We start from the raw sequence: 288,358 nt of genomic DNA, 5'->3' as shown, positions 1-288,358 counted from the left end.
CAGGAAACTCAAGAGACGCAGATTCAATCCCAGGGTTGGGAAGATCCCCTGAAATAGGAAATGGCAACCCACTCTAGTATTCTTGCCTGGGAAATCCCATGGACAGAGGAGCCTGGAGAGCTACAGTTCATGGGGTCACAGAGTCAGACACAACTGAGCAACTGAGCACGCACACACACACACACAAACGTTCACCAGTTTTATTGCTATGGACTGAGTGTGTCTCCCCTCCCAAGTTCACACACTGAGGCCCGAACACCTGCTCTGATGTAATTTGGAAAGGAAGTCTTGGAAGGTAGTTGGCTTCAGATGAGGTCATAACGGCAGGCCCTCTCGATGGGATGAGTGTCCTTCAAGAAGAGACACCAGAGAGCTTCCTCCCATGTCCACCCTGTGAGCACAAAGCAAGAAAGCGGCCATCTGCAAACCCGGAAGAAAGCCCTCACTAGAACCCACTGTTCTGGCACCCAGGCCTCAGACCTCCAGCTTCCAGAACTGTGAGAAAATAAACACCTGTTGTCAAGTCTGCAGCATTTTGTAATGGCAACCTGAGCAGACTAAAACAGTTGCAAGGAAGAACTTCAGTTTTTGTTCTGCAACTGCTATTTTAACTTTCCTATGAGAATATATTAGTGTATTTTTTATTATTTAAAATAACTAAAAATAAATCCAGGGAAAGAGCCCTATAGCTCACTTACAGTGATAGTTTCAGTTTTCTGTTAGACTCAGGAGCAGACCAGCTGCAGGTCAAACCAGCCATCAATGAAAGACATCATGTCAGTTTCATCAATGCGTGTGTGCACGCTCAGTCGTGTCTGTCACGTCCGACTCTTTGCACCCCATGGATTGCAGCCGACCAGGCTCCTCTGTCCATGGGATTCTCCAGGCAAGAGTACTGGGGTGGGTTGCCATGCCCTCCTCCAGGGGATCTTCCCGACTCAGGGATCAAACCCCGGGTCTCCTGCATTGCAGGCAGATTCGTTACTGCTGAGCCACAGGGAAGCCCAGTTTCATCAATATTCACTCTCAATTTGGAAGACTCTCATTTATTCACTTCTCTACGTTAAAGTGACATAATGAACAAGTATCACAGTAAAAAGATCCTTTAGAACAATGTCAAAAATTCAAGAAAGTACTGATATATAGAAACATATATAAAGTTCAGCAATTATTTTAAAGGATGACTTTATGAAAAAGAAACATACATAAAATTCACGAAATTCAGACCTTGAAAATTATCTGTAGAACAGTTTATATAATATAAGAGAAATATTTAAAGAGGAATTATAAGTTGTCAAATTAAATATCTCTTTTTAAAAGGACAATTATATGCCTGTTATCAAAATTTTAAATTAAAATATAATTTAAAAATACAGTATCCGTTCAGTTCAGTTCAGTTGCTCAGTCGTGTCTGACTCTTTGCAACCCCATGAACTGCAGCATGCCAGGCCTCCCTGTCCATCACCATCTCCCGGAGTTCACTCAGACTCACGTCCACCGAGTCGGTGATGCCATCCAGCCATCTCATCCTCTGTCGTCCCCTTTTCCTCCTGTCCCCAATCCCTCCCAGCATCAGAGTCTTTTTCAATGAGTCAACTCTTCACATGAGGTAGCCAAAGTACTGGAGTTTCAGCTTTAGCATCATTCTTTCCAAAGAACACCCAGTATACTAACACATATATATGGAATTTAGAAAGATGGTAACGATAACCCTGTATGTGAAACAGCAAAAGAGACACAGATGTATAGAACAGTCTGTTGGACTCTGTGGGAGAGGGAGAGGGTGGGATGACTTGGGAGATGGCATTGAAACGTGTATAACATCATATATGAAATGAATCGCCAGTCCAGGTTCGATGCAGGATACAGGATGCTTGGGGCTGGTGCACTGGGATGACCCAGAGGGATGGTACAGGGAGGGAGGTGGGAGCAGGGTTCAGGATTGGGAACTCATGTACACCCGTGGAGGATTCATGTTGATGTATGGCAAAATCAATACAATACTGTAAAGTAATTAGCCTCCAATTAAATAAATTTATATTAAAATGTAATTGTTGCTCTCTTGGCACTTGTAATTTAGTGGATCAAACAGATATTCAGTTCAGTTCAGTTCAGTAGCTCAGTCGTGTCTGACACCTTGCAACACCATGGACTGCAGCACGCCAGGCCTCCCCATCACCAACTCCCAGAGCTCACTCAAACTCATGTCCATCAAGTCGGTGATGCCATCCAACCATCTCATCCTTTGTCATCCTCTTCTCCTCCCGCCTTCAATCTTTCCCAGCATCAGGGTCTTTTGCAGTGAGTCAGTTCTTTGACTCAGGTGGTCAAAGTATTGGAGCATCAGCTTCAGCAAGAGTCCCTTCAGTGAATAATAAAATAAATTAGTACATAACTATGAACAATAATTTGGATTTTATTTTGTCTATATTCTCTAAGCAATTTGTCCATAGTACTTTTTAGCTGTTGCTATTACTCTTGCTTTCTTAAACCTTAAATCAGCTTTACCATCCCCTCTATGTATGTAAACAGCTGTACACAGTGGAGAAATTATTTTTTTTTCTGTATACTTATGACTGTTTATTTGTGTCAGTCATAAACAGGTATCATCTAAACCGCAATGACTTCTGGCATCCCCGAACTGGGACCAAATAAGTTTATACATCTCTGGGGAAGAAAGTATTGGATTTCTTTTCTTTCTTTCTTTTTTTTTTTTTTACTTTATTTTACTTTACAATACTGTATTGGTTTTGCCATACATTGACATGAATCCACCACGGGTGTATACAAGCTCCCAATCCTGAATCCCCCTCCCACCTCTCACCCCATATCATCTCTCTAGATCATCCTCGTGCACCAGCCCCAAGCATCCTGTATCCTGTATTGAACATAGACTGGCGATTCATTTCTTACATGATATTATACATGTTTCAATGCCATTCTCCCAAATCATCCCACCCTCTCCCTCTCCCACAGAGTCTAAAAGTCCATTCTATACATCTGTGTTTCTTTTGCTGTCTCACATACAGGGTTATCATTACCATCTTTCTAAATTCCATATATATGTGTTAGTATACTGTATTGGTGTTTTTCTTTCTGGCTTACTTCACTCTGTGTAATAGGCTCCAGTTTCATCCACCTCATTAGATCTGATTCAAATGGCTGAGTAATACTCCATTGTGTATATGTACCATTCATCTGCTGATGGACATCTAGGTTGCTTCCATGTCTTGGCTATTATAAACAGTGCTGTGATGAACATTGGGGTACATGTGTCTCTTTCAATTCTGGTTTCCTTGGTGTGTATGGCCAGCAGTGGGATTGCTGGGTCATAAGGCAGTTCTATTCGCAATTTTTTAAGGAATCTCCACACTGTTATCCATAGTGGCTGTACTAGTTTCCATTCCCACCAACAGTGTAAGAGGGTTCCCTTTTGGAGAAATTATTTTATCAGGCACAAAGCACCAGCCCAAAATTAGTTGAGTTCTAGCTCTGCCACTAAGTGAACTTGCAGACTCTGTAAAATTTAGATTCTGTAAAATTAGGTGGCACCATAGATATTCCCTGATAGCTCAGTTGGTAAAGAATCTGCCTGCAATTCAGGAGACCCCAGTTCGATTCCTGGGTCAGGAAGATCCCCTGGAGAAGGGATAGGCTACCCACTCTAGTATTCTTGGGTTTCCATTCTGGCTCAGCTAGTAATGAATCTCCTGCAATGCAGGAGACTTGGATTTGATCCCTGGGTGGGGAAGATCCCCTGGAGCAGGGAAAGGCTACCCAGTCCAGTATTCTGGCCTGCAGAATCCCATGGATTGTATAGCCCATGGGGTTGCAAAGAGTCGGACATGACTGAGCGACTTTCACTTTCATAGATGTTTCTATCGGGTCCTTCCAATTTTAAAATTATGCAATAAATGTCTTTCCAATCCGAACATTATTTTATATTCCAGCCATGTGTTGTTTCATAATAAATAAAGGATGTGTCTTTGAAAAGAGGAAGGAACTTGAAAATATTCGAATAAAGAATTCGCACAAATAAGTAATAAGAAAATTTGTAAGAACATAATAGGCTTGGCTTTAAGAAATATGTAATAAAGACTGTTCAGTGCAATTCACAATGTACTGATTTGGCGGTGGCCAGAGGACGCCTGACCTGAGTGATGTTAGCACCTTTCTCTGGAGCTCTTTAAAGACAAAGCAGTTGTGGTGGGGCAACTTAGAAAGCAGGAGGACAGGATAACATGGCAGGCACATCCCAGCTCTCTGAACATCATCTGAGACATTTTCTTCAGAACTCAAGTATTTTTTTTTCTATAAAGGAAGAGCTCTTTTAATTATCCATGGGCATGCATTATTAATCAAACTCTATCTTTGAATCATAATCCATGCCAAAGTCCCTAGAAGCTAAGATCGTGTATGAGAATTTATGAGAACTGGAAAACTCCACCCAGAGGTCATTGCAAGGACATTAAAGGGCATTTACTTTATTTGAATGGGATGTACTTTATGAACAGGGCTGATTCACACCTGCTGCAACACTCCAGGGGAATTAAACATGCTAATTTAATTATGAGAGTTTCAGAGCACTCTTGGCAGAAAGGCATTCGCCAAACTTCAATTATTTTTAGATTTATCTTCGAATTTAATTTGAAATGTGATTAAATTCATTTTCCTGTTATCTGAGCTGATGTAAAGTCATTGTTTAAGCTCATTCAAAAACAAAAGAATATTAATCTTTGGTTTCTTCATGTAGCTTGCATAGTCTTATTTATATTTGATATTATTCTCCAAACTAAACACAGGTTTTGTATTGGACAGTCTTGGACACAGTGTGATACAAATATTAACTGGTTCATTTTCTCCCAGTCACTGCTTTCACATATACTTTGTCAATTCTTTTCTGACCCTTAATAACATCTCAGGCAGACCCCATAGCTTCCTGGTTCCCTTTGGATATTTAAACGTCCAGTCCAGATTGCTGCTGCTGCTGCTGCTGCTAAGTCGCTTCAGTCGTGTCCGACTCTGTCCGACCCCACAGACAGCAGCCCATCAGGCTCTTCCGTCCCTGGGACTCTCCAGGCAAGAACACTGGAGTGGGTTGCCATGTCCTTCTCCAATGCATGAAAGTGAAAAGTGAAAATGAAGTCGTTCAGTCGTGTCCGACTCTTCGAGACCCCATGGACTGCAGCCCACCAGGCTCCGTCGCCCATGGGATTTTCCAGGCAAGAGTACTGGAGTCGGGTGCCATTACCTTCTCCGCCAGTCCAGATTAGGTCAGTTTGAAAATCTGATCTACAAATCTTATAGCACAGGGAGCTATATTCAATACCCAGTAATAAACCATGATGGAAAATCATACGGAAAAGAATGTGTGTGTGTGTATAACTGAATCACTTTGCTGTACAGCAGAAATTAACACAAAGTTATAAATCAACTATACTTCAACTTAAAGTGCTTTTCCAATCTTGTTAATATATTCAGTTTAGTATCCGTGGCCTTATCTTCCCAAGCACTGGCACGTGCAGCCTGAAGGCTGTGGTGTGTACCCAGATCACGATCTGCTTTTCTCTCCTTCAAAGACGTGGAACAGAAACACGGCCTTGAGAAACTGGGGCTACACCACGTCCATCAGTACTCACGTTCAAGGTTTCCCAGCCGCGTGCATCCGCGTGGGGGCGGGACTAGCACTTTCCTAAGGCAGAACCTAAGGGGAACTGAGGCCTAGACTCTGGCAGGGCAGCGAGGGGCGGGGTGTAGCGGTAATCTCTGGGTCAGGCTCAGGAGAGATGCGCGCAGCACAGCCCATGTCAGACCGTGCAGTGGGCAGACGCCTATCTCTGTTTGCTAAGCCTGCAGAGCTCATGCGCGTCTGCTATCACAGCATCACCTGGCCCGCATCCTGATGAACGCGAAGACAGACCGCAAGGTGGAGCAAAACGCATAGGTTACACTGGGTTTGGAGCTCCCCTGGTGACTCAGACAGTAAAGAATCCACCTGCAATGAAGGAGACCTGGGTTCGATCCCTGGGTTGGGAAGATCCCCTGGAGGATGGCATGGCAACCCATTCCAGCATTCTTACCTGGAAAATCCCATGGACAGAGGCACCTGGAGGGCTACAGTAAATGGGGTCGCAAAAAGTCAGACACGACTGAGCGACTAAGCACAGCACACTGAGTTTGACCCCCCCGCCAAAAAAAAAGAGAGAGAAAGACTGGGTGATTGCATGAGAAGACAGTAAGCCCGATGGAGTCCACTGGAGTTTGTATCCAGGTGAGAAGAAGACAAGAAGAGAGACACTGGCAATGCAATAAAAGACAGGAGGAAACGAGAGGTCCGTCTTCATGAAAAGAAATGAAAGACTGACATTCAAGACACCAGTGAAGAGAGGAGTCTTGGAAGGAATGTTTGCTCAAAGACAAGAGCAAAGGAAAGTAAGTTGAGAGAAGAAACAAAGAAATTAGAAAAGGAATGATTAAAAGTGGAATAAAACCTAACAATAGCAAAACGGACCACTTTCTCCCATCTTCTGATGGAGACATAATCAAGGGAATTTCCAAATGACTGAGCTCGTGTTCATCTTGTCTCAGCTTCATCCCATGGACTACTCATAATACCTTGTCTTAATTTACTCTAAGCCTGATGTCTTCTAAATCTTCCACATTTTTTTAAATTTTTTTAAATTTAAATTTATTTATTTTAATTGGAGGTTAATTACTTTACAATATTGTATTGGGTTTGCCATACATCAACATGAATCTGCCACGGGTGTACACGTGTTCCCCATCCTGAACCCCCCTCCCACCTCCCTCCCCGTACCATACCTCTGGGTCATCCCAGTGCACCAGCCCCAAGCATCCTGTATCCTGCATTGGACCTGGACTGGTGATTCGTTTCTTATATGATATTATACATATTTCCATGCCTTTCTCCCAAATCTGAGTGGTCACTCCTATGCTTACTCCATGCCACTAGCAACTTCATACATTTAGATTGGGAACTGTGGGGTAGGAGAGCGTTTACCAGCCTGACAATGGAAGCACAAGGTCACTGCCCACAGCTGTTGCAGGCAGGCGTCTTTTGTTTGCGTCAAACGCCAAACATGAAGGAAAAGCATGCTTAATTTGAAAAGAAAAAATGATTGGAAAAATGTAAGCTACAGAAAAGTGTTCTGCTTTATATTAAAGAGACAAGAAGAAAGGAAGGGAGGGAAGGAGGGGTAGGAGGAGAGAGGGAAGGCAGGAGAGTTTCCAGTTCTAAAATCTCTGGAAAGCTGTCTAAGACACCCTGTCTCCTATTTTGCTCTCTCCCACTAAGTTCCTAAGCCGGTAATGTCCAAGGCAGTGGATAAGGGAGTGTGCAAACCCACTGTTTCCGACGCATGAGTCAACAGATTTAGAAATAATAATTCCTGTGTGCCTGTATCACTCTTTAAAAGCAAGGTATGGTTGAGGAATGTATTAATAGTTTGGGATCAGCAGACACAAACTGTTATACATAGGATGGATGAGCCACAAGGTCCTACTGGGTAGTACAGAGAACTGTATTCAATATATCCTGTGATAAACCATGATGGAAAAGAGTGGGGAAAAGAATATGTATGTGTATAATGGAATCACTTGGCTGTACAGTGGAAATTAACACAACATTTTAAATTAACCATCTGCCAATAAGATAAACTTTTCTAAACACAATGATTATTGTGTCATCTTGTCAGTAAATGAGGCTTCAGGGATCTTTCTTCAGGAGCACCGAGTCCCTGGCAGGTGGCTCCTCCTCACACTCAAGCCCCGCTGTCCTTCCCTCCTGCATCTCTTGCCTCACCCTCTGTACCACACTTTGTCCCAGCCCTTCCTCACCTTATACTCAGACACTCCAGATCTTCAGCTCCTTCCCTCCAGCCCACCCTGAACACCTCCTTGAATTATCACCTTCACCGCATCTTTCCCAGACCTAAAATCTTTCCATCTTTCCTCATTGTGTGTTACAGGGCCTATTTCATGGCATTAACGGATAGGCTTTGAAGACAGGAGCTTTGAAGACATTGACATTCTGGGCCAGCTTTTTTATGCTGTGTATTGTTTTGCTGGTAAGAATATCCAGTTTTTTTTCACATCCTCCCTGAGGCCCTAAAAAAAGGCTGAGAACCACCAATCTAGGGGCAAAATCCATACTCAACCTGCAAGAAGTGAGATCAAATCTGCATCCTAAGTACATCTTCCACTGGGTCAGCTCTCCTCCTAGTCATTCATGTGTTCACTCAATAAATATTCACTGCATACTTCTCTGTTCCAGACAAGACAATAGACACCAAGGACCAAGTGAAAGTATGATTTCTCCCCTAACGAATTTCCAAACTCTCAGCACAACACCCTGCTCAGGTGGGTAGGGAATTAGGTCTGTGGCCACACTTGGCATTTCAGGAATTGTTAAGGTATGGATGTGGAATAACAGAAATGGCCCTTGGGGTCAGGAACAAAAGGGGAAGGAAAGTCATATCCAAAGGGATCCCATCAAATCAAAGGGCAGTGCTGGGCAGAGAGGTGAAAATGAAGCAGTAGCTGGATCCAAAGCTCAGCCAAGCTAAAGGGAGCAAATACACTCAAGGAGGCAACACGGGATGGAGCTGATTGAGAATCTGGGGGACCCACACCTGCAGCCAGGTTTCCTCCCCACCCTCCCACTGTGCCAGGGTGAATGGTGTCAGGACTCTGGGAAACAGCAAGATGGGGCACTGAAGTCCTGGAGGGCCTTACAGTGGTGGTCACACACCCGCTGACCCTTCAAAGAAGAGCAGGATTGTGTCAAATGGACAGACAGGAAGGCAGGATATTCCTTAAAATGGAACATTAAGTGCAAAGCCCAGAGACTTGATGCATAATGTTTAGGGGAGCTAAAAGAGCTTCAGTACAAGCAGAGGTTTGGGGCAGATTATTTAGTTGACAGCTGATAACCCTAAGTATACTGATGCTTGGTATTCCAAAAGAAAATGAGATTTGTAATTCAGAGCACAAGAGCAGGGATAATGAAAGCTTGCTAGTCCACGTTCCTTTATTTTACTGAGCAACAAACTCAAGTTTAGGTGGGGCGGGGGATGTTATCTGTTTCACCCAGGTTCAGTTCAGTTCAGTCGCTCAGTCATGACCGACTCTTTGCAACCCCATGGACTGCAGCACACCAGGCCTCCCTGTCCATCACCAATTCCTGAGGTTTACTCAAACTCATGTCCATTGAGTCGGTGATGCCATCCAACCATCTCATCCTCTGTCGTTCCCTTCTCCTCCTGCCTTCAATCTTCCGCAGCATCAGGGTCTTTTCCAGTGAGTCAGTTCTTTGTATCAAAGTATTGGAGCTTCAGCTTTAGCATCAGTCCTTGCAATGAATATTCAGGACTGATTTCCTTTAGGGTGGACTGGTTGGATCTCCTTGCTGTTCAAGGGACTCTCAAGAGTCTTCTCTAGCACCACAGTTCAAAAGCATCAATTCTTTGGCACTCAGCTTTCTTTCACTCAAGGTAATTAATGACAAAGTAAACACTGCATCTTTGTCTGTTGGTCCCAGCTTTGATGATGCTTCTGCACCACACAGCCAGCCCTGGACCTGATCCAAATGATTTCTCCTCACACCCAGACTATTTAGAAAAAAAAAAAAAAAAACACAAAAATCCATGTCTACAAGGTCAGAGGGTAGGTAAGAAAATTATGATCTTTCACTTTTGTAGGTTATAATACTGAGCAGCTTTGAAGATTAGGGTAGACTTGTCAAGGGCACCCCTGTCCAGACAGCATGAGGACCAGCCTTGAGTCTGGCGCCTGGGCAGTGGCATTCTGGCAAATGTTGAACCACCAGCATTCATTCGGGGTGAGAATGAAGGAGGTGCATTCAGGAGGCTCACCTGCAAAGTGTTCCAACTTCTGTGCAGCAAGTGTTTCACGGCCAGTTGCCGCTGTGATGTAACTGAGACGCTGACAGTTACATCGCGCTAGTGACGGACAGTCAGGTTTCAGAAGCCAGGACATGCTGGTTCACACACAGCACCACAGGCAAGCTCAGTAAGCCCCTCATGAATCCACCTATACAACCAGCCCACCAGCGAGGTCTTCAGCCTCCCCACCTTCAGTCTTGGTTGAGTCAGAGCTCCCCATCCATGCAAACACAGTAAGATAGTTGATCTATTTTGCTAGCCAGTGCTGGCTTCCTAGAAGAATAGAAAGAGACTAAATCCCACCTTCCAGGAGCAAGAGCACTAGCCAGCTCCTTCTGACCTTGGCTCACGACCTTGAACTTGACCTTGGTCCCCACAGCAGGGTGCTCATCACACTCCAGGGAGGAGAGTGTCCTAAACACCAGCCCAAATAGAGCTGGGACATCATCCCCTTACAAACTGTCTTAACAGCCTCAATGGAAGTCCCGGGTTTCCGCTGCTTCAGGAGTTCTTCCATTGTCCTGAAATTAATAGCACTGAGATCAAGTTCCCAGACGGAGTTCAGTGGCCATTAGGCAGAAATTGAGGTCAAGGGTGGCTCCTGGGGACAGTCTCGAGCCATGAGGGGCCATAGGGAAGGTCTCTGGCCACAGCCGATTTCACGCTCTGGTGAAATCACAGCTGGCTTCACACAGCTGAGTGTGACCGACGGGCTCCAGGCAAAGCACTCCAGACAGCCCAGAGTCTCTTAGGATCTGGGCCACGCCTTCGCAGCCACGCTAAGGTGGGTGTTTGAAGGTCCTTTGAGGGAAAGCCTTCCAGGGCTGGGGGTCGTGCAGGTGCGTCGCCTGCAGGCCTTCACCCCTTAGCCAGCCCCGCTGGAGCTCCTGTAACCATCACGGGGAAGCCTTCTAGCTCCGCTTCTGTCTTCCGCATCCTTGGCCCCTCGAAGTTGACTTTGAGCCACCTGGCCACTCTGTGGCTCTCTGCTGCCCCCTCCTGTCACAAAGTGGTAATGACTCCACAGGCCCCATTCTCTGGACCAGTTTCCAAGGTCCCGGAAATCTGGCTTCTGCATATTCCTCTGTACTGTGGGCGGGTCTCCCCGCTTTGTACTCTGGCTTCACGGACAACTATCTCTCCTGGATCCCTTCCTAACATGTCTGTGGACATTTGTGAGTCCCTTCCTGACTTTCCTCTTCTTCCTTAATAAAGAGCGTCTTCAAAGAGACAGTTCAAGGACTCTTCTCTGTTCATTTATTCACTTGTGGGGAAACCACCCCCTTACAGATTTTCGAGCGACAGCCTCAGCGGAAGCGGTAGATTTCCATTCCAAGACCTGTGTTGCATTTTTCCCTCCTCCCCTGCATTGTTCCTTCTCTCTCTTTTCACAATTCTTATTTATAGATTTCTGGGCTGGAGTTAAACATTCAGTGGGCTGTCTGGCCCAGCCCTCGAATGACAAAAATATAAGATCCAGGCTTCAAGGGACAAACTGTGTAGATCTTTCTGAGAAGATTAGATTATTTCTTCCCATGTGTGCATCCAGCAAACTTCTGCTGGAAATTCATCAGCACTGGAAAAATTATGGTTGATCAGACTCAAAGAACAGGCAAACGTATACACAAACCAAAACAATAGGGTTTTGGTCCATGTACATATTACAAACCACTCAACAGCTTTCGGGCAGAAAAAAGCACTAGCCACGTGGTTTTCACTAGCCTTTGCACCCCTCCCCTGTACGACCCCATCAAAAGATGAACAGCTTTATAATTACAAATATATACACGTATGCTAATTCTATTTTCTAAAGAGATGGACAGATTCACAGCATGCCAGTGTCAGCTCTAAACCCAATAATCGGTGGAGGATTAAGTTCTAAGCTTTCCCTCTCTGAATTCATCCATAATAATGAGATTTTGGTTCACTTGAATATAAATGCTATAACTGAGTATCTGGAAGCAGAATTTATTAAAACCCTCACCCAAGTTATTACTGAATGTGTTGCTTATGTGTCCGACAGGATTTTCTTTAAAAAAAAAATAACATTTACTCAGAAGTGAGGTAAAATGAGTCCATAATGTAAACAAATCACCTCTTTTCTATTTTATGTAATCATACTTTATTTTACTTTTAAAATTAACCTTGGGCATTTTCCACTTTTAATAAAGAAGCATTTTTCTGTCATTGAATAAAATTAGCTCATCTAAATCAAACTTTATGCTGCCAGTTTTATAAAAGCAGTCCACTCTCAAGTAAGCAAAACTTATCATTAACTGAGTGACTGAACTGAACTGAACTGAACTGAACATCACAAAAATAAATGACTGATAAAGTCATAAAAACTTTGTGTAAACATATAGCTCAGTACTTTGAACTAAAGAGTAAACACAAAGATCAGTCACTAATTTGCTGATGGTTCTTAACAGTTTCTTGGACGTCTACCAACGTCTGTGCACTCAGAGCTCTGCAGGAAATCAGTGGTAGCTCAATACTGCCACTAGATGGCAGAGACCTGGCGACTCAGCCTTAGTCTCAGTTCAGTTCAGTTCAGTCGCTCAGTCGTGTCCGACTCTTGGCGACCCCATGAATCGCAGCACGCCAGGCCTCCCTGTCCATCACCATCTCCCGGAGTTCACTCAGACTCACGTCCATCGAGTCGGTGATGCCATCCAGCCACCTCATCCTCTGTCGTCCCCTTCTCCTCCTGCCCCCAATCCCTCCCAGCATCAGAGTCTTTTCCAATGAGTCAACTCTTTGCATGAGGTGGCCAAAGTACTGGAGTTTCAGCTTTAGCATCATTCCTTCCAAAGAAATCCCAGGGTTAGCCTAAAAGTAGTTAAAACTCTGGGAATGGTTCAGTTCAGTTCAGTTCAGTTCAGTTGCTCAGTCATGTCTGACCCTTTGTTACACCATGGACTGCAGCACACAAGTCCTCCCTGTCCATCACTAACTCCTGGAGTTTACTCAAACTCACGTCCATCAAGTCGGTGATTCCATCCAACCATCTCATCTTCTGTTGTCCCCTTCTCCTCCTGCCTTCAATCTTTCCCAGCATTTGGGTCTTTCCCAATGAGTAGGTTCTTCACATCAGGTGGCCAAAGTATTGGAGTTCAGTTTCAACATCAGTCCTTCAAATTAATATTCAGGACTAATCTCCTTTAGGATGGACTGGTTAGATCTCCTTGCAATCCAAGGGACTCTCAAGAGTCTTCTCCAACAGCACAGTTCAAAAGTATCAACTCCTCAGTGCTCAGCTTTCTTTATAGTCCAACTCTCACATTCATACATGACTACTGGAAAAAACCATAGCTTTGACTAGATGGAACTTGGTTGGCCAAGTAATGTCTCTGCTTTTTAATATGCTGTCTAGGTTGATCGTAGGTTTTCTTCCAAGGAGCAAGTGTCTTTTAATTTCATGGCTACAGTCACCATCTGCAGTGATTTGGGGAGCCCCAAAAAATAAAGTCTCACTCTTTCCACTGTTTCCCCATCTATTTGCCATGAAGTGATCAGACCGGATGCGATGATCTTAGTTGTCTGAATGTTGAGTTTTAAGCCAACTTTTTCACTCTCCTCTTTCACTTTCTTTGGGAGGCTCTTTAGTTCTTTGCTTTCTGCCATAAGGGTGGTGTCATCTGCATATCTGAGGTTACTGATATTTCTCTCAGCATTCTTGATTCCGGCCTGTGCTTCATCCAGCCCGGCATTTTACATGATGTACTCTGCATATAAGTTAAATAAGCAGGGTGACAATATACAGCCTTGATGTATTCTTTTCCCAATTTGGAACCAGTCTGTTGTTCCATGTCCACTTCTAACTGTTGCTTCTTGACCTACATACAAATTTCTCAAGAGGCAGGTCAGGTGGTCTGGTATTCCAATCTCTTTCTGAATTTTCCACATTTAGTTGTGATCCACTCAGTCAAAGGCTTTGATGTAGTCAATAAAGCAAAAGTAGATGTTTTTCTGGAACTCTCTTGCTTTTTCAATGATCCAGTGGATGCTGGCAATGTCATCTCTGGTTCCTCTGCCTTTTCTAAATCCAGCTTGAACATCTGAACGTTCTCGGTTCATGCACTGTTGAAGCCTGGCTTGGAGAATTTTGAGCATTACTTTGCTAGTGTGTGAGATGAGTGCAATTGGGTGGTAGCTTGAACATTCTTTGGCATTGCCTTTCTTTGGGCTTCTCTTGTGGCTCAGTAGGTGAAGAATCCACCTGCAATGCAGCAGACCTGGGTTCGATCCCTGGGTTGGGAAGATCCCCTGGAGAAGGGAAAGGCTACCCACTCCAGTATTCTGGCCTGGAGAATTCCATGAGGTCGCAAAGAGTTGGACATGACTGGGAATGGTAGGCATACAGAAAAGTTTTTATAATACTTTGGGTCAAATAATTAATAAGTCTCTCTTTATGCCAGATTCATAGTTCCCATATGAAAATTTAGGATACCAGAATTTAACAAGTTGGCACACATCAGAAAAGGGAAGAAAATGGTGGAGGAAAAGAAAGATATTTTCCCTAAAAATTGCTTATTTTTAGCTATGATAAATATTATAACAGAATAGCATAAGGGAGAAATACAGAGGTTAAAACCATGACTCTCCCCTCCACCCACTTTGGAGTGAACACAGAATATATATCTGCAACTATTAGAAACATACACTTACAGATTAACAACTTGGCTGAATTTAAATTGAAACCATCTGGTGGTATATCGAATGACTTAAAAATGTCTTTAAATATAATGGTAATTTTCACTCCAAACGACATTTTTTAACAACTTACTGGAAAAAAATTCGTATACCATATAATCCAACCATTTATTGTGTAAATTCAATATTTTCCAATAAAGCCACAAAATTATACAACCATCACCACAATCTAACTTTAGAACATTTTGTTTCCTTTATAAGAAACCCCATGTACCCACTGAATGTCAATACATATTCCCTCTACAACCCCCGAGTCAGCAAACCCTAATCTACTCTGTATTTCTATAGATTTGCCTGTTCTGAATATTTCATATAAATGGAATCAAACAATATGTGGTCTATTGAGATTGGCTTCATAAACTTAGAATAATGTTTTCAATATTCATCTATGATGTAGCATGCATCAGAATTTTATTCCTTTCTATTTATTACTGAAAATATAAAATATTTTATATTTCACATTGATAATATTATATAATGATAAGATAGAGCACATTTTATCTATTCATCAGCTGATGTACATCTGGGTTGTTTCTACCTTTTTTCTATTCTGAATAATGCTACTGTGAATGCTGGCATACAAATATATGTGTTTTCAAATTCAGGGGGTTATACCTAGGAGTGGAATTCCTGGATCACTTAATTCCAAGTTTAACCTTTTGCGGAAATGCCAAACTGCTTTCCATAGTGGCTGTGCCATTTTATACTCCCACTCGTGCTAATGCCTGGCTGCTTCAGTTGTGTCCGATTCTTTGTGACCCCACGGACAGTAGCCCATCAGGCTCCTCTGTCCACGGGATTCTCCAGGCCAGAATACTGGAGTGGGTTGCCATGCCCTCCTCCAGGGGATCTTCCTGACCCAGGGCTTGAACCCAGGTCTCTTATGTTTCCTGCATGGGCAGATGCGTTCTTTACAACTAGCGCCACTAGCCCATTTATATACTTTCTTTAGAGATGTATCTATTGAAATTTATTGCCTGTTTGTAATTGGGTTGTCTTTTTAATTATTGAGTTCTGTGTGTTGTTTATATATTCTGGACATAAGTCCTTTATCTGATATATGATTTGCAAATATTTTTTCCAGTGCTGAGGGTTGCCTTTTCACTTTCTAATGGCACCCTTTGCAGCATAAAAGTCTTTGCTGCAAGGTTTAATCTTCCATTTTTTTCTTTTGTCACTTTTGCTTTTGGTGTCATATCTAAGTAGCCATTGTCTAACTTAGGGTCACAGACTTCCTCCTGTTTTTCTGTAAGACTTTGATTGTGTAGCTCTTCCATTAGGTTGATGACTCATCTGGAGCGAATTTGTGTGTGTGTGAAGTTTGAGTCCAACTTCATTCTTTTGCATGTGAATATCTAGTTGTCTCAGCCCCATTTGTTGAAGAGACTGTAATTGCCCAACTGTTGAACTGTCTTGGTCCAAGCAACGTATTATAACGTAGATAATGTGTATGTATTTGGAAGCAAAATCAAGGATATTGCTCCAGATGCTTTTCTGAAGCTCAAACAAAGACTACTACTCATTTATACATTTCAAATGAGTTTGTGATTTCAACATATCACCATTAATGAATAAACATACAAATCTCTTTGCCTTTTCCTATTTTCAAAAGCCAATTTATATATCTCTTCATTTTGATTTTGTACATTTTACTTGCAAATTATAAAATCCTCAAATTGTCTAAGACATGACACTGTTAAATTCACTAAATTCTTATTTACATCTGTTTATTTTGCCTCTTGATAAAGGTGTTAGTATAAACTTTTTTCGAAGACTACCTACATTGAAATAGCATCTAATTTGAGTTTGCTTAAAATTTCATTTTTATTTCTCAAGAGTGCTGTTTCTCAAACTTGACCTCAATCTGCTAGCAGCACCTGTAGATGACCCACAAAATGTCTTATGACCTTACTCAATAAAAACTGATGTACAATGTGATGAGGACAGTTACCGTCCATTACTGAACACTGGACCAGGCATTTTACATATGCTAAGCCACGGTGGCCAAGTCAGTAAGCTACTGAACTTCGATTCAAATCCAGATCTGTCTGACTCCAAGGACAACATGCTTGCCCTCTCCGTGGTGTCCTTTGGAGATAGCAATGGACATTTAATAAATGTGTCTCTAGACTCTCTTGCAACCCCGTGGACTGTAGGGTACCTTTGTATTTGTGCATAAAACCAAAATTACAATGGGAAAGTTTTTTTAATTTGTATATGAAAATACATCAAAATCACTGAAACAGTATTACTTCCAAATAGCATGGAGCACCTCATGAATAATCTTATTGGCAATTGATATGTAGTTTTTAAGTGGAATTAAACAAAGGGCAATGAGGGCAATGTTTTTGGTTTTTTAATAGGCTGTGCTTAGTCGCTCAGTCGGTGTCCGACTCTTTGTGACCACATGGACTGTAGCCCGCCAGGTTTCTCTGTCCATGGGGATTCTCCAGTCAAGAAAACTGAAGTGGGTTGCCATGCCCCCATCCAGGGGATCTTCCCAACCCAGAGATCAAACCCAGGTCTCCCGCATTGCAGGCGGATTCTTTACTGTCTGAGTCACCAGGAAAGCCCCTTTTAATCTACTTTTGGGTTAAACAAACATCTCTCCCAGGCGGTGCTAGTGGTACTGCTCCCGCCTTCCAGTGCAGGAATCATAAGAGATGCTGGTTTGATCCCTGGGTCAGAATGAGTCTCTGGAGGAGGGCATGGCAACCTACTCCAGTATTCTTGGATGGAGAATCTCATGGACAGAAAAGCCTGGTAGGCTACAATCCATGGGGTCGCAAAGGATTGGACACGACTGAATCAACTTAGCAGGCAGACATATAGATGAGATTCAGATTTATAATCTAAATGGTAACACTGAGGAAACCCAGGGACACATAACACTTTTTAGTTCAAAACATGTACCCGCCCAATATCATAATATGAATGTAACTGTAAGAAACAGTACACCATGTGAAACATGACACAACTTATTCATTTATTTTTCTTTTTATTCCTTCATTCAGCAAATATTTAGAGAGTGGTGATTAAACTCTAGACATTATCCTAGGCACCAAAGACACATCTATTACCAACACAAGATTCCTGCACCTGGGCCTTTACTTGCAGTGAACAGACACAGATAAGAGCACCTAAAAAAAAAAAAAAAAAGCTCATTTTTGATGGTAAAAAAAGCTCTTAAGAAAATTTGAAAGGATGATGAAGAGTTATGAGAGGGAAGGGTTAATTTGGTTCAGAGAGTCAGAAAAGGTCTCTATGTGCAGGTTACATTTGCACTTATGCCAAAAAAAATTTGATAAGGTGCCAACTATGCCAAGATCTGCAAAGAGGGAGTTTCAGGTTGAAGGAACAAACAGAGCAAGTGAAGACACACAGAGATGAGAATAAGCGGCTGGAGGAAGATGCTCAGGGGATGGGACACAGATGGGAAGGAAGAAGGTGTGCGGGGGAAGTCTGGAGAGCAGGCCGCCGCGGGGTCACGCAGTCTCTCATCAGCTGTGGCAAGGTGTGTCTAACAGCAGGGAGGCGACGTTAGAGGATCACAAGCAAAGAAGCAACACCGCCAGCAGATATGGCCCAAGTGGTCAGATTCAGGGCGTAGTTTAGAGGTAGAACCAAAAGATCTTGCAGAACTTTCACCTGTACAGGTAGCAGAAAGAAAAGAGTTTAATGCATGAGATAAGGTCTTAAATTGCACAGCATAATTCAGACTTGCATTTTTGTACAACAGAAGAGAAAATGTAAATCTAACAGAATTGAAATTAAAATAAAAGAAAAACTCCCTCTTTCATTTCCCTCTTGCATCCTCTGGAGAATGTTCCCATCATCACATTAGACTGTGCATGCCAACAATTTTAATCATACCAGGTGATTCTAGGTACAGAAAACTGTTCCACGAAAAAGAGAGAGAGGGAGAGGGTGAGATGATTTGGGAGAATGGCATTGAAACATGTATAATATCATGTAAGAATCGAATCGCCAGTCTATGTCTGATGCAGGATACAGCATGCTTGGGGCTGGTACATGGGGATGACCCAGAGAGATGTTATGGGAAGGGAGGTGGGAGGGGGATTCATGTTTGGGAACGCATGTACACCCGTGGTGGATTCATGTCAATGTATGGCAAAACCAATACAGAATTGTAAAGTAAAATAAAGTAAAAATGGAAAAAATAAAAAATAATTAAAATATAAAAAAAAAGAAAAAGAAAAAAATGACCTATTTTGCCAGATTCGCCTAAGGACTTTTCCTTTAAATAGTTGTGTATGCTCTTAGTGGCCAACATGTCTAGGGATGCCGACTCCATCCTCAGCCTTTATCTCTGCAAACTACACTTACCTTAATCCCACCCAAGGAACCAGCCCAGCTATCCATGTTTGTACCACATCTTTTCATATCCTACCCCCAAGACAGGCTTTCCAGCTAGCTCAGCTGGTAAAGAATCTGCCTGCAACGCAGGAGAGCCCAGTTCAATTCCTGGCTCGGAAGTTTCCTTGGAGAAGGGATAGGCTACCCACTCAATATTCCTGGGCTTCCCTGGTGGCTCAGACAGTAAAGAAACCACCTGCAAGGCGGGAGACCTGGATTCAGTCCCTGTTTTAGGAAGATCCCCTGGAGGAAGACATGGCAACCCACTCCAGTACTCTTGCCTGGAGAATCCCATGGACAGAGAAGCCTGGCGGGCTACAGTTCATTGGGTCACAAAGAGTCGGATGTGACTGAGAGACTAAGCACAACACAGTACCCCCAAGACACAGGTGACTGGGCCAAGACTGCACAGGGCTGGCTAATTTATAGACAGGTCAAAGGGTTGACAGAACGAACACAGAGCCCACTTGTTCTTGGTTCTGGGACTGAGAGGCTGTGGAGAGAGAGCTCGAATCCATACAGAGCAAGACAAAGCCTAGTGTTTCTAGTTCTAGGGGAGTGGAAACTGGGGGTTTCAGGCTGGCATGGGGAAGAGGGGAAGCAAGGCCAGCATGAAGGCAGGAGAAAGCATAGACCAAAAAGAAGGAACAAGAGACCATGGACACTCAGGATTAGAGAAATCCAATCCTTTTGGGTGTCTTGCAATCACAATTCCTGGTGAGACATTCCTCTACTCCATTTAAAGATGAGCCCATTTACAAATGCTGGGCTTTAACTTTTATTAAGAACAAATATGGGCCTTCCCCAGTGGCCCAGAGGTAATGCAGGAGACTCAGGACATATAGGTTCGATCCCTGGGTTGGGAAGATTCTCTTAAGGACGGCATGGCAACCTGCTCCAGAATTCTTGCCTGGAGAATCCCACAGACAGAGGAGGCTGGCAGCCACAGTCCATAGTGTTGCAGAGTCAGACATGATTGAAGCAACTGAGCATGCATGCATGCTCACAAGAACAAATCTACTACAAGGCCTGGCTGTAGCGTATTGTTGACAACTGACCTGTCTTTTCCATTTGAATGAAACAATGATTCTGCTTCAGGGAGAGGTTTTCAAGACAGTTGCTGACTGCCAGCATCCTCAAATCCTCTATGACTCTAGGAAAGAAAAGAAGGGTAGAAACTAAAACTCCTTTTTTCCAAAAACCCTAACAGACATTCCAGGCCACTTAAAACTTCTGTGATGGCCACCAAACTAACAATGGAAACTGCAAGAGAAGGCATTTTTCCTGGCCAATTTGATTTGACCCAGCCCTCATCTGCTAGCTGAGATTAGACTACGTTTGATGATAAGATATGGTATATGAGAATTACAAGTGCGTTATCACATTGTGCTATATCATGGGGCCAAAAATAAAAAGAAAACGTGAAAGGTTATCACTAGAAATGTGTGGGAAGCTGATAAGTAAGGAAAAGGAAATCTGCAGTATGACAAAGTCCACAGATAAATCTCACCACATGCAGCAAAACTCAAATAATAAATACATTGGGCACCAAAAAATCTAAAATAGAAACAAGGACAATACGATATATTTTCAGCTGTAGGTGCCCACACAGACTATATTCCCAAATATGTTTATTCTACACACATAGGAAAATATGAAGAAAGGCTTAAAAGGGAAAACATATATCATAAGAAACTGTGGTACTGTGAAAACTATTGGGAAGACAAGGGAAGATACTGCCCAGTTACCAACTTGTGAATCTATGGAAATCATGGCTAAAGGATAACATATTCATGCTACCAAATTCTGATGCAAAACATCTGCAGTGCCAGCCGTCCATTGTTTCACCAAAGTGGGAAGGGATAAGATGTGTCTAAACCCGCTACGTGGGCAAGCTGCATCAAGGGAGAATGCTAGGTTCCAGCAGAGTTTCCATTCTCAACAAAAGATGGACTGTTCTCAGCTCTTTCTCAGCAACCTTGATAAAATCTGAAAAGATGTGCCTGTCAGAAAGTTGATAAGAGCTTAGCTGCAGTGGAAGTACTGATAGGGAACCCTCACTTCAAACCTGTAAAGTCTAATAAGTACAATAAGTCAGCAGTGGTTATTGCTGTGCAGTTACTCAGTCGTGTCTTACTCTTTGAGATCCCATGGACTATTGCATGACAGGTTCCTGTGTCTTCCACTGTCTCCTGGAGTTTGCTCAAACACATGTCCATTGAGTCTATGCTGTTACCTAGCCATCTCATCCTCTGCCACCCCCTTCTCCTTTTGCCTTCAATCTTTCCCAGCATCAGGCTCTTCTCCGGTGAGAACTCCATGAAAAGGTGAAAAGTTAGCAGTGAACAAACAGCAAAATCACTGGTATCAAATATCAAATCATCATCTACCTTGTCATTTCTTCATCACCTTTCACACCACCTGGAACTACTCAATACATAACTGAAATTTCTAACCTCACACCAAAATTTCTGCTATCACTTATCAGAGTATAGATCACAATTTCAAAACATTCTTTTTTTAAAAAAAGGAAAGATAAGAAAAAAGAATAGTGAGAAATGTACTTATTTGTATGCCAGATATCTCGAAGTTTTCCAAAAGCATGACCTAATCTAAAAATGTTCTGGAAGCATAAGATGAAGTCATATTTTTTTCCATGTACCTTATAGACATCTTGCCAACCTTATGGGAGGTGTTCAGAAGGAAAATCTAAGAGATTATGATATTCATTTGAAAATCACAGGTCACTCTCAAAAAGGACAGTGGGTTGGTCCAAAAGTTCATTTGGGTTTTTCCATAACATGTTATCAAAAACCCGAATGAATCTTTGGGCCAACCCACTACATGTGTTAGACAAATCTTCAGAATGTCTAGGAGGAGGAATATAAAAGGAAATTTCCTTTAATTCTTTTCTTCTGTTTTGAGGGGAAAAAACACAAATAAATAATTTGAAAATACCAATTTTTTAAAAAGCACTTTTTTTGCAACGTGCATTTGTATACCCCACTGAACCACTGTAATCAGGGTGATGGATTTCCAACTGATTTTTCATTAACAATGTTGCACCCTGTACTCTTTTAGATAGTGCCCAGTGGGCTCCAAACCAAGCATTTGCACAGCAGTAGAGACGCCTAGAAAATGCTGGAGCTCCCAGAGCAAGCAGGGCTAGATGGAGCATGTCCTCACTGAACTGATGACTCTGAAATCCTTGAGGCTATAGTCAGCAGATTATAACGGCTAAGATGAAAGCCATTTTCAAGAATAATGATGAGATGAACAGTATTTCTGAAAATAAAAGTATATTATTGAAGACTCAGATAGCAAATAGCAGAGTATAAAATCAAGTTGTGCTTTCATATCGTGTCCAAAATGCTTTTTCAGTTGCTGCTTTTAAACCTATAGTTTTACTTAGGTGGATTTTAAAAGTTTAAGCTTTCAAAAAGTAATCTATATCAAAATAGGTTTTTCTTACTCTGTGAGTTAAGAGTTCATTGCTGTGGGATCTTAAATAAGCTATTGATCAAAAAAGATTGGGACGATAAGATAGGAACAAGTTGCGTGTATGCGTGCTTCACTTCAATCGTGCCTGACTCTGTGGCCCTATAGACTCAGTACACCAGGGTCTTCTGTCCTTGGGATTCTCCAGGCAAGACTACTGGAGTGGGTTGCCATGCCATGATCCTCCAGGGGATGTTCCAGACCCAGGGATCTAACCCATGTCTCCCGCATCTCTTACATTCCAAGTAGACTCTTTACTGCTGAGCCACTAGGGAAGCCCAGGAACAAGTTAGTAATTGTTAAACTAGTAAGCTGGTAAACGAATAACTTTTCTACTGATACAGAAAAATAAAGCAACCACAAAGTTCAACACAAACTACCAGCAAAACCTGGTTGCATATATAATGGTTCTCTCCCTCAGCAGATCCCTGTCAACACAGAAGCCTAAAAACCCAGGACTGAGGATCTGTGATGGTTAAGTTTATGTGCTATTTTGATGAGGCCAAAGCAGCCAAATATTTGACCCAATGCCAATCCTGATATTGCCGAGAAGGTATTTTTATTTTAATGATGTGCTTATGTGTGTGTTCAGTTGCTCAGTTGTATCTGACTCTGCAATCCTATGAACTATAGCCAGCCAGGCTCCTCTGTCCATGGAATTTGCCAGGCAAGAATACTGCAGTGGGTTGCCATTTCCTCCTCCAGGGTGATGATATTCACATTTAAATCGGTAGACTTAGAGTAAAGCCGTTTATCCTCTGGTTGTAGGTGCACCTCGTCTGATTAGTTGAAGGCCTCCAGAGACCAGACTGAAGTTCCCCAGAAGAACAGGTAATTCTCTTTGCAGTCTGCCTTTAGAGTCAAGCTGCAGCTTGAAACCTACCTGGGTTTCCAGCCTATCCTGCGGCTTTGAACTTGCCAGCCCATACAATCACAGGAGTCAATTCCTCCAAATCTCTCTCTTTTTATTTAGGTCAGTCGGTAAAGAATCTGCCTGCAGAAGCAGGAGACAAGGGTTTGATCCTTGCGTCAGGAAGATCCCCTGGAGAAGGAAATGACAAACCACTCCAGTTTCTTGCCTGGAAAATCCCATGGACAGAGGAGTGTGGTGGGTTGTGGTCCCTGGAGTCTCAAAGAGTCGGGCACAACTGAGCAACTAACATTTTCCCTTTCATGCTTTATATATTATACAACCACCAAAGAGAAACACTATCTCTCCTGCCTTAGCAGGGTTTTTTCCTCCTAAAAAAAAAGAGAGAGAGAGACATGAAGACTAATACCTGCCTTACGAATGAAGGTAAAGCTTTTGGATTTATTTACTCAAGCGCTTACGGAGCACCTTTGACACAGCAGACCCCGCACTGCCCCCGCCCCATGGGGGTGCAGCAGAGAACCAAAGAGACTCAGTCTCAGCCCTCACGGAGTTTATCATCCGCTGGCAAGATACACATGATAGGCAAATAAACTACTGTATCATGGATTCAATGGTGCAAGTGCGATGAAGAACAACAGAGCAGGGAAGGGAGATAGAGAGGGTTGCAGCTTTAAATACAGGGATGGGGAGGGCTGGGAGGGTAGCAGGGGAGGAGAAATACCAGGAGAGGGAACAGCAGCTATAAATGTCTGAGGTAAGGGTGTGGCTGGTGTGTCCAGAGAGCAAGGAGGCCAGGGGTTAGAGCAGAGTCATCCAGGCAGAGAAGGACAGAGGTCTTTCTCCGAGCAAGGTGAGACGCCAGTGGAAGGTTTCAAGGGAAGGAGTGACGGGATTGGACATGACTTTGAACAGTTACTCTGCCAGCTCTATGGAGAGTCGAGTCTGGGAGGACATGCCTGGACTAAGGGAGAACTTGAAGACGTTTTACTTCAGGCAGGAAAAGATGGTGGTTACAGTCGCCAGGTAGGAGAGGTGCGATCCATCAGTGCCCAAGCGGCAGGATTCCAAAGCAGACCTGCTCTCCTTTGGAAGCATCAAGGTCTGAAGGTCACAGATGACTCTGGCACACAGGGATATCCAAGGCTTGTGTATGAACCCAAGGAAGCGCCCCTGGAAGTTCCTGGGGCTGGAGGGTGGGGCGGGGGGTAAGGCAGGAAGATCTATGACAATGTGACCACGATGACTCTATCATAATCACAGCTAAAATATCCAGTGTTCCTGGATATGGAGAAAGGACGAGGGGCAAAGGGGACATAGTGTCTGTGCAGTCTAGAAAAGGGGGCAAGGCTCTTCTGGTCTGTCTCCAGAATTAGGCCAGATAGGCAGCATGTTGGCGGTTTTCACCTTCAGTCTGTTGCAGGGCACAAATATCCTTATAACACAGAGGGATGCATCAAGTTCTCTTGGTTTGGTGGCAGCTGCCACTGGGATCATCACGTTAATCTTCTTATCCTGGTTCTGCGTCCAACTAACAACCTGATAGCCAGGTAGCCTCCTGGGAGCAGTGAGTTCCCACTCTAGTTACATCAACATTATGTATTAGTTCCCATGCTACATCATGAATGTTGCAATTCACTTGATAGCTATGCTTTTCATAGTCAATTAATAAATGGGTTCAAAGGAAGGGACATATTATACCTATGTCTGATTCATGTTGATGCATGGCAGAAACAAAACACAATATTTTAAAGCAAGTATCCTTCAATTAAACATAAATTTTAAAAAAAGTCATACTTGCGTGAATGCCATGAGTCTAACTGATGTGAATCAATCCTCTTGAATCTGAATGATTAGAAAATGTCAGTATGTCTTGCTAAACTGAGGAGGAGACTTAAAATCCCTGGCAATGCCACCCTGAAAGGTTGGCCAAGGTGGTGGGGTGATTCGAGCTGGACTTTGATGAGAGAATAGGAGTTTGGTAGCTGAAGAATTCAGGAGGAACACTGTAGGAATGAAATATGCAAAACCACACGGGCAGGAAAGGAAGGTTTTTGTTCACATAGTTGTTCAGCATCCATGAAGCAGAGACTGAGCATTGGAGCACTGTTGAGATACATTTGAAACGTTGTTTGCAGTCAGATTATTCCCTGAATGCCACAACGAGAAGCTTGGATTCTCTGCTAAGACAGGGAGGCTGGCCACTATATGTAAGCACACTTGGAATACAATGGAATATAGATTTGTTTTTGAAAATGTCTCCAACGTAATGATGTGAAGGATGGACTGGACTGGAGAGAAGCTGGATGTACTGGGATGCACGAGGAAGAGTCTCCCCGGGAAACAACACGGACCTGAACGAAGGCAGAGGGAAGGTCCAGAGGGAAGTAGAGTCAACAGGATGACTCAAATGCGCTGTGCGTGAATATTAATGGAGACGCTCAGAGAGATTTAGCTTAGCCAAATAGTTAGACAGCAAGATCATTAACTCAGACAGGGAAGGGAAACGGGCAAGCAGGTGCTGGAGGAGGATATATTGAGTTCAGTTTTGAACATGATGATTTTGAAATGTTTATAAGTCATCCAAGTGGAGACATCTAGAAAATGGAAACATAGCTCTGTGGTTCAGGAGAGCCATGTGGGCAAAGCTGCAGCTTTGGGATTTGCTGTGGAAGACAAACAAAATCATACAATCATACAAATTAGAATATATTAGAATTTGGTAGTGTGAGGAGACAGTTAAATGAATAGGATGCCAGATTAATCTTCTAGAATGCCAGTTACCTCGTGGGATTGTCCGTTTGAAAGCTCCAGTGGGAGAGGAGACCTTAAAAGCTCTCATCTCTGTCTCCCTCTCACCCACCCAGCCCCCACCACACACACACGTAAATTCATAACTATGTGAGTTGATGATGTTAAACGTGACTTATTGTATGATCGTTGCACCATATATACAAGTATCAAATCATGAGGTCATACACCTGAAACTAATATAATGATACATGTCACCTGTATCTCAATAAAAAGACATCTCTGCACACATCTCTGCGCACACACACACACACACACACACACACACAAGCTCAGTGAGTTCTCACTCATTCTTATCCCCTCTTCAGCCTGCCATCTGACACTTGACAGGCTAGATCATCCTCATCCATTCATCCTATAACCACCTCCCACCTGCTTCAGCCGAGACGGACTTCTCACTGTGCTCACAATCCATTAAGCTGACTGGGATACCACCTGCCCATCTGCCTCCTCTCAGGTAATCAACCTCACCCGTCCTTCCAAGCCAAGCTAATTTTCAAGTCTTCTATGAGAAATGAGGAAGAAGAGAAAGTGAGAATAATTACTAAAGAATTTTGTCTGTTTTACCTTACAGGTGGGCTAGGAAGAAGAGAAGCCTAGGGACTTTGCTGGCGGTCTAGCAGTTAAGACTCCATGCTTCCACTGCAGGGGTCAAGGATTCAGCCTGGTTGGGGAACTTAGATCCCACAAGCTGCGTGGGCAAAAAGTAAAAAATAAATAAAAATTTTTAAAGAGGAGAAGGGTAAAATGATTAAGTAAATAACTAACAATATCTCTCTGAATATAGTGATCAGTAACTATACACTTTTGAAAGCAATCATTTGCTGTTGATATTGAAGTTTCCCATTTACTTCAAATAGTAATGTCTTTTTTTTTAGTAAAATAGCAACTCCTGGGTTCAACATTTCCAGCTTTCTGCTGAATATGTGAACAATTGCTAGTTGGCAAGTTTTGATACGAGCACTGCAATTCAAGCATTAGAGGAAAATACCTGGGGAGTGTTTTGAAATTACCCAAGCTCCTGAAGATTCTGTTATCACTTCCCTTGGGGGCTAGCCTGCTGCTTGAGAACCCCTAGCTGGTGAGTCTTCTCATGGATGGATGTACCACTGCCTCCTGTATGGGTTTGAGAATCACTGCAGAGCATGCTGTGCTGTGCTGTGCTGAATTGCTCAGTCATGTCTGACTCTTTGCCACCCCATGGTCTATAACCCGCTGGGCTTCCCTGTCCATGGGGATTCTCCAGGCAAGAATACTGGAGTGGGTTGCCGTGCCCTCCTCTAGCGGATCTTCCCAACCCAGGGACTGAACCCAGGTCTCCCGCATTGCAGGCAGATTCTTTACCATCTGAGCCACCAGGGAAGCCCACCACAGAGCACAGGGGGTGGGAAATGGCAGACCTCTTACAAAATCTCAGGTTGGTTATTCCCAGGGATAAAGAGAATCCCCCCCGAAAATTGAAAGCAATTAATTGGGTGACTCCAGTTCCACAGACTATAAGGAACAACCCCCAGAAGATATTTAAAAGTATAAGGAAATTTTCCCCTTAAACTGTCATGCAAAATTTTAAAAATATGTAAGAAATGCAATATCCAAGTGAAAACTAAGTCAGCAGCCTGTCTCCAATCTGCCGGGTGATATACTTAGCATATTTATAATTAAATAAGCTGACTTTAAAGCTGTTTTGAGTGTCTAAACTACTTTGTTTCCTCCTGTGACTTCATGGAACTCTGTGTCTTCCTCATTGTCAATCATTCTGAGGCCACCATGTCCTCCAGAGAGGCCGGCTGTGTTTCCTGCTATGCTGTGTTAATAGTTCTTAATGATATGGGTACAGTTTCACTGGAGCAATAATTTTTTGTTCATTTATGAATACCAAACAGTCCCAAGCTGTTTTGATGACTAATACCTGCATGTATTATTGTCATTCACTCAGAGCCAGGATTTATTTAACATCTTAAATTTTAATGGCCCTGTGTTTATTTTTATTAACAAAAGCAAACAGAGCTCATTGAAATAAGTAGGCACTTGGCTCTAATGAAAGATAATAAGGTACCAAAACTTATTCTAGAAAGTTCTATCCTAGAACTTTAAAATCAGAGAAGAATCAGGTGATTCCTTACTTTGTTGTCTCCAGCTCAAGGCGAGCCGCAGAATCACATGGAGATTCCCCAGCTGGAAGGTTCTCAGGAGATCCCCAGATCTGCATTTAACACAAGAACTCAGCATGATCCTTGAGCTCAGGGTGAAACTTCCTGGCTGACCTCTTCACATACTCAGGATGAACCTGAGCCCCAGGGAGGTTAAAGGACTTTGCCAAGGTCGTACAGCTGGATCACAACTAATGATGGCCAAGCAGAAGCGATGGAGCCTCACTCTGAGCTTGGGCTCCTCATCCCAAATACCTTCCCGGTCTGGACTGCTCCCCTGCTAGGCCCCTAAGGCAGGAGTGGTTGCCTCTCTAGTGCTTCCTGGAAGGGACACTCCCAGTTCTCTGCAGGTGCCACAGACGAGAAGGAATCTACCTCTGTGCCAAAAGCAGCAGAAAAGCTGTCACCTGCAGGGGTGGACAAAGGATGCCAGCACTGAACAACATTAAAGCCAAGTGCCAGGAGCTTGGAGAGACAGACAGAGATCACTCTGAAATGGCAAGTTCACTCATGACTCACTTAACATGAGCACAATTGTAAAAAATAAAAATAAAAACTCCATTTTTGGTTAACTTTTGTGTATGATGTTACAGAATGCTCTCATTTCATTCTTTGACATGGATCAGTCTTATCCAGCCATTAAAAAAGAATGAAATAATGCCATTTGCAGCCACATGGATGGACCCATAGATAATTATACTGAAAGACAGAGAAAGACAGATACCATATGATATCACTCTTATGTGGAATCTAAACAAGGACACTAATGCAGTTATTTACAAATCAGAAACAAAATAACAGACATAGAAAATAAAATTATGGTTACCAGACAGGAAGGAAGAGAGAGATTTATCAGGAGTTTGGGATTAACATATACATACCACTATATAAAACAGATAAACAAGGACCTACTGTATACCACTGGGAATGGGAACTCTACTCAGTATTTTGTAATAACCTATATAGTAAAGAACCTTTAGTCTTGATTTTTAAAAAAAAACCTTTACTTTATAAAAAAATAAAAACAAAATTTGTGCTCCTGATGACTAAATCTTGGAAAGACCTGAACTTACTTATCTTTCTGAGTTTCACTTTCCTATCTGTAAAAACAATATGCTAAACCTACACACTGTGAAGAATTATCAAGAATATACTAATATTATTTGAACTCTGTTTCATGCAGTCCTGGAACACTGTAGATACTCAAAAAATGTTATAATTTTAAAAAGTATTATTATGTGATAGGCAGATCAGGGAGATTCTAATTACAAACACCTCAAAGTAAAATTATTGATCCTTCCCATCACTAGAGTGCTGTACAGATTAAAAACTAGGGCAGATAGAGGATATCAGAAAGATTTAGAAGTTTTAAGAGAGCACCTAAAGAAAGCTGAGTGCCAAAGAATTGATGCTTTTGAACTGTGGTGCTGGAGAAGACTCTTGAGAGGTCCTTGGACTGAAAGGAGATCCAACCAGTCCATCCTAAAGGAAATCAACTCTGAATATTCATTGGAAGGACTGATGCTGAAGCTGAAGCTCCAATACTTTGGCCACCTGATGAGAAGAGTCGACGACTCATTGGAAAGACCCTAATGCTGGGGAAGATTGAAGGCAGGAGGAGGGGATGACCTAGGATGAGATGGTTGGATGGCATCACCGACTCCATGGACAAGAGTTTGAGCAAACTCTTGGAGATGGTAACGGGCAGGGAAGCCTGGCGTGCTGCAGTCCATGGGGTCACAAAGAGTTGGACACGATTGATTGACAAAACAACAGTATAAAATAACACAAATGCAGCTCATGTAATATAATATCAAGTTAAAGAAGTAATGCTGAACAAAGACAGCCACAATTAAACTATATTGTTTGGCGATGCATAGTCGGGGGGCAGAGCTAGAAAGCAAAGCAAGGAATTAGCACACACAAAAAAAATTAGTGGGATATTGGTTCCGGCTAAAAAGTATGGAGTTGGGGGCCGCCATAAGGAAAGGCACGTGGGGGACTTCTGGGATGCTGGCTGTATTCTACTTCTTGACCTGGGAGGTGGTTACATCTGTGTCCCCTTTAAAACACTTGTCTCTTTTTGTGTTGTATGTGATTCTCTGAATATATGTTATACTAATATTTAGCAATAAAAATTTGTAAAGGATTTCAAAAGCCTGAGGGAGGTAACACAGGTTCTCAGTATAGATGTTGGGTTGCATCTCTGCATGAATTGCTAAAATTAGAGTCCAGCTGTGCCTCCAGTTAGTGTAAATATTTGTCTGTGCACCAGCCCAGAGGACTTACACCGCAGAGGTCTTATGATGTTTAATTGGAAGGCATTTGATTGGAGGTTGCCAGGATTCATTCAACACTAAATATAGTGCCCATCTAATTCCATATGACTTACACATTTAGTGCTGACTATATTAAAAATCATCTTTAAAATAGTCCTGTTTGCTTGATCCACCAGTGTTTTCAGCTGTAGTATCTATGATTCCCAACCAAACATGGAGAAATAAATATATGTCCTAAAGGGGAAGATGAGTAATTTTCTGAGCTTTACAAGGGCAAAGGCTGTCATTTTGCAACTTAAAAAAAAAAAAATCTTGAATTTATTTTGATTTAGGTGTGATTAGCCAGGAACTAAACTAAAACTTGAAGACGTCAGAAGATGAAGATATAGTCAATGGCTTATCATTTCATTGTTTGAATTGATTCACACTATTAATACATCTAGATAAGACAGTTTTGGATGGTGTGCCCATGTGTGCTATTTTAAGTTATCGAATATTTAGAAACAATTTGGTATCAGAGTTGATGACAACTGCTCCACAAAACTGAATTCTTAACATGTTTTTTAATTTCCTGTGATTTACTATCTGAAAATGGACCTAACTTATTAACATAGTACTTCAAAATTAATTATTTGGATTTACTTTAATGAAGTTTATCATTACGAACAAGAGTACATTTATATGTACACTTAAAAAATAATAACAAAACACACACCCATGTACCTACCACCCAACTTAAGAAATAGATCAAAATCTCTGTTCCTTTTCTCCTCCATAAGAGGCAAACACTATTTTGAATTTCATGACTATCACTCCATGCTTTTCTCTGAAATTTTACCAAGTGTATGTAGTACATATAATTACACATATTGCTTAGCTTGACATGTTTCAAGCATTGTGTGTGTTAGTCACTCAGTCGTGTCTGACTCTGCAACCCCATGGACTGTAGCCTGCCAGTCTCCTCTGTCCATGAAATTCTCCAGGCAAGAATACTGGAGTGGGTTGCCAGTTCCTGCTCCAGAGGTTTTAAGCATTAAATAAATGAAATCATGTAGCAACATCTTCAATAAATTTTATTTATTCAGCATTCCTTTGTTTTTATATTTACCATGTCAACAAGCGTATCTTACTTCATTCATTCTCAGTGTTTTATATGCAATTTTCTGAATATATATCATAAAGCACTGATTCTTACTTTCATGTAAAAGGTATTTGGGTTGTTTCCAGTTTGAGGGTTTTATTCTGTTACCAAAAATGATGCTATTAACATTCTTAGACATGCCTTTTGCCCACGTGCAAGTTTCTCATGATTGAATCTCTAGCAGTGGAATTCCTAGATCATTGGCACACATATCTTTAACTTGAGCAGAAAATGTCAAATTGTTTTTCCCAAGTGGTTGTACACAGTTACATTCTTAAATGTCTGAATTTGCTTTTCACTCCCACTTACTCAGTTATGAGTTACACAGCAGTAGTAACTTTCCCTTGCAGATTCTCCTGCTTACAAGTAGTAGAAGCAAACTCGGAAGCGACTTGTCAGGCTCACATAACCATGCTACAGAAAGGCCAAAGGTTGGCTTTAGCTGTGACCGGAAGTGGGAATTTTAATTCCATCAAGACTGTCCCTCTCGCTCTCATTTCTGCCTCCCAGCGATGCCTGCCTCATTCTCTCCGAGCAGCTTCTCCACCAGGGAAGGGACACTGTCGTCTGTAATTCCAGGTTCACTTCCTTCCAATGTATCAGCTCCAGACTGAACAATCCTAATGAGAGCTGGACTGAGCCAGCCTGGGGTCCAAGCTCATTCCTTAGACTGATAATCCCTGTGACCAGTGGGTGAGGCCTTCTGATGGGGTCACAGGACCACTTATGTGGTGGACAGTTAGGAGCTTGGTTATCAAGGAAGAGGGGTGACATGATGAGCTGATGACTGGTGTAAAATGTAAACAATGACTAAAACTGGGATGATGGCTAAATAGAATAAACCTTAGCCAAACCTTACATGACGTGTAAAGTATGACACAGAGGGTGTCACACCTGAGGACATGCCTGTCACACCCTGACTCCTCCACCGTGAGAAGCCAAGGAAGGGACACCCCTGTCTCTCCAGGTACCTGGTGTCACTTGTGGAGGCGTCGCAAGTGGCAGGCATGGGAAGAGAAGTGACCTGGCAGCTTGAGCATATCTTCAACGGACTGAACTTCACTTGAACACACTGTTTAGCTTCTAGGGCCAGAGTAGGTTTTTAATGTAACAGGCTTAACATGCGACTGTTTTTCCTACCAATCAGAACCTAGAGGCTTCAGATAAGACTTGTTACAGACAGAAATAAAGAGGCCGCATCTCCTTCCACATAAGTACACTGCGGTGTGAGCCCACACGGCCTTGAAGTTCCTGCCTCTGTTTTCCAGTTCAGGCGCCCCCGCCCCCCGCCCCGGCCCTCCTGGCTGAGGGTCCCCCAGTCTCTGCCTGGACCCTCTCTGCCTGAGCCTAGGTGTCACAGAGCCTTACCATCAGGACACCACATGGAGTCAACATCCTTACGCGGGGAAGTGAAAGACCAGTTGTATGAGATACAGTCAGTGTCCAGGCAATGCTGGCCATTCCCATGGACGCCAGCCTGACTTCACTGGCCAACTTGGCTTTGGGGCTGAAGACATTCTCTGGACACCAGTGGCTACTCACAGGCACACAACAGGCTGGAAACACCAGACAATTAACGTCCTTTGGGAGCAGCACCAATGACTGTCTGGGAGATAAAGACCTCAGCCCCTTTGCCGAGGTGTGGGTCATCTGAGATACGTGTTCTAATGTACTCCCCAGCCTCCCCAGCAAGGTTAGATGCCAGTTGCCCACGTGGTAACTTGTTTGACAGCACATCTGTGAGATAATAGAAAATCTGTATATTGGTCTCTGCCTCTGGCTCCTGGCACAGAGATCCCGAGAACCTTGTAATTTCCTAAAAGTGATAAGAGCACAGGGAACATCTCTTGCTCGAATATTTGGTCCTTGACTCTGGTTCCTGATGTAGGGCTCCTGAGAACCGTTGTAATTTCTTGGGTGATGGGAGGGTCTTTTGTTCTAGTGAGGCAACTCTGAGTGAGCCCCTAGGTGGTTCCTGGGTGGAGCTTGTCACAAGAAAGCTAGGAATTAGATAGTTAGAGGCTTGGAATTTTAGCTCTACCCCAACATTATCTTGAGAAGGGAGAAGGACTGAAAATGGAGTTAATGATGGGTCAGGCTTACATGATGAGGCCTCCATAAAAATCCCAATATTGGTGGGTTTAGAGGCTTGCAGGTTGGTGAGCACATCCACCCTGGAGGGGGGTCAGAGTAAGGCAGCCCACCTCCACCAGGACAGGAGCTCCTGTGCTCAGGACCCTCCCAGGTATTTCTTCCTGGCTGCTCACCTGTATTCCTTAAAACATCCTTCACATTGGTAAATGTACGTGGTTCCCTCCACTCACTGAGCTGCTCTAGAATTAATGGAATCTGAGGAAGGCATCATGGGAACCCTGATTGGCGGCCAAGTCAGACAGAAGTGCTGGGTGCCCTGAGGATCTGCTCCTTGCAGTTGGCACTTGAACAGGGCTCGGGCAGTCTTGGGGGACCAAGAACTTAACCCAGGGGATCTGACAGCACCTCCAGTTGATGGGGTCAGAGTTCAGTTAAATTGTGAGACACTCAGCTGGTGTCATGGAGAATTGCTCGGCACATGGAAAGGACCCCACACGTGTGGTGATCAGAAGTGTCACAGTGAAGTGTTCAGTGTGATAAGTGAAGGAGACACACAGGAGAAGGACCATGGAGTATTCCAGCACTGCACCCTTATTGGCTTTCTTCCATTATACTTAACTTCTCCTCTAACCTATTGGTGTTTCCTGGGAACATGCCCCAAGTAAATCTCCCTGTATCTAAATCCTTTGCTTGGCTTTGCCTCTGAAGGGGTATATAAGACAACAGGGAAACAAAACATAAGAGCCTCCAAAAATGTGACTGTGAAGTACCCATATTTCCACAGGAGAGTCTGAGGTAAGCTTCTTTCAGAATCCTAAGCAGGAAACTGAGGTGAAAGCCCTTTACCCTTTCATGTAATTAGGGCAAAGCTAGGACACATGCTTGCAGAATCTCTTCCCTCCTTCACTTCTCTCTCCTCCTTTCTATGCTGGAACACAAGCAAACTTTTGTTGGACGTTACCTATATCATATCTTCCTTCTACTGTTGGAAAGCAGGCCTCTACTTATCTGATATAAAGATTTTCACCATCATTGGCTGAAGGTGTATCTTTTTAAAACTCCATGAGAAACCTATGTGCTGGGTCATCCAGATTCAGCCCTTGGTTGATGTGGGTAAAGAGGAGAGTGAAAAAGCCAGCTTGAAACTCAATAATCAAAAAACTAAGATTGTGGCATCTGGTCCCATCACTTCATGGCAAATAGAAGGGGAAAAAGTAGAAGTAGTGACAGCTTTATTTTCTTGGGCTCCAAAATCACTGCAGATGGTGACTGAAGCCATGACATTAAAAGACCCTTGTTCCTTGGAAGGAAAGCTATGACAAACCTAGAGAGCATGTTGAAAAGCTGAGACATCACTTTACCAATAATGATCTGTATAGTCAAAACTATGGTCTTTCCAGTAGTCATGTATGGATGTGAGAGTTGGATCATAAAGAAGGCTGAGTGACAGAGAATTGATGCTTTTGAACTGTGGTGTTGGAGAAGACTCTTTAGAGGCCCTTGGACAACAAGGAGATCAAACCAGTCAATCCTAAAGGAGATCAACCCTGAATATTCATTGGAATGACTGATGCTGAACTGAAGCTCTAATATTCTAGCTCCCTGATGTGAAGAGCTGACTCACTGGAAAAGACCCTGACGCTGAGAAAGATTGAAGGTTAAAGGAAAAGGGGGCAGAAGAGGATGAGATAATTAGATAGCATCATGGACTCAATGAACATGAATTTGAGCCAACTCTGGAAGAGAGGACAAAGAAGCCTTGTGTCGTGCAGTCCATGAGGTCACAGAGTTGGACACAACTGTGTCCAACTGAGCACACAAAATTCTCTCTCAAAACTTACTGAGCATCTTTCACTATTTTTTTTTATTTCAGAAGCTATCATCTGTTTTTATTCTTCATTCTTTCTGAAACATCCATCTTCCTAATGGAAGCAGAGATACTGAAGAAAAAGAGAGGAAAGAAACAAACAAAAGTGAAATGAAGAATACAGAATTTCAGGGCCTTTCCTACAAAATAGGTCAATTTCAAACAAATAGTGCACCTAATATTCAAAGAAATTAAAACCAAGTTGCCCTTCCTGACAAAATAAGCCTGAAAAACAGGAGATCAAGCAAGAGATAGAGAACAGGGGATGAAAAGTGAGCTTATGGATCTCTGGAATGAACTCTTCTGAATATGAAATTATTCAGGGCGGGAAGGGTGAGCCCAACTTTCTCCACTCCTGCCCCTACTCTAGCAATTTTCTTTACCCCTTCAGATTCTTCTGATTACACAAGGGACCATCCAAAAATTTTACCAGCCCATCTGCCCCTGTTACCACAGTCAATTTGAGCACAATTTGGTCTACTGTAAAATAGTAAAATATAGTTAAAATATATTGGGGCATCGCTAGTGGTTCAGATGGTAAGGAATCTGCCTGCAATGCAGAAGAATTGGGTTCAGTCCCTAGGTTGGAAAGATTCCTTGGAGTATTCTTGCCTGGAGAATTCCATGGAGAGAGGAGCCTGGCAGGTTACAGTCTGTGGGGTCACAAAGAGTCAGACACAACTAAGTGACTAACACACTTTACAGAAATGAATTTCTCCTTAGACCCCCCCAAAAGGAAGACAGACATGGATAAAAGCATATCCAGAAACAAAGACAATAGGCTTGAGGAAATAACAAAATGAAATGAAAAAGAACAAACATAAAATAAGGAAGAAGATGGCAAACAGGGATGGGACAACATAAAATTATCACTGTTCTCAAAAGAGCTCAGGAAATAGGGGGGGAATCAATAATCTATTTGAATAAATGTTCCTGAAATAAAGATTCAAATCCATAAATTACAAAGAGATAGCTAAGCCAACACTTCAGAAAATCTGACTAGGACTATTTAATCAGACATATCCCAGAAAATGGATTTGAGGAGGGAAGTTGTAGTAAGTTACACAGGCAAGAAATAAGGAAGCACATGAAAATCAGCTAAAATAAGAAAGAACAAGAGAGTGTGGGAGGATGAGATGGCAGAGGAGTAGGTGGACATGGAGAACATCTCTCTCCAAGGATTCGTCAGGAATACAGCTTCAGACACAGAAGTGCATGCAGAACTCCAGTGGAGAGCAGACAGGAGTACCTGATCAGTGGAAGAGAATATATAGGAACGTGCAAAACTCGGTAGGATGAAGGAACTGGCGGGGAGACAGGAGTGTTAGTAGGACTGGACCTGCCCTCAGCGGGTGGGGGTACTTAAGCAGAGGTCCTATGCGCACATCAGGGCAATTGTCTGAGTCAGAGGAGAAATAAGGCCGAGAGTGAAACAGCTGATCAGTGCAGCCTATATGGAATGAGAATCAGACAGTCCTTACACAGCCATATATACCCTGGACAGGGACACTGGTCCCCTGGAAGGTGAAGTGGCTGGGAGCTGGGGTTTAGGGATTGTGGAGCAATCCCAGGGAAGAGGGCTGCTGTGGACTGCAGAGCAACGGATTGAAGGTCTGTGAAGGAGGAGATCATGGTGGGAAATGCCTGTGGAGGAAAGCCAGGCAGCCATGGAAGCAAGGCAATACTGCTGAGTCAGCGTAGTGGGTGGAGCCATCACCATAGCCTCTCTCTCCCCACATGCCAGCAACGGCAGCTGAACAATAGAGAGGCTGGCCCATCAAGCACCTGACGCATTGAACTACAGAGTAGGACCCCACCCAGGGTACTTCTATAAGTGACTGATGGACAGAACTAGGTGGCAGGACCCCACCCAGGGTGCCCCTTTAAGTGCCTGATGTGCCGATATACAGAGTAGGACCCAAGTTAGGGGGCCTCTCTATGTGCCTGATGTGCTGATATACAGAGAAAGACCCCAGCCAGAAGGGCCTCTATGTGCCCGACGCACCAAACAACAGAGAAGGACCGCAGGCAAGGGAGTCCTCTAAGTGCCTGAACAGGCAGAGCTATGGAGAAAGACTGGCCAAAGCGGCCTTCCGGTCATCTACAAGGGGCTCAGAAAAAGACGCTAATGGGGCCATACCCTCTGCAGTGGAGGCAGTCTGTGTCCCTGTACAGTTAGTGCCACCAGGGTCCCCGAAAGCCAAGTAGCTGCAGTACCATCACATTGAACTGTCACTGGAGCAGAGCTGACACAGGGCAAAAAATCTATGCATGCAGCGTCGCTTTGGTCGTGTTCAACTCTTTGCAACCCTGTGGACTATGGCCTGCCAGGCTTCTCTGTCAGAGAAGGGTTCTCCAGGCAAGAATACAGGAGTGTAGTGGCCAATACTGGTTTCCATGCCCTTCTAGAGCACTGTATTTCCTGCTGCCCTAGCCGCCAACCCCCCCTGAGTACCTGGTGCTGCCAGAACTCCTGCGACCTAAGCAGCCGCACCACCTCCACACCTGGCCCTCACTGGGGCAGACCCAAGTCCTCCAAGGCAGCCTCAGGAGCAAACCCCAGTGGATGACCCACATGCAGAGGTGGAAATAAATCCACAATTGAAACCCAGGGGCAGTGTGGGTAAGGAAGAAGACTCAAACCCTTCCCACCAGCTGTACAAGCTGCAGATTAAATCCACATGATCGACTAGGCAGACTCTGTGTCTATGGAATATATAAAACGCCACTGAGAGCTCCCACAAAAGAAATGCACTAGTTCTGATAGCTGTGGACATTGGAGGCAAGAACACACAGGAGCAGGAGCAGATTAGAATCTGAGCTGCCCCCTCAGCAGGTCCAGAGATCAGCTCAGTGTTGGAGGGCATCCTAGGGAGGTGAGGTGGACTGTGAATCCCAGCGAGGGAAAGGACTCTGACAGCAGTGACTCAAGAAAAACATTTATTATTCTTATGTTTTGACTTGCTCTGTAGATTCTTTTGGATTTATTTTCCTTCTTTTTTTTCCCTTTTTTTTCTTCCTCTATTGTAGTTGTCAATTTTATTGGCACTAAGAAATCCAATTAAGATTTTGAGCTATTTTTTTTTCTCAGTTACATTTTTTATTGTTGTCATAAACATCTGCCTCTATGTTGGGCTTTTGCAGTTCTGTGGAGTTTTCCTTTTTTTTTTTTTTTTTGCTTTTCTCTTTGCTTAATTTTAATTTTTAAACTTACTATTATTTTTTCTACATTTATTCCTTTGCTTATTTTCCCTACTGTTCTTTTCCCCTTGCAGTTAAACTTTAATGTATATAAATATTCTTTATCTGCCTCTATCCAACTTTGAATAACTATTCTTTCTTTCTTTTCTCTGCTTTCCTCTCAAAACATTTGTTAGTTTTATTTTCATTACTTTATTCCCCAATTGGCACCTTGCTTTAGTTTTGTTTTTCAGTTTGTGCTTAAATTAGTTTTGTTCTGGTGAATATAATTTTTGGTTTCCTTTGTTCCCTGGGTCAATCTATTGTACTTTATTTTTGTCGTACTGTTTTGATTTTGCTTATGGGTGTGTATTTATATACGTATATTCAGTCACACTTTCTACTGTTATAAACCTCTGCCTCTACATTGGGCTTTTGTGCTTCTGTGGAGTTTCTCTTTTTTCTTTCTTCCTCTGTTTTCTTCTTTTTTTACAGTTTTAACTTTTATTTTTTTTAACCTATTCTATTTTTTCCTACATTTTTTCCTTTGTTTGCCTTTCCTACTGTTCTTTTCCCCTTGCAGTTAACCTTTAATGTATATAAATCTTCTTTATCTACCTCTATCTAACTTTGCATAGCTATTCTTTCTTTCCTTTCCTCTCAACATATTTGTTCATTTTGTTTTCATTGCTTTATTCCCCACTTGGCAACTTGCTTTAGCTTTGTTTTCCAGTTAGTGCTTAAGTTAGTTTTGCTCTTAACTAGTAAATATAATTTTTGATTTCCTTTGTTTTCTGGGTCGATCTACTGTACTTTATTTTTGCTGGACTATTTTCACTTTGCTCATGGGTGTATATGTGTATCTGTATATTCCATTATTTTAATTATTATTTGCCTGATTTTGTAACTACCATTTGTCTGGAGATCATCTTTGGTTCTCCTTTTTGGATATTGTTTTAATGTCACCTAATGCCATAACAAACCACTTGTGGAATCTTCATTCCTGACCAGAGATCAAGCTTTGAGCCTTTGGAGTGGGAGCACTGACTCCAAGACCCTAGATTATCAGAGAACTAACCCTAGGGAATATCAAATAGTGAGAACTCACACAAAGGAAGCCACTTGAACAAACGACCCAGCATCACCCAAACACCAATAGCACCCTGTGCAGGACGCCTCATCTAAACAACAAAAATACAAACCCAATAATCAGCAGACAGGATTACCACCTCACTTAGCCTTGCCCACCAGAGGAAAAACAAACAAACAAACAAAAACTCAGCACAAATCTCACCCTATAAGAAGATTACATAAACCACTGGACCAACTTTAAAGGACAGAAACCAAAAGGAAGAAAGAATTCAACCTTGAAACCTGGGGAAAGGAAACCTCAAACACAGTAACTTAAAAAAATAATGATAATGAAAAGGCAGAGAAATACTGCACAAATGAAGGAACAAACTAGAAACACAGAAGTCCAAATAAATGAAGAGGAAATATGCAAACTACCTGGAAGAGAATTCAGAATAATGATAGTAAAGATGATCAGAAATCTTGAAAACAAAATGGAGAAAATGCAAGAATCAATTAACAAAGACATAGAAGAATTAAAGAATAAGCATACAGAAACAAACAACACAATTACTGAAATTAAAAATATTCTAGAAGGAATCAATATCAGAATATCTGAAGCAGAAGAACAAATCAGTGAGCTGGAAGATAAAATGGTGGAAATAACTTCTGAAGAGCAGAATAAAGCAAATAGAATGAAAAGAACTGAGGACAGTCTCAGAGACCATATCAAATGCACCAACATTTGCATTATAGGGGGTCCCAGAAGAAGAAGACAACAAGAAAGGGTATGAGAAAATTTTTGAAGAGATTATAGATGAAAATATCCCCAGCATGGAAAAGGAAATAGTCAATAAAGTTCAAGCAGGCCCAAAGAGTCCCATACAGGATAAACCCAAGGAGAAACTTCCAAAACACATCAAATGAACAAAGACTAAACACAAAGAAAGAATATTAAAAGCAGCAAGGGAAAAGCAACAAATAACATACAAGGGAAACCCCATACATTTAACAGCTGATCTTTCAGCTGAAACTCTGAAGGCCAGAAGGGAATGGCAGGATATATTTAAAGTATTGAAAGGGGAAAACCTACAAACAAGATTACTGTACCCAGCAAGGATCTCATTCAGAATTGATGGAGAAATAAAAAGCTTTTCAGACAAGCAAAAGTTAAGAGAATTCAGCATCACTAAACCAGCTTTACAGCAAATGTTAAAGGGATTTAGATAGTTAAGAAATAAAAGGGAAGAAAAAAGATCTACAAAATTGACCCCCAAAATTAAGAAAATGGCAATAGGAACATATATATCAATAATTACTTTAAATGTAAATGGATTAAATGCTCCAACCAAAAGACAGACTGGCTGAATGTATACAAAAACAAGACCCATATATATGCTGTCTATAAGAAACCCAGTTCAGACCTCAAGACACATATAGACTGAAAGTGAGAGGATGGAAAAATATATTCCATGCAAATGGGAAGCAAAAGAAAGCTGGAGTACCAATCCTCATATCAGACAAAACAGACCTTAAAATAAAGATTACCAGAGATAAGGAAGGACACTACATAATTATCAAGGGATCAATCCAAGAGGAAGACATAACAATTGTAAATATCAATATGCCCAACATAGAAGCACAATACATAAGATAAACATTAACAGATATAAAAGGAGAAATTGACAGTAACACAATAATAATAGGAAACTTTAACACCACATTCACACCAATGGACAGATCATCAAAACAGAAAATTCATAAGGAAACATAAGTCTTAAATGATGCATTAGATGAGATGGATCTCATTGATATTTTCAAGACATTCCATCCAAATGCAGAAGAATAGACCTTCTTCTCAAATGGACATGGACCATTCTCTGGGAGAGAGCACATCTTGGGTCACAAATCAAACCTCAGTAAATTTAAGAAAATTGAAATGGTATCAAGCATCTTCTTGGACCACAGTGCTATGAGACTAGATATCAATTGCAAGAAAAAAAGTGTAAGAAACACAGACACATGGAGACTAAACAACACGTTTCTAAATAACCAAAAGTTTACTGAAGAAATCAAAAGGGACATTAAAAAACTTCTAGAAGCAAATGACAATGAAAACACGACAACTCAAAACCTATGGGATGCAACAAAAGCAGTCCTAAGAGGGAAGTTTACAGCAATACAGTCCTACCTCAAGAAACAAGAAAAACATCGAATACACAACCTAACTTTACACCTAAGACAACTGGAAAAAGAAGAGCGAAAAAAATCCCCAAAATTGGTAGAAGGAAAGAAATCATAAAAATCTGAGCAGAAATAAATGAAAGAGAAATGAAAGAAACAATAGTAAAGATTGATAAAACTAAAAGCTGTTTCTTTGAGAAGATGAACAAAATTGACAAACCTTTAGCCAGACTCATCAAAAAAAAAAAAAGAGAGAGAGAGAGAGAGAAGAATCAAATCAACAAAATTAGAAATGAAAATGGAGAGGTTATAACATATAATGCAGAAATACAAAGGATTATGAGAATATTATGAACAATTAAATGGCAATAAAATAGATAACCTGGAAGAAATGGACAGATTCTTAGAAAAGTTCAGTCTTTCCAGACTGAGCCAGGAAGAAATAGAAATTATAAACAATCCAATTACAAGCACTGAAATTGAAGCTTTGATTTAAAACCTCCCAAAAACCAAAAGCCCAGGACCAGATGGCTTCACAGGAGAATTCTACCAAACATTCAGAGAAGAGCTAATGCCTATCCTTCTAAAACTCTTTCAAAAAATTGCAGAGGAAGGAATACTTTCAAATTCATTCTATGAGGCCAACATCACCCTGATACCAAAACCAGACAAAGACAACACAAAAAAGAAAACTACAGGCCAACATCACTGATGAACATAGATGCAAAAATCCTCAACAAAATTCTAGCAAACAGAATTCAACAACACATCAAAAAGCTCATATACCATGATCAAGCTGGGTTTATTCCAGGAATGCAAGGATTCATCAATATATGCAAATCAATCAATGTGGTACACCATATTAACAAACAGAAATATAAAAATCATATGATCATCTCAACAGATGCAGAAAAGGCCTTGACAAAATTTAGCACCCATTTATGATGAAAACTCTTCAAAAAATGGTCATAGAAGGAACCTATCTCAACATAGTAAAGGCCATATATGATAAGCCTACAGCAAACATCACTCTCAATGGTGAAAAACCTGAAAGCATTCCCCCTAAGATCAGGAACAAGACAAGAGTATCCTCTCTTTGCCCACTATTATTCAACATAGTTCTGGAAGTCCTGGCTACTGCAATCAAAGAAAAAGAAATAAAAGGAATCCAGACTGGAAAAGAATTAAAGCTCTCACTGTTTGCAGATGACATGATACTGAACATAGGAAACCCTAAAGATAGTATCAGAAAATTACTCAAGCTGATCAGTGAATTTAGCAAACTTGCAGGATACAAAATCAATACACAGAAGTCACTTGCTTTACTATATGCTAACAATGAAAAATCAGAAAGAGAAATTGAGGAATCAATCCCACTCACCATTACAACAAAAAGAATTAAATATCTAGGAATAAACTTACACAGGGAGACAAAAGAATTGTACACAGAAAAGTATAAGACACTGATGAAAGAAATCAAAGATGACATAAACAGATGGAGAGATATTCCATGTTCCTGGGTAGGAAGAATCGATATTGTGAAAATGACTATACTACCAAACATAATCTACAGATTTAACGCAATCTGTATCAAATTACCATGGCATTTTTTTTCACAGAACTAGAACAAAAAATTTCACAATTCCAAAGCAGTCTTGAGAAAGAATGGAGCTGGAGGAATTAACTTTCCTGACTTCAGATAATACTACAAAGCTACAGTCATCAAAACAGTATGGTTCTGGCACAAAAACAGAAATATAGATCAATAGAACAAGATAGAAAGCCCAGAGGTAAACCCATGCACCTATGGGTACCTTATTTTTGACAAAGGAGGCAAGAACATACAATGGAGCAAAGACAGCCTCTTCAATAAATGGTACTGGGAAAACTGGACAGCTATAAGTAAAAGAATGAAATTAAAATAATTTCTAACACCATACACAAAGATAAACTTAAAATGGATTAAATACCTAAATGTAAGACCAGAAACTATAAAACTCTTAGAGGAAAACATAGGCAGAACACTCAACAAAATAAATCAAAGCAGATCCTCTATGACCCGCCTCCTAGACTAATGGAAATAAAAACAAAAGTAAACAAGTGGGACCTGATTAAACTTAAAAGCTTTTGCACAGCAAAGGAAACTATAAGCAAGGTGAAAAGACAACCTTCAGAATGGGAGAAAATAATAGCAAATGAAACAACTGACAAAGGATTCGTTTCCAAAATATACAAGCAGCTCATACAACTCAATACCAGAAAAACAAACAACCCAATCAAAAAGTGGGGAAAAAAAAACCCTAAGCAGACATTTCTCCAAAGAAGACATACAGATGGCTAACAAACAAATGAAAAGATGCTCAACATCCCTCATTATTAGAGAAATGCAAATCAAAACTACAATGAGATATCACCTCACACTAGTCAGAATGGCTCCCATCAAATATTCTACAAATGATAGATGCTGGAGAGGGTGTCGAGAAAAGGGAATGCTTTTGCACTTTTTGCACTGTATGTAAATTGATACAGTCATTATGGAAGATAGTATAGAGATTCCTTTAAAAACTAGGAATAAAACCACCATATGACCCAGGAACCCCAGTCATAGGCATAAACCCTGAGGAAACCAAAATTGAAAGACTCATATATCCCAATGTTCATTGCAGCACTGTTTACAATAGCTAGAACACAGAAGGAACCTAGATGTCCATTGACAGATGAATGAATAAAGAAATTGTGGTACATATACACAATGGAATATTACTCAGCCATAAAATGGAACACATCCAAGTCAGTTCTAATGATCTGGATGAACCTAGAACCTATTATACAGAGTAAGAAAGAGAAAGATAAATACTGTATTTTAATGCTTTAATCGGAGAAGGCAATGGCACCCCACTTCAGTACTCTTGCCTGGAAAATCCCATGGATGGAGGAGCCTAGTAGGCTGCAGCCCATGGGGTTGCTAAGAGTCGGACACGACTGAGCAACTTCACTTTCACTTTTCACTTTCATGCATTGGAAAAGGAAATGGCAACCCACTCCAGTGTTCTTGCCTGGAGAATCCCAGGGACGGGAGGAGCCTGGTGGGCTACCGTCTATGGGGTCGCACAGAGTCGGACACGACTGAAGCGACTTAGCAGCAGCAGCAACGCATATATATGGAATCTAAAAAAATGGTACGAAAGAATTTATTTACAGGGCAGCAATGGAGAAACAGACATAGAGAACAGATTTATGGACATGGGGTGAGGGGAGGAGAGGATGAGATGTGTGGAAAGAATAACAGGGAAACTTACATTACCGTATGTAAAATAGATAGCCAATGAGAATTTGCTGTATGTCTCAGGAAACTCAAACAGGGGCCTCTGTATCAACCTAGCAGGATGGGATGGGGTGGGAGATGGGAGAGAGTTTCAAAAGGGAGGGGATATATGTATTCCTATGGATGATTCATGTTGAGGTTTGACAGAAAACAGCAAAACTCTGTAAAGCAATTATCCTTCAATAAAAAATAATTAATAAAGAAAAAGAAAGAATAGGAGGAAATGAATTCAAGATATTTAGAGTCCTGACATGCTGAAAGGTGGACTTCCCAGGTGGCTCAGTGGTAAAGAATCTGGCTGCAATGCAGGAGACCTGAGTTTGATCCCTGGGTCAGGAAGGTTCCCTGGAGGAGGGCATGGCAACCCACTTTAGCACTCTTGCCTAGAGAATCTCATAGTCAGAGGATACTGGCAGGCTGCAGTCTATAGGGTTGCAAAGTGTCAGACACGACTGAAATGACTAAGCAGCAGCAGCACCATGTTGGAAGGCACCAGAGAGTGGTTGTTGAAAGCCTGATAGCTGGCTGTGTAATTAGACCCCAGCCCTACCCTTTATTACCCTGTCTCCTGACATTGTTTTGCCTCTCTGTGCCTCAGCTTTCTTACCTTTAAGATGTTTGTGGCAGAGGTCCCTGGTGGTCCAGTGATTAAGAATCCACCTTCCAATGCAGGGGACATGGGTTTGATCCCTAGTGGAGGAACTAAGATCCCACATGCTGCAGGACAATTGAGCCCAAGGGCTGCAACTAGAAAGAAGCCCTTGCGCTGCAACACAAGATCCTGCATGCCACAACTGAGACCCTATGCAGCCAAATAAATACGTACTTTTAAAATAAGTAAATAAAATGGTACTTTAAAAATAAATAAATAAAAATAATAGCCAGTAATAGCCACCTTCAGAATACAGTAATGATGAAGATTGAGATGATACATTTAATCTTCTTAGAAAAATGCCCAGCCCATATTAAGCACAATTAATTATTGTTAAATCACAGAACTTGGTAATTTTCTGAAAGTATAGAGTCAGAGCAAGGGAAGAGATCAAGATGACTTCTAGGCTTCAAGCCTGGACATTCATAGCCCCATTCATTATCAAGGAGAATACAGAAGATGAGATTGTAAAAGTGTCCCCAATTATGGATTCATTTTGAACGTTTTATGATGGAGGCATCTTCGGACAGATGAGTAGAGCTGTCCCCTGGGCGTCAAGCACTCTTGGGAGAGCAGTCAGGGCTAGAGCCAGATGAGATATCTTTAGGGAGCGCTTGAAGCCAGGAATGTGGGTGAGATGGGTGAGATCTCGTTTGTGAGGCACCCAGGAGAGAAGGAAAGGGTAAGCACTGAACTGCAGAACATCCTCACCTGGGGCCTGGGCAGAGGGCTAAGGGCTATGATGAGGGGCCAGTGGAGAACAAAGGGAGAAGGAAATGGCAACTCACTCCAGTATTCTTGCCTGGAGAATCCTGTGGACAGAGGAGCCTGGAGGGCTGCCATCCATAGGGTCGCACAGAGTCAGACACTACTGAAGCGACTTAGCATGCATGCATGCATTGGAGAAGGAAATGGCAACCCACTCCAGTGTTCTTGCCTGGAGAATCCCAGGGAGGGAGGAGGCTGGTGGGCTGCCGTCTATGGGGTCTCACAGAGTCGGACATGACTGAAGCGACTTAGCAGCAGCAGCAGGAGAACAAAGACGAGCGGGATAGTGATGCCGCACAGCACTGGGGCTTTGGAGAGGCTGTGATCGCGAACACAGATAAATGGCTAACCTCCATCCAAAGAACGACACTCCTCCCATGAGAAAGAAAACCCTGAGGATATGTGTGGGAGCCGGTAAGTGAAGTGTGTAGACTGTCGCTGGTAAAGCTGAAGAGAGTTTCCATCTGGTGCTTCAGTTTTGTCTATAAAGTAAGAACAAGGCCACCTGTGGCCACATACAGGAAGTCAGTGCAGAAGTGGAGCTTAGGGTCAGCTAATGATGGGAGGGTGGTCGGAGGTGTCCCTTCTCAAAGGGGGGGAAAAAAATTCTCATCAAGGACTCAGCAGACATGCAATGAAAAGTATGAACTCTAGTATTGCAAGAAAAAAAACTTTTTTGGCCAGAGATTTTTCTCAGCAATTTTTCCAGTGTTCTGAATGTAGAAACAAGAGCCAGGATGGAGAATCTGAGGTAAGATGTGGCATGCAAAATTTATTACATGGCTACTTTTGCCATAAAACAAAGTATAAAATAACTAAATTGAGTCCTTTTCAAGATTTACCTGGGACTGGAGCATGGGCTTAGAATACAAAATACCTGTATCCAGCTTCATATCCCTATTGTCTATTGAAAGGATTTTAATCCTTTAATAAAATCACTCATAACACACAATGGAAAGTATTTCCTAGAATTTTTTAAAACTAATGAGAAGGAAGCTTGAATATGCTGATTAACATGTAAGCGAGTTATTGGAAAAGGAACGATTATTGTTTTAATATCCTCTCAGTTACTCTAAAAGATTCCAAAACTGATTGTATAACACGCTATATAAAGTAGAAGGCTTAGTCATAGAATCATCAGTCTCATACCTGGGTTTTCATACTTAGTATAAACGTCTGGAGGATTTTTTATCCTCCAGCTGAATGGCTTAAAACTCTCATAAATGTCACTACACAGCATAAAAAAGACATCTTAGATATAATTATTTCAAGTCCTTTATATAGATAAATGCATTTCTGTTCACTTTCAGCACTCAGTAGTTGTAAATTGGAGTATAACTAGGAAATCATTTCCATGATCATATTAAAGACACAATTTATTAAATACTTTAAATATCATTCACAAAACAACATTAGGGCATAAAAGTGACAGTAGAGCTCTCTAATCAAAGAATCATTACTTCACCTCTTTTCAAGGATTTGGTTGTCTATGCAAAAAAAAAGTTTAAAAAATGGGTATACAAAAAATTATGTTAAAGAAATGGGTCACTTCAACAATTTGTTGAAGTACAATGAATCAAACTGAGGCCAAAAACAAAAAGATGAGACTAAAGATTAGTCATAGCAAGTGGATAAATGCAAGTAAGAGGTGCATTTTATAAGCAAACTTGTAAGGCAACTTCTGCAAAATAAATAAACTCTCAACAATGAGTATATGAAGAGCCGCCTCTGGACATCAGTTTCAGACCCACATCTAGCAGCTCTGGAAGCCGCAGAAGGCTCTCCACCAGAGAGAAGCCCAAAACTGGAGCACCCCTTTAGGTCCCTTCTCTTCACTTCCTCCCTTCTTTGACTCTTTATCTGAAAACAATCAGGTCAAATGAAAAACAGTGAAGGTTCACGTGGGTGAGTTCATGATAAGAGAGCAGAGGTGTTCTGTGTCTAGAAGAAGAAACACAGGTCCTGAGAGCTAGCTGCTGCTGCTGCTGCTAAGTCGCTTCAGTCGTGTCCGACTCTGTGCGACCCCATAGACAGCAGCCCACCAGGCTCCCCCGTCCCTGGGATTCTCCAGGCAAGAACACTGGAGTGGGTTGCCATTTCCTTCTCCAATGCATGAAACTGAAAAGTGAAAGTGAAGTCGCTCAGTCATGTCCGACTCTTAGCGACCCCATGGGCTGCAGCCTACCAGGCTCCTCCATCCATGGGATTTTCCAGGCAAGAGTACTGGAGTGGGGTGCCTTTGCCTTCTTCGGAGAGCTAGACTGAGAAGATAATAAATTAGCTAGGAGTGGCAGCGGAAGACCCTTTCTCCTTAGCATCATGGTGTTTGCCTGTGTGGCGTGAGATGACTTCTGAATGCTTCTGGCTGGCACCATGTGTGTTAGATGTGGGTATAAACAATTTTCAGAATCATGTTCTAAGTGGATATCATATCACAAAATACCAGTGGCTCTCTAATAACCCATCACATATGCATCACCTGTACTCATTATAGAGAGAGAAACTCCCTCTGATTTGACTACAGTGGACTATGAAACATGTCTTTTTTATTATATGAGAACTCATTTTTCTTTACTAGATTCTCTTACTAAAGGGAAATCAAACTTGTTTTTCTGAAATCTATACAACTGCTCCTTTGTCAGTTCCTTACTGCTATTATTTCAATTTATGAAAGTTGCAATGCGAAGACAATTTAGGTTACAATGATATTTGGAGATGAGAGCGCTGACAATCCTTGGATATGTTTGAAAACCGGCAAATGTGTGGCTCTCGGCTACTTTCACTACCTTATTTGATGCCTCGTCAACTAAACTGGGTGCTCCTGTTCTATTATTCCCAACTTTTATTATACAAACCATTTTAATAAATTATTTAGCCTCTATTGTTCTAAGTTCTTGGATTTATTTTTACATCACAATTCTCTAGTTTCCAGTATGTTATTTCCTGTTATGAAAGGATTCAAAGTAGTTTGTTTTTTATTGTTTTTCAAAGACAGGGAGGCTGGCCAGTGTTACGTGGGGATGTTTCACAATGCTACTTCCTTCCTACACACACACACACACACACACACACACACACACACACACACACACTCACAGGCCCAAGGTAAAAAGTTGCCAAATTATCTGAAGTCTTCAAATCACCCTTTCTGGCTCTTCTTTCCTCCTTTGGAAGCACGTCCTGCCCTTGAATTGTACTGCGTTCTGAATTCTCCCCTTTCCCTTACAGAGAGCCTGGCCAGGGTCACAGCTCCCCACGCTCCTGGGTGACAGTGGGCCACTTCTCCCAGAACCAGAACACACTCACTGTCTAGCAAAGCAAAGGGAAGAGGCAGGCTGGCCCCTCCACTGGCAGCCTCAGTCTTTCTGAGACACCAGGGTTTCTCCTTCCTACAAGTTACATCCTGTCTGTAGCCAGACTGGCCCAACAACAAGGCTGTATCTGTTAAAAGGAAACTTGCCCCAAAGGGTACGTGTTGGAGCAGAGGGGTGTGGGGGAGGGGAGAGGTGCAATAGGAAAGTGAATTTTCAAAGAGTTAAAATCCAGCCTATCAACATTTCATAATACTCAGTCAAGTAAATCCTTTTTTTCTTTTTTACTGATATTTTGTTCTAGAAGATAGCAATATTAGCATATTCTAGAAAAGAAAAACTTGACTTTAATAAAATATCATTAAATGAAAGATGCATGATTAACTGTTATTGACAAAAACATTATTTTGAAGTTACCTCATATACTAAGGCAATGGCACCCCACTCCAGTACTCTTGCCTGGAAAATCCCATGGACAGAGGAGCCTGGTGGGCTACAGTCCATGAGGTCGCTAAGAGTCAGACACGACTGAGCGACTTCTCTTTCACTTTTCACTTTCATGCATTGGAGAAGGAAATGGCAACCCACTCCAGTGTTCTTCCCTGGAGAATCCCAGGGATGGGGGAGCCTGGTGGGCTGCTGTCTATGGGGTCGCACAGAGTCGGACACGACTGAAGTGAATTAGCAGCAGCAGCAGCAGCATATACTTAGGTTTAATGAAGTCTTAAATATATAGAATTATTTCATACACACATTAAGAAAACATGAAATAGGTGACTAGATGGGGTTGAAAAAGATGCTCTCAAATATTTTATATTGTCCATGCCTTATATACATTGGGTTTTTTATGTTAGAGTGTTTGTTACCCTATTCAGGATACAGTGGCTTTTTAAAATAGAAATAGAGTTGATTTACATTGTTGGATTAGTTTCAGATATACAGCAAAGTGATTCAGTTAGGAATATACATATATATTCTTTTTCAGATTCCTTTCCCTTATAGGTTATTATAAAATAATGAGTATAGGTCCCTGTGCTATATAACAGGACCTTGTATAATACAGTGACTTTCACTAGGACTTGTGAAATGATTTTTTTTCTAGTTTGTGGAATAATTTATTGTGGAACAGCTGAAAAGTTTCTCTAGTTTACTAATACTTCAAAGCATAATTTATTTTCTCAGGAAAAGAACTGGAAAGATTGGCCCTAAATTTAAAATGTCACTCTGGTAGTTTAGTATTCAAAAATGAGTAACTACATGGAGTTACCAGTGATGTTTTAAAATTCATATTTTGGCTATATGTACAGGGTGTTTTGTTTTTTTTTTTTTGGCAAGACCATGGTAAGATACCAAAGTGATCTGAGTCTTCATTCCAAAATGTTTCCCTAAATAATTTCTGAACCATATGGCAGAAATTTGATACAGATGACTAAATTTGCTCTCAGGTTTCATTATTGTTCACAGTGAAACCAATGAGAGAGCTAGACTTTAGGTACTAATTAATACCTTAGAAATATGATCTTACATAAGACTTTTAGAGATACCATCTTTAAGTACTCTTATTCTTAAAAAAATAAAATAAAAAGCAAAGATCATAGATGAAGGGAAGAAACAGATTGAGTGACACTGTATGCCAGCCAGATACTAGGCTAGACACTTCACATACCGTAGGTCATTCAACAGTATGATTAGACAGGAAATTTTTTAGGCTGTGGAAATTTCCTTTTTCTAAACCTGTATAGCTCTTTTTATTTTATTGAACTAATAGTCTATTTACAATGTTGGGTTAATTTCTGCTGTACAGCATAGTGATTCCATTATACACACACACACACACACACACACACACATATATATATATTCTTTTCATATTCTTTTTTATGGTTTTTCACAGGATGTTGACTAGTTCTCTATGCTATAGACTGCTATAAGCAGGACCTTGTTGTTTATCCATCTTATGTATAATAGTTTGCATCTGCTAATCCTGAATAATCAATCCATCTCTCCCCTATCCCTCTTGCTCTGGGCAACCACAAGCCTCTTCTCTATGTCCATGAGCCTGTTTCTGTTTGTAGCTGAGTTCACTTCTGTCATAGTTGAGATTCCCCATATAGGCAATATTATATGATGTTCGTTTTTCTTTGTCTGACTTGCTTTACTTAGTATGACAATCTCTAGGCCCCCAAGATGCTGCAAATGGCATTATTTCATTCTTTTCTATGGCTGAATAATATTCCATTGTATATAAATACAAGGCAACAGTATATATTCCATATATTGGTATGTGTGTGTGTGTATGTATATATATGTATACATCCTCTTTATCCACTCCTCTGTCAGTGAACATTTGGGTTGCCTCCGCATCTTGGCTATGGCAAATCGTGCTGCAGTGAACAATGACGAGCATGCCTCCTTTTGAATTACAGTTTTGTCCGGCTATATGCCCTGGAGTGGGATGGTGGATCCTGAGCCAGCATAACCCTTGACCCACATGTCATAATGCAGAGATTATTTGCTCTGCCCTATGCTCCTCTTGCACAAGATATTCTCTTGTTCAAGTCCTGTTTCTTGAATCTTCAGCTGCCTCAGGCTTGAGGCGGGGCAGTCTCGGAAGGACAAAGCTAGTACATCAACTCACCTTTCAAAATATTCCCAGTACAGGCCACACCTTCAGTTCTCAGGTACCTAATGACTCATGCCCCTCCCCCAGCCTACTGAGTAGGATATCAAAGCCTCCTTTATCTCTTTGGGTGGATACAGAGTCATTAAGCTTAAACATGCCCTTTGCCAATAGATTTGAGGGTTGGGTTTAGTTATTAACTCGGGGGAGCCTCCACCCAGCTAACTATTCTAGGAAATAATTCGGTGAGTCAGGTGTTTTTCTATTCATATTTCAGCAAACCAGTAATCCCAGAGCACTGTGCTGAAGGCTGAATGTCCTGGAAAGCTTGCCATCGTGGCTCCATCATGACACAAACTCTGAGGATAACAGGAGAAAAGTGCATTGTCAACAGAACTTTGTTTTTTTGTTTTTAAACAGCATTGCCTTATTTGTTATAAAGGGTCAATAAGTGTTTGTCCATCTCACCATTGATGAGGCTGTGAGCTGTTACCATAAGGCACAGTGCAGCACCTTCACTGAGTGGGGGACAGGAAGTGAGTGTCTGTGTTTAAGTGGGACCACAACCCGAGAAGTGCCTCCTCTGCCTGGAAGACAGACAGCACTGGGAGCATCTGCCCTCTTTCCACTCAGAGAAAAGCCTAGCCTCCCTGGTGTGTTTTCCTTACGGCAGCCTGCGGTGTGACTGTGCAGGCAAGACAGCTCTGGGACACTCTTCCCAGCAGCCAGGCACACACCCAACTCAGAGCAGAACCTGGAGGCCAGGAGGAGGAAGACAACAGCAAGGTAGCACCTCTCCTTGGTCATCAGGGCAAACACAATAATTGCTCACCTGCTCAGGACCTGAGGATGCTTGTAATTCATGGAACACCATGAACGGGACCTCACTTCTGAAATATAAGGACATGAGGGAAGTTTAATCCTCTGCAGGAAAAACATTCTCCTGAAATCAAATAAGTTAATTTTGTGTTCAGTACTTCATTGTGCAGTAGGTACTGAGCTACACACCTTATATGCTTTTGCAATGAACAAAGCTCACAATTCCAAAAAGTTGCTGTTCTTTCACCATTTTACAGAGGAAAAAAGTTTGGACAGTAACTTGCCCAGAGTTCCACAGCTGAGCCAAAATTTAAAGCAAAGTTTTGTTTGTTTTTAAGAGCCACAACTATTGGCAAGTATATTATATTGCCTATTAGTAACCGTTTAAATAAAACTAATGTGACCAGCATGCAGCCTGCATATCTAAGCTTAAAATTACTCGGTATTATATATATGCATATAAGGAGCTTCCCTGATGGCTCAGATGGTAAAGAATCCACTTGCAATGCAGGAGACATAAGTTTGATCCCTGCATTGGGAAGATTCCCTGGAAAAGGAAGTGTCAACCCACTCCAGTATTCTTGCCTGGAGAATTCCATGGACAGAGGAGCCTGGCAGACTATAGTCCATGGGGTCGCAAAGAGTTGGACACGAGTGAGTGACTAACACTTTCACTTTCACATATATATAATAGCATATTTTGGTATAAAAATTTTATAATTAAAAAAACCATAAAATGAAACTTTCAAAGTAGATATTCTACCACAATAAGAAATAACTCTCAAAACATGGGTAAAATTCATAACACCAGCAACATCAAGATTCAGTTCAAACAAAAGCTTTACAGACAAGCAAAAGCTAAAAGAATTCAGCATCAGCAAAACAGCTTTGCAACATATTCTAAAGGAACTTTTCTCTAGATAAAAAAGAAAAGGCCACACCTAGAAAGAATAAAATAACAAAATTAAAAACTCACTGGTAAAGGAAACATACAATAAAGGTAGGAAATCTTTCACACACAAAGACAGAAGGGAAGTTAAAAGACATAAGTAGTAAAATCATCTATACAAATGCATGGTTTTAGAAATGGATTTGAAATTGAGATCAGTAATTTAAAACAATCCCAGGTGGCTCAGTAGTAAAGAATCTGCCTACAATTGCAAGAGACATGGGTTCAATCCCTAGGTCAGGAAAATCTCTTGGAGGAGGAAATGGCAACCCACATCAGTATTCTTGCTTGGGAAATCCCATGGACAGAGGAGCCTGGTGGGCTACAGTCCATGGGTTGCAAAGAGTCAGACACAACTGAGTATACACAGATGCACATGTAGACCACTACACGAAAACCTCATAGTAGCCAAAATGCAAACCACTGAGAATCACAAAGGGAAAAAAAACAGATTAAGATTTGACAAAAATGGATGTGAAGGCTCAGGCATTTTTCTACTTCTCTCCGTATTTTTATATAAGTGTGAAATATTTTACATGGAAATACATTTGTAAAAAAGTAAGTCCCTCAGTACCTGTCTGGCGAAAATTCTGGCCATAATTCTTACCTTGCTGATGCCCTGAGTAACGACAGGGGTAACGTGGGATGTACTATCCACCTTATCACTACGGGCCTTTGCCGTCTTCATACGTGACCTCTGAGGCTACCAGAGAACTAACCTCTGACCAGCAGACAGGGAGAGAGAGAAAATCACACATGGGAAACTTCTGTTATGGGCTAGGTCAGGAAATGGTACCCATCACTTTCACTAACATCCTGCTGATAGAACTTAGTCACATGGTTGCTTCTACTATGGGAGGCTGGAAATATAAAGTAACATGTACCAGGAGGAGAGAGAAATAGGATTAAACAGCGAAGCAACCTTCCCTGGTCTATCCTCCTGGACATGACATAGTCTTTCACTCTTCTTCCCTACTTACCCCATTCACAAGAAAACAGTTCAAAATCCCATTCAGTCACTGTATCCAACTCAGGATCAAGGATCTCCAAGCGAGGCTCTTTTTCCATCAGGTAAGGATGCTGCCTGCGAATCTAAACAACTATAAATTATGATAAATTATCTTCCTATCTCCCTCCCTGAAATATACAAGAATCTGAACACCTATAAATGACAAATTATCTTCCTATCTCCCTCCCTGAAATATACAAGAATCTGAACACCTATAAATGACAAATTATCTTCCTATCTCCCTCCCTTAAATATACATGCATACATCACTGCGTTAACAAGGCGCTTTACTTCATATACACAACCACTTTTTGTTTTTCATCCTCATCCTATTATTTTGGTTCTTTTGCCATTATAAAGGGTTGTTTCTGCTGAAAAGAACAAGAAACAAACAACTTAAAAGCTCATATCTAAACAACTTTGATCTCTACTGGGTGACAAGTAGTAATTCTCATCTCTGTAAAAGCCAACTAAAGTCACCTTCCTTAAACACCTTTCCTGATCCAGTGAGCCCCAGGCACTTTTTGCTCCTTCTGCCTATATCATTCCCATCTGTGATTCAGACTTTAGAAGTCTGTAGAGGGCTTGCCAAGAAATCTACACTTGACCCTAGAGAGCTACCAAAGAATTTTCGCACAAGCTTGACAACAATGAAATTTTCAGTTAGAAAATTCACTGGGAGATGCCTTGAAGGGGCATCAACTGAAAGTTGCAGATATTCAGAGTAAACTAAAAATAACAAAAAGAAACAGAAGAAGAAAAAACAGAAGGGCTAATCGGCGGCCTTGTTATTATCAGTGAAATAGAGACAGTTTTGGACAAATGACTCAAGGGACCTTGAATATATCAGCGGCAGAATGCCAAAGCTCTTTTACTTGCTTGTGGACAGAAAGAAGGAGATGGGCTAAATAACAGTATCTTTATCAAATTTGAAAATCCTCAATTTAAAATCTTTTGCTCTCTGTCTACCTGTAAGAAAGCGAGATTATTCATTTGTTTACAAAAGATTCATTAGCTGATTTCAAGCAGGACTAGTTTTATTGCCCTAATATTGCTGTGTCTGTGCAGTGTGCTAAGTTGCTCAGTCGTGTCCGACTTTGTGACCCAATGGACTGTAGCCCACCAGACCCCTTTGTCCATGGGATTTTCCAAACAAGAATACTAGAGTGGATTGTCATGCCCTCCTCCGGGGGATCTTCCTGACCTAGGGACTGAACCATATGACTTACATCTCTTACATTGGCAGGTGGGTTCTTTACCGCTAAGTATTAATTTCTTAAGGATTAAAAAATAGGTAAGTGAGTTCTATTTCAATTTTTTCAGAGGCCCAGAATTTTAAAGTAAATATCATCTTAACGTGCATTCTTAATGAGTTATTTCATGAAATGAAACAAAATATGTGACAGCATAAATACAAAAGAGAACATTCACTGAAGCCCATTCTGTGCAAGGCACTATGTCATAGAAGGAAGAACAAAACATGGTTTCTACCTTAAAGGAATCTTTAAGTCATGTAAAACTCAAAGGAAAATTAACATCTTCCTGTTCCAGGACACTACATATAAAGTGTTACCTAGGAAACTGGAAGTTCCGTTATTTTAGTAAGAGACTAGAAAGTCTCTTAAAGACTTAAGTCCTTGTCTTGCTCTGTTTGGACTATTATAACAAAATACCATAAACTAGGTAACTTGTAAACAACATAAAATTATTTCTCATAGTTATCGAAGCTAGAAGTCTAAGACACTATCAGCTTCAGTGTCTGGTGAGGGCCCTCTTCCTGGTTCACAGATGGCATCCTTTCACTCTGCCCTTGCATTGTGGGAAGGAAAAGGGTGCCTTCTTGGGCTGCTTTTATAAGGGCCTTGAGAGAGCATTATGAAAAACTGTATGCCAATAAATTTGACAACTTAATGAAATTAACAAATTTTTCTTGAAAAACACAGATTATCAAAGCTTACTGAAGATAATACCCATAACTGCCTTAAATCTATAAAAAAATTAAGAACATAAATTTGTCGTTAAAACTTTTTTCTCACCAAGAAAACCTCAGGCCCAGATGGCTTCACTGGGGAATTCTACCTAACATTTAAGGAAGAAATAAAAATATCAATTCTATGCAAACTCTTCCAGAATATTGATGAGGAAGGAGTATTCCACAACTCATTTTATGAAGTTAGTATCACCCTTATACTAAAACAAGACAAGCACTTCCCTGGTGGCTCAGAGGGTAAAGAATCTGCCTGCAATGCAGGAGACTGGAGTTCAATCCCTGGGTTGCGAAGATCCCCTGGAGAAGGGAATGCAAACCTACCCCACCAGTATTTTTGACTGGAGAATCCCATGGACAGAGGAGCTTAGCAGACTACAGTCCAAAGTGCTGCAAAGAATTGGATATGACTGAAGTGATTTAGCACGTATGCAAAATAAGATAAAGATATTATAAAAAAGAAAGTCTATAGTCCAATATCCCTCATTGACATAGATGCAAAAAATATAAACAAAATCTCAGCAAATTGAGTCTGACACTATATTTTAAAAAGATGATACATCACGACCAACTGGGGTTTATCCAGGAATGGAAGGTTTGTTCAATATTTGAAATTGCTCAATGTAATTCACCATATTAACAAGCTAATAAAGAAAAACTATATATTCATCTCAATAGATTCAGAAAAAGCAGTTGACAAAATTCAATGTTCAATCCTGATAAAAATTTTCAGCAAACCAAGAATAGAACTTCCTCAACCTGAGAAATGACATCTACCAAAAAAGTAAACAAACAAAAGCCAAAATCAAACAAATAACTTCAGTTAACACTGAAATTAAAAGACACTTGCTCCCTGGAAGAAAAGCTATGACCAATCAGTTCTGTTCAGTTCAGTTTAGTCGCTCCATTGTGTCCAACTCTTTGCAACCCCATGAATCGCAGCACGCCAGGCCTCCCTGTCAATCACCATCTCCCGGAGTTCACTCAGACTCATGTCCATCGAGTCGGTGATGCTATCCAGCCATCTCATCCTCGGTCGTCCCCTTCTCCTCCTGCCCCTAATCCCTCCCAGCATCAGAGTCTTTTCCAATGAATCAACTCTTCGCATGAGGTGGCCAAAGTACTGGAGTTTCAGCTTCAGCATCATTTCTTCCAAAGAAATCCCAGGGTTGATCTCCTTCAGAATGGACTGGTTGGATCTCCTTGAAGTCCAAGGGACTCTCAAGAGAGTCTTCTCCAGCACCACAGTTCAAAAGCATCAATTCTTCGGCACTCAGCCTTCTTCACAGTCCAACTCTCACATCCATACATGACCATGACCACAGGAAAAACCATAGCCTTGACTAGACGGACCTTTGTTTGCAAAGTAATGTCTCTGCTTTTGAATATACTATCTAGGTTGGTCATAACTTTTCTTCCAAGGAGTAAGCGTCTTTTAATTTCATGGCTGCAGTCACCATCTGTAGTGATTTTGGAGCCCCCCAAAATAAAGTCTGACACTGTTTCCACTGTTTCCCCATCTATTTGCCATGAAGTGATGGGACCAGATGCCATGATCTTCGTTTTCTGAATGTTGAGCTTTAAGCCAACTTTTTCACTCTCCTCTTTCACTTTCATCAAGAGGCTTTTTAGCAATGGAGACAGCATATTAAAAAGCAGAGACATTACTTTGCTAACAAAGGTCTGTCTAGTCAAAGCTATAGCTTCTCCAGTAGTCATGTATGGATGTGAGAGCTGGACTCCAAAGAAAGTTGAGCACCAAAGAATTGATGCTTTTGAATTATGGTGTTGGAGAAGACTCTTGAGAGTCCCTTGGACTGAAAGGAGATTCAACCAGTCCATCCTAAAGGAAATCAGTCCTGAATATTGAAAGGACTGATGCTGAAGCTGAAACTCCAATACTTTGGCCACCTGATGCAAAGAACTGATTCATTGGAAAAGACCTGGATGCTGGGAAAGATTGAAGTCAGGAGGAGAACGGGACAACAAAGGATGAGATGGTTGTATGGCATCACTGATGAGATGGACATGAGTCTGAGCAAGCTCTGGGAGTTGGTGATGGACAGGGAGGCCTGGCATGCTACAGTCCATGGAGTCGCAGAGTTGGACATGACTGAGCGACTGAACTGAACTGAACATTAAACCTCATATGAAAGATGGAATATTGTTTTCTAAGATTCATAATAAGACAAGGATGGTGATCTCACTATTTTTCTTCGACAATGTATAGGAGGTTCTAGCTAGTGCAATAATGCAAGAAAGATAAATGAGAGGCCTTCTGATTAAAAAGTAGTAAAATGATCTTCATTCATAGATGATGTTATCATCTACATAGAAGACCCAATGAAATCTACACAAATAGCTATTATAACCTTTAAGTGAGTGTGGCAAAGTTGCAGGATATAACAGTTTACAAAAATTAATTGTATCTCTATATACAAATAGCAATTGGAAATTTAAATAAAAACAATAAAATTTACAATAGTATCAAAATATGAAATTCTTAGGGATAAATTTGACAAATATATGTATGACTCTGAAACTTGAAAATATTGCTGAGAGAGTTCAAAGAAGACCCTAAGAAGTGAGAAGATATGATAATCATTAATATTATTAAGATGTCAGTTTATCGCAAATTGATCTAATGATTCAAAATACCACCAAATCAAAACTCTAGCAAGTCTTAATGCAGAAACTGACAAACTAATTAAATGCATATGAAAATGCAAAGGATCTATAATAGCAGAAATAATTTTGAGAGAGAATATAGTTGAAAAACTTTTTACCTAGCTTCAAGACTTATGAAAGTAAAAAATAAAGCTAATCAAACATAGCCATATTAGCATAAATATATGCCAATAGGTCAATGGAATAGGATAGAAGTTCAGAAATAAACAGTCATATATCATCACCTGATTTTTCAACAAAAGTGAAAAGGAATTCAATGGACAAGGAATTGTCTTTTCAACAAATGGTGCTGAAAAAAATGGATTTCAATATGCAAAAAGTAAAGAATGTCAATCCATATCTTACATATAACAATAAACTCAAAGTAGATTTTAGCTTTAAATGTTAAAACTTTCATAACAAAACATAGGAGAAAATCTTTGTGATCTTTAGATCAGTATGTGCAGAATATATAAAAGACTCTCAAAACTCAATAACAAGAAAACAACCCATAACAAAATGTGAAAAAAAGTTAAACAAAGACTTCATCAAAGTTACACGATGACAAAGAACTCATGACAAAAGTCTCTCTCCACACATTAGTTATTAAATATAAATTAAAACCATAATAAAATATTATATACATATTAAGATACTAACATTGAAAAAGATTGACCATACCAAGTTCAAGAGGATTTAAAGCAACTGAAACTTTTAAACACTGTTTGTGGGAATGAAAGTTAATAAAATCACTGGGAAAACAATTTGATAGTTTCTTTAAAAATTAAACGTACACCTGCCATATGATCCATTCATTCCACTCCTAGGTATTATCAAAGTGAAAGTATATATTCATATGAATACATGTAAAAATGTTCACTGCTGTTTAATTTGTAATAATCCAAAACTGGAAACACCACTCCACCACTACTGCCATCACCAGATCATACATTGATTCCCTAACCCCCAATGAGACTGTATTTGAAGATAAGACTTACGAGGCATTTAGGGTTAAATGAGGTTTAAAGGGTGGTACTCTAATTCAATAGCATTGGTGATCTTGTAAGAAGAAGATATTGCTCTTTCTCTTTCTGCCATGTGAGGACACAACAAGAAGGCAGCCTTCAGCAAGCCAGAAAGATAGCTTTCATCGGGAACCAAACATGCCAGCACCTTGATCTTGGACTTTCTGGAACTATGGGAATTAAAGTTCTGTTGTCTAAGCCCCGCAATCTATGGTGTTCTGTTGTAGCCAGAGGTGACTAATCCAATGGAGTAGTACTAAATAATAAAAAGGAATAAATTATTGCGATGGACAACAACATAGATGAATCTCAAAATAATTGCACTGAGTGTAAGAAGTCAGACAAAAAATGTAGGCATTATATGATTGATTTCATTCATATAAAATTCTAGAAAATGAAATCTAACCTATAGCAAAATAAATTGGTTTGGGTTTGCATAGGGTTTAGCACAGGTAGGGAAAGGGATAGGATACAGAGTTACAAAGAGGCTCAGGAAAACTTTTCATGGTCATTAAACATGCTCCTTATCTTGATTACTGTGATGATGTTACAAACATCAACATATATTGTACATGTTAAATAAGTGCAATTTTTGTCATTTCTATCTCAATAAACTATTTTAAAATCTAATAAAATTTCACTTTAAAACATAAAATTTTCATCTACAGATCTCAATCTTGACAATGTCATATTTATATAATCAATTTAAACCACCAAAAAACTGTTGTTGTTCAGTCTCTAAGTTGTGTCCAACTCTTTTGCAACCCCATGAACTGCAGGATGCCAGGCTTCCCTGTCCTTCACTGTCTCCCAGAGTTTGCTCAAACTCATGTCCATTGAGTCAGTGATACCATCTCATCCTCTGGTGCCCCCTTCTCCTCCTGCCCTCAATCGTTCCCAGCATCAGGGTTTTTTTTTTTTCCCAATGAGTCAGTTCTTTGCATCAAGTGGCCAAAGTATTGGAGCTTTAGCATCAGCCCCTCCAGTGAATATTCAGGGTTGATTTCCTTTAGGATTGACTAGTTTTGACCTCCTTGGTGTCCAAGGGACATCTCAAGTGTCTTCTCCAGCACCACAAGTTGAGAGCATCATCTCTTCAGCACTCAGCCTTCTTTACGGTCCAATCTTTACATCTGTACATGACTACTGGAAAAACCATAGCTTTGACTGTAGGGACCTTTGTCGGCAAAGTGGTGTCTCTGCTTTTTAATATGCTGTCTAGGCTTGCCATAGCTTTTCTTCCAAAGATCAAGCAAATTTAATTTCGTGACTGCAGTCACCATCTGCAGTGATTTAGGAGCCCAAGAAAATAAAGCCTGTCACTGTTTCCATTGTTTCCCCATCTATTTGCCATTAAATGATGGAACTGGATGTCATGATCTTAGTTTTTTGAATGTCGAGTTTTAAGCCAACTTTTTCACTCTCCTCTTTCACCCTCGAGAGGCTCTTTAGTTTCTCTTCACTTTCTGCCATTAGAGTGGTGTCATCTGTATATCTGAGATTGTTGATATTTCTCCCCCCAGTCTTGATTCCAGCTTGGGATTCATGCAGTCAGGCATTTTGTAGGATGTACTCTGCATTTAAGTAAAATAAGCAGGGTGGCAATATACAGTCTTGATGTACTCCTTTCCCAATTTGGAACCAGTCTGTTGTTCCATGTCCGGTTCCAACTGTTGCTTCTTGTCCTGCATACACGTTTCTCTGGAGACAAGTAAGGTGGTCTGGTGTTCCCATCTCTTGAAGAATTTTCCACAGTTTGTTGTGATCTACACAAAGGATGCTAAAGTTGAAACTCCAGTATTCTGGCCACCTCATGCAAAGAGTTGACTCACTGGAAAAGAGTCTGATGCTGGGAGGGATTGGGGTCAGGAGAAGGGGACGACAGAGGATGAGATGGCTGGATGGCATCACTGACTCGATGACATGAGTTTGAGTAAACTCCAGGTGTTGGTGATGGACAGGGAGGCCTGGCGTGCTGCAGTTCATGGGGTTGCAAAGAGTCGGACACGACTGAGCGACTAAACTGAACTGAACTGACACAAAGGCATTAGCATAGTCAATGAAGCAGAAGTAGATTTTTTTAGAATTCCCTTGCTTTTTTCTATGATCCAGCCAATGTTGGCTATGTGATCTCTGGTTCCTCTGCCTTTTCTAAATCTGGCTTGTACATCTGGAAGTTCTTGGTTCATGGACTGTTGAAGCTTAGCTTGAAGGATTTTGAGCACTTCTTTGCTAGCAAAAAATGAGTAGAAGATATTTTCTTAAAGGACTTACAGTAAAATCTTCTGTTAGCTTTCAGTTCTTAAACTCTGCATGGTGATAAAGCAAGAAAAAAGAAAAACAACTGCCAAGAAAATTTTTTCTTAACTTGTAAAAGCAAGTACAAGGGCATATGTTCTTGTCAAGGAATTTCTACAAATAGAATCATCCAAAAGCTAACTATTTCTTCACCTTCCAGATCACTTTAAACTGCCTTTTTCCCCTGAATAATTAAAAAATAGTGGTTTAGGTAGCTTTTAAAAACACAATGAAAATAATAAATAAATTTGTGTTTCTTAAAGAAAGAAGCTTTTATTTTTTCAATACCTGAGAGAAATTTGGCAACTGCTAAACACTTTAAATTAATCTAAGGATAGATAAATTTGGTAGTTACCCAAGGGAAAAGGGGTTCCCTGATAGCTCAGTTGGTAAAGAATCAACCTGTAATGCAGGAGATCACATTTCTATGCCTTGGTCAGGAAGATTCACTGGAGAAGGGATCCACTCCAGTATTCTGGCCTGGAGAAGTCCAAGGACTCTATAGTCAATGAGATCACAAAAAGTTGGACACAACTGAGAGACTCTCACTTCACAAGGGACGGGGGGAAACAAAATGAGAACTGTAATATAGAAAAATGATTTTTTTCCTTCTACTGTGTTCCCATCAATCTGTCCAATGTAAAAACTAAGAAGTGGAAAGAAGAGTTTTCTGGTGAAGAGATTTTAAACCTAAGAGGTTAATTTTGCATTCTCTATAGTCCACAAATTGTAATGGGAGTTTAGAACAGTATGTGTTTTTTTTTTTAAGAGGAAATTAAATACTAATTATGGATGGATGCTTATTATAAGTTAAATTGACCTATGAATGTCCCATTACTTATTATTATTTCCTTCCAGTGCTAGGAATAATCAGAAATATGTACCTTTCTTTTTTTTTTTTTTTGGTAAAAGATCCTTGTAATAATTTCATAGGGCTTCCCAGGTGGCTCAATAGTAAAGAATCAGCCTGTCAGTGTAGGAGATGCAGGAGACAGGGATTCGATTCCTGGGTTGGGCAGATCTCTGGAGGACGCAATGGCAAGACTGCAGTATTTTTGCCTAGAAAATCCCATGGACAGAGGAGCCTGGTGGGATAGAGTCTATGGGGTTGAAAAGAGTCGGACATAAATTAATGATTGAGCACACACACAATTTCACATTCTCATAAAGTAGAGTCTTATCATGGTGCCCATCTTACAGATCAAGAAGCTAAAAAAGAAAGTTATGCAAATATATGTTGTAGATGTTAGAATACTATTTTGAATCTTTGATTATGTGTTCAATCCATAAATGGCAGGGGAGGAAGATCATTAAAAGATGCTGGGAGGTGGGGAGGGAGGTGGAGCTGTGTGTGAGGGGAGAGGAGAGCAAGATGGGTCTGGGGTGCGTTGAGTAAGAGGGAGTTGGCAGGAGAGCTCTGTGACAAGGTCTGATAGGAGGCAGAAAGAATCTTTGTGGCTAGAGTTAAGGATCGGGACTTGAGATAAGACTGTGTGAGTCACTAGAAGAGAGAGATAGTTGCCCTGATATGTTTGCTATCACAGATCAAATTGTAACTAATATAAACATTATTTTTTTAAAAAAAATCATGGTATGCTTTAAGCACATGAGGAAGAGAATAGTTCAGAAATCATTTCAGTACTGTCACATGGTACTAGATAATTATTCTTCATAGGAATGATTCAGTGGGGGTGGTGGTAGGAGGAACATCTTCTTAACAGAGTCTCTCTGAATAACCCAAGCAGACACTCTGGCTTTAGGAAATCCAGATTACCAGAGCTGCAACCAAGGAGTCACTGTTTGCTCCTTTCACACTGTATCGCAAAAACTTATTTGCATTTTTATCCATTATGTAGTTATTGGGTTTTCTTTTTCTTTTCTTTTTTTTTACTTTACAATACTGTGTTGGTTTTGCCATACATTGACATGAATCCACCACGGGTGTACATGCGTTCCCAATCCTGAACCCCCCTCCCACCACCCTTCCCATATCATCTCTCTGGGTCATCCCAGTGCAGTATCATTATTAAAGACTACATACATTTAAAAAACTGTGTTGTTTAATATAGATTCAAACATGTTTTCCTTTAATATACTCACTAGGTTCAAACTCAGACAAATATACAATAGAAATTCTTCTTTCCCTTCCCTCACCAAAAGCCCAGCCCTCCAAGTTTCCCTATCAGAAACAACCAATATTATCTGGTAAAAAAGAGAGAGAGAGAGAAAGAAAGAAGGAAAGAAAGAAAACTGCCTCTTTTTTTTTTTTTGAGGGATTACTATTGTATTATAGAGAAGACTGAGTTTTATATTGTGATTGTTACTGCATCGTTATTAAGTCATGAAAAAAATGTTATGACATTAAGTTATGAAGTAATACGTTTGCCCTTCTGGTTTGTAGTTGTTACTAACTCATGAAGGAAGTCTTATAATGAAACTTTGTTTTGCCCCATCTCATATTTGGTAATATTATATAACCTTTAAAAAAACTGTCTTGAGTACAGTGAGTGTGCTCTCAGTGTTTGCAAATGATTAAATCTGTATTTTAAACAGACTCAAGAATAGTTGCCCCAGAAGGGGGTTTAGTACTTTATTAATATTATAATACTTTACTTATTAGAAAATAATCCAATTCTTAAAAGAAAAATTGTTTAAAGGAAGTCAGAATTCCATGTATAAAATGCCGTAAAGAATCACATTCCTGGAAAATATTGTGGAATTATTTTGACTACATCTTAACGTTAATTTAAAATTTTACAGTTGATAGTGACCTCCTTAAAGCAACAGGAGTATTTTAACCATCATAAATCCCAAGAAGGAAAAAGTAAGTTTACTTGCTGAGTGAGTTGATGTCTAGCAACAAATAGATATCTATCCACTAGGCTATTTCCAGATTTACAATATTCATTTCTTCTAACCTCTCAGTCTTCAGCTGAGCCAATATTGTGCGACTGTGTAGAAGTTTAAGAGAACACTCCAGTTAGAAGGACTTAGGAAATGTTTGAATACATTCTATGCCAAAGCTAAATCATGTAGACCATAGCTAGTAAACCATGGGATAAAAAGTATCCCAACTTTGCACCCCTTGAGGATGCATGGCTTGGATAGAAAATGACATATATAACATGACATAGTTTAAATGGTAAGCGTGTTAAGTGTGACACAAAACCGTTAATCAGCATAAAGACTGACTCAAAACCTGGGGAGATAAACGGGAAGTGATCCAGAGAGATATGGGGTGGGAGGTGGGAGGGGGATTCAGGATTGGGAGCTCGTATACACCCGTGGCAGATCCATGTCAATGTATGACAAAACCAACACAGTATTGTAAAGTAAAATAAAGTAAAAATAAAATTAAAAAAAAAGAAAGTCACAAAATTTCTAAACGACCTTAGACACAATATAATTTGATTCTCTTGTTACAAGAGAAACTGAGATCTAGAGAAGTTAGGATTACATAGATTATAGAGACTCTTCAGATTAGTGTACTGCAGAGCTAGAACCTGAACCAGGTAATCTGACACCTAGATCAAGGCATTCTACACTCTAATAAAATGTCAGGAGATACACTTTTTTCTAATTTTTAAGAGAGTATTTTATATTTTTCTCTTGACGAATCATTTCCAGAAGTCTTGTCTAACCCTCTAGGTTAGTTAGAAGGGAGCTCTTCTTCTGGGCTCCCAGATGACCTCTGCCTACCCCAATTTTAACTCTGATCCAATGTTTTGACTTGTGAAGTACCTGTGTCCCTGTTATTAGATAGTAAACTCCCTGAGAGTTGGGAATGACTCGCTCCTCATTGCATCCTAGTAACTAGCACAGTGCTTGGCACACATTGAATAAGTAATGGAAAAATACTAGTTAAATTGATCTTTCCTTGAAATCCTTTAAAGGGGCACCATGATCTGGACTTTGCCTGCTTCTCTAGCTTTACACCCCCAAATTGTGGCACAAAATTGCTTAATCTCATTCTGTGCAATGAGATTTTTGTGCAATCAGTTTCTGGTTGTATGGTTTTGTTCAAACAACCCTTTTCCCCACACCTCTCCCTACCACACTCTGCCCTCAAACACACATATATTCCACTGCATTAACTCTCTGGAATCATTTCCTCCTGGAAGTCTTTCTTGATTCATGACTTCTCCCAACCTAAATTGGATTAATCCTATTCTGAGCTCCAGTAATTCCTTGTGCATGCGTCTCTACACTACACACATCACATTATGAGGCAGTTCCATAAACACTGCACCCAAGTTCTGTTTTATTCACGTTGGAATCTCTAAGATTAGTACACTCAGGCACACTGATTATTTTAAAAGGGATTTGAACAAAAAGAATACATTAATAGAGAAGGAATCTTGGCACAGGGTAAAGTTTAAGGAAAGTATAGATATGGAACTGCAAATAATTGGATATTCAGTATATTTTCCTAAGAAAGACAGAATTGAAAAAAGAAAACTAGAAAAAGGCTTTCAATAGTGAGGCTACATTCAAATCACAAAACAAACTTTTATGTAAAAGGACAGTAAAACACTTTGGCAATTTTTTTTTAAGAAGACAGCGATTAGGAACTACAATGGCAAGACTTTCATGTAAATGCTAATGTACTGGTTATCATAGGACAAAAAGGCACTTTTAAGCATGTTTACAACACACGCTAAGATGAAGAAAAATCAGAGGTTACTATATTCAAAACCTGCCCCCCAAATGGCCTACACAAGGCATCGGTTTTATTCCCAAATTGGTGCACAAACCTTTTTCTTTCCAATCCATTTTTATTGTTATATTACATAACATAAAATACAACCATTTTAACCAAATTTATTCTTTATTTAAGTACAGTTGACTTACAATGTGGTGTTAGTTTCGGGTTTACAGTGAAGTGGTTCAGATTCTTTCCCCTTACAGATTATTATAAAATACTGAGTATAATTCCGTGTACTATACAGCATGTCCTTACTGGTTATCTATTTTATATATAGTAGTATGTACCTGTTACTCAAAAATGCCGAATTTATCCGTCCCTCTCCCCCACTTAAACCACTTTAAAAAGTGCAGTTCAGTGTTATTAAGCGCCGTAACCACTAAACACCCTCAATTGTAAAACACACGCTGCAGCCGCAACTTCCTTCTTTTCAACTTTGCTTTTGTTACACACTTAGCTTCCGCACCACAAAAGGTTCAGAATCTAGGGAGAGTGAAGTAAAGGATTGTACTTCTCGGGATCCATCAAGGAAATCGAAAAGCTACTTTCAGGCGTCCGCCACCAAGCAGTAACCATAGCAACACAGATACCTCCCCTCAAACGCAGCAACTGAGCAGCACGCCCCACTCCCCCGCCAGCGGCAGCTGTCCCTTCCCCTCCTACTGCTCAAGGACCAGGCTCTTCACCCCGGACCGGAGGCAGAAGGTGAGGAAGAGGGAAGAATAAACGACAAAGCGAGATGTACAGCCCAGCAGTCGCTCTCCTAGCCCTCCTTCGTATTCCGAACCGTGGCTCTCACCCTCCTCATGCCCGCAATCCGCCCCATCCCGGGGGCCAGCGCCTTTTATTGACGCCAACTTCCCGTTCTCGCGGGAGCTTGGGAGCCTGAGCCCGATAGGGTGGACGCAGCTCTCAAAATCTCAGTCGGCGCTAGGTCTGGAACCGAGGCCCGGGAGCGCCCGGCGCGCGGGGGGCGGGGCGCAGGCCTGGGAGGGCGGGGCCTCGCCTGGCGAGGGGAGGGCGCGGCCGGCAGGGCGGCCAGGGGGCGGGGCCGCGGCCGGGACCTGTGGCTCGCAGGTACCGCGGCCCGCGGCGCTCCCTCGGGCACCGGCGCACTGCGCATGCTCGCTGGCCGCGCTGTGCTGCTCGCCGGGCGGCGGTTACGAGCCGCTCGGCTCCTCAGCGGCGGAGGTTGCGGTGCTGCGACGGCGATGTGAGGGGCCCGCGGCGGGATGGTGCTGACCCGGGCGGGGCCGCCTTCTTCAACCGAGACCGCGGGCTCCTCGGTTCGACGGGCGGCGGCGGCGGCGGCGGCCGCGGAGGCCGAGCCGGGCGAGAGGTGAGCTATCGACGTCCGGCTGTCCCGGCCCGCGACCCCCGCGACCCTCTTCGTGTCTCCTCCCCGCGGCCGAGCTGGGAGCGGCCTCCTCTGCGCCCGGTCCCCGCTCGCGGCTCCGGCCCTTCCCGGCCGCTCTGGGTTGGAGCCGGCGCCTGGCCGCTGAAGGTCGGCGGGGACGGCCGGCGGGCGCGCTCGGGCTGTGGACCGCGCTGCCCGCCGCGCCTCGGGCCCGACCCTCGCGCGGCCCCCGAGCCCCCGGCCGCTCTTCGCCCCCTGCCCGTCCTCGCGCCTTGCTCCCTGCCGCGCCGCGCCCCTCATCCCCGGCGGCGCCTCCGTGGGAGGCGGGGTGCCTCTGCGTCCCCCCACCTCCTCCGGGCGCCCCCCGGGCCGGCTCTTCGCTCGCCGCCGGCTCCCTTCTCCGCTCCCTCTGTCATTCCTCCCTTGGCTCGCTCTGTCCGTTTCCCTCCTTCGGTTCTTCGCCTTCCCCGTCTTGAGTTGGCTTCTGGCAGGGTTTTGCTTCAGCATCATTCGGCGCAGGACTTCATCTTTGGAGGCCCCGGCGCCCCGAATCCTTCCTCTCTGCCTTGACTTAACCGCGTCTCCGTCTGACGGTCCTTCCCTGTTCTCCCGCCTCTCTCCATCCTGACCCCAACCCTTAGCTCTCTAACCTTGATCTTTTTTCCTCACTAAAACTGTTGTTGTTGTTTTTCCCGTTTGCATAGGTAGAGTCTCTTAACTCCTGTCCGTTTTACTTTTTATGAAATCTCTGAAGAGTTCTAGTCTCTTTTACTTTCTACCTGAACTAGGTAACTCCTCAGTATACTTAGTTCAGTTGACAGTTTCATGAAATCTTTCCTTCTTCACTGACTGTAAGTATCAACAGGAGTGGCAGTGGCCGTAACCTGTTACATTTAACTGATCGAACCTGTAATTTTCAAGAATTGTGTTTACCTGACATGTCAAGAAGAAGCAACTTGAGGAGAGGCTTGGTGAAAATATAAAGGCTAAGCTCCAGACCTAAGGTTAAATTTTGTAGATTTTATTGTCCTCCAGGAAATACAGTTGTCCAAGAACGAATATTAAGTGAAATTTATCAAAAAATTTTAAAAATTAGTTATTAATTTGATATTTTATACATTTGCCATTGCAGTTGACCGCATCATTTTTGTGATGGTCTCTCTCTGCAATAAGTGCTAACAATTTTTACTATCTTAGGGAATTAGTGTCCTTACTAAAGGAGAAATTTAGTAAGGGGATAGAAGTATTAAGTTTGTGAATTGGGTAAAAGAACTTTCTAAACAGTTGGGGAGGTTTTTTCCCTCCATTTCATTGTGATCAAAATTTGGCTTATAAAAAACTTCTGTAAATAACACTGTAGGATCTTATTTTGAAGGCATCTGCTGAAGCAGTCACTCTCAGTGAAGTTTGCCTTTATTCTAGGGCCGAGGAGCAACTGGATTATGTATTTCATTCTGTAATCTCAAAGCAGCCTACAAACAGTAAATTCTTCCTTACATTTCTCTGTCAGGTAGGAATTGAATTTTTCTGTTTCTGTAGTACAGAAGGGAAGCACCAAGAGAAAAATGTGTAGTTTCTTATTGGACATGATATTAGTATAAAAGTAGAACCTGATGTTGTGAAACCACACCTCTTTTGGAAGAAGCAGCAGTTGTTGTGTATGGTAGGACGTGATGAACTCAGCTTTTAAGATTTTTAAAAATGATTTTTCCAGTGCAGGTAGAGATGACTGCTGCTTCTGAAGGAAATCTTCGCGTCTTTCAAAGGCGAGTCTCTTATTTCTAGGTAACTGTTTATTAAAAAAGTAAATGCTTAGACATTCTTGTTAGTATTTATAGTAAGTTGATTCTGTGCTCTTAAAAATGAAAACAAAGATTGGTGGCGGACAGTGGGCACATGGCTGGATGTCAGAGGATCTACACTCTTAGGGTGACTCATGACATTAATTTGTAGAAGTCACTTAACCTGTGCGCCTCCAGTGTCTCTCCTTATAATATATGAGTAAACAAGTGGCTACCCACTAATCTTTGAAAAGCAAAGTAAACCCTAATCATTTAAGCATGCTTAGGGCCACCACAGACAAAAATTGCTATATAAAACACTTAAGTTTTGTCTCTTTTAGACTGTGTCATAAGAGTAGAATTGAATGCTTAAATCCTAGATCACTGTAATTTAGGTTTTTTTTTTTTTAGTTTCAGACTTAAGTGAAAAGTTTAGTAGCATGTATTATAAACGTGGACTAGTTGAGATGAATCTTCATATGCAGTGAAACAGACACTGTCACATTCAGTATGTTTGCCCCATGTTTGCCAGAATTTGACACTGAAAATGTAGAGTTAACAGTGTTTTGGTAACTTCCATGAATTTCTGTTGTCTTACAGTTTATCTTTGTTTCCTGTAGATATAGACATTTGAGAGTGGAGGTTCTTTAGGGGATAGAAAAGGCAAGAATTTCCTTTGATTCGAAGTATTAAGAATGATTAAAAGTGAGTTTTGTGATATGTTCTATTATGTGTATAAATAAATGAATGGAGATGGGAGCATATGTCTGAAGTGAGTAATGTTGTTTCCTTTTTTTCCTTGAGTTGTTTGTCAGGAAGGAGGTTTTGGAATGAATATGAGTAAGAAGCAAAGTGGTAGTACAGAAAAAGCATTCCTAATGGGCCCAGTGGATTTTCAGAGAAGTTGGGAAGCAAAAGTTGTTAGGCAGGTCTAGGTTTTTCAGAAGGAATATAGTGAAACATCTTCACAGTGGGTTTTACCATTTTATTTTTAAAGATTACCATCTTTTAATAGGTTCATACTTGGTTGTCAGTAATGTTCTAAATTTAATAACAATGAACCTCTTTTTTCTTAATGGAAATATGAAAAATGTCAGGTCCTTTTAATGTAGAAATTATAAATCTTTCCATTTGAGAAAACTGAGGCTTAGAGAGTCTGAATTAGAATCCAGGTCTATCTGCTACCAAGTTAATGATATACTGAAAAAAGCAGGAAAGCATAAGCTGTTAGGAAAACTTTGTTTGTTTCTTGGAATATTTTTTAGACAGGGGATTGCACTTTTTGTTTTAGGTTCTGAGCTTTGTTCTCTGTTGATGAAATATTTTGAGAAATGCTGGGCAGACCCCGGAACTGGCTAACAGCTAATGACTGTGAAATAATGAATTTCTTTTCATGTTAAAAGGAGTGACTAGTTCTGGTTCTTGGGGCTCTTCTGGGGTTTTTCAGGCATATAGTAACATGGCACACTCAGAGACACTCTGTGCTGTCTCACTGCCAGGTGTATTTGATGGCACATGAACAGCACGAAAACGTGACGCGAGCTGCTCTTACATAGCCCTGCCCTTCCTGGGGCGCCTTTTATTCGGTGTCCCATAATGAGCAGGAGGGGTTCTCCTCTGCTTTCTGTGCTTCCTGCAGTAAGTCAGCCATCGAAATGATCTCAGAGGCTGCTGATGTTCTTTCTACATTAGGTTTACACTTTGATTTTCTCATATTAACACAGTTATTAAGTGTCAGTTCTAAGATGAGAAGTAATATATTTCTCTATTATTAGACCCAACTGTTTAAACCCAGATTTTTAAGAAATTAGAAGATAGTAGTGCTTCCCGGTGTGCAGTGGTAAAGAATCTGGCTGCCAGTGCAGGAGATGCAGATTCCATCTCTGGGTTGGGAAGATCCCCTGGAGGAGGAAAAGGCAACCTGCTCCACTATTCCTGCCTGGAAAATTCCATGGACAGAGGAGCCTGGTGGGCTGCAGTCCATGGGGTTGCAAAGAGTTGGACCCAACTGAGCACACACACACATAGGAGATGTCAATGCCTTTAAACTTCAGATTTTGTATCTGTGGGTGTGAGGAATTTGAAGTTTTCATGATTAGGGAATAATGTTAATTACATGGAAAACGGAATATAGTTAATTTATCAAGTATATATATTTTTTAATCAACATTGCATTCTGATTTCAGGTTTTCTTTTAGTAGGGGCATATTTATTTCATGGCTTGTTGACTATTGAATCTGTTTCCTAAAACAATTAAGGTGTAGACTTTAGAATTATATAAGTTTAAATATAGGCTGTGAAGTTTGACACTTTTGAAGGTTTTGTGCTTTTTCCATTGTTTTCTAACCATGTGACCTTGGATAAATTGTATAGACTTTTTGCTCCTTAGTTTCTTCACATGTAAAATGGAGTAATAATAGGTCTTTCAGATTTTTATGAGAATGAGATGAAGTAATGTTAATAAGAGCTACTTGTATAAAAGTAAGGGCTCCAAAAAGTTCTCAGTGTTTGTATTTGATATTGCTATTTAGTCTACATTTGGTATCAACAGGGAAACATATAGCTTTTTAAAATATAGTTTGTCAATGTTTTCAGCTTATCTTTCCTCTGGAAGATCTCCCTCTTACCCTCGCCCTAGAAGAGAAGAACTTAGTACTCTATTATTTTCTTAAATATTTCTAAATATAACTTGTGCAGTGTGGTGTTTGGCCCTCAGGAGTTTATTGTGTTGAGTGATTAAATGACAGCAAAAGATTCTAGACCAGTGATTTTCCTTACTTTCCATGTCCCCTTTATTCATAGCAATTCTTTTAAGCTCCTCTTCATTGTAAATCACCTTTTAAGATGAGAGATGTTATTGATGAAAGGATGTTGCGTGTGTGAATAATTGTGAAGGCAAAAAGGTTAAAAGCCACCTGAGTGATGGTGATCCTGAGTCAGGAGAGTGCCAGGTGACTTGGCCATTTTAGAGTAGGATGTAACCCAGTGGCATAGTGTGTTTAGCTCCAGAAAGAGGGAGCTTTCAGAGCTGATCAGGGTGTCAAGACCTCAGTCAATCCAAAAGGGAACTGAATGTAAATCCAGAAACAGGACTATAGGCCAGATATTTAGACTGAACCAACCAATGCAAACTTAATCAATTTAGGTGGCCAGAGTTAGACCAGATAGCAGGATTACAGGTGTACAACTCTATAGACGTCACTGGCTGGTTATTCTCAGTTTATGGCTGTCTGGTTTGACTTGATCAAGATTAGCTCAAAGGCTTGAGGGCCTTGAAGGGCCTGACTTTTGTGTATTTGAGTTCTGTTGTGCCCTCAGTTAGTGGTACTTAGGAAAGGTGGTGGCTGAGGATACTTTGTCCAAGAGATGGATCTTCCTACTCTCACACAGAACTTGGATGTTACAGAAATATTATTCACAAAGTTATGAGAACAGCATTCTGAAGGCTTCTGGGGTGCCCTTCTTTGGGGCTACCTGCTTATTCATTGGGAGAAGACCTCCCTCCCCCCCAGAATGGACCCAAGACTGACTATTATTAAATGGATTGAGTTAGCCTTCTAAAAGGATCTAATGATCTTAGGATCTAAAAGATCTCTTTGTTCCATCCTATTCCTGTTTAACAAACTGTAATTGAAATGTGCATGTTAGGTTAGATGCCCTTCCCTTCACTGGTCCCAGATCCCAGTGTCGCTCTCAGTCCCCAGATGTCTGTCATAGTGTGAGCCCCTTATCTGGTTGGGCTTTAACTTGATGTTGCCTCACTTGGTTTCAGTTTCTGTGTGTCTGTCTGAATGTGAGCATCTCATTACATTGAGTGTGAACATTTAAAGACATGTAGGTTTTTGTACACTTTGGCTCCTAAGTGCAGGTTTACTACATTATATAGTGTTCATCTAAAAACCTAGTGAATTTTTTTCCTAAAGCTGAAAGAAAAAAATGAATGCGCTTTACTCATTGAGAAATGATGTATTGATTGCTAATATAGCTGTTCTACAGATAAGTGGGTCCATAGATGATTTTTGCCTTATATGGTGTCTTTAGTACCTAACTTCTGCATACAGCTGGACATTATTATTTGGACTGTCAGTATTACAGGATCTGAACCCATTTGTCCCGTGACTGCTAACCTGGGAATGGGATTTAGAAGCTGGAGCCATTGGCTTCATAATTGACAGAAGTGGTCCTTTTATTTCTTGGGTTGACAAAGGGAGTGTCTGGAATCTCCAGTTTGTTTAGCTTGTTTACCCTCAGCTTTAGGAGAAGGAACATCCTCAAGATATCTTTTTTGGGTTTGTAGTTCAAGAGTCAAGGCTGTTCACTCTTTGATTTCTGAGAGAGGATCTCATCATTGTCTGTGGTCTCCAGTCTATTTTAAGGAACCTCTGAGCTGTGCCTCTCAGTTTCAGACATGTCTGTGTCCTCTTTTTAGGTTTCTGAAACGATCAGGAGTTCAGGCTAAGTTCAGAATGGTTAGCTGTTGTTTCAGGATGGTGTGGGCGGTACAGGAGCATCTTCCATATTTTTCCAGATAGCCATGCCTGGACTCCCCTTGCAGATACTGGAAGTCTCAACTGATCCAATGCGAGTGAACAGCCCTGGTCTTAGAAGCTAGGCCAAGTGTTTAAGCACCCAGCGCTGTTTCTGGTACAGTTACTGTGCACTCTAGTGGTTGGGGAGGTGGATTGGCATTCCTAGGCTCAGGTCCAGTAGAAATCTGAGAGAGATCTGTAATAAAACATGTCCAAGGAGCTGCATTTTTAAAAATAAAAACAAACTGATAAAATTAATTTGTATAATTATATTTTATTTAATCCAACATATGCAAAATATTATTTCAGGATGCACGCATGCTAAGTTGCTTCAGTCGTGTCCGACTCTGTGTGACCCTATGGACTGTAGCCTGTCAGGCTCCTCTGTCCATGGGATTCTCCAGGCAAGAATACTGGAGTGAGTTGCCATTCTCTTCTCTGTATTTCAAGAGGTGGTCAGTATAAAAAACATTAATGAGATATTTACATTCTTTTGTGTACTAAGTCTCTGAAACTCAGTGTGTACATCTACAGCATGTCTCAATTAGTAGCTACATCTGTAACAGTTTAAGTAAAATACAGTCCTGTCAGCAATAAAGTTATGTTTAATTAAAAAATATTTACACTGCTTCAGTGTTTGGATGTAAATGTAAAAGTAAAAATTTTAAATGCATTTCTTCAGCCACACCAGTTGAGTTTTGATTGTGCAGTAAATCAAATTACTGACCACGTGTGGCTTGTGGCCATGGTGTGGGATGGACTGGCTCTCGAGGGCCCAACTGTCTTTCACACCAACAGATGATCTTGCTTCTTTGGGAGCAGTCTGCCTTTCCCTGAGGTATTACAAGGGGATTGTCAGGTTTGACTGTCAGAGAAATATCTCCTTAGATCTCCGAGCCATTTAGCGAACAGTTCTCATTTTGTATCAGGGCAGTTCCTGTTTGAGGTTCCCCTGTGGCATCTTTGGATTGAGGGTTACAGTCTATTTAGCTAAGTTCTTTCTTAGGGACCTTGGAAATGACCCAGAGGCCTACTTGAACAGACCTCTCAGATTGCTCTGTTTAGGCTACTTTGCCAGGGCCAAGATAATAGAGCGGATGATCAGTCTCAGATAAGTCAGGGTTCCTACAGCTTCACAGGCTCAGATGAAAGTGACAGATCTGAGCCTGCTAGCAGACTGAAAGAGGCCGTGGTGAAGGGAGTTCCTGACAGTGGAAAGTCTCCCAGGCACGTCTGGGTAAAAGGAAAGAAGTCCTCTCTTTGAGCTTCTTTTACTCTTGAGAGAAGACAGGCCAGAACTTCCCTGTTTGATGAAAGATCTTTGCCTGATGAACTGAGTGGCATGAGAACCTATGCTAAGTCGAAGATTGCAAACTTGGAATGAATTTGTCCTGTAGAGGAATTTGATTTTAACTGCACAGGTTTTGTTTGCTTGTTTTGTTTGTTTTTTAACTAGTTGGCAACATCTAAAATTTAGGAGAAATTTAGGTGAAAACTCTTAGAAAAAACATTTTCAATTTCTACTTGAGAATTTAGAAGCCTGTGATCATGCTGGGCTAGCCAGGACTGTGTCGAGCTGAGTGGCAGTCCTTCTGTAAAATAGGGAAAAGGAGAGAGTCCCATAGAGCCCCTGGACTCTGAGAGTCCTCTGAATTTCTCTTTCCTTTCTCTTTTGTCTACTCTCCATTTCCTTTAGTCTCTTCTTTGAATTTTTTTCTTCTATCATTATGTGAAAATAACTCTTTTTGTTTTATTTTGGGGGGATGAAAAATAGATTTATTAGTATTACTCTGTATATATCTGTACCTGTGCTGTATGTTTCCACTTAGGGAATAGTCAGTAAAAAGGGATAAATTGAGAAAAATTAGGCAGCAACTAAAGAACAAAAAGTGCAGCAGGATATGAAAGGAAAAGTGAAGGAAATTACTAACAAACTTTGGATTTATACTGGTAATTAATTTTATCATAAAGATTTGTTCATTCATGTCTGTTTTCAGTTTATCAGTGTAATAATTCCTTTCTTCAAGTTGGTTGGATTTATATAAAATAATAGTATTTATGGAATTGTTGTTGTTCAGTTGCTCAGTCATGTCCGACTCTTTGCGACCCCGTGGACTGCAGGACACTGGGCTTCCCTCTCCTTCACCATCTCAGAATCATGTCCATTGAGTTGGTGATGCCATCCAACCATCTTGTCCGTCCTCTGTTGTTCCCTTTTCCTCCTGCCTTCAGTCTTCTCCAGCATCAGAGTCTTTTCCAGTGAGTCAGTTCTTCACATCAGATGGACAGAGTATTGGAGCTTCAGCTTCAGCATCAGTCCTTCCAGTGAGAATTCAAGGTTGATTTCCTTTAGGATAGACTGGTTTGAACTCCCTGCAATTGAGGGGACTCTCAAGAGTCTTCTCCAGTACCACAGTTCAAAAGCATCAATTCTTCCCTGCTCAGACTTATTTATGGTCCAACTCTCACATCTGTACTGGAAAAACCATAGCTTTGACTACATGGACTTTTGTCGGCAAAGTGATGTGTCTGCTTTCTAGGATGTCTAGGTTTGTCATGGCTTTTCTTCCAAGGAGCAAGCGTCTTTTAATTTCATGGCTGCAGTCACCATCTGCAGTGATTTTTGAGCCCAAGAAAATAAAGTCTGTCACTGTTTCCATTGTTTCCCCATCTATTTGCCATGAAGTCATGGGACCTAATGCCATGATCTTCGTTTTTTGAATGTTGAGTTTTAAGCCAGCTTTTTCTCTCTCTTTCACTTTCATCAAGAGGCTCTTTAGTTCCTCTTCGCTTTCTGCCATAAGGGTGGTGTCATCTGCATATCTGAGATTATTGATAATTTTCCTGGAAATCTTGATTTCAGCTTATGCTTCATCCAGCCCTGCATTTCACCTGATGTACTCTGCATATAAGTTAAATAAGCAGGGTGACAGTATACGGCCTTGACGTATCGCTTTCCCCATTTGGAACCAGTCTGTTGTTCCATGGCTGGTTCTAACTGTTGCTTCTTGACCTGCATACAGGTTTCTCAGGAGGCAGGTAAGGTGAGCCTGGTATTCCCATCTCTTGAAGAATTTTCCACATTTTGTTGATCCACACAATCAAAGGCTTGGCATTGTCAATGAAACAGAAGTAGATGTTTTTCTGGAATTCTCTTGAAAAAAATTATCTTGAGTTTTCTGGAAATCTCTCTTGCTATGATCCAGTGGATGTTGGCAACTTGATCTCTGGTTCATCTGCCTTCTCTAAATCCACCTTGAACCTCTGAAAGTTCTTGGTTCACGTACTATTGAAGCCTAGCTTGATTTTGAGCATTACTCTGCTAACATGTGAAATGAGTGCAATTGTGTAGTAGTTTGAACATTCTTTGGCATAGCCCTTCTTTGGGATTAGAATGAAAACTGACCTTTCCCAGTCCTGTGGCCACTGCTGAGTTTTCCAAATTTGCTGACATATTGAGTACAGCATTTTCATAGCATCATCTTTTAGAATTCCATCATCTCCGCTAGCTTTGTTCATAGTGATGCTCCCTAAGGCCCATGTGACTTTGCACTCCAAGATGTCTGGCTCTAGGTGAGTGATCACACCGTCGTGGTTATCTAGGTCATATATGACCTTTTTTGTATAGTTTTTCTGTGTATTCTTGCCACCTCTTCTTAATCTCTTCTGCTTCTGTTAGGTCCCAGCCTTTAGGTTTCTGTCCTTTATTGTGCCCATCTTTGCATGAAATGTTCCCTTGGTATCTCTAATTTTCTTGAATAGATCTCTAGTCTCTTCCATTCTATTGTTTTCCTCTATTCCTTTGCATTGTTCACTTGGGAAGGCTTACCTATCTCTCCTTGCTATTCTTTGGAACTATTCTGAATAGTTATTAACTGAATGCTATTCTCTGCATTCAGATAGGTATATCTTTACTTTTCTCCTTTGCCTTACTCTTCTTCTCTTCTCAGCTACTTGTAAGGCCTCCTCAGACAACTGTTTTGCCTTTTTGCATTTCTTTTTCTTAGGGATGGTTTTGATCACCTCCTCCTGTACAATATTACAAACCTCCGTCTGTAGTTCCTCAGACTTTCTTGTCTATCAGATCTAATCTCTTGAATCTTTTTTGTCACTTTTGCTCTATAATCATAAGGGACTCAATATAGGTCATACCTGAATGTTCTAGTGGTTTTTCCTACTTTCTTCAATTTAAGTCTAAATTTGGCAATAAGGAGTTCATTATCTGAGCCACAGTCAGTTCCCAGTCTTGTTTTTGCTGACTGTATAGAGCTTCTCCATCTTTGGCTGCAAAGAATAAAATCAGTCTGATTTTGGTATTGACCATCTTGTGATGTCCATGTGTAGAGTCTTGTGTTGTGTTGGAGGAGGGTGTTTGCTATGACCAGTGTGTTCCCTTGGCAAAACTCTGTCAGCCTTTGCCCTGCTTCATTCTGTACTCCAAGGCCAAACTCACCTGTTACTCCCGGTATCTCTTGACTTCCTACTTTTGCAGTCCAGTCCCCTATGATGAAAAGGACATCTTTTTTTTTTTTTTTTTTTGGTATTAGTTTTAGAAGATCTTGTAGGTCTTCACAGAACTATTCAACTTCAGCTTCTTCAGCATTAGTAGTTGGGGCATAACTTATATTACTGTGATATTGAATGGTTTGCGTTGGAAACGAACTGAGGTCATTCTGTCATTTTGAGATTGCACCTAAGTACTGCACTTCTGACTCTTTTGTTGACTATGATGGCTATTCCATTTCTTCTTAGGGATTCTTGCCCACAGTAGTAGATATTATGGTCATTTGAATTAAATTTGCCCATTCTGGTCCATTTGAGTTCACTGATTCCTAAAATTCACTCTTGCCATCTGTTGTTTGACCACTTCCAATTTACCTTGATTCATGGACTTAACATTCCAGGTTCCTGTGCAGTATTGTTCTTCACAGCATCAGATTTTACTTTTACCACTAGTCACATCCACAACTGGACATTGTTTCTGCTTTGTCTCAGCCTCTTCATTCTTTCTGGAGCTATTTCTTTGCTCTTCTGCAGTAGCATCTTGAACACCTACTGACCTTGGGAGTTCATCTTTCAGTGTCATATCTTTTTGCCTTTTCGTACCCTTCATGGGGTTCTCAAGGTAAGAATGCTGAAGTGGTTTGCTGTTCCCTTCTCCAGTGGACCACGTTTTGTCCGAACTCTCCAACATGTCCCATCCATCTTGGGTGGCCCTGCACAGCATGGCTCAGAGTTTCATTGAGTTAGACAAGGCTGTGATCCATGTGATCAGAACAATTATACCAAAGAAGTTTTCACACTGTTGCAAAAGTTCTAGGCTCCACAACAGATTTCCCAACCTTGGGATCCAGCAAAGGAACTGCATATCCCCAGGGAATCTGACTTTGAAGGTCAGCAGGATTTGATTACAGAACTTCCACAGAACTAGGGAAACAGACTCTTGGAGGGAACAACAAAACCTTTTATGCACCAGGACCCAGGAGATAGGAGCAGTGACCCCACAAGAGACTGAGCCAGACTTGCCTGAAAGCGTCCAGGAGTCTCCAGTGGAGATGTGAGTTGACAGTGGCTTGCCACGGGGTCAGTATCATTGACTACAACAGTCCTACGGTACTGACCTAAGTCCTTTTACAGCAAGTCACCATTACCCCTACCATAGTTTGACCTCAGGCCAAACTACAGGGAAGGAATACAGCCCCACCCATCAACAGAAAATTGGATCAAAGAGTTACTGAGCATGGCCTTGCTCACCAAAGCAAGACCCAGTTTTCACTACAGCCAGTACTTCCCATCAGGAAGCTTCCACAGGCTTCTCATCCTCATCCTTCAGAGGGCAGACAGAATGAAAACCACAATCACAGAAAACTAACCAAACTGATCCCATGGATCACAGCCTTGTCTCACTCAGTGAATCAAGATAGTGAAGTTAAGTCACTCAGTTGTGTCTGACTCTTTGTGACCCCATGGACTGTAGCCTACCAGGCGCCTCTGTTCATGGGATTTCCATTCCAAGCAAGAGTACCGGAATGGATTGCCATTTCCTTCTGCAGGAGATCTTCCCTACCCAAGGATTAAACCTGGGTTTCCCGCATTGTCGGCAGACGCTTCACCGTCTGAGCCACCAGGGAAGTCAGTGAATCAAGACTAGGAGGTAAATGGGTGAGTCATTTGGATATCCTCAAGGGACGAATATCCGAGGCAACAACTGCAAAACTGCAAAAGCCCCAAAGCATAATCTCTTTGGTGTGTCTGAGAAATAGCAAGCAGTGTGATTGGAGTCCGCTGACTTAGGAGATGAGGTCAGAGAGGTAGTGGAAGAACCAGGTTCTGTAAGGTCGTCATATAGGCCATTGTAAGGTAGTGCTACTGAACATGGTCGGAAGCCATTGGGGGGTTTGGAATGGAAGAAAGAGAGACGATTTGAATTATTTTCAAATCATGTATATTGTCATATAGCATTTTATTTTTATTGTATGTAATATATAATTATTAATTAACATATGTAATATAAAGGATCATTTGCCTGCTTCTTTGAAAATAGCCTGAAGGGAAGACATGTTACTTAGGGTATAGGTCAGGTACAGTTGCTGTGATAAAGAGTTATAAAATGAAAGTCTGAGCAGTCTAGATAAATTTGACATCTGTGTTCTATGAAACCATTCCAGAATCCAGAATCTTTCCATCTTTCTGTTACCATTTTTCAAGGTTCTGTCTTAATCTGTGTGGTCAATACTAGATCACTATGAAGATGGTATTATAGCCTGTAGAAAAAGGAAGCAATAAATCCAGAGCCAAGAATTTCCTTTTAAACAAGTGAGGCAGACATTACATATCTGTCTGTGGACTTCATTTTGCAGTCCACAGAAAGGGTAGATTGGCCACACTTGCCTCAGAGATGGTTGGGAAATGTCATCTCAGGATTGCTGATCATTCAGCAGGAAAAGAAGAGGAAAACAGAAATGACAAGTTGTCAACCACAGTCTTGCAGTTCACCTACTATAGTATCTTTGTGTATCCTTCATCCTGCCTATTGAAAATACTCCAGTTCCCATTGCCAAAGGAGACAACCCAGGATCCATCCTCCTGTTACATTAATCCAACTGAGAGAGCAGATCCACCTGTTAGATCTGCAAGTCCAGTGACCTGGAGACAAAACACAGTTACTGTTCCTCCCTTGCCTCTCCCACATACACCTGACATATAGTGGTGGATCAAAAACAGGAAAAGAATAATAAAATTTTCTATTTGGGTAAGCAGACAATGAGAGAAGTCACTGGTTGAGGGTAATGCTGGGCAGTAATGGTGTAGCAGCTCTTATGGTAAGAATGCCTATATTCATTGTACTCTGACCCCTGTCTTTGCTGTCCTGGTGTTTCTTCCTTATGTTAACCTCCGAGATCACATCTGAAGTTGGTATTGAAAATTTTCCCAGTTGGGAAGGCATCTAGTTTTCATAGTTAGCTTTGTGCTATGGTAGGCTTGCCATCCTGCAAGTTACACAGTCATAGGTGTTTGCAGGTTAGCAAACATTTACAAATACAATTCTCTCAAAAATGTAGTAGGATTCATTTGTGTTTGTCTCCATTCAGTTCTGGTGCCAGTCACTATGGCAAAATAGTTCTTTCCTGCTGTGCTTCTTAAGCCTGACTTATTTTTTGCTTTCCTGTGCAGCACTTTCTCTTTGTCTTGAAGGCATCTGAAACAGGAGGCATTGCTGAGAGGGATGGCAGCACCCTAATATAATCTTATCCACAGTGCTGTATTTCTTTGTTTCATCAGGAAGTCTTAAAAGTTCTGTGAAAAATGCCATTGGTAATTTGATAAGGATTGCATTAAATCTGTACATGGCCTTAGGTGGGATGGTTATTTTAACAATATTGATTCTTCTGATTCAAGAACATGGTATATCTTTCCATCTGTTTTTGTTGACTTGCGTTTCTTTCATCTGTGTCTTAGAGTTTTTGGAGTACAGATCTTGCCTCCTTAGGTAGGTTTATTCCTTGGCATTTTATTCTTTTTGATGCAATGATAAATGGGATTATTCCTTTCTGATAGTTCACTTTTGTCTATAGAAATAGCAACAGATTTCTGTATATTAATTTAGTACCCTGCAACTTTACTGAATTCATTGATGAGTTCCATTAGTTTACTGGTAACACTGTTAGGGTTTTCTAGAACAGAAATTTTAAGATGTGTATGGAAATACGAAAGACCTCAAATATTCAAAAAAATCTTGAGAAAAAAGAGCAGAGCTGGAGGAATCATACTCCTTGACTTCAGACTATACTACAAAGCTACAATAATCAAAACAGTATGGTACTGGCAGCAAAACAGACATATAGATTGATGAAAGAGAATAGAAAACCTATACATAAACCCTTACTCTTATGTCAATTAATCAGTGACAGAGGAAGAAGAATATACAGAGGAGTAAAAACAGTCTCTTCAATAAGTGTGCTGATAAAAGTGAGCAATTGCATGTAAAAAATGAAGTTGCAGCATTCTCTAACTCCATATACAAAAATAGACTCAAAATGGATTAAAGACCTAAATGTAAGTTTGGATACTATAAAACTCCTAGAGTAAAACAGACCAAACACTCTAATAAATCAAAAATAAACAAATGGGACCTAATCAAACTTATAAACTTACACAGCAAAGGAAACCATAAAAAAATGAAGATTTAACTACAAAATGAGAGAAAATATTTGCAAATGATGCAACTGACAAGGGCCTAATTTCCAAAATATACAAACAACTCATATGATACAGCAAAAAAAAAAAAAAAAAAATCAAAAAATGGGCAGAAGACCTAAATAGACGTTTCTCCAAAGGAGTCATGCAGGTGGCCAATAGGCAAATGAAAAGATGCTTAACATTGTCAGCCATTAGAGAAATGAAAAGCAAAACCTCAGTGAAATACCACTGCATACTGATGAGAATGACCATCATTAAAAAGTTTACAAATAACAAATGCTAGAGAAGGTGTGGAGAAAGCATTCCCACTGATTGGTAACTTAGTGCAGCAATTATGAAAAACAGGCTGGAGGTTCCCCAGAAAACTAAAAATAGAATTACTAGGCAATGGCACCCCACTCCAGTACTCTTGCCTGGAAAACCCCATGGGCAGAGGAGCCTGGTAGGCTGCAGTCCATGGGGTCACTACAAGTCGGACACGACTGAGCGACTTCACTTTCACTTTTCACTTTCATGCATTGGAGAAGGAAATGGCAACCCACTCCAGTGTTCTTGCCTGGAGAATCCCAGGGACGGGGGAGCCTGGTGGGCTCCCGTCTATGGGGTCGGACAGAGTCGGACACGACTGAAGCGACTTAGCAGCAGCAGCATATGATCCAGTAATCTCACTCCTGGGCTATATATCCAGACAAAACTATAATTCAAAAGATACATGCATCTTTATGTTCTGTAGCAGCACTGTTTACAGCAGTCAAGACATGGGAACAACCTAAATGTCCATTGACAGATGAATGAATGGTGAAGATGTGGTGTGTGTGTGTATATTAATATATATATATGTGTGTGTGTATATATATGCATATATATATGATGACACACTGCTCAGCATAAGAAGGAATGAAGTAAGGCCATTTACAGCAACATAGATGCAACTAGAGATTACCATACTAAGTGAAGTATGTCAGAAAAAGAAAGACAGGTACCATATGGTATCACTTATATGTGGAATTTAAAATTAAACTTATCTAGAGACATATAGAACAGATTTGTGTACCAAGTGGGAGGGTTTGGGGAAGGATGGACTGGGAGTTTGGGGTTAGTATATACAAGCGATTACATATAGGGTAGAGAAACAGCAAGGTCCTGCTGTATGGCATAGGGAACAAATAATACTCATTATCTTGTGATAAATCATAATGAAAAACAGTGGATATATGTGTGTATAACTGAGTCACTTTGCTATACCATAGAAATTAACACAACGTAAATCAACTATACTTCAATAAAAAATAGAAAGAAACTACAATGAGGTATTGTCTCACACCAGTCAGAATGGGCATCATCAGTAAATGTTTGCAAGGGCGTGGATTAGAGGGAACCCTTGTACAGTGTTGGTGTGAATGTAAATTGGTACAGCCACTATAGAGAACAGTATGTAGTTTCCTTAAAAATAATAGAGTTACCATGTGATCCAGCAGTCCCACTTCTGTACATACATCTGGAAAAGATGAAAACTCTAATTTGAAAATATGCCTGCAACTCACTGTTCATAGCAGCACTGTTTGCGGTAGTCAAGACATGGAAGCAACCTAAATGTTCATCAACAGATAAATGGATAAATATGTGGTACCTATATACATTGGCATATTCAGTTCAGTTGAGTCGCTCAGTCGTGTCCAACTCTGTGACCCCATGGACTGCAGCACACCAGGCCTCCCTGTTGATCACTGTGACTCCCGGAGTTTACCCAAATTCATGTCCATTGACTTGGTGATGCCATAAAAAAGAATGAAATAATGCCATTTGCAGACATGGATGGACCTAGAGATTATCATATTAAGTGAAGTAAGTCAGATAGAGGAAGACAGATAATCATGTGATATCTCTTATATGTGGAATCTAAAAAAAAAAGATACAAATGAACTTATTCACAAAACAAAAATAGACTCACATAGAAAACAAATTTATCGTTACCAAAGGGGAAATGTTGGGGAGAAAGGAGTAAATTAGGAGATTGGGATAGGAGATATAAAAACCACTATATATAAAATAAATAACAAGGACCTATTGTATAGCACAAGGAACTATATTCAATATCTTGTAAGGAATTATAATGGAAAAGAGTCTGAAAAGGAATATATATGTCATTGAATCACTTTGCTGTATACCTGAAATGAATACATTTTAAATCAACTATACTTCAATAAAAAGTTTGTTTTGAAAAAATGTCTTAATAGAAGTCTTTGGGAAAAGTACTAATAATCTTATCTCCTGATAATGCAAATATTGAAGGAGTTGACTACAGGGACCCATTTCTACTCTATTTCCTTCCGTCTTTCGTTGCCAACTGGCCAGTTCTGGCCTGAGTAAAGGCAGCAAAGAACCACTGGCATACATGAACGTTGTGGTTCTTTTCATATTCTTACCTTGAAGGTCTCAGGTTTTTATGGGCACCTTGTTCTGTAAGTTACTGTCGGCAACAGTTTCTGGCATGTTTTGCTCCAATATAACCAGGGTCACCATTATTTTCTTCATAGTTCTGTTTGTTACTCTGTTGCCTGCTACCCAGTGACTTAGCCAGTGCCACATATTTTAGAATTTTGTTATGATAGTTCTCTAATTCTGGTATTAATTTCTGTATTGAGAAAAGGCTGCTGTAAAGGGATACAAAAGTGAAATAGCTTAAATGAGGAAAAAAAAATATATTTCTTCCTCAGATAACAGGCCTACTGATACAGGTGGTAGAGATGCTATGTTCCATGAAGGAAATGAAGACGTGAGAGGTAAACTACCAAAATGTTGGATTTGGACTCAGATCCTAAGCCTTGTTTTAATCATTGTGCTGTACTTAATCTATATTAATCTCTTCCGGGCGGCTAGTGAGCTTTTTGAGGGGTCGGGAACTTACCTGGGCCTTGACCTCTTGCATTTGCTAGCTTATAGTAAGTGTTCAGCAAATGAATGAATGAATGAATGAATACCTATTTTATTTCTGAGTAAGTTAAGGCATAGAGACCTAACCAAACTTGACACACAGTCAGGGCTAGAACACAAGAATATATGTACAGGAGAAGCTGTCTTAGAGAAGAGACTAATTCCATGAACAGGAAATACATAAAGGCAGTATCATTTTGATCTCCTTACAAATAGTTACTGTAAAAATCTTTTGATGTGATTATTAAACTTTAACATTAAGGAAGGTGGTAAAGTCTATATATACATGATGGAAAGAAGAAAAAAATCTGTGAAGAAGTGTGAATGTGGTCTTCATTCTAACATTTTTAGTCCCTAAAATAATTATACCAAGGCAAAAGCCTTTTTTTAAATTTAAGCAATAAATATTTGGAGTGAAAAAAAAACTATCCACAGTGTATCCAGGCACCTTTTTCGTCAAAATATTTTAAATAGCTCATAGCATATGTGTGTATGTATACACACACACGTTTCATATCTCTCTATTTATCTGTGTGTGAAGTTTCAGAAATCATTTCTTCTACCAAGGGAATGACATATTTTAAAATGGTGAGTTCTACATCTTAAAAATTGATACACTTAGGACTTCCTTGGTGGTTCCAGTGGTTGGGAATCCACCTGCCAGTGCAGGGGACACAGGCTCGGTTCCTGGTCCAGGAAGATTCCACATGCTGTGTGAAAACTGCTGAGCCCACATGCCTAGAGCCTGTGCTCCACAGTGAGAGAAGCCACCACAGTGAGAAGCCCGTGCACCGCAACTAGAGAGTAGCCCTCACTTGCCGCAGCCAGAGAAAACCTACGCACAGCAGCAAAAACCCAGCACAGCCAAAAATAATAAGTAAACAGAAAATTCTTTAAAAAGTGAAAAGCTTATACTGTTTTGGGTATTCATGAGGATTGTTTCTGAACCACTGAACTAAGAAAATACTCCTCTATTTATTATTGTACTTTGAAGTGTACACAAGTGAATCATAACAAAGATAATAGTTACTATTGATGTGTGAAACTGAATGAAAACAAATTTCTAACCCTTATTCCTAAGCCTTATGGAGGATATGGATCTTTTGGATAAATTGAAAGTACTAAGTAACTAACAAAGCCTAGGTGTCCTTAAAATGGACATTTGCATGCCTCCTATTTTGTTTGAGATGTTATTTTTTTCTTTCTCATAGGGGGAGCACTATTATTTTAGCAAGAATCACTAACTGGAAGTGCAGCATTGGTTATTTAATGATATTAAAATGAAGTTTTGATCAGCAGAGGTAAGACTATGGCATTTCTTTTGCATTTAATTCATAATAGATCAAAATATTTGCTAGATTTCAATGAAGAACTGTTTTAAGAAATGCAAAGGGTCAGTATTATCCCACTTGCAAATGACAAGTTAGCCTTCCCAAGCACCATGGATGTCAGCAGAAGACTCAAGACTCCTCCTGGGTCAGAGAAAAGGACAGTTTGTATGCGGGGCAGTAGCAGTGGCTGGAGTATGAGGCAGCCTGCATAAGAGTAGTTTGTGTTACATGAGAGGACGCCTGAGCTGAGGTACCTGAATCTTTCGTGAGGGACAGTGAGCCTGCTGATTTATGCCTCAGAGGAGACTTTATCACACGGGACAGTAAAAAGATTTGCCCTTAACTCCAGTATGAGACACAGTCCCTGATTCCTGACGCTCTGCTAAACATGTGTCCTTGAAAAATAGTCTGAAATAAAGGCAGTCAGTGTCTCTGCTTGCAAGACGTGCAGAAACATAAGGACTCTCAGAACTGTCTTTCAACACTTTCTTACTACATCAAATTGCTTTTTAAAGTATGTATTATTGATAAGGTTGATTGCAGTGATGCTTTTTGAAATGGTGTGAAGATGGAAACTATTGAAACCTAACAATAGGAGATTGTTTAAATTATAATATCACAGTATAATAGTTATTAACATAGATATTGGTAAAAATAAATGAAATAAGCAGATTAAATTAAATGTATACATAATTTGATCCTACTTTTATAGAAATTGTACAGATATACACACATAGACAGAATATATACCAAGTATGTATTTCAGTGGGTAGAATTATAAATGTTTTCTTTTTTGCTTGTCTCTCTCTTTTGGCCTCTTGAAAATGAACACTTTAGACTTTTGTAATGAGGGAAAAATTGTTTTTAATTAAAAAATGAGCAGTCATTTAAGAACTTCACCTGTCAGAGAAAAAGCTTCATAAGTTTAAATGGGAATTAAAGAATGCCAATTCTTTTTTTGACTCTGAGTTGCCTTTATGTGAAGTGCAGTGTAGAACTAGAAGAGAATAATTAGGTAACATAATTTTTCTCTTAAAAAGTTACCTTTTACCTATGATAAAGTCCAGAGTTACTTTTAACAATTTGCTGTATTATTTATTATCACATAGTTGTCACAAAGAGAAACAAATCTTAGAAAAGCATTCAAACAGGGCAGATCTTCTAGGGTAGTGCTGTTTAGTATTTCCTTAGTACATATGTATAGTGAGTACATATGTATAGATTCTGGTTCTGTACAGTCAGATCATGCTAAGTTAGGAGCACTAAATGAATTGTCTTCATATTTATTTCCTGCCTGTGTATCATACTCTAAAATATGTTTAATGTTAGTGATTTTTTAAGTTGGCATTTTTTTGTGCTTCTCATGATTTTTTTTCCCCTACTTTAACCAAGGTGCTGTTACCAGATTTGTCTTCTGAGTATAAACTAAAAATGACTGAAGTTCAAGCAATGGTAGAATTCTCCGTGGAGCTAAACAAGTTCTACAATGTGGATTTATTTCAGAGAGGGTTTGTATTTTAATGTGAAAATTATGTATTTTGCATAAGATAAGTTGTAGTTTTCATTTAAATTTAAGTACATACTTTTGTTTGAGCGTATATAAAGAAAACAATGAGGTATGTTCAAGGATTTTCTTAGTGAAATATTATTTCTAAATAAATGAGTATTATTCCTATGGATTTAATGAAGATTCTGGATATATTTAACTTATGTTTATGAATTTGTACTGAGCATTGAGAGGACTTCACTGAAAATTGATAAGAAAGATTTCATTTCTGCTTTTTTAAAAGATGACAGTGTGTGGGCTTTCAAAAAAGCAGAATATACACACACAATATACACACACAAAATAGCTTAGTAGGAATACAAAATGATGACTCTTTAAAAAGTATATATAGAAAGTGCTCTAGGAATCAGAAGCGAAAGACCTCTTACTGGGCTAGCATATCAGGAAAGGCCCATGATAGGGGGATAGGGTCAAAGCATGGATAAGAGTGATAAGGAGAGGATAAGGTGAAAGACCCTCTTGGTGGGAGAAAACATTGTGAATCCAGTCTTGTAAACAGGAATGAGCATGTTATTTTAGGGTCCTAAGAGGCTGGATATTTTCTGGTAGAATTGCAGAAGAAAAGACAGCAGAGGAGAGGTTATGTTTGTGAAGGGCTTTTGTTGTCTGGAGGAGAGTTGATACTAGGGATTGGGGTAGCCACTGGTGGTTTCCAAGAACGGACGACATGGTCACCATTATTACAATTAGTACTTACTGGCATATGGAGAGCATGATGATACTGAATGGATGGTCCGGCAGAAGAAATAGAGGCCCAGGGACAGGGTAGAGGGGCTCACAATATCTCAGGACATAAACCTGAGTCTCTACACTGGGGATGGTAGTGGTGGGGCCATGACTGGGGAGATGATGAAATAAATAATTCTATTGTTGATTGTTTATCTCGGCTTTGCCATCTTTTGAAAAAACAAAGACAGCTGTGCTCTGCTCCACATGGTCTCTCACCCATCAGCAGAACAGCCTGGGTTGCCCCCCTGGCAGAGGGGGCATCCAGGAGAGCAAGCAGAAGGTGCAGGGACCCGCACTGACACAGAGCCTTCCCAGGGCTGGGCTGGGGGCTCTTTGGCCAGTGAAACCTCTGTAAAACTTGATGGGAATTCTGCGTGTCTGGTATGGTTGATTCCATGCTCTGAAACCCACACCCACAGTTGTTTAGTGAGACATGACTGCTCTCTAGATGAATCACTACTGTGTGGAGATCAGAATTCTGTGGGATCCTGCATTTGAACTTCTTGAAAGCCCTTTGTCAGGGTAAAAATGTCTACTTAGACACTTAGACACCTTAACTCTTTTGGATATCTTAAGAAAGGGATTTACAACCACACCCGTGGTTAGATCTTTGTATGAAGTTTTATTTTCCAAAACCAGGAAATCTTGATTCCTCTCTGTTTTCTCTAGATTTAGCTTATAAAATGACCAGGTGTTTCTTTAGCTCATCTCTTTCTTGCAGAACCTTACTGTACTTGGCTTGGAGCAACCAGGTGACATTTTCAGCATTCTGCCAGAAAATTAGCTTGCTCAAGCCAAAAAGTTTTTTTAGATACAGTCTAACTTCTTTTAAGTTATTGTTCGAAAGCATAGTCACCAAAAATTTATCACTACAAAACATGGGTCACTGTTTTTTTTAAGTCTCATATAGATTCCTTATTATTTTTCTTGCCTTTGTAACTGTAACTACTACTTTGGTCCCAAAGTCAATGACATGTATTTTGTTTTTATTAGTACCAATTTCTGTATTAGTTATTTATTACCACAGTAATGCAGCTAACAAAAAACCCAAAGCCTCAGTGGCATCACAACAGTAAACATTTATTTCAGTTCACAGATCTGTGGACCAGCTGGAGGGTTGTGGTAATCTGGGTTGGCTGGGCTCACTCGCAGTCGGCTGGCAGGGAGCTGCATGGTATAGAGCGGACTCACCTGGGTGAACTCAGCTCTGCTCTGTCACCTCTCATCCTGCAGTGTTGTTCTCACTGAGGAGGCAGGAGTCCAGAGAGACAGAGAAACCTTACAAAAAGACCTAGGCTTGGCACTGGCTCACTGTCTTCTCTGCCACAGCATACTGCCTAAAACAACTGGTCAGGCCAGCCCAAAGGGATGGGGACCTCCACCCCACTTGTTGTTGAGAATCTTACTGTGAGAGGCATGGATATGAGGATGGGTGAAAAAAAATTGAGGACCTTTAAAAGTCAGTCTCCCACACACTTTAATGTTTTTTGGGGACTGTTACTGATTTCTGTGAGACCTTTTGAGGTTATTAAGTGAAAGTGAAAGTTGCTCAGTTGTGTCTGACTCTTTGTCACCCCATGGACTACACAGTCCATAGAATTCTCCAGGCCAGAATACTGGAGTGGGTAGCCTTTCCCTTCTCCAGGAGATCTTCCCAACTCAGGGATCAAACCCAGGTCTCTTGCCTTGCAGGTGGATTCTTTACCAGTTGAGCCACCAGGGAAAGCCAAGAATACTGGAGTGGGTAGCCTATCTCTTCTCCAGTGGATCTTCCTGACCCAGGAATCAAACCGGGGTCTTCTGCATTGCAGGCGGATTCTTTACCAATTGAGCTATGAGGTTATTAAGAGTAGGATTTAATGACTGATTCCATGTGGAGGATATTGCAGAGACAGAAAAAACATTAAAAAATATGTATGTGGAGGTACGTCTTTAACGATGTCGAGGATTACTTTGAAATAGCTCAGCAAAGAAAAAAATTACATGTGAATCATATGTGGCAAAATCTTTTTCATTGGTGGAAAATGGGCAGTGGGGGGTGAGTTCACTGCTCTACTTTTTACAAATTTGGAATTTTTAATAAAAAATTTAAATGATAATGCTGAAGTTTTGCATCACATTGACTTGGACAATATTAGTGATACTGATGTACATAATGAAGTTACAAGGGATCGTAGTGTGGAACTTAAGGTTGGTTCATTTTGTTAGGTTGAGTGTGAGGTAAGATCCAAGTAGAGACAGTTCATAATTGAAGATATGGAACTGGAAATATGGTCTAAGTGAATTGCTCTTCCATCTTACTGTCAGCCATCATAAGCATAGCATGTATGATTGGTGCTTTCATTTATTTTCTGTTATTCTGCAATCTAGTTTCCACATCCATTGAGGACTCTTGAAGAATGTAGTTACTGATCTTTGAAAAATCTAGAAATTAGAGGCTTATTGTTTTTAGATATATTACTTGACTTGTTTATTTGTAAGAATATTTTCAAGGATATAATTTAGTCTTTTTTCTATTCTGATTTAATTAGTTCCTACCTTTTAAATCTTTTCTTTATGCTTCTTATTGAGCCTTTACTGCCTTTGCCATATAAGTCAGTTAATTTGGAGCTTGTGTTTGCTGTTAAGTAACTGTCAGCTTTGGTATATAAACAGATACATTTATCTAAATTTATATTTAAATGCTAGGAAATAAAATATGTGTTTTCCTGTTTATTTTCTGTATATGAAATGACTTTTTAGGAGACTGAGATAAGAAACTTAAAAATTCAAGTAATGAAATAGAGGCAGACCTCAGAAATAATGCAGGTTCAGGTTCTGAACACCGCAGGAAAGTGGGTATAACAATGAAGTCACATGAAGTTTGTGGTTGCTCAGTGCATATAAACGTGATGTTTATACTAAACTGTAGTCTGTTATGTCTAAAAATACAATGTACATACTGTAAGTAAAAAGTACCTTAATGCTAGAAAATGCTAACCATCATCTGAGCTTTCGGTGAAGCATAATCTTTTTGCAGTAGTCACGTCAAAGATTACCTATCACAGATCACCATAGCAAATATAATAGCAATGAAAGCGAAATTTTGTGAAAATTACCACAGTTTCTGTGGCACAGAGACACAAAGTGAGCAAATGCTGTTGGGAAAGTGGGCACCAATAGGCTGCTCAGCACAGAGTTACCACAAAACTTCAATTTGTAAAAAACACATGATCCACAAGGTGCAGTAACTCCACATGAGATCTGCCTGCAGTCCTGTGGAGTATTTTACTTCAGTGTTTTAAAAATAACATCAATACCTGAATAGCACTGGAGTCATAGCTCAGCAGGAACTAAATGGAAGTGGAGTGTGAATAAACACTATTTGTGCATGTTTGGTGACAGTACCTGTCCTGCACGTCCCTAGGGCTGAGTGTTTAATTTTGCCACTGTTGTTACATGATAAGAAAGCAGTTAGCCACCTGCTTATTTAACTTATATGCAGAGTACATCATGAGAAACGCTGGGCCGGAAGAAGCACAAGATGGAATCAAGATTGCCAGGAGAAATATGAGTAACCTCAGATATGCAGATGACACCACCCTTATGGCAGAAAGTGAAGAGGAACTAAAGAGCCTCTTGATGAAAGTGAAAGAGGAGAGTGAAAAAGTTGGCGTGAAGCTCAACATTCAGAAAACGAAGATCATGGTATCTGGTCCCATCACTTCATGGCAAATAGATGGGGAAATGGTGTCAGACTTTATTTTTCTGGGCTCCAAAATCACTACAGATGGTGACTGCAGCCATGAAATTAAAAGACGCTTACTCCTTGGAAGGAAACTTATGACCCACCTAGATAGCATATTAAAAAGCAGAGATGTTACTTTGCCCACCAAGGTCTGTCTGGTCAAGGCTGTGGTTTTTCCAGTAGTCATGTATGGATGTGAGAGTTGGACTGTGAAGAAGGCTGAGTGCTGAAGAATTGATGCTTTTGAACTGTGGTGTTGGAGAAGACTCTTGACAGTCCCTTGGACTGCAAGGAGATCCAACCAGTCCATACTAAAGGAGATCAGTCCTGGGTGCTCTTTGGAAGGACTGATGCTAAAGCTCAAACTCCCAATACTTTGGCCACCCCACGTGAAGAGTTGACTTACTGGAAAAGACCCTGATGCTGGGAGGGACTGGGGGCAGGATGAGAAGGGGATGACAGAGGATGAGATGGCTGGATGGTGTCACTGGCTCAATGGACATGAGTTTGAGTAAAGTCGGGAGTTGGTGATGGACAGGTAGGCCTGGTGTGCTGCGATTCATGGGGTCGCAAAGAGTCAGACACAACTGAGCGACTGAACTGAACTGAACTGAAACTCCAGGCAGGCGCAGAGAGAGAACATGTGACATCTGATTAGGTCTGTTTTTTCCGTAATTACATCATTGTGTCCTTAATCGTAAACAAATAGTCAAGATACTAACAATATAAAGAAAAACTGCCTTTATTTTCATTTTAATCTGTTCGTTCTTTTTTAAAATACGGTAGATTATAAACTCTTGAAAACAAAATTGAGACTGTAAAGCATTGATGATAAATTTGATGTTATTTAATGGTATGTGGATGTATGTCTTATAAATGAGTGCTGTGAGAGCTCAGTATAATTAACTTGTTTTGAGTTTATTTACTAGCAGTATGTGATTTCAAGATGGTGGTCTTCCCAAATGACTCTTTCAAAATTCATTCCTTAAAAGGGCTTAAAGTGGGGAGGAAATTTTGCTTTTTAAATATACGTGGAAGATTGTTGTTTGGACATCTGCTCTCAGCAGCATAAAGGATATGAAAGTGGGATTAAATTGAAGATATAACAACTAAAGTTAGGTTTTAAATTGGAGGGGAAATTTCCTCTCTTTGGAGACCACTGCAAAATTATTAGAACATTTTTTTTCTGGAATTCGTTAGGATATTGCTATCTGTCATACTTATCTGCACAGTTTGTTACTAATTCAAGAAAAGTGAAATACTTTTGCCAAATGTAAATTAATGCACTGCTTTCTTCAATGAGAAAGTCTTGCTTAAAGAAAAGAAAAGGACTAACTAAATTTGTGTGCTCTGAGATAGGGTTGATTTACTTTATTTCACTGCAGATTGATAACATGTCACAAAGATGCACCTGTGTACATACCACAGTTTAAAGAACACAGCTTTAGAATTAGTGAATGGCTTCTAGAATGGAGTTGAGTTTAATTCATTTCAGAAGGAGGCAAATGGACTAGCCTTGCACGCATGCGTGATGCTAAGTTGCTATAGTCATGTCTGAATCTTTGCGACCCCATGAACTGTAGCCCCCCAGGCTCTCCGGCATTGGATTCTCCAGGCAAGAATACTGGAGTAGTGTACCATACCCTCCTCCAAGGGATCTCCCCAACCCAGGGATCAAACCCACATCTCTTACGTCTCCTACATTGGCAGGCAGATTCTTTACCACTAGCACCACTTGGCAACATGGGACTAGCATTAGGTATCCTCAAATATTTAGAAAGTGTGAGAACCATGACAAAGTGTTAACATGTTTTAACAGTCTTTTGAAAAGCAAGTGAGATGTTATCAATTTGTTTGCAGGTGTTTTGGGGATAGTCTGTAATCAGCATAAAGCAAGTAAGGGAAACTAGGGTGTGATAGTTGAAACAATGTTGATAGTAATACTGTTGTTTTATTTTCTTTAGTATATAGGTTCTCGTAAACCAGTTTAATTACATACCTGTAGCTACAACTGCTTTTCCCATTCAGTCCTAAACCATTTCCTTGTCATAAGCTATATTACTGCAAGATGAGTGATATATTATGATTTGGAAATAAGGAAGAACAAGGATATGGACTTCGAATTGTTTTCTTAAATTGTAGTAACATTGCAAGATAGTGGAACTGAAATCCTCTTAGGAAAGGTTTGTGGAACCCTAGAAACTAGATTCCATACAACAGTCTTTAAATGCTCTGAACTAAATAAATCTTAAATCCTTTCCATTTATGATTCTGAGGTTGTTAAACTCATGAGAAGTTTATAGTTTGATGTTAAAATGACTGTCAGCCAAAAGAGAAAATTGCATGCTGATTTTTTTGGATTATTGACATTGATTACAACCTTGGAAAAGATAATCCCTTGCCTATAATGCATGTATATGTTGTGTAAATTTCAAAAATTGGGGACTTCTGATTAAGTGGTGCTGATTGGGACTCACAAGAAACCACCTCAGGTTTTCTTCAAGGCCTTCGAAAGTGTCTAAAATTGTCTGTTTTTTCAGTAAGGTATAAGAACTGAGAATATTCTATAAGAAGTTAATCAGTTTTTCATATTAATGAATCAGCCACTCTGTAGTCAGAAAGTTAGTTTTCTCAAAAGCAGTTTGCATCAGTTATTAGACTATTTCTAAATCTTTAGATTTCTCTCATTTTTGTGTCCTATCTCATTTTTAAAAAGTGATGCCATGGTATAGGTCTGCCATTTGTGGCCTGTGTGAAACAGGACGTCTGCATTTTTTGAAGAATCATAATGATGAAATTGATAGTGATTGGGATTCCCAAAATTAACCAGTACTGGCCTTGATTGACCTGTGTTTGAAGTATAAATAAACAGAAAAATTAAATTATGAACTGTGAAAAAAATATGGAAAACAGAAAAATAGTGTAATGTTAATGTTGTCAATTAACTAGAAGGAAATCTTTCCATTAAAGGACAATTTTTATTATGAGAAATATCTACACGAAAATCAAACCATAAATGACTTTAATGCAATGCAAACAAACACCTGTGGGAGGAGAAACATGAAACTTATGAGTTTGTGTACTCACAAATTCAAATTTAATGTTGCATATTAATGCAGATAATTAAATTATGAAACAGTTTACACAAAGATGAATTTATGGATCAAATGTTACTTAACCCAGGGACTGTCTGTATGGATTTTATGAGAGTTCCACCTGTAAACAAGATGTTCTCAAACAGATAACCAACGAATTCAGCTCAGTAATAAACAAGAATAAATCTTTCCTGATCTTAATAAAAACTTTTTGAGACAACAAGTGAGCCCTTTATTTTCCTGACAAAATTAAAGGATAGATTTTAAATGTTAACATATTGTGGTAAAAAGTTTGCATTTCAAAAATTAAAAGAGTTCTCTAGGTATCCGGTTTCAAAAGATTTTACCTAAAAAGAAATATGAAGCTACTCAAACTTTTTTCTTAAAATTACTCATGATCCTACAATAACACAATATCCCCTTCAGGAAAAAAACAGTGACCACAGTATTCTGTCTTTAGTAACTGTAGGAAGATATTCTAAGAAAATTCTGCATCTTAGAAAATATACTCTTTATTTACTCTTTTGAATATATTACTTGTGATATGTTCTGAACAACAGGAGAGGGAGTAAAAGTTTAGAACTCTAAGGAAGTTGTAATAGGGAATTGGCTTTGAAACATATTAAAATGATAAAATAAGTCAAATAATACATTTATTAAGTTAAATCTTAGGGTTCTTTAAATTTTGCTCATTTTGAACAGATTATTGAATTGGTTCTCTAGAGTTATTAATAAAATATGGAAAAGGAGAATGATGGTAGGAAAGTAATTGTTAAATTTGGCATCTTATCTAAATGTAAAGCACAATTTTAAAAAATGTATTTCTATAAAATCTTATACCGATATACTAATGTTTCTGAAAAACTTAATTGCTTTCTAGTGAAATTAAAGGTTAAATGTGGTTATTGGGGAAAAAAAGTAAGCAGGCTAACCAACATTAACATAGCAAATCAAAGAATGGAAAACATCAGCAACATCAAAAACTGCAGAATAAGATGACAAATACAAACATTTAAAATTATTGTGACCATAAAGCTCAAAATAGTTTTAAGTTTTCCTGTTTAAAGGCAGACTTTTGGATTTTAAATATCCCATGTTTTGAGAACAAATGTCTACAAATTAAAAATTCTTACTTGATGAATTGAAGCTTTTATCATTATTAAGGGAAATGATTGGCGAAAGAAATGGCAACCCACTCCAGTATTCTTGCCTAGAGAATTCCATGGACAGTGGAGCCTGGTTGGAGTCCATGGGATCGCAGAGAGTCAGACTTGACTGAAACGACTTATCGCATCATTTATGAAAATACTTTTATATCCTAATAATGCTTTTTGCTCTTAACTTTGTTCTAATATTAATATTGTAACATCAGTTTTCTTTTGGTTAGCATTTGCAAAGTGTACCTTTTACCATTCTTTTATTTTCAAACTTTCTCTATCCTTGTATTTTAGCTTTGTCTGTTGTAAACAACATACGGTGGTATTTCCTTTTTCATTCTTTAGAGCATTCTTTAACTGGAACATTTAATCCATTTATAGTTAATGTGATTGTTGATAATGTTTGTTTTTCTATCCATTATCTTATATTTTGTGCTTTTTATATTCCCTTTTATATTTTTTTCCCCATCTCTCTCTCTCTTTCATGTTCTGATTTCTGCAGAGATTTTCAGGTTTATTCTTTGAGAGAGATTTTCCTTTTCTTATGTCTGGCCCTTGGAAAATACCAATCTAGGACCACCTTTTGTTTCTTGAAGGAAAATTTTGAGACACATCAAAGTACAGATCTAGCTAATAATTATCAAAGTTTTTTCCTCTTTATTTTACCTCCTTATTTCTTTTTTCAATATCTTAATGCAGGAAGGCTTTTTTTGAAAATCTGCAAAGTCATTATCACACTTAAATTTTAAAAATAATTTCTTGGTATCAGGCTTATCATTTCTTCAGTCATCTTATAAATGTGTTTTTATAATTTATGTTTGATTCAATATCCCACCAAAATTTATAGGCTGCATTTGAATGTTAATGTCTCTTAATTTTTTTTTAAATTTATAATTGCTCAGTTTAGGCTTAATTAAATTCCAATAGTTTTTGAGAAAAATCATTCATAGGTGCAGAGAAGGCAATGGCAATCCACTCCAGTACTCTTGCCTGGAAAATCCCATGGGGTCACTAAGAGTCAGCACTACTGAGCGACTTCACTTTCACTTTTCACTTTCATGCATTGGAGAAGGTAATGGCAAACCCACTCCAGTGTTCTTGCCTGGAGAATCCCAGGGACGGCAGAGCCTGGTGGGCTGATGTCTATGGTGTCGCACAGAGTCGGACACGACTGAAGTGACTTAGCAGCAGCAGCAGCAGCAGTTCATAGGTGATACTGTGTTTTTCCTGTTACATTACACCTGAGGGCATAAAATGTCTCTTTTCATAAATTTGAGTAAGGTGTTGTCAACCTGATACATCCATTATGGAGTTCCACATCACTTAATTGGTGGTACCTATTGATAACTTTTGTCCAAAGTCATTGTTTTACATTACTAAGGCTTACAAAATGATGATATTCTATTATTTCTTCTGCAGTTATTGGCTGTAATTCTGTGACGAATTTTACCTCATTAACTATTTGGTTACTTTGAAATACAGTTTATTCTGTAGAAAGAAAGGCATGGCAGATGTTTTATTCCTTTCCTTATTTATTAGTTTTCAGAATATTGTGTTGTTGCCCTACTGCTGCTGCTGCTGCTGCTAAGTTATTGCCCTAGCATCTTTCAAATATTGTAAGTTTTTATTTAGTACGGGCATACCTTGGAGATATTGTGAGTTCAGTTCCAGATCATCACAATAAAGAGAATTTCACAATAAACACATTCCTAGGAATTTTTTTATTTCCTGGAGCATGTAAAAGTTGTTTATTCTGTAGTCTAAAAAATTAAATGTGCAATAGGATTGTGTCTAGAAAAACAATGCACGTACCTTAATTTAAAAATACTTTATTGCTAAAAAATGCCAACCATCATGTGAGCCTTCAGTGAGTTGTAATCTTTTGGCTGCTGGTCTTGCCGTAGTATTGATGGCTGCTGACTGATCAGGATGATGATAGCTCAAGGTTGGCATGGTAATATGACAAAATAAGATAGTGAAGTGTGCCCCATTGGTTGACTCTTCCTTTCACCAATCATTTCTCTGTAGCATTTAGCAATGTTTGATACCATTTTATCTGCAATAGAACCTCTTTCAGAATTGGAGTTAATCCTTTCAAACCCTATCCCTGCTTCATTAACTAAGCTTAATATTCTAAATCTTTTATTGTCATTTCAACAGTCTTCACAGCATCCTTGGTAGATTCCATCTCAAGAAACCACTACCTCTGCTCATCCATAAGAAACAACTCCTCTTCCATTAAAGTTTTATCATGATATTGCAGTAATTTAGGCACATCTCAGGCTCCACTTTGAATTCTGGTTCTCTTGCTATCTTAACCACATTTGCATCTTAGTTCCTCCACTGAAGTTTCAAACCCCTCAAAGTCATCCATGAAAGTTAGAATCAGCTTCTTCCAAACTCCTTATTTTTTTCAAACATTTATTTATTTATTTGGCCTTACTGGATCTTAGTTGCTACACTCAGAATCTTTAGTTGCAGCATGTGGGATCTGATTCCCTGACCAGGTATCAAACTCTGGGCTCCCTGCATTGGGAGCGAGGAATCCTAACCACTGGCTCACCAGGGAAGGCCCCAACTCCTATTTTAATATTGGTGTTTTGACCTCTTCCCATAAATCATGAATATTCTTAATGGCATCTAGAATGATTAATTCTTTCTGGAAGGTTTTCAATTCACTTTGCACAGATCCACCAGAGGAATTACTGTCTCTGGAAGCTATAGCCTTACTCCTTGATCCATAGGCTGCAGAATAGATCTTACATTATCAGTAATGAAAACAACTTTAATCTTGTTGTTCATCAGAGCTCTTAGGGAACCAGGTACATTTTCAGTGAGCAGTAACATTTTCAAAGTCATCTTTTTTTCTGGGCAGTAGGTTCCAACAGTGGGCTTAAAATATTCAGTAAACTATTATAAGCAGATGTTATGTCATCCAGTCTTTGTTGTTTCATATATAGAGCACCAGCAGAGATTTAGCTCTAGAACTTTCAGAATGGTCAATGAGCACTGAATTCAAGTTAAGTCACCAGCTGCGTTAGCTCCTAACAAGAGAATCAGCCAGTTCTTTGACTCTTTGAAGCCAGGCATTGACTTCTTCTCTCCAGCTATGAAACTTCTAGATAGCATCTTTTTCCAACAGAAGACTGTTTTGTCTGCATTGAAAATCTGTTGTTTAGAGTAGCCATCCTCATGAATTGTCTTAGCTAGATCTCCTGGGTGACTTGCAGCTTCACCTTACACTTCTATGTCATGGAGTTGGCCTCTTTGCTTAAATGTCATGAACCAGCCTCTGCTGGCTTCAAACTTCCCTTCTACAGCTTCCTTGCTTCACTCAGCCTTTGTAGAATTGAAGGTACTTAGGGCATTGGTCATTGGAGAAGGAAATGGCAACCCAGTCCAGTGTTTTTGCTTGGAGAATCCCAGGGACGAGGGAGCCTGGTGGGCTGCCGTCTATGGGGTCGCACAGAGTCGGACACTACTGAAGCGACTTAGCAGCAGCAGCAGCATCAGGGCCTTGCTCTGGTTTTAGACTTTGGCATAAGGGAATAGTATTGCTAGTTTCATCTTCTCTTCAGACCACTAAAACATTCTTCATATCAGCAGTAAGGTTGTTTGCTTTCTTTTCATTCATGTGGTCACTGGAGTAGCACTTGTAATTTCTGTCAGGGCTTTTCCTTTGAATCTACAGCTTGGCTATCGGTTTGGCACAAGAGGCCGAGTTTTCTGCCTTGAATGTGCCTTCCTCACTAAGCTTAATTAATTCTAGCTTTTGATTTAAAGTGAAAAACAACCAGCTCTTCCTTTCACTTAGAGGCCATTGTAGGATTGTTAATTGGCCTAATTTCAATATTGTGTGTCTTAACTGGGAGGCTTGGGGAGAGGGAGAGAGGTAGGGGTACAGCCAGTTGGTAGAGCTCTCAAAACACACACAGTATTTATTATTCTTTTTTTTTTTTTAATTTTCTGTTAAAAAAATTTGGCCCAATTTTTAAAATTTATTTATTTATACTTTTTGGCCACGTGGTATGGGGAAATCTTAGTTCCCCAACCAGAGATTGAACCTGTGCCCCCTGCAGTGGAAGCAGATTCTTAACCACTGGACTGCCAGAGAAGTTTCAGTTCACTGCCTAATATGAGTAGTTCCTGGTACCACAAAACAATGACAAGAGTAACATCAAAGTTCACTGATCACAGATCACTGTAACAAATACAATAATAATGAAAAAGTTTGAAATACAGCCTGAATTACCAGAATATAACACTGAGACACAAAGTGAGTGAATGCTATTGAGAAAATCATGCCAATAGACACTTGACACTTGGTTGCTACAAACCTTCAACTTTTAAAAAATAAAATATCTGTGAATGATGTTGTTGTCTCTCAGTCCTGTCTGACTGACTGTGATACCATGGCCTGCCGCACGCCAGGCTTCCCTGTCCATCACCAACTCCCGGAGCTTACTCCAACTCATGTCCATCGAGTCAGCAATGCCATCCAACCATCTCATCTTCTGTCGTCCCCTTCTCCTCCCACCTTCAATCTTTCCCAGCATCGAGGTCTTTTCCAATGAGTCAGTTCTTTGCATCAGGTGGGCAAAGTATTTTTGTCATACTTGATGGGTTATACTGCATCATGACTCTTCCTGATGTTCAGAGGAGCCCTGTAGGGTGATTTCTGCAAACTTCTCATGGGAAAATCCAGGCAGTGATCGTCTCCTACTATTGCTAGTTGTTTCAGACTCTAGTGATATTCCCTGTTCTGGATTTAGACTCAGCTGAGGGGCTCTAGTTCCTTTTGATGGGAAATAGTGTTTAGAGATCATAATATATGTGTTAAAAGTACACATTTTTATTGAGTCGTTTCTAGGCCTTCTCAGTTGACACAAATTTTTTTAAAGAAAAATATTTCATAAATTTTTACTATTTTCTTGTTCTAACTTTTGATTTTTTTTTAAATTTTATATTTCTGTCTCTTTTCACTTACACTGAAAGTCTTGGTTCCTAATAACATAATTAGTCATTGCTTTATTCATGTATGTGTAGATATGTCTAAGATAATTTCAAAATAATGGTAGCAACATAACCAGCAAGACTGTTAATGTTGTTTGGAACCTCTTTGGGGTTTTCTTTTATTGTATATCCCTGAGGAACAGGCACTGAAAGTACTGTGTTTTAAAAATCACTTGAAAGTACTCTTTGAAATTGCAATTAAGTAGATGCACATTAAGTTCAGTTATTTTAGGGTGGTTTAAGGGATTGTGTTTTAATGTATTTTGCTTTTTTATAAAAAGATTTTATGATTTCAAAATAAAAATTCTGAAGTACATTCATTGAAAAGGACCTTATTTTCATCCCTGTTCCTTCTCTTCACCCCCATTTCCCTGTCTCCCCACCTATAAAAGCCATTTTATTTTTTATTAGTTTTGTGTATGTCCTTCCTTTTTATTACTTTTTTTAAAAGGCAAAAAATACATAATCATATCCTTTATTCTCAAAGAAAGGTAGCATAATATACATATTCTGTACTTGATTTTGTCTGTAAAAAATGTATCTTAGAAATCACTGCTTTGTAGTATATATAGATATGCTAAATATAGATATGCTGCTGGTGAAGAACCTGCCTGCCAGTGCAGGAGACATATGAGGCATGGGTTTGATCCCTGGGTTGGGAAGATCCCCTGCATGCCAACCCATTCCAGTATTCTTGCCTGGAGAATCCCTAGGACACAGGAGCCTGGCAGGCTATGATCCACAGGGTTGCAGAGTCAGACACAGCTGAAGTGACTTAGCATGCACACATGCATATATACATATATGTATATAAGATTATGTTTTATAACTGTGTGGTAGTGCACCATAGTTTATTCAGCCAGTCCTTTATTGATAGACATTTTTTTCTCGAGTTTTCTTGTTGCAGTTAATACTTGAGTGAATAGCCTTATGCTACCTCATTGAAAATTTTTGGAAAAGTATCTTTGGGAGATAGTCTAACAAGTGTGATGCTAGGTCAGAGAGTAAATATGGGTGTTTTTGCCTTCTGTGGCTAAATTCCATTCCACATGGGCATGCACCCTTTTACCTCTCCAGCAGTGCAGAATTCCTTTTTGCCTAGACTGTCACCAACAGAGTATTTTGTCAAATTGTTGAATTTCCCTCAGTGTGATAGATGAGGAAAAATAGCTCATTAAAATTTTAATTTGTGGTTTTTAAAATTATAAGTAAGATTTAACATTTTTTCATGTATGAATTTCTTTTTTTGTGAACTATTTATTAATATATTTTTCCCCCTTTTTTTAGGTTATTGGTCTTTTTCTCTGTTTTTATATATTAGGAATATAAGCCAGGTTTTTAAAAGTGAAAGTAAGATTTGTCTGAATGGATCAGCAGATTCCCTCAGGACAGAAACAGCTTCATTGCCTTGCCTGCCAGACTGAATTTTTTTAATAATTCCGTACTATTTTGTTATTTCTTCAATAATCGTATAACCTTTATTTGGCAGTTTGGGTTGTTTTCTAAGCAAGAAGTTCTAAATAACCTAGCTCACCATGGCCCTTAAAAAGGAACTGTTTTATCCTGTGTTTTAAAAATTTTACTGCTTGATATTTTATGTAAAAAATAGTTAACATATGCACAGTCTTGAAAGTAGCTAACACACACAATTGAAAGTTTTCCTCATTTTTGGAGATTTGTACCTTAAAGTACCATTAATTCTAATTTTAAAAATGTGTTTAGAGTCATAGTAGGCTGCTGTTACAAATGCAAAAGGAACATCGTTTAAAATAACATATGTAATTACTACCAGTGGTTTGTTTTCCCTGTGTCTCTAGTACTTAGCCCAGTGGCTAACACATTGGTGGGTCCTGTATAAGTCATGAATGAATGGTACATGTATGTATTATATGTACACATGCACATTTAAGATCAGGCAATTTTAAATAAGATACTCTAATGGTATACAGTAAAGGCATTGTTGTTTAAATGTCTTTGAACTAATGTGTACAAATTTGTTATAATCGTGGGTGTACACTTATAAGTAGGTCATAGTTCCTGTGTTTAAAAAGTTTAAAATGAAACATATCAGTTGTTTATTCTTAGCTCTTATATGGCATACCTGAATATTTTAAAATATCAATGTTTCATTTAATCTTTAATTAAAATTAAAACTTTCCTATCTAATGCCAAAGTTCCTGCTTTTTCCACTTTGATTTTTATTCTCAGTCATCTCATGTTTTCAGGGTGACCTCATCTTAATCTTAACTCAGCATCTGTCTCTCTGGCATTTTGCCAGTTCTCTTTAAGGCCAAATTGTGATTTTAAGGGTTCTAAATTTAATTGACCACTCTTTCTCTCACTTTTTAAATCTGGTATTGTCCATATATTCTCTCCAGTGCCATGCTTTCCTAGAAATCATAGTAATAAATTTATGTATTTTAAATAATCTTTGTATTATTTACAGATTTATACTCTTGCCTAGGAAATCATTAAAGAAAAAAATGAAGATTAAATATTCAACTCTCTAGTGTCCATCTAAACTCATCCCTGACTTATAATCATCATTTAGCTTTTAGTGACTTAAATTGAAGAAAGTAGGGAAAACCACTATACCATTCAGGTATGACCTAAATGAAATCCCTTATGATTATACAGTGGAAGTGAGAAACAGATTTAAGGGACTGGATCTGATAGATAGAGTGCCTGATGAACTATGGACAGAGGTTCATGACATTGTACAGGAGACAGGGATCAAGACCGTCCCCATGGAAAAGAAATGCAAAAAAGCAAAATGGTTGTCTGGGGAGACCTTATAAATAGCTGTGAAAAGAAGAGAAGCGAAAAGCAAAGGAGAAAAGGAAAGATAAAAGCATCTGAATGCAGAGTTCCAAAGAATAGCAAGAAGAGATAAGAAAGCCTTCCTCAGCGATCAATGCAAAGAAATAGAGGAAAACAACAGAATGGGAAAGACTAGAGATCTCTTCAAGAAAATTAGAGATACCAAGTGAACATTTCACGTAAACATGGGCTTGATAAAGAACAGAAATGGTATGGACCTAACAGAAGCAGAAGATATTAAGAAGAGGTGGCAAGAATACACAGAAGAACTGTACAAAAATGATCTTCACAACCCAGATAATCACAATGGTGTGATCACTCACCTAGAGCCAGACATCCTGGAATGTGAAGTCAAGTGGGCCTTAGAAAGCATGACTACAAACAAAGCTAGTGGAGGTGATGGAATTCCAGTTGAGCTATTTCAAATCCTGAAAGATGATGCTGTGAAAGTGCTGCACTCAACATGCCAGCAAATTTGGAAAACTCAGCAGTGGCCACAGAACTATAAAAGGTCAGTTTTCATTCCAATCCCAAAGAAAGGCAATGCCAAAGGATGCTCAAACTACCGCACAATTGCACTCATCGCACATGCTAGTAAAGTAATGCTCAAAATTCTCCAAGCCAGGCTTCAGCAATATGTGAACCGTGAACTTCCAGGTGTTCAAGCTGGTTTTAGAAAAGGCAGAGGAACCAGAGATCAAATTGCCAACATCTGCTGGATTATCGAAAAAAGCCAGAGAGTTCCAGAAAAACATCTATGTCTGCTTTCTTGACTATGCCAAGGCCTTTGACTGAGTGGATCACAATAAGCTGGAAAATTCTGAAAGAGATGGGAATACCAGACCAGCTGACCTGCCTCTTGAGAAACCTATATGTAGGTCAGGAAGTGACAGTTAGAATTGGCCATGGAACAACAGACTGGTTCCAAATAGGAAAAGGAGTGCGTCAAAGCTGTATATTGTCACCCTGCCTATTTAACTTCTGTGCAGAGTACATCATGAGAAATGCTGGGCTGGAAGAAGCATAAGCTGGAATTAAGAATGCCGGGAGAAATATCAATCACCTCAGATATGCAGATGACACCACCCTTATGGCAGAAAGTGAAGAGGAACTAAAAAGCCTCTTGATGAAAGTGAAAGTGGAGAGTGAAAAAGTTGGCTTAAAGCTCAACATTCAGAAAACGAAGATCATGGCATCTGGTCCCATCACATCATGGGAAATAGATGGGGAAACAGTGGAAACAGTGTCAGACTTTATTTTTTTTGGCTCCAAAATCACTGCAGATGGTGACTGCAGCCATGAAGTTAAAAGACGCTTATGACCAACTTAGATAGCATATTCAAAAACAGAGACATTACTTTGCCGACTAAGGTCCATCTAGTCAAGGCTATGGTTTTTCCAGTAGTCGTGTATGGATGTGAGAGTTGGACTGTGAAGAAGGCTGAGTGCTGAAGAATTGATGCTTTTGAACTGTGGTGTTGGAGAAGACTCTTGAGAGTCCCTTCGACTGCAGGGAGATGCAACCAGTCCATTCTGAAGGAGATCAGCCCTGGGATTGATTTCTTTGGAAGGACTGATGCTAAAGCTGAAACTCCAGTCCTTTGGCCACCTCATGCGAAGAGTTGACTCATTGGAAAAGACTCTGATGCTGGGAGGGATTGAGGGCAGGAGGAGAAGGGGACGACCGAGGATGAGATGGCTGGATGGCATCACTGACTCGATGGACATGAGTCTGAGTGAACTCCAGGAGTTGGTGATGGACAGGGAGGCCTGGTGTGCTGCGATTCATGCGGTCACAAAGAGTCGGACACAACTGAGCAACTGAACTGAACCCTTTGTGTATGTGTGTTTGTGTATGTAGATACATATATCCTCCATTACATGCACAGACTTATAGTGTAATGATGTTAAAACAGAAGCATTTGGTTTTACCTCGTAATTTTTTCTATTTAAACTGATAGTTAATGACTGGTAGATATATTCTTATGCAAGTAAAAGTACATAAACTAAATGGAGTAGCATTGACGTTGAATGAAAGTGAATTCTTTGAACATGATACATGTCTTATGTATGAACAATTTTTAAAACTGTTTGTTATTAATCCTGTGTTTTCTCAAAATTGTGTTTAAGAATATTTTTATTGTCTTTTAAATAAAAAAATAAACCAGATTAAGCAGTGAAATCCTTAGAATCCTCAGTAACTCCTATTATTGTTATGATATTCTCTTATTTAAAGTAAGATCGTTTTTGTCTTTACACATGCCTGTTTTTCTTTGGGTTATATGCAATGCAGTTGTAATGTTTGATCTGTATGTGGATCTGGTACACTGTTTTCCACCAATAGTAAAAACTATGGGAGATTGATAAAGCAGATGAACTTTATTTTTTAATACATATTGATATATAGAAATAGGGGCATTGCATATTTTTTAAATGTTTCGAATTGACTTCTTTTATCTCTTTTGCTTTAGTTTTTACCAGATTCGTGCATCTATGAAAATTCCACCAAGAGTTCCACACAGAGTAGAAGCTAGTTTGCTGCATGCAGCAGGTAAGCCAAGTAATATTCTCAATTTAAAAAAGTAAAAGTGAAGCAAGATTATAATGACCAATAATAACTTTTCATAATTGTTTTTATCTTTTAATTATGAACACAAGATGCCAAAGAGCATCATTCTCATACTTCATATAAGAAATATATTTGAGGCCTCAGTAAAACAGGCTTGATTATATATTCCTTGTCTCCATCTTAGGTTTCTTAGGATGAGCAAGTAAAAGAAAGTATGTGAAATTTCCTGAAAACAAACATAAGTAAGGGTGATATCAATTATATCATGTAATACGTACTTTTAACAAATGCATAGTGAATGTGAACACATAATTTGACATATGATCACAAAGCTGTTTTCTGATAAAGTTTTATAGTATGTGTTTTGAGATTATTTTTTCACCTACTTTTTTTTTACTTGATTAATAAGAAAGGGTCAGAAAGTATAAAATAGATATAACAGCTGTTTTATTTACTCATATTCTAAGGAGACACTCTATCATTAAAGGATTTGAGCCAAACCTAATGGCCCTGATGTAATCATTGGGCATTTTTTTTCAACTTTCTTGATACAGTATACTCTATTAAGCAGTTAGAAAATACAATGATTAATGAAACATACCTGAGAGTTTTCATTTCTAATATGAATTAATAGTTTTCAATGCATCACAAAACATTAAATAATACCTAATATAAAGCTAGCTCAATGAAGCTATGAGCCATTCTGTGCAGGGCCACCCAAGACAGATGGGTCATGGTGGAGAGTTTGAACAAAACATGGTCCACTGGAGAAGAGAATGGCACACTACTTTAGTATTCTTGCCTCGAGAACACCATGAACAGTATGAAAAGAAGAAAGACATAACACTGAAAGATGAGCCCCCCAGATTGGTAGGTATCCAGTATGCTACTGGAGAAGAACAGAAGAAGAGCTCCAGAAAGAATGAAGAGGCTAGGCCAGAGCGGAAATGATGCTCAGTTTCTGCTTTCAAGTTACCTAGAGTAATAGGCAAGTATGGCCTTGGAGTACAAAATGAAGCAGGGCAAACGCTAACAGAATTTTGCCAAGAGAACATACTGGTCATAGCAGACACCCTCTTCCAGCAACTTAAGAGACTACTCTATACATGGACATCATCAGATGGTCAGTAGCAAAATCAGATTGATTAATTCTTTTTTTAAAAATAATATCTGGCAGTTTATTAAAAAATGGAGCATACTGAATAACAAACTCTCACATCATTCAGGAAGAAAAAAACACTAAGTTTAAAAAGACATCACCCACTGAATTTGGACACAACACCTCTACTCAATTAAGAAAAACATTTGTACAGCCCAGGTCTTTATTTTTATACCCCTCAGGCCATGAACTCATAGGGAAGGGGCTCCAACAGTTCGGGTTCCTTTCCATTGGTCCTCACAAAGTGTGCTTCTCTGGGTGGAGCAGGCTGGTGCTTCAGCTGAACCCAAGTCCCTTTCTCTTTGGCTTCCTTCTTTTTCTGATCGTTTTCCTTCACACGTTTCAGGAAGCTATCTTGGCTCTTAGAGTGCTTAATATGCTCGATACGCACATTAATTCTCTTGGCAGGAATCTTGCCCTTGTTTGTTTACAATGGTGCCAACAGCATGCTGGGTAACATTGTAGACTCTCCCGGTTTTGCCATGGTAACATTTGTGGGTCATTCCTTTTTGAACAGTACCCATTCCCTTGATATCTACAATATCACCCTTCTTGTCGCATGTATATGGCCAAAGGGACAACTCCATGTTTTCTGAAAGGCCTGGAGATCATGTAGCAGGGACCCCTCCTCTTTCGCTTTGTGTTGCTCATTTTGGCGAATTACTGGAAGATGGCGGTTCTGGCCGAAAAGCCAGATTGATTAATTCTTTGCAGTCAGAGATGGACAAGCTTTATACAGTCAGAAAAAACAAGACCTGGAGCTGACTGTGGCTCAGATCATGAACTTGGACTGCCAAATTCAGGCCTAAATTGAAGAAAGTAGAGAAAACTACTTGCCCATTCAAGTATGACCTAAATAAAATTCCTTATGAGTATACAGTGAAAGTGATGAATAGATTCAGGTGATTAAATCTGGTAGACAGAGTGCTTGAAGAACTATGGACAGAGGTTCTTAACATTGTACCAGAATCAGTCACCAAAACCATCCCCAAGAAAAAGAAAAGAAGGCAAATGATTGTCTGAAGAGGCCTTACAAATAGCTGAGAAAAGAAGAGAAGTGAAAGGGAAAGATATATCCAACTGAGTGCAAGCTTCCAGAGAATAACAAGTGGAGATGAGAAAGCCTTCTTAAGTGAACATGATGAAATAGAGGAAAACAGTTGAATGGGAAAGACTAGAGATCTCTTGAAGAAGATCAGAGATACCAAGGGAACATTTCATGCAAAGATGGGCACAATAAAGGTCAGAAACGACAGGGACCTAACAGAAATAGAAGAGATTGAAAAGAGGTGACAAGAATACACAGAAGAGCTATACAGAAAAGATCTTAATGACCCGGATAACCACGATGGTGCAGTCAGTCACCTAGAACCAGACATCCTGGAATGTGAAGTTAAGGGGGCCTTAGGAAGCATGACTATGAACAAAGCTAGTGAAGGTGATGGAATTCCAGCTGAGCTCTTTCAAACCGTAAAAGATGATGCTGTTAAAGTGCTGCACTTAATATGCCAGCAAATTTGGAAGACTCAGCAGTAGCCACAGCACTGGGAAAAGTCAGTTTTCATTCCAATCTCAAAGAAAGGCAGTGCCAAAGAATGTTCAAACTACTGTACAATTGTGCTAATTTCACATGCTAGCAAGGTAATGCTCAGAATCCTTCAAGCTAGGCTTCAGCAGTTAGTGAACCAAGAACTTTCAGATGTACAAGCTGAATTTTAAAAAGGTAAAGGAACCTGAGATCAAATTGTCAGCATCTCTTGGCTCACACACACACACACAAAAATCACAGAAAAACATCTACTTCTGCTTCATTGACTATACTAAAGTCTTTGTGTAGATTACAACAGACTGTGGAATATTCTTAAAGAGATGGGAACATGAGACTACCTTACCTGTCTCCTGAGAAACCTGTATGAAGGTCAAGAAGGAACAGTTAAAACTGGACATGGAACAATGGACTGGTTGAGTTGGGAAAGGAGTATGTCAAGCCTGTATATTGTCACCCTGCTTATTTAACTTCTATGCAAAATACATCCTGTGAAATGCTGGGCTGGATGAATCACAAGCTGGAATCAAGATTGCCGGGAGAAATATCAACAACTTCAGATGTACAGATGATGCCACTCTAATGGCAGAAAGTGAAGAGGAACAAAAGAGCCTCTTGATGAGGGTGAAAGAGAGTGAAAAAGCTGGCTTAAAACTCAGCATTGAAAAAACTAAGATCATGGCATCCAGTCCCATCACCTCATGGCAAATAAACTGGGGAAAAGTGTAAACAATGGCAGATTTTATTTTCTTGGACTCCCAAATCACTGCAGATGGTGACTGTAGCCATGAAATTAAAAGATAATTGCTCCTGGAAGAAAAGCTATGACAAATCTAGACAGCATATTAAAAACCAGAGACATTACTTTGCCAACAAAGGTCCGTCTAGTTAAAGCTATGGTTTTTCCAGTAGTCGTGCAGGGATGTGAGAGCTGGACAGTAAAGATGGCTGAGGGCTGAAGAATTGATGCTTTCCATTGTGGTGTTGGAGAAGACTTGAGAGTCCTTTGGAAAGCAAGGAAATCAAACCAGTCAATCCTAAAGGAAATGAACCCTGAATATTCATTGGAAGGACTGATGCTGAAGCTCCAATACTTTGGCCACCTGATGTGAAGAGCCGACTCATTTGAAAAGACCCTGATGCTGAGGAAGATTGTGGACAGGAGGTGAAGGGGGGTGACAGAGGATAAGATGATTGGATGGCTTCACTAACTCAGTGGACATGACTTGGGCAAACTCCAGAAGATAATGAAGATAGGGGAGTTTGGTGTGCTGCCGTATGTGGGTTGCAAAGAGTCAGACACAATTACTGACTGAACAACATCAGCATAAAGCTATGTTGAATACAATTTAGTTCATTTTTGAAATTTAAAAATATATTCTGGCAACCTGATGTGCTGAAGATTATCCTTCTTAGCATACTGTGGATACTAAAATGCTGGTTAATGTTAAAAATTTAATGAATTTTACGTGATGAAAAGTTTATGTTTTTGAAGACTGTCAAAATGCTTATATTGCTTATGACCAAAAAGATGTATATTTCTTTTAAAAAGAAAAAATAAAATTTCTTCTTGGCCTTTTGTACATGTTTATATATTTATTGTCAATAGGTGTTTTGTAAGTCTACTTTCTAGGAAACAGAGTTTAAAACAACTAGTGTTATAAGATGGATTGATCCTCCCTTTTGGAACTTCCTTCATCTAGTAAACTAAATGTCTTGCTCTATTTTATTTCTTAAAGTTGTCTGTTGGAAAAAAAGCTAGAAAGACTTCTTTTTTTCTGGACTTTTCATTTGCTTATTTTTTCAGCTTTATCAAGGAATAATTAACAAACAATTTTGCATATTAAAAGTGTACAACATGATTTGTTTTATATATATACATATATACACTATATAATACATACAAATATGTGATTTGTTATACAGAGTCAATGTGAAAAAATTGCCATAATCAAGATAATTAGCACATCTATCACCTCACATTGTTTTTTGTGTGTGTGTTTGTGGTAAAGAAGACTTAAGCTTTATTCTTAACAAATTTTAAGTATACATTACTTTATTACTAGCTATAGTTATAATGCTATGCATGAGATCCTCAGAACTTATTTTTCTTATAACTAAAAGTTTGTACCCTTTGAACTACATCTTACAATTTCTCTCAGACCCCAGCCCCTGGCAACCACCATTTGGTTGTCTGTCTCTGAAATTCAGTTGTTTTTTTTTTAAAGTTAGCTATGCTGGATCTTAGTGGTCATGTGCAGGGTCTAGTTCTCTTAGCAGGGATTGAACTCAAGCTCTCTGCATTGGGAGTGAGGAGTCTAAACCACTGGATCATCAAGAAAAGTCCCCCAAATTGATTTTGTTTTGTTTCTACATGTAAGTGATAACATCCAGTATTTGTCTTTTCTCTGTCTGACTTATTTCGTATAGCATAATGCCCTCCATGTTCATCCATATTGCTGCAGATGACAGAATTTCCATCTTTTTATGGCTGAATAATATTCCATTGTGAATATATACACTGCATTTTCTTTATCTATTCATCCACTGACAGACACTTGAGTTATTTCCACATCTTGGCAATTGTGAATAATGCTGCAATGAAAATGCGCGTGCAAAACTTTCTTTGAGATTCTTATTTCATTTCTTTCAAATATATATCTGGGAGTGGGATTGCTGGTTCATGCAGAAATTCTGTTTTTAATTTTTTGTGGATCCTCCATACCGTTTTTTATAGTAACTGCACCAATTCACATTTCCCACCAACAGTGCACACAAGTGTTCTCTTTTCACATCCTAACATCTCTTTTCACATCATAACATTTGTTATCTCTGGATTTTTTTTTTTTAATAACCAATCTAACAAGTATGAAGAGATAGCTCTTATGCTTTTGGTTTACATTTCCCTGCAAATCAATAATTTGTGATGATTAGTGACGCTGAGCACCATTTTATGTACCTGTTGGCTATTTGTATGTCTTCCTTTTTACTGTTTTTACTTATTCATTTATTTGGTTAGCGGCGTGCAGGATCTTCAGTCTTCCTTGTGGCATGTGGGATCTTTTAGTTGCACTGTGTGAACTCTTAGTTGTGGAATGTGGGATCTAGTTCCCTGACCGGGGATCAAACTTGGCCCCCCTCCATTAGGAGCATGGAGTCTTAGCCACTGGACCACCAGGGCTTGATGGTTTCTTTGGAAAAAAATGTCTCTTCATTTCTTCTGCTCATTTTAAAATCAGATTGTTTGCTTGCTTGTTTTTGCTAGTTAGTTGCTTGGTTCTTTATAGATTTTGGATGTTATCCCCTATCAGATGTATGATTGGCAGATATTTTATTCCATTCAGTAGGTTGCTTTTTCTTTTGTTGGTGCTGTCTTCCACTGTGCAGAAGCCTTATAGTTTTATGTAATCCCACCTGTCTATTATTGCCTTTGCTTTGGTGTCAAACATAAATATTACCAAAGACCAAGGTCAAGGAGCTTTCTCCCTATGTTTTCTTCTAGAAGTTAGTGGTTTCAGGTCTTAAAATTTAAGTCTAATCCATTTTGAGTTAATTTTTCTGAGTAATATATAATAGGAGTCCAGTTTTATTCTTTTGCATGTGTATATCCAGTTTTCCCAGCGTGATTTATTGAAGAGACTTTCTTATTATGGGTTCTTGGCACCCTGTCAGTTATTAGTTGATTTCTGGCTCTCTTTTTTCCTTCTATTGATCTATGTGCCTATTTTTATACTACTACCATACTATTTTGGTTACTATAGCCATGCAGTGTAGTTTGAAATTAAGAAATGTGATGCCTCCAGCTTTGTTCTTTTGCTCTTAAGATTGCTCTGGCTATTCAGGGACTTTTGTGGTCTAATACAAATTTTAGGATAATTTTTTCTATTTCTATGAAAAATGCCATTGGAATTTTGATAGATTATATTGAATTTGTAGATCACTTCAGGTAGTATGGATATTTTAGTAATATTAATTCTTCCAATCTAAGAACATAGGTTATCTTTCCACTTATTTGTGTTTTCTTCAGTTTCTTCAGTATCTTACAGTTTTTAATGTACAGGTGTTTCATCTCCTTTGGTTAAATTTATGCCTAAGTATTTTATTGCTTTTGATGCTAGTGTGAGATTTTTCAAGTAGTTCATTGTTAATGTATAGAAATGCAGTTGATTTTTATATGTTGATTTTGTGTCCTGCAACTTTATTAAATTCATGGATTAGTTCTAACAGCTTTTTGGTGGAATCTTTAGGGTTTTCTGTGTATAAGATCATGTCTTCTGCACAGAGAGACACTTTTACTTCTTCCTTTCCTATTTGGGTACATTTAATTTCCTTTGTGTGTGTGTGTGTGGCTAGGACTTCCAGTACTGTGTCAGAAAGGAGTGATGAAAGTGGGCATCCTTGTCTTGTTCTTGAGTTGAAAGGAACACTTTCAACTTTTTACCATTGAGGATGATAGCTGTGGGCCTGTCATAAATGGCCTTTATTATATTGAGATACATTCTGTACCTAATTTATTGAGAGTTTTTGTCATGAAAGTATGTTGCATGTTGTCAAATTATTTTTCCACATCTTTTGAGATTATTATATGATTGTTATCCTTCATTTATCATCATTTTCTTAATGTGGTATATGTTTATTGATTTGCATATGTCGAACCATCCATGCTTCCCAGGGACAAATCCCACTGATTATAGTGTATGATCCTTTTAATATGCTCTTGAATTTGGTTTGTTAGATATTGGTTGGTCAAAATTTCCTTTCATTTTTAAAGTAAAAATAAAAGGCATATTTTTCATTTTCACTGAGAAAATTTTTTGTTTATTGAACAATGTATTCACCATTTTGTTCTACTACCTTCTGCCAATTTTCAGGCAACTTCATAATCCATCTTCACAAAACTTTTTATCTCTTTGAGCAAAGAACTGTTCCAAGTGCCTTTTACAGTCTTCAGGGAATTGAATTTTTTTTCTGTTAAGAGAATATCGTAAAAACCACAATTAATGAACATTAAAGTACAAGGTCTGATGATTATGGCAGATGAATCAGAACTTCCCAGCCAAGCTGTAACAGTATTTGGTTATTAAAGAAATGTGCAGCCTTGCGTTATCTTGATGGAAGATTATGTGTTTTCTCTTAACTGATTCTGGATGCTTTTCATCAAGTTTGTCTAATTAGCAGTATTTGTTGGAATCAGTCATTTGGATGAAGACCAGCCTTTGGTATGATTGGTGATGGTTCATTTTGCTTGCCCCATAATCTCTTCCTCCCAGATTATTGTACAGCATCCACTTTTCATCACCATCATAATTTGTTTTAAAAATGGAACATTTTCATTACATTTAAGTAGAGAATGTCATGCAGAAATACCGTCAAGAAGGTTTTTTCTGTTTAACTTATGTAGAACCCAAAAATCAAAGTGACTAACTAAGCTGGTGCAAATGACTTTCACTGCTTGATTTGGATATTTTGAGTATGTTGGCTGTGGTATAACATTAATTTGTTCTCAATTAGTGTCTCGATTTGATCACTATCAATTTCAACTGCTCTAACCTATGGTGGGGCATTGTCCCGCAAGAAATCTCCAGCATGAGCTTTGCAAACTATTTTTGACACATTTGATCAGTCACAGCACCTTTTCCATAAACAGCATAAATCTTTTTTGCATTTCAGTTGTATTTATACCTTTCTTGAAATAAACATAATATGGCAAACATATTGCTTTTTTCTTATCTTCAGTATTCAAATGACTATACAAAAATTCACCAATTTTGTGTTTTTTTCCTGCATTCTTTATTTTTTTTATTGAAGGATGATTGCTTTACAGAATTTGCTGTTTTCTATGAAACCTCAACATGAATTAGCCGTAGGTATACATAGCCCAACCCTTTTGAACCTCCCTCCCATCTCCCTCCCCCTCCCACCCCTCTAGGTTGATACAGAGCCCCTGTTTGAGTTTCCTGAGCCACACAGCAAATTCCCGTTGGCTATCTATTTTACATATGTTAATGTAAGTTTCTGTGTTACTCTTTCCATACATCTCACCCTCTCCTTGCCTCTCCCCATGTCCATAAGTCTATTCTCTATGTCTGTTTCTCCATTGCTGTCCTGTAAGCAAATTCTTCAGAACTGTATTTCTAGATTCTGTATGTGTGTTAGAATACAATATTTATCTTTCTCTTTCTGACTCACTTCACCTCATCAGAAGTGACTCAAATGCATTCCTTTTGATGGCTGAGTAATATTCCATTGTGCATATATACCACAACTTCTTTATCCACTCATCTGTTGATAGGCATCTAGATTGCTTCCACGTTCTAGCTACTGTAAATAGTGCTGCAATGAACAGTGGGATACATGTGTCTTCTTCAACCCTGGTTTCTTCAGGATATATGCCAAGGAGTGGGATTGCTGGGTCATATGGTGGTTTTATTCCTAGTTTTTAAAGGATTCTACATACTGTCTTCCATAGTGGCTGTATCAATTTATACTTCCACCAGCAGTGTAAGAGGGTTCCCTTCTCTCCATGCCCTCTCCAGCATTTATTATTTGTAGAATTTTTGACGATGGCCATTCTGACTGGTGTGAGGTGATATCTCATTGTAGTTTTGATTTGCATTTCTCTAACAATGAGGGATGTTGAGCATCTTTTCATGTACTTGTTAGCCATCTGTATGTCTTCTTTGGAGAAATGTCTGTTTAGGTCTTTTTCCCACTTTTTGATTGGGTTGTTTGTTTTTCTGGTTTTGAGTTGTATGAGCTGCTTGTATATTTTGGAAACGAATCCTTTGTCAGTTGTTTCATTTGCTATTATTTTCTCCCATCCTGAGGGTTGTCTTTTCACCTTGCTTATAGTTTCCTTTGCTGTGCAAAAGCTTTTAAATTTAATCAGGTCCCACTTGTTTACTTTTGTTTTTATTTTCATTACTCTAGGAGGTGGGTCATAGAGGATCTGCTTTGATTTATGTCATCGAGTGTTCCGCCTATGTTTTCCTCTAAGAGTTTAATAGTTTCTAGTCTTAAATTTAGTTTTTTAATCCATTTTGAGGTCATCATTGTGTATGGTGTTAGGAAGTGTTCTGATTTCAGTCTTTTCACATGTAGCTGTGCAGTTTTCCAAGCACCACTTATCGAAGAGGCTGTCTTTGCCCCTTTGTATATTCTTGCCTCCTTTGTCAAAAATAAGGTACCCATAGGTGCATGGGCTTATTTTTGGACTTCCTATCTTGTTCCATTGGCCTGTATTACTGTTTTTGTGCCAGTACCATACTGTCTTGATGACTGTAGCTTTTTAGTATAATCTGAAATCAGGAAGGTTGATTCCTCCAGCTCCATTCTTCTTTCTCAAGACTGCTTTGGTTATTAGGGGTCTTTTGTGTTTCCATATGAATTGTGAAATTTTTGTTCTAGTTCTGTGAAAAATGCCATTGGTAATTTGATAGGGATCACATTGAATCTGTAGATTGCATTTGGTAGTATAGTCATTTTCACAATATTGATTCTTCCTACCCAGGAACATAGAATATCTCTCCATCTGTTTATGTCATCTGAATTTCCTTCATCAGTGTCTTATAATTTTCTGTGTACAGTTCTTTTGTCTCCTTAGGTAAGCTTATTCCTAGATATTTAATTCTATTTGTTGCAATGGTGAATGGGATTGATTCTTTAATTTCTCTTTCTGATTTTTCATTGTTAGCATATAGTAATGCAAATGATTTCTTTGTATTGATTTTGTATTCCGAGACTTTGCTAAATTCGCTGGTTAGCTCTAGTAATTTTCTGATACTGTCTTTAGGGTTTTCTGTGTACAGTATCATATCATCTGCAATCAGTGAGAGCTTTACTTCTTTCCAATTTGAATTGATTTTATTTCCTTTTCATTTCTGATTGCTGTAGCTAGGAATTCCATAACTATATTGAATAATAGTGATGAAAGAGGACACCCTTGTCTTGTTCCTGATCTTAGGGGGAATTCTTTCAGTTTTTCACCATTGAGAATAATGTTTGCTGTGGGCTTATCACATATGGCCTTTACTATGTTGAGGTAGGTTCCTTCTGTGCCTATTTTTTGAAGAGTTTTAATCATAAATGGGTGCTGAATTTTGTCAAAGGCTGTTTCTGCATCTGTTGAGATTATCATATGGTTTTTATCCTTCAATTTGTTAATATGGTGTATCACATTGATTGATTCGTGTATATTGAAGAATGCTTGCTAATTTGATAATGGTGTATGAGCTTTTTGATGTGTTGCTGACTTCTGTTTGCTAAAATTTTGTTGAGGATTTTTGCATGTAAGTTCATCAGTGATATTGACCTGTAGTTTTCTTTCTATGTGTTGTCTTTGTTTGGTTTTGGTTTCAGGGTGATGGTCGCCTTGTAGAATGAGTTTGAAAGTGTTCCTTCCTCTGTGTTCTTTTTGAAAGAGTTTTAGAAAGATAGGCATTAGCTCTTCTCTAAATGTTTGATAGAATTCTCCTGTAAAGCCATCTGGTCCTGGGCTTTTACTTTTTGGGAGATTTTTGATCACAGCTTCAATTTCAGTGCTTGTATTTGGGTTGTTCATACTTCCTGGTTTAGTCTTAGAAGATTGAACTTTTCTAAGACTCTGTCCATTTCTTCCGGATTATCCATTTTATTACCATAGAGTTCATTATAGTCTTTTATAATCCTTTGTATTTCTGCATTGTCTGTTGTAACCTCTCCTTTTTCGTTTCTGATTTTGTTGATTTGATTCTTCTCTCATTTTTTCCTGATGAGTGTGACTAACGGTTTGTCAATTTTGTTCATCCTCTCAAAGAACCAGATTTTAGTTTTATTAATCTTTACTATTGTTTCTTTCATTTCTTTTTCATTTATTTCTGTTCATATCTTTATGATTTCTTTCCTTCTACTAATTTTGGATTTTTTTTGTTATTTTTCCAGTTGTTTTAGGTGTAAAGTTAGGCTATTTTAATGTTTTTCTTGTTTCTTGAGGTAAGATTTTATTGCTGTAAATTTCTCTCTTAGGACTGCTTTTGCTGCATCCCATAGGTTTTGAGTTGTCGTGTTTCCATTGTCGTTTGTTTCTAGAAATTTTTTTATTTCCCTTTCGATTTCTTCAGTAACCTTTTGGTTATTTAGAAATGTGTTGTATAATCTCCATGCATTTGTGTTTCTTACAGTTTTTTTCATGTGATTGATATCTAGTCTCAGCATTGTAGTCAGAAAAGATGCATGATACAAATTCAATTTTGTTAAATTTACTGAGGTTTGATTTGTGACCCAAGATGTGGTCTCTCCTGGAGAATGTTCCATGTGCATTTGAAAAGGTGTATTCTTCTGCATTTGGGTAGAATGTCCTGAAGCTATCAATGAGATCCATCTCATCTAATGTATCATTTAAGACTTGTGTTTAATTTTCTGTTTTGATGATCTGTCCATTGGTGTGAGTGGGCTGTTAAAATCTTCTACTATTATTCCGTTACTGTCATTTTTTCCTTTTATGTCTGTTAGTGTTTGTCTTATGTATTGAGATGCTTCTGTGTTGGGTGCATAGATATTTACAATTTTTGTGTCTTCCTCTTGGATTGATCCCTTGATCATTATGTAGTATCCTTCCTTATCTCTTCTTTATTTTAAAGTCTGTTTTGTCTGATATGAGGATTGCTACTCCAGCTTTCTTTTGCTTCCTATTTGCATGGAATATATTTTTCCATCCTCTCTCTTTCAGTCTATATGTGTCTTGAGGTCTAAAGTGGATTTCTTGTAGATAGCATATGTGTGGGTCTTGTTTTTGTATCCATTCAGCCAGCTTGTGGCTTCCCTTGTGGCTCAGGTGGTAAAGATTCTGCCTGCAATGCAGGAGACCTGGGTTCGATCCCTGGGTTGGGAAGATCCCCTGGAGAAAGGAAAGGCTTAGTATTCTGGCCTGGAGAATTCTATGGACTGTATAGTCCATGGAGTCGCAAAGAGTTGGACATGACTGAGAGACTTTCAGTTTCAGCCAGTCTGTGTCTTTGGTTGGAGCATTTAATTCATTGACATTTAAAGTCATTATTGATATATATGTTCCTGCTGCTATTTTCTTAATTGTTTGGGATTGATTTTGTAGATCTTTTTTCTTCTATTTCTTGACTATGTAAGTCCATTTAACATTTGTTGTAAAGCTGGTTTTGTGGTATTGAATTCTCTTATCTTTTCTTGTCTGAAAAGCCTTTGATTTCTCCATCAATTTTGAACAAGATCCTTGCCAGGTATAGTCATCTTGGTTGTAGATTTTTCTCTTTCAGTACTTTAAATATATCCTGCCATTCCCTTCTGGCTTTCAGAGTTTCTGCTGAAAGATCAGCTGTTAAACGTATGGGGTTTCCCTTGTATGTTATTTGTTGCTTCTCCCTTGCTGCTTTTAATATTCTTTCTTTGTGTTTAGTCTTTGTTCATTTGATTAGTAGTATGTGTCTTGGAAGTTTCTCCTTGGGTTTATCCTGTATGGGACTCTTTGTGCCTCTTGGACTTGATTGACTATTACCTTTTCCATGTTGGGGAAGTTTTCATCTATAATCTCTTCAAAAATTTTGTCATACCTTTTCTTTTTCTCTTTTTCTGGGACCCCTGTAATTCGAATGTTGATGCGGTTGATATTGTCCCAGAGGTCTCTGAGACTATCCTCAGCTCTTGTCATTCTTTTCACTTTATTCGGCTCTTCAGAAGTTATTTCCACCATTTTATCTTCCAGCTCACTGATTCGTTTTTCTGCTTCAGATATTTTGATATTGATTCCTTCTAGAGTATTTTTAATTTCAGTATTTGTGTTGTTTGTCCCTGCATGTTTATTCTTTAATTCTTCTAGGTCTTTGTTAATTGATTTTTGCATTTTCTCCATTTTGCCTTCAAGGTTTTTGATTATTTTTACTATCATTATTCTGAGTTCTTTTTCAGGTAGTTTGCCTATTTCCTCTTCATTTATTTGGATTTCTGTGTTTCTAGTTTGTTCCTTCATTTGTGTAGTATTTCTCTGCCTTTCATTTATTTTTTTTAACTTACTGTGTTTGAGGTCTTCTTTTCCCAGGCTTTAATGTTGAATTCTTTCTTCCTTTTGGTTTCTGCCCTCTAAGGTTGGTCCAGTGGTTTGTGTAAGCTTCTTATAGGGTGAGATTTGTGCTGAGGTTTTGTTTGTTTGTTTTCCTCTGATGGGCAAGGCTGAGTGATTTGGTAATCCTGTCTGCTGATGCTTGGGATTGTGTTTTTGTTTTGTTTGTTGCTTAGATAAGACACCCTGCAGGAGGTGCTATTGGTGGTTGGGTGATGCCAGGTCTTATATTCTAGTGGTTTCCTTTGCATGAGTTCTCGCTATTTGATACTCCCTATGTTTAGTTCTCTGGTGGTCTAGGGTCTTAGAGTCAGTGTTTCCACTCCAAAGGCTCAGGGCTTGATCTTTGAAGCTTCAGATGTGGTACTCTGGTCATTTCCTGTAGCACTGAATGACGTATTCTCTTCAGTCTTTATGAAATTCATGATGAGTCGCAAGAGAATATAACTCTCTTCCACTTGGATTTCTGACCAAATAAAGTAACAGGGACCTGACTTACCTTTCAGTTAAACATATATTTATGTGTTGTACTTAGTCACTCAGTCCTGTCTAACTCTGCGATCCTATGGACTACAGCCCTCTAGGCTCCTCTGTCCTTGGGAATTCTCCAGGCAAGAATACTAGAATGGGTTGCCAAAACACCTATGTATATCTATTCTTTTTCAGATTCTTTTTCTGTAATTTTCTTTTCCAAAGTGTGTTTGTCTGGCTTCTGCATCAGGGTGGTACTAGCTTGTAAATTAGTTTGAAAGTGTTTCTTGCTAGTCAGTTTTTGAAAGAGCTTGAGAAGGATTGGTATTAATTCTTTATATGTTTGGTAGATTTCACCTATGAAGCCTTCTGATCCTGGACTGTTATTTTGTTGGGAGATTTATTGGTGATTCAGTTACCTTACTCATTACTGGTCTGTGCAGATTTTCTGTTTTTTTCATCACTCAGTCTTGGAAAGGTACATCTCTAGGAATTTATCCATTTCTTCTAAGTTATCTAATTGATTGGGGTCATTGTTCATCATAGTCTTTTATTCCTTGTGTTTCTGTGGTATTTGTTGTGATATCTCCTGTTTCACTTATAACTTTATTTGAACCATCTCTTTTTTAAAGGATTTTGTCAATTTTGTTTATTTTTCAAAAAACCTTCATCTTTTCTGTTGTCTTTCTTACCTCTATTTCATTTACTTCTACTCTGATCTTGGTTATTCCCTTCCTTCTGCTAACTTTGGGCTTCGTTGTTCTTTTCCTAGTTTCTTGAGGTTATGTTGTTTGAGACCTTTCCAGATCATTGGTATGACAGAAATATTACATGTAATTAATATTTCTTGCAGAGTAATGTTATCCTGACATTGTGAAAATTTGTGTTTCAGAAATACCTAAATGATGAGCCTTCTTTCTAAGTGCCTTTTGCCAGGGACTGTTATTTTGATTTTTATTAGTTATAAGTCCAGATTTAGTCGTTGTTACCAGTTCAGTTTCAAGTTTCTGATACAGTCAACTGTATATTATTGGCTGTGAAATGTCAATGGCCTGATAGCGTGCTAGTTTTCAAAATAAAGTATCTTAAAAATAAATTGTTTATAGCAGATACCAGTTTTTAAAAGAGATGCCAGGATTTGGAAAACAGTAGACATCCATGATATGTAATTTTAACCTATAGAGAAAACATTATTTATGTATGTATAAATAAAACATTATACCAGAAAATTTTTAAGAGGTTGCATGAAAAAGTGAAAGTGGTAGTCACTCAGTCATGTCTGACTCTTGCAACCCCATGGACTGTAGCCTTCCGGGCTCCTCTGTTGTATACTTTTAATTAAATTATAGCAGCCAAAATGGCAAACACAAGAACTAGATTTTTGACAGCAGGAAAAAAAAAATGTAAACATTTTTTCACACTTTTTTGTCACTTTTTAAAAAAATAGCCAACTTTTGTCTCTCATTCCTGAAATGTTGAACCTAATATTACACAAGATCTTTTTTATTCCAAATGTTTTATCAGTGTATTTTCTTTAACTCTAGTTTGGAATGTCATATTTTTGTTCTTTATGGTACAGAAAGATGTCAACATTTACCAATAAGGTCGCCCTGAAGGCATTGTGAGATATGCTGCTTTTCCTGCCTGGTACCAGAAATGGTTACCTTTCATGTGTGTGTCATGTTCTACAGCTCCTGAACCCTCCTCTGAAACCTGCATGGTGATATAAATCTGTCATTCCAGTTGTATTTCCTGCCATACTACCTCAGAATAGCTTATTATGTGGAATGTTTAAGTTAATATGAAAATTATAGAGAATAATGGTTGATGCAGTGTGGTGACTTATTAGAGGCTTACAGGTATAGTAGATGCAGTATTATGTTCTCATGTTCAGGTGAGTTTCCTCACCAGCAATCTGACAAGCAAAATGCATAGCAGGCTGCCAGTTTATTCCAGTCTAAGAGGTTCTTTTCTTTCTTTCTATCCTTCTTCCTCCAAGATTTGTTCCATTTTAAAATGATTTTTAAGAGTCCTTGAAATGTATGTACCTTTTATTTTTGTAACTTTTTAATTTTAGTAAATTTATTAGGGACATGTATCCTTTCAAAAATTTTCCACCTTCAGAAATTACTCCTGTGTATTTGACTTTCTTTTAATAAATATAACCACTCACTTCTAGACTCATCCTTGAAAACAACATAAATATCTTTATGTTAAGTCTCTTTTCACTTCTGTTCCTTAATAGTTGACTTTTTCTTCCAAGGGCTTGAATTTTCTCTGTACTTTTTATTAACATGTCCTATTTTTCTTCTAATTTAGATTTGTGCTTTTATCTCAAGACTGTTTCTTTCCAGGTTTTTATTTTACCATATCTGACACCTTGTGTATATTTCTGGAAAACTTTTGGAAAGAAGAGAAAAAATGATTTTGTCTGTGAGTTGCAGTAGGGCAGGTTAGATGGGTTGGGAATTTTATTGCAACATATTTAAATTATTTCCAGCATGAGATTGTGCTGACAGGGAGAGGTTTGGGTCAGCACATAGCTGTCATCTGTAGTAACATCAGTCATGAAAGACAATGCATATTTATGGGCTGTTGGGAATGGAATAATAACAGTGCATTCAGAGATTTCTACAACAGAGAGGACATTGCTGATTCATGGAAGCTGGCCCCAGCTTGAAAGGTTAGAAGACTGTGTACAATTTTGATAAAAAGTTGAGTAACAACTAGCCATTTCTAATAGTGATAGTATTTTTTATAAAGAAATATATACTGTTTTATTTGCTTTTTGATATTCATCCCTTTTCTCTGAAAAACAAAATTTTTTGTAAATAATATATGCAAATAGTTAAAGATCCGTTAATCCAGAAAGATTAGTAGTGAAAAGCATAACTCCTTCTCTAGATGCATCCACTTTTAACTGTTTCTCTAGTCCTAATGGTTTCCTCTCTATGGACATTCCACATCCAGTGATGATAAATGACAATTTAACTCACACAACTTCCTCTCCTTCTGCTTTTTAAAAGAGATACCATTATTCCACATCTCTCATTGATCATCACTGGAACGTCATATGATACATTTAAAGCTAAATATGACACACCCCTCATTTTGAAAAGTAAAGATATACATAATCTTACCTCTTTTTTCAAAATTTCTTTTTCTCTCAATTTCTCAACCTGTTAGATATATCCTTTGTTTTACATTATCAAGATTGCTAACATTCATATTCAGATTTGGAGCTGTAGTCAAATCTTATATATTTTGTTTATGGGTTTTTTCCAGATTTTGAAAACATGTAAACAACATTTGCATTTTTGTGGTAGCACAAGAGGGAAAGAGTTTATAAAAATTGAAATGAGTTTCCAACATAAGAAGAGTCTTAGTTTCTGGCAAGACAAGACAAATCTAATTGCTGTTTTGGTATTGATCAGGTCACCTGTGACATCGAGATAGCTATATAGGTCTGTTTTGGAGTCAGAGATGCAGCTTTGTTGTGGTTAAGAAAGTAGTTATGTGGAATCAGGATACCAGCTTCCTTTTATGTTACCTTGGAAAACTCACCCTCTGTGAGTTTTGGTTTCTCATCTGCAAAATGTTAACCTGCTTTACAATAAGTGAAAGTTCATAGCAAACTGTGAAGGACCATATACATGTCGGGTATTATTAATGGACTTCTATTAATACAAGAAAGTAAGAAGCTGTCTAGAATGCTGTTTGTGAAGTATATAATATTGCAAAGAGCTGAAACTTACATTAAAATTAATTTGATGTTTTCCTATGATTTTTATATTTTCTATTATGCAGTATAGCATATCTCATGTTAATAAGTAAATCTAATTTTTTAAAATTGATAAACCATTTCTTGGATAAGAAGTATGAACCAGAATGACCAAAGTCAGGAAGGGAAAACTCAAGGGAGGAAGAGACCTTGGAAAAGACCTTAGACTCTGTGACTTACAAAAGGAGATCTGGGTCCTTGGGCTTCCATTTCTATTCATATAAAACCAGCTTAATGTGCAGAGAGTATTTGAATTTAGACATAACTAGTTTCAAGTCTTACTCTGCCATTTACTAGCTGTATAGTTTTAAGCAAATTACTCAGTTTCTCTGAGCCTTTCCTAATTAGTGAAATGGAAATAATCCCTGTCTTATAGTTTGTTTTTGAAAATTAAATGAGAAAGTTCAGTAGAGAGGCCCAGTGTGGTGCTCTGTGAATATTGGATGCCTTTGTCCTGCCTCTCTTTCTATTTTAATTGCCCTAGATGTTAAAAAACTGGAAGAGGTAAACTCTAGGATCTCAGCACGTGTTGATGTTGGGAGAGACAGTCCCTGAATGAAGAGGAAGCTGACTGGGGCCATTTTCCTGCCTTTCCCTATGCCGTGTGTAAGGGCCAGTCTTGCTTGTGCACTGGGGAGCTGATTGACATGGTTTTGCCCTCTTTAGAACCGTCTTTGGGTCTTTCCTTCCCCAGTGAGACCACTTTTCCCTTCTAGCATGGGTGTTTTGTGGTAAGCATTAAGAGTTAACTGCACATACGTGTTTGAACTAGTTTTTCAGTGCATCATAGAGACCAGGCATAGCCTGTGGAGCAAACAGCAGTGGCATTTACTTCCTGAACAAATTATTTATGTTATCAGAGCCATGGTATCTATAACATGGAAATTAATCCCTGCCCTTTAAGATTGTCTGAAGGATTAACAACAGTATATGTAAAACACAGTGCCTGACACATACTAAGTGCTCTGTCAATGATAGCTAGTAGCTGTAGTGAGAAGGAATAAAAAATAAGAAGTAACTAAAAATAAGTTATTTTTCTTTTTATTGAATAAATTTAACATTTTTATTGAATAAATGTAACGTGCAAGTTTAACATTATGTACAAGTTACTTTGATACATTTATATATTGTGATTGCCATTGTAATAACATCTGTCACATTACATAATTATAGTACAGTATTGTCTTTATTCATTATATTGTATAGTAGATCTGTATGACTTATTTACTACTCATTTTTACCCTCAACTTATTTCACTTAGCATAATGGGCTCAAGGGCCATCCATGTTGTTGCAAGTGACAGGATAGCCTCCTTTCTTGTGGCTTAGTAACATTGCACTGTGTATATGTCCACCACGTCGTCTTTATCCTTTCATCTGTTAATAGGCACTGTGATTGTTTCCATGTCTTGAGTATTGTGAGTGATGCTGCAATAAATACAGGAGTGCATAGATCTCTTCAAAATCCCACATATTGTAAAGTAATTAGCCTCCAATTAAATAAATAAATTTATATTTTAAAAAATCCCACAACCATTGCCTTTGGATATATGCCCAGAAGTGAATCATATGGTAGACCTATTTTTAAAATTTTTTTCCTGTATTTCTCTAAATCAGATTTTTTTCAATTTTTAATTTTTGGGGGAACTTCCATATTGTTTTCCACCATGGTCAGACCAGTTTACATTCCCACTAACATCTTGTGAGAGTTCCCTTTTCCCCACACCCTCTCTAGCATTTATTGCTTGTAGATTTTTTGATGATGATCATTCTAACAGGTGTGAGGTTCACTGTGGGTTTGATTTGCATTTCTCTGATCATTAACCATGTTGAGCATCTTTTTATGTGACTGTTGGCCATTTTGACATTCTTTTTGGGAAAAAATCAATTTAGTTCTTCTGTATGACTGCTATTTTTGAGGAGGAAGAAAGGGAAATTGTACAAAATTCAAACAGTAACATGCAGGAGTCTTATTAGCAAAAAAGAATATTCTCCAATTTGATAGCAGCTTCACAACTAGATAAACATTTGTACTAAAGAGAAACCAACCTGGTTTAACAAAAGGAAATTTTCAGCTATTTGTATTTGACCAGTGTTTTTCTAAGGCCATCTCTTCTGGATAAGATTCTTTGTGTGTATATATATTGCATTCTTCTTCCTACCTACTACCACCCAGTGCTTTTATAGTGGTTAAAAAAATTATTGTCAAGAAACAAGGAAGTCTGGAGGTGAGGGCTAGTTATCAGAGTAAGGAAGGGTTGGCTCAGTGCTTTGCCTTGGGAGCAGCTAACTGACCACTTGTAATAAAGCATCAGCATTTTGGAATGCTGCTACAAGAACCATCTCTCTCTCCCCTGTTAGCTGTCTCCTTAAGCTCTGCCAGCCCACCAACCTTTTAGGGCCTTCCTTTGAGAGTCACTGAAATGTGACAGTTTTGCTGAATTGTGAAGGTTTTCATGACTTGACCCCATCCTACATGTCTGACTTTTATTTCCTACCATTGTCCCTGTGGATTCTCTGGAACAAATTTGCTGGGTTTTCACCTCCCTTGTATTCTGTGCACCTTCGTCCTCCTCATCGTCTCCTTTATTAACCCGCAAATGACTCCCATAAGCAGTGACGATAGGCCCTGTTGTCATAGCACTTTCTATAGATCTCTTTCAGCTCTTAGTATCTTGTAAATTTTTCCAGTTCATAAATAGAATTCTAATACAAACAAACAGTAAGAATCATTCAATAAAAATGCTTTTAAAAATGAAGGAAGTTTAAAGAAATATATAGGTGAAGGCAATTCATACTATGTCATTAATCCATTACTGTTGCTGCTAAGTCGCTTTAGTCGTCTTTGACTCTGTGCAACCCCATAGACGGCAGCCCACTAGGCTCCTCTGTCCCTGGGATTCTTCAGGCAAGAATACTGGAGTGGGTTGCCATTTCCTTTTCCAGTGCATGAAAGTGAAAAGTGAAAGTGAAGTCACTTGGTCCTGCCCGACTTAGCGATCTCATGGACTGCAGCCTACCAGGCTCCTCTGTCCATGGGATTTTCCAGGCAAAAGTACTGGAGTGGGTTGCCATTGCCTTCTCCAATACTGTTCAGTTCAGTTCAGTTCAGTTCAGTCGCTCAGTCGTGTCCAACTCTTTGCAACCCCATGAATTGCAGCACGCCAGGACTCCCTGGCCATCACCAACTCCCGGAGTTCACTCACACTCATGTCCATTGAGTCAGTAATGCCATCCAGCCATCTCATCCTCTGTCGTCCCCTTCTCCTCCTGCCCCCAATCCCTCTCAGCATCAGTCTTTTCCAAAGAGTCAACTGTTCACATGAGGTGGACAAAGTACTGGAGTTTCAGCTTCAGCATCATTCCTTCCAAATAAATCCCAGGGCTGATCTCCTTCAGAATGGACTGGTTGGATCTCCTTGAAGTCCAAGGGACTCTCAAGAGTCTTCTCCAACACCACAGTTCAAAAGCATCAATTCTTCAGTGCTCAGCCTTCTTCACAGTCCAACTCTCACATCCATACATGACCACTGGAAAAACCATAGCCTTGATTAGATGGACCTTTGTTGGCAAAATAATGTCTCTGCTTTTGAATATGCTATCCAGGTTGGTCATAACTTTCCTTCCAAGGAGTAAGCGTCTTTTAATTTCATGGCTGCAGTCACCCAAAGAATAAAGTCTGACACTGTTTCCACTGTTTCCCCATCTATTTGCCATGAAGTGATGGGACCAGATGCCATGATCTTCGTTTTCTGAATGATGAGCTTTAAGCCAACTTTTTCACTCTCCACTTTCACTTTCATCAAGGGGCTTTTTAGTTCCTCTTCACTTTCTGCCATAAGGGTGGTGTCATCTATATATCTGAGGTTATTGATATTTCTCCCGGTAATCTTGATTCCAGCTTACCAGTAATCAAATAATTGTACCAATACAATATTGTAAAGTAAAAAAATAAATTTTAAAAATTAAAAAAAAGAAACAACTGTGAAAGGAAAACACCATAAAGTTAAATCTTGCAATAGACTCTGCATAGATTGTGAAACTTGAATCCATTTGGCACACAAGCCTCCACATTCTTTCTTTGGATTCAGCAGCTTCCTCTGTCACTGCTATTTGCTGTCTTTTTACCTGGTTGAAGAGACAGTGCTAATTACAACACCATTTGCTTTGGTCTCCGGAAATAGTGAGTCAGGAGATTATCACATTGTACTGCAATTATTTGCTTGAATATTTCTATCCAAATTAGATTGGGAACTCTGAAAACAAGAGCAGTATTCTTATTTGTGTTCATATCTCTTAGTTCCTGATATTTTAGACGCAAATTATGGTTGAATGAATGTTCGCTTGTTCATAGAATAAATAAGGGATACAGATGCTCACTATTTAACGAAAGGAAATGGAAATACACAAGGATGGTGATAAGAATAAAATCTGAATTGTCATGATTTAATGGAAATAAAGTCTTTCAATGTGTAGGATTGATGTTTGGGGTTAGATGGCTGATAGGCAAAGTGAAAATAGAATCATTTCAACAAGGAAACAGGACACTAAGATGTTCGATGAAAGTTCATTTATTCAATAAATACTTGCTGAATACCTATTATGTGTAAGACATGGTTCTCACTCACAAATTAGAGCAATGAAAAATGTTTATGTGGTTCCTAATCTCATGGAGAGAGGCTATTATCAAATAAGTATTGAAAAATAGGGAAAGTTTCTGATTCAAGACAATGAACTTGAGTACAGTGTATATCTGAGTATTCTTGTTTCCAAGACTTCTTGGTAATAGCAATAGAGAAGTATAAGAAGGAATAACAAAAATATTAAAGTGAGTTTTGAAGGACAGGAAGCAGAGTGGGAGATGAATGACCTTTTCAGGACACTTTTCCCCCAAAGAGTGTAGACAGGAATAGCAGACAAAGGAAAGTGAGATGGGGGCCTGAAAACAGGGATAAATTAAAGGTCTGTAATCGGGTCAGCCAGGCACCCCAGGCCCAGAGCACAATGTCAAGAAATTAATGTTAACCTTGGGGAGCCTGACAGGCTACAGTCCATGGGGTCACAAAGCGTGGGACATGATTGCTTTACATTAGGACAGAAATTGCAAAGCTTTTGTCTAAATAAATTGCCATAGATTACTTTATTTTCTTGTGCTCCAAAATTACTGCAGATGGTGACTACAGCCATGAAATTTAAAATGCTTGCTCCTTGGAAGAAAAGCCATGACAAACCTAGACAGCATATTTAAAAGCAGAGGCATTAATTACTTTGCCAACAAATGTCCGTCTAGTCAAAGCTATGGTTTTTCCAGTAGTCATGTATGAATGTGAGAGTTGGACTATAAAGAAGGTTGAGTGCTGAAAAATTGAAACTTTTGAAGTGTGGTGTTTGAAAAGACTCTTGAAAGTCCCTTGGATTTCATGGAAACCAAACCAGTCCATTCTAAAGGAAATCAGTCCTTAATATTCATTAGAAGGACTGATGCTGAAGCTGAAACTCCAATACTTCAGCCACCTGATGTGAAGAGCCTACTCATTAGAAAATGCCCTGATGCTGGGAAAGACTGAAGGCAGGAGGAGAAGGGGACGACAGAGGATGAGATGGTTGGATGGCATCACCAACTCAATGGACATGAGTTTGAGCAGGCTCTGGGAGATGGTGATGGACAGGAAGGCCTGGTGTGCTGCAGTCCATGGGGTCACAAAGAGTGGGACATGACTGAGTGACTGAACAACAATGTAGGTTACTAACACTCCAGAATAAATCACACCTTTTTTTTTTTAAGTGCATAACATGAAATCTCCTCTAGTAGCAATCTTTTCAGTGTTCAGTAAGTGTTTCTAATTGTATACACATTGTTGCATGACTGAAACTGTAAGTTGAGCATGGTGAAACATAAACTCCTCATCTCCCCCAGATCCCAGGCCCTTTCATCCACTGGGCTTTCTGCTTTCGTTGAGTGACTGTTTGAGAGCCCTTGTGTAAGTAGAATCGTGGCAGTATTTGTCTGACCTGTTGCATGTGCTTAGCATAAGTCCTCATCGTTCATCCGTGTGGTAGCATATGACAGGATTTCCTTTATTTTTTAAGGCTGAAAATATTCTGTCTTATATCTTGCTTTCTTTATCCATTCATCTTTTGATGGTCATTTCGGTTGTTTCCACCTTTTGAGTACTGTGAACAATGCTTCAGTGAACATAAGAATGCAGATATTTATGTCTTCAAATCTTTTGTATAAATACCCAGAAGTAGGATTGCTAGACCATATGGTGGTTCTATTTTTAATTTTTTGAGGAACCTCTATACTGCTTCCACAATAGCTACACCATTTTACATTCCCACCAACAATGCACACAAGTTCCCATTTCTCCACAAGTGCTGACTGTGGACCTTGCCTTCATGAAATTTCTGCTCCTTCCTCTTGAAATTTTCTTCTTTTCCATCTTGATTTGACAAACTTTTTAATAATATTTTAACTCAAATGCTATATTGCCACCAAAGCCTTTCCTGACTCCACTGACCAAGTTCATCCTCATCTTATGAGATGTCATGGCTCTCTCCTCTGTAAAATTTAGTGGAAATGCAATTTACAGAATTAGGTGAGAGCGGAGAGAGTGGTTTTTTGGTTTGATCTACTTAGCTTAGAACAATGCATGATATAGAGTACCTTTACAATAAGCATTTAAAATTTTATTGTGAAATGTTCAGACATTTTTGAAGCTAATATAAAACATTATTTTATTAAGTGATAAAAAAACACCCAGGTACCTAACCCTTCATTTAAGAAATGGAATATTACTAGTACCATAAAGGCATCCTGAACACTTCTCCTGACTTCTGTGTTAATCATTCTTTTTTTTATGTTTATACTTTCATGACCTACGAGTGTCTGCCATGGATGGGTCTGGTTGAGTTTGGAAGAACTGAGTAATAGCACAAGCCTGGTGTAAGGGATGCTGTAGTCACACTGCTATTTAAAAGAAGCATCCATGAGAAAGCCAAGTAGTCCCTGGTTGTGGTGTGCTTCTGCATACTGAGGGGCCTCAGGATACCTCTAGGGGGTTAATAGGCAAGGTCAGGAGTGAGTTGTATGAAACACAGAGCTCACACATCCAGGGCTCCCGCCAAGGTTATGATGTGATGGAGCACTGGATGTACAGTGTATGAGACAGGCTGGTATGCATCTCCACTTACCGCTCAGTTTTCCTTCCTGCAACTCTTAGGAGTAAGGCAAAGCAGAAAGCCACTGTGAGGTACAAAGACTGCCCTTGTATGATCTAGCCTCTCATAGGGCAGAAATGTCCTGAGTATATCCACAAACACAGCTAGTGCTGAAAGGAATCTGGCCAAGCTTTTAATTTGTCCTTAGGTTATTAAAAAAAAAAAGCGCCATGGCAGCAGAAGTCTTTTAGATGGTAGACCTCAACATAGCTGTCTGTTCTGAGCACACTGATCCTATCTTGATGCATCACCTCTGTCTAAGACAGAGGACGTCTTTGAAAGCGTCCTCAGCCTCTTCCTGCCATTCCCTCGGCCTCCCTTGTGCGTTGGTCTTCTTCCTTCCACCTGTTTTTTTCTCTTGTTTTTCTGTCTCATTTTGGTGGAGCCTGTTCTCCAACATCTTGTTGGGAAAAGTGGCATACTTTTCTTTCAGACATAAAGACTGAAACCATTAATCTATAAAATGTCTTTATTCTACTTGTACATGTGTTTAGCTGAGCATGGAATTCTAGGTTGGAAAGGAATTCTCTTTCCTTCAGAATTTTGGGAATGTTGGCCCCTTGTCTTTTGGGGTTGCAGCTTAGCTGTTGAGCACCCCAAAGCTCTAGTTGCTGGTCAAGGGATATGATCCTTCCCCTGTCAAGAATCCTGTGGGACCCTCTCTCTGTTTTTGTGTCCCTAGTGCACGTGATGGTGCCCCTGTGGTCTCTGAGGCTCACTGGGCCTTTTCTTCCAGAAGCACATGGACTTCAGTTCGGAGAAATGTTCTGTTTGTTATTTTCTCCCACCTGTTTTCTGTGTTCTTTCTTTATAGAACTTCTGTCATTTAGATGGTTGATCATCTTCACTGGTTCTCCTAGTTTTTAGTATTTTTCCTTTTACTTTTTTCTATTTCTGTCTTTTTGTTGCATTTAATAGGTTTTTTTAAATTCAACTTTAACCATTTTTTTGAGCTTTTTGGCTTTCTTTTTCTCCCTTTTTATTTCTCTGTCCCTCCTCACTTCCCGGTTTTTCCTTGCTCCCTCTTGCCCCATTTTTTCTTTTAAAATTCAAATGCTCTTTTGTTTTGTGACTGTTCCTTTGTTGTAGCAACATTTTCCATATTAAAAATTTATTGTATTGAACTATGGTTGATTTCAATCTTGTGTTAGTTTTTACTGTACAGCAAGCTGATATATATACATACATATATATGTAATTATATGCATTCTTTCTCATATTCTTTTCCATTATGGTTTATCACAGGATAGTGAATATAGTTCCCTGTGCTGTACAGTAGGACCTGGTTGTTTATGCATCCTATATACAGTAGTTTGCATCTGCTAACCCCAACCTCCCAATCCATCCCTCTCTCACCCCCAGTTATAGCAGCGTTTTCTTATTTCATGAATGCAATGTCTTTTCTCTAAGAACAACACTGATAGTTTTTTTAAATTTCTCTCTACAAGTTGCTTTTCTCTCTGCTTTGGTTTCTAACTTGCATGTTAGAAGCCTTCTTCAGATGTCTGATTGTCCTCAGGTGTCTGCAGGAGGAGACAAGGAAGCTGATTGGACGTTTGTTAAAGCATACTTGGGACTTGTGTCTTTGAGCTTCATAGTACGGTGATGTTGGTGAGCTGATTGCTAAGGAATCTGTGAAGTCAGCATCTACAGATCTTATCTAATAAAATGAATTTACATAATACATCTATTATACTGACTTGTCAGATTCCCCATGTCAAGAGTTGTGGAAAATCAGATTTTACCTTGTAAGCTATTGAAACTAATTCTCCATGGTTTCCCAGTTTCTGTACATCTTGTGAGCAGAGACACTGAAAGGGTTTTGTTCCAAATCATCTTTTTAAAGATGTTGCTGTAGTAAAGAGCTTTGGGAGGTGTAGGTAGTGGCTCAGACAGTAAAGAATTTGCCTGCAATTCAAGAGACCCAGGATTTGATCCCTGGGTCAGGAAGATCCCCTACAGAAGGGAATGGCTACCCACTCCAGTATTCTTGCCTGGCATGAACAAAGGAGGCCAGCAGGCAACAGTCCATAGAATCACAAAGAGTCAGACATGACTGAGCAACTGACACACACATACACACTGACAAAGATAAGGTCTGGCTCCAGTTCAAAGTTTACATACGTTTTTCTTCATTTCAGTTCAGTTGCTCAGTTGAGTTGCTCAGACTCTTTGTGACCCCATGAATTGCAACACACCAGGACTCCCTGGCCATCACTAACTCCCGGAGTTTACTCAAACTCACGTCCATTGAGTCGGTGATGCCATCCAGCCATCTCATCCTCTGTCGTTCCCTTCTCCTCCTGCCCCCAATCCCTCCCAGCATCAGGATCTTTCCCAGTGAGTCAACTCTTTGTATGAGGTGGCCAAAGTATTGGAGTTTCAGCCTTAGCATCAGTCCCTCCAATGAACACCCAGGACTGATCTCCTTTAGAGTGGACTGGTTGGATCTCCTTGCAGTCCAAGGGACTCTCAAGAGTCTTCTCCAACACCACAGTTCAAAAGCATTAGTTCTTCAGCACTCAGCTTTCTTCACAGTCCAACTCTTACATCCATACATGACCACTGGAAAAACCATAGCCTTGACTAGACGGACTTTTGTTGGCAAAGTAATGTCTCTGCTTTTGAATATGCTGTCTAGGTTGGTCATAACTTTTCTTCCAAGGAGTAAGCATCTTTTAATTTCATGGCTGCAATCACCATCTGCAGTGATTTTAGGTTTTTCTTATAGCCCCTTAAAAAAGATTGAGGTTTCCTAAGCTTAGAGTTCCTCAGCTGTGACCAGAACCTCACTGCATGAGTAGTATTGACTTGTGTCACCCCCATGTTCCTGGGGAGTGAGAACAGGGGAACTGAGGTGAACTCGAAACTCAGGCTGTTGCTGTGTGTCTCTGGCCCAGGAATCCTGTGTCTCCTGCCAGCACCATGACACTGTAGCCAGCTAGCTTATTGGTTTGCAAGTAGGGTTAGATCTTAGACTCACCACAGTTCCTCAGATACCAGAGAAGGCTAGTCTGTCTCCTTCCTAGAAAGGAAGACTCTTAACTGCCAGCCTTCTGGGAACCCAAGGAGGAAGAGCTCTGCGAAGTTCTGCATCCAGGGTCAGGATCCCTCTGCTCATACCTTGGTGCTCTCTGCTTTGCCATGTATGCCCATTCAGAGGGCTCTCTTTCACCCTCTCCAGGGAACAAGCATCTAGACTTCTCAGGTGAAGGGAGCCCATAGCAGGGAGAGGATGTGGGAGTGTGTTCTGTTCCTTCCTGAGAGGTCAGCTTCTCCATTAAGTGTTGCCTGGCTTCTCTTTTTTTTAAAACCGCTGCCTTTCTCACCTGCTTTCCTCTCTTTACCTTTCTGTGCAGTACTTAACTGCCTTCAAACACACTGTATCATTTTTCTTATTTACTATTTTTATTCTCTGTCTCCCTTCCCATTAGGACGTGAGCTCCAAAAGGTCAGAGGTTCTTATCTCTTTTATTTTACTGTTTATCTCTAACACCTAGAAAGTATTATGTGATGACTAATGGATTATAATAATAGCTATTGTAATAGGTATTCAGTAAATACTTGCTGACTGGATGAGTGAATAAATGATTGGGATTGTGCCACCTTTTGCCCTTGGCTCCTGATTTGAGAATAAAATTTAAAAAGTTTATTATGTAAATCATTGGTACATCTTTTTGAAAGCTTTAAATATTGATGTTAATTGAGACAGAGGTGACCCTCACGGAAGGTTACTTACTGTCATTCCAAAGCAGCTTAGGATAATTTATTCTGTGTGCAATTTCTTACCCTGTACTTTAGGACCCCATTCAGGGCGCTCCTAACAGTGGGGTCGTTTCAGTTCAAACACTCCTGTCACTCTCACTCAGTAGTGCGGACGTGCATAGTGTGTTGGCAGAGCTAGTGGGATTTACTGAAGATCGGATGTAGGCGTAAGAGATTAGTAACGATCGATTAGGGCTAATAAGTGGCAGAGCCTGAATTTCAACCACAGTCTGTCCTTAATCATGAGGCTATGCTTCTTGGATAAGAAAACAACAGCAAAAAAAAAAAAAAGACTAAAAGGGCATGGCCCATGAGGTAGGAGCAAAACCATGAAAGTGAGACATCCAGGATGCCTTCAGGAAGGAGAGAGTGTGTCACTGATCAGAGGCGGATTGTAAGTCAACCAAGATGAACTCTAAGAACAGAGCATTCCTTTTGGCAAAGTGGAGGTCATTCTTTGGTCTTGATAAGAGCAGTTACTTGCCCAAAGTCTAGTTAAGTGTGGATGAATTATCGTTGTGTAAGAATTTACCCCCAAACTTAGTTTAAAACAACAGGCATTATCTCATAGTTTCTTTGGATCTGGAATCCGGAAGTTGCTTAGCAGCTTACGTCTGGCTCAGGGTCTCCAGAGGTTGCAGTCTGTTACCTCTGCTGTGTCCACACAGATCCTCCAGGGATTTTGTGGGGAGCGGACACAAGGATGTGAAAGCCATGCAGTGAGAGTCAGGGTGGGGGCATCCTGAAGACCAGCTGTCATGAAATGGGCTAAAGAGAGAAAGGGAGGAGATGAAGCACGGATGTTAAATGCAGAGAATCCTTTGAGGCATTTGCCAGAAAGGGGGTCAGAGAAATGGGGAGCTTGTCCAGGGGGTGTCCATGGGTAGATGCCCTAGTGGAGCTTATATCTTCTTATGAAATAAGAACCAAACTTCTTGGTTGAGACTGAGGGAGAGGAGGAAATACATGAAATAAGCATCTGGGAAAGTGGGGAGAGAATGAATTCTGAAAATGTAGTGTGACTACCCGGCAGCACTGCTGAAGGGGTGCCGATGACACGGGACCATGGAGTTTAAGTGAAAGCGGGGGAGGGAAATGAGGACTTGAGAGGAAGCAGGGGGCTGGGAAGAGTAGGATTCGGGGACTCTCCTCTTTGGGGGGGGGGGTCAAAGGATTGCTCGGAGAAGCAAGGATTCCTCAGAGAAGTACTGGCACCCCACTCCCGTACTCTTGCCTGGAAAATCCCATGGATGGAGGAGCCTGGTAGGCTGCAGTCCATGGGGTCGCTGAGGGTTGGACACGACTGAGTGACTTCACTTTCACGTTTCATTTTCATGCATTGGAGAAGGCAGTGGCAACCCACTCCAGTGTTCTTGCCTGGAGAATCCCAGGATGGGGGAGCCTGGCGGGCTGCCGTCTATGGGGTCGCACAGAGTCTGACATGACTGAAGCGACTTAGCAGCAGCAGCAGCAGGAAAAGATTGCTGAAGTGCTGGTCTTAGATAGAATGAACTGGAAAGAAAGGCCAGGGCATGAGAGAGGGTGTTGATTAAAATGTAAGTTACCAAAGGATTGTAGTCATTGGTCATGTAAAGCTTTAGGTGACCAGTCTATGAGTGGGAGCTAGGAGGGCTACAAGCCAAGAACCCTGAGGGAGGGGAGGGAATGAATTGGGGTGATTTATCACCCATGGTGATGCCTGGAGTTGTTTGGGACGAAGTAATGGCAACTCAGTCCAGCATTCTTGCCTGAAAAGGCCCGCGGACAGAGGAGCTGGAGGGCTACAGTCCATGGGGTTGCAAGAGTTGGCCACGACTGAGTGACTAAGCACGCATGCACACACAGCCGTGCCTTGAGTGCTAGAGCCTTCGAGCATAAGGGCTTCCAGGAGTCTGAAGGTGGTGCGCGGTGCTGCCTGACTCCATGCCATTCAGAGGTGGTGGAGGTGGCCATAGGAGGCACGGAGCCTGTCTGGAAGCACCCATGGGCACACAGGAGCTGCGGGTGTATGAGAGGGGATCATGGAGGAGGAAGAAGCCCTGCTCCTGAGCTGCAGCCATTCTGGCGCTTTCTGAGGTGGCAGATTCTACCTCTGCATTATCTGAGTGCTTTGAAGTTTTTCTTCCCATTGAGGAAAGTTTCTTCCTCTTTTCACCTCTGTCCCTTTATAGAAGTTGAGTTTGTGATCTACTCGATTTCCTTTATATATGTGTGAAGGGAAAAGTTTTAAGTACGAGTCCTGAACTGTGCTCTACCATCCGCAAGCACTTCACTGTGTATATCCTCCAGACAGGAGAATTGTCCTGTGTAACCCAATGAAAGCATCAGATTATAAAAGTGATATTGATACCTCCCTGCCAGTGTATCCTCAGACCCATTGAAGTTTGTGACCTCTCCCCATAAAGGCCTTTGCAGCAAATGATCCAGTTCAGAATCATGCCCTGTAACAGGTGCTGTGCCTCGTGGGTCACTTTTGTTCTGGAAGAGTTCCTCCATCTGTCCTTGACTCTCAGGACCATAATGCTCTTGAAGACTGTGTTCCCAATAGTTTGTAGAATGTCCTTCAGTTTTCATTGTTCAGTGATTCCCTTGCGATCTTTGATAGGACTGTGTCAGGAGTGATGCTGTGCTCATCTCATTGTATCTGATTAGGTGGCACATGCCCTCAGTGGGTCCCATTCATGTGATGTTAACTTGGGTCATTTGATTCGCTGTCACTTCTCCACTATAAAGTCACTCTTTTTCCCTTCAGACTTCTGGGCCTTTATTTATTTATATTTGTGGATTTGTGAATCTCTCTATTATCCAGTGCGTGTTAATCCATTTCTCTCATAATTTATTTTGATGTTCAGTTGATCCCAGATCCAACCAGGGTAGCCGCTTCAAGCTGGCTTCCTGTTCTGTTGATGTGTCCCCTCATTTTTCCAGCACTTACTTTCTGGTGTGAAATGATGGACCAGGCTTGTCTTGTCCTGTGTGTGCCCAGCTCTGGAGTCAGCCATTTCTCCAAAGCCCTGGTTCCTCTTAATGAGAACAGTGTTAGGAGCCAGTACTGGGGTTGTGTTCTCAGCCCCTTTGAGTGGACAGAGCTGGTGAGGATCTGTATACACACACATGTAAACACATGTATTTATACACATATGGACAGGTTTACGCCTGTTTTTCTTTATCTAGGCATGTAGAAAACCTTGAATTCGCATCAGTGTTTCTAATTCTTATCTAGTACTGCAGGACTCACTCTGCAGTTGGGTCTCCTTTCCGTTTGTGTCCCTCCTTTGCCTGGAAGTTTCAGTGAGGAAGCTGGCTGTCACTGTCCTTGAGGCGCTTGGTTCCCTGTCAGCCCCTTCCATAAGCGGGCTGCTGCGCCGTGCCTGCTCCCTTGTGGACATGTCTCTGTGCCTCTGGGGCTTCAGCCCCTCACACAGCTCCCATCCCCGTGACCCTCCTCACCCGAACTGAGCCTCTCTGTCTTCCTGCAGGCAGTCTGTTCTCCTCTCTGTGGCCCTGTTGGAGTGCATCAGGCTGCCACTGCCCACACTCACCTTTACACTCAGGTGGAAGTTTCATCCTTTTGTAGCTGCTCTGCCAGGGTGCCTTTCTGCCAGGACCCCCTCCCCTGCAAGCCGTAGGTGCCCTCTCGTGCAGTTGCCTCCTCATCTCGCATAAGTGCCCAGCACCTTGCTCTGCCTGGACCGCCATCCCTTCCTACAGAGGCGCCGACATCACCCCACGGGGACACCCTCCTTGCTCCAGGTGGACTCCGGTGTCACACTCTGAGCTCTCTGCCTGCAGAGGTGCCCACTGACCAACTCTAGCTTCTATGACTGCTTTTTCCATCGTGTTGCTTCTGGAGGATATTTCCTTGGAGAAGGAAATGGCAAGCCACTCCAGTGTTCTTGCTTGGAGAATCCCATGGACAGAGGGGCCTGGAGGGCTACAGTCGATGGGATCACGAGAGTCAGACACGACTTAGTGAGTAAACCACCACCACCACCACCATTTCTGGAGGATAGAGTAATAAGACAGCAAGTAGGCTGTTGGGATGAGCTGACACCAACAGCCTGGAGGCGGACCACCCTTTCGAGCGTGCAGTTTTCCGCAAGATGCTCTCATCTCAGACACCAGCTGTGACTGGAAGATCCACAGGCTACCCTCACTTCTGATCATGTGGCTGCAAGTTGGGAGTCCTGATCTCCCCTCAAGTTTAATGATTCACTAGTAACTCACACAACTCTACTTGTTATTAAAATTCTGTTAGAGCAAAGAGATACAAAACAGAGCCATACAGGAGAACAGATGCATTCAGCCAGGTCTGAAGGGCCTCAGATCTGTGAAGCTCCCATCGTTCTCTCCCCAGGGAGTCAGGAATACATTTCCCGCCCAGGAAGCCTGTGTGATAACACAGAGAGAAGGGGCCATGGCTCAGTGTCTTGCATTTGTTGGTGTTGCGTTATGTGGGCACGACTGATCAGCTCAGCAGCCACATGACTTGGTCTCCAGCCCTCTTTCCTCCTGGACATTGGGCGTACGGCATGCGGCTGAAAACCCCAGCTTTCCCGTCACATAGTTGTCTTACGGGTGTGGCCAGTCCCCGTCCTGAGTCACCTCCTCATCGTACACTTCTGGGCTACCATGAATAACAGACACTTCTGTCCCTGAGAAATTCTGGATTTAGAGGCTAGCTCTCAGGAATTGGGGAGAAAAGCCAAAAGAAAGAATTTACCAAAGAATTTGGTAAATTCTTTCTTCCCAGGGCTTAGAAGTTACTTCCTAACAACCAGGACAAAAGCGAACCAGATTCCTCTGGCATATGAATTAATTGTTTACTCTTAAAATCCACCTTGAAGTTTCTCATTTACCTTCTCAGATTAAAATTAGTTGTACAAGAGTTTTGTAATGGTTATAATGTTCTTATCTATTCATTTTTATCAGAGTAATTAATAAACTTTCAGAAATGTTCCAATACTGATATATAAAATAATGGTGTTGGAGTTGTATAATCTAACATATAGTATTTTGAAGTAACCACAAGTTTTAATTATACTGTATTTTGCCTTTTACCTGTCCATTGCATATCTTATTTATTTTAGGTATGACTTTAGCCTTTCCAGCTTCAGTTCATGATTCTCTGATTTGCAGTAAAACATTTCAAATTCTATATAAAAATGAGGAGGTTGTTTTAAATGATGTCATGATCTTCAAAGTTAAAATGTTGTTGGATGAAAAAAAGGTAAACATTTCTTCATATATATTTAGATAAATATTTTCATAAAGCCTCAAGGCATATTTCTAACTTTCTATAAAATATTCAAAAGGCATCTCATAGTCTGATTTCTCTTCAGATTGAAGAAACCCTTGAGGAAATGAATTTTCTGTTATGCTTGGATCTACACTTCACAGATGGAGATTATTCGTGAGTAGGCTAATCAAACAGTTAAAGACCTGTAGTCATGTGTGACTGTTATCTATCCCTATTAAAGTCCCATTTTCTTCTTGGAACCCAGCCTACCCTCTTCTCATTTATTTTGAACTTCTGCCCCCTGGGAGAGTCTCATGGGAATGGTTAGTCCTGCTTTTTTGTGCTCACGCTGATTCCAGGAGCTGCAGGTAGCAAAGCCAGATGAGCTGAAACCCATGAACCGCTTCTGAGACTCTTGGACATTGCACTGGTGACGCAGCGCCACTGCCCTGTGGCCTTTAAACCTGCCTCAGCTCCGTTCCACCGTGTCACTGGCCACTCTTTCTTGGTGCCGTGGGTGATGCCCTCTTCAGGTGGGGCCTTCTTGATCTTCAGAGAGTTACTGAGACTCATGACTCTTAGACCTGACGGCTGTTTCCAGAGTCCATGAGGAAGATTGAGGACTGGCTACCCTGGTTCAGAAAGATCCCCTAACAGGGAAACGGCAGCCCACTCCAGCATTCTCGCCTGGGCAATCCCATGGACAGAAGAGCCTTGCGGGCTACAGTCCATGAGTCACACACGACTTAGTGACTAAAACAACCCTAAACTTATCCACACATCTGCACAAGTAGTCACACATTTTAGGGACAAGCTGTGCTTGTATCCATTTAAAACAAGAAACAGAGATCCATTTTACTATTCTACTTTTGTAGAAATGCTTCTTGAAAATTGTATACGAATTCAGACTGCTTATGGTAGCCACAGTACTGAGAGGTCTGATGTGAGATGCCCTCTACCACTGCAGAGGAATAAGAGTCTTTACATGGTAGCTGCTGCTTCTCTGGAATACTTGTTTATTGCAAAAAGTCCTTGAGGGAATTCTTTCTTAAACCAAGTCAGAATTCTATAAGTAGGGTAAGCTGAAATGAGTACATAGTTCATAGCTGTAGGTACATATTGGTTAAAAATATGTATATATTTGGAAATAATTTTCATGGCATTGTTTCAGTTTTTGTATGTACAAATCTAATGACTAAATATCGATGATAGAGTATATACTAATTACTTGCTTATTTTTGAGCAACATTTAATAACAAAATTTTGTACTATACATACCTTTTGGGATTTATCATAATAGGATTTGACCTACATGATACTGCAGCTTTACTATAAACAGTATTCCCTACTGGAGTAAAATTTTAGGATGAGAGTATTTCCTAAAGTATCAAAAAAAGACTCATTTTGTAGGCACAGTAGTGAAAAACAGTCCATTAACATGGAAATTGTAAGTACAGATAGAAAACTGTAAGTAAGATCTGGTTATTTCTTTATTGTTAGATTTCATATTGCTGTCTAATGCAAATGTGATGCTTTAAAAATTGTTCTTATTTTGTTTTTAAAAATTAGTTAAGTAATTAAATGTTTTGTTAGTTTACAAAACGTTGGCCTTCACTAAATTTCTATACTAACACACAGACGGGTTGCTTTTCATAGGGCAGATGATCTGAACGCCTTGCAGCTAATAAGCAGCCGCACGCTGAAGCTGCACTTCAGCCTCCAGAGAGGCCTCCATCATCACGTTAACGTCATGTTTGATTATTTCCACCTTTCTGTTGTGTCTGTTACAGTCCATGCGTCACTGGTTGCGCTACACCAGCCACTGATAAGGTAAATGTAACCAGCTCCCTGATCCTTATTAATATCAGTTCAGTTCAGTTGCTCAGTCGTGTCCGACTCTTTGCAACACCATGACTTGCAGCACACCAGGATTCCCTGTCCATCACCAACTCCCAGAGTTCACTCAGACTCACGTCCATCGAGTCCGTGATGCCATCCAGCCATCTCATCCTCGATCATCCCCTTCTCCTCCTGCCCCAATCCCTCCCAGCATCAGAGTCTTTTCCAGTGAGTCAACTCTTCGCATGAGGTGGCCAAAGTACTGGAGTTTCAGCTTTAGCATCATTCCTTCCAAAGAAATCCCAGGGCTGATCTCCTTCAGAATGGACTGGTTGGATCTCCTTGCAGTCCAAGGGACTCTCAAGAGTCTTCTCCAACACCACACCTGATTAATATAGTTTCTTTTATTTTTATAATGAAAGCATATGCTTTGGTGAAGATAACTGAAAATAAGAATTTCTAAAGTCACACTTATTTAATACTTTCGTTTTTATACTAAAGTGTTAGTAAAATTTAAGAGCATAGGAATATTAAATTGATGACTTTTTTATTGCAAAAATATGGAGCAATCTTTGTCAAACTGACCAGGAAAAATAATGCAGTCTGGAAGCAACCATATAGCATTGTTTAGTATAGCATTTATGTAATGCTACACTATAATTATTCATTCTCTGGGAAAGTATATTCATCTTTCCATAGCTTTTTTTGTCTTTTCTCTGAATGGACTTAGTTGTATCTTCTTAAATCTATACTATACAATAGTTCTTGTTTTCTAAGTTATTAACCAATTTTATGCATCTTTTTAAACTATAGCATATTAGCCTAAAGGTATATAATATTCTGGATTATAATAAATGCATTGGGATAATTGTTTTTTCTGCTCACTTCCATGGGGAGATGAATTGTCTTTCGTTAATGTGAAGATACAGTTCGAACTCTTTAGTTCTCAAAATAACATCATCCTTATGGCAGGGGCAACAGAAATGACACTTTTAAACCAGTAACTTATGTGAAAAGATTCCAAATTGACTTGATTTCTGAACTACTTTATAATTGCTGGCATAAATCTTTTTGCAGCAACTGATATTAGGGATGATGCTCAAGGGTTATGATATTAAACTGACTTATCAGAAAACTAAGTAGGTGATTTTGGGAATTACCCTGAGAATTTATAGAAAACCATGACACTTTAACAAATTTTCCCCCTAGTAACACCCTACTGCGTATCTTTAAGCTGTAAAAATTGTGAGCACATCTTCCCCTGTGTTGTCCCGTGATGTCTTTAGAGCATGGGGCCAGGAAGAGTGTTTCTCCTGATGACCTACTTTTGCCTTCCTTATTCTGTAGTAAGATCTGTAACTAGTTATTGTGCAAGTTTTGTCTTTCCTATTAGACCTTTGAGAGCTTCTTCTCAGTTGCTATAACTTTGTAAACAGGAAAATGTTCCTATTATTGTACATAATTTTATTTTTAACATCTTCAAAACAATTTTAGATGTTGATTAAATTAATATTTAATAGCATGATAACGCAGTGAAACTTCTTTGATAGGAAAGTATATTTTTTGAAATATAGCTTTTGAATAAGTAGTATATTTGGTATGAATTATGTGTTAGGTTTTGAAATTAACTTTTTATCTGTTTATACAATAAATTCCTGTAGTCTTCTGACTTTCTTATTTTTGTAATTTCAGTAAGAATCCTGAACTATACTATTCCAACCATTCCTTTTTCTTTATAACAAATAAATACATTTATGGCTTAGTTTCTTTTCTGAAAAAATGTAGGAACTGTTTGTTGAGACTCACTCGGATTATTAGTGCTAGTTTTTAGTCCCTGGTTACATAGAGCTCATCCTGGTAACATCAGTGTGTGCTTCCTCTTGCAACACAGCTGTTTTTGCCACAAGCTAGTAGGGGAAAGAGGCAGCTCGCGTCCTAGAGACCTTTTGCTGGAAGGAGAAGACACTTTTGGCTCAGAATCAGAAGCCAAGAGGATTAGCTGTTGGCTCTGGTTAGTGATGGGAGAGGAGACTGGGATGCCGGTAACAGCTGAGGTTGCTCCTCTTTCCGTTGTTGCTTGGGCTCTGAAGTCCCCTCTCTTGCTGCTGGAGCTGTGCCCTAGAGGGAGCAGTGCCTTTCCTGTGCTTCTTGGCCTGTAAACTAGATGGTTGGGTCGGAAAGGAAAGCAAGGAAAGGGGAAGAAGGCTGTCTGCTGGTGGCATGCGGTAGAGGGTCCTGTTACCAGTAACATTCCTCACTGTGTTTCTGTGAAGACAAATTTTTCCCTGAAGTTTTGTTATGGCTGGACTTTTTAATCCTCTAAAATAAATGAAAAAAAATTATAATATTACCTTTTAAACATTATTTTTACATAAAATAATTTCTATGATCAACCCAACTATAGATATAAATCAATTATTTTAAGTAACTGGGATTAGGATTTCTTTCTTTGCTTTTTTTGCATAACATTTTTCTTATACTTGATTTTTTTTTTTTAAGTACAGCTTCTTTGACTCAATCTTGAGAAACTCAGTTCTGTCATAGCAGGTGGAATTTACCATTGCCTTGCTACACCCTCTTGGCTAGGATCTAGAGATTTCATTGTTGCAAAGCAAATTGATTTTGCACGTAAAGGCTGCCCTCTGCTTTTGGTACATTTGATTCACTTTCCTGCCTTACCCCTTTTGCCAAACTGCCAGACAGTCAAATGCTTTGGCCTTCTTATAATTAGCTAGTACTTAATCTTAGAAAAAAAATTTGTCTATGATTTTTAAACATTCAAGCAGAATATGGTTCTTATTCTATAGAATTTGTGATATATTAAATGTAATGTTAGTACTAACAGCAGTGGTTCATACCCTATGTGATTGAGGTAGTGCCTTGAAGCACTTACGTAGGTTATCTTAGAGTTTATAGACTTTTAGTGAAGAGAAAGGAAATACCTTGTTTTTGAAGAAGAGAAAGAACAAGTAGACTCGTGGTTTTCCTTCTTCTGCCTTTAAGTGGGACCTCTTTATTTCTGTAAGCAGCACCTATATTTGACTGTTAACTCTGTGAATTTGGTCACCAGTTCTGACAGGTTAGTATTTCCAAATTAAAGCTGGTCCCTCATTTGTCCCTGAGCTACTCTTGATCCCACCCTGTTTTATCCCTCCCCAAAGCCCAGTAATACAGAAGTAGTCTCAAGCATTTAATCTTAGTTTTTTTTTAATAATAATAATTCAAATTTTAAAGGAAAAATTGTAAAAGTACTTTAAGAATACTTTAGAAATCATAATCTTGCAAAGTCCTTGCTTTTTATTCTATTCCTCAAAGACTTTTTTTTGGTAAACATTTAATTTAGCACTCTATAAATAGACTGTTATGACAACAATAATGTGATGCTTGTTCCTCCAGTTTTCCTCGTCCTGTGAAGACGACTTGGTTAAACAGAAATGCACCAGCACAAAACAAAGATTCTGTGATTCCTACTCTTGAAAGTGTGGTCTTTGGTATTAACTACACAAAGCAGTTATCACCGGACGTAAGAACTGATGTGTTTATAAAGCCTCTTTTCTCTTGTTTTGAATGAAGTGTGTTTTAACTGTTATATATCTGTGGATGTAATAGTTCTTTTATTAATTACTTGAGCTCAACGACTTACAGATCTAATTAAACATGATCTTCACAAGTTGATTGGTTCCAATGTTTTTTATGGAAACGAACCTGATGCTTCAAGATTTTACAAGATTTCATGAATAGGGATCTTTGACAGGCATTGCTTTTTTTAACTTGTTCCTGTCACCTCCTGCTCTCTTAATGGAGCTAGTAGGATCATTCCACAGGAGCATGTGAGGAACCCCTGCCAGAGTTGAGACCTAACTTGCAGCAGTATAAGTATAGCTGTTACTCCCCTAAAAGAAGAGAGGGTTCATACTATAAAAACAGAGTGTCCCTCAGTTGAAATGCAATCTGAATGTCAAATTTTCAAAAATCATCATTTGATCTGCTTGTTTTTAAAGTCCAATGAAACTAAGATTTCTCAAATCACATTTCCTGTGTTTAAATTACTTGTATGAATGAGAACAACTTCCTAAGATGCTGCTAGACTTCTTACATGTTTTAGAATAACTGTGACTAGTAAATCCTTTATTTTTCTAAGTTTCAATGTTCTATTTTTAGACTCTGGTTACTAACATTGTGTCCCAAATCGGCTCTTTGTTCAGGGCTGCAGCTTTGTCATCGCAGATTCCTTCCTGCGTCACGCCTACCGTTTCCACTACACCCTCTGCGCTACCCTGCTGCTGGCCTTCAAGGGGCTGCACAGCTACTTCATTACGGTAACGGAAGAGCTCCCCTCTTGTCAGAAACTAGAACTGGGTATGTTGAAAGTAGCCAGGCCCTCTTCATTCTCATACTGCTGTTATCAGCTTGGCCATAGTTTCTGTACTTAGTTTAGTACAGCTAGTTTGCTTTATGTGCTTCACCTTTACTTCTCTCTCAACTCCATCTTTTTCAGGCTTTGATAATTACTTACTGAAATTTTGAAAAATTTTATGATATTGAGAAATAATTTCTTGGTGCTAAGTTTGAGATGAGTCTTTTGATAGATTTTTTTAACAGTATGTCTTCTTAGAATATAACCATAAAAATGTACTAGAAAGCAAATTTAATTATCCATAGAATTATTAGATAGGAAGATAAATTAGGGAAGATAAATTCAATAGATTAGGTAATATAAATTAAATCCATACTTCCAAATAGTTAATAGTCTAAGCAGATTATATGTACTTGGAACCTTTTGTAAAATATATTGATTTTAGGTGATCTCAGATCTTCTTTCTTCTATTTCACTTCAGCAAATAATAACATTACTCAGTTTTAACATTTTGAAAATAATTTAAATAATTTCTAAAGATCAGTCTTCAGTTTTAGTCCATTAATATATACCTGTATGTTGTAACACATAGTAAAAAATCATTTGCCTTGATTTTGTAGACCACTTATAGTTTGCAAAATATATATATCATTTCACAAAGATTATTGATTTATGAAAATGTTTTTATTCAGACATTTTATGAAAGTTTTATAAGCTTTTATTTTCAAATATGAGCTAATAGCTCATCAAAAGCACATTTTAATTATTTCTTTGGAATAAATTATTTTCATCATACTTACTTGAATGAATGAGAAATTGCTTTTTAAATTTTACTGAAGTTGATCACTGTTCTTATTTCTTTGTTTCTCAAGGATCTTAGTCTTTTAACAATATTGATGCACTATCAAAAATAGTCACTGCTACTGAAAATAATTCTTGTCTTTGAGACTAACTAGCCCACTTTTATAATTGCCTACTTTGAGCTACAAAAGAATTATAAGAAAGTGAAATGATCTGTATCTCACTTAAATTCAGCTGTGAGAACAGGCTGGCTATTGTACCCCTACTTAGCAGCAGCGGCTCCAGTGGGTTTGATAATTCCATTATTCAAATATTCCATTAAACACATATTACTCAGTTGACTATTTAGAGTGCTTCATTCAAGGATCTCAGTGTAGCTCCTTTACAAGCAGTAGGAAAGCGTTTGTTCTTTTTTGCTCATGTTTTCTTCCTCAAGACAAAAACAGTAGCACAGAAGCATTTTGTTTACTCTTCACTAAAATATTCTTTTTCCTTGCTGTTTTATATACTTAGCATCCATTTGCTTTCCTTAGGAAAGTTCTTTAAGAGACTATTGCCTCAAATGTGAACTTTTAAAAATGTTGTTTTTTGAAAATGAAAGAATTGTTTGTAGAATAGAACTAATTTAGGCTATTACTTGTTTTCAATTAATGGGTAAATTATACTCCATTTATTTTTAAATTTTGTCCTTTGGAGCTCAAACATTTTCTTAGGAGAGCTGTGTGATGAATTTTGGTTAATTTAGTTTAATGGTCAGACCACAAAACTGTCAAACCATAATCTTAATAAAGGACAATACCATATTCCTGAAAAGTAGTGGTTAACACAGAAGCCACGTATAATGGCATTTCTGAGGAGAATCTGTTAACAGTTTAGGTGTTGAATGTTGTAGAATTCACAGAGGCATCATTATGTAGTGCTTAGGACTGCATGTTTGCACCACTGTTGTCCCTTACTACTTGTAAGTAACTGGGGCTGAGTATACAAACTGACTTCTGCTCTAAGGGCAGGAGGATTGATGGGAGCCAGATGAGCAGAGTGTGTTGGAAGGAAAGATGAGGGCGTGCAGAAAGCAGAGGGTGTTAATGGAGGAATTCCCTCGGGCTGAGCAGGGTGCTGAGGAAAGAGCAGGTCTCTGTCTCTGGAGAGCTTTGACCTCCCCATTCCCTTAATGAGGAGTCAGTCCAGCGTTGAGAGAGGCCAGAGAAGCAGCCCAGCCAAGGGGCATTCCTTGTGGTTTCAGTACAGAGCGCCCTAAGTGAAGTGGGCCTGTCCATGCCTGTGTAATTGTCAAATAGTTTTAACGTGTAATATTTTCAAATGAAAAACACTTATACCACATTTTAACTAAGAAAAAAATATTTTTCTCCAAAAGGAAATAGTGTTTAAACAGGCATCTCTTGTCAAAGGCAAAGATTTATTTCAAAGCATAGATAGTATTAGCACTTTATCACTAACTTAGCTAACCTCAGTTTGATAATTCATTTATTTATATGCTTTTTAACTTTCTCTCAGATAAAGATGGCTTTTATGACACATATGTATTATTTTGAGCTTATGAATATAATATAGAAAATGTCATAATTTTAAAAAGCCCTTATATTTAATTTCAGGAGTAAATATCAATTTTATTCCAAATTATTTGCTTAAAATATTTCACCAGAAAACAAAATTCTAAAGCAAACCCCGACTTAAGTTTTAGATAAGTAGATAATAGTGATAGGTTAAAATTATTAGTACCTTACACATAGTATTTACTCAAAATATATTTGTTGAATAGATGAATGAATGAAATAGCACAGGGATGATTTTGTTGACAATTGAAAGGTACATAGGCATCAGCATATACTTTATAGTAGTTTCCTAGGGATTTTTAAAAATCAAAATTCATCTTCAATAAATATTTATTAGTAACACTTCAGTTATCCTTAAACTTTTCATTATTATTTACATTTTCTTTTCTATTTGTTGTGAATTTTAGTTTATTCTTGAATGCGTCTTCCAGGAAAAAATCTAAAATTTTTGTTAACTATTCAGAATAAAACTATTGCACTTTCTAAACTGTTATCATTGTTTATTTTTATCCTAGCAAAACTACATTTGTTAGGTACCGGATATTTCTGTAAAACACTGTTCACTAAATATTATTATATCTACCAGTTTTAATAAGTTTATAAAAAGTAATTCTTGGTTAGAGGGTGTATTCTAGTTCCTCCTCCTATTTAGCACTTTTCTTGGGTTTTCAAATAAGTCTAAAGTCAATATTTTAAGTAAGTCTATATTTCAAATAAGTCTAATAAAGTCTTCAAATTCTGCCGTGCTATGAAGAGTTTATCTAAACTCCATTCCCTTTTTAAAAATAATGCCTTGAATTCCATTTTGCTTGTGTCTTTTTCTTTTCTCGTAGATGAATGATGTACATTTTTTTAATGACATTCAGTTAAAATACTGGTTTGGTAAAGAACTGTTTTTGAAAATGAGCATTATGAATTCTGAAATCTAGGCTTTAGCAAGTTATGAAACCTTTTTGGCCCCAGTCTCTACACTTGTGAAAGCAGAGGATTGACCTTGCTGATCTCTGACACCTCTGCCAACTCTTAAAATTCTGAGTTTAGATATTAAAAGATAAAAATACTATTGGATTATGAAATGTGGAGTGGCACATGCACTTAGAAACAAAGAACAAAGCAACATGAACATGAATGTACATCATTTGTAACTCTAATGAGCTAATTAACTAACTGACTGTAAGACTCTGCTGTGGTGCTCTAATCCAGTTGCACTAGCGAATTGATACTAAATCTATTAATCACAAAGTGGAAAATTCTAGTGAATTTTGTTGTAAAAGGAGTATAGTAACTAGTGCTGTGTGCAATCCTTATAACTAGCCAAAGCCAACATGCAGGTCCTTTATGAGCGCCTTCTCAGAAGAAAACAGCCAGGAACCCAGAAAGACACCTGTCTAGGTACGTTCACAAATAGGTTAAGTAAATAATCCCTTTTAATCAATAAGAAACTTTGCTTTAATTTAGTATCAAATTTCATAAATATGTATTTTTTAATACTGTATATTCCTGCCACCCTTACTTAAGAACTGACTTTAAGAATCAACCTGATTTGTAGTTGAGCTTTGGTTAATTCTTAGTTTTTAATGTTCAGGTTTTTGAAACATTTAAAATTGGAAATGTTAAATGCAAAGATTTCTTTGTTTTTTTTCCCATATTCATTTTAGAGTTCCTGCAAAGAGCACTTTTTAGAAACTATGTTCATTGCCAGAATTTGTTAGTTTAATGGTAATGACTTAAATTTGTTCAAAGTCAATTTGTCTTTGGGTAGGGCTAAAGGTAATAAAATGTGGTTTGAAAACTGAAGCTAATTTCATGCATTACAGAAATAAACAGAGAAACATCTTTAATATCTGGTTTTGTTTTTTGAGTCAGTTTGCATTTATTTTTTTATTCTAAATTTAAAAAGCAAAACACAGGAATATCAAATCACTGCTAGCCAGATATATTACATATTTGAAAAGAGATATTCTGATTTCATTATTTCGTTGGTATATTTCTCTATATGTTTTAGACTTTCGTTCTTGAATAACAATAGTACTTAATTTATTATCTTTCCCTAAGTATATTGAAAGTTTTTAGTTTGAGTAGACCATCACAATTAACATTTTTTAAAAGTTATGAAAAGCTATAGAAATAAAAACTAAAATTAAATCATAGCATTTGTCTCTCAGTTTTTAAAAGTATGGACAAAAGGAAATTAAGAAGCCAAAATCTTTCTCCACATTTCTCAGATGAAAATTAGCTCAGAAATATTTCCTTTGGATCAGTTTTCACTGAAATTGTTAAGCTAGAAACTTATCAGGAAGGAAAAAAGAAACGTTGAAGATTTATTTATGATCATTATTTTGGAACATAATTTAATCATCTCATTAAGTAACTTAAGTATAAAGTTAAAGAACTCATGGTATGAAATTATGGTCATTTATGACATATTTTAGTGTTCTCTTTAGCAAAAAATTGTACTACTCATTTCCTGTTGCATTGCCAACCTATCAGTTTACATGTGAGCATTCTAAATGATTTTTTAAAATGCTGCTCATTTAATAAGGTCTCTATAAAGAAGGGCCCAGTTTTTGGTTGGATAGGAAAAAACTTGATTCAAAACTAAAACATAATGAACTTAGTTAAATAATACTGCTAAAAATATGTGTATATCTTTTATCCTTCATTCCTGACATTGTATTAGGATATCTATTGAATGAATGAATAGATGAGTGGGTAAATAAATTTAGAAAATAAATTTAAGATACATTTACCCTTTGACCTAGCAGTTGCACTTTTGTTCATAGAAAGGAGTACTAGTTTTTTGTAGCATAGAAAGGATTACTACTTTGTAATGGTATTTGTACATGCATGGTCATCACAGTATTCTTAGTGACAGAACACTGAAAACACAGATAACTGTCCAGCATTCAGCAAAGAATAGAGGATGAAGAAAATTATGAGGTCCTTACACCAAGGAATATTATATAGCCATTTTTTTAAAAGTGCTTTAGAGCTGCATATCAGATTTGCATGAAATACTACTGAGAGATTTCATGCAGAAAGTTTGCAAAATACAGCCCATTTTTATAAAACAGTAACTCCAGATCTCATATATGTGTATATTTGAAAATATGGAAGGATGTGTTCTAGGTTGCCATCTTGGATTAGCAAGAGGAGCCAAGTTTAAAAAGTTTGTAGGGAGTTCCCTTGTGGCCTACTGGCTAAGATTCTGGGCTTTCACTGTCATGGCCTGAGTTCAAAACCTGGTGGAAAAACTGAGATCCCACAAGCTACATGACATGGCAAAAAAAAAAAAAAAAAAGTAAGAAAGTAATAACCTTTGTTATTCTAGAAATTTATGTAAATCTCTAGAAAATTATATAAATAGGTATATAGGCATTAAAAAAATTAAACTCAGTTAAAATCCTAAATTATTTTTAAGTCATTTCAACCCAAAGATTTTGAAGTTAAGTTTTACATTTAAGCATCCCTTAAGGTGTTTGCATTGAAGTAGCTCTCAAGAATCATAATGCATAGACCAGTTTCTGCATTTAAGCTCTGGTATGTAAAGGTGACGAAAGTGTATCAAACTCTACAAAGTTTATGCTCATTTTAAAAAAATTAATAGGATATGTATCCTACTGAGATCAATTTTGCTGATTTTCTTCTATCTCAGGAAAACATCATGAGTGATATGAAAATAGATGTTGGCATATGAAAGTTATGATTTTAACACAGGGTCTGTCGCAGATTTTTTTTTAACATAACATTAGAAGCCACTGATTTATCTGATAGTGAAGTGATTTGTGAAATTGAAGCAAATTTCTTTAGTTATCAGTGGTTATTTATATATATTTTGTGAATTATAAAACATTTGTGTCCTACTGGTTTTAGTTATCAGTGGAGTATTTATTGTTCAGATCATAGCTTGGTTTTGTTCTCAGCAGTGTAACTGCTTATTTTATCAAATTTAAATGTTTACCATTCTTTTATCAAGAAGTAAATATTTAGTATACCTTATGAGATAAGTGAGCTGAGGAATGAATTCAAAGATACCACAAAAATGTTTTCTTGTCTTTGAGTGAGTATGATCAATTAAAGTCACTCTAGCAGCAAGATTAGGGAATTTTGTGTGTTGATAACTATGCTGTTAGAGTTGTCCCAGGAAAACTCATTTTAGTTTGATTTCAGATAAACCTAAGTGTATCTAAATGTGATATTTTAGGCGTTAGCAAAATCTTTTCCCTGCAAAAAATAACTGATTCTATTCTGTTGGTTTCTGTATTCCTTTGTAAATATTACCATTTTAATTGTAAGTTAATCTGCATCCCCTCTGTGTAAATCGTTATAGCATACATTAAATATAAGTCAAGATTATATAGAAAAAAATGGCCTTGGTTTTAGACTGCCTTATAGGAAACTAAATTTATTGAACTAAGATATAAACTTACATTTTTGTTGAAAAGAATTTTGTCATTCATTTTCATTCAATAGCTTATATTCCAGGTATGTTTTTATTATTTTGACTTGAACTTTTTAGAAATAGCTTTTGTAAAAGGTAAAGTATGTGTATATGTAATACAAAATACAAAGATTACTAGAATTTTTAATATGTGAAATACAGTAAAACTTTAGTTATATGTTTTATCTTTTCCATGATGCAGTTGTGCTGGTTACTTGAGGCCTATAGTCAGTACTTCTTGACAGTGTTTGACTCTTAATTTAATACAGGCATACTTCACTTTATTGCGCTTCAGGATACTGTGGTTTTACAAATTGAAGATTTATGGCAACCTTGTCCCATGCAAGTCTGTTGGCACCATTTTGTGTCTCTGTGTCACATTTTGGTAGTTCTCCCAATATTTCAAGCTTTTTCATTATTATCCTTATATTATGGTGATCTATGATCAGTGACTTTTTTTTTTTTATGTAACTGTTACAACTTGTTGAAGGCTCAGATGATGGTTGGCACTTTTTTTAATCAATACAGTATTTTTTAATGAAAGTATATACATTGTTTTTTTAGACATAATGCTATTGTATACTTAATATACTACAGTATAGTGTAAACATAACTTTTATATGCACTGAGAAACCAAAAAATTCATGTTGCTGGCTTTATTGCAGTATTTGCCCAATTGTAGTGTTCTGGACCTGAACCACAGTATTTTTGAGGTATGCCTGTAATCTGAACATATAATTTAATAATCATCACATTACCTGTTTAATTTAATATATTTATGGAAATATATTACATTAAAATTCAATTCATCTAATATAATTAGTCCAGATATTTTGTAACCTCCTAGGTTTTTAAAAGTAATTTACTTATAAAATTTCAAAAATAATTTTCAGATATATAACATTGAAATACTTATTTTAATTACTGTTTACTCCTTTCAGAGGAAATGGATGTAGAAGCTCGACTTACTGAATTATGTGAAGAAGTTAAGGTATTTGGATTTTTAAAATTCACATTACCAAATTATTTGAATGGATTCTGTCTCCTTTTTAAATACTTTATTGAAAATAAATTATTATTTTTCCTTTCTCAAATGCAAAGGTAAAATTGTTGATTTTAGGTAGAAACATAACTTAGTTGATCAAACAACATTTGACTTGAGTGTGAAGTTAAATTATTTTTTTCCTAATCATTATTGATTAGAATCTTTTTTTTTTAAAATTTTTGTTTTATTTTTAATTGGAGGATAATTGCTTTGCAATATTGTGATGGTTTCTGCCATACATCAGCATAAACCAGCCATGGGTATACATGTGTCCCCTCCTCTTGAACCTTCCTCCCACCTTCCTCTCCACTCCACCTGTCTTGTTGTCACAGAGCACAGGCTTTGGGTTCCCTGCTGCTGCTACTGGTGCTGCTGCTGCTAAGTCGCTTCAGTCGTGTCTGACTCTGTGCAACCCCATGGACGGCAGCCCACCAGGCTCCCTAGTCCCTGGGATTCTCCAGGCAAGAACACTGGAGTGGGTAGCCATTTCCTTCTCCAGTGCATGAAAGTGAAAAGTGAAAGTGAAGTCACTCAGTCGTGTCCGACTCTTAGCAATCCCATGGGACAGGCTCCCCCGTCCATGGGATTTGCCATATATATGTATTAATATACAATATTTGTCTTTCTCTTTCTGACTTACTTCATTCTGTATAACAGGCTCTTGGTTCATCCACTTCATTAGAACCGACTCAAATGCATTCCTTTTTATAGCTGAGCAATATTCCATTGTGTACATGTACCACAACTTCTTTATCCATTCATCTGTCGATGGACATCCAGGTTTAACTATTGTAAATAGTGCTGCAGTGAACACTGGGATACATGTGTCTTTTTCAGTTATGGTTTCCTCAGGGTATATGTCCAGTAGTAGGATTACTGGGTCATATGGCAGTTGTAGTCCTAGTTTTTAAAGGAATCTCCCGTACTCTTCTCCATAGTGGCTGTATCAATTTGCATTCCCACCAACAGTGTAAGAGGGTTCCCTTTTCTCCACACCCTTTCCAGCATTTATCGTCTATAGACTTTTTTGATGATGGCCATTCTGACCGGTGTGAGGTGATACTTCATTGTAGATTTGATTTGCATTTCTCTAGTAATGTGTGGTATTTAGCATCTTGTCATGTGTTTATTACCCATATGTATGTCTTTAGAGAAATGTCTGGTTAGGTCTTCCGCTCACTTTTTGATTGGGTTGTGTGTGTGTGTGTGTGTGGTATTGAGCCACTTGAGATTTCTGCCATTCTGAGGGTTGTCTTTTTCACCTTGCTATAGTTTCCTTAATTGTGCAAAAGCTAGGTCCCGCTTGTATACTTTTATTTTTATTTCCATTACTCTAGGAGATGGAACTTATAAGGGTCCTGCTGTCAAAGAGATTATGTCAAAGATTTATGTCAAAGAGAGTTCTGCCTGTGTTTTCCTCAAAGAGGTTTATAGTTTCTGGTCTTACATTTAGGTCTTTAATCTATTTTGAGTTTATTTTTGTGTATAGTGTTGAGAAGTGTTCTAATTTCATTCTTTTTCACATAGATAATCGGTTTTCCCAGGACCACTTATTGAAGAGACTGTCTTTTCTCCTTTGTATATTTTTACCTTCTTTGTTAAAGATAAATTGCCCATAGATACTTGGATATTCTGGATATTCTGCATATAAATGAAATAGCAGAGACAATCAGACAATCAGACAAACTGATCAGAAGTGTGCTTTTTCCTCCTGTTAGTTAACTCAAAAACATTCTGGACAAATTTTTTTAAGCATTGCTTAAATTTACATACTTTTATAAAATGATATTGTTTAGAAATGGAAATTTATTTTAAAATTTCAAGAAATGAATTTCTCTTGGGCTGTTTTTCTACCAGTTCATTCTTGCAATTAAATTGAATAGATTTTTGTTTTTCCTTTTCTTCCCCATGGAACTAAATGTTTTGACTCTTTGAGGAGCCCTGTGTATTTCACTGTTGTTTAGCTACATTAATGGAAGATATCAGAGACATGAATCAAACAAAAATACACATTTGATTTTAGGATATATTTCTCTTTTTTTACCATTTAAAATGTTTTGGGATATATTTTTGTATGTAAATATAAATGAGAACTTGACCCTTTTGAAAAAGGTATTTACCTTCTCCTTGTAAAATTATACATAGATGAGACAATTTCATATCCCGTTCTAGAAGCTTTCCCCATGGTTTAAGTAAGCTAAGTGTCTTCTTTAAAAAAAAAAATCACTAATTTCGCTATAATAGTTGTCCTAAAGGATTTTAGAAATAATGTTTGTGATAAATGTAGAAAAAATCTACTGACCTTAAAGGAAATTTGAGTGAATAAACATATGATACTCCCAGATGAAAAGGTCATTGACAGCTACCCAGTTTTTCACAAGTTAATGATATTAATGCATCTGTATTCAAAATCCTGTTGGAAACTTTAAAATTAAACTTATTTTAAAGATCACTTGAAGAAAGGTAAGAATGACTAAGAAAAACTTTTGGAAAAAAAATAATAATATAAAAAAACTGTAAAAAAAAAAATAATAATATAGAGGGACTTGCCCAAGTGGATGCTGAAATATATATAAAAACTACAGGAATGGAAATAGAGTAGGATTTCTCTAAAAAAACAGAAAGACAAATCAATGGAACTAAATAGCACTGGAACAATCGTTAAACATGTGTAAGAATTGAGTGATAAAATTTCATGAACATTCAGTTACATAGTAGTACATGGTAAAATAACATGTTATAGAAGCAAATTCTAAATGGACTTAAGAGTTAAATGTCAAAAAAATCTGTAAGACAAATATATGTATACATGTATATATAAGCAATCTATCCTTGGAATATGAAATAAACTTCTTCAGAGTAACAGTAAACAATATGATATTAATGATTTAAAACTTCTTTAAAACAAAATAAAATATAAAATTGAAAGGAAGCAATAGACTGGAAGAAAATATTTGTAGTACCTGAAAGTGGCAAATGATACTGAAAATATATAAAGAACTTTTATGTATCAGTTTCAAAACACCCCCGGGAAAAAGGTGGTACACATAGAGGCAATGTACAAAATGCAGTTCTTAGAACAAGTTTGCTGCTTAGGTGACACTCATTCTTACTGAAGACCAAGGAGATGCAGATTTAAGCAATAAAGTGGGTTTTTTTAACCATGAAGCTTGCAGAAATGAAAGTGATTGCTAATCTCCATTGTTGGTAAGGTGATAAGGAAACTAGTGTCTGCATAGGCTGTTGGTGAAGGTAGAAATGGTACATTTTTTAGGTCAGTTCATCATCTGTTCCAAAAACATTCACATGCTCTGCCACAAAATAGTTTTTATTTAGAAATGTATACCACAAAAAGTGCCAATTCATTTCAACAAACAAATATAAAGCATTATCAACTACCATGTAGCCATTTAAAAGAATCAGGTGAATCTCTGTACATTGACATGGATTTTTTAACTCAAGAAATACATATTCCTCTATGATGCAGGGTACTGTTTTCATGCTGAAAACTTCTTTTTTTTTTTTATAATTAATTTATTTTTTATTTTACTTTACAATTCTGTATTGGTTTTGCCATACTGAAAACTTCTTTAGGATATATTAATTGAAAAATAAATTGGAGAAAAATATGAATACAATTTTTATATGTTAGAAAAGCTATGTAAATATTTGATCATGTTTATGTGATTAGATTGCATATAAAATATTTGAAAGGATACATACACACATATACATTTCAACTATAAATAATAATACAGAAAAGAATACCACAAAGAATGAGGCTATAAAGGAAAATATTTGTTCTTTACTCTATTTCCATCTATATTAAGTTTTAAAAAATACATATGTACTCAGATATTACTAATGAATTTTATGTACTCTTACTTAATTTCAGTATTTAAGCGTAATATAAACTAGGGTAGATAGAGTAGACAGAAGATGGAATAATATTTAAACAGGTCTTATAAATCAGCAAAAAAAAAATCCTGTAATATCCCATTTTTAATATTAATATAGCTTAGATACCCAGTTATCCAGTTATAAAATGCTAATAAGTATGTGAAAAATTTTAATTATAAAACAAAAATTTAAATATTCTGACATGATTTTTAACCTATCAGATTGGCTGTGATTTTTTTTTAATTGAAGGATAATTGCTTTACAGAATTTCGTTGTTTTCTTTCAAACCTCAACATAGATTAGCCATAGGTATACATATATCTCTCCCTTTTGAACCTCCCCCCCATCTCCCTCCCCATTCTACCCCGCTAGATTGATATAGAGCCCCTGTTTGAGTTTCCTGAGTCATATGGCAAATTCCCATTGGCCATCTGTTTTACATATGGTAATGTAAGTTTCCATGTTACTCTTTCCATACTTCTCACCCTCTCCTTCCCTCTCCTGGTGTCTGTTCTATTTGTCTGTTTCTCCACTGGTACCCTGTAAGTGAATTCTTCAGTACCATTTTTCTGGATTCTCTATATATGCGTTAAAATATGATATTTATCTTTCTCTTTCTGACTTACTTTACTCTGTATAATGGGTTCTAGGTTCATCCATCTCATTAGAACTGACTCAAATGTGTTCCTTTTTATGGCTGAGTAATATTCCATTGTGTATATGGACAACAACTTCTTTATCCATTCATCTGTTGATGGACATCTAGGTTGCTTACATGTTCTAACTATTATAAATAGTGCTACAATAAACAGTGGGATACATGTGTCTCTTTCAGTTTTGGTTTCCTCAGGGTATATGCCTAGGACTGTGATTGCTGGGTCATGTGGTTTTATTCCTAGTTTTTTAAGAAATCTCCATACCTTCTCCCATAGTAGCTGTATTAGTTTACATCCCCACCAACAGTACAAGAGCGTTCCCTTTTCTCTATACCCTCTCCAGCATCTATTGTTTGTAGACTTTTTGATGATAGCCACTGAATTGTCCACTGGGGTTTGCTCCTGAGGCTGCTCTGGAGGACTTGGGTCTGCCCCAGTGCGGGCCAGGTGCAGAAATCGTGCAGCCGCTTGGGTCACAGGGGCCCTGGCAGCACCAGGTACTCAGGGGAGTTGGCAGCTAGGGCAGCAGGAAATATAGTGGTCTAGAAGGGTATGGCAACCTGTATTTGGCTGATACACTCCAGTATTCATGCCTGGAGAGAACCCCCTGAGAGAGAAGCCTGGCAGGCTACAGTCCACAGGGTCACAAATAGTTGGACACGACCAAAGCAACCCTGCATGTGTAGATGCAAGACTTCTTTTATCTGTGGCAGCTATGCCCCAATGAAGGTTGAGCATGAAGGTGGCACAGCTGCTTGGTTTGCGGGGACCCTGGCGGTGCCAAGTGTCCAGGAACACGGACTGCCTCCACTGCAGGAGTCATGGCCTGATCAGAGTCTTTTATCAAGCCTCCTGTAGCTGGCGATCAGAGGGCCTCTTTGGCCAGTCTTTGTAGCTCTGCCCATTCAGTCACATAGAGGGGCCCCCCTTGCTACGGTCCTACTCTGTAGGTTGGCACATCAGGCACTTAAAGGAGCACCCTGGGTGGGGTCCTACTCTGTAGTTCAGTGCATCAGGCGTTTGATGGGCCCAACTCTCTATTGTTCAGCTGCTATTGCTGGCATGTGGGGAGAGAGAGGCTATGGTGATGGCTCCACCCCCTACGCTGACTCAGCATTATCTCCTTGCTTCCATGGCTGCCTGGCTTTCCTCCACAGGCATTTCTCACCACGATCTCCACCCTCACAACCCCTCAATCCGTCTCTCTGCAATCCACTGCAGCCCTCTCCCTGGGATTGCTCCGCAATCCCTAAATCCCAGCTCCCAGCCACTTCACCTTCCAGGGGACCAGTGTCCCTGTCCAGGGTATGTATGGCTGCGGCAAGGACTGTCTGATTCTCGTTCCATTTAGGATGCCACTGATCAGCTGTTTCACTCTCAGCCTTAAATGTTTCTCTTCTGACTCAGACAGTTGCCCCGATGTGGGGTTGGACCCCTGCTTCAGTTCCCTCACGTGCTGAGGGCAGGCCTAGTCATACTAACACTCCTGTTTTTCCTGGTAGTCCCTTTGTCCTACCAAGTTTTGCATGGTTCTATATATTCTTTTCCGCTGGTCAGGTACTCCTGTCCTCTGTCAGCTGGTGTTCTGCATGACTGTGATTTTTTTTTTTTAATAACAATATAATCTTTGTTGAGTTATGGTGAGATACAGATTCCCATACCTTGCAGATCTTTTTCAGAGATGAATTTGGCAGTATGTATCCAATGCCATAAAAAATACTCCTTCTCAATTTATACCAAATAAACAGTCAGAAATTCATGTGTAACATAATTGGTGATATTGTAAAACATTAACCTAAGTAAATACCCAACAATAAGACAATGGTTAAACAAATCATGGTACACTCATAAAAACATTGTGCAACCTTAAAAGTGATGCTTTCAACAAATATTTGATGTTGTAGGAAAATACTCATACTGTGTTATTCAGTGAAAATGGCATAAAAATATGATTTTGGTTTTTTCCTCTCTGTAACTGAAAATAATTGAAGACTGTATACTAAAATGAACTTTATTTTTTTTCAATCAAAAAAGGTCAATGAATGCTATGAAAAGGTATACATCTATATGAAACAAAATAATGAATTTATTTAAAAAAATAGTATAGAAGTATAAATGTCTTATTATTCCTATATTTATATATATTAAAAAATCTTGTCAAACTTAATTCCAATTTTGTTTTTAATATAAAAAAGGATTATTATTTATATTTTGACACTTATCATGAAGAGTTATATAAACCAAAGGAGTAATTTCTTTATAGGATGGTTTTCCCAATAATGAAAATACCAAAAGTCCTTTCTCAGAAACTTGATGCCATACTGCCTGAGAAATACAGTTAATAAATACAGGGTATCTAGACAGCCTTGCTTTCTGGGGGAAATTATTTTTATTTGTGTGTAGATTATACCAGGTGTAGTATTGCTTGCCTTACACAGTACTCTTTAATTACTGTCAAATACTTATTCTAGTCTTCTTTTCCTCACTTCATTAAACTCATTCTTGAAACCATACCACAGGTTTCAGCTTATTTATACTCCATTTTAATCTTCTGTGTGTTAAGAGACATAAAAAACTTGGTAGCTTTATTTCTAATAATATTTATACATCATCCCTGAGGCAAAACCTTTCTGTAGAATTTCTCTGTGTGTTGAGTCAGTGTTTATCATATGTTGACTCGTTAGCTTCCATTCTGTAATTCTGGAATTTGTCAGTATTTTCTGAATTTCTCCTTGTATTTTGGGGACTTTTTCCTTGTCTGAAGCCTGTAATTCCTTATTCATTCATTCATTCATTTATTCGTTTGGTACATATCTATTGAGTGACTACTGTGTACTGGTTACCAGTCACACAAGTGAATAAGACGTGATCCCTCCCCTTCTTACTTATTTTGCTGAGTTTTTGTTTTATGTGTTCTCTGAGTTAAGATGAATAGAAGCGTGGTTCAGGTCAGGGAAGAAAAGCCTGCTGAATTTCAGACTTTAAAAAGGGGTCTATATAAACAAAAGTGAAAGTGAAAGTGAAGTTGCTCAGTTGTGTCCAACTCTGCAACTCCATGGATTATAGTCCACTGGGCTCCTCCATCGATGGGATTCTCCAGGCAAAAATACTGGAGTGGGTTGCCATTTCCTTCTCCAGGGAATCTTCCCGACCCAGGGATCAAACCCAGGTCTCCTGCATTGCAAGCGGACGCTTTAACCTCTGAGCCACCAGGGAAGCCTGAGAGTATCATATATGATGAGCAACATTTAGGGGTTTCATTTGTTTTTTAGAAGGGGACTGGTGCAGATACGAGTATAACTGGGGACATGGTGAATTGTCCAAGCCCAATTGTCCAGTAGTTGGTGGGTCTAGACATCAGGGATACTTGATCCAGAGACACAGATACAGTGGTGGTTGGTGTGCTGTGGCTGTTAACTTCAATCTGAATACATGACTTCCCCCATATTTACAGTAGGAAAGTGAAATCAGCACCCATGTATATATTTAAAGTAGATTTCCTGGTGTTACTAATAATTAAAGACAGATTTTTGCATCAAGATTCTATCTGCGTAGAAACTAACTGCTGCCTTGGTGGACAAAACATCCTTATGAGAAACATCATTCTGCTTTATAGTCTTTGTTATTCTTTGTTCAGAAGTTCTTACTTTATCAATTCAAGAAAACTAAAAGCCTTCAAAAAAATTCTACATTTAATTCAGTACTCTTAATTTCTGTCATCAATTAAGATGAATATTTAAATAAACAGAACAACTTAAACAGAACAACTGAATATTCAGACATTCATAATATATATACATATAATAAATATATATTTGTGTATCCACTTTTCTCTCCTCATTAGACTGTGATCTTTTCATATTAATCTTGGTGTCTGTACAGTGTAGCCCCCTAGCATGTAAAATGTTCTCAATAAATACTGGATGCATGAATTGATAGAAAAGAAGAAAGAAGTATTTGACAACTCTGGAAAAGGGTTTCTGTGAGCAAAATAAAATCTAGGAGCAGAGATGTAAAGGAAGAGCAGCTTTAGAGAGAATCTCAATCCTTTCTGAGGAGCACGTGACCTTTAAATTACTTAATTGATTGAAAATAAATCATATTTTAAGATTTCACAATCTTTCAAAAATTTTATAACTTTGATCAGGATTTGTTGTGCTTAAAATTCCTAGTTTTAGTGTTTGAATTTGATCATGTTCTATAGAATCCTGATTTGTAACTTTAGAATATATCTGATATTTCAGATATTGAAATATTGGTTAAGTTGTCGAAAATGTAACTACCAAGTTATTATCAAGATAGGAAAAAAGCCATTGGTCAGTTGGTCTCTCTCTACACACACATGCAAGCAGGCACAGATGTACATATTTTAAAACTAAAAAATTTGCCTTTGTATTAATACTCTCAGTAATATACGTGTTATGGTAATTCTCAGAGACCAGTTTTTTTTTTCTTGTCATTTCAGAAAATAGAAAATCCTGATGAACTGGCAGAACTTATAAATATGAATCTTGCACAACTTTGCTCACTTTTAATGGCTTTATGGGGACAATTTCTGGAAGTTATAACACTACATGAGGAACTAAGACTATTACTAGCACAAGAGCACCATACTCTGAGGGTAAGTTATAAAAATAAGTGATTTTAGAGCATTTTAATGAGTTGTCATTTATATTTAGAAATTTCTTATGAATAAAAATTCTGATTTTTATCTAATATGTTCATAAATGAGAAAAGAGACATCTATCATTGTGTTATTGTTTGATTCCTAAAGTTAATAATAGAAGAATACAGTTGAATATATGACCTATCTCAGTTACAACCCTTGCTACTAACAGACACCACCTATATGAAATAAAATATACAATAAAGGAGCTCTTGGAATCCAGGAACAGGAATTATCACCAGATCTCTAAGAAGAAGAAACCAGAACTAAAAAGCCATCTCAGAATAGACAGAATATCTCTCTCCAAACCTCATACTCCCTCCTTTCCTCTCTCCTTCCTTCACCTCATTTAGAGATATATATTATGAACTTTGCAGGCTTGGCAGAGTAATCTAGACATGGGGGTTGTTATAGGTCTGGTATGGACACTATGCAGAAAATTTTGTACAATTTTTTATTGTGTCAAGAGGCTTCAAGATGTTAAATCTCTGTCTTTTCAGCCTTATCTCCTTATGTACTCTGTATGCACACTAATTTTCCTGAATTAGTTCCACAAAACATCATGTGTATTTTCTTTTCTTTTCTGGTTTTTCTTTTCTTAATTATAAAGTACAAGTAAAAGTGTTAGTCGCTCAGTCGTGTCCAACTCTTTGTGACCCCATGGTCCCTCCATGGAATTCCCTAGGCAGGAACACTGGAGTGGGTTGCCGTTCCTTTCTCCAAGGGATCTTCCCAAACCAGGGATCAAACCAGGGTCTCCTGCATTGGCAGGTGGGTTCTTTACCGTCTGAGCTACTACATAAAGCACAATATATAATCAAAATCAGAAAAGTTCATAAAACATGCACATTTTAACAAGTGGTTAAAAGTACATACCCTTTTAATGATCACCCAGATCAAGAAATAGAATATTGTCAATACCACAGACATGTTCTATGTATTTATTCCAATTTCTACCCCTTTATGACATTTACAAGGGATCACCATCCTTTTCAATAAGTTCCTTCTTTCTCTTTTAGTTATTTACCTATATTACTGAATTCTACATAAATGAATTCATGCAGTATGTATTCTTTTGTATATTGCTTCTTTCAGTTGAGATTTTGTTTTGGAGATTAATCTATTTTTTTTGTTGTTGTTAGTAGCTGTAGCTTGCTCATTTTCATTGCTATAATGTGTTTCCATTTGAATATACCTACAATTTATTTGTCCATTTTACTGTTGATAAGTGTTTGGATTATTTCAGATTTGTAGTTACTGTAAACCAAGCTGCTGTGAATATTCTTATACATATTTCCTGTCATAACAGTTTCTGTGATGTATTTACCTATGAAAGACATTGTCATAAGGTACAAATAACATCAATTCTATTATATAATGCTACCCTGGTTTCCAGAGTGGTGCTTATTTTCACTCCCACAAGCACCATATGAAAGTTCTTACTCCACCTCCTCCTCAATTCTTGATATCGGCAGACTTTTAAACTTTTGTTAAGATGGATGTAAAATGGTATATCATTTTGGTTTTATTTCTATTTTTTGATGACATGAGCACCGTTCTGTATGACTGTTGGCTGTGTAGATTTCCTGTTTGTGAAGTATGTGTCCAAACTGGCTGCCCATTTTTCTATCAGATTAATTTTCTTTTTCTTCTTGATTTATAATAGTTTTCTGTGTATTCTAAGTACTGATCTTTGTTGAATGTTTTATAAATCTTTTCTCATTTCATGATTTTTTCCACTATCTTCATGCTGTCTTTTGATGAAGTAGAGGCCTTAATTTGTCGATGGAACACAGGAGAAAAGCCAGACAGAGACACACCTGTATTTGGACATAATATGTACAGATCAGCAAGGAAGATGTGACATTATCAATAAATGATGTTGGGACAATTGGGTATTATATAACTGAATTATATAAAATTCAGTTCCAGATGGACTAAAAACAGACATGAAAGGCAAAATCATAAAGTTTCTAAAATATAGTAGAGAACTATCAGAAGTATTACAGAAGTAGTACAACTTACTTCCATATATTCTTCGTCAGAATCACAAGTTACCATTTTGGCACATTTGCTTCATCATTCCTTCTTTTTGTCAATAGATACACATTCCCAGTCACTCAACTGGTAAAGAATTCTCCTGCAATTCTGGAGACCCTAGTTAGATTCCTGGATCTGGAAATTCCCTTGGAGAAGGGATAGGCTACCCACTCCAATATTCTGGAGCTTCCTTGGTGTCCCAGGTGGTAAAGAATCCACCTCAGTGTAGAAGACCTGGGTTCAATCCCTAGGCTCGGAAGATCCCCCTGGAGGAGGGCATGGCAACCCATTCCAGTATTCTTCCACAGAGAATCTCCATGGACAAAGGAGCTGGTGGGGTACAGTCTATGGGGGTCCCAAAGAGTCAGACACAACTGAGCAACTAAGCACAGCACAGTTCAGTTCAGTCACTCAAGTCATGTCCTACTCTTTGCGACACCATGAATCGCAGCACACCAGGCCTCCCTGTCCATCACCAACTCCCAGAGTTCACTCAAACTCACGTCCATCGAGTCAGTGATGCCATCCAGCCATCTCATCCTCTGTCGTCCCCTTCTCCTCCTGCCCCCAATCCCTCCCAGCATCAAAGTCTTTTCCAATGAGTCAACTCTTGGCATAAGGTGGCCAAAGTACTGGAGTTTCAGCTTTAGCATCATTCCTTCCAAAGAAGTCCCAGGGCTATCTCCTTCAGAATGGACTGGTTGGATCTCCTTGCAGTCCAAGGGACTCTCAAGAATCTTTTCCAACACCACAGTTCAAAAGCATCAATTCTTCGGCACTCTGCCTTCTTCACAGTCCAACTCTCACATCCATACATGACCACAGGAAAAACCATAGCCTTGACTAGACAGACACAGCACTGATATAAATATACACACACACATATTTTTGTTTCTGGGCCATTTGGTAGTTACAGACATTATACTCGTTTTTCCTTAAATACTTCAGGGCATATTCACTAAGAACAAAGATATCCTCTTACTTAACCACAGTACAGTGATCAACTTTAAGACATTTAATACTGAAGCTAAAGACAAAGGAGAAAAAGAAAAATAAACCCATTTGAATGCAGAATTTCAAATAATAGCAGGGAGAGATAGGAAGGCCTTCCTCAGTGCAAAGAAATAAAGGAAAACAATAGAAAGGGAAGGACTAGAGATCTCTTCAAGAAAATCAGAGATACCAAGGGAAAATTTCATGCAAAGATGGGCACAATAAAGGGCAGAAACCTAAAGGGAGGGACCTAACAGAAGCAGAAGAGATTAAGACGAGATGGCAAGAATACACAGAAGAACTATACAAAAAAGATCTTAAATGACCCAAATAACCATGACAGTGTGGTCACTCACCTAGAGCTGGACATCCTTGAACGCAAAGTCAAGTGTGCCTTAGGAAGCATCACTATGAACAAAGCTAGTGGAGGTAACGGAATTCCAGTTGAGCTATTTCAAATCCTACAAGATGATGCTGTTAAAGTGCTACACTCAATATGCCAGCAAATTTGGAAGACTCAGCAGTGGCCACAGGACTGGAAAAGGTCAGTTTTCATTCCAATCCCAAAGAAAAGCAGTGCCAAAGAATGTTCAAACTACTGCATAATTACACTCATCTTACATGCTAGTAAAGTAATGCTCAAAATTCTCCAAGCCCGGCTTCAACAGGAAGTGAACCGTGAACTTCCAGATGTTCAAGCTGGTTTTAGAAAAGTCAGAGGAACCAGAGATCAAATTGCCAACATCTGCTGGATCATCGAAAAAGCAACGGAGTTCCAGAAAAACATCTACTTCTGCTTTATTGATTACACCAAAGCCTTTAAAGTGTGTGGATCACAACAAACTGTAGAAAATTCTTAAACAGATGGTAATACCAGACCACCTTACTTACCTGCCTCCTGAGATACCCATATGCAGGTCAAGAAGCAACAGTTAGAACCAGACATGGAACAGCAGACTGGTTCCAAATTAGGAAAGGAGTATGTCAAGGCTGTATACTGTTACCCTGCTTATTTAACTTATATGCACAGTACATCATGTAAAATGCTGGGCTGGATGAAGCACAAGCTGGTATCAAGATTGCCAAGAGAAATATGAATAATCTCATATACGCAGATGACACCACCATTATGGTAGAAACCGAAGAAGAACTAAAGAGCCTCTTGATGAAAGTGAAAGAGGAGAGTGAAAAAGCTGGCTTAAAACTCAACATTCAAAAAGCTAAGATCATGGTATCCAGTCCCATCACTTCATGGCAAATAGATGGGGAAACAGTGGAAACAGTGAGAGACTTTATTTTGGGGGGCTCCAAAATCACTGCAGATTCTGACTGCAGCCATGAAATTAAAAGACACTTGCTCGTTAGAAGAAAAGCTAGACCAACCTGTTAAAGACAGCATATTAAAAAGCAGAGACATTACTTTGCCAGCAAAGATCCATCAAGTCAAAGCTGTGGTTTTCCCAGTAGTCATGTATGGATGTGAGAGTTGGACTATAAAAAAGCTGAGCACTGAAGAATTGATACTTTTGAACTGTGTTGTTGAAGAAGACTCTTGAGAGTCCCTGGACTGCAAGGGGATACAACTAGCCCATCCTAAAGGAGATCAGTCCTGAATATTCATTGGAAGGACTAATGCTGAAGCTGAAACTCCAGTACTTTGACCACCTGGTGTGAAGATCTGACTCACTGGAAAAGACCCTGATACTGGGAAAGACTGAAGATAGGAAGAGAAGGGGACAACAGAAGATAAGATGAGATGATTGGATGGCATCACCAACTCGATAGACATGAGTTTGAGCAATCTCTGGGAGTTGGTGATGGACAGGGAGGCCTGGCGTGCTGCTATCCATGGGGTTGCAAAGAGTCAGGCATGACTGAGTAACTGAACTGTACTGAAATACTGATACCTACTACATGATTCATTTTTAAATCATTTAGTAACACCCTGTGTGACAACCTTTTCCAGGATCAATCTCAGGGTCACACATTGCAGTCAGTTATCACATCCCCTTAAACTCTTCAGACTCACTTAATCTTCATTCTTCCTTTTATTTTCTTCACCTTTCACAACTTTAGCCAGTAATTTTTAAACCAGTCTTCAATCTGGTCTTCAATTTCATTATGATTAGATTTAGATGTTATAGTATTAGTGGGAATGCTACATTTTATTTCTTTTTCAATCAATTTTGGTAAATTTATATTTCTCAAGGAGTTTTTTTTTTGTCTCAATATATTGATTTATTGGTCTTAGATGAATTCAGAATAATTCTGAAAATTCTTAAAAAGAATTCAGAATAATTATAATGAAGATGATCCAGGATCTTGGAAAAAGAATGGTGGGCAAAGATTGAGAAGATGAAATAAATGTTTACCAAAAGCCTAGAAAAACAAAAGAACAAACAGAGATGAACAATACACTAGAAGGAATTAATAGCAGAATAATTGAGGCAAAAGAACAGATTAGTGACCTGGAAGATAGAATGGTGGAAATCACTGCTGCAAAACAGAATGTAGAAAAAAGAATGAAAAGAAATGAAGACAGCTAAGAGACCTCTGGGATCATACATATTGCCTTAATAATTGCCTTAAATGTAAATGGATTAAAGACAGCAACCAAAAGACATAGACTGGCTGGGTAGATACAGAAACAAGACCCATAGATGTGTTGTCTACACGAGACCCACCACAGACTTACAGACTGAATGTAAGGGGATAGGAGAAGGTATTCCACACACAGCGAATTCATAAGAAAGCTGGAGTAACAATACTTACATTAGACAAAATAGACTTTAAAGCAAGTAATGTTCTAAGAGACAAATAAGGACACTTGATAATGATCAGGTGTTCAATCTGAGAAAAAGATATAACAATTATAAATATATATGCACCCAACATAGGAGTACCTCAATATGTAAGGCAAATACTAACAAATATAAACAGAGAAATCGACAGTAACAGAATAATAGTGGGGAACTTTAAAACCCCACTTGCTCTAGACAGAAAATTAATAAGGAGCATGGACCTTAAATGACAGTTTAAATCAGTTGGATTTAATTGATATTTATAGAGCGTTTCACCCAAAAGTGGCAGACTTTATATTCTTCTCAAGTGCACATGGAACACTCTCCAGGATTGACCTCATGCTGGGCCACAAGGCAAGTCTTCTGTCACAAAGCTCTGCGATTAGAAATAAATCACCAGAAAATACTCTAAAATACATAAAGACATAGCAGCTAAACAATATGCTACTCAGAAACCATTGGATCACTGAAAAACTCAAAGAGGAAATTAAAAAAAAAAAAAAAACTTAGAGACAAATGAAAATGAAAGCACAATGGTCGAAAACTTATGGGATGCAACAAAACAGTTCTAAGTGGAAAGTTTATGGCAATACACAGTTGCCTCAAGAAATAAGAAAAACCTCAAACAACCTAACCTTATACTTAAAACAATTAGAGAAAGAAGAAAAAGCAAACCTATGGTTAACAGAAGAAAGGAAATCATAAAAATTAGAGCAGAAATGAATGAAAGAGAGACAAAGAAAAATCTCAAAGATCAATTAAACTAAAAGCTTGTTCTTTGAAAAGAAGCAAAATTGATAAACCTTTAGCCAGAAACCAAGAAAAAAAACGGGAGGGAGGATTCAAATCAATTAAATTAGAAATGAAAAAGGAGAAGTTACAACTGACTCCATAGAAGTATCAAGGATCATAAGAGACTACTATGAACAATTGTATGCCAATGAAATGGACAACCTAGAAGACATGCACAAGTTCTTAGAAAGGTACAGTCTCCTTAGACTGAACCAAGATGAAATAGAAAACATGAACAGACCAGTCACAAGCACTGAAATTGAAGCTGTTATTAAAAACCTCCCAACAAACAAAAGTCCAGGCCCTGACGGCTTCACAGGTAAATTTTATCAAATGTTTAGAGAAGAGTTAACACCTCTCCTTCTGAAACTGTTCTAAAAAATCACAGAGGAAGGAAAACTCCCCAGCTCATTTTATGAGGCCACCATCACTCTGATACCAAAACCAAAGATACCACACACATACACACACACACACACACATATTATAATCCAGTATCACTGATGAACATAGATGCAAAAATCCTCAACAAAATACTAGCAATCTGTATCCCACAGTAGATTGAAAAGATCTTACACTATGATCAAGTGGGATTCATCCCAGTGATACAAGCATTTTTCAACATCCACAAATCAATCAAGGTAATATACCACATCAACAAATTGAAGAATAAAAACTATATGATCATCTCAGTAGATGCTAGAAAAGCTTTTGATGAAATTCAGCACCCATTTATGATTTTAAAAAAACACTCCAGAAAGTGGGCATAGAGGATACATAAATCAACAGAATAAAGACCATATTCTACAAACCTACAGCTAGCATCATACTCAATAGTGAAAAACTGACAGCATCCTCTCTAAGATCAGAAATAAGACCAGGATGTCTACTCTTGCCTCTTTTATTCAACATAGTTTTGGAAGTCCTAGCTATAGTAATCAGAGAAGAAAAAGTAAGGGGAATCTAAATTGGAAAAAAGAAGTTAAACTATCACTATTTGCAGATGAGATGATACTATACATAGATCCTAAAGATGCTACCAGAAAACTACTAAACCTCATCAATGAATTTGGTAAATTTGCAGGTTACAAAATTAATACACAGAAATCTGTTGCATTTCTCTACACTAACAATGAAAAATCAGAAAGAGAAATTCAGGAAGCAATTCCATTTACCATTGCATCAAAAAGAATAAAATACCTGGGGATAAATCTACCTAAGGATACAAAAAACCTGTACTCTGAAAACTGTGAGATACTGATGGAAGAAATCAAAGAAGACATAAACGGATGGGAAGATACACTATATTTTTGGATTGCAAGAATCAATATTGTCAAAATGACTATAGTACCCAAGGCAATCTGCAGATTCAACACAATCCCTATCAAATTACTAATAGCATTTTTCACAGAACTAGAACAACAACAACAAAAATCTCAAAATTTGTATGGAGGCACAAAAGATCCCAAATAGCCAAAGCAAGCTTAAAAAATGGAGCTGGAGAAATCAGGCTTCCTGGCTGTACTACAAAGCTGCAGTCATCAAAACAGTATGGTACTGGCACAAAACTAGAAATATAGATCAATGGAACAGGATAGAAAATGCAGAAATAACCCCATTCACCTATGGTCAATTAATTGATGATGAAGTATGTTGGAAAGACAGTCTCTTCAACAAATGGTGCTGGGAAAATTGGACAATACATATTTAAAAAAATGAAGTTAGATCATTTTGTATATGTATAGAACATATACAAAGATAATCTCAAAATGGATTAAAGACCTAAATGTGAGATCAGACACTGTACAACTCCTAGAGGAAAGCATAGGCAGAACACTCTCTGGCATAAATCACAGCAGTATCTTTTTCAATCCATTTCCCAGAATAATGGGAATGGACCTACTTAAACTCAAAAGCTTTTTCAGAGCAAAGGAAACAATAAACAAAATGAAAAGACAACTCATAAATTGGGAGAAAATATCTGCAAATGATGTGACTGAGATAATCACGATGGTGTGATCACTCAGCTAGAGCCAGACATCCTGAAATGTGAAGTCAAGTGGGCCTTAGGAAGCATCACTACGAACAAAGCTAGTGGAGGTGATGGAATTCCAGTGGAGCTATTTCAAATCCTGAAAGATGACACTTTGAAAGTGTTGCACTCAATATGCCAGCAAGTATGGAAAACTCAGCAGTGGCCACAGGACTGGAAAAGGTCAGTTTTCATTACAATCCCAAAGAAAGGCAATGCCAAGGAATGCTCAAACTACTGCACAATTGCACTCATCTCACACGCTAGTAAAGTAATGCTCAAAATTCTCCAAGGCAGGCTTCAGCAATACATGAACCATGAACTTAGATGTTCAAGCTGGTTTTATAAAAAGCAGAGGAACCAGAGATCAAATCGCCAACATCTGATGGATCATTGAAAAAGCAAGAGAGTTCCAGAAAAACATCTATTTCAGCTTTATTGACTATGCCAAAGCCTTTGACTGTGTGGATGACAATAAACTGTGGAAAATTCTGAAAGAGATGCGTATACCAGACCACCTGACCTGCCTCTTGAGAAACCTGTATGCAGGTCAGGAAGCAACAGTTAGAACTGGACATGGAACAACAGACTGGTTCCAAATAGGAAAAGGAGTACATCAAGACTGTATATTGTTACCCTGCTTATTTAACTTATACGCAGAGTACATCATGAGAAACACTGGGCTGGAGGAAACACAAGCTGGAATCAAGATGGCTGGGAGAAATATCAATAACCTCAGACATGCAGATGACACCACCCTTATGGCAGAAAGTGAAGAGGAACTAAAGAGCCTCTTGATGAAAGTGAAAGAGGAGAGTGAAAAAGTTGGCTTAAAGCTCAACATTCAGAAAACGAAGATCATGGCATCCGGTCCCATCACTTCATGGGAAATAGATGGGGAAACAGTGGCTGACTTTATTTTTCTGGGCTCCAAAGTCACTGCAGATGGTGATTGCAGCCATGAAATTAAAAGACCATTGCTCCTTGGAAGGAAAGTTATGACCAACCTAGACAAGATATTCAAAAGTAGAGGCATTACTTTGCCAGCCAAGGTCCATCTAGTCAAGGCTATGGTTTTTCCATTGGTCATGTATGGATGTGAGAATTGTACTGTAAAGAAAGCTGAGTGCCGAAAAATTGATGCTTTTGAACTGTGGTGTTGGAGAAGACTCTTGAGAGCCCCTTGGACTGCAAGGAGATCCAACCAGTGCATTCTAAAGGAGATCAGTCCTGGGTGTTCATTGGAAGGACTGATGGTAAAGCTGAAACTCCAATACTTTGGCCACCTCATGCAAAGAGCTGATTCATTGGAAAAAGCCCAACTGATGCTGGGAGGGATTGGGGGCAGGAGGAGGAGGGGATGACCGAGGATGAGATGGCTGGATGGCATCACCGACTCAACGGACATGAGTTTGGGTGTACTCCAGGGGTTGGTAATGGACAGGGAGGCCTGGTGTGCTGCTGTTCATGGGGTCTCAAAGAGTTGGACATGACTGAGCGACTGAACTGAACTGAACTGATAAGGGATTAATCTCCAGATTTACAGTTTGTGATGCTTAACAGCATCAAAACCAACAGGACAGTCAAAAAATGGACAGAGGACTTGAGTAGATATTTCTCCAAAGAGGACATATAGATGGCCAGCAGACTCATGAAGATATGTTCAATGCTGCTGGTTATTAAGGAAATGCCAATCAAAGCTGCAGTGAGATACCACCTCACACTGGTCAGAATGGCTGTCATCAAAAAACTGACAAAAAATAAATGCTGGGGAGGGCATGGAGAGTAGGGAACCCTCTTACACTGTTGGTGGGAATGTGAATTGGTATAGCCACTATGGAGAACAGTATGAAGTTTCCTTAAAAAACTAAATATACAGCTGCTATTGGAAAAGACTCTGATGCTGGGAGAGATTGGGGACAGGAGGAAAAGGGGACGACAGCGGATAAGATGGCTGGATGGCATCACTGACTCAATGGACGTGAGTTTTAGTGAACTCAGGGAGATGGTGATGGACAAGGAGGACTGGCGTGCTGTGATTCATGGGGTGGCAGAGTCGGACACGACTGAGCAACTGAACTGAAATATAGAGCTACCGTATGACCCTGCAGTCCCACTCCTCCTCAGCATGTATCAGGAGGGAAACATGATTTGAAATGATATATGCACTCCAGTGTTCATTGCAGCACTGTTTACAATAGCCAAGACATGGAAGCAACGTAAATGTCCATTGACAGAGGAATGGACAAAGAAGATGTGGTGTTGCTGGGCATACACACTGAGAAAACCAGAATTGAAAGAGACACATGTACCCAGTGTTGATTGCAGCACTGTTTACAATAGCCAGGACATGGAAACAACCTAGATGTCTGTCAGCAGACGAATGGATAAGAAAGCTGTGGTACATTTACACAATGGACTATTACTCAGCTGTAAAAAGAACACATTTGAATCAGTTCTAATAAAGTGGACCAAACTGGAGCCTATTATACCAAGTAAAGTAAGTCAGAAAAACACCAATACAGTATATTAAAGCATATATATGGAATTTAGAAAGATGGTAACGATGACCCTATATGTGAGACAGCAAAAGAAACACAGATACAAAGAACAGACTTTTGAACTCTGTGGGAGAATGCGAGGGTGGGATGATTTGAGAGAATAGCTTTGAAACATGTATATTATCATTATGTGAAATAGATCACCAGTCCAAGTTTGATTCATGGAACGGTACTCAAGGTCGGTGCACTGGGATGACCCTGAGGGATGGGATGGGGAGGGAGGTGGCAGGGGGGTTCAGGATGGGGGACACATGTACAACCATGGCTGATTCATGTCAGTGTATGGCAAAACCCACCACAATATTGTAAAGTAATTAGCCTCCAATTAAATTAATTTTTTTAAAAAGATGTGATATGTATATACAATGGAATATTATTCCATTAAAAAGAATGAAATAAGGCCATTTGCAGCAACATGGGTGGACCTAGACAGTGTCATACTGAGTGAAGTAAGTCAGACAGAGAAGGATAAATATCATATGGCATCCCTTGTATGTGGAATCTAAAAATAAATGATACAAATGAACTTAACTTACAAAACAGAAAGAGACTCACAGATTTAGAAAACAAATTTATGGTTGCCTGGAGGAAGGGATAGTTAGGGAGTTGGGAAGGTCATGAACACACTGCTATATTTAAAATGGGTAACCAACAAGGACATGGAAATCTACTCAACATTATATGCCAGTCTGGTTGGGAGGGAGGTTTGGGGGAGAGTAGATACATGTGTATAGATGGCTGATCCCCTTCTCTGTTCACCTGAAACTGCTGCTGCTAAGTCGCTTCAGTCGTGTCTGACTCTGTGCGACCCCATAGACGGCAGCCCACCAGGCCCCACCATCCCTGGGATTCTCCAGGCAAGAACACTGGAGTCGGTTGCCATTTCCTTATCCCAGTGCATGAAAGTGAAGAGTGAAAGTGAAGTCGTGTCTGACTCTTTGCGACCCTGTGGACTGCAGCCTACCAGGCTCCTCTGTCCATGGGATTTTCCAGGCAAGAGTGCTGGAGTGGGGTGCCATTGCCTTCTCCAACCTGAAACTGCTACAACATTGTTAATTGGCTATACTATACCCAATACAAAATAAAAAGTTTAGTCTGAAAAAAAATAATGCTGGCATTTCAGTTTAAGTAAAATTATAGATCAATTTAGACAGAATTTTCCCCTTAATTATATTGAGCCAATCTGTGAACATGGCCTAGCTCCCCATTTACTTAGGTCTTTAATTTCTTTCAGAAGTGTTTTGTAGTTTTCAGTCTCTTTTATTTATTTATAACCCTTTTATGCAATTATATTATGTTGTTATAAATGGTCTTTTAATTTCATTTTTTTAAAGGTTGTTACTAAAGTTGTAAAAGTACAATTGATTTTTGCATATTGATTTTATATCCTATGACCCTGCTAAACTTATAGGTACAGTATATTATAAATCTAACTTGGGTCATGTTGATTCATAGGGTTGTTTAATCAGCATTCTGGATTGCCATTTTTTTTCATCTCTGCTTTGCTATTTTAAAGACATACCGTTATCATCTGTCCTCCATACTCTGTGATATTAAATCAGTCATTGATATCAGGGTTCCCAACCCCTGGGCCGCAGACAGGGCCGCACAGCAACAGGTGAGAGGCAAGTGAGTGACCAGAGCTGCTTCTGTGTTTACATCTCCCCATCACTCACGTTACCACTTGAGCTCCACCTCCCATCAGGTCAGCAGTGGCATTAGATTCTCATAGGAGCAGGAACCCTACTGTGAAACTGTGCCTGCTAGGGATCTAGAGTGTGCTCCTCGTATGAGAATCACCTGAAATCCACCACCACCACCCCCTTCCATGGGAAAATTGTCTGCCACTAAACCTGTCCCTCCCTGCTGCCCAAAAGGTTGGGAACACTGACTTACATTGCTGTTTTCTTCCAGCTGCTGTTAGGATCTTCTCTTTATCTTTGTTTTTTAGCTATTTAATTTTGATGTGCCTTGTATTTTCTTAATTTATCTTCCTTAGGGTTTGCTTTAATTCCCAGATCTGCAGTGTGATATTTTTATCAAAATTTTAGCCATAACTGTAGATTTTTTTATGCCCCAGTTTTTCCCTCTGCACTCTCTCTGGCACTCTCATATCACTTGTTACACTTTTGATATTTTGGGGTCTTTAGTTTTTTTTCTCTATGTTGTTTGGAGTGAATAATTTTTGTTATTCTATCTTTGAATTCACTAACTCATTTCTGTAGTGTCTGATCTGGTCTAAATTTTATCTAATAAAATTTTCATTTCTGATATTATATTCTTACTTCCAAAATTTCCCCTTGGTATTTTTTTTAATGGTTTCATTTTTCTGCTGAGGTTCCTCATCTCTTCCTTCATTATGATCAGCTGCTCTCAGTCATTTGGTAGTGTATAATTATTGCCTGAAAGTACTTGCCTGGAGTTCTGGTTTCTGATCTGGTTTGTAAGAGACTTGGACTTCATCACTTCCTTTCTACCAACAAGAAAAGAGCTGAACAAACCAAATGTCAACACATCCTTTTATATCCATTTAAGAATTGAGGTTGCATGATAAACTTCAGCCTACCTCACCCAAACTGGAAAGAGAGATAGCCAATTACAGAGAATCACGTCTTGCTAAAGCAGAAACATATCCATGAACAGAAGTCACCAGGAGCCAGTACCAGGGGAGCAAAATTTACACTGTAATTGACAAATTTCTGGAGGCTCAGTTTGGACAAGTTTGAGTTAGTAACTCCAGAGGACCCAATCTTAGGGGATACCCACACTACTGTGAGTTTTAGCTCAAGGAATCCTACCAGATTTGCATAATGATGATCAGAGTAATCCCCTAATGCAGGGAGAGATGGAAATAGTCTTTTGTAGATACATTCAGAGCATTCTATCCTTCTTAACAAGACCTTCCTCCTCAGAAGCTCTTTCTGGAGCCCAGCTGACCTGGAGGACCCAATTCCAGCCCTTTCTAGCCATTCACTTGGGGAAGGAAAATTCCCAACTTACATTATCAGAGAATTGCAAATTAAAACAGTGAGATACCATACACACCTGTAAGAATGACTAAAATAAAAAACACTGACAACACCAAATATTGATAAGGATGGGGACCCAACAGGAATTCTCATTCATTGCTGTTGGGAATGCAAAATGGTACAGCCAGTTTGGAAGATGGTTTGGCAATTTCATACAAATCCAAACATACTCTTACACTACAATCCAGCTATCATGCTTTTTTATTTTTTTCCCAAATTAATTGAAAGTTAAGTGTGCAAAAACCTGCACATATATTATAGCAGCTTTTTTCATAATTGCCTAACTTGAACTAATTAACTGTTCTTCATCAGATGAATGAATAAATCTTTGTTTATCCATATAATGGATTTTTTTCAGTAATAAAAAGAAATGCACTATCAAACCATGAAAAGACATAGAAAAACCTTAATAATTTATTTTTGCTAAATGAAGCCAATCTGAAGAGAGTTACCACTGTATGATTCCAACTGTATGACATTCTGGAAAAGGAAAAACTAAAGAAATGATCAGTAGTTGCCACGAGCTCAGGGAAATTGGGAGAGAGTCAGATGGGTGGAGCACGAGAGATCTTTAGGACAGTGGAACTGTTCTCTGTGACATTGTGATGGTAGGTATTTGTCTTTATATGTTTGTCAAAGCCCATACCATGCACAGTACCAAGGGTGAACCTTAATGAAGTGACGAACTTTAGTTGTTGATGATGTGTCAACACTGGTTCATCAGTTATAACAAATGCATCAAATTATTGGAGAAGGAATGGCAACCCACTCCAGTATTCTTGCCTGGGAGACCCCATGGACAGAGGAGCCTGGCAGGCTACAATTCATGGAGTCGCAAGAGAGTGGGACACAACTTAGCGACTGACCAACAACATCAAATTATAACAAATACAAAACACAAATAATAGGAAAGCGTGGGCGCTTGGTGTATAATTGGAATTTTCTATACTTTCTGATTAATTTTTCTCTAGAACTGCTCTTTAAAAAAAAAAAAACTTTAGTTTTAATTTTTTTTTTTTTAATTCTTGCTTGCTATTTCTAGCACCTGGGTTATTGTGGAGTCTATTTCAACAAACTGCTTGTATCTCCTGATTGTAAGGTACATTTTCCCACTTCTTTGCATATCCAGTAGGTATTCTTCAGGGCTTGAAGCAGTTGCTCCATGTATTTTGTCCAGTTTTGTAAGTTGTTTTTAGTAGAGTCAATCCAATACCAGTTTCTCTGTCCTGGTCTCAGTGAAGTTAAATAGTACTTTTCAACTTTGGCTGTGTATTAGAGTCATCTTGGGAACTTTAAAAATTACCAGTGCTAAATGGGGCCCAGACATGGGTAGAATTCTTTAAGTTCTCCAATTGATTAACAGGTTTGGGTGGTAGTGGTGGTTTAGTCACCAAGTCACATCTGACCCTTTGCTACCCCATGGGCTATAGCCCACCATACTCCTCTTTTGTGGGATTTCCCAGGCAAGAATACTAGAATAGGTTGCCGTTTCCTTCTCCAGGGGATCTTCCTGATTTAGGGATCAAACGTGTCTCCTGCTTGGCAGGCATATTCTTTACCACTGTGTCACCTGAAAACAGTGTTAGGCCTTTCCCTAAATAAGAGGATTCTGCTAGGGGGAGTGGGAACTGAAATCTCGCCTGTCTTCCTTCGAGGCAGGTTGTATCTGCCTACGGAAAGAGTACCTTTTTGTTTTGGTGCCTGTTTGTTTTCCTTTTCCATTATGGTTTATCACAGGATATTGAATATTATTCCCTGTGCCATACTGTAGGCCCTTGTTGTCTGTTCTGTGTATAATACTTTGCCTCTGTGAATCCCAGACTCCCAGTTCTTCCCACCTCCTGTCCTCCTCCTTGACAGCCACAAGTCTGTTCTCTTTGAGTCTGTTTCACAGATAAATTCATTTGTGTCATTTTAGATTCCACATATAAGTGATATCATAGGGTATTTGTCTTTCTCTGTGACTTACTTCACTTAGTGTGATAATCTCTAGGTGCATCCATGTTTCTGCAAGTGGCATTATTTCATTCTTTCTATGGCTGAGTAATATCCATTGATAATACACACACACATACACATACGTAAATGTTCAGTTGCTCAGTCATGTCCCACTCTTTGCGACTCCATGGAGTGCAGCACGCCAGGCTTACCTGTTCTTCACTATCTCCCAGAGCTTGTTCAGACTCATGTCCATTGAGTCAGTGATGCCATCCAACCATTCCATTCTCTGTCACTCTCTTCTGCCTTCAATCTTTCCCACCATCAGTGTCTTTTTCAATGAGTCGGCTGTTCTAATCAGGTGGTGAAAGTAATGGAGCTTCGGCTTTAGCATCAGTCCTTCCAATGAAATTCAGGGTTAATTTTCTTTAGGATTGACTGCTTTTATCTCCTTGTTGTCCAGGGGACTCTCAAGAGTCTTCTCCAGCACCGCAGTTTGAAAGCATCAATTCTTCGGACTCAGCCATTTTTATGGTCCAGCTCTCACAACTGTATGTAACTACTGGGAAGACCATAGCCTTGACTATACAGACTTTTATTGGCAAAGTGATGTCTTTGTTTTTTAACACACTGTGTAGGTTTGTTATAGATTTCCTGCCAAGGAGCAGCTGTCTTCTGATTTCATGGCTGCAGTCACCATCCACAGTGATTTTAGAGCCCAAGAAGAGGAAATCTGTCACTGCTTCCACCTTTCCCCTTCTAATTTGCTGTGAAGTGATGGGACCAGATGCCATGATCTTAGTTTTTTTAGTGTTTAGTTTTAAGCTGGCTTTTTCACTCTCTTCCTTCACCCTCATCAAGAATTTCTTTAGTTCTTTTCTCCTTCTGTCATTAGAGGGGTATCATCCACATATCTGAGGTTGTTGGTATTTCTCCCAGCAATCTTGATTCCGCCTTGTACCTCATCCAGCCCAGTATGTCTCATGATGCACTTTGTGTATAAACTAAATAAACAGAGTGATAGTAAACAGCCTTGTCATACTCCTTTCTCAATCCTGAAGCAGTTGGTTGTTCCATACAAAGTTCTCACTGTTGTGTCTTGACCAGCATACAGGTTTTTCAGGAGACAGGTATAAGGTGGTCTGGTATTTCCATCTCTCTAACGCAGTATGTTATGATCCACGCAGTCAGAGGCTTTAGTGTAGTGAACGAAACAGAGGTAGATTTTTTTTCTGGAATTCCCTTGCTTTCTCTGTGATCCAGCAAATGTTGACAATTTGATCTCTGGTTCCTCTTTTCTAAACCCAGTTTGGACATCTGGAAGTTCTTAGTTCATATAATGCTGAAGCCTAGCATGCAGGATTTTGAGCATAACCTTACTAGCAGTGGATACGAGTGCAATTGTCTCTAGTACTGCCCTTCTTGCTAATTGGGATGAGAATTGACCTTTTCCAGTTTTGCGGCCACTGCTGGGTTTTCCAAATTTGCTGACATATTGAGTGCAGCACTCTGATAGCAACATCTTTTACGATTTTAAATGGCTCTGCTGGAATTCCATTGCCTCCACTAACTTTATTGACAGTTAGTGCTTCCTAAGCAGTGCTTCCTAAGGTCCACTTGACTTTAAACTCCAGAATGTCTTGCTCTAGGTGAATGACCACACCGTCACAGTTATCCAGATCATTGAGATATTTTTTGTACAGTTCTTCTGGGTACTCTTTCCATCTCTTCTTGGTCTCTTTGCTTCTATTAGGTCTTAACTGTTTCTGTCCTTTATTGTGACCATCTTTGGATGAAACGTTCCTTTGATATTTCCAATTTTCTTAAAGAGATCTCTAGTCTTTCCCCTTCTGGTGTTTTCCTCCATTTGTTTTCATTGTTCATAGAAGGCTTTCTTGTCTCTCCTTGCTATTCTCTGGAACTCTTCCTTTAGTTGGGTGTACATTTTCCTTTCTCCCTTACTTTTCATTTATCTTTCTTCAGCTATTTGTAAAGCCTCCTCAGACAACCACTTGGCCTTCTTGCTTTTCTTTTTCTTTGGGGTGGTTTTGTTCACTGCCTCGGGGTACAATATTACGGACTTCTATCCATGGTTCTTTAGGCACTCTGTTTACTAGATGTATTGAATCTATTCGTCACCTCCACTGTATAGTCATAGGCGGTTTGATTTAAGTTGTGCCTTCCTGTCCTAGCAGTTTTCCCTGCTTTCTTTAGTTTAAGCCTGAATTTTTCTATGAGAAGCTTATGATCTGAGCCACAGTCAGCTCCAGGTCTTGTTTTTGCTAATTGTACAGAGCTTCTTCTGCTACAAAGAATGTAATCAGTCTGATTTTCCCATTGACTATTTGGTGATGTCCATGTATAAATCATCTCTTGTGTTGTTGAAAAAGAGTATTTGCTATGACCAGTGCATTCTCTTGGGAGAATTCTGTTAGCCTTTGCCTGCTTCATTTTGTACTCCAAGGGGAAATTTACCTCTTATTCCAGGTATCTCTTAACTTCTTACTTTTGCATTCCAATCCCCTATGATAAATGCTGTGCTGTGCTTAGCCACTCAGTTGTGTCCAACTCTTTGCAGTCCCTATGATGAATAGGACATCTTTTTTTGGCATTAATTCTAGGAGGTCCTCTAGGTCTTCATAGAACTGATCAACCTTCAGTTTCTTCAGCATCGGTGGTTGCAGCAGAGACTTGAATTACTGTGATGTTGAATGGGTTTGCCTTGGAAACGAACAGACATCATTTTGTCGTTTTTGAGATTGCACCCAGATGCTGCATTTCAAACTCTTTTGTTGATTATGAGGGTTACTCCATTACTTCTATGGGATTCTTGCCCACAGTAGTAGATATAATGGTCATCTGACTTAAAGTCACCCATTTCTGTCCATTTTAGTTCACTGATTCCTAAGATCTCAGTGTTTATTTACTCTTGTCATCTCCTACTTGACCACGTCCAATTTCCCTTGATGCTTGGACCTAACTTTCCAGGTTCCTATACAATACTGTTCTTTACAGCATTGGATTCTACTTTCATCAGCAGGCACATTCACAGCTGAGTGTTGTTCCCACTTTGGCCCTGCTGCTTCGTTCTTTCTGGGGCTATTAGTAGGTGTCCTCTGCTCTTTCCCAGTAGCATATTGGACAGCTTCAGACCTAGGGGACTCATCTTCTGGTGTCATATCTTTTTGCCTTTTTGTACAGTTCATGGGGTTTTCACAGCAGGTATACTGGGGTGGTTTACCATTCCCTCCTCCGGTGTATCACATTTTGTCAGAACCCTCCACTGTGACCCATCCATCTTCGGTGGCCATGCTTGGCATGCCTCATATAGTCACTGAGTTACACAAGCCTCTTCACCATGACAAGGCAGTGATCCATGAAGGGGTTTTCAGGAAATAAGTCTAACCAAAAGTGAACTTTGTTTTTATCCAATATGTGCTTTTTAAAGGGCTAATTTTTTCTTAAATTATTTCTGACCATTTTACATGGAAACTTTGTAATGTGCCTCATGGTTCCCTACCTTCTGAAGTAGAGTGTACAGAACCTAAGTTAGCCTTTTGAAAATGAGTTAGTTATCATTATGCACCTTGTGTAGGGAGGCATTTTTGTTTCAGCATCAAGTTTCTTTTGCCTCATATACTTACATACACTTAATGCCTCTGTACACAATCTATATTCTGTAACTCTTCTTTTCCCTTGGTTCATTTGCTCTTTTAATGTACTGTGGAATGGGAAACCAGGTAACTTAAATCACTTAAAATTGTATCTAATAGTAAGCATAAATCAATTTTGTATAAAAAGTGGACTCTAAAGTATCCTACTGTGAGCATAATGCAAGAATGTAAAGAATATTGTTCAGTAAACATTTGTGAGATGTGTTTTTTCTTCAAGGCAACGTAAATAATACATCACATATTTAGACTCTACGCTAATGATTAGACGCTAACTTGGATGTGGATGTACAAAATTATTTTTAATAATATGTTTTAATAATGTATATTAAAATATATTTTGGTATAAAATTATGTAAATATATTTAATACAATAATATTACATTTATGATAATAAATATATTCTATTATAAAAATAATGTTTTAATAATTTAAAACTAGTGAAATATATTTAATAATATATTTAATAAAATATAAGTATTATATTTAATAATAATTTAATATTATATTTGATAATAAAGTATATTTTAATAATTATTTGCTAAATATTTATTGAATAAATTATATTTAATAATAGAAGATATTATATTTAATAACAAATATTCAATTTATTGAATAATATTTAATAAAATAATTTACTTTATAATTAATTTTAATAACTATAATAAACATAGTTACACTGATAAATACTAGTTAAAATTATCGTAATAAACATTATTTAGCACTTTAAGCAACATATTAGGATGAACACAGATAAACATTTAATTCTGTAAAGCACTTTAAGCAACATATTAGGATAAACACAGATAAACATTTAATTCTGTAAAGCACTGTAAACACCCATTTTGAACCCTTGAAGGCTATTTTTTTTTTAACTTCCTGGTTAAATTTTGACTAGTTGATGTTTCCAAATGAGTAGATTCTTTAGGGTACATACTCAAAACTTGTTTTACAATCATGTATGCGTGCTAAGTCACTTTAGTCGTGTCCGACTCTTTGTGACCCCATGGACTGTAGCCCACCAGGCTCCTCTGCCCATGGGATTCTCCAGGCAAGAATACTGAAGTGGGTTGCCATGCCCTCCTCCAGGGGATCTTCCTGACCCAAGGATCAAACCTGCATCTCTAATGTCTCTCACATTGGCAGGTGGGTTCTTTACCACTAGGGCTGCCTGGGATGCCCACCACTATGTATACCAGAGTATTAATATCTATTACTCATATCCTGAGTTTGAATTTCTAAATTTAACATTTTTTCTAGGAATGCCTTTTGCCTAGAACTAAGCTGTGTTGCCGTCAGGTGGCAGTGATGCCTTAGTCATGGCCTCAGTATAGTCACCAGCCTTATTCATCACGTGTTGCCACTGCATGAAAATCAGGGCAGGAGAAAGTTTAGACCAGAACTTCCATCTGGGCTCAGAGAGGAAAGGAAAGAAAAGACTTTCTGGCAATAGGGAGTCTTAATGCAGAAGGGAAGAGCTCAGTGGTTGGAGCACAAGACAACACTTTTTCTCGAGCCCTTATTTGAATCCCAGGTGTGTCACGGGCCAGCTCTGTTGTCTTGGCCAAGTAATTAACTTCTTTCTGCCTGTTTTTTCAGTTGTTAAATGAAAATATGTTCACTTCATAGGGTTTTCATATGGTTTAAATCAAAGAATAAAAAAGTAAAGTGCTTAGCATAGAGCTTATGAGGGTGGCTGCTCTCCAGAAATGATGGCTTTTATTGTAGGAGTCTGAGAAGGCAGGCCCAACTGCAGCCACAGATCACTTCAGGCTGGATTTCTTCACACTTTATAGCCCTCAGGAAAACCTGACAGACAGGCAGATCGTTTTCCTTATCTCTCCACTAGTGTTGGAGAGCAAGAAGTGGCAGTTGCAGCATTTAAAGGTGAAGACACAGTTACATCCTTCCCTCACAGATGCCTCCCCTTGTCCTCCTGAAGATCCTGTCTCACCAACTCAGGGAGACAGGCTGAGGAAATCAGAAACTCAACTGGCTTGATGACGAATAAAACATTTCTCCAATTCATTGTGTATTTAAAACCAAAGAACCTCAAGTCTTCTTTCCCTTTAGAAAAAAGTTTCAATGTAATGTAATTCCTAGCTATAATCTGATTTCTCTCTCTTCCACGTACCCTTCAAACAAAATATATTTTCTGTGCCCTTACTGGTGCTTCAGTTGCTGTCCATAGGTGACAAAGCCTTTGAATAATTAGAAATGAAAAGGTCAAAATACGAATATGATGGAAGAAATACTCAACTAGATTTGACCAGTATTTACGAAGCACTTGCTTTTATAACATACCAAGATATATTTTAGATAGATAGCAAAGATCATCCCAAACATAGCTCCTACTCTAAAGAATATCACACATTAAGAGGGGAGACAATTCACATAAACAATTATTTTAAGGAAAAATGTGGTGAATGCTACAATGGTAATTGTCATAGCTTATATTTACATACACCTTCCAGTTTAAAAAAGAAATATCAAAGATGTAATTATGCTTACTCTTCACAATAACCCCCTATGTAGACTAAGTATTAAGTGTAATTGAAAGCAAGTCATTGAAGCTCCTAAGGTGAAATGCCTGAGGTCACAGTGTCAGTGAGTCCGCCCATCAGCTCACCTGACGTGTCCTGGGCTGCCTGGCACACAGCATGGAGCAGGAGCTAGGTGGTCCTACTGTTTTTTCGTGTGCTGGGCACTCTTCTTGGTGTGAGGGACAGAATCCCCATCTTCAAGGAGGATGAATGGTGAATCCATAATTTAAGCTGAAGTTTCTTACTCTGTATTCTGTTCTTTCTTTTAACTCATGCAGTAAGTACCAACATACAGAGGTTTGGCAACACTGAGGAGAGAGGTTAATCTTCATGGGGGTGGTTATGGGGTCCCTTGCGGAGGGTGTTTCTCTTCCTACCAGCTAAAACCTCATTGGCTTGTTAGATGCTTCGCGTTATTCATACTCCCTTTTGGAATTTTTTAGGTGCGCAGGTTTTCTGAGGCCTTCTTTTGTTTTGAACATCCAAGAGAAGCTGCCATTGCATACCAGGAACTTCAGTGAGTAGCACAAATCCAAAGTTTAAATGATTTTGTTTCCTTTTATATAAGATATCATCTCAGAATTTATCATGGAGGAATATACAATATTTACAGCAAAAGAAATGAGAATCTGAATTTCAGAAATCTCCTGTTTAGTAAGATGTGTTTAATCTTGTGGATTGCTTCATGAAAGACCCCTGCCTTCCATAAAGGATCACAGTGCACTATTATCCCGTCCCACACGAGAGATCTACCCATCCCACAAGGCCCTGGCTCCAGCCTTCCATTTGGTCATCTAGTTGTATCTCTATTTTCACAGGTCAGAATCTCTTACATTTACGATTATGTATTGCAGGTTCTCAAAAGTAGTCTGACTGGCACTTCTTGCCGTTATGTAAAAGATTTATAATTCAAATATCCAGAGTAGATGCCTGCCTTTTTCCCTACTGAGTATTTTTAGATCTGGTTTTCTTTGGCTTTAAAGAATATTTTGAGGACATTATGCTGAGTGAAAAGAAGTGAGACATAAAAGAATAAATTATACATGATTCTGTTTATATGAAGTTCTGGAACACATAAAACTAAGGTGAGGTAAAAGTCAGGACAGTGGTTGTCTTGGTGTTGACTTGGGGTGAGAATGTGCCTGGGGTGACATTAGAATACTCTCTAGACAGGCGGAGATGTTCTGATTGTGTGTCCACTTATCAGAACCATACAGCTGAGGTGCATTTGTTTCAGTGCCTGTGAACTGTATCACAAAGAGAACTGTAAATAGTCATAGGGTGTGTGAGTGGAGGTCCAGACAAAGCAAGAGGGAAAATCCTCATTGTTGAAGCTGACGGGATTATTATGCTATTCTGTGTACTTTGATTTGTTTAGGAAGTTTTTAATAAGAAAAAGTTTTTTAAAAGCTTTTATATTAGAAAAGTATATACCTTTTTAAAAATAGCTGTTGTGTTTATCAGTATATGTTATGTAAGCAGTAGGAACGGAACACTTTTTTTCAACATTATCATCAAATCATTAGTCGGCATTTGAGCTTTTGGTCTTTCTCTTCTATGATGTTCTCAGCTAATTAGGAAGTGCATATATATTAAGTACAGATAAATCACTTTAAAATAACATTTGTCAGTAAACCATAACTTTTATAAGTCAGTAATTTTCATTGTAGCAGTTTTTCTCTGAGCAAGGAACTCCTTTGTCAGGGGTTTGTGTCTTGAGTGGTGGGGAGCACACGACTAATGAGGGGACGGTGCCTGGGGGACTGTGAGGTGGAGCTGGTGTGATTATCTCGGTTGCAGTCTGATGTGAGACATGTTTTTCAGTGCTCAGAGTCATCTCCAGATGTGCACCGCTATCAAAAACACTTCCTTCTGCAGCTCTCTCCCACCCCTGCCTATTGAATGTAGTGAATTAGATGGAGATCTCAATTCGTTACCTATTATCTTTGAAGATAGGTATTTAGATTCAGTTACTGAAGGTAAGTGTAATCTAACTATAATATGTAAGCTATGTGTCATTGGTAGTATATTCTACCTACTATACATAAAGCCATTCCTTAATGTGGGACTTTTTTCCACCTCCAGTTTTATTTATTTTTGAGGATATTAGAAAGTTATAGTCAGAAAAAGTAGTCTTAACCATATAAGTTCTTACACCTTGTCTTAAATCTGAATTTCTTTTTCTTTGGATAAAAGACTTAGATGCACCCTGGATGGGAATTCAGAGTCTTCAGAGATCAGAGTCCAGTAGAATGGATAAATGTGAGACTGAAGAAAGCGCTCTAGCTGGACTTTCCAGCCCAGAGTTGAAAGTCAGACCTGCTGGGACCTCCAGTTTTTGGTCTACAGAAGGTGAAAAGCAGCTAACAAAGTCTCTAAAAGGAAAGAATGAAGAATCAAATAAATCCAAGGTTAAGGTTACTAAGCTCATGAAAACAATGAAACCTGAAAACACAAAAAAATTAATAAAACAGAACTCTAAGGATTTGGTGGTTTTGGTAGGCTACAAATGCTTGAAAAATACAGCATCAAATGATCTCTTTAAAAGCTTTGAAGGCAACCCTACACATAGTCAGAAGGAAGGTCTGGACCCCACAATATATGGATATAATTTTGATCCAAAGACCTACATCAGACAGACAAGTCAAAAGGAAGCTAGCTATTTGCCAGCTAATACAGAAAGAACTGAACAAAAGTCTCCAGATATTGAAAATATGCAACCAGACGTGTTTGATCCTTTGAACTCTGGCAGCCTAAATGTTTGTGCAAATTTGTCCATTTCAGGTAAACTTGGTATCTCCCAGGATGATAGTGAAATTGCACAAGTGGAACACAATGTGGCATCCAGAAGCTCATCAGACGATTGCCATGATCGTCAGTCTGCCCCCACTTCAGGAGTTAGGACAATTGAAGTTAAGTCGTGTAATAAAGACTGTTTCAGTGGAGAGAAAGTAACTGTTAAAATAGGACCTTGGACAGAGCTTCAGCAAGATGAAATATTTGTGGATAATTTACAACTGCCCAACTTTGAGTCCTTAGACTCTAACAGTAAATCTAAACCTATGGAAATAACACTTGAAAAGGAAGCTTTGCAGGAAGCTAAGTGTCGTTCTGTTGGAGAATCATTAGCTAAGTTAAGAAATAATCAACCTACTTCTACAAGAGAATACCACCTTGTAGTGAGTGGAGATGCCATTAAGTTACCAGACATTAGTGCCACGTGTGCCTCATCTCGGTTCTCAGACTCAGGTGTAGAAAGTGAACCAAGTTCTGTTGCAGCGCATCCAAACCCTGACATAGTCTTTGAAACTGTACCAGGGCAAGGTCTTTACATCAGTGAAAGGTTATTTCCTCAGCTTTTGATGAAGCCTGACTGTAATGTAAAGTTTTCACTAGGCAGTCACTGTACTGAGAGTACAAGTGCTTTCAGTGAGATCCAGTCGTCCTTAACCTCCATAAATTCTCTGCCTTCTGATGACGAGCTGTCACCTGATGAAAATCCTAAGAAATCCGCTGTATCTGAATGTCACCTAAGTGATAGCAAAACTGTGTTAAATCTAGGAACAACTGATGTGCCAAAATGTGATGATAGGAAAAAGTCAAGTATTATTTTGCAGCAGCAGAGTGTCATATTTTCAGGGCATTCGGACAGTGAAACTATAGAAATACATTCCTTAAATTCAAGCACTAAAGACCCTTTACAATTTGCTTTTTCAGATGAAGATACTTCCAGTGATGTGAAAAATAGTTGCAGCTCCAAACCTAACTTGGACACTGTGTGTAAAGACTCCCAGAGTCCTGATAAATCCAGTGACTCTGTAGGAACCACAGTTCCATTAAGTTCAGAACTGGCTTGTTCAGGCACCCCTTGTGTCATTTCAGGTTCCGTTTCCACCAGGGCAGATAGCAGTGGAGATAGAACTGTGAAAAGAAAAAACAGTGATGCATTAAATCCCAAACAAATGTGTTCAGAAGCCCCTGCAGTTAAAGATGAAACTTACCTGGGTACAGGTGATGCTTTTTCAGCCAGTCCTGATATGGTAAAGCAAGGGCTTGTGGAGAATTATTTTGGCTGTCAAAGCAGTACGGATGTTTCTGACATATGTGCTATTAGCTACAGCCATTCAGTTAGCCCTCAGAAAGAAAATTCTGAAAAAGAAATGAGTAGTCCTCAGCGGGATCAGGGTAAAGATGAGGAAGAGGAAGAGCAGGATCAACAAATGGTTCAAAACGGGTATTATGAAGAGGCAGATTACTCTGCTCTGGAGGCCGCAGGAGATGCTCACTGTGCAGATGGAGCTGACCTGGGAGAAGAAAGACTTGCCAAGTCTGAAAGACTGGCCGGTGACTATCTGAGGGATGGCATCACCGTGCCTGCTGTCTGTACTTCTGGCTGGCTGTCCTTCCCGTCTGCACCACGAGAGTCCCCTTGTGGCGTTAAGTACTCTTCTAAGAGTAAGTGTGACGCTGTTACCAAGCAGCCGAGCAGCGCCTCCCACAGCTGCACCTCGTCGCTGTCCTGGTACGAAAACTCGCCAAAGCCTCAAATACAAGCGTAAGTAGTGGAGCGCAACGGCACGTGCTGCCAGAGAGGGAACATGTGTATATCTTTCTCTGGAAACATGCATATTTCATGTTCTCTGACTTCGGTAATACAGAAAGTATTTCTTTGATTAGCTGTCCAAAATGGAGAAGTGAACTCAGTATGCTGCCTGAGACAGACCTCTAGGTTCCTGTATGATTGTCCTGTTCTATAGGCTACTTATCCCTGATATAACTTTTTCATCGGTAGTTGTGTGGTAAAAGTGTGGAATAGTTGAGCTTAAAACCCTTTTTTCCCCATCATTTCTCCCCCATTTACTCCCAGACAGAAGTTAAGTTTTATAAGGACATCTAGCAATTAAGGACCATATTAGATAATTACTAGAAACTTCGACAGCCTACCAGACTCAGATTGCCTCAGCTAAGTCAGTGGTTCCAGAATTGAGATTTAATGGTCCAGTTAAAAAAAAAATCCAGAAAAGTTTGAAGATGGCATAGATTTACTAGTATGGCACAGTTGTCTACTACCTTACTCCAGATGGAATTGTAATCCCTAGAGTAAAATGTCTAGGTTTGTCTACTGTAGTTTTTTAAGTTCTCAGATTATTCTGATATGTGCATATAAGTGAGATCCATGGCGCCTACAGCTAGTGAACCCACTGAGATGAGAATTTATTGTTATTCAGTCACTCAGCCATGTCCAACTCTTTGTGACCCCACAGACTACACCACGCCAGGTTTCCCTGGCCTTCGTGATCTCCCAGAGTTTGCTCAAACTCATGTCCATTGAGTTGGTGATGCCATCCAACCATCTCGTCCTCTGTCGTCCCCTTCTCTCGCCTTCAATCTTTCCCAGCTTCAGGTTATTTTCCAGTGAGTTGGCTCTTCGCATCAGGTGGCCTCAGTATCAGAGCTTCAGCTTCAACATTAGTCCTCCAAGGAATATTCAGCGTTGATTTCCTTTAGGATTGATTGATTTCACCTCTTGGAAGGGACTCTCAAGAATCTTCTCCAGCACTACAGTTGGAAAGCATCAATTCTTCAGTGCTCAGCCTTCTTTATGGTCCAATTCTCACAGCCATATATGACTTTACAGACCTTAGTCGGCAAAGTGATGTCTTTGCTTCTTAATATTGCTGTCTAGATTTGTCATAGTTTTTCTTCCAAGGAGCAAGCATCTTTTAATTTCATGGCTACAGTCACCATCTGCAGTGATTTTGGAGCCCCCTCAAAATAAAGTCTGTCACTGTTTTCATTGTTTCCCCGTCTGTTTGCCTTGAAGTGATGGGACTGGATGCCATGATCTTAGTTTTTTGAATGTTGAGTTTTAAGCCAGTTTTTTCACTCTCTTTCGCCTTCATCAAGAGGCTTTTTAGTTCCTCTTCACTTTCTGCTGTAAGGGTGATGTCATCTGCATATCTGAGGATATGGATATTTTCCTGGCAATCTTAATTCCAGCTTGTCCTTCATCCAGCCCGGCATTTTGCATGTTGTACTCGGCATAGAAGCTAAATAAGCAGGGTGACAATATATAGCCTTGACATACTCCATTCCCAGTTTTGAACCAGGTGAGAAGAGCCTATTGAAGAATTATAATGTGCTAGGAGGGGGCTTCCCTGGTAGCTCAGCAGTGAAGAATCCACCTACCAATGCAGGAGACACAGGTTCAATCCTCGGGTCCAGAAGATCCCCTGGAGAAGGAAATGGCAAACCACTCCAGTATTCCCTGAGAAATCTCATGGACAGAGGAGCCTGGCCCACTATAGTCCATGGGTTTACAAAGAACTGGACACAGAGTGACTAAACAAGGACAGATGTGCTAGGAAGTTGAAGGTTGTTCCACCTCCTGGTAGCTCAGTCTCTTTCTGAATCAAACATGAAAGCAATATTCTTCACCCAGTGTGTCCCCCTCAGTTTAGTGTTCAGCAGCTTACTTGAGTTTTACTTTCATCAGCCCAAATGATATAATATTAAAATAGTTCATAATTTTTCATGTTCTCAATCCCCAAGTTGAATAGATATGTTTGTGCCAATTTTATTTAATCATATCCCCCCTTAGTTCTATTCCTTCTTACTGATATTTTTAGAGAAAAATACAAATAACTTAATCTACTAAATATAATATCTGCTGTTCTCACCAGTACACTGTGTAGAATAGTGCCTTTTTTCCCATTTATGTAAGATTAAAAAGGAGCAAGGGACTTCCCAGGTAGCTCAGCTGGTAAAGAATTTGCCCACAGTGCAGGAGACCCTGGTTCAAAACTTGGGTCGGGAAGTTCCCCTGGAGGAGGGCATGGCAACCCACTCCACTATTCTTGCCTGGAAAGTCCTCATGGACAGAGGAGTCTGGCACGCTACAATCCATAGGGTTGCAAAGAGTCGGACATGACTGAGTGACTAAGCACATATAGCACAAAAAGGAGCAAGGAGGGTAAGATTTGGTCACAGGATCAGCATCAGACTGTTACTCTTTCTGGTACTTCTCCCAGCTTTTCTATGCATACAATATAAAGTTCTGTAAAAAGCATAACTCCATTCCTAATATTTTCTAGTGGATTTCAAATTTAAAAGAATATTTTTAAGTGATGCCAGGGTGTAATTACTCATTGTATTTGATCAGAGTATGTACTAAAAAACAGGGATGGAACTCAGGTCTCCTGCACTGCAGGTAGATTCTTTATCAGCTGAGCCACCAGGGAAGCCCTAGTAAAGAAGATCACTGTGTAATTTCTAAATCATTTAGATGATCCCACATATTTCAGTATTTTAAAATCAAGTATTTCTGGGTTTCCTTTTCTGTAGTTCTCTAAATTCAGCAGATTATCTTTTTGGTTCTAAAAACTGAATGTAATTCTTAGTAAAGAATATCTTTTATAACATTTTGCTTTAGCTTCCTTCAGGCAAAAGATGAATTGAAGCAACTTAAACTCCCCGGGTTCATGTACAGCGATGTTCCTCTGCTGGCATCTTCAGTCCCTTATTTTTGTGTGGAGGAGGAGGAGGAGGACCATTGTGAAAACGGAGTGCATCTCATTGTCTGTGTGCACGGCCTAGACGGTGTGTAACATCTGTGGATATAACCCGTACCAACTCAATATCTTCTTTTTCTAGTAGATCTCGTTTGGTTCTGTTTAATCATTGACCTGAAGAAAGATTTCTAAATTGCTGATAATAATTATTATCTTAAATACATTCTAAAACAGAGGTATGTTTAATATTTCTGAGTATAATATTAGATTTTTTTAAAGCAAATTTTCCTTGGAATTGATATCTACATGCCGACATTTTGCTTATATTAACTTGGGGTTTTTCTGTCTGCTCTCTTACTGTTATTTTCATTAGCTGTCACTCATGGCAATCATTTTGTCTCCCTTTGGTTGTCTTTCTGCTTCTGTCTAGCTTGGTGCTTTAAACTTTATGGATAAGAAAAATCAATACCTAAGAATAAAAGATTCACTGATTAATTAGGGTATAATTTAAATTCTTAATACCTGTTTTTACTTGCTCTAATTTTAAGACAGCTATTTTGGTTATTCAGCAGCCTGTTTTTCTTGGTTAGGAACTGCATTAGAAGATACCAGATATCTCTAGACTAGCAGAGTCAAGTCAAGTGAAGTCGCTCAGTTGTATCCGACTCTTTGTGACCCCATGGACTGTAGCCTGCCAGGCTCCTCTGTCCATGGGATTTTCCAGGCAAGAATACTGGAGTGGGCTGTGTTATAATGTGATTCTGTAATAGCAAAGTAACAAAAGATTTTATGGATTATAAAAATGCTAAAGTGAAGTCTCCCAGTCGTGTCCGATTCTTTGCGACTCCACAGGCTCCATAGACTTATGCCAGGCTCCTCTGTCCGTGGGATTTTCCAGGCCAGAATACTGGAGTGGGTTGCCATTTCCTTCTCCAGGGGATCTTCCCAACACAGGGATCCAACTCCATTCTCCCTCACTGCAGGCAGACTCTTTACTGTCTGAGCCACCACAGGTCTAAACTAGTAAATTCTCATTAAATTGGATATTTTTAATTAAAAAAAAAAAAACTGCAACCCAAGAAATAAAATGCCTCAAATACTAACCTCTTTCCTTCCCCTAATAAAACTTTCAAAGAATTATCCTCCAGGAAAAGTTTCTTGGCTTAATAGAATCTCTGATATAGTCCTCTTTGAAATTTCTAAGAAACACTATCCCATGTTACAGAAATTGGTCCAGAATAATAGGAAAAAAGATGGAATCGAGCCTATTTTATTCCTTGAAGTTAACCTAACCTTGTTATTAAATCTGAAAAAGATGTAACAATGACACTCCAAAAAAAAGTGGAGTAATCTAACATAAATATACTTAATAAGACTCTAGTAACATTGTTAATTCGTTAATTGATTAAATGTCTCCCAAAACCCTCCAGCAAATGAATCAATATATTAAAGTGGCCACAGCAAATAGAATTTAATTTCCAGAATGCAAAGATAGGTAAATATAAAGAAACTTATTAATAAAATATACTATATTAGTAAATCAAGTAATATAAAATTCAATATTCATTTCCAGTTATGACAAGTAAGCATCAAACTTTAAACCTTAAATAGCACTAGTCTAATTCATTAATGTAATTAAACATATATAGTTACAGCTCATGGAAAACATATACCTAGTAGTGAGATGCTAGAGACATTTCTTTTAAAAATCAGGAATAAAACAGTTAATTCTGTCTGTTCATGACATAGCTAAAAAGAGGGATAAAGTAAAAATTCAGCAATTGATAATATGTATATATTCCTGAGTAAGCCAAAAGAATTAACTGAAAAGCCACTAAACTAATTTTTAAAGGTACTAATTATTTATATTTATGTATTATATATATACTAATTATTTATATTTATGTATGATAGCTATTATAAATATTTTATATTTATATCTATCTTTTAAGTTAGTAATTAAACTACTTTAGATTATTTAAATGGATTTTTATTTCTGTTTGTCTGACCTAGTACTGCCAAAGAAAAAGTCAACAGATTAAATCGAAAATGCACTCAAGTTTGGTTAAACGCTCATGGGGAGAGTGATGGTGACGAGTTGGTCAGTTGGTCACTCACAGCCGTCATTGCCAGTGGTCAGCACAGCATGTGCTGACCGTGGGACAGACACAGGGGCAGCCGGAGTGGGCTTAAGGGGTTGACAGCATCGTACATCCAGACCTCTGAAGACACAGGCTGTTGGCAGACATTGTCTGCTGATGGTGATCAGCCGTGACGTGAAGACAGTGGGTTCTGGTGCACAGGGCCTTGTCTCTTCACAGCTGACTTAGGCCCTCCTCTTATCCTCAGAATGGTTAGCAACCTGTGAGGATGTGTGCTGCATCTTTTGCTTTATCTTGTCCTTTAGACAGAATTTTCGTTTTCTTCATTTTCTAGGTAACAGTGCAGATCTCCGATTAGTAAAAACTTACATTGAACTTGGGCTGCCGGGGGAAAGAATTGATTTTCTTATGTCTGAAAGAAATCAGGTACAGTATGGCTGTGTTTTCAGTGAAAGCATACATGTTTCTACCAGTTTCTACCTAAATATTGCTTACTGCAAAGTGTCTGTAGTAGTAGAAGTAATTTTTCTGATTTCTATAAAATTTAACATTCATGCATATCTTAAGGAATTTGAAATGATTTATAACTCAGTTTTTGAGCTCTTTACATATGCAAAATTTCTAGTATTTCATATTTCTATGCAAATAGTTCATTAAATAATTAAACCATTTAAAATAACCTTATGTTCAGTTCTGTTAGTGGGCTAAACAGTCTAAACAAAGTATTAATGAGAGAACTGAGCCTTTTTTCCTGGAAATTGACTGCTTGTTCATTTTAGTATAATGAATATTATATTCACTAACTTCTCTTAAAAAAAAACTGGTCTTTAACCATATTTTCAGTACCCAAATTAAAGGTAATGTTTGTATTCAGTTTTTCCTGTGTGTATAATGTGTATGTTTACCTTTTGTTTAGAATGATACTTTTGCTGATTTTGATAGCATGACTGATCGCCTTCTGGATGAGATAATACAATATATTCAGATATATAGTCTAACAGTCTCAAAAATAAGGTAACTTTTCTAATTTATGTAACTTACTTTTATGTCTTTATGAATTATAGAAAAATTACACAGATAGTCTGGAAATTTTTTGTCCTATTCTAAAATATAGTAGACAGCAATTCAAATTAATATAAAGAGAAAAAAATTAAAAGATTTTAGGGAAATAACTACATATTGTATAGTTCTGTTTATGTGAATTGGCCAGAATTGGCAGCATTATAGAGAGAGAAGTAGATCAGTAATTACTTAGGACTGAGGGAGAAGGAGATGGGGGCCGATGATAAGTAAAGAATATAGGGTTTCCTTTAAAGGTGGTGGAATGTTCTAAAATTTTTTATAGTGATGCTGCACTACTCTGTAAATACACTAAAAACCATTGAATTGTACACTTTCAGTGGGTGAATTGTATGGTATATGAATTATATCTCAATAAACCTGCTTCCAGAAAGAAAAGTTGTAGGGAGATATATGTAAAGAAATGAAACTGTAAGAATACTTTCAGTGTCATGACTATACTTTGAGAGTACCCAAGCAAGAGATGATGATGAAACCAGTATGTCTCATTCTTTAATCACATGTTAAAGTAGAAGTGAGAGAGAGAAAAGTGATTGTTTCTTCTATTCCAGTAAGAAATAAAGAAAAAACTAATCTTCTTGACTCAAAAGAATAGAATAAGCTGATGGTTGTCATATCCCAGGTAGGTCAGAGGAGGAGGCTAGCTCTTTATACTATAGGCCTTTGTTCAGTCCATTTGCAGTTAGTATAGAGGAGGGACAAAGAGCAGAGAGAAGCAGGTTTTTATCTGAAGTCATTTTTAAAAAATGTTTCTGTTAGAATATGTTGGGAATTGTGAGTATGTTGTTGGAGGTGGGGGAGAAGAGATTTTTTCTAATTATTTTTGTCATTTATGGATTTTCATTTGTTTGCTAAATTTTCTGTAGTCATCTTGTATTCCTTTTATTAATTTGTTATTTTATGATGCGAAAGTAAGTCTGTTGTTTCAGTTTTTTTAATTCATCCACAAGAGTATGCCTCTTTTAGATTAGATTGTTAGTTATAGTGAGCCATAAAATCCAGAAGCTTGATCTAGCTGATTGACAACCGTTTGATATCAGACTTGCCTTCCCAGCTTCAGGAAATTTGTCAGCTCCTCCCTAGTCGTTGTCTACAACCCGTTGCTGAGACAGCTCTCAGGCTCTCTTCTTTCACTGTTAATTGTTCCCAGGGATTCATGTACTGTCAATTGTAAAATAATGGGAAGCAGAAAAGGCTGTTTTGATATAAGCTATTCCTTAGTAAAGATGAAATCCTCTGTATTAGTTATAATTTTGGTATAACCTTATACTTAAGTAGGAAAATGCCTGTATATTTCATGTGTCTTGAAATGCATTCAGTCAAAGAACTCCCTCAATGTGGAGTGTGGACCAAAAATAAGAGAAATGGAGATGTAATGTCTCCTAAATCATCCTCACAGATACAATTTCATTATTTTGTTTTAAATCATGACTTCAGTTCAGTTCAGTCGCTCAGTCGTGTCCGACTCTTTGCGACCCCATGAATTGCAGCAGGCCAGGCCTCCCTGTCCCTCACCAACTCCTGGAGTCCACCCAAACTCATGTCCATTGAGTCAGTGATGCCATCCAACCATCTCATCCTCTGTCGTCCCCTTCTCCTACCCTCAGTCTTTCCCAGCATCAGGGTCTTTTCAAATGAGTCAGCTCTTCGCACCAGGTGGCCAAAGTATTGGAGTTTCAGCTTCAGCATCAGTCCTTCCAGTGAACACCCAGGACTGATCTCCTTTAGAATGGACTGGTTGGATCTTCTTGCAGTCCAAGGGACTCTCAAAAGTCTTCTCTAACATCACAGTTAAAAAGCATCAATTCTTCTGCACTCAGGTTTCTTTATAGTCCAACTCTCACATCCATACATGACCAATGGAAAAACCATAGCCTTGACCAGACAGACCTTTGTTGACAAAGTAACGTCTCTGCTTTTTAATATGCTGTCTAGGTTGGTCATAACTTTTCTTCCAAGGAGTAAGCGTCTTTTAATTTCATGGCTGCAGCCACCATCTGCAGTGATTTTGGAGCCCCCCCCAAAAATAAAGTCTGACACTGTTTCCACTGTTTTCCCATCTATTTCCCATGAAGTGATGGGACCGGATTCCATGATCTTAGTGTTCTGAATGTTGAGCTTTAAGCCAACTTTTCCACTCTCCTCTTTCATTTTCATCTAGAGGCTCTTTAGTTCTTCACTTTCTGCCATAAGGGTGGTGTCATCTGCCTATCTGAGGTTATTGATATTTCTCCTGGCAATCTTGATTCCAGCTTGTGCTTCCTCCAGCCCAGCATTTCTCATGATGTACTCTGCATATAAGTTAAATAAACAGGGTGACGATTACAGCCTTCACGTACTCCTTTTCCTATTTGGAACCAGTCTGTTGTTCCATGTCCAGTTCTAACTGTTGCTTCCTGACCTGCACATAGGTTTCTCAAGAGGCAGGTCAGGTGGTCTGGTATTCCCATCTCTTTCAGAATTTTTCAGTTTATTGTAATTGCTGTGTATACTTAAAAAGGAAAATTTATCATGTCAATGTATTATTACTCTTTAAACGTATTTCTAAGCAGTTGCAAACTAGGCGTAAAAATTTTCTGGTAAGTAATATCTTTTTTCTATAGATTAAATATTCAAACTATATAATCATAGGAATTTTCTGCTACATTCTCACATTTTTTTTCCTGTAAAATGTAGTTACATCATTTCAGAGTATCAAATCATAGTTTTAAAACGTATTAGAAAATTTTATATTCTTAGTATTTCACATCTTTGTATAGTGATAGCAGCTTTGACTTTTGTTTTTAAAACTAATGCTATGGGAGAAATGTCATTTTTTTTCTCTTATAGCTTTATTGGACATTCGTTGGGCAATTTAATAATCCGTTCAGTGCTTACAAGACCACGGTTTAAATATTACCTCAGCAGGCTTCATACCTTTCTTTCACTTTCTGGACCTCACCTTGGTACACTCTACAATAGCAGTGCTCTTGTTAATACAGGTAAGAACTATTATTCTTCAGTATAAAAAATATGGCCTGGGGAGATTTAAATCCAAATTTAATATTTTCTGGTGTTTATTTTAGAGCCAATTTGTCACATACTTAGAATTTCATAAAACAAAAGATGCAGCTATTTTTCTATTTTATCATGCATAAGAAATAAGCTGATAAAACTCATTTCAGAAAATGACATTCTATTGAGATATTTGTCAAGCCACAGGAGCATTTTTTTCGCTTGTTTTCATTACACATTTATTTTCAGTAAATGTTAGTATTATAAACAGATTATTCTGTTATTCTATTAGTTGAACAGATAACAAATATCTATAATTAACATATTATAAAGTTATAAAATATTTTATATAGAATGTTAAGTCTGATTTTAACTTGATAACAGTAAAGGAATATTATGAGAAAATAAATTCTAAACTTTTTAAAATAAAAATAAAGACCTCAATTTTAATTAGAATAAATATTCTCATTAAGAAAGATCTTGTACTTGATTTACACTTATTTGGCTTTGTTTTTCCCTTAGAATTTTTAAATGGCTTTTCTAGTATAGTCAATTGATTCTCATTGAAAGAATATATTAGGTTTCATCCTGACTTTCTTTCATCAAGCCTTGAGACTCTTATTTCTGTTTTCTCCTCTACTTCTTTCATTGACAAATAAACCACAACATTTTCATTTGAATCTCATTTTGAAGGGTGGTTTTCAAAATCTGGCTTGCTCTAGATTTTTACAGTTTCAAAAGAGGACAAGAGAAAAAAAATGAAACATATAAATAATATAAAGTAGAATCCAGCATGAATAAGATGCAGTAATTTAAATTTATTTCCTTTAAATTTATTCCTTCACTAAACTTTTCCCCAGATAGGATTGTAGTTAGCAGCTTTAATCAATTAAAAGGTTTTTTCCTCTTTTCCTTGTTCACCTCAGTAATGTTAGAATCAACAAAAGTACAAATGAATAGTCTGTAGTCTTAAAAACCAGCTCCAGGGTGATTGAGGTTTTACTTGAGGGGAAGATGCACTTAAATACAGGAAATTGGACTTCCGTGATGGTCTGGTGGTTAAGAGTCTGCCTGCCAATGCAGGGCACACCTGTTCGATCCCTGGTCCAGGAAGATCCCACATGCCACCGAGCAACTAAACCCATGTGCCACAGCTACTGAGCCCATGCTATATTGCCTGCATGCCTCAACGAAAAGTACCCCTCACCAGCCGCAGCGATAGAGAGCCCGTTCACAGCAACGAAGACCCAAAACAGCCAAAAATAAATAAATAGATAAATATTTTAAAATAAATACAGGAAACTGATAATATAAAGAAATACAATTAAATATGAAAATTTAATTATAATCAGTGTTATTAGAAAACATCATCTAATTGCTGATCCCAGGACTGAGCTGTGGTTGCTGTAAAGCCTCAGTGCTCAGGCATGTGGCACTACGACTGTGTTTGAAGTTTTAACCCCCTTCACTTCATCTTAATTTGAACGAGTATATCTAAAGGTGTAATATCCCCAAATTTGTTCTACAGAGACCATTACCTGTTTAATTACTAAATGAGATAGAAATAGCAAGCCTTCTGTCAACCATTAAAGCCTTCTGTCAACCATTAACCCATTGTTAACCTCAGTGTATTTGTTTGTTTATTATTAGAAAACGGAAATATTTTGCAAATACATTTTTTATTCACCAACAAAATGCTAATTCAAGGAATATCATTTTAAAGTGAAATATGTATATTAAAATTAACCTTGTTATATGGTACTAATTTTCCAGTTTATAACTCTCAAATATCTCATACCATTAATAACTTTCTAGGTCTGTGGTTTATGCAGAAATGGAAAAAATCAGGTTCTCTTTTACAATTGACATGTCGTGATCATTCAGACCCTCGCCAAACTTTCTTATACAAGCTTAGTAATAAAGCAGGTAAGTATATAGTAACAGTTTTAAAAATATGCACTTGAAAACCTGTTGTAAAATAAACCTTTAGCAAATAAGTTAACATGTGTTTCTGGTGATTAAAAAACTATCAGTTGGTTGTAATTTCTTAATGAAATCAACTCACAAAAGCAAACAATTGATAGCATGATTTAATTTTTTATATGATTGTATTTATTTCTTGTGCATTGCACAGCTAGTCTGAGATTATCCTAAAAATTTTAGCATTTATAATTCATACCATGAGTTAGTTTTTGAACTAGGTTCATGTGCTTCTAGGTGCCCCCAACCCCAATCTTCAGCCCTTGTTTTAAACTGCCACATATTTTTTTACTTTATTATTATAAGTATTTCTGGAAAATGTGAGAAACTGATGGCTGCCCACTCCAGTATTCTCGGGTCTTCCCCAGTGGCTCAGATGGTAAAGAATCTGCCTGCAATGCATGAGACCTGGGTTTGATCCCTGGGTCAGGTAGATCCCCTGGAGAAGGGAATGGCAACTCATTCCAGTATTCTTGCCTGGAGTATTCCATGGATAGAGGCTACAGTCTATGGGGTCACAAAGAGTCAGACACGAATACGCAACTAACACTTTCACTTTCAAACTATTAGTAGTTATTCCTTCTACAAATTCTGGCCACTGGATGAATCTGGTTAGTCATCTCATTAAGTGAAAGAAAGTGAAAGTCGCTCAGTTGTATCAACTCTTTGTGATCCCATGGACTATACAGTCCATGGAATTCTTCAGGCCAGAATACTGGAGTGGGTAGCCTTTTCCTTCTCCAGGGAATCTTCCCAACCCAGGGATTGAACTCAGGTCTGCCACATTGCAAGTGGATTCTTTACCAGCTGAGCCATAAGGGAAGCCCAAGAGGATCTTCCTAACCCAGGAATCAAACCAGGGTCTCCTGCATTGCAGGCAGATTCTTTACCAACTGAGCTATCAGGGGGCATTAACTAGTTATTAAATATGTTCCCTATCTTGCATGAATATTCTAAACTTTTACTCCCAGAAGTCCCCAGCTGGTCTCTCCCCATCCAGTCTCACTCTCTCTAAGTGACCTCACCTCTGACCTTTCGTCTCTCCCTGGCTTATCCTCGTACTCGTTTGTTCCCGGCACGCTCTTTCCACTGTGTCCTTTGAAATCTCCACTTGCGGAGAACAGACTGCATTCGTCTGTGTCTTCTGCACAGACCGTGATCTCTGCTTCCTGCAGAAAGTTCCCCAGCCCGCAGTCCCCAGCTCCCTGCTCCCCCTGGTGACCAAGCAGAGGAGTGGCGCACTTTTTTGCTGAAAGGCTGGACAGTACACATTTTGGCTTGTAGTCCGTGGGGTCTCAGCTGCAATGACTCAACATAGCATTGTAGCACAAAAACAGCTATACCCAACACATGAGCTGATGAACGTGGCTGCGTTTCAAACAAATTTTGTTTATGAGAAAAGTAAAAAGGCAGCAGTCGAGATCACACAGGCCACGCTGCACCTTTGTTGTAGAAGCAACTGGACTTCTGATTTCTTGTTACTGAGGCCCACCTGGAGGGGGAGCACGTCCTCTTGCTCTCCATCCCAGCACAGCAGTTATTCCTCCACCGTCACATGAAACTGCTTCCTGTGAGGCTTATCCCACCCAGGCTCCGCTGCCTTCTTAAGTTATGATGACCTCCTGCCTGGTCCCTCCTTGCATGGTCGTTGAGAACTTTGATAAGAGTTCATTGACAAATATTTACTGCACAGTTATGCTTTAGGAAAATATATTTTCGGGATCTTAATATGCTTAATCCTGGCATCAATTTGGTAATTCCACAAGCAGCTCTTTAAATGGTTTTATCAAGCGTTAAAGAGCCTTTCTCAACTCTAGTAACGTTCCATTCCACTCCACTGTGAAACCACACGTGGCTACACTCTACCCTGAAATTTCAACCAGTTTTTCATTCTGTCACTGTAATATCCTGTCTTCTTTGAACACACTCTTCCTTTGCTGTAGTCACGTCATACATGTTTGTGCTTCCCACGTTCCCTGCTTTTTCTACCACCGTTCCTCCCTGTGACTGCACATCTTTGCAGAACTAATAGTCTTCATTCTCTGAAATTATACTCCACACCATCACCTATCCAGAGCTTTCCTTGATGCCTTGTCTGATTTAATGTTCCTTCCCTGGTGGCTCACATGGTGAAGAATCGGTCGGCAATGCAGGAGACCCAGGTTCAATCCCTGGATTAGGAAAATCCCCTGGAGAAGGGAATGGCAACCCATTCCAGGATTCTTGCTTTGAGAATTCCATGGACAGAGGAGCTTGGTGGCCTAAAGTCTATGGAGTCGCAGAGAGTCACGCACAACTAGTACCCAGTATATACCTTCATATCCTGAGTCTTCTGTCTCTGGACAGCCCTCATTCCAGTCCTCATTTACCTGCTAGATGTTTGTGCTTACATTTCAAACTAAATGTGTCTGAAATTGAACATGTTTTCTTCTGCTGCTTCCTCTTCTTTCAACCTTTTCTAAATGGTACTTGTCCTCTGGATGACTTGGTGTGAAACATCTCAGTGTCATCTGTGGTGGATCCTACTTCTTTGTGTTTACCGCATCCCGAGTTCTGAGTGTCATCTGTGAGCTGCTCTAATGTTATATATGTACCGCTTTTATTACACTCATTATAGCTTATCTCATGTCAGTCATCTTTATGTCTCTTGGCCTTTTTTCCCTGAGTAGGATCTGTCATGACAACCCTTTCCCACCCCCACCCCCCACATGTGCCCTCTATACTACTTACAGTACCCTCAAGAACCACTTAGCATAGTTCTTCCCAGTAGGTGTTTGCTACAAAGCCATTAAATCAGTGATCTTTTCAATGTTATGTTCAGTATCCAAAAGCAGGTCAAATGTTGTATGGTAAGCTGAAAATCAAACCCATGTTTCTTAAGTAAATTAAACTAGTAAACTTAAGCCCTAGCCTTTTAAATCTATGTTTCATCTTCATCCCTATCACCATGACCTCCTCCTGCCCTTGAAACATCTAATATGAACACCAGGCAGATTTAGTCATTGAATATAGCCCACTTCATTTGAGTCTTGTTTTATCCTTTTCAGGATTCTGCCTTAAATATTGTTATGAATATGAGGAAGATAATTGGAAATGGTTATTTCATGTGTTATTGGTTATTAGAATCCGTGAAAGAAAGATTCTTTTTTTGGTGAAGTTTTATGATTTTGTTTCTAAGGGTACAAAGTAATGAGTTATTCACAGTATACAGAAACACATGCTTGATTCACAAAATCACAAGATATTCTTACAAGATCACATAGTTCTCATGTGGAAAAACTTAGACTGACTAGAACCATTGTGTGTACCTATGGAGTTTGTCCTACTGCTGCTGACAAGGTTTGTTGTTCAGTCACTAAGCCGTGTCTGACTCTTTGCGACCCCATGGACTGCAGCATGCCAGGCTCCTCTGTCCTCCACTGTCTCCTCAGGTGTTTGCTCAAATTCATGTCCATTGAGACAGTTGTTCTCTCTACCCATCTCATCCTCTCCTGCCCACTTCTCCTTTGATCTTTCCTAGCATCAGAGTCTTTTCCAATGAGTTGGCTCAGGTGGCCGAAATATTGGAACTTTAGCTTCAGCATCAGTCCTTCTAGTGAATATTCAGGGTTGCTTGACTGGTTTGATCTCCTTGCTGTCCAAGGGACTCTCAAGAATTTTCTCCAGCACCGCAGTTCGAAAGTATCAATTCTTTGGCACTCAGCCTTCTTTATGGTCCAGCTCTCACATCAGTACATGACTACTGGAAAAACCATAGCTTTAACTGTATGGACCTTTATTGGCAAAGGGATGTCTCTGCTTTTTAATACACTGTCTAAGTTTGTCATAGTTTTCCTTCCAAGGAGCAAGAGTCTTTTAATTTCATGGCTGCAGTCACCATCCACAATGATTTTTGAGCCCAAGAAAATAAAATCTGTCACTGCTTCTGCTTTTTCCCCTTCTATTTGTCATGAAGTGATGGAACAGGATAGGAAATATATGAAAGGCAAAACTGAATGTAAATGTTCCCTGGGGTCTGTGTGTTTATACTGCATTTTACAAAGTAACATGTAATCAGCAATAGTCATAATAGCAGGGCTTCCCCTGTGGCTCAGCAGTAAAAAATCTGGCTACAGTGCAGGAGATGCGAGTACAATCCCTGTGTTGGGAAGATCCCCTCAAGAAGAAAATGGCAACCCACTCTAGTGTTTTTGCCTGAGAAATCCCATAGATAGAAGAGCCTCATGGCCTCGGTCCATGGGGTCGCAAAAGAGTCGGACACAACTTAGCGAAAACAAGAACAATAATAGCAACATAAGAAAAACACGAGAGAGAGTATAACTGTAAAATTTTACTATAAACATGCTGTAACCTATGGCATTCCCCTCTGAAAAGATATTTACATTACTTTATAATTATTTGTAGATCTGAATAGATCTTTTGCACTTGAATTCTTTTCTAAGAATTAGTTATAATTTTGCTTACAAGTTACTGATTTATTATTTGCCTTATAATGTGTGGCAGGACTTTCATCTCCCCTCTGGTTGTACCAGCACTGTTTAGGAGCCAAACTTTGAAAGCACACGTAGATTCTAATTTTAGCAGAAACACTGACAAGTTTACTTAATCTAAATAACACTCAGTTTTTCCAGTGGTACAATGGGAATAATACTGTTGTTCTCACAAGACTGTTAAAGGTTAAACAAGATAATTCATGTAAAACAATCAGCATTCTGAATAATACAAAACTCAGTAAATATTAATTAGTAAAAACACCTCTACATTAAGAGGTGCCTGAACTAAAATAGTATTATGGATTGATAAATCTGTTTGGGGAGTTTTTTTTAGCAGAACTGTCAATATTGCTAGCTATAAAATTATTCAAATGACTTATTAAAGTGCTAGCATGTCATACCTGTGAATGTGTTTAACTTTGTGATGTAGGAGCCCCGTTGTCCCCTTTTCAGCTGAGACACAGACACGAGAAGCAGCCTAGCACCTGCCGCTGCACACCACCCAGTACCAGCCCGCATGGCCAGAGCAGGCATGCTAAGCCAGGAATGTGTGCTTTCAAGAGTTTGAGAAGGTTTTTCTAATTTTAGTTTTAAATATCAACAAATATTCATTAATTGATTTTAACTTATAATATTGTCATAGGAGCTGGAGCAAGTCTCTCCGAGCTATTCCCCCCCCTTTTTTTTGATCATCTCAATGAAATATGAGTAGTCAATTCCTAGGAAACCTCTACACCTGTATATGTACATATAATTCTCTTTTCACAAGATAGAAATAGATGGGTTCACGTCAGAAACTTTAAGTAAATATTAATAAAACAGGAAAACATAGAGCAGCATTTACTTAACTGATTTACTTAGCCAGTATGCCATTCTCAGGTATTTTTAAACAGGAGCCCTGGTGATAACTGTTCTGTTATACTTTACTTTGCTAAAGCTAAATACAAAGTCTCAGATGCCTTGCTCCGATTATTGCTTCTGTTTCTTCTGAATGGCCAGTTTCCTGTTCTTTTGAGAAAGCCTAAAATCACCTGTCTAAAGCAAAATCAGACTCCTACCCTCTTCCCTTTTTTATTTAAGCAAGGCCTCCCCCATGGGTCTTCATTTTGAAACAGTCTTTTTTATCTCTGCAACATATCATTGGGTAATAACTTTCCTTAATCAAAAGCTAGAACTAGAGCAATGTGGAAGGTAAACTGTAGATTAGGTGACAGTGGTATTGAATGGTCAGGATCACAGAGAAAGAAGGGTCGGGGTGCTCCCAGCATTCCATGATGAGGCCTCAAAAACAGCCAGAGAACAAACTATCCATTGTGAGAATTTCAGAAACAAGATATCCCTATTTTAAGATCTTCCTAAATACATCTGCTTAGACTCTCTTTACCAGCTGTTGAATTCTGACAAATAAAATGTAACAATTAAAGAAGTCTCTTGCAGTACCACTTTGGCACAAAACAATTTTTTCTTACAGCAGATTACAGAGACGTTTAATAATAGGTATGATTTGATTTGTAATTAACATTTGTATTTTGTTTCTGAAAGTATAGGAAAGCATCAGTATCAACTCACTTTTTAAGAAGCGAATTCTTTCAAATGTGTTTAAAATAAATGAGTAAAAATAAGAACAGTTTAATATTGTGTAGAATATGTCCCTTTAGAAAGCATAGGATTTCTCAACCTCTAAGCACTTTGGATATTCTGGGCAGAATGTTCTTTGTTGTCAGTCTGTCCTGTGCATTGTAGGACGTTTAGCAGCATCCCTGGTCTCTGCCCAATAAACAGTGCACACACACCTTAGCCCCTCATGTCCTAGCCCCTGCTTGTGAGAAACAGCATTGTCTCTGGACACTACTAAATGTTCCCTGAGGTGCAAAACCACCAGTTCAAAACAGCTGTTTTTGTCAATTCCAGAAAATAAACAGAGATGAGTCAATATGAATTGCTTTGTGCATGAGTGCTAAGTCGCTTCAATTGTATCTGCCTATGACCCTATGGACTATAGCCCACCAGGCTCCTCTATCCATGGGATTCTCCAGTGAATTGCTTTAAAGCTCATTAAATTTTTCAGGAAAAACAAATGAGCAGTTAAAAGTATCAGGAAGACTAAAATAATGAAGATGAAATTTACTATTACAATGTTCATTCATACATAAGTCATGTAATTATACAGTCCAGAAAAATTTTGAACATTTACTTTTTATCTTCTTCATGGCAATCCTGAAAAGCAGCTAAAATATTTAGAAACTTTTCTAGTTAAACTGTCTCATTCTACAGATGGAAAAAGAGTATTACTTTACCAAGTTAGAGGTAACTTTTCAACCAAGAATTAGTCACCTTGAGCTGAGTGAAGGTCAGTGGACAAGGCTGTCTTTGAGCAAATAGAGTCAGTGCAGGTGCACAGAGGATGAACCTACAGTACAAGGCTCCCCAAACACAGCCCTGAGATGTGTCCATCAGCTGGACTTTGCTCAAATGAAGTGCTGCAGTGATTCCCACCAGCACTGCTCCTCGGGGACCAGCATGTTTCTCTTTGAGCTTCTGCCCTCTCCAGCCAACACTGCTACACAGAAATGGAAACAAAAGACTCAAAAAAGGGGCCAGAGTCTGTTTCACTTGGCTAATACAAAAAGCAGGCCTTCCATATAGGATGCTCATTATCAGTAAAAAATACATTGTTTTTGAAAACATGTTATTAAAATAATTCAATTTAAAATGCATTTTTAAAGTACAGTGCTATCTCGGAAATCACATTTTAAAATACAACAGTATTGTGTATCTATATCAATGTTAGTGTCTTTGATTGTATTTATTTTATCGTCATGGAATCAAAGAGCGTAAGGGTTTCTTGAACACCCCCTCTTCTTTTCTTGGTTTGCATACTTCCACTCCACCGAGCTGCCTGAACCTAGGAGACACCAACGCTCCTCTCAAGGATCTAAATCATCTAAAGCAGTGATTCTGAGCCCGAATGCCATTATTTCTGTAGAAACACAGCAGAATCTCTGCAAAGAGTGACTATGTGGGAAAATATATTTAAATTTTAATTTAATGACTATAATTTTTATAATATAAACTATAGAAATACAATGCCAGTAAATGGGGTGGTAATTGGAAGGGAGCATAAAGTCCAAGGACAGATTTGTTGAGTGAGTGACTCTTTTTAACATGAGAGAGATGTAATATTTTACATACTGGTAAAAATGTAAAAGATGCTGGTGTTTTAAGAAAAAGTACAGAAATGACCGTTACTGAGTAAGGCTGCCACAGGCTGTGCAGCATCATTCCTGTCAATGTGATAGGAGTGATGCCCCCGGAGCTGTGCAGTGTGGTTGCCTTTACAGAGGACACACATGTTAGGTAAGAGAAAAAGCCAACTGTGCTATTACATGGCTGGTTTCATGCAGCTCAGGATAAAGTTTCAATTCAGAGTGTCAGATTTAGGAAGCACAGCACCTAACTGGGTTAGAAGTGAAAATGATGTGCCATGGCATGGTGGCTTTCACATTTTTTGGCTTGTTGACCCCTTAAAAGAATTTTGAAACAGTTTGTATCTCCTTGTATATATTTATAGTGATACCTACAACTATTTTCTATAATTTTAAATAGTTGCAAGGGATATATTTTCTGGCATGTGAGGTAGTATACATTTACTATAATTGTATTTTAATAAAAATGTAAAGATTTAGAGCTATAAATTTAGCTCATTTAATTTGTGGGAAACATGTGCCATGACATCTAATTGACACAGTCATTTCTTAACTGTCAAACAGTCGATAGAACTTTTTGTAAGAGAAAATAAGACTTCATTCATTTTTGGCTTGATTCTCCCTGGGTATGTACCATAAGAAGATCTGAAATAGAATGGAGAAATATCTTTCTCTCATAAGTTAGGAGAAGGAAAAATCATTTTTAGAAAAGTGCTCATATGGAAGCTGGGATCTAGAAACCAATTTTCTTAAAGATGTAAATGTTCATCTGCCCCATGGAGTCTTAAATTACCCCAAAGGGTAAGCGTATGCCAGCTCGAAGACCTCTGCTTAGTTCACAAAGATGATTCCCAGAGTTGTGCCAGTGAAGACACTGGTTTCAAATAATGTCAGAGGGAAATGAATTTGTCTCATGAAATGTGAGAATGAAGGGGAACATTTTTTCTTAATCTTTCTAAAATATTTTTAAAATGTTTATGCAACGGAGTTAATTCCTATTATAGCCATTCTGTTATTTCACTTACATTCCTAGAATTTTATATATTCAAGTGGCCACAAAGTAGTATCTTCTCATAGACAAAAGAAGGGATGACCTTACATTTGGCACAGAAGGTATATACCATTTCACCTGGTTGTGTGTCGGTCTAAACTCTTCTCATCATTAGGGTCCTTAAATTCCAGGGAAGACAGGGAGCTTCTATGAAGGCTTTTTATATTCTGGATCCACAGTAGTCCCCACAATTGACTGTCTCTAAGAATCTGAATTTCAGGGCACAAAAAGTATCAAAATTTTATTGTGGAACATTCCAAGACAAAATTTTATGTACAAAATAACCAATTATAATGTGTTACTAATATCTATTTGTACCTTATTTAATTAATCACATAAAATTTGATTTTGTATTTACTGGTCTGAGCCAGATAGTAAAATTAGAACATCACTAGTATTAAAGTGGTCAGGAATGTAGTTTCAGTAGTTAAATGAGTTATTTAGCAAAGCATCCCAAGGACAAAAGCCCTAAATTCACCTAGTTTACTGAAAAATTAAAAAATTTAAATAGACCTAATAAAAAGTCTATTGAATGGATCATAAAATTTTTTATTAAAAATTCAAAGTAATTATCATCTTGACATCATGCTTAAATAAGGAGAAAATATAAGTAATATTGGGCAAGGGTCAAATGCAAACTTAAAGTAAAAAGTCAGCTTTAAATGATTTCGTACAGAGTTTTGTTTTTATGGAAGAATGTACTTTTGTTACCTTGGGAAATAATTCTGAATATTGATGAATATCCTTTGGAAATAAGATTATGAAATAAGAACACTATGGTAAAATTTCAGTCCACTTATCCAGTTTCTCCCTCACCCTCATATCACAACCCTTGCCCTCTCTCAGTGCAGACACACAGTTCTCATATCAGCACATAAACTACGTAAATGAAACTGGTGGTTTTGGTAGAGAATACCTAGAAATTTGGAGAAGGAATTCATCAGGTACTTAAAAAGGCATAAACTTATACTACTGAGGAAGTACACTTATGGTCACTTAATATGATACTAGTAAGTTACTTAAAATCTGGTTAATTGTTTCACTGTAACTCAGTATTTTTTTCTTCACAGGGCTTCACTACTTCAGAAATGTTGTACTAGTGGGATCTCTGCAAGATCGCTATGTTCCTTATCATTCTGCCCGCATTGAAATGTGCAAGACAGCTTTGAAAGACAAACAGTCAGGTAATGAAGTAAATTATAAATATTTAAGAGAGTTCTGTCTACATGAGTCTCTCCCAAATTTTTCTTGCATTCATGTTCTCTTTCCTTTCTCTTGTCCTTGCTTTCCTCTGACTTCCTTTTCCACCTGCTGATAGTAACAGCTATCCTTTTTCCATTTTCTTTCATTTGTTTTTTTCTGCCATGTAAGATGTTTTGGCCAGTGAAACAGTAGTTGTTCTTTTGAAATCCCTTTTTCATATAATTACAAATGCTTCTCCATTTTACTGCTTCAGAAGTAATTTGTGCTTCAGTTTCCTCTGGTTTCTTGGGATTGGTGGTTGCAGTAAAGGTCATGCTGCCTGTTCGGCAATACTTTACTTTTAGTCAAAGAGTAAAGTAACTATACTTGTTGGCAGCAAGCAGACAAGTCAAGAAAAAAAGAGAGGACCAAATAAAATGAGAAATGAAAGCAGAATAGTTACAACATCTGACACCACAAAAATACAAAGATCCTAAGAGACTGTGAACAATCATACACCAATAAAATGGACAACCTAAAAGAAACTGATACATTTCTGGAAATGTAAAATCTCCACAGACTGGAACAGGAAGAAATAGAAAGTATGAACATGATTACCAGCAGTGGAATTTAATCAGAAAAAAAAAAAAACCTCCCAACAAGTAAAAGTACAGGATCACACAGATTCATTGGTAAATTCTACTAAAAGTTTGAATAGAGGTAATAGCTATCCTCAAACTATTCTAAAAATTGAATGTGAAGAAAGATTTACATTATTCTTCAAAGCCAGCATCACCCTGATACCAAAACTGGACAAAGGCACCACAAAAAAGGAAAATTACAAGCCAGTATCATTGATGAACATAGAAGCAAAAATCCTCAACAAAATATTAGCAAACCAAATTCAGCAATGTATTAAAGGGATCACACATCAAAAGTGGGACTTATCCTAGGGAATGCAAGGATAGTTCATTATCTGCAAATTAATTGATGTGATACATCACATTAACAAATGATAAAAAACACATGATCATCTTAGTTGATGCTGAAAAAGTGTGACAAAATTCACCATCCATTCATGATGAAAACTCGTCACAGTGAGTATAAAGAGAATATATCAACATAATGAAGGCCATTTATGGGAAACAAAACCCAAAGCTAACTTCATATTCAATGGTGAAAGCTAAAAGCATTTCCTCTAAGAGGAATAAATCCACTCTTGCCACTTTTATTCAAATAGTATTGAAAGGCCAGAAAACTAAGATCATGGCCTCTGGTCCCATCACTTCATGACAAATAGATGGGGAAACAGTGGAAACACTGACAGACTTTATTTTCTTGGGCTTCCAGATCACTACAGCCAGGAAATTAAAAGATGCTTGCTCCTTGGAAGAAAAGCTATGACACACCTAGACAGCACATTTAAAAGTAGAAATATTACTTTACCGACAAAGAGTCGGGCATGACTGAGCGACTGAAAAATAACAACTCATAGCAATCAGACAGAAAAAGAAGTAAAAGTCATCCAGACTAGAAGAAAAGAAGTAAAACTGTTATTGTTTGCAGATGTCATGATACTGTTTGCTTTTCTATACACTGATAATGAACTGTAAGAAAGAGAAAGCAAGAAAACAGTCCTGTTTGAAACTGCATCCAAAACAAAATCCCTAGGAATAAACTTAACCAATGAGATGAAAGTAGTCAAAGCTATGGTTTTTTCCAGTAGTCATGTATGGATGTGAGAGTTGGACCATAAAGAAGGCTGAGTGCTGAAGAATTGATGTTTTTGAACTGGGGGGTTGGAGACGATTCTTGAGAGTCCCTCGGATTGCAAGGAGATCAAACCAGTCAATCCTAAAGGACAACAATCCTGAATATTCATTGTAGGGACTGATGTTGAGGCTGAAGCTCCAAGACTTTGGCCACCTGATGCGAAGAGCCAACTCACTGGGAAAAACCCTGATGCTGGGAAAGACTGAAGGCAGAAGGGGATGACAGAGGACAAAATGGTTGGATGGCATTACCAACTCAATGAACATGAGTTTGAGAAAGCTCCAGGAGATGATAAAGGACGGAGAAGCCTGGCATGGTGCAGTGCATGGAGTCACAAAGAGTCGGACATGACTGAGCGACTGAAAAACAAAACTCATAGCAATCAGACAGAAAAAAAATTAAAAGTCATCCAAACTAGAAGAGAGAAAGTAAAACTGTTAATGTTTGCAGATGTCATGATACTATTTGCTTTTCTATACACTGATAATGAACTGTAAGAAAGAGAAAGCAACAGTCCTGTTTGAAATTGCATCAAAAACAAAATCCCTAGAAATAAACTTAACCAATGAGATGAAAGACCTATACTCTGAAAACTATGAAACGCTGATGAAGGAAGTTGAAGATGATAGAAAGAAATGGAAAGATATCCATGGATTGGAAGAATTAACACTGTTGAAATGTCTATTTTATTGCCCCCAGGCAATTTACAGATTCAAAATGATCCTCATCAACATACCAGTGGCATTTTTCACAGAACTAGAACAAATAATCCTAAAATGTATACAGAACCAAAAAAGATCCCAGATAAACAAAGCAATCTTGAGGGGAAAAAAGAGCCAAGCTGGAAAGTCACACTCCCTGACTTCAGACTATGCTATAAAACTACAGTACTCAAAACACCATGGGGCTGGCAAAAAACAGCCACAGAGCTGAACAGAACAGAATAGAGTCCCCAGACATAAACCCACACATCTATGGTCAGTTAATCTGTGACAAAAGAGGCAAAGACATACAATGGGGAAAAGATCATCTCTTCAGTAAGTGGTACTGGAAAAAACTGGGCAGCTACATGTAAAAAGATGAAAATAGAACATTTTCTCACAACATATAAAAAATTAAACTCAAAATGGATTAAAGACATAAATACAAGATCAGAAACCATAAAAGTCCTATAAGAAAACATAGGCAAAAAAAAAAAAAAATAGGACACTATTTGACACAAGTCATAGCAGTATTTGCATCTGTCTCCTCTCAATGGGCTTCCCAAGTGGCATTAGTGGTAAAGAACCCACAAAAGCAAAAATAAACAAATGAGACCTAAATAAAAACTTTCAGTGTTAATGCTCAGGCACAGCAAAGGAAACCATCAAAAAAACAAAAAGACCACCTGCTGAATGGGAAAAAATACTTGCAAATGATATGACCAGTAAACCAAATTATATAAACAGCTCATACAGCTCAACATCAAAAACAAAAACAAACCGATTATAAAATGGACAGAACACCTGAACAGACATTGCTCCAAAGAAAACATACAGATGGCCACCAGGTACATGAAAAGCCACTCTATACTGCTAATCATCAGGGAAATGCAAATCAAGATCACAGTAACAAATGTTGGTGAGAATGTGGAGAAAAGGGAACCCTTATGTATTTGTAGTGGGAATGTAAACTGGTTCAGCCATTGTGGCAAACAATATGGAGTTTCTTCAAAAAATTAAAAATAGAACTACCATATGATCCAATAATTCCACTTCTGGGTATATTGCCAAAGAGAAAGAAAACACTAATTCTAAAAGATATTTGCACCCAATAGTCATAGCAGCATTGTTTATAGTAGTCAAGATATGGAAGCAACCTGTGTCCATTAACAAATGAATCGATAAAGAAGATGTGATACAGTGGAATATTACTCAGCCATTTAAAAGAATGGAATGTTGCCATTTGTAACAACATGGATGGACCTAGAAGTATTATGCTTAGTGAAATAAGTCAGAGAAAGATAAACATACAGCTTGTTGCCACTTATTTGTGAAATCTAAAAAATAAAGCAAATGATTAAATATAACAAGAAACAACTTCACAGCTACCAAGAACAAACTAGTGATTACCACTGGGGAGAAGGATGGGGGAGGGGCAAGACATGCGTAGATACAAACTACTATGTGTAAAACAAACTATAAGAATATACATGCATGCTAAGTCATTTCAGTTGTGTCTAACTCTTTGCGACCCTATGGACTCTAGCCCACCAGGCTCCTCTGTCCATGGGATTCTCCAGGCAAGAATACTGGAGTGGGTAGCCATACCCTCCTCCAGGGGATCTTCCCGACTCAGGGATCGAAACCATGTATCTTAGGTCTCCTGGATTGGCAGGGGGCTTCTTGACCACTGATACTACCTGAGAAGACACAACAATATACAGTACAGGGAATGTAGGCAATATTTTATAGTAACTTTAAATGGAGTATAAGCTATGAAAATATAGAATCAGTGTATACTTGAAAGTAATATAATACTGTAAATCAACTATACTTCAATTTTAAAAAGAAATTTTTAAAACCTTTTTTGTAAATCTGTATGATATTAATCCCTCTTTTAAACACTTCTCTCTCTTCTTTCTCCAAATATACTTCTGTATACTATTCCCTTCTCCTCATTCCTCCAGACTACATCCTTCCTCTTCTCTGAAATTTAATACCTTCATCCCTAAAATTCATGTTTGATGGATATATGTTAGCACTCATCTGTTAATAATGAAGTAATGTATGAGCATTAGAAACAGTCTTGCCCCTTTTAAGGCAGTTTGTGCTTTTATGTGTATATGTATGTAAACTTTATTATTTATGCTTTGCATGCTCTCAATAAATCCATTGTAAGAATTAACCAGAAAGAGAGAAAGGAACACAACTTTGGAATTAAAATCAAAACCAAGCATTAAATAAACCTGCAGGCCAAAAAATAAAAAGAATTCTGTTTGATCTTTGAGCCAACTCACATTGTTCTTCTGATTATGGAAAGTTACTACTCTTTCTCAAAATAATTTGGAAATATATGGAATAATGTTAATTGCCGTGGAAACTTTTTTAAAGTGTTTGCTCTAGACTCAGATTTTAAATTTAGTCTTGTCAGAATGTCTCATCATGGCTCCTCTACAGTCGTTAAGAGACTTCATGTTGAAGAAAACTATTTGCTCTATTATATTCATTATTTTTAATTAATATCAAGTTGACAAAAACAGTGTATAATAAATTTGTTATTTTAGTTGGCTAAAATGTGATCATTTATATTTTCTCTACAATAGTCTCAAAAATTATATTCAAGCAAAAAATCCTTTTAAAAGACATTTTTCTGCTTTAAATGGAAATAATGTAACTAAATGTTTTAAATTATATAAAAGTTGGAGAATTTTTTTCAGTTCTTTTTGTGAACTGATTTTCCTTTTTTATATTTGTCCCATAGGACAGATCTATTCAGAAATGATCCACAACTTACTTCGCCCAGTTCTGCAAAGCAAGGACTGTAACTTGGTTCGATATAATGTCATCAATGCATTGCCCAATACAGCTGATTCACTCATTGGCAGAGCTGCACATATAGCTGTTCTGGATTCAGAAATATTTTTAGAGAAATTCTTTCTGGTTGCTGCCCTCAAATATTTCCAGTAGAATTAAAAACATTGGTAGAGACTTGACAGTTACCTCATTCAACAATGATTTAGATAATCTATTATAATAAACTATAGATGCTGATAAGTTCTAAGAAATATTTATACCTTTTTATATGGAAGATAATTTATATCATCCATCTTTAGAGCCTTTTAAACATCAACTTTACTTTCTAGGTAATGTGCCTGTGCAATATTTTTTAATTTCATCTTTTTACTTTTCTATTACTTTTTCATATATTTTGCTACATAAGTATTTCAGTGAAACTTTAAGCCCATACGTATGTGTGATTGTTTTATTATTGGCTTCCCACAATCTTTACATCAGACACATCATATTAAAGGCCATTATTGCTAGAATCACTCCAAAATCACTGCAGATGGTGACTGCAGCCATGTAAAAGACGCTTGCACCTTGGAAGAAAAGCTATAACCAATCTAGACAGCATATTAAAAAGGCAGAGATATTACTTTGCTGACAAAGGTCCATCTAGTCAAAGCTATGGTTTTTCCAGTAGTCATGTATGGATGTGAGAGTTGGACAATAAAGAAAGCTGAGCGCTGAAGAATTGATGCTTTTGAACTGTGGTGTTGGAGAAGACTCTTGAGAGTCCCTTGGACTGCAAGGAGATCCAACCAGTCCACTCTAAAGGAGATCAGTCCTGGGTGTTCATTGGAAGGACTGATGTTGAAGCTGAAACTCCAATACTTTGGCCACCTCATGTGAAGAGCTGACTCCTTGGGAAAGACCCTGATACTAGGAAAATTGAAGGGAGAAGGGGACGACAGAGGATGAGATGGTTGGATGGCATCATTGACTCGATGTGCTAGACAGGGAAGCTCTGGGAGTTGGTAATAGACAGGGAAGACTTGGATGCCGTAGTGCATTGGGTCACAAAGAGTCAGACACAACTGAGTGACTGAACTGAACTGAATTGCTAGAATAGCATGGGATTTTAAATTTTCTACTATGGGGGTATTATTTAGTTAGTCATAAATTTTACTTTTAACATTTTACTATGTTTAACTGGAAATAAAGTTATGGCTGCTAAAATATATTTTTTGAAATCAACTATTTTGCCCTCTCAAACTGGGTAGTTCATATATGACAATGTTATAAAAGTTTTCTATAAAAAGTTATTATTACTGTGGCTAGTAAACATCTATCATGCCTATTAAAATATATTTTCTACAGGTGATTTCAACATTATTTCTCATATTGACTTTTATTACTGGAACTTTTCATGTTCATGTTAGTAGCATCTAGAGATTTTTTGAATGTTTGAATGCCCTCTGCCTTGATTTGGTTGGAATTTTGCTAAATTTGGTAATGTTGCTTGAAGTTTCTGAGTACATTTCTTTAACTTTTTCATGGACTTCCTTGTATGTACATAATTAAATGTTGAAATTTATGAAATGCTTTTATGAATTTAGATAATTTTTAAATATTGCTAAAATTTGTTGAACTAAAGAATAATGTAAATATAATTCATGGAACAAAATAATTAACTTTACATGTTTGGTGACACAGATGCAAATGTTTTGATATATGGAGATGTTAAGTCTCTTGACTTTACTCAAGGTGCTGAATAGCATTAAATTCACTATTTTCCTTTCCTGTTTTACTTGTGAAAATAATAATGCACTAAGGATAGATAGATAGGTCTATTTGCATTTACCAGTTGTGATAGAAGGCTTTTGTAAATATGTATTGTAAAATTGATGCATGTTTATTTTTAGCATTGTGTTATTGCCTCTGCTGCTAATAAATGAACAAATGACTATCTAGAGGAACAGCTAAAACAGTCGCTTATTTTCAGAATACTAGAGGTATATTTTTATTTATTATTGGATAGACTATGTTAATTAACTTTATAGGACAGTGTGATTGTGTAACTTATACCTTTGTGAACTATTTTTATAATTTATATCATTTCAATATGTTAAAACATATTTCATTATACTCCATAATTGTTTTTTAAAAAAACATATGAAAATTTTTGAATTGAGTAAGCAATAATATACCAAGTGCATTATAACTGGAAAATGTAAATGCATTATTCACCCTGTATTTTTGCTACACACATTTTTTCATCTTCACATTCCTTGGTTCTGAGTTTAAAATACCATACTTATTTCTTGTATTTCTTTTCATTTCTTATTTTTAACTAAAAAAAGTTTCACTTATGAGTTTGAATAATCTTCTGGGTTTATCAAAGTATTCATTCTTATTCATAATCATACTATTGTTTTTAAGGGAAAATTGCTCTTATGATCATGGTTCATTGATTAGATGTTTGTTGTTTTAATACAGTTTTAAAAACATCAGTGATCATGGTTTCCAGTCCAATAGATTTAACTTCTGATTTAAGAGAAACTGTTATACACTATTCACCTTCAAATTCAGAGTGCAGGGGTGGGGCAATGATCATCCGAAACAGTGTAGTTGACTCTTAGAGAATGAATCTCATTAAAGTGTATATCAGTTAGAATTCTGGGTTGTAATCAACAAAAACCATTGTTTTTAACTTCAGCAGAAAAAGAATTTATTGAAAAATATAGGTAGTTCACAAAATTGACAGAAAGACTGGAAAACCACTCTTAGATAACAGGTAGAAACCAAGGAAGCGAGGTGACCAAAATTATAGCCAAGTTCCCACGCCAGAGGAGCTAGAGGTTTGTGTGTATTTCTGCTGGCAGGGATTCCTCTGAAAACTGGATTACATCTGCTTCTTTGTGTCACTCATTCCAGATTCAGAGTCTCATAAACGTGTGATTGACAGGCTGTCCTGTGCCAGCACTCAAGCTGCCAGGCACCCACCCAAGTGAGTACATTGGGCTTTCTCAGCTTCCCCAGCAGAAGATGGGACCATTTCTTCTGCCAGAATTCAGGAATGGGTGTGATGACTGAGCCCAAATAGAAAAACACACCATGTCCACTATAGTCCACCTCTTTGCCTTTCCAGCATCACAAATACTGTACTCACACATTTTTACAAATACTTCCTCCTAACCTAATACTGTTAACACCCCCGTCCAGTTTCAGGTCCAGGATCTTGGTGTTCTGTCCATTTCTCTGCTGGTTCTGTAATGATCTTGCCTCAGTAATGTGCAGCCACAGAGAAAACTATGACTTCATCACTACCCCCCAATGTACAATGAGAGAAAAGAAGTTATTAACAGTATAAGCACGTGCATGAGCCAGCGAGGAAAAAAATTCAACTAGAGCAGTGCTTTGCAAGTTTTCTTGGTAAATTCCATGGGGGCTCCACAGCAGACCAGCTGAAGCATAATCTCCAGGGCAGGATTTGAAGAGCAGCATGTTTTATGTCCCAAAGCTCTCCAATTTCAAAGCAAAACCATGGTAAATAAGCCCTCAGTTCTGCCACTGGTCATGAGGCTAGATGGTTATGAGCTGTCACTACTGCCTCTTATTCCCTGTTTGCTTTCTGTTCAGCCAGCACCTCAACTGGTAAGATTTCTTTACCCAAAGATCTGAGACTTGGGTGATCTTGCCTCTACATGCTTGCAATAGTCTACTTAATGTTTACAGTTCAACATGATATTGTGAACAGGTACTCCAGGAGATGAGGTCCTCCGAGTTCTAGACAGTCCCTACTCCCTTCTCTCCTGTGGTCATCGGGGCCATCACTACAGCTAGCACCTTAACCACTTCTTCTGACCCCTTACCCAGTTGATCAGTCACTAAGTCATGTCAGACTTTGTGTCCCCATGGACTGTAGCATGCCAGCTTCCACTATCTCCCAGAAGTTTGCTCAAACTCATTTCCATTGAGTCAGTGATGCCACATACCTTCTCATCCTCTGTCGTCCCCTTCTCTTCCTGCCCTCAATCTTCCCCCAGCATGAGGGTCTTTGTTGCATCAGATGGCTGAAATGCTGGAGCCTCAACTTCAGCATCAGTCCTTCCAATGAATATTCAGGGTTGATTTCCTTTAGGACTGACTGGTTTGATATCCTTGCAGTCCAAGGAACTCTCAAGAATCTTCTCCAGCATCATCGTTTGAAAGCATCAAATTTTCAGCACTCAACCTTCTTTATGATCCAGTTCTCACATCCGTACGTGACTACTGGAAAACCATAGCTTTGACTACATGGACCTTTGTGGGCAAAGGGATGTCTCTGCTTTTTAATATGCTGTCTAGGTTTGTCATAGCTTTCCTTCCAAGGAGCAAGTGTCTTTTTAATATCATGGCTGAAATCACCATCTGCAGTGATTTTGGAGCCAGGAAAATAAAATCTGCCACTGTTTCCATTTTTTCCCATCTATTTGCCATGATGAGCTAAGAATGACCAGTTGGCAATCCCAACTTCCAGCTCAGAGAAAACACTGTATCCCCTTATACTCCACACTGGGCACAAAAACTGGCATACCAGCAGAATCTGGAATCATGGAGATGGATGATGAGCAGTAAGGGTCTGAGACTGTGCTTGTCTTATTTGCCATCTTGCTTGCTGCAGTTCCATGGATGCTTGAAGGCAGGAGACTCCTGAGTCAGAGACAAGAAACTTGATTACAGCAAAGTCATGGCCAAAGTGTCAGCACACTCACAGCAGTTCCTAGAACCTCAGTTCCCACAGCGATGTGGAGGGCCAGGTGGCACATGTACACCCAGTGCAGGTCCAGGACTAAGCATTTTGGGTTGCATTAAGGGAGAAGAATCCAGGGCTGAGACCCAAGACATTTAAAAAACAAAAAACAAAACTTTTTAGTGGAGTTGATACACAATGTTGTATTAGTTCATTGTGTATAGCAAAGTGAATCAGTTATATACTCGTTTTTATCTTTTTAGATTCTATTCCTATATAGGCCATTATATTGAGTAGACGTTACTGTGCATTATATTGCTCTTTTCATGTTTGAGCAATATTCCATTGTATGCACACCATTTCTCCTTTATGCATTCTTCTGTTGATGGACATTTAGGCTGCTTCCACATCCTGTCTACTGTAAATAGTGCTGCAGTGAACATTGGGGGTGCACCTATCATTTCCAATTATGGTTTTCTCTGGATATATGTCCAGGAGTGGGATTGCTGGGTCACATGGTAATTCTATTTTTTAAGGAATCTCCATACTGTTCTTCATAGTGGATGTACCAATTTATATTCCCACGATCAGTGTAGGATTGTTCCCTTTTCTCCACATCCTCTCCAGTATTGTCAATTTTTTATGATGGCCATTCTGATCAGTGTGAGGTGATATCTCATTGTAGTTTTGATTTTCACTTATGATTTTTCTGGAAACACAGAAGACCCTGAATAGCCAAACCAATCTTGAGAAAGAAAAATGGAGCTGGAGGAATCAGACTCCCTGATTTCAGACTATACTACAAAGCTACAGTAATCAACACAGTATGGTACTGACACAAAAACAAACACGTAGATCAATGAAATAGATTTGAAAGTCCAAAGATAAACCCATGTACCTATGGTACCTTATCTATTACAAAGGAGGCAAGAATATGCAATGAAGAAAAGGCAGTCTCTTCAGTTAGTGGTGCTAGGAAAACTGGCCAGTTACATATAAAATAATAAAATTAGAACCACACCATACACAAAAACAAATTTAAATGGATTAAAAACCTGAATGTAAGGCCAGACAATACAAAACTCTTAGAAAAAAAAAAAACAGGCGGAACACTCTGACATAAAGTGCAGGAGGATCTTTTTGGCCCCACCTCCTTGAGTAATGAAAATAAAAACAAAAACAGTGGGATCTAATTAAAAACTTCTGCACAGCAGAGGAAACCATAAACAAAAATACAACCCTCAGAATTGAAGAAAATATTTGCAAATCAAGGAACTGACAAGAGATTAATATCCAAAAATACAAACACCTCCCTAATGCAGCTCAATATCAAAAAACCAAACAAAAACCCAGAAATAACTCAACCAAAACATAGGCACAAAATCTAAATAGACACTTCTCCAAAGAAGACACATAGATGGACCAAAACAGCACATGAAAAGATGTTGAACATCACTAATTATTAGAGAAAAGCAACCCAGGGCTATTTTTTACCTAGCAGCACACAATCCATTTCTTTGCCCCAGGAGAGCAGCAGTTAAATGGTAGTAATGCTGTGGTTGCCTTGACCTACTTAGATGCCCATGTGACCATCTACAGAAACTGCCTTGCCAGGCAATGAAGCTGCAGTTGGCATACTCAGCAGTAATACGTAGGAATGCTTGACCCATGGAAGTCTGTCTTCCCACAATTGTCAGGTGTCACAGCAAGGTAACAATCTCTCTGCTACTCCATGGGCACTGTTAATCTGTCAACATGAGAGCTGTCACTGAACACTGTTAATCCATTTGAAGCATATGCCAGATCCTTTAGGACAGGATCCCAAAGTGTATTTTTCTCACATGGGGCTGTCCTACAAGACCAGTTGCTTCTGGGCTGATGGGATATGTGATGAACCTGGTTTATCCCACAGGCCTCTGTACCCACAGTCATCAGTGAGTTCTTTGGTGAGAAACGGTGTTGTAAGGGAGGCTACCTAAAGTGTATGGAATGTAAGATATTCAGTAAGTCCACAGGTGAGGTGAAGTGCATAAAAGAAGCACAAGTCAGGCATAACAATCCAAACCCAAAATAATTGTTTATTCCTATACAGCAAATTGCTACCATTATAAATGTAGGAGACCTGGGTTCAATCCCTGGGTTGGGAAGATTCCCTGGAGAAGGGAAAGGCTACCCACACCAGTATTCTGGCCTGGAGAATTCCATGGACTATATAGTCCATGGAGTCGCAGAGTGTGACACAACTGAGTAACTTTCACTTCACTCATTATAGTAGAGTCACTTGTAATCAGAGCCACCACTTAGGCTGTTCCATACTATATCAGGATTGGGTTGGTCTCGCAGCCCGTCAGACTTGGCCAGGGTGAACCTATGTTAACACTACAGGCATGTCTCCATGCCACTGTGGCTGCCTTGTCAGGGATGCACTAAACAAGCACAGCTATGGTGAGGGGCAGAGACTGACTGATGCCTACAGAGTTGTGGTGGTAACCAGCCTCTAAAAAGCCCTTCAGTGATCCCCACCTGCTGGCATTCTCCCCTTGTGTAATCCCCACTCTCTGACAGGCTGGGCTTGCTGGTTCACTGATAATCAAGAATTCAGCAAAAGTGATAAGTTGTCACTTCTGAGGTGAGATTACAAAGGGACTGTGCCTTCCATCTCCAGCAGTCTCCGCTGTTCTCCTGCTTGTTCATGGACCCTCAGCTGCCATGTTGTAAGATGACTTCTGGGGAAGCCCATATAGCGCAGAACTGAGAAAGGTCTTCAGTCCAAAAGCCACAAAGAACTAATACCTGCCAATAATCAGGTGGGTGAGCTTGGGAGCCGATCCTCCCCTAGTCAAGCCTCCATATGATACACGAACCCAGCTCACAGCTTAACTGCAATCTCATTTAATACCTAGAGCCAGAGGCACCCTGGATCCTGGATTTAGGAGGCACAAAAGGGATGAGAGAATAGATGTTTATTGTTTTAAGCCACAAAATGTTGGTATGTTAGGCAGCAATAGATAACCTACAGTAATCTTGTTCTGTAATCAAAGCTTTGGTTTTTCCAGCAGTCATGTATGGATGTGAGAGTTGGACCATAAAGAAAGCTCAGCACTGAAGAATTGATGCTTTTGAACTGTGGTGTCAGAGAAGACTCTTGAGGGTCCCTTGGATTGCAAGGAGATCAAACCAGTCAACTCTAAAGGAGATCAGTCCTGAGTGTTCATTGGAAGGACTGATGCTGAAGCTCCAATACTTTGACTACCTGATGTGAAGAACCGACTCCTTGAAAAAGACTCTGATGCTGGGAAAGATTGAAGGTGGAAGAAGGGGACGACAGAAGATGAGATGGTGGGATGGCATCACAGACTGTATGGACCTGAGTTTGAGGAAGCTCCAGGGTTGGTGATGGACATGGAAGCCTGGCAAAGAATTGGACATGACTGAGCAACTGAACTGAATCTTGTTCTAATTAAAAGCCCTTTTGTGACAGGACCTTTCTTTTGAGCATTCAGTGGGACCCAAATGTTATGCTTTGACGTCATTTGGAGATGTCCTAATTCCAAAAAAGTATCACAAAACCTTTACATTTTCCCAGTCCTTCACCACTTGATTTCAGTGCCCATGAAATGATGTATATCTTTATCTCAAGTTCTATCTCCTTCCAGGCAGAGTATAAGATAAAGTCCTTCCCTCTGGGAGGATTTATTTTTATTTGTCTGTGCTGTTCCTCAAGGCACCTGTAAAATGCTCAAAATAACAAAGCAGTCGTTTGCCAGCTGGTCAGTATATTGAGCAAAGGCTTCTGTAATCTAGCTTCGAGTTTTTTTCCTTGATCAAGTTGGTCACACGTAACTCATCATCAAGCCGTAAATATGAACTAAGGGTGAAAAGGTGTGTGTGCAACCTACCAAGCTACTTGTTAAAACTGCTGCGGTTTTGGCTTTGGGCCTTTCTGAAAATACCACTTCCTCCTGGTGAAAAGGGTCCTTATCTAGGAGAAACATATCTCCGGTTCAGAGAACTCAGATTCTGCAGCCACATGATGTTACTTGGTCAGACATTACCAGAGCCCAGTTCGGTTCAGTTCAGTCACTCAGTCATGTCCAACTCTTTGCGACCCCATGGACTGCAGCATGCCAGGCCTCCCTGTCCATCACCAACTCCCAGAGCTTACTCAAACTTAGGTCCATTGACTCCGTGATGCCATCCAACCATCTCATCCTCTGTCGTCCCCTTCTCTTCCTGCCTTCAATCTTTCCCAGCATCAGGGTCTTTTCAAATGAGTCCGTTCCTCACATCAGGTGGCCAAAGTATTGGAGTTTCAGCTCCAGCATCAGTCCTTCCAGTGAATATTCAGGACTGATTTCCTTTAGGATGGACTGGTTGGATGTCTTGCAGTCCAAAGGACTCTCAAGAACACCAAAGTTCAAAAGCATCAATTCTCTGGCGCTTAGCTTTGTTTATAGTCCAACTCTCACATCCATACGTGACTACCGGAAAATACATAGCCTTGACTAGACGGACCTTTGTTGGCAAAGTAATGGGCCCAAGAGCAAGGCAAAAACTTTGCTTTAAAAAAAAAAAAAATCAAAGGGACTCCACTGTGATTCTGTGTAGACTTCCACAGGTCCCATGAAGCCTCCTACCCTGCCATACATTCTGCGAATGTCACTGGAGCTGCTGGACAAGGAACGCAGATGCACAGTTCTACCTGCCTGCAGCTGGACCAGATGAGAGCCTTCTGCTCGGTGCTGCACTCAAATTGCATCTTCTAGTCCACCCGGTAAGTGGGTGCGAGTTCACCGAACAAGCAGACATGTAAAAAAGAGAGAACTGAGGGGAAAGAAACCTTTTGCACGAGCAAGAGAGTAGCAGTTGCCCAATCTTTGTGGCCTGGAACAGCGAGCTCCCAAGAGGCCTTCACCTTCAAGTTGAGGCGAAGCAGACGGATTAAGATGAACAAACGAAGGCATGCCCTCCGTTTGGGGGGATCCACCTTCACCCACGATTTGAGGTTTTCATCAACATGGGGTTCAGGATAGTTTGGGTTGTTCTTCAAGAGAAGGCTGAGCTGTTCCACTTTTTCTTGCAGACAGCCCAGGGACGGAGAGCGGATTTCTGGGGTGGCGTCCGGGCGGGCGCGCCTGGCCCCACGTTAGCTTTTGGAGAAGGGAATGGCAATCCACTCCAGTATTCTTGCCTGGAGAATTCCATGGATGGAGAAGCCTGGCCTTCTACAGTCCACGCGGTCGCAAAGAGTCCGTCACGACTGAGTGACAGTCCGGACCGCAGAGACTAGCTCCGCGCCGGAGAGAGCCCCGCCCCCGCAGGCCCCGCCCCCGGTCGCACGCAGCCCCGCCCCAGTCGCGGGGCGTGCCGGGACGAGGCGACCCGCTAAGACCTCAGGGAAGGCCGTTGCGGACGCCGCGGGAGCGAATGCCATGGCTGCGTTAGGCCTCGCTTCGTTGCTGGGCCGCGTCCCGGCTACAGCGTGGAGAGCGGCAAGTAAGGCACCCGGGCCTGGGGCCGAGGTCGCGGGCAGGGTCGCGAAGGCCCAAGCGCCGAGAGAAACGCGTCCGGCCGGACGGGCGGAAGTGTGCTGCCGTCTCGGCGGCCCCCGAGGCCGCGGAGCCTCCCTGTCCATCGGACTCGTGCACGGACAGGTCCTTCCCGCCCCAGCTCAGGTGGAACCCGAGCGGCACGGTCACAGGGCCCGCCCGGCCTTACGCATGCTTTCCGCCGGCCGCCGCACTGGCCACCAAGGGGGAGCGGAAGTTCCGGGTCCTGGAGGGCGCGCGGCGCGCTAGTGCGCGTGCACAGTGCGGAAAAGTGGGCCCTGAGGCAGTGCAGGAGTCTTGTACTTAGGGTATTTACATCGGAAAGGGTTTATGGCAGTTTGCAGTACAAAATATGGAAAAGCACTGAATTTTGGCAAAGTAGGCCAAGGCAAATAAGTATAATAAAAATTAGATGAAGCCAGGAGACTATTAAAGTATGCATGCTTTCAGTAAAAAACAGACTTTTTTTAAGCCCTTTTTGTTGGACATTTATCTGGATATATGTTACAGCCTTAACTCACAGACTATTCTAAGCATAGTTTTAGTTTAGGACATCCTGGAGAAATTGAAAGTTGAAAACAGTTCCAGCCGGCATCCTAATTGGCCCGAGATGTTTGTTTTCATACATATACATGTACAGTTTGTTTTCATTTATATATTTATATATATATATAGCTGGTTTTCATTTCTATCATTTCTCCTCCAGACATACTGCTTTTTGTTTTGTATTTTTTTCAGACTTTAAACTTCTTACTCTGTATTGGTGTATAGCGGATTAACAATGCTGTGGTCATGTCAGGTGAGCAGGAAAGGGACCCAGCCATACGTGTACATGTATCCATTCTCTCCAGCCACCCCCTCCTGCCCCATCCAGGCTAGCCCATAACATTAAGTACAGTACGATGGGCTATACAGTGGCTCTTTGGTTATCCATTTTGAATATAGCAATGTGTGCCTGACCCAGACAGACCCCTTGTTGATTGTAAAAATTGTAAATGGTCTGGAAATGAATAATATGGAAAGTAAAATCCCCCTTGCTATCCAAACCTCAAAGTAATAACTGTATACAATTTTGCTCTGTGTTTATTCATCATCCCTTTTTTACTGAGGTTAAACGCTCAACAATGAAATGTTTCCTACCAAAAACTTATACGACATATATGAGTTAAGCAAAGCCAACATTTATGAACCCATTCTCCAGTTTAAGAAACAGAATGTTTCCATTGCCAAGCTGTGTGCTGCTTCCTGATGGAGTTGTGTAACTGTATAGAAATTACTTCGTGCCTTTTGTATTTGTTTTACCTGATTTTTTCAACCAACATTGTTTTGAAATCCATCCATATTGTTATGTGATGTTGTAATTAGTAAATGGTTAGAATGTAGCATACCTCTAGGGGGTTTCCCAGGTGGCTCAGTGGTAAGGAATCGCCTGCCAAGCAGATGTGGGTTCCATCCTTGGGTGGGGGAAATCCCCAGGAGAAGTAAATGGCAACCCATTCTAGTATTCTTGCCTGGGAGATCCCATAGACAGAGGCGCCTGGCAGTCCCTGGGGTCACAAGCGAATCGGACACAACTTAGCAATTAAACATACACACATTATACTTTTTTCCTTTCCCCCTCTCAGTGGACATTGTGTAATTTGGGAAGCATCAGATTTGGCTGCTACACATCTGGTGTATATGTGGGTGCACTTGCACAAGAGCTTGAATTCCTGGAATATATGGTAAAGACCTGTTCAGTTTTACAATGAGATGCCAAATCGTAAAGGCATTTTTCATTCCTACTGGCAATTTATACTTCTGCCAGCAGTATATCAGAGTTCCTATTGCTCCAAATACTTGCCAACATCTGATAACATCAGAAAATTTAATTTTTTTGTGTGTGTAGCGTGTTGAAGTAATGTTTCATTATGATTTTGCATTTCTCCGGTTAGAGAAATGAAACATCTTTTCAAAAGTTTTTTTATTTTTCTGGTGAAATATATCTTCATTTTCTTATTGGATTGTTTGTCTTGCTTATCTACATTCTTTACATATATTTGACCACTATGCCTTTTTTAAGTGTGGCAAATAGCTCTGTTTGAGGATGCCAGGAATGACAAGTGCTTACTGAACTAAGAAGGCATCTTGAGACTGAAAAAGCGAGGCAGGGAGGTTCATATAATCAGTGGGTCAGTTTATCATAGGGAGACTTACAGGCTGGGATCAGACAGACAGCCATCAGGAAGCATTAGCAGCTGTACTTCACACTGCCAAGGGGCCACTGGGACAGTTTTATAGTTAACCTAGAGTGTGAAGGTACGTGGGCTTCCCTGGTAGCTCAGCTGGTAAAGAACCCTCCTGCAATGCAGGGGACCCTAGTTCAACTCGTGGGTTGGGAAATTTCCCTGGAAAAGGGATAGGCTACCCACTCGAGTATTCTTGGGCCTCCCTGGTGGCTCAGACAGTAAAGAATCTGCCCACAATGCGGGAGACCTGGGTTTGATCCCTGGGTTGGGAAGATCTCCTGAAGAAGGGGATGGCTACCCACTCCAGTAGTCTTGCCAGGAGAATCCCTATGGACAGAGGAGCCTGGTGGGCTTCAGTCCATGGAGTCACAAAGAGGAGGACACGACTGAGCAATTAAGCACAGCACAGCAGTATATGAAGGTAGAAGGTATGTGTGTAAAAGCAGGAAATGCATCTTCCTAAGTCAAGATTTATGAATGGCTGATTGGTCTTGTGGTGGCTGGGAATATGTCAGCTAAGGTTTTCATCCTTGTTTAAGGGGACTAACAGTTTAGGGGTTACCTGATCCTAATGATTATTAAACAGTATCTATTAACTGCTGAGCCCTTGACAACAGAGAGCAATTTACCCCATACAGTCCTGGGTAGGGTCGGCAGAAAGACTGGAGGAACTATGTAGGCCCAAGATGATGTCACTTAAGATATCAGCCATACAAGCTAGGTTGTGAGCTGTTTTTGTCACTCTTATGGTGTCTTTCTAAAAAAATTATCTTCAGAGCTTCCCTGGTGGCTCAGTGGTAAAGAATTTGCCTGCCAGTGCAGGAGACATGGGTTTGATCCCTGATCTAGGAAGATCCCAAATGCTGTAGAGCAGCTAAGCCTGCGCACCACAGCTTTTGAGCCTGTGCCCAAGAGCTGGTGAACTCAACCACTGAGCCTGTGTGCCACAATTGTTGAAGCCCATGCACCCTGTGCTCGGCAACAGGAGAAGTCTCTGCAGTGATATGCCTCTGGACCACAACGAGAAAGTAGCCCCTACTCACTGCAACTAGAGAAAAGCCCAAATAGCAAGAAGACCCAGCGCAGCCTAAAATAAAATTATCTTCAGCAGCAGACACAATAAAATTATGAATCCAACTGTACAATTACAGAGCTTCAAAGAAAAGGTATCTTTTGGCAAACAAATTTGTAATGTTATCTTCTTGTCTTGATACTTTTGTTTATTATCAGTGCTTTTTAGTCTTCTGTAAGAAAGCCTTCCCAACTCTAAGGTCATAAAAATATTCTCTCTCCTATATTTTCTCCTTAAAGGTCTATAGTTTGGCTTTTTTGTATTTAAGTCTTTATTCCAAGAATTTTTTTTCATGCATGGCGTGAGGCAGGAAACTGATTTCACTTTTTTCCCATGTCAGGAACCGGTTGTCCCATGTCCATATGTTGGACTTCCCCCCACCCCCCAATGAAATGCAGCTACCTTACATATGCATGGACACCTGGGTTTATTTCTTGACTCTCTTTTCCATTTCATTGATCTGTTTGTCTGTTCCTGTGATGTAATACCTATCTTAACAATCATACTTTTGTAACAACTCTTAATACTTAGTAGGGTAAGTCCTTTCACGTTGTTTTTCAGAAGTGTCTTGGCTATTCTTGGATATCTGCTTCCATATAAAATTCTTTTTAAAAAGTTTCTGCTGGAATTTGGTTACAACTGCTCAGTATTTTCTAAGATTATTATTTTCTAATGGCTGCTTATGTATGGAAACACAGTTGACTTGTTTATTGATTTTGTATCTAGTAACCTGGGCAAATTACTTTATTAATTTCAATAATTTATTTGTAGGTTTTGGTGGGGGTGGTGCTGGGTAGACACAAATATTGCCTGCAAATAATGAAAATCTATTTCTCCCTTTCCAATCTTTATATCTTTTTATTTTCTCTTGTTTCTTTGTTCTTGGTCAGGTTTTTCACTACATACAGTGCTGACTAGAAGTGGTGATAAGCATACTTATTTTGTTCATAATTATAAAGGGAATATGTTCATATTTCAACATGCAATATTAGCTGTAGATGTGCCCTTTATTTTGTTAATGAAGTTCCTTGCCATTTCTAGAAGGATGGGGTTTTATTTGTTTATGTACTTATCTGTTTCTTTAAGACAAAAGAAATCTTGAAAAATTCATTTTTCTTCATCTTGTTTTTAATTCATTTTTCTTCTTTAATACAGTGGGTTGGTGAATTACAGATTTTTCTGTGCTAATTAACTCAGATTCCTAGAAAATATTCAGATGTATCGGGATGATTATGTTGTTATAATATTGGGTGTGGTATGCTGATATTTTGTTTAAAAACTGCCCTGTAGTTTTCCTCTCTTGCAATTTCCTTTTCTGGTTTTGAAATTAAAGTTATTCTAGCCTCTTACAATGAATTTAAGAGTCTTTTAGTCCTTTTCTTTAAGATTGAAATAAGCCATTCCTTGAGTATTTGTTACAATTTACATGCAAAACTATCTAAACCTGCCCTTTGGTGTGAGCTAAGATTTTAAATCTGGAAAAGACTCTGATGCTGGGAGGGATTGGGGGCAGGAGGAGAAGGGGGCAACAGAGGATGAGATGGCTGGATGGCATCACCGACTCCACGGACATGAGTTTGGGTGAACTCCAGGAGTGGATGATGGACAGGGAGGCCTGGCGTGCTGCAATTCATGGGGTCGCAAAGAGTCGGATATGACTGAGCGACTGAACTGAACTGAAGATTTTAAATTACTAGTTTAATTTCTGTAATGATTATTGTGGTATTTATCAGATTTTCTCTTCTTAATTAAGTTTTGATGAATTTTTCTGGAAAATTGTTCATTTTATATACTTTAAATATGTAGGCATAAAGTTCTAATTTTTGCTCTCTATATAGCTATGTGGGCTTCCCAGGTGGCGCTTTTGGTAAACAAATTTGTAATGTTATCTTGTCTTGATCCTACTGTTTATTATCAGTGCTTTGTAGTCTTCTGTAAGAAAACCTTCCCAATCCTAAGGTCATAAAGATACTCTCCTATATTTTCTCCTTAAAGTCTATAGTTTGGCTTTTTTGTATTTAAGTCTTTATTCTACCAGGAATAAAGTCACCTGCAATGCAGGAGACTTCAGAGACTCTAGTTTGATTTCTGGGTTGGGACGATCTCTTGGAGAAGGGCATGGCAACTCACACGGGTATTCTTGCCTGGAATATCCAACAGGTAACACTGGAACCATGATAATTCTCTTATATATAAACAGCATAAGACTAGATTTTGGTGAATTTTTATTTTGAAGTCTGATAGTATATACTTTTTAACTGGAGAGGTCAATCCATTTGCAATCACTGTAAGTCACCTACATCTAAATCTTTAGGTTGTGAACTTTCAAAGATGTAAACATGTGTTCCATCAATGTCACGTGAGATTGAAATTGCAGCTTGCCCTACATCTATTGCTGATGATTCTTTAGCTCTACCATCTTCCACCTCCTCTCCTTCCTCCAGTCAGTAACTCTTGCCTGTTCACTTGATGCCAGCCCTTGTATGACAGTTGTTGAGCTGTCATACTGTACTTTTCAAGGTGCTGTACCATAAGATTAAAAATGTTTTATTTTCGTTTTTGTTTTTTATGTATTATTTTTGTGAGAAGTTTTAAAAACTTAAAGTACAGTCCTATATAGCCGACTGTGATAGTTGGGTGAAAACTGAAAGTGAAAGTTGCTCAGTCGTGTCCAACTCTTTGCGACCCCATGGACTATACAGTCCCATGAAATTCTCCAGTGGGTAGCCTTTCTCTTCTCCAGGGCATCTTCCCAACCCAGTGATTGACCCCAGGTCTCCCACATTGCAGGCAGATTCTTTACCAGCTGGGCCACAGGGGAAGCCCAAGAATACTGGAGTGGGTAGCCTATCCCTTCTCCAGGGGATGTTCCCGACCCAGGAATCAAACCGGGGTCTCCTGCATTATAGGTGGATTCTTTACCAACTGAGTTATCTTTAACAAGAGAAGACTAATTCTGTTGGACTTACAAAGAAGTAGGACGTAACAAACGCTCTTGGACTGGAACTTTGGTAAGTAGGGGACTTACTGTATGTTGTGCTTAGTCAGTCAGTCATGTCAGTTGTGTCCAACTCTTTGCAACTTCATGGACTAGCCCACCAGGCTCCTCTGTCCATGGGGATTCCTCAGACAAGAATACTGGAGTAGGTTGCCATGCCCTCCTCCAGGAGATCTTCCCAACCCAGGGATTGAACCCAGGTCTCCCACACTGTGAGTGGATTCTTTACCATCTGAGCCACCTGGGAGGCCCAAGAATACTAGAGTGGGTAGCCTATCCCTTCTCCAGGGGATCTTCCCAACCCAGGAATTGTCTGTTGCATTGCAGGTGGATTCTTTACCAGCTGATCTCTGTTGGATTTATGAACAAGTAGGATTTACAAACACTCTCAAACTGGAACTCTTTTGTATATAGGGGACTTACTGTATATTAACTGATAAAATTGACCTTATTTCTGCTGTCTCATTTTTTGTTACCTTCTATTTGTCATACTTTCAATTAAATGTTTTCTTCTTTCATTTTTTTCCTCTGTGATTTCAAAGATAAACATTGTTTTTTATTGGTTACTCTTGAAATCTGAATGCATGCTTGAGGAAGTTGAAGTTAATTAATATCTTCACTTCAGTTCCGTCACTCAGTCGTGTCCGACTCTTTGCGACCCCGTGAATCACAGCGCGCCAGGACTCCCTGTCCATCACCAACTCCTGGAGTTCACTCAGACTCATGTCCATCGAGTCAGTGATGCCATCCAGCCATCTCATCCTCTGTCGTCCCCTTCTCCTCCTGCCTTCAATCCCTCCCAGCATCAGAGTCTTTTCCAATGAGTCAACTCTTCGCATGAGGTGGCCAAAGTACCGGAGTTTCAGCTTTAGCATCATTTCTTCCAAAGAAATCCCAGGGCTGCTCTCCTTCAGAATGGATTACTTGGATCTTCTTGCAGTCCAAGGGACTCTCAAGACTCTTCTCCAACACCATAGTTCAAAAGCATCAATACTTCAGCACTCAGCCTTCTTCACAGTCTAACTCTCACATCCATACATAACCACAGGAAAAACCATATCCTTGACTAGACGGACCTTAGTCGGCAAAGTAATGTCTCTGCTTTTGAATATGCTATCTAGGTTGGTCATAACTTTTCTTCCAAGGAGTAAGCGTCTTTTAATTTCATGGCTGCAATCACCATCTGTGGTGATTTTGGAGCCCCCCAAAATTAATATCTTCATGTTCCTCCTAAACAGTACAAAGCTTAAAAATGCTTTGAATTCATTCACCCTCCTACTCTGTTGTTCAACCTTTTAGGGTTGTGTGTGTGTATATATGTTTTCTTGTGTATATGTTAGGGTGGAATTGTGTAGTAACACAAATCAACATATTACATTTTTATATAGTCAATGTTTAAAACTTCTATTTTTCTCTTTTTATTTCACACTTCTTGAATCAATTTCTTACAGTACATTGTTTAGATGTTCCCGTTGGTGATAGTCTTGTGATCAAGTTTCTCAGTGCTTTTTTTTTTTAAACATGTATTTTATTTTTAATCTGAAAATATGGTTTATTTCTCTTGTTCTTGCAAGGTAGTTTCAATAAACGTATCATTGTCTCACAGCTCTATCTCTTCTGGCTCTCTTTATAGCTATTGGGAGGTCTTCTGTCTAATGTTTGTTCCTTCATTAGTAGTCTCTGCTTTACCTAGCTGCTTTTTATATCTTCCTTTGATGTTGGCTTCTTCATTTTACTTTGTGTCTAGATGTGTTTTTCTTATTTAATTTTTTTTTTTTTTTTTACTTGTGGCTCTGTTTCCTGCATCTGAACATTCCTGTCTGTTGGACGTCTCCTGGTCTTTTCATTATTTCCTTCTGGAACTGTGATGAAACAAACATTTGTTAGCCCTCATTTTATCGTCCAAATATTTTAACATTGCTTTTATTATTTTTATCTCCTTGTTGCTATGCTTTTTTCTGTATAATTTCTTCAGAACTTTATTTGGGCCACTAACTCTTTTCAGCTATATCTATTCTGCTATTTAGGGCTTTTATTGAGCTTTAAATTTAAATTTGTGGTTGTTGGGAGTTGGGTTTTTTTGTTTTGTTTTGTTTTGTTTTGTTTTGCTTTTAATTATTGGCCTAGTGAATTTTCAGTCTCTTACTAATTTGTCTCTTTGGCTTCATTTTTATTTCCTTAAACATATTAGTTATTTTAATTTTGATTTCAGTGTATAGATCTTTATGGTCCTAGCTCTGTTGTTTGTTGATCTTGCATATGATAGCTTGTTTCCTTGAATGTTTTATTAGTATTCCCTCTTTGAGACTTCCAGAAGACGTGAGTTGAAAAACTATTTGTCCTCAGAGGATTTGCTTCTGCACTTCAACTTCAGACTTTAACCCACTTTATAGAAAGATGCTCCCGTGAGGGTCTTTGAACCCTGTACATAGTGTGTAATCTGACATAAACACAGATATGGTCAACCAGTGGCTTCAAAATATCAAGAAGGGCTTCCTTTTTAACATCGTTACACAGAACAAAGGTGTTCATTAACTAGAGTTTGTCTTCTAGTCCCTTGCTCTTTAGGCCAGCAACAGGAGCTTCACCTTGGAACTTGTTAAAATGCAGAATCTTAGGTCATACCAAACCTATTAAGAATCTGCATTTTAATATGATCTTCCCCAGGTAGTTATATGCACCTTTAAAAATCTTCCAAATCACTCTCTTTACTCAGTGCATGACCCTTCCTGGGTTCTGGCCTCTAGTAGGCTATTTGTTTTGCTTGGGTTCAAAAGACTGTGCTCTCCCTGCTGTCCTGAGACCTCTGTACACTAAACTCTAGGTGAGAAAGACCCAGGTTATATACCAGCTTAACTGTTTATCTTACAGGAATGCTTTGATACTCTTATCATTATTTCCTTTCTTAACATTTCTTTCTCTGATTTAGAAATGTTTTGTGTGTGTGTGTGTGTGTGTATATATATATATATATATATTTTTTTAAACATTTTTGGATGAGTTTGGCTGTAGCGCTTGGGCATCTCTATCAAACAGAAGTTTTGAAAAGTTATTTTTATTTTTTTAGTGACAGTTTACTCTTTTTCGTTTGCTTTTATTAGTTCTCTTAGAAAGTCATTCTTCTTGCCTGTAATGTTCTTATAGACACAGTTGTAAATAGGCTTTGGAAAAGGCCAAAGCATCCCTTGAGAAAGAAGATGTGAGCTTTATGGTGAATTTCCTCATTTCTGTAAAGGAGCCCAGTTTCCTGTCTAATCATGTATTGTGCAAAAATGAGAAAAATTCTTTTCCTCCGCGTTTTGTCACACGTCTACCTGATACAAAAATAGTTCTATTTATGGTTCTGTGGTCTCAGAGCACCTTGAGAAATCTGATCTCTTGGCTTTTCCTTGTAACCCTTACAGGTGGGTCACTGCACTGTCCACATTACAATCTCAGGGAATGGAAAAAGAAATCCAGGGCAATTGATTTGTTGGAAAATTGAGGTGGCCTAAAATTTGCATATGTTTTTCCTAACCCAGCCCACTGGCCACAACTTGGACATGTGCCTGCTTGGCTTCAGGGAAGGCTGGGATATGTGATCCCTAAGTGAGTGGCCTGTTGCTCAGCTTGATCACAGACGGTGGGAGAGGGCGTTCTGGAACTCATTGGAAGAAGGGAAAGCAGCTCGGCTGCTGGACACACTGCACAGTCTCTACCACATCTGCCCGCTGTCACTTTTCCAGAAAATGATCATGTTCATGCTAAACAGAATTATTATAATTCGCAATTATACTCATACAAATAAGTTGACATTTTTTCCAGCTCCTAACACAGTGCCTGGCACATTGGCACCTAATGCATAATATTACTTTTATTATTTACTGTCATGTATCTGCATCATTTAAGAAGCAAAATTTTAGCTTCAGATTTTGTCTATGTTATACCTGATAGCCAGGGATTTTGTGCCATTTTTATTTTGCATAAATGCTTATAAATTTTTAGAATATTTGAAACATACCATACACTTATCAGAAACAAGACCTGGAGCTGACTGTGGTTCAGCTCATGAGCTCCTTATTGCAAAGTGTGTTAAGGCACTCAGTTGTGTCCAAATCTTTGTGACCCCATGGACTGTAGTACACCAGGCTCTTCTGTCCATGGAATTCTCCAGACAAGAATATTGGAGTGGGTTGTCATTTCCTTCCCTACCTTAATGCAAAATTCAGGCTTCAATTGAAGAAAGTAGGGAAAACCACTAGACCATTCAGATGACCTAAATAAAATCCCTTATGCTTATACAGTGGAGGTGACAATTAGGCTCAAGAGATTAGATCTTGAGGTAGAGCCACTGCCTTCAGAACTGTGGACAGAGGTTTGTAACATTGTACAGGAGGCAGTGAACAAAACCATCCCAAGAAAAAGAAATGCAGGAACGCAAAGTGGTTGTCTGAGGAGGCTTTACGAATAGCTGCAGAAAGGAGAAGTGAAAGGCAAGGGAAAGATACATCCAATTGAATGCACAGTTCCAGAGAATAGCAAGGATAATGCAAATAGAGGAAAACCGTAGAATAGGAAAGACTAGAGATCTATTCAAGAAAATTAGAGATACCAAGGGAACGTTTCTTACATAGATGAAGGGATAAAAGAAGTGGTAAAGAACTATTAATAACAGAAGCAGAAGAGATTAAGAAGTGATGGAAAGAATACACAGAAGAGCTATATAAGAAAGGTATTAATGACCCAGATAACAATATGGTAGAGTCACTCACCTAGAACCAGGCATTCTGGAGTGTGAAATCAAGTGAGCTTTAGGAAGCATCACTACAGACAAGCTAATGGAGGTGACACAATTCCAGCTGAGCTATTTAAAATCCTAGAAGATGATGCTGTAAACATGCTGCACTCAATATCCCAGCAAATTTGGAAAACTCAGCAGTGGCCACAGGACTGGAAAAGGTCAGTTTTCATTTCAATCCCAAAGAAGGGCAATGCCAAAGAATGCTCAAACTACCATATGATTGCACTGATTTTACATGCTAGCAAGGTAATGCTCAAAATCCTTCAAGGTAGGCTTCAGCAGTACATAAACCAAGAAACTCCAGATGTAAAAGCTGAGTTTTGAAGAAGCAGAGGAACCACAGATCAAATTGCCAACATTCGTTAAATCATGGAAAAAGCAAGGGAGTTCCAGAAAAACATCTACTTATGCTTCATTGACTACACTAAAGCCTGTGACTATGGATCACAACAAAATGTGAGGAATTCTTAAAGAATTCCTAGTAATACCAGACTGAAAACCACAATCACAGAAAACTAACCAATCTAATCATGTGGACCATAGCCTTGTCTAACTCAGTGAAACTATGGCCATGCCATGTAGGGCCACCCAGGACAGATGGGTCATGGTGGAGAGTTCTGACAAAATGTGGTCCACTGGACAAGAGAATGGCAAACCACTTCAGTATTCTTGCCTTGAGAATCCCATCCATGAACAGTATGAAAAGGAAAAAAGATAGGACACTGAAAGATGAGCTCCCCAGGTTGGTAGGTGCCCAATATGCTATGGGAGATCAGTGGAGAAGTAACTCCATAAAGAATGAAGAGATGGAGCCAAAGCAAAGACAATACCCAGTTGTGGATGTCACTGGTGATGGAAACAAGGTCTGATGCTGTAAAGAGTAATATTGCATAGGAACCTGGAATGTTAGGTCCATGAATCAAGGCAAATTGGAAGTGGTCAAACAGGAGATGGCAAGAGTGAACATTAACATTTTAGGAATCGGTGCACTAAAATGGGCTGGAATGGGTGAATTTAACTCAGATGACCTGGGTTAAATTATATCTACTACTGTGGGCAAGAATCCCTTAGAAGAAATGGAGTAGCCATCATAGTGAACAAAAGAGTCCAAAATGCAGTACTTGGACACAGTCTCAAAAACGACAGAATGACCTCGGTTCTTTTCCAAGTCAAACCATTCAATATCACGGTAATCCAAGTCTATGCCCCAACCAGTAATGCTGAAGAAGCTGAAGTTGAACAGTTCTATAAGGACCTACAAGGCCTACTAGAACTAACACCCATAAAAGATGACCTTTTCATTATAGGGGACTGGAATGCAAAAGTAGGAAGTCAAGAAACACCTGGAATAACAGGCAACTTTGGCCTTGGAGTACAGAGTGAAGCAGGGCAAAGGCTAATAGAGTTTTGCCAAAAGAATGCACTGGTCAGAGCAAACACCCTGTTCCAACAACACAAGAGAAGACTCTACACATGGACATCACCAGATGGTCAACACCAAAATCAGATTGATTATATTTTTTGCAGCCAAAGGTGGAGAAGCTCTATACAGTCAGCAAAAACACGACCGGGAGCTGACTGTGGCTCAGATCATGAACTCCTTATTGCCAACATCAGACTGAAATTGAAGAAAGTGGGGGAAACCACTAGACCATTCAGGTATGACCTAAATCAAATCCCTTACGATTATACAGTGGAAGTAAGAAATAGATTTAAGGACTAGATCTGACAGACACAGTGCCTGATGAACTGTGGACGGAGGTTCATGACATTGTACAGGAGACAGGGATCAAGACCATCACCAAGAAAAAGAAATGCAAAAAAGCAAAATGGCTGTCTGAGGAGGCCTTACAAATAGCTGTGAAAAGAAGAGAAGCCAAAAGCAAAGGAGAAAAGGAAAGACGTGCCCATCTGAATGCAGAGTTCCAAAGAAGAGCAAGGAGAGATAAGAAAGCCTTCCTCAGTGATCAATGCAAAGAAATAGAGGAAAACAACAGTAAGGAAAGACTAGAGATCTCTTCAAGAAAATTAGAGATACCAAGGGAACATTTCATGCAAAGATGGGCTCAATAAAGCACAGAAATGGTATGGACCTAACAGAAGCAGAAGATATTAAGAAGTAAGAAGAAGTCTCAAGAATACACAGAAGAACGATACAAAAAAGATTTTCATGACTCAGATAAGCATGATGGTGTGATCACTCACCTAGAGCCAGACATCCTGGAACATGAAGTCAAGTGGGCCTTAGGAAGCATCACTATGAACAAAGCTGGTGGAGGTGAAGGGATTCCAGTTGAGCTAATTCAAATCCTAAAAGATGATGCTGTGGAAGTGCTGCACTCAATATGCCAGCAAATTTGGAAAACTCAGCAGTGGCCACAGGACTGGAAAAGGTCAGTTTTCATTCCAGTCCCAAAGAAAGGAAATGCCAAAGAATGCTCAAACTACTGTACAATTTCACTCATCTCACATGCTAGTAAAGTAATGCTCAAAATTCTCCAAGCCAGGCTTCAGCAATACGTGAACCGTGAACTTCCAGATGTTGAAGCTGGTTTTAGAAAAGGCAGAGGAACCGGAGATCAAATTGCCAACATCCATTGGATCATCAAAAAAGAGAGTTCCAGAACACTTCTGCTTTATTGACTGTGCCAATGCCTTTGACTGTGTGGATCACCACAAACTGGAAAATTCTGAAAGAGATGGGAATACCAGACCACCTGACCTGCCTCTTGAGAAATCTGTATGCAGGTCAGGCAGCAACAGTTAAAACTGGACCTAGAAAACAGACTGGTTCCAAATAGGAAAAGGAGTACCTCAGAGCTGTATATTGTCAGCCTGCTTATTTAACTTCTCTGCAGAGTACATCATGAGAAACGCTGGGCTGGATGAAACAGAAGCTGGAATCAAGGTTGCTGGGAGAAATATCAATAACTTCAGATATGCAGATGACACCACCCTTAGGGCAGAAAGTGAAGAAGAACTAAAGAGCCTCTTGATTAAAGTGAAAGAGGAGAAGGGAAAAGTTGGCTTAAAGCTCAACATTCAGGAAGCTAAGATCACAGCATCTAGTCTGTCATTAATGGGAGATAGATGGGGAAACAGTAGCAGACTTTATTTTTTTGGGGCTCCAATATCACTGCATATGGTGACTGCAGCCATGAAATTAAAAGACACTTACTCCTTTAAAGAAAAGTTATGACCAATCTAGACAGCATATTAAAAAGTAGAGACATTACTTTGCCAACAAAGGTCCACTAGTCAAGGCTATGGTTTTTCCAGTGGTCATGTATGGATGTGAGAGTTGGACTATAAAGAGAACTGAGCGCTGAAGAATTGATGCTTTTGAACTGTGGTGTTGGAGAAGACTCTTGAGAGCCCCTTGGACTGCACGGAGATCCAACCAGTCCATTCTAGAGGAAATCAGTTCTTAATATTCATCGGAAGGACTGATGCTGAAGCTGAAACTCCAATATTTTGTCCACCTGATGTGAAGAGCTGATTCATTTGAAAAGGCCGTGATGCTGGGAAAGACTGAAGGCAGGAGAAGAAGGGTACAACAGAGGATGAGGTGGTTGGATAGCATCACCAACTCAATGGACGTGAGTTTGAGTAAACACCGGGAGTTGGTGATGGACAGGGAGGCCTGGCGTGCTACGGTCCGTGGGGTTGTAAAGAGTCAGACAAGACTGAGCAACCGAACTCAACTGAGTACTTCCAGTCCATCATAACTGTCTCCTCAGAGAGCAATATGCAGGTAAAGAAGCAATAGTTAGAACCGGACATGCAACAATGGACTAGTTCAAAATCAGGAATGAAGTACGTCAAGGCTGTATATTGTCACTCTGCTCATTTAACTTACATGCCGATTACATCATGTGAAATGCTGGATTGAATAATAAGTCATAAGCTAGAATCAAGGTTGCCAGGAGAAATGTAAACAACCTCAGATATGTAGATAATGCCATTCTAATGGTAGAAAACAAAGAGAAACTAAAGAGCCTCTTGATGAGGGTGAAAGAGGAGAGTGAAAAAGCTGGCTTAAAACTCAACATTGAAAAAAATAAGATCATGGCATCCAATCCCATCATTTCATAGCAAATAAATGAAGAAAAAGTGGAAACAGTGACAGATTTTAGTTTCTTGGGTTCCACGATCACTGCACAGACAAAATTAAAAGCACTTGCTTCTTGAAAGAAAAGTTATGACAAACCTGGACAGTGTATTAAAAAGTGGGGACATCACTTTGCGTGTATAGTCAGAGTTACAGTTTTCCATTATTCACGTATGGATGTGAGAGTTGGACCATAAAGAAGGCTGAGCTCCAAAGAATTAGTGCTTGCAAATCGTGGTGCTGGAGGACTCTTGAGAGTTCCTTACCCTGCAAGAAGATCAAACCAGTCCATCCTAAAAGAAATCAATCCTGAATACTTATTAGAAGGACTTCTGTGTCTGAAGGTGTATTCCTGATGTTTCCACAGAGAGAGATATATTCCACGTCCACCTACCCCTCCACCATCTTATTCTCACTATATTTATTTTCTTACTCATTGAATTTTATGGGCCCTTTCCTTTTAATTTTAATTTGCATTACAGTTGGTCATTCAAAGAGTCAGCAATGTTGTCAGTCACTGAGATCCATGCAGTGGATATGCAGAGTGTATTATTTTGAAATTGTTAATGTAGTTTGTGATGTTAACTTTTTGTAATCTTGCAAACAAGTCATGTAAATTCCAAATTGGCTGTGGAAGGTATATATGTATACACAAACACACACACACACACACACATACGGGTACTTGTATGTGTGTATATTTGTGTGTGTGTGTATATATATATGTATATAATTTTTTAAAGCAGGGGTAGGATGATGTAGTGATTTTTAGAAAGTGAATAAAGTATGTGTAATGAAAGAAAATTCTAATTATATGTAATACTACCAGGAGCTTCTAGATAATTCTATAATAATAATAAATACAATTTGTCACTATGCTAGGTGCTTTGAATGAATTGCCCTATTTAGTCATCTCATGAGATAGGTACTATTATCTTCAATTTAGAGAGGAAAAAAATGGATTTAAAAAGGGAAAATAACTTGACAAGGATCAAACAACTAGTAAGCAGTTATTTTAGTTTCATATTACTGGTATAATGAAATACCACACACTCAGTGGCTTAAAAACCCTTACAGTTCTGGAGGTGAGGAATCTGAAGTGAGCCTCTCTGTGTGGAAACCAAGGTGATAGTGCTGTGTTTCTTCTGGAGGCTCCTGGGGAAAATCTGTTTCCTCCCTCTTGCAACTCCAGAGGCTGCCCAATTTCCTTGTCTTGGTGGCCCTTTCCTCCCATCATTGGAGTCAGCAACATCGTCAGGTCTGTCTCCCACTGCCCCCTCTCTGGTTCTCTTTTCTAATTCTCTCTTCCCCTTTTAGGACCCTTGTGATTAAAATAGACCCACTCAGATCATTCAGGACAGTCTCCCTAGATCAGGGTCATCTGATTAGCAACCTCAATTCCATCTGCTACTTAATTCTCTTCCACCATCTGACCTAACCCGCACAAAGATTCTGAATATTAGGTTCTTACCCTATTTCAGGGCCATTAAAATGCTGCCACAGTGGTGTGACTGGAATTAGTACCCACCTCTGTCTCTAAACCCATCCCTTCACATATTTGAACTCCCCCCCCCGCCATTCCCAGAGGTTGTTTTCCAGAGTGGTTTTGCCTTTATTGAACATTATCTCAATAAGGGTTGGATAACTTTCATAATACTGAAAACTTTTGTTGCTGTGGGTCAGTCACTCAGTCATGTCCATCTCTTTACAATCTATGGACTACAGCATGCCAGGCCTCCCTGTCCATTACCAACTCCCGGAGTTTACTCAAACTCATGTCCATTGAGTTGGTGATGCCATCCAACCATCTCATCCTCTGTCGTCCCTTATCCTCCCGCCTTCAGTCTTTCCCAGCATCAGGGTCTTTTCCAATGCATCAGTTCCTCCCATCAGGTGGCCAAACTATTGGACCTACAGCTTCAGCATCAGTCCTTCCAATGAATATTCTGAAAACTTGCCTTTCTCATTGTAACATAGAAGGTGATCACATTTATACATTGCAGGTGCCCAGTGGGCTTTCCTGGTTGCTCAGTGGTAAACAGTCTACCTGCCAATGCAGGAGACATGGGTTTGATCCCTGAGCTGGGAAGATCCTCTGGAGAAGGGAATGGCAACCCACTCCAGTATTCTTGCCTGGAGAATCCCATGGACATAGGAGCCTAGCAGACTGCACTCTATGGGTCCCAAAAGAGTCAGACGTGACTTAATGACTAAAGCAACAGCAACAACAGGTGCCTGGTACATTTAAAAATGTTTAATTGACAGAAAAAGAGGACCGGTATTAGAATTTAAGAGTCCTAAATACAATTCCTTGTGATGTCTTGAAATTTAAATACTAAGTATTATCATTTAAAAGTTCCTACTACTTAGTTACTCTTAGTGACCTGAATCTTGGTATTTGGGGCATTGTTTCAAATAGGAATCATTATTTTATATATGTTTTTACAATTTTGATAATGATTAGTTTATTTCACAGCTCTTCTTTTCAAATTGATAGCATTGGTTGCCTCCAAAGAAGGGAATTGGCTGTCTGAAAGATAGGGGCAAAAGGAAGAATTGTCACTATATTTCCTTTTATACTTTTAAATTTTGATAAATGTGAATGTATAAGGTTAAAACAAGTAATTAAAAGTATTAAATTTTGGAGTAGAATAAATGAACAGCTTCTGTTTTTTCACTGTCTTCACTCTGCCAGGATCACCCCTTCTGTATAATTCTTTGAGGAAAATAAGTTCTCAAGGAGGAAAACCTGAACCTAGCAGACAACCTCTTAAGAAGCCAAAGTTACCAGAAGGTCGTTTTGATGCACCAGAAGATTCCAATTTAGAGAAGGAACCACTGACAAGTGAGTATAGTTAAACTCCTCTCAATTTTTGAGGTCTCAAAGAAAGTGTTTCTGTTACTGAGAAAAAAATTAAAAACACATATTATTGTTTATAATTCTTCATTAACAGTAATAAAGAATATTTCAACAATGAATAAAGTTGCTATATTGACCATCAATATGTATGGGCTTTAAAAACAGTTTTACAGGCCCTTGGCAGTGATTATGTTTGCTCATGTATTCAATTCCATTATTCACATGAAAAACTATGTAAGTTAAAACCTACTTTGATGCAAATAATGGAAACCTACTTAAACAGCCTTAACAGAAGGTAGGGTGTGTTGTTAGTAAGGTGCAGGGAACACGTTAGGCTCAAGGGCAGTAGTGCTGCTGGCCGTTGGAGGAAGACTGGGACCTCAGGACTAAGCACTGTGGAAACCAGATAGTCTCCCTTCTTCTCTTGTCTCTGGTCGGTACTGAGCTGTTTTCTGTCTCCATACTCCCTTCTGAGTCCACTGGGCAGAAGGTAACTGCTCCCAGCAGCTATGCCGTTCAAGAGAATAAACAAACTGAGAATACAGTTTCTTAGTTTCATATTTCTTAAGAAGAAAGTTCACTGGCCCAGCTTGCATCTGGTGTCCACAGCTAAGTCAGCCAATGGCCAGGGGCCTGAGTCACAGGTGAAAGAGGTTGTTCTCACTATAACCATGTGATTTGTGGAAAGAAGGGGAAGTTTGGAGAATAAAGAGGTTTTCTGGAGAGGAAGGATGATAGACCAAACATTATTTTGTATTCAGTATGTACAAATTTTGGCTCATGTCTTAAAGCTCTGGTGTTTTTAAAGTACTGCTTTGTTTTCATGCTGTACCCTTTTGTATCTTTGAATTGTGGAAAATGTGCAAATATTAGCTATTCAAAAAGTAGTATTTCTTACAGCATAAATGTAAACATGCCACTTTTTAACTTTGGCAAGGTTGCCTTCCTTGTGTGATTTTTCCAGTTTCATGAGTGGTAACCCATCTATACAGTGAAGCATCCTAGGTGAGAATATATTAATAGAGGATACAGGGACCTGTGTGGATTTCTTTCTAGAATATAAAACTTTGGGGATTTGCTCACTCATGAAATATTTCAGTTATGTCACTGTATCAAGCCCAGTCTAATAAGCAGATCAACCAGCCAAGATGATGGAGACTTCTAAAAGTTGTTATAATCTGGAGGTAAAATATTCCTTTGAAGGTTTTAGCTAAGCACAAAAATCTGAGAGGAAAGATTTCCTTACAGTGTCTCACACAAAAGCAGCAGTCTCAGAAATAGACCCTCACATATATGCTTAAGTAATTTTTGACAAATGTGCTGAGACCATTCATTGGGGTAAAGAACAGTCTTTTCAACAAGTGGTACTTTGAAAACTGGATATCCACATGCAAAAGAATGAAATTGGACCCCTTACCTTATACCATATTCAAAATTTAACTGTAAGTACATTAAAGACCTAAACTTAAGAGGCAAAACTGTAAAACTCTTAGAAGAAAATTGGAGAAAATCTTTATGTCCTTGGATTTGACAATGATTTCGTGCATGTGACAACAAAAGCACAACCAACAAACATAAAAATACATGAATAAGACATCATCAAAATTAAGAAATTTTGTTTATCCAAGAACATCATCAAAAAGTGAAAAAAATAACCTATGGAATGGGGGAAAATATTTGTAAATCATATATCTGAAAAGAATTAATATCCAGAATACAAAAAAATTACAACTCAACAACAGAAACAACCCAATTCAAAAATGGGCAAAGAACTCAAATAGACATTTCTTCAAAGAAGATATACAAATGACTGACATAGGTTTGAAAAGATGCTCAATGTCACTAAACGTTAAGGAAATACAAATCAAAACCACAGCGACACCATTTCACACCATCTCTGTAGTTTAAGAAACACTGGAAAATAATAACTGATGGTGATAGTGTGGAGAAATTGGGACCACACGTTTCTGGTAGGAATGTAAAGTGGTACAATTGCTATGGAAAACAGTTTTGCAACTTCCCGAAAAGTATAATACAGAACTACCATGTGACCTTGCAATTTTACTCCTGGATATAAATCCAAAATAATTAAAAACAGACACTTAAACAGATATCTGCACATCCATGCTGTATTCACAATAGCCAAAAGATAGAAACAACTTAGACGTCCATCAATGAATAGATGAACAAAGTGTGTTCTGTACACGTAGTGAAGTACTGTTCAGTCCTAAAAAGGAACGGCATTTTGATATAAGCCACAACATGGGTGGACCTTGAAACATTATGCTTAGTGAAACAAGACAGACACGGAAGGACAAATATTATATGATTTCACCTATACTAGGTACCCAGAGTATGCAAATTCATAAATTCAGAAGGTAGATTAGAAGTCATCAAGGTCTAGAGAGAAGGGGGAAGGGAAAGTTTATTTAGTGGGTACATAGTCTATACTGGGGATGATGAAAAGTTTGGACCATAGTGTTATGCTTATACAGCATTGTGAATATTTAATGTCACTAAATTGTATCCTTATAAATGGTTAAATATATAATAGATACAAAGAAGAAAGCGTATTTCAACAGTTAATCATCTGTCTGACATTGCTAGACATTCATCTTAATTTTTGAGTTACTGAAGTTTATGTTGAAAATACATTACCAAATCCAGAAGATGCTTTGCAGTCTTCATTTTATCTGAACTGTTTACAACCTTTGACAATAACAACTACTACTTATGGAGATCTTCTGTTTTGGTTTCAGTTATGTTGTCTTTAGTTTCTTATTCTACTTCTTTAAACATTTCTTCCTGGTCTCTTTTTTAAACTCCTATGTATCTGCTCAACTCCCAAATGTATGTATTTGCCAGATCTTTGTCCTGAGCCCTCTAAACATTCCTAGAAGAGCTCATATCTTCCTGAGATTATCTGAAGTATCATGTGTGTTGATGATTACACATTTATACCTTTAGTCACACCTCTCTCCTGAGCTGCTTTGTTTGCATATTCCAGATATATTTCAAATTAATACATCTAAAACTGAACTCATACTCTTCTCAGTGTTCCCTTCCACCAGTCCTGCTCCAGTCCTCTTCCTTCTGGATTTCCAGTATACCCCATCAACCCAGTCACCCAACCCTGAAATCTGGGGATAATCCTTCACTCCTGCCTCTTCCTGTGGCCTGGATCCAATCACTAACCAAATCTTTTTGGTTCTACTTTCTTAACATCTCTTAAATTCACCTCCTCTTTTCCATTCTATTGTCATTCAATCCCCAAGTCATGTCCAAGTTTTTGCAACGCCATGGACTGAAGCATGCCACACATCCCTGTCCTTCACTATCTCCCAGAGTTTGCTCAGTTTCATGTCCATCGAGTCTGTGATGCTATCTAAACATCTCATCCTCTGCCACCCTTCTCCTTGTGCCATCAGTCTTTCCCACCATCAGGGTCTTTTCCAGTGAATCAGCTTTTCTCATCAGGTGGCTGAAGTATTGGAGCTTCAGCTTCAGCATCAGTCCTTCCAATGAATATTCAGGGTTGGTTTCTTTTAGGATTGAGTGGTTTTATCTCCTTGGAGTCCAAGGAGTCCATCCTGTTAATAAAGCCTAAATTCTGGCTGTCTCTACTTCTTTTGGTCTCCTAACAAGTCTGTCTTCTTCCTTGTTGTCTTCTTTCTAATCTAGTCTCACAGCCTCTAGTACATACTTTATGACTAGCCACCCTGTCCGATGCAAAGGTGAATAAGGAAAGGAAAATGAAATATGTAGATTACTATGAACAGGACACTGTGTGGTAACCGACATGAGAGATACACAGAAAAAGGTCAGAGAGAAGTAGACAAAAGAGAGAACATTTGAGCTGAGGTTTAAAGGAACAGTGAAACTGTGATAAGTAGATGGGAATTGTGGGGGAGTGTTTCCAGTAAAGAGAAAAAGGAATGATCAGAAAGAAAGGACTGGGAACATGACACTTGAAAGAGGTAGCCAGTGCATAAACTGTGTATAGTGGATTAACAGAAAATAAAGCTGGAAAAGTAGATTCGGTTCAGATCGGAGAGGACTTGAAGTAAATGGGCTTTTTGCAGTTGACAGTGAGGAATACACTGAATGTTGCTGGATGGAGATTGTTTTAATCATCTTCTTAAAGTATAATCTGCATATAATAATATTTACCCATTTTAAGTGAAACAGTTCATTAAATTTTAACATGATTACAGTTGTGTAACCAACACAAAGAATAACACAGTTCCACCCTTCAAAGACTCCTATGCCTGTTTATACTCAGTCTCATTCTCACATCCCCCTGGCAACCTTTGATCTCTGTCATTATAGTTTTGCCGCCTTTTTTTTTTTTTTTTAGAATTTTAGCCAAATCATACAGTAGATAGTCTTTGTGTCTGCCTTCTTTCATTTAATATGATTGGGGGTGGTATTCTGTTTTTGAAATACTAATTCAGCTTTCTGTGCAGATTAGGCTGGAGCCATGAGAGTTAGAAAACAGAGATGAGTTAAAAATCTATTGCATTCATCTAGAATGAGACTCAGAACATGATTTGGAGTTGATTTCAGACACCCAGCCTCCAGAACTGTAAGAAAATTAATCTCTGTTTTTTTTAACCACCCAGTTTCTGGTATTTTGTTATGGCAGCCCAGGCTGCACTAAGGCACCAGTGAGTCCCATAGATAGGAGAGAGGAAAAGCTTCCACTCGAGAGGCTTCCAAAGGAAGTCAAAGCAAGGAGTTCTTTTAGAAAACAGAATAATGAGGGGGAAGGACAGTTTATTCACAGTGGAGATAGAATTTTAAAATGAATGAATATTTGAAAATTTTCAAGGTAAATTCTGTATCTCCTTTCTTTTGCTTAGAGAGGGACTACAGGATTTGGGTAATGATTCAGTTTTCTAAAGAGACGTAGTTTGGGGTGGTTGAGTGAGATGATGGCATAAAAGAACATAGAGCTCAACTTCCCTCACGAACACATCAAAAATACAACTACATATGGCATAGTTTTCACTGGAAACTGGCAGAAAGACTGGTATAATCAAGGCTGTAAGAAAGAGCCACACATAATTAGGTTGAAAGGAAAGAACAGTGATCAGCTCAGGACCCATGCCCTTGGGAGAGGACTCAGAGGAAATGGGAGAGTACATGATGGAGACATACTCTAGAGACTGAGCTGTGAAAACCACAGATTGGGTGCTCCTGTCCTGGCATCTTACACAGAGGAGGCAAGCCCCCTTGGCTGGTTCGATGGTTACTGGGACTAACAGGAAGGCTTATGAGGAGGACACATACAGGCTTAACCCAGGCAGGACAGAGAGAAGCCTGCTCCAGCAGCTGCTAGCTTTCCTGTGACTACCTCAGTGTGCACCTCAACCCAAGACAAGCCAACTCTCTGGCCCCATTTGTACCGTGCCATGGTGTGGCCCTGAATATGGCAGCCACAACCAGAAAGAAGATTCAGCCATAGTATGCAGAGGTGATCCAGTCCCAGTGTGGCTGCATGAGAACCTGGGCAGACCCCGTTTGCTTTGACACTGCAAGGAGAGAGAAAAAGACATACTTAAAGGGAACAGAACCAGCTCATGCCTGACCTCTGAGCTTCAGCTCCAGCAACCTGGGGTCATACGTCACCCCCAGTAGGGCAGTGACTGTCACCTAGCTGTGGCAAGGGGAATCCCATCCCACACCTGGCTCCAGCTCTAGCCCCTCCACCACCAGGCCCACCTTCTGCCAAGGAGATTGCTATCCGCACAGCCAGAGGAAAGACATGACCTGAATCCATGTCAGATTCAGCTCTCCCACCAAAGGCATTCAACACACAGAGTCTGTATAGGGACACTCCTGCATAAGAGCGCCACTTTGGACAAAATGTTTGATCTAAATTCCTCAAGATGGAGAAAGTTAAGCAAAATGAAAAGGCAGAGGAATTTCTCTCAGTAGAGCATTAGGAAGCCCCTGAAAAAACAACTAGTGAAATAAATAATTGACTAGATAAAAAATTCAAAGCATTTGTTACAAAAATGTTAACTGTATTAGGGGAAAGAATATATCTGCATAGCAATATTTTTAATAAGGAACTAGAGAATATTTAAAAAAAACTCCAATCAGAAATGAAGAATTCTTTAGGCTGAAGAAAAAAAACACACTGAAAAACACTGAAAGGAGTGAGTAGCTGGCTAAGTGACACAGAAGAATGCATCTGTGATCTGGAAGATAGAATAATGGACATCACCCAATCAGAACACCAAAAAGGCAAATTTTTAAAAATGAAAACAATCCAGGAAATATTTGCGATAACATATCGGGAGGGGGGGTGGTTAGAAGGAGAAGAGAGAACGAGGAGATGGAAAATGTATTTGAGGAAATTATGACTGAAAATTTTCACAGTCTGAAGAAGAAAACAGCTACTGGAAGAGAGTCCCAAGAAGACGAATCCAAACAAATGCTCTCCAAGACATACCATAATTAAAATGGCAAATGTTGAAGAGAGAATTCTGAAGGATGCAAAGGAAAAATTATATACAAGGGAATCCCTATAAATCTACACCTGATTTCTCTGCAGAAGCTTTACAGACCAGAAGGGAGCAGCAGATACATTCAAAATCCCGAAAGGGAAAACCCATAACCCCTGATACTCTGCCCAGCAAGATTATCATTAAAATAGGAGTGATGAAGAGCATCTCAGATAAACAAAAACAGAATTCATCATTACTAAATTTACCCTAAAAGAAATGTTGAAGGGACTTCTCTAAATGGAAAAGCAGTAAATTATAGGGAAGGGGAAATCCTGCTATAAAAGGCAAATGTATAAAAGTCAGGACTAGGGATCATCACTTAAGTATGTGTGCACACACTAATCTCCAATTCTTCGTGAACCCATAGACTGTAGCCCACCAAAATCCTCTGTTCATGGGATTTTTTTTTCAGGCAAGAATACTGAAGTGGATTGCGATTTCTTTCTCCAAGGGACCTTCCTGACCCAGGGATCAAACCTGCATCTCCTGCTTTAGCAGGTGGATGGATTATTTACCACTGAACCACCGGGGAAGCCTCATACCTATGAATAATTACTTTAAATGTCAAAGGACTAAATAATCTAAAGAGATAGGTGGCTAATTTGATTAAAAACAAGGTCCTTCTATATGCTGCCTACAAGAGACTCACTTCACAACTAAAGACAGAGACTTAAAGTGAAGGAATGGAAACAGTTATTTCATGCAAATAAAAATGATAAGAAAGCAGGAATAGCAATATTCAGATAAAGTAGACTTTAAACAAACACTGTAACAGCAGATGAAGAAGGGCATTATAATAATGATAAAGGGGTCAGTTTAAAACAGAATATTATCATTAACATATTTACTGCTGATACAGGAACACCTAAACGTATAAAGCAAATATAAACAGACAAAAAGGGAGAAATTGAAAATAACACAATAATAGTAGGGTACTTTAACACCATACGTACATTAATGGGCAAATTATCCAGACAGAAAATTAGTAGGGAAACACTGGTCTTAAATAATATAATAGACTTCTTGGACTTAATGAATATGTATAGGACATTACACAAAAACAAAAGAATACACATTCTTTTCAAGTGCACATGAAACATTCTCCAGGATAGAACACATGCTACACCATAAAAAAAGTCCCAGCAAATATGAGAGTATAGGAATTATATCAAACATTTTTTTCTGACCATAGCAGTACAAAACTAAGAATTCATTACAGAAAGAAAAATGGGTAAAAACCAAATACTTAGACACTAAACCGCATGCTATTAAAAAGCCAATGGGCCAATGAAGAAGTCAAAGAGGAAGTGAGAAAAAGAAAATGAAAATGCAACACTCAAAATCTATGGGGTACAGCAAAAGCAGTTCTAAGAAGGAAGTTTATGGCAATACAGGCTTTCCTCAAGGAAGAAGAAAACAACCTAACCTACCACCTAAAAGAATTATGAAAAGAAGAACAAACAAAGCCCAAAGTCAGCAACAGGGAGAAAGTAAAGATTCAGTTTACTTCAGTTGTTCAGTCGTATCCGACTCTTTGCGACTCCATGAGTTGCAGCACGCCAGGACTCCCTGTCCATCACCATCTCCCAGGGTTCACTCAGACTCACGTCCATTGACTCTGTGATGCCATCCAGCTATCTCATCCTCTGTCGTCCCCTTCTCCTCCTGCCCCCAATCCCTCCAAGCATCAGAGTCTTTTTCAGTGAGTCAGCTTTTCTCATGAGGTGGCCAAAGTACTGGAGTTTCAGCTTTAGCATCATTCCTTCCAAAAAACACCCAGAACCGATCTCCTTCAGAATGGACTGATTGGATCTCCTTGCAGTCCAAGGGACTCTCAAGAGTCTTCTCCAACACCACAGTTCAAAAGCATCAGTTCTTCGGTGCTCAGCCTTCTTCACAGTCCAACTCTGACATCCATACATGACTACTGGAAAACCATACCCTTGACTAGATGGACTTTTGTTGGCAAAGTAATGTCTCTGCTTTTTAATATGCTATCTAAGTTGGTCATAAATTTCCTTCCAAGGAGTAAGCGTCTTTTAATTTCATGGCTTCAGTCACCATCTGCAGTGATTTTGGACCCCCCCAAAATAAAGTCTGACACTGTTTCCACTGTTTCCCCATCTATTTGCCATGAAGTGATGAGACCAGATGCCATGATCTTCGTTTTCTGAATACTGAGCTTTAAGCCAACTTTTTCACTCTCCTCTTTCTCTTTCATCAAGAGGCTTTTTAGCTCCTCTTCACTTTCTCCCACAAGGGTGGTGTCATCTGCATATCTGAGGTTATTGATAGTTCTCCCGGCAATCTTGATTCCAGCTTGTGCTTCTTCCAGCCCAGCATTTCTCATGATGTACTCTGCATATAAGTTAAATAAGCAGGGTGACAGTATACAGCCTTGACATATTCCTTTTCCTATTTGGAACCAATCTGTTGTTCCATGTCCAGTTCTAACTGCTGCTTCCTGACCTGCACATAGGTTTCTCAAGAGGCAGGTCAGGTGGTCTGGTATTCCCATCTCTTTCAGAATTTTCCACAGTTTCTTGTGATCTACACAGTCAAAGGCTTTGGCATAGTCAATAAAGCAGAAATAGATGTTTTTCTGGAACTCTCTTGCCTTTTCCATGATCCAGCAGATGTTGGCAATTTGATCTCTGGTTCCTCTGCCTTTTCTAAAACCAGCTTCAACATCTGGAAGTTCACAGTTCATGTATTGCTGAAGCCTGGCTTGGAGAATTTTGAGCATTACTTGACTAGCATGTGAGATGAGTGCAATTGTGTGGTAGTTTGAGCATTTTGGGCATTGCCTTTCTTTGGGATTGGAATGAAAACTAAGCTTTTCCAGTCTTGTGGCCACTGCTGAGTTTTCCAAATTTGTTGGCTTATTGAGTGCAGCACTTTCACAGCATCATCTTTCAGGATTTGAAATAGCTCCACTGGAATTCCATCACCCCCACTAGCTTTGTTCGTAGTCATGCTTTCTAAGGCCCATTTGACTTCACATTCCAGGATGTCTGGCTCTAGGTGAGTGATCATACCATCAAAATTATCTTGGTTGTGAAGATCTTTTTTGTACAGTTCTGTGTATTCTTGCCACCTCTTCTTAATATCTTCTGCTTCCATGAGATCCATCCCATTTCTGTCCTTTATCGAGCCCATCTTTGCATGAAATGTTCCCTTGATATCTCTAATTTTCTTGAAGAGATCTCTAGTCTTTCCCATTCTATTGTTTTCCTCTATTTCTTTGCATTGATCACTGAGGAAGGGTTTCTTATCCTTCTTGCTATTCTTTGGAACTCTGCATTCAGATTCTTATATCTTTCCTTTTCTCCTTTGCTTTGTGCTTCTCTTCTTCTCACAGCTATTTGTAAGGCCTCCCCAGACAGCCATTTTGCTTTTTTGCATTTCTTTTCCATGGGGATGATCTTGATCCCTGTCTCCTGTACAATGTCATGAACCTCTGTCCATAGTTCATCAGGTACTCTATCAGATCTAGTCCCTTAAATCTATTTCTCACTTCCACTGTATAATCATAAGGGATTTGATTTAGGTCATACCTGAATGGTCTCGTGGTTTCCCTACTTTCTTCAATTTAAGTCTGAATTTGCCAATAAGGATTAGAGGGAAATATAGAGAGAGCAACAGTAACAATAGAAAAGATCAGTGAAACCAAGAGCTGGCTCTTTGGCAAAATGAACAAAACTGGTAAAGTTTAGTCAGGATCACCAAGAAAAAAAGAAGACCCAAATAAATGAAAGAAAAAATAACAATGAAAATAACAGAAACACAAAAGAATCAGAAATAGTTATATGCCAATGAATTGGACAACCTAGAAGAAATAAATTTCTAGAAACATACAACCTGTCAAGACTGAAACAAGAAGACCTACACAACTTGGACAGACCAATCATTAGTAGTGAAATTGCATCTGTAATTTTAAAACTCCCCCCTAACAAAAATCCAGGACTGGCCGGTTTCAAAGGAAAATTCTACCAAACATGTAAATAACAGCTAACACTTAACCTTCTCAAACTATTCCAGAAAAGTGAAGTTGTCAGAGTACTCTCAAATTCATTCTACAAGACCACCAGTAATGACCCTGGTATCAAAACCACACAGAGACACTACAACAAAAGAAAATTAGAGGTCAGAATCTTTGATATAGATTCTAAAATCCTCAACAAAATATTAGCAAACTGAATCCAAAAATATATTTAAAAGATTATGTACAATGATCAATTTGAATTTATTTCAGAGACACAAGGTTTGTTCAGTATTTACAAATCAATTAATGTGATACATTAACAAAAGGAAGGATAAAAACCACCTGATTATCTCAAGAGATTCAGAAAAATCTTTGAAAAAATGTATTAATCATTATAAAACTCTTCATCTGGGTGGATATATAGAGGGAACATGTCTCAACATTATAAAGGCCACTTATGACAAATCCAAAGCTAACATCATATTCAACAGTAAAAGCTGAAAAGCCTTTCTTCTAATTCAGGAACAAGACAGGGATGCCCACTCTTGCCACCTATTTAGCATCATATTGAAAGTTCTAGCCACAGCAGTAGAACAAGGAAGATAAATATGTATGCAAATGTAAAAGAAAGAAGTAAAAGTCACTATTTGCAGATGCATGATACTATATATAAGAAACCCTAAAGTCTAAATCCAAAAACTACTAGAACTAATAAATTCTATAAAGTTACAGAATATGATTAATATACAGAAATATGTTTCTTTTACATACACTAAGAAACTATCATAAAGATAAACATAATAAACTATCACATAATAAATATACCCATAATAAACTATCATAAAGATAAAGTTAAAAAGAAAACTTCTTTAAAATCACATCAAAAAGAATAAAACACCTAGGAATAAAGGTGAAAAACGTCTGCTCTGAAAACAGACAGTGATGAAGGCAATTGAAGATGATGGAAGAAGTGGGAGGATATCCTGTGCTCTTGAATTGAAAGGATTAATACTGTTAGAATGGTCAAACTACCCAGAGGAATCTGCAGATTAAAGGCAGTCCCTATCAAAATAACCATGCTATTTTTCACAGAACTAGAATAAATAATCCAGACATTCATATAGAACCACAAATGGCCCCCAAATTGCCAAAATAATCCAGAGGAAGAACAGATCTGGAAAGATCAAGCTCTCAGACTTCAGACTGTACTATAAAACCACAGTAATGAAAACAGCCTAGTACTGGCACAAAAACAGACACATAGATTAATGAAACAGAGTAGAGATCCCAGAAATGAACCCATGCACCTATGGTCAATTAGTCTACAACAAAAGAGGCAAGAATATACAATGGAAAAAGAAAGTTGTGTTGGGAAAACTGGACAGCTTCATAAGAAAAGATTGGAACGTTTCCTCACACTACATACAGAAATACTCAGTGGATTAAGTGTATACATGTAAGACCTGAAACCATAAAGAGAACATAGACATAACACTCTGTGACATAAATTGTAGCAATATTTTTTTGAATCTGTCTCCTAACCAAAAGAGATAAAAGCAGACATAAACAGATGGGACCTAATTAAACTTAAAAACTTTTGGATAGCGAAGGAAACCATGGATAAAACGAAAAGATAACCGTGAAATAAGGGAAAATACTTGCAAATAATTTGACCACCAGGGTTAATATCCAAATATATAAACAGCTCTTACAACTCCATATTAAAAAATAACCCAATCAAAAAATGGGCAGAAGATGGGAATAGACATTTTTCCAAAGAAGACATAGAGGTGGCCAGTAGGTACATGGAGAAAAATGCTCAACATCACTAATTATTAGAGAAATGCAAATCAAAACTACAATGAGGTGTCAGCTCACAGTGGTCAGAATGACCATCATCAAAAAGTCAAAAATAATAAATACTAGAGAAGGTGTGGAGAAAAGGAAGCTTTCATACACTGTTGGTGGGAATGTAAATTGGTTCATACAGTATGGAAAACATTATAGAGTTTCCTCAAAAAAACTGGAAATAGAACTGCCATATGACCCAGTGATTCCACCAGCATGTATATATCCAAAGAAAATGAAAACACTAATTTGAAGGCACAGATTGCACCCCAGAGTTCATAGCATTACTTACAATAGCCAAGATACAGAAACTACCTAAATGATGAACAGATTAGTGGGTAAAGAAGATGTGGTGTGTACACATACACACACACTGGAATATTACCCAGCCATTAAAAAGAATGAAATCTGCCATTTGCAACAATGGAAATGGACCTCAAGAATATTCTGCTTAGTGAAAAAAGAGAAAGAGAAATACTTGCTTTTCATCTCTTATATGTGGAGCCTAAAAAATAAGAACAGGGTATATAGCAAAACAGTAACAGACTAACAGGTATAGGAAACTAAACTAGTGGTTACTACTGGGAAGAGGGAAGTTGGGAAGCCAACGGGTATGGATGGGATTAAGAGCTATAGACTACTATTTTTAGGACTTCCCCAGTTGTACAGTGGTTAAGAATTTACCTGCCAATGCAGGGGACAGGAGTTTCATCCCTGGTCTGGGAAGATTCCAGATAACACAGGGCAACTTAAGCCAGTGCAAGGACATGATTACTGCGCCTGCATTCCACAACTACTGAAGCCTACATGTTCCAGAGTCTTTGAGCCTCAGTTCCTGAGCCCACAAGCTGCAACTGCCAAAGCCCTCACACTCTGGAGCCCATGTGCCACAACTAGAGAGTCCACGCACCTCAATGAAAGATCCCCTGTGACACAGGGAAGATCCTGTGTGCCCCAGCTAAGACCCAATGCAGTCAAATAAATAAATATTCATTATATAAATACCTTTGGAAAAAGAACTGGGTGGTTCTAGTGGCTGGTTCCTCTCCTGTTCTCCCCATGTACAGTCAGTACAGTGTGTGTGCCAAGAGCAAGACTGCAACCAGAATGTGTGAATTCAAACTCAGTTTCACCACTTAGTAGCTGTGTAACCTTGAGCTCCTCATCTGTAGAGTGGAGATAATAATTATTCCTGTCCCAAAGGATTATTACAAGCAGTAATTAATATATAGAGAGTCTTCAGAATTGAGCATGAACTCAAAATGAACATTCCTATTATGAACACCTAGTGTTAACAGTATTAGCAGCTGTTAGGCGCATGCAAGAGACCTGGGTTTGATCCCTGGGTTGGGAAGATCCCCTGAAGGAGGGCATGGCAACCCACTCAAGAATTCTTGACTGGAGAATCCCATGGACAGAGGAGCCTGTTAGGCTGTGGTCCATGGGGTCACAAAGAGTTAGAGATGACTGAGTGACTAAGCACATGCACATAAATGGCAGTTTCAGGTAATCAGTTGGTGAAGCCAAAACCATGTGATGAGGAAAATTAATACTCATAGCTAGAATTAATTGAGCATTCTTATGTACCCGGCACTGTGCCAGACACTTTACATTCATTTCTTTCTTTATTTCTCAGGGCAGGTATGATTGTCCCCAGTTCACTCATAAGAAAAAGTAAGGCATTGAGTCAAAGTAATATTCAAAGTAATCTTGTTTCACAGCCTTTCAAACCCTGTGGATTTGAAGTCTATTCTCTGTACCCCTTTCCTCCTGTTCTAATCCAGCCAGTCCACAGATGAGAGCCTGAGAGGGGTCTGAGAATTCTAAGTCATTAATGCAAGTAATAAAGTTGATTGAATATGAAGATTGTATCCTAAAGTGATCTCGCATGCTGGGAAGAACTACGTTTAGAGTTTGTTTAACGACTGCATAGTAGTAGCTTCATCAGTAGCATCCAGCCTCGTTAACTGTCAGCTCAGCACCCTCATCTGCAGAATTGACAATAATGCTTTTCTCACCTCCATTGACTGCTTTTATTTTAACCTATTATTTCTTCAGAATTTCCAGATGATATTAATCCTGTTACAAAAGAGAAAGGTGGACCCAGAGGCCCAGAACCTACCCGATATGGAGATTGGGAACGAAAAGGACGCTGTATTGATTTTTAAGCCACATGTTGTTTTACTGCAGTATCTTTTTCTGATAGTGTACATCTGAATTAACTTTTTTTTGATTATTGTTTTTCTGTACATCATTTAAGTTTCCTAATTTCTATAATGTGTCTTTAAATATATGTGATAGCTTTGGAAGAAAATATGCTGCTATAAATTAGGAAAGAGGAAATATTTTTATATTAGCACATTAATTTTAATTTAAATCTTTTGGGGTGTTTAAGGGATGATTAGAGCTGCAAACTTTCATTTCATCATGTTTCAATTTAAGTTACTCTGTTTATAAGATACAAGTGTAAATAAAACTTAAAAAAAATGATTTTGTTGCCATGTTCTAAATAATTGTGACTCTTTCAATGTGAGTTAAGTAGTGCATTACAGTTTGGTAAGGCCACAGTAACAGTAGAAACTCTTTAAATCTGGAGCCAGTTACTTGAGCTCCAATCCCAGCTCTACTGCTTACTAGCTTATGTAAATTTGGGTAAGTTATTTAACTTTTCTGTGCTTTAACTTTAATGTGCTTTGGAATCCTTATATGTCAATTGGAGATAATACTACTTCCACCTAGTTGGATAGTTGAGCTTAAATGAGTGAGTATGTGTGAACCACTTGGAGCAGTGCACAGCACATACCTCTCAGTGAGTTAGTGATCCTTACATCATAAATGTATTTTCTTAGGTCTCTAGGATTCCTGAGGGGAAAGATTTAAAAACTGACATTTGGATCACCATATAGAAGATGGCAGAGTAATAGGATGGAGAGACCACAAATTCATCAAAAGAACATTTAAACGCTGAGTAAATTCCACAAAAAAAACTTCTGAATGCTGGCAGAGGACATCAGGCACCCAGAAAAGCAGCTCATTGTCTTCGAAAAGCAGTAGGAAAAAATATAAAAGACAAAAAAAGAGACAAAAGAGGTAGGGACGGAGCTCCATCCTGGGAAGGGAGTCTTAAAAAGAGAGAAGGTTCCAAACACCAGGAAACACTCTCACTGCCAAGTCTGTGGCGAGCCTTGGAAGCACAGGGGGCAACATAACAGGGAGGAAAGATAAATAATTAAAACCCACAGATTACGAGCCCAACGGTAACTCTCCCAGTGGAGAAGCAGCACAGACGCCTGCATCCACCACAGCAAGCAGGGGCTGGGCAGGGAGGCGCGGGCTGCAGTGCTTAGAGTAAGGATTGGGCCTGAATGTCCGGAGGGTAATCAGAGCAAACTAACTTGGGCTAGCAAACCAGACTGTGGGATAGCTACCATGTGAAAAGCTTTAACTTAAGACACCGCCAGGCCTGCGCACAGAACAAAGGACTGAACAGAGATAGCTGGCTGCAGACCATCCCCCTCTAATGACAGGCAGCCAGAGCCGGAAGGGGGCAATCACAGCCCCAGAGAGACATTATCTACCAAACTGCAAGCATGCTTCTTTGCTAACTAAGACTTCTTGGGGTTCTGGACGGTCAACATCTGCCTGAGAAGGTGCGCCGGTTGTACACCCAGAAAACGGAGCAGCAGGGATGGGAGAGGTGTAAGTCGCAGTGACCGCGTTCTCCAAACACCTCATCACCTGAGCTGCTCGGACCTGGGAAGGGCACAAAACGCAGGCCCAATGGAGTCTGCACCTCTGAGGACTATCCAAGTGCCTGAACCTGAGCGGCTTAGACCTGGGAGCTGCATGCAGCCCAGGGCCGGCCTTGGACGGTTCCTGGCGGAGCAACCTAGAGCTTGGGCTGTGTGGGCAGGGAAGGCACACACGCAAAGAGCAAGGGTAGGCCCAGTGTTGCTGAGACACTGCGAGCACACACCAGTGTTATTTGTTTGCAGCATCCCTCCCTCCCAACAGCACGACTGAACAAGTGAGCCTAAAAAAAGTGTCCACCACCGCCCCCCTTGTGTCAGGGTGGAAGACAGACACTGAAGAGACCAGCAAACTGAAGAAGCTAAAACAGAGGGAACCACCTTGGAAGTGACAGGTGCAATAGATTAAAACCCTGTAGTTAGTACTGACTATAAAGGAAGGGGCCTATAGATCTTGAGAAACATAAGCTGGACCAAGGAACTATCCAAAAATGAACTGACCCCACACTGCCCACAACACCACCAGAGAAAATACTAGATATATTTTTACTGTTTTTACGATCATTCTTTTTTTTTTAACTTAAAAAAATTTTAAGTCCCCTATTACTCCTTTAATTTTCATTTTTATAACCTACTATTATTTTTCAAACAAAAAGAAGACCCTATTTTTTAAAGCAAACTTCATATATATATATTTTAAAATAATTTTTGTGACTTTCTTTTTTGTATTTTCTTCTTTTCTTTAATATTGTATTTTTGAAAATCCAACCTCTACTCTAGATTTTTAATCTTTGCTTTTTCATATTTGTTATCAATTTTGTACCTTTAAAAACCCAATCTTCAGTACCCATTTTTACTTGGGAGCAAGATTACTGGTTTGACTGCTCTCCTTTGGACTGTCCTCCTTTGGACTCTCCTTTTTGTCCGCCAGGTCGCCTCTGTCTCCTCCCTCCCCCTTCTCTTCTCTACCCAACTCTGTGAATCTCTGTGTGTTCCAGACGGTGGAGAACACTTAGGGAACTGATTACTGGCTGGAGCTGTCTCCTTTTCATTCCCCCCTTTTCTCCTCCTGGCCACCTCTGTCTCCTTCCTCCCTTTTCTCTTCTCTGTATAACTCCGTGAACATCTCTGAGCTGTCCAGACTGTGGAGCGCACATAAGGAAGTGATTACTGGCTAGCTTGCTCTCTCCTCTTTTGATTCCACCTCATCTCGTTCAGGTCACCACTAACTCCCTCCTCCCACTTCTCTTCTCCATGTAACTCTGTGAACCTCTCTGGGTGTCCCTCACTGTGGAGAAACTTTTCATCTTTAACCTAAATGTTTTCTCAGCGGTACTGTATAGAAGAAGTCTTGAGACTACTGTAAAACTAAGACTGAAAACCAGAAGCAGGAGGCTTAAGTCCAAATCCTGAGAACATCAGAGAACTCCTGACTCCAGGGAACATTAATCAATAGGAGCTGATCAAACGCCTCCCTAACTACACTGAAACCAAGCACCACCCAAGGGCCAACAAGTTCCAGACCAAGGCATACCACACAAATTCTGCAGCAACACAGGAACACAGCCCTGAGCTTTAATATACAAGCTACCCAAAGTTACTCCAAAACCATTGACATAACTCATTATTGGACACCTCATTGCACTCCAGAGAGAAGAAATCCAGCTCCACCCACCAGAACACTGACACAAGCTTCCCTAAACAAGAAACCTTGACAAGCCACCAATACAACCCCACCCACAGCGAGGAAACTCCACAATAAAGAGAACTCCACAAACTGATGGACTACAGAAAGGCCACCCCAAACGCAGCAATATAAACAACATGAAGAGACAGAGGAATACCCAGCAGGTAAAGGAACAGGATAAATGCTCACCAAACCAAATAAAAGAGGAAGAGAAGGAAATCTACCTGATAAAGAATTCCAAATAATAATAGTGAAAATGATCCAAAATCTTCAAAACAAAATGGAATCACAGATAAATAGCCTGGAGACAAGGATTGAGACGATGCAAGAAAGGTTTAACAAGAACCTAGAAGAAATAAAAAAGTCAATATATAATGAATAATGCAATAAATGAGATCAAAAACACACTGGAGGCAACAAATAGTAGAATAATGGAGACAGAAGATAGGATTAGTGAAGTAGATCAGTTCAGTCTCTCAGTTGTGTCTGACTCTTTGCGACCCCATGAATCGCAGCACGCCAGGCCTCCCTGTTCATCACCATTTCCCGGAGTTCACTCAGACTCATGTCCATCGAGTCAGTGATGCCATACAGCCATCTCATCCTTGGTCGTCCCTTTCTCCTCCTGCCCCCAATCCCTCCCAGCATCAGAGTCTTTTCTAATGAGTCAACTCTTCCCATGAGGTGGCCAAAGTACTGGAGTTTCAGCTTCAGCATCATTCCTTCCAAAGGAATCCCAGGGTTGATCTCCTTCAGAATGGACTGGTTGGATCTCCTTGCTATCCAAGGGACTCTCAAGAGTCTTCTCCAACACCACAGTTCAAAAGCATCAATTCTGCGGGGCTCAGACTTCTTCACAGTCCAACTCTCACATCCATACATGACTACTGGAAAAACCATAGCCTTGACTAGACAGACCGTAGTGGGCAACATAATGTCTCTGCTTTTGAATATGCTATCTAGGTTGGTCATAACTTTTTTTCCAAGGAGTAAGCGTCTTTTACTTTCATGGCTGCAATCACCATCTGCAGTGATTTGGAGCCCCCAAAAATAAAGTCTGACACTGTTTCCACTGTTTCCCCATCTATTTCCCATGAAGTGATGGGACCGGATGCCATGATCTTCGTTTTCTGAATGTTGAGCTTTAAGCCAACTTTTTCGCTCTCCTCTTTCACTTTCATCAAGAGGCTTTTTAGCTCTTCTTCACTTTCTGCCATAAGGGTGGTGTCATCTGCATATCTGAGGTTATTGATATTTCTCCCGGCAATCTTGATTCCAGCTTGTGTTTCTTCCAGTCCAGCGTTTCTCATGACGTACTCTGCATATAAGTTAAATAAGCACGGTGACAGTATACAACCTTGAAGTACTCCTTTTCCTATTTGGAACCACTCTGTTGTTCCATGTCCAGTTCTAACTGTTGCTTCCTGACCTGTGTACAGATTTCTCGAGGCAGGTTAGGTGGTCTGGTATTCCTATCTCTTTCAGAATTTTCCACAGTTTCTTGTGATCCACACAGTCAAAGGCTTTGGCATAGTCAATAAAGCAGAAATAGATGTTTTTTGGGAACTCTCTTGCTTTTTCCATGATCCAGCGGATGTTGGCAATTTGATCTCTGGTTCCTCTGCCTTTTCTAAAACCAGCTTGAACATCAGGGAGTTCACGGTTCACATATTGCTGAAGCCTGGCTTGGAGAATTTTGAGCATTGCTTTACTAGCATGTGAGATGAGTGCAATTGTGCAGTAGTTTGAGCATTCTTTGGCATTGCCTTTCTTTTTAATTGGAATTAAAACTGACCTTTTCCAGTCCTGTGTCCAATGATGAGTTTTCCAAATTTGCTGGCATATTGAGTGCAGGACTTTCACAGCATCATCCCTCAGGACTTGAAATAGCTCAACTGGAATTCCATCACCTCCACTAGCTTTGTTCGTATTGATGCTTTCTAAGGCCCACTGGGCTTCACATTCGAAGATGTCTGCTCTAGATTAGTGATCACATCATCATGATTATCTGGGTCGTGAAGATCTTTTTTGTATAGTTCTTCCATGTATTCTTGCCACCTCTTCTTAATATCTTCTGCTTCTGTTAGGTCCATACCATTTCTGTCTTTTATCGAGCCCATCTTTGCATGAAATGTTCCCTTGGTATCTCTAATTTTCTTGAAGAGATCTCTAGTCTTTCCCATTCTGTTGTTTTCCTCGATTTCTTTGCACTGATCGCTGAAGAAGGCTTTCTTATCTCTTCTTGCTATTCTTTGGAACTCTGCATTCAGATTCTTATATCTTTCCTTTTCTCCTTTGCTTTTTGCCTCTCTCCTTTTCACAGTTATTTGTAAGGCCTCCCTAGACAGCCATTTTGCTTTTTTGCATTTCTTTTCCATGGGGATGGTCTTGATCCCTCTCTCTTGTACAATGTCACGAACCTCATTCCATAGTTCATCAGGCACTCTATCTATGAGATCTAGGCCCTTAAATCTATTTCTCACTTCCACTGTATTATCATAAGGGATTTGATTTAGGTCATACCTGAATGGTCTAGCGGTTTTCCCTACTTTCTTCAATTTGAGTCTGAATTTGGTAATAAGGAGTTCATGATCTGAGCCACAGTCAGCTCCTGGTCTTGTTTTTGTAGACTGTATAGAGCTTCTCCATCTTTGACTGCAAAGAATATAATCAATCTGATTTCGGTATTGACCATCTGGTGATGTCCATGTGTAGATACGTCTCTTGTGTTGTTGGAAGAGGGTGTTTGCTATGACCAGTGCATTTTCTTGGCAAAACTCTATTAGTCTTTTCCCTGCTTCATTCCGCATTCCAATGCCAAATTTGCCTGTTACCCCAGGTGTTTCTTGACTTCCTACTTTTGCATTCCAGTCCCCTATAATGAAAATGACATCTTTTTTGGGTGTTAGTTCTAAAAGGTCTTGTAGGTCTTCATAAAACCGTTCAACTTCAGCTTCTTCAGCAGTACTGGTTGGGGCATAGACTTGGATTACTGTGATGTTGAATGGTTTGCCTTGGAGACAAACAGAGATCATTCTGTCGTTTTTTAGATTGCATCCAAGTACTGCATTTCGGACTCTTTTGTTGACCATGATGGCTACTCCATTTGTTCTGAGGGATTCCTGCCCACAGTAGTAGATATAATGGTCATCTGAGTTAAATTCACCCATTCCAGTCCATTTTAGTTCACTGATTTCTAGGATGTCAACGTTTACTCTTGCCATCTCTTGTTTGACCACTTCCAATTTGCCTTGATTCATGGACCTGACACTCCAGGTTCCTATGCAATATTGCTCTTTACAGCATCGGATCTTGCTTCTATCACCAGTCACACGCACAACTGGGTATTGTTTTTGGCTCCATCCCTTCATTCTTTCTGGAGTTACTTCTCCACTGATCTCCAGTAGCATATTGGGCACCTAATGGGCTTTGGAGTTCCTCTTTTGGTATCCTTTCATTTTGCCTTTTCATAGAAGATAGAATGGTAGAAATAAATGAATCACAGAGGGGAAAAAGAAAAACGAATTAAAAGAAATGACAATCTCAGAGACCTCCAGGACAATATTAAATGCTCCAACATTCGAATTATAAGAGTCCCAGAAGAAGAAGACAAAAAGAAAGACCATGAGAAAATACTTGAGGAGACAGTAGTTGCAAACTTCCCTAAAATGGGGAAGGAAATAATCATCCAAGTCCAAGAAACCCAGAGAGTCCCAAACAGGATAAACCCAAGGCGAAACACCCCAAGACACATATTAATCAAATTAACAAAGATCAAACACAAAGAACAAATATTAAAAGCAGCAAGGGAAAAACAACAAATAACACACAAGGGGATTCCCTTAAGAATAACAGCTGATCTTTCAATAGAAACTCTTCAGGCCAGGAGGGGATGGCAAGACATACTTAAAGTGATGAAAAAAGATAACCTACAGCCCAGATTACTGTACCCAGCAAGGATCTCATTCAAATATGAAGGAGAAATCAAAAGCTTTACAGACAAGCAAAAGCTGAGAGAATTCAGCACCACCAAGCCAGCTCTCCAACAAATGCTAAAGGATATTCTCTAGACAGGAAACACAAAAAGGGTGTATAAACTCGAACCCAAAACAATAAAGTAAATGGCAACAGGATCATACTTATCAATAATTACCTTAAATGTAAATGGGTTGAATGCTCCAACCAAAAGACAAAGACTGGCTGAATGGATACAAAAACAAGACCCCTATATATGTTGTCTACAAGAGACCCACCTCAAAACAAGGGACACATACAGACTGAAAGTGAAGGGCTGGAGAAAGATATTCCATGCAAATGAGACCAAAAGAAAGCAGGAGTAGCAATACTCATATCAGATAAAATAGACTTTAAAACAAAGGCTGTGAAAAGAGACAAAGAAGGCCACTACATGATGATCAAAGGATCAATCCAAGAAGAAGATATAACAATTTTAAAAATATATGGACCCAACATAGGAACACCGCATTATGTAAGACAAATGCTAACAAGTATGAAAGGGGAAATAATAACACAATAATACTGGGAGACTTTAATACCCCACGCACACCTATGGATAGATCAACTAAACAGAAAATTAACAAAGAAACACAAAGTTTAAATGATACAATAGACCAGTTAGACTTAACTGATATCTGTAGGACATTTCACCCCAAAACAATGAATTTCACCTTTTTCTCAAGTGCACATGGAACCTTCTCCAGGATAGATCACTTCCTGGGCCATAAATCTAGCCTTGGTAAATTCAAAAAAATTGAAATCACTCCAGGCATCTTTTCTGACCATAATGCAGTAAGATTAGATCTCAATTACAGGGAAAAAAATTTAACAATTCCAACATATGGAGGCTGAACAACACGCTTTTGAATAACCAACAAATCACAGAAGAAATCAAAAAAGAAATCAAAATATGCATAGAAACGAATGAAAATGAAAATGCAACAACCCAAAACCTGTGGGACACTGTAAAAGCAGTGTTAAGGGGAAAGTTCATAGCAATACAGGCATACCTCAAGAAACAAAAAAGTCAAATAAATAACCTAACTCTACAACTAAAGCAACTAGAAAAGGAAGAAATGGAGAACCTCAGAGTTAGTAAGTAGAAGGAAAGAAATCTTAAAAATTAGGGCAGAATTAAATGCAAAAGAAACAAAAGAGACCATAGCAAAAATCAACAAAGCCAAAAGCTGGTTCTTTAAAAGGATAAATAAAATTGACAAACCATTAGCCAGAGTCATCAAGAAACAAAGGGAGGAAAATCAAATCAATAAAATTAGGAAACTGGAGAGATCACAACAGACAACACAGAAATACAACGGATCAAAAGAGACTACTATCACCAATTATATGCCAATAAAATGGACAACGTGGAAGAAATGAACAAATTCTTAGAAAAATACAACTTTCCAAAACTGAACCAAGAAGAAATAGAAAATCTTAACAGACCCATCACAACCATGGGAATTGAAACTGTAATCAGAAATCTTCCAGCAAACAAAAGCCCAGGTCCAGATGGCTTCACAGCTGAATTCTACCAAAAATTTTGAGAAGAGCTAACACCTATCCTACTCAAACTCTTCCAGAAAATTGCAGAGGAAGGGAAACTTCCAAATTCATTTTATGAGGCCACCATCACCCTAATACCAAAACCTGACAAAGATGCCACAAAAAAAGAAAACTACAGGCCAGTATCACTGATGAACATAGATGCAAAAATCCTTAGCAAAAGTCTAGCAATCAGAATCCAACAACACATTAAAAAGATCATACACCATGACTAAGTGGCCTTTATACCAGGGATGCAAGAATTCTTCAGTATCTGCAAATCAATCAATGTAATACACCACATTAACAAATTGAAAAATAAAAGACATATGATTATCTCAATAGATGCAGAGAAAGCCTTTGACAAAATTCAACACCCATTTATGATAAAAACTCTCCAGAAAGCAGGAATAGAAGGAACATACCTCAACATAATAAAAGCTATATATGACAGACCCACAGGAAACATTATCCTCAATGGTGAAAAATTGAAAGCATTTCCCCTAAATTCAGGAACAAGACAAGGGTTCCCACTTTCACCACTACTATTCAACATAGTTCTGGAAGTTTTGGCTACAGCAATCAGAGCAGAAAAAGAAATAAAAGGAATCCAAATTGGAAAAGAAGTAAAACTCTCACTGTTTGCAGATGACATGATCCTCTACATAGAAAACCCTAAAGACTCCACCAGAAAATTACTAGAGCTAATCAATGAATATAGTAAAGTTGCAAGATATAAAATCAACACACAGAAATCCCTTGCATTCCTATACACTAATAATGAGAAAATAGAAAAAGAAATTAAGGAAACAATTCCATTCACCATTGCAACAAAAAGAATAAAATACTTAGGAATATATCTACCTAAAGAAACTAAAGACCTATATATGGAAAACTATAAAATGCTGGTGAAAGAAATCAAAGAGGATACTAATAGATGGAGAAATATACCATGTGTTCATGGATCGGAAGAATCAATATAGTGAAAATGAGTATACTACCGAAAGCAATCTATAGATTCAATGCAATCCCTATCAAGCTACCAGCGGTATTTTTCACAGAGTTAGAACAAATAATTTCAAATTTGTATGGAAATACAAAAAACTCGAAAAGCCAAAGCAATCTTGATAAAGAAGAATGGAACTGGAGGAATCAACCTGCCTGACTTCAGGCTCTACTACAAAGCCACAGTCATCAAGACAGTATGGTACTGGCACAAAGACAGAAATATAGATCAATGGAACAAAATAGAAAGCCCAGAGATAAATCCACACACCTATGGACACCTTATCTTTGACAAAGGAGGCAAGAATGTACAATGGATTAAAGACAATCTGTTTAACAAGTGGTGCTGGGAAAACTGGACAACTGCTTGTAAAAGAATGAAACTAGAACACTTTGTAACACCATACACAAAAATGAACTCAAAATGGATTAAAGATCTAAACATAAGACCAGAAACTATAAAACTCCTAGAGGAGAACATAGGCAAAACACTCTCTAACATAAATCACAGCAGGATCCTCTATGACCCACCTCCTAGAATACTGGAAATAAAAGCAAAAATAAACAAATGGGACCTAATTAAAATTAAAAGCTTCTGCACAACAAAGGAAACTATAAGCAAGGTGAAAAGACAGCCTTCTGAATGGGAGAAAATAATAGCAAATGAAGCAACTGACAACTAATCTCAAAAATATACAAGCAACTCCTGCAGCTCAATTCCAGAAAAATAAACAACCCAATCAAAAAATGGGCCAAAGAACTAAATAGACATTTCTCCAAAGAAGACATACAGATGGCTAACAAACACATGAAAAGATGCTCAACATCACTCATTATCAAAGAAATGCAAATCGAGACCACAATGAGGTACTGTTTTACGCCAGTCAGAATGGCTGCAATCCAAAAGTCTATAAGCAATAAATGCTGGAGAGGGTGTGAAGAAAAGGGAACCCTCTTACACTGTTGGTAGGAATGCAAACTAGTACACCCACTATGGAGAGCAGTGTGGAGATTCCTTAAAAAACTGGAAATAGAAAACTGCCTTATGACCCAGCAATCCCACTGCTGGCCATACACACCGAGGAAACCAGAACTGAAAGGGACACATGTACCCCAATGTTCATCGCAGCACTGTTTATAATAGCCAGGACATGGAAGAAACCTAGATGTCCATCAGCAAATGAATGGATAAGAAAGCTGTGGTACACAGCTTGATAGGGATTGCATTGAATCTATAGATTGCTTTGGGTAGTATACTCATTTTCACTATATTGATTCTCCCGATCCATGAACATGGTATATTTCTCCATCTATTAGTGTTCTCTTTGATTTCTTTCACCACTGTTTTAATACACAATGGAGTATTACTCAGCCATTTAAAAGAATACATTTGAATCAGTTCTAATGAGGTGGATGAAACTGGAGCCTATTATACAGAGTGAAGTAAGCCAGAAAGAAAAACACCAATACAGTATACTAATGCATATATATGGAATTTAGAAAGATGGTAATGATAACCCTGTATACGAGACAGCAAAAGAGACACAGATGTGTAGAACAGTCTTTTGGACTTTGTGGGAGAGGGAGAGGATGAGATGATTTGGGAGAATGGCACTGAAACGTGTATAATATCATATAAGAAACGAATCTCCAGTCTAGGTTCGATGCAGAATACAGGATGCTTGGGGCTGGTGTATTGGGATGACCCAGAGGGATGGTTACAGGGAGGGAGGTGGGAGGGGTTTCAGGATTGGGAACACATGTTCACCTGTGGTGGATTCATGTTGATGTATGGCAAAATCAACACAATATTGTAAAGTAATTGGCCTCCAATTAAATAAATTTAAATTAAAAAAATAAAATAATAACTGACATTTGAAATACTTGAGTTGAAATTGTTTTTTATGAATATAACATAAAAAACCATTAGTTAGATATTAGTGATTATTTGCATGGATGAACTGAGCTGAAATGTAGTTTATGTTAAACATAAAGTTCAGGCTAATATGAGAAAAGCCAGGGATGAAACAGGCCAGCTTAGTTAATCAGTTGTGAGCATTCAAGTGCTCCTACCCTGTGGCCTTTGGATAACTGGGTCGGGAAAAGTCAAGTCCTGACCTGGGCTGAAGGAAGAATGGGAACTGCTGAGCCCCTGTAAGGTGCCCTCTGCTCTCCTCTGGCCTCACTCAGCAACCCAGACTGGACCTTCAGCCCCAAGTCTACATTTAAATAAGTTGGGAAGGAAGGTTTGCAGAGCATGTAGAATGCAGTAGGCTGGTGATTATGTGATATGAGTTATAAGTGCATTATCAACTGAGAAGATTGTAGGAAGGCTTATTTAAGAGAATAAACTTTTTTTTTTTTTTTTTTGGAAAAAAAAATAAACTTTTTAAAAAGGGTATCCTACTTCAAACCAACCAGTGTGGTAACTGGGATTAGTTATTCAGTCTTTATATCACTTATCTCTCTCTCTCAGCATTTGTTCTTCTCATTACAGTTACTGTGTCTGCTGCAAAGTAGTAACCACTTTTCTTTAAAAATATTCTATAATTTAGTCAACCTCCAGTGAATTTTTGCTAATTTTAACAGTCTAGAAATATATTAGTCAACCTCCAGTGAATTTTTGCTAATTTTAACATTTCAAAAATATCATATTCAATTAGTTCATTAATATTAATTGTTACTTTGTACCATATAATTTTGCTTGTGTTCCACACTAATCATCATATGTGATACACAAAAGACAATTCATATACTTCAAAAACAAATGTAAAATATGTTGCAATGAAGTATATTAAAATAATAAATCCTTAAAGTCCATTATGGGCTTCCCTGATGGCTCAGAGGGTAAAGCGTCTGCCTGTATCCCTGAGTCAGGAAGATCCCCTGGAGAAGGAAATGGCCACCCACTCCAGTACTCTTGCCTGGAAAATCCCATGGATAGAGAAACCTGGTAGACTACAGTCCATGGGATCGCAAAGAGTCGGACATGACTGAGCAACTTCACTTTCACTTTCACTTAACCTCCATTAACAGTAGCATGTTCCAGGATAGTTATCATATATTAGAGGTAAAATCTGGTGGCATAAAACATTTATAGTCTTTATGTCCATCAAACATTCATGAAAGAACCTGAAGATTCACAGAAGATGATGTGGTGGCAATGGAAGAGTGTTACTCAGATCTGCAGGAAGCAGAGTTGATGGAGGACCCCAGGTGCTGCCCCCTGGACCCACCACTGTGTTCCTGATGAAGCCACACATCCCCCACCAGTGAGTGAGTGTGTTGGCCTGGCCCCCAAAGACTACCCACGAGCCTTGCAGATTTTTCTTACAGCTGTGCTGCTGAGTGAGACTCTTCCTTCCCAACCCTTCTTCCCCTCTCTCTCCCCTTCACAGGTGTCAGACTCAGCCTCCTCCTTCCTTTTATAGCTCACTAAAGTCACCCCAGTAAATCTCTTTCATGTTTAATCCCATCTTAGCATCTGTTTCTCAGAGAACTCAAACTAAACATGGATAATTATAAAATAACAACTTACAGACAGGTTTTCAGAAAATGTCATGTAAAGTTTATGGCTTTTTCTACTATAATTTGAACACTAATTTTACATTGGAGATTTCTGGGAAATTGTAGGTTGAGCATTGGTGTACAAAGCTCCGTGTTTGAGTTGTACCTAGTAGGTGTTTTGGTGGAATTTAATCATGTCCAGCATTTTTTTCTTACTTTGATGTCAGATGTATATATAACCCACCATAAGGCAAAATGCAATATTATCAGCTATTAAACTATTAAACCTACTATTACCTCTTCCAATAATACAAAAGATGACTCTACACATGGAAATCACCAAATGGCCAGTACCAAAATCAAATCCATTATATTCTTTGCAGCTGAAGATGGAGAAGCTCTATACAGTCAGAAAAAACAAGACCTGGAGCTGACTATGGCTCAGATCATGAGTCCCTTATTGCCAAATTCAGACCTAAATTGAAAACAGTAGGGAAAACCACCAGACCATTCACATATGACCTAAATCAAATCCCTTATTACACAGTGGAGGTGATGAATCAATTCAAGGGATTAGACCTGGTAGACAGTGTCTAAAGGACAAAGTTTTGTAACATTGTACAGGAGGAGGAGACTAAAATCATCCCCAAGAAAAGAAATGCAAGAAGGCAAAGTGCTTGTCTGAGGAGGCCTTATGAAATAGCTGAGAAAAGAAGTGGAAGGCAAAGAAGAAAGGGAAAGATACACCCAACTGAATGCAGAGTTCTAGAAAATAGCAAGGAGAGGTACGAAAGCCTTCTTAAGTGAACAATGTACAGATGAAAGGAAATAATAGAAAAGGAAAGACTATAGAGATATCTTCAAGGAAATGAGAGATACCACGGGAACATTTTAGGCAAAGATGGTCTCTATAAAGGACAGAAATGGTATGGACCTAACAGAAGTGGAAGAAATTAAGAAGAGGTGGCAAGAATACAAAAAAAAACAAAAAAAAAAAAAAAAAAAAAAGGTCTTAATGACCCAGATAACCACGATGGTGTGATCACTCACCTAGAGCCAGACATCCCTGGAGTGTGAAGTCAAGTGGGCTTCAGGAAGCATTATTACAAATAAAGCTAGTGAGGTGATAGAATTCCAGCTGAGCTATTTAAAATCCTAAAAGATGATGCTGTGAAAGTGCTGCACTCAGTATGCCAGCAAATTTGGAAAACTCAGCAGTGGCCACAGGACTGGAAAAGGTCAGTTTTCATTCCAGTCCCAAAGAAGGTCAATGCCAAAGAATGTTCAAACTACTGCAATTGTACTTATTATACAAACTGTACAGTTATGTGTATTTGACATGCTAGCAAGAAAATGCTCAAAATCCTTCAAGCTAAGATTCAACAGTATCTGAACTGAGAACTTTCAGATGTACAAGCTGGAGTTAGAAAAGGCAGAGGAGCCAGATATCAAATTGCCAGTATCTGATGGGTCATAGAAGAAGCAAGGGAATTCCAAAAACCATCTGCTTCATTGACTACACTAAAGCCTTTGACAGTGTGGATCACCACAAACTGGAAAATAGGAATACCAGATAGGAATACCAGACCACCTTACCTGTCTTCTGAGAAAGTTGTATGCAGGTCAAGAAGCAACAGAACCAGACATGGAACAATGGACTGGCTCCAAATTGGGCAAGGAGTACGTCAAGGCTGTATATTGTCACCCTGCTTATTCAACTTATATGCAGAGTACATCATGTGAAATGCCGGGCTGGATGAATCACAAGCTGGAATCAAGATTGCTGGGAGAAATATCAACAACCTCAGATATGCAGATGATATTACTCTAATGGCAGAAAGTGAAGAGAAACTAAAGTGCCTCTTGATGAGAGTGAAAGAGGAGAGTGAAAAGGCCTGGCTTAAAATTCAGTATTCAAAAAACTAAGATCATAGCATCCAGTTCCATCACTTCATGGCAAATAGATGAGGAAAAAGTGGAAACAGCAGATTTTACTTTCTTCAGCTGCAAAATCACTTAAGGACAGTGACTACAGCCACAAAATTAAAAGATGCTTACTGTTTGGAAGAAAAGCTGTGACAAGCCTAGACAGTGTATTAAAAAGCAGGGCTGTCACTTTGCCAACAAAGGTATGTATAGTCAAACCTGTGGTTTTCCTAGTAATCATGTATGGATGTGAGAGTTGGACCATAAAGAATTTGAGTGGTGAAGAATATATGCTTTTGAACTGTGGCTGGGAAGACTCTTGAGAGTCCCTTGGACAGGAGGGAGATCAAACCAGTCAATCCTAAAGGAAATCCACCCTGAATATTCATTGGAAGGACTGATGCTGAAGCTCCAATACTTTGGCTACTGATGCGAAGAATTGACTCATTGGAAAAGACCCTGATGCTGGGAAAGATTGAAGGAGGGAGAAGACAATGACAGAGGATGAGATGGTTGGATGGCATCACCCACTCAATGGACATGAGTCTGAGTAAACTCGGGGAGTTGGTGATGGACAGGGAAGCCTGGAGTGCTGCAGTCCACGGGGCTGCAAAGAGTCAGACACTACTGAGCGACTGAACAACAACAAAAAGACATGTATAGTGTCCTCAAGCCATCCCTGGCCCAAGAAGAGCTTTCTTGGTGGGCATCCCTCTTAGAGCCACTGGGCCCAAAGCTGCCAGGGCTGACTGCTCAGTGAACTATAAGAACAATTGAATGACCTGTGAATATTAAGTATTTGTGATTTGTGTTTGATATCAGTTCTGGTGCTCTGGGTACTTTGTTCTGCATGTCCCTCCTCGGATGCTTCAGTTGTAAGATCTCTTTCTGACACTCCATCTGCCTCTGGGGCTTGGTTCTCACAGATGCTGTTTGTGCCTCTCCCCGTCCTGCTCCTTCTCCCTGCTGGGAGAGCAATACCATAGATTCTCTTTAAGCTAACCTCTTGCAAGGAGATCCAACCATCCATTCTGAAGGAGATCAGCCCTGGGATTTCTTTGGAAGGAATGATGCTGAAGCTGAAACTCCAGTCCTTTGGCCACCTCATGCGAAGAGTTGACTCATTGGAAAAGACTCTGATGCTGGGAGGGATTGGGGGCAGGAGGAGAAGGGGACGACAGAGGATGAGATGGCTGGATGGCATCACTGACTCGATGGACGTGAGTCTGAGTGAACTCCGGGAGTTGGTGATGGACAGGGAGGCCTGGCGTACTGCGATTCATGGGGTCGCAAAGAGTCAGACACGACTGAGCGACTGAACTGAACTGAACTGAATCTAACGTCTCTCTGTGATCACCCGGAATCTGGGGAAAGAATTAAAAATGTAGGCTTCTTTACTCTTGGGGCTTCCCTCATAGCTCAGTTGGTAAAGAATCCGCCTGCAATGCAGGAGACCCTGGTTCAGTTCCTGGGTGGGGAAGATCATCTGGAGAAGGAATAGGCTGCCCACTCCAGTATTCTCGGGCTTCCCTTGTAGCTCAGCTGGTAAAGAATCCACCTGCAATGCGGGAGACCTGGGTTCAATCCCTGGGTCTCTACTATTGAGGGGTTTTAGATAAAGATGATAGAATCTACTCTATGTCAGTGGTTATTAACCATTTCAGTTTTAAGGCCCTTTTATACTCTAAAATCTTTTACAGTCTGTAAATGGTGTAGGACACTGATGAACTTTTGTTTATGTGTGTTATATCTGTCAATATGTGCTATATTAGGAATGAAAGATGAGTAATCTTTAAAATATTTAATTCATTTAAAAATAACCTAATAATAAGCCCATTACAAGTAAACATAAAATAACATCTTTTTGAAAAGCAACTAAGGTAAAATAACTTCCTGAAACAAACAAAAAAAAATTAAGTGATACTGTGTTCTATGTTTATTGTTCTCTTCAATGTCTAATAAAAGGCAGCCTATCATCTCATATCATCTGTTGGGATAGTGTTTTAATTGTGGTGTAAGGAAGAAAATATGTCTTTATACAGACATGTAAATAGAAAAGAGAGTGTCTTACAGACCCCTTGAAAGGGTCTCAGGGTCCCCCAGGGTCCTTGGACCACACACTTTGAAGAACTGCTGAGCTGACGTACATTAAAAGTGTGTTAGTTGCTTAGTCATGTCTGATTCTTTGCCACTCCATGGACTGTAGCCCGCCTGGTTGCTCTGTCCATGGAATTCTCCAGGCAAGGATACTGGAGTGGGTGGCCATTCCCTTCTCCAGGGTCCTTCCCGACCCAGGGATCAAACCCGGGTCTCCTGCATTACAGCAGATTCTTTACTGTCCGAGCCACTCACCAGGGAAGCCAGACTTAAGTCACAGGGGAAGTACCAAATACAGGCTCCCTAGAAAGGCGAGCAGAACAGGTGGAGCCTCCAAGACCAAATCTCAGAGCTCCAGAGAGCGCTGACACGCAGGGAGCTGCGGCCTGAAATGCTGCCACCCATCACCACCAACGGCACCAGGACCGCTGAGGCTGCCGCCCACCACGCCAGCAAAATGAAGTCCAGGGCCATTCTTTCTCCTTCTCTCCTCTCTCCTGTGGGCGGGTCCTGAAGGCGGAGGTCTGCACCCTGGGCCAGGGGGCGGGCCCTGTACAATTCAGGGTGAGTAAGGCAGGCTGCCCTCTAGGGAGCCATCTGCGGAGATGGTGCTCCAGAGGATTTTGGCAGACACAAAAGCTACCTGTCCACCACTGGCATCAGAGAAAGCTATCTGAAAAGCAGTTTCACTGGGGCATACGACGTGTAAGTGTAACATATATGAAATATATAGGCATGTAGAAGGTTTAGTAATCCCTGAAACATGGCTTCCCAGGTGGCGCTAGCAGTAAAGAACCTACTTGGTAGTGCAGGAGACCTAAGAGATGAGGGTTCGATCCTTGGGTGGGGAAGATGGCAACCCACTGCAGTGTTCTTGCCTGGAGAATCCCACGGACAGAGGCGCCTACAGCCCATAGGGTCGCAAAAGACATGCCTGAAGCGACTTAGCACACATACAAACATGTTACGTGGCTATTCCTGCTCAATTGAGGAATGTTTCCATAAGAGCAGTGTAAAAATAAAGTTTAAATAATCCCTGCTGCTAAGTCGCTTCAGTCGTGTCCGACTCTATACAACCCCATAGATGGCAGCCCACCAGGCTCCCCCATTCCTGGGATTCTCTAGGCAAAATAATCCCTAAAACATGTTAAATGTCTGTTCCTGCTAATTTGAAGAATCCTTCCGTAAAGATTGGACATTGGAGCCTATGATTTATTTGTATGCCTTTTACACAGCCTTAGTTATAATGAATATGAAAAATTAGTTACATGATAATTGGTTACAATTTAGCAGCCTATATTCTTTTAAAATACTACTTAGGTATATTTAGGCCCTGTGCTTCTAACCTAGTTGTAGGAAGTGAAATCTTGTCTGAAGGCTTGAGTCTGCAGTCCTGTTAGCAGTTGCTGGTGGAAGGAGTCAAGGACACACTGAGAAGCTGTTTGCTATTGGTGCAGGTGTGGGAAGAACATGGACATCAAAGGAGCATTTTAGAAGCAAATTACAAGGGAATATTGGAGGCTGAAAATAGGCACAGGGGAAAACCAGGAAAGTGTCTTTGTAGGCTTCCCTTTAAGTAGCCCCTTTGGAAAAAGCTGAATTTATAAACTGACATGTTAAAGACTGTGGACTGTAACCACTGTCTTAAACCACTGTGTGTTCCCTAGCACAGGGGGTCTCTGTGTTCAAACTGGCATCTACAACTTCAAAGTTATATAACATTTGGATTCTGTGGTTTACCAGAAGAGGTTTATGTTTTGTTTCATTCCTAAGTCAATGACTCAGGTAAATCCTTTTATTTTTAAAAAAGCTTACATAAGATTTTATTTTTGACATTTTCTAATTTGCATTCTGCTGGTCAGAAGTCTCAGAACTTTTGAGTGGGTGGCTTCATATCAAGTCTGTGCCCTTGATTATATGAGTCATGGCCCTGCCATTGTCCATAGGTACATTCTGAATGCTCCAGCAGGGCAAAACATCCGAATCTTGTTATTTCATGGTTTGTGTTGATAAGCTCATGCTGACTAGAATGCCCCCTACCTTCCTCTACCATCGTGTCTCATCCTCCTCTCGTCCTTTGTAGAATGAGGCTAGGCATAATCGAATTGTGAAATGCCCTTCTCTACTACGAAAACCTGTCAGACCCTAATGCTTCCCCAGCTCATTAGCCCTGACAGCCTGTGACTCCGCCAGCAGCTCCTGGCCACAGAGCCCTGCCCTCACACACACATTTGCTGTGCTGCTTCTGGTGACTTGGCCCTGGTCCTCCAGGCCAGGGTTCTGGGGAGTTTTTCTGTTCTGTAGGGGTTGTTGTTGTTCAGTTGCTCAATTCTGTCTGACTCTGCTACCCCATGGATGCCAGGCTTCCTTGTCCTTCACTATCCTGGAGTTTGCTCAAACTTGTATACATTGAGTCTATTATGCCATCCAACCATCTCATCCTCTGTCACCTCCTTCTCCTCCTTTCCTCAGCCTTTCCCAGCATCAAGGTTTTTCCAGTGAGTCAGCTCTTTGCATCCGGTGGCCAAAATATTGGAGCTTCAGCTTCGGTATCAGTCCTTCCAAAGAATATTCAGGGTTGATTGCCTTTAGGATGGACTGGTTTAATCTTACTGTCCAAGGGATTCTCAACACCAGAGTTTGAAAGCATCAGTTCTTCGGTGCTCAGCCTTCTTTATGGTCCAACTGTCACGTCTGTACATCACTACTGGAAAACTTTGTAGGTGCTAGAATTCCCCAAACTGCGTTTTTAGTGAGGGTTCTGAGTGCAGGTTAAGTTCTGCCATTTAGGTGCTCTTAGTGGGATTTGAAAGGGGGCATGCGGGGGCTGTGGTCCTGCTTGACTGTTGTGGCCCCTGGCACAGGCGGAGACTGGCTCTGCCCATGGCGCAGGTCAGCGTCCAGTCACCAGCCCTGCGGGGCCCAGAGGCACTACCATAGTGACACCTGTGACTTCCGAGGGCTGGGCTGCGGCTGTGGTCCTGACCAGTTCGGATAGAGAAGTGAATTTCACTTCCCTCGCTGCGACAGGGTGAGTGTCGCCCCTGCCAGAAGCCACTCTAGAGAACTTTTCCTTGAAGTTATTCCTAGAAGCTTAGTCTAGTCACTGCCCATCCAGCCCTTCCAGAAATGCAGTCGGCACTTGAATACCTTTCTGTTTAGAATAGCTGGAGAGATCTGTTTTCCGTGATGGACCTTGAGTTTCTGGTATTTATCTACACGGAGACCGTTGTGTCAGCTTTGTTCCTAGACTCTCTGCCCCTTTTCTCTATGTAGTCTGCAGCTCTCTCCAGATACTTGACCACCCACATGGCAGTCCTTCCACAGCTGACTAACAGGATTTCCAGAAAGACAGAAAGAGAAACAGAGAAGAAGAGAGAAACAGAGGAGTGGAAATTATTAAAGAATCAATACAAGACTATTTAGCAGAATCAGAGGATACGTTGTCAGACTAAAGAAGCCCACCAGCAGTGATTACATGAAATTATAGACAATCAAGAATAAAGAGAACATCAAAAAGCTTCCAAAACAGACATTTTTAAATGTCACATAGGAAAAAAAGACAAATAGGTACCGAGCTTTCCAATAGAACACAGGAAAATAGTAAAGCAATCTGATATAAATTTTGAGGATAAAATTTTTCTTTAATTTAGAATTAAATGCAGCCAATATAGCTTGTCAATCGAGTGTAAGCATAGAATATTCAAAATCAAGTAGGGGAATAGAATAAAAATATTTTCACACCGTAAATCTTAGGGGAAAAGAAACAACTTTAGTCCCATGCACTTCATCTTAGAAAACCACTGATACCAGTGCCTTAGCAGAAAAAGGGTATAACCGAAACAACCAAAACAACAACAAGAAACCATGGATGCAGGAAGCAAGAGCTTCAACACAAGGGAAGTTCCAGGACTTGCTCCAGAGGAAAGTGAAGTGGGAAGCATGTGGAAGGGGACACAAGACAGGGAGGTGAAAGTGGTAGTCTGTCATTTAACACGCTTGAGCATTCAGTCAGTTCAGCTCAGTTGTGTCCAACTCTTTGCAAGCCCATGGACTGCAGCACGCCAGGCCTCCCTGTCCATCACCAACTCCCAGAGTTTACTCAAACTCATGTCCACTGAGTCGGTGATGCCATCCAACCGCCTCATCCTTTGTTGTCCCCTTCTGCTCCCGCCTTCAATCTTTCTCAGCATCAGGGCCTTTTCAGATGAGTCAGTTCTTCACATCAGGTGGCCAAAGTAATGGAGTTTCAACTTCAGCATCAGTGCTACCAATGAATAGTCAGGACTGATCTGCTTTAGGATGGACTGGTTGGAACTCCTTGCAATCCAAGGGATTCTCAAGAGTCTTCTCTGACACCACAGTTCAAAAGCATTGATTCTTCTGAACTCAGCTTTCTTTATAGTCCAACTCTCACATCCATAGCATATTAAAAAGCAGAGACATTACTTTGCAAACAAAGGTCTGCCTAGTCGAGGCTATGGTTTTTCCAGTGGTCATGTATGGATGTGAGAGTTGGGCTGTGAAGAAAGCTGAGCACCAAAGAATTGATGCTTTTGAACTGTGGTGTTGGAGAAGACTCCTGAGAGTCCCTTGGACTGCAAAGAGATCCAACCAGTCCATTCTAGAGGAGATCAGTCCTGGGTGTTCATTGGAAGGACTGATGCTGAAGCTGAAACTCCAATACTTTGGCCACCTCATGTGAAGAGTTGACTTATTGGAAAAGACTCTGATGCTGGGAGGGATTGAGGGCAGGAGGAGAAGGGGACGACAGAGGATGAGATGGCTGGATGGCATCACCGACTCGATGGACATGAGTTTGAGTTAACTCCGGGAGTTGGTGATGGACAGGGAGGCCTGGTGTGCTGCGATTCATGGGGTCGCAAAGAGTCGGACACGACTGAGCAACTGAACTGAAGTCACATCCATACATGACTACTGGAAAAACCATAGCTTTGACTAGACAGACATTTGTTGGCTTTGTAGGCTTGAACATTAGAAAACTTATTTGAAACATCTGACAAATATTGGAGAATTTAGGAAACATTAACAGGTACCAAGAAAACTATTCAATTAAAAAATGAGATAGTTATTAAATTATTAACTCCAGGAACAACAAAACTTTTTGTACAAGAAAGGATATGTAGCTTCAGTACACTATTTGACTCAGAAGGTATGTGATTATCACACAATCCTAACAAATCCTTACCTGTATGGAGAGGAGGGGGAGGAAGTGGGCAGAGGATGATACGTTGGCCGTATTATAGGAAGTCAAGAGATATTTGATGAAACTGATGAATCCGAGGATGACAGTGTATGCATATTATTTAGAAATCTGGCAGTAGATACCCGGAGAATCAAGCAGGAGAGCTAAAAGTAGTTTCATTCATTTCTTAAATGAAAATATTAGGTCCTATTTTAAGAATTTATACATATTAACACATATATATGGAATCTTGGAAAATGGTACTGATGTACCTATTTGCAGGGCAGGAACAGAGGTACAGACAGAGAGAAGGATTTGTGGACACAGCAGGATAAGGAGAGGGTGGAATGAATTAGAGTAACATTTGAAATTTATACACTGCTGCTGCTGCTAAGTTGCGTCAGTTGTGTCTGACTCTGTGGAACCCATAGACGGCAGCCCACCAGGCTCCTCTGTCCCTGGGATTCTCCAGGCAAGAACACTGGAGTGAGTTGCCACTTCCTTCTCCAGTGCATGAAAGTGAAAAGTGAAAGTGAAATCACTCAGTCGTGTCCAACTCTTTGTGATCCTGTGGACTGCAGCCTACCAGGCTCCTCCGTCCATGGGATTTCCCAGGCAAGAGTACCGGAGTGGGTTGCCATTGCCTTCTCCAATATATACACATCCATGTGTAAAATAGCTAGCTGATGGAAAGCTGCTGTATAACACGGGGAACTCAGCTGGGTGCTCTGTGATGAGCTGGAGGGGTGGGATTGGGGTGGCAGGAGGGAGGCCTCACTGGGAAGGGATATGTGTAAACACAGAGCTGATTCACACTGTTGTGCAGCAGAAGCCAACACAACATTGTACAGCAGTTGCACTGCAATTAAAATTAAAAAAAAATAATTTACACAGGGTCGTTGTGGAAATTTAGAAAACAGTATAAAGAAGAAAACAAAAATCATGCATAAAACATCTGTACTCACTCAACCTTTGATGTTCTTCAATAATCTAAGTATGTATACATGCTTTTTATATCTGTTATCCTAACAATTTCATAGTGAAAATGATGTTTCACTGTTTTAATCTTCACTTTTTTAGTCACAAATGATGTTAAACACTCTTCTCTAATCAGCTTTTGTAGTCTTCTGTTAATTGCTTTTTCTTGTCTCTTGCTCATCCCTGTTGGTTATTGGTCTTTTGTTATCAATTTGTATGAAACTTTTGCTTTTCCCTTGTGGTCTTTGTGTTGAAGTTTTTCTTATTTTTGTGGGGTTAGATTTTTTTTTTTCTTTTTGTATAACTTGGCCTCTGTGACCTTAATTACTGGATCCCTTCCCAAGTTCCTTGGTGGTTCCTGCCTGTGATGAAGTCTTAAGTTCTGCGTCCTTCCTGGTCTGGCCGTTGACATCTGTTGAGGCCCTTCCTTCCCAGTCAAGCCCCACACACAGGCTTTTCAGCACCTCCACAAGAAAGCGGATCAACAATCTTCCACCTGAAGTGCCCTCTTCTTCACTGTCTGCCCAGAGAGCACCTAGTGAGCTATGCCTTACGTCCTAGACTAACTTTCCTGTGTTATTTCCACAGTCAACTACTACAAACATACTAAATTGTTTTAGAGTTAATTTTAATTCTTTGTCTTCCATGAGTCTGTGGACTCCCTCTCTGTCTCGTACCTTGGTTTATTTTGTTGTACCCCCATTTGCAGCATGGTGCTGGTCATTTAGTAAACACTTAGCAAATGCTGGCTCAGTGTTGACCCCTTCATTATTCGTAGCGGGCAGAACTCCAGTGGCCCCCAAGACTCCTTCTCCTGGGTGTCCATAAGTAAGATAAGAAAGCCGTTCCTTTGATTAGGCTACGTTATATGGCAACAATGATGGAATAGTCCTTCTGGTGGTCAAGTTACCTTTGTAAGAATCCACTGCAGCCAGCCAGGGGAGGAGTCTCCTGCTGGCTTTGAAGTAAGAAGACCCTCTGTTGTGAGAGTGCCGTTGGCTGGGCCCCAAAGGCAGCTTTCAAGAGGTAAGCATGGTCCCCAGTCCTACAACCACAAAGCTCTGAATCCCACGGACCACCTGAATGAAGTCGGAGACAGGTTCTGAGCCTCAGATGAAATCCCAGCTCCAGCTGACGGATTTTAGCATGGTGAGACCCCGAGCAGAGGACCCAACTCCCCAGAACCCAGACTCTGGACCCAGGGAAGCTGTAGATTATGTTTGCTGTTTAGCAGCAACAGGAAGCTGGTTACAGTGTTCAAGCTGGTATTACTAGGGCATTGGCCCTGAACCTCGGCACCAAGGACTCAGCTGGTTTTAAGACATTGTATTTTGGGTAACTGGATCCTTGTTTTCATTAGTTGTACAACAGAATTGCTCTCAGACCTACTCTGCCATGCTGTTGCTCCATCTCAGAAGAAACGCAGCCCTGCTACCTGCAGGCCTTCTTCCCTGGGATGCTTCCCCAGGGACTGACAGCTAAGCTTAGTTCCTGCTCTGAGGCTCCTTCCTGCTGTGTTCCGTCAGCCTGTGATGCCGCTCTAGTTACCTCACAGTGAGCCTGCTGCCCGGGACGGAT

The 288,358-nt window shown here is 39.2% G+C and overlaps 2 protein-coding genes and 1 pseudogene across 6 annotated transcripts; 2 read left to right on the top strand and 1 right to left on the bottom strand.

Annotated features, from left to right (window-relative positions):
• The first annotated feature begins 69,385 nt into the window (after nucleotides 1-69,385).
• Nucleotides 69,386-222,711, top strand: FAM135A (family with sequence similarity 135 member A). 5 transcript variants are annotated; one of them, XM_040261407.1, is made up of 22 exons: nucleotides 69,386-69,633; nucleotides 88,807-88,896; nucleotides 90,319-90,434; nucleotides 109,506-109,585; nucleotides 143,701-143,840; nucleotides 143,953-144,023; nucleotides 145,506-145,679; nucleotides 149,085-149,211; nucleotides 149,894-150,047; nucleotides 153,735-153,812; nucleotides 157,803-157,852; nucleotides 166,928-167,083; nucleotides 189,972-190,045; nucleotides 191,353-191,507; nucleotides 191,725-194,083; nucleotides 196,961-197,127; nucleotides 199,476-199,567; nucleotides 200,058-200,155; nucleotides 203,051-203,202; nucleotides 205,031-205,141; nucleotides 215,016-215,129; nucleotides 220,363-222,711. In XM_040261407.1, the coding sequence occupies exons 3-22, from the start codon at nucleotides 90,358-90,360 to the stop codon at nucleotides 220,566-220,568; spliced, it is 4,635 nt and encodes a 1,544-aa protein (XP_040117341.1). In that variant the 5' UTR covers nucleotides 69,386-69,633; nucleotides 88,807-88,896; nucleotides 90,319-90,357; the 3' UTR covers nucleotides 220,569-222,711. The 5 variants fall into 5 exon arrangements, with proteins under 5 accessions (XP_040117341.1, XP_040117345.1, XP_040117343.1 ...); XM_040261410.1 differs by having other exon boundaries at nucleotides 69,468-69,633; nucleotides 192,313-194,083; XM_040261408.1 differs by lacking the exon at nucleotides 69,386-69,633 and adding an exon at nucleotides 86,850-87,444.
• On the bottom strand, nucleotides 110,912-111,416 carry LOC120878671 (annotated as a pseudogene).
• A 7,744-nt stretch (nucleotides 222,712-230,455) lies between the features above and the next one.
• On the top strand, nucleotides 230,456-263,542 carry SDHAF4 (succinate dehydrogenase complex assembly factor 4). Its single transcript, XM_040261406.1, has 3 exons — nucleotides 230,456-230,613; nucleotides 248,551-248,700; nucleotides 263,122-263,542. Exons 1-3 carry the CDS (start codon nucleotides 230,550-230,552, stop codon nucleotides 263,229-263,231), a joined length of 324 nt encoding a protein of 107 aa, XP_040117340.1. The 5' UTR covers nucleotides 230,456-230,549; the 3' UTR covers nucleotides 263,232-263,542.
• The last annotated feature ends 24,816 nt before the right edge of the window (nucleotides 263,543-288,358 follow it).

This window comes from Oryx dammah, unplaced genomic scaffold (assembly GCF_014754425.2).
Source record: "Oryx dammah isolate SB20612 unplaced genomic scaffold, SCBI_Odam_1.1 HiC_scaffold_19, whole genome shotgun sequence".
In the NCBI taxonomy this organism is placed as follows: Eukaryota; Metazoa; Chordata; class Mammalia; order Artiodactyla; family Bovidae; genus Oryx; species Oryx dammah.
Note: the sequence above shows the minus strand (reverse complement) of the source record. Positions and strands in the feature narration are given on the sequence as shown.

Excerpts from the sequence above, each read along its gene's own strand:
- FAM135A (XM_040261407.1), top strand. The coding sequence starts at position 90,358 with ATGACTGAAGTTCAAGCAATGGTAGAATTCTCCGTGGAGCTAAACAAG. Across the intron at positions 194,084-196,960 it reads CCAAAGCCTCAAATACAAGC|CTTCCTTCAGGCAAAAGATG; the intron begins GTAAGTAGTGGA and ends ATTTTGCTTTAG. Across the intron at positions 203,203-205,030 it reads CAGTGCTCTTGTTAATACAG|GTCTGTGGTTTATGCAGAAA; the intron begins GTAAGAACTATT and ends ATAACTTTCTAG.
- SDHAF4 (XM_040261406.1), top strand. The coding sequence starts at position 230,550 with ATGGCTGCGTTAGGCCTCGCTTCGTTGCTGGGCCGCGTCCCGGCTACA. Across the intron at positions 230,614-248,550 it reads TACAGCGTGGAGAGCGGCAA|GATCACCCCTTCTGTATAAT; the intron begins GTAAGGCACCCG and ends TCACTCTGCCAG. Across the intron at positions 248,701-263,121 it reads AGAGAAGGAACCACTGACAA|AATTTCCAGATGATATTAAT; the intron begins GTGAGTATAGTT and ends TTATTTCTTCAG.